We start from the raw sequence: 264697 nt of genomic DNA on the forward strand, positions 1-264697 counted from the left end.
TGTTGTAAATCTATATATATATATGTATATACCTATATAGGTATTATACTCTGTTTACTTCGTCTATATCTACAGCATACAGCTCTGTAACGTGATATACTACAAATGTCTGTCTATGAATTTTTATTGAATTCAAATTTCAAAAAAATTGACTTAATTTTATTAGGTCATAATCTCGGTTATAATATGATCTTACTTGAATATTTTAACCTGACTTTATAAATACATAATACTCCGTGCGAGGAATTTTGATATTTAGAAATACACGGTTTAAGATAAAAAATATATTTTTAAACGAAAGTTCAAAAGAGAAAATAGCAATGAAATAAAAAAAGTATTATTACAACTATTAAAGTTCATATAATGGGTATCAAAGTATTATAAATAATTTATGTAAATATCAAATAATAATTATCATTAGCAAGTTAATTATGCAACAGACCGTGTATAGTAAATTGGTTAATTAGTAAATAAAAAAAAAAAACAGACACATTTACTAAGTAACTATATATATTGCGCTGTGATTACAAAAATCTGCGTATGTGTCTCGAATACGTGCGTGGGAAGTTATAAACGTCTTACAAAGTTTTATCAAGAAGAAAATGGAAAATTTCAGTTTGTTGGAAAACATAATATTATTACAATTATTATTTATTTTTTTAAGAAAACCACAATAATTTCAACTTGATTTGTTAAAGTACAAGTTATTATTGAATATATTTTAATATATTATTATCGATTAATGGAAATCGAAGAATTATATTTTAGAATATTAATAAATTAAAATTAAATAAATACATTACTTTGACTTCCATTAACTCATTTTCAGTTGGCCCATTTGGTACCACAGTCATTATTTTGTAATTTGTTTTTACAAATCACTGGTTAGTACTAGTTTATTATTATTATTATTATCAAGCAAAACTACCGACTTATGCCTTAATTCTTCTATAATAACAGATGGAAAATATAATAACAATGATATAAAGATTCTATCAACCAATGTAAACAAATATATCAATATTAAGTACAATAACACATTATTTAAATATTTATACAAAACGTTACAGGCGAATATTACAGCCAAACAATATTGTTCTTTTGTTAAGTATCTACATGTGAAAAGAAGTTTCACTTCTATACAATATAGGCAATCGAATTTTGATCATTCTGATGAAAAAACTTTAATAAAAAATAGTATGTTAAAACATTTTGTTTGAAATTAAATAGAAATTAAAATTAAACTGATTGCGCTAATTTTTTTATTTCAAGGCCATACGCATACAGTATAAAATGATTTAATCTCCAAAATAATCTAAATATTATTACCTAATACTCGTTTATATTTAAATATCTCGTCATAAATGAAAACTATCAACAATATTTTGTATGAAAACTGAGCTAAATATCAACAACTGAAAAGAGTAGAACTGTAAAGCAATATAATTTAATTTAAAAAAAAAAGATACAAAATATATTCTCACACATATATACCTATGTAGGTATACTGTAATGAATTTATGTGAGTTGTTCCAATCGTAAAATAAGTTTAATATTACAACACTGGACAAGGTGAACAATTATTTTAAATAATGGTAAACATGAAATAGAAATTAACTATCGTCGTGAGATTATAATAAGTCTATGTTATTTTAAAAATATAATTGGTAAAACATTTGGTAAAAAATGATTTGTTTCATATTACCTATAGGTACCGAAATAATCGCGAGGCAGTGATAATAACTAAGAGTATAACTCAAACAAGACTAATGAACTAGACAGCATTATACAAACAGCACATTGCTATTGCACATGAGGTTAAGTGTTATGACTCTTCGACAATCTTTAGGCTCATCAGTAATCGCCTGGCTAATTTTGTTAATATGTTACAGTGAAACAATAAATTATTGTACCTACTTTGTACGATCGGATGTAATTAGAAAAAATACGCATGTGTATATAGGTACGATTTATTCTACTTTTTAACAATCATATTATATATGTTTAATCGCATAACACGTGGTTTTTTACGTTCTCACTTTCCAGATAAGATTCAACATGGAACAAAATATGTAGGTATCGTCCAATATATAGCATGTCTAGACATATAAAGTGAAATGTATGAACATAACAATTATTATTATTATGCAAGTTTCCATTACCTAGTACCTATATTTATATACCTACTTGATAAAATAATAAATGAATATGAAAAAAAAAAACTGAAGCAAAATATTTTCATGTTTGTAATTATTAGGTACATTACTCACTGAACATATTTCTATTTATAGCGCCTAGCCACCTAGGTACTCAGCTATATACCTAAAATGTGTATTATGGTTTATGATATTTATATAGCTATACTTATACGTCTTACACCAATATTTATCTGGAGATTTTTAAACGTAATATAATTTTCAAAAATGCGCAATCGCTTAAAATGTGATTTTTATTTTTTTGTCATTACCTATCTTAAAGTATTTTTTATCGGATGTTGTATTGTTATTCTTGTTTTAAGATAATTTGAATAAAAATACATGGGTAGGTAGCGTGGTCGTGTAGTTGTGTACTGTAGTATAGTTATGGTTCAAACAGAATATTTTACTGTTTCTAAAACACCATAACATTCATTAGGTAGTTTATTATTACCTAATACCTACCAGTTTATAATATAACTACCATTATATTGTATTGAAAATGTTAAGACAAAGTTTTTGAATAGGTATACAATTGACCTATATTTGTTGGTGTGTACGTAAGTATATTATGTTGCCTACACTATTAGGTATTTATTTATTTGATTATTAATTTAAAATAAAAAAATAAGGAAATTCCAGTGTACCTTATTCTAGCTATCGTTAAACAATGCATTTGTTAAGAATAAAGAAATAAATATGAATTTTGGGTTCACAGTATTTACATTGTTATTTTATAATAATTAAATTATTAAAAAAAATTATTTTGACGACGCTCGTTATGGACATGAAGCTGGGATGCTGGGAATATAACGATCAATACATTACGGGATCGTAAATAAAAAATAAAAATAATATTGCAAATAGGTAATTGAGTAAAATAAATAATTATTGAACTGGCAAGTTTTAATTAGTTAAATATAAAATGTACCTATTCAAAAACAAAATGTTCAATCATTATAGTTTATTTTCGAAAATATTAATGGGGTCGAAATATCTACGTTTGAATAGGCAATACACATCCTGCAAAAATGTATATGAACTCTTTTATGTAATATTTTTAGGAGGAATTATTCAACAAAAACTTGTAGCCTGTAGGTATATATAGGTAAGAAAGATTGTTTTTTTTTTCTAATATAACAAGACTCTTTATTATATAATATATTTTCCAAATGTATGATGAAGGTATAATGATTGTGCTATAATATGCTACCTATCTATATTGATATGGTAGGTATGTATAGCGTCCAATGTTTAATCTAATCATATGTTTGAGCCAATTTATCAAATTATATTTCAACGTTAGACCTAAACTAAATTATAGGTATATGTAGTACCGTATACTTAATTATTATAAATTATACATTACTTAGCAAACGAAGAATTGGATTAGAAATTCACCGATCCAACGTCTGCGTAATTCGAATTATTCATGTCAGATTCAGACCATATTATAGTATTGTGTAGGTACGATTCCTTCTATATAATAGTAGGTACTAAGTGTATTATGCGTACGCTTTGGGCATATAATATGATTGTGTAATATTATATAAATTTGGCTCAAATAACGACAAGGCAGTCGATCTTAAGACAGTGTATAGGATTCGCGAACTTGGACTTTTTTAGTGCATTTACCTACAAAATAAATGTATAGTCATATAGGCATCTATAAATTTCTTATTTAAATTCGGAATATTTTATATCCATCACGGTATCATGATTGTGTTTCCTAGTGGCGTATAAGACAGCTGAAACCTAAGTTTTGATAAAAAATTTAAAAAAATATATTTTTTTATTTAATCATTTCCCAAAAAACTTCAGATAACCATTTTGTAGAGCTTATTTTTCTGAAAATATTGACGTTTGAAAATGTTATTTTGATTAATTTCCTGATTTTTAATATTTCTTCTAGTCTTGAAGAAATAAAATAGGCACACACATGAAATCGTTCTACCAGCTGTACGAGCACGCGCGCGGCGTTGCGTTTCACATGCTTGATAACACTATACGGGGTTAAATAATTCGCAATTTTCTCAAAACAAAAAAAATAAAAATAAACGAAAGTAAAATTTTAAAACGTCAATATTTTCAGAAAAATAAATTCTACAAAATAGATATATAGTAGTATTAAAGTTATTTTTGTGGAAATAAACAAGAAAATATATTTCTTCTTTTTATTACCAAAACATTAAAATAAATTAAAACATGAAATAATTGTAGTTCTTATCCCTGTGAGTCTTATTTCGAAACCAGAATTTTGATATCTCCATTATTTCGGCAGATATCGCAATGGGTAAATCCTCGCGGGACACTGTACACAATTATGATAATAGATTGCAACTTGTATTATATCCCGTTTCCGAATATTCAAAAGTCGTGAAATATTAACGGTGAAATTGTGAAAGCCTTTGATCATTAAATCATGATAAAACACCCTCTATCCTATACCAAAATTGTGCACAAATATTCGATATTACTATAACTTATATAAGCATAAACGCTGGTTTCTAAAAGACCATCCATTATATCCAATATATATGAGGTGTTCTTATTAATAATAGGTAATTATTAATTTCCCGATCAACAGTTTATAAAATACCACATTTAATTATAATAGAAATTGGATGGTGATGATGATGATGATGGTAATGCACAATTAATAGTCATAAACCTTAGTGTTTCAACTCATAGAAGGACATTTTCCATAATTTTAGAGGGAGCTGATAGGTATTTAAAAATAGGTAGGTACTTTATTGCATACTGAAGTTGCTTTCCTACGCTTGCAAAACTATAGTCTTACATTCTTCTCTGAAGCTCCTCGCAAAACATATGTGTAATTAATTTTAGACATTCCTATATCCTGTGATATGTTTTTGTATTATAAGGTACATTATTATAATTTTTGAACTATTGCTTTGAAGTTATAAAAAGATAGGTAGATAAAAGCTTCATCAATCAACGGGTTTTATTTTTGCAATTTATTATTGTAATTATTTTTATTTGCCCTCCAACCATGTTATTTTGAATCGAAGTTACTTTATATTTATAATTTAAAGTAGTGATCAACGATTACTTAAGGTACCTATATTTGAGGGGGGTAATTTTTTTGTTTGCTTTGAGGGGGCTAAACTGCCTTAAGCCCCTCTCAATTTCCATCTATATGTTTCAATTGCCATCATAATATGCTATATAAAAAGTAAAATAATATTATTTGGATACCTAATAAAATTTAATTCAAAATATCATCATTTTTTTTTTTTTAATTCTTTACATAATTTTCATTTTTTCTATCGAATGGCTGAGACTTTTATTTAAATTGTATTACAGAATATTCCATTCAGTTAGTTTATTTAATTTTCTTAACTGGGGCGCTAAATACCTAAATATACGTTTCTATATCAGCATCGCCATTACGACTCTCATGGTTATTAATAAAAAAGTAAAAAGTACTAATTATAAATTTAACGATATGTCAAATATTTACAGTCAATTTAAATAGAAGTCAATTAAAATATTTACAGATATTTAATGTAGGTATTAGTTATTAAGCAAGACAGAATGATGATTATAGTTAGACATAGGTAGTTATAATTATTATTTGTGCTCAGTAAAGATTTAAAGTCAAATATATAAAGGTAGGTAGGTATAGATACCTACTTGGCTACTTGTATACAATGTATTGTTAATAAACATATGTAGGTACCCATGTCCCGCTATACTGTAAATACTAAATAGGTAGGTAGATATCCACTTAATTTAGTATGTTATAGTTAAATATTACGTTAGCATTCATACGACGTATCAAATAGTATCCATCTGTGTTACCTGTAAGCACGGTTATCTTATATCTATATAGAAATTAATACTTATATTTTAACGAGGTACAGGTTACATAATCTTCATCACTCGTTAATTACCAACCTATAATACTAATGGTTGGCCAGTTACGATGTACAGTGTCTATTATATATACAGACTATGTACATGTCATAATATAATATCAACTAATTCGGCAGTTTACCGAATAATCAACGATCATTGTTCATTAATCATTATATTATACAATCATTTCTGAATAGAGCGAATACTATCGCTCATTAAATAAAATTCTATCTAGTATAAGGTTGTAGTATGGTCTTGGATAGTTGGGTGAGTGGGTGACGGGTACCTGCAGTACCCGTAAGCTCCAAAATGAGATGAGAAAAAAAAAGTCGTATCGTACAAAAGCATTAAAATCGTATCATACATAAGCTTCAAAATTCTAGGTACCTGAGTGCCACGTGAATTTAGAATTAGAATTAGAATTAACAGATTTATTAAATTTATATTGATTGGCATGTATATTATAATTTAACAATTTATTATTGAACATTTTTTTAATATAATATAATTTTTATGAGATAGCAATTTTTAAATAACTACTTATTTAAAATATTAATTTTGGACGAATGATATGTCATTTTTTGTACCTCTGGCAATTATGTCATATAATATAGCCCTTACAGTTTTACCAATCATCTACAATAACTGTATATAAGTCACTCCCCCCCCCCCCCTTGGCTACATCATTGCTATTTATAAAGTTAGGAGCTTTAGAGCTTAGCACTTTGGTAGGTTATAGATATAAAACAAATTGACAACACGAATTGATGTGTTTCTATGTGAGAAAATTATTGGTTTGATTGTCGACTACACTCGTCATAATGATCCTAATAGAATGACATTAGTGTAGAAAGTCAACTGATATAATAATATGCTATAATTTAACTCATCTAAGAAGTCGTTAGTCAAAAGATTGTTTGAGATAATCTGCCTGTATGATTATAATATAATATTATCTTGTGCATCATTTGTCTGGCGTATCCTGGGTAGGCGTACACGGGTACACCTGAAGTCCTGAGGCTACATAAATACATCACTGTAACAAATCATTAAGTACTTATATCGTCTATCATAAATCCAGCCACACTCTCGAACATCTCAAAATGACACGTCGACGTCACCGTTTGGTAAAATACCAACATTTGATTAGAGGTGTACCATAAGCAGTTTATTTTATTGTAATTTGTAGGAATAATATTGTTAGCGATTGACGTGCCATATTATACGTTTATTATGTCTGATCTAACACTGAAGAGTGAATACAAGAAAACAGTTAAAGAAAACTCAAATTTTCCCAACTCAGGCGGGACAATTTATAATTATTTTTTTAAAACAGAAATAAAACCAATACCAGAATCTGTGTGGACTCTGGACAGGCTGATAACCCTCGAAATAATATTACATATTGTAATATAATACCATTTATCAAACTATAATAATTACGTATGGTTGGGGAACTCATCTTAATTAGAAATACTAGAAATTGTGTTTACATTGTCATAAATACCTACAGCGTTAAGACAAAATATAGGAGGTTTGTATTTGGACAATTTTTTAAAAATTACAATGTGTTCAGGTGACCTTTTAGATTCTGAGCGGAGCGATGAATGTATTGATTTTACCATGTGTGTTTTTTTTTTTTTTTTTTTTGTGTCTGTCATCACGTTTTGGGGCAGTAAAAATGCTTCGATTTTCGACTTCAGTACCTCGTTCGATCAGAAAGTGAATCTAGTTGGTACTTTGGGGGGTCAAAAGTAAAAAATTCTTAATACTTTTCTAAATAATTGAGAAAAACAAACTAAAAATTAAGGGAAAAACGGGAAATTTTACGCACACTCATTTTTCGACAAAATCGATTTTGGTTTTTGATGTAACTTTAAAACAAATGACCATAGATACATGAAATTTTCACCTAATGTTTATATAAGTATATTCTATCCACCATGCAATTTTCAAAAAATTTCGACTTAAGTTGAACTATTCATAGGCATTTCAAATTTTCGATCATTATTAGTTTTTTTTTAAATTAATATCGATAAAAATTTATTTGTTAGGCAGAAAAGCTTGAAAATTTAATACAAGGCTCTTAACATATTGTTACAATAGCAGTTGAAAAATAAAAGAAATTCATAGTCACAATTTTTTTTTATAAGCATTCAAAGTTTGAATTTTGACAAAATACGTAAAAATCACGAAAATTCACAAATTATTTTAAGCTAGAAATTCATAAAAAATTTTCGTTTTAAATCTAAGATTTAAAAATTTAATACAAGATTCCTTACAAGTTTTTCAATCTTTATCACAAATAAAAATTCCACCTGAAATTCAAATTAAATTTTTATGAGGATTTGAAATTTAAATTTTTACAACATTGGATTTTCACTTTTAGCGATTTCCTTATTTTGGTGTAACTCTAAAACAAATTACCACAGATACTTGAAATTTTGACTGAATGTTTATATAGGCGTGTTATATATTTGATAAAATTTTCAAAATATTTAGATTTGTTTTGAGCTGTTTACTGACATTTTAATTTTTCAACTTTATTAGTTTTTTTTTCTATAAATATCGATAAAAATTTATTTGTTCGGTAGAAAAGCTTGAAAATTTAATACAAGGCTTCTAACACATTGTAACAATAGAAGTTAAAAAATATTAAAAATTCGTAGGCACAATTTTTTTTTATAAGTATTTAAAGTTCAAATTTTGACTAAATACGTAAAAATTACGGAAATGTTCAAATTATCTTAGATAGAAATTCATAAAAGTTTTTCTTTTTAATTCTAAGATTTGAAAATTTAATACAAGGCTCCTAACATATTTTTACAATCGAAGTTGAAAAATAAAAGAAATACATAGTCACAATTTTTTTTTATAAGCATTCAAAGTTTGAATTTTTACAACATATTATGTAAAAACCACGAAAATTCGTAAATTATTTTATGCTAGAAATTCATAAAAATTTTTCCTTTTATATCTAAGATTTGAAAATTTAATACACGGCTCATTATATATTTTTACAATAGCAATTGAAAAATAAAAGAAATATATAGTCACAATTTTTTTTTATAAGCATTTAAAGTTCAAATTTTGACTAAATACGTAAAAATTACGGCAATGTTCAAATTATCTTAGATAGAAATTCATAAAAGTTTTTCTTTTTAATTCTAAGATTTGAAAATTTAATACAAGGCTCCTAACATATTTTTACAATAGAAGTTGAAAAATAAAAGAAATACATAGTCACAATTTTTTTTTATAAGCATTCAAAGTTTGAATTTTTACAACATATTATGTAAAAATCACGAAAATTCGCAAATTATTTCAAACTAGAAATTCATAAAAATTTTTCTTTTTAAAACTAAGATTTGAAAATTTTTAATAATCTATAATATATCCTAGACAGATAAACCGTCTTCGCTCAGAATCGTTTTTCGTATACAATGATATAATATCATTGGATTCAAATTTAATTCCATCCATTACAGTAACCCACTTGTAACCTACTGTACAGCAGAGTGACATACACGACTTACCCGCTTTTTTTTAATTATAATTTATAATTAAAATTGAAAAAATATATAACTGAAATATCAGTGTATGTGATTACAAATTGTAATGATTAAATTCAAGTTACAATATTTAATTAAAATTGAAAATAATATATTTCTTTTTTAAATTTTTTTCCTGGAAGTTTTACTCCCATACGTTTTATGTGCTCTAAAACTATAATTTTACATAAGATGTACTTATTATAGTTTTGTCTATTACATTGTATCATACTCGCTCAAATACACAATAAGAAATTTGACAAACACATCTTTTATTATGCGGGTAAAGAGGTGATTCACCCAAAATATATTTTTCAAGTCCGGATTAAGGAGAAGAGTGAGTAGGGGAGTCATGGGCCATGGTCAATAACAGATATTGAACAAAAGTGGGCTTGGGGAGCAGAACAGTTGCTATAATATATGGATAATGGATTAATTATTATTTGGCACAGAGCCCAATATTATCTTAATCCTGGTTAGTAGACTGTAATGTTGAAAAAATAATTATTGTAGTTAATCTTGTTATTTAACACCGATCTTAAACCTGATGATAAACTGAAAGCGCTTTACAAAGAGAATGGACAATGTTCCTTAGTAATAAGATGTGTTTAATATCTATGATAACTTTTTTTGACTTATTTAATTTAATAAAATGTATGATATTAATTTATAAATGTATTGTTCACAAAAAATTTACATTTATAATTTTAAAAAAAGAGGGGAGCAAAACAAGTATAAAATCAATGTCTATACTAGGTAAAAACTAAACAAAAGATTAATTAATGGCTTCAATAATGTTTTAACATAATTATAATTATACAATTAACTCGAAATAGTATTTTGCAGAGTATAAAAAATGACTGTTAGTTGTTAGGTACCTACTCAAAAGTTAAAAATTAGAATTTATTTGAATAGTGAACATAAAAATGACCAGCAATAGAACCATAATAATATAAATTTTTTATTAGCGCTATCTATAAAAATACAGATATAAAAATAATGTAATTTATATAATTAATTACTAAACATAACTCAAATACATAAATTCGATGTAAGTTAAATAATTCAAATAATTTAAATTGAATTTATTATTTTTAGATATTATGTAGTATAAATACATTAATTTAATACTTTTAACTTTTTTGTATTCACCAACAATAATTTATAGGTATCTGAATCATTGAACATTCGTATGGTATGGAATATTCAACTAGTTCTATTGACAGTTAATTGTTGCAGTGATTAAAATTCTTATACAAATAACAAGTATTTATCCCAAAAAACAATCAATAACTTATGTCTAATTGTTTATATTACTAGATAACTTAATCCCATACAAAATTTTAAAATTAAAAGTGTTTTTTGTATTAATTGTTAGTGGTTGTATCATTTTCAATTATTTTAAGCGCATCTTCTGCCTCTGTTGCAAGAAAGTAATCATCAGACTTAAATATCACTGGTGGTTCATAGGCAGGTAATTGTCTAGAAGAATGGTCTTCTTGTTTTTTCTAATAAAAATAAACACAAATACTTAATAATATAATATAATGTTTGCAAAGTGCATTAATTATATTACTATTAACTTACAAAAAAAGGTTTTAGAATTGTATTTAGTGGGCCATCCTTATTGATAGGCATACAAGCCTCAGCTTCAGTTAGTTGTTGGTCAACCAACTCAACATCTTCACCAACTTTATTAACCAGCTTTTCTAATTTATTTACAGAATCTGTGAGTTCAGTAACCTTGGATTTCATTTCTTTTATTGAATCATAATGCATCACAGTACTTTCCATTCGTAGTGCACGTACCTATAAGTAATGAATGTAAGTTAAAATTGTGTTAATCAGGCATTATTAAAAATATATGATTCTCATGATTATCTACCATTTCCATAAATGTCTGAAATTCTTCCAATCTGGTAAGCATATCTTCGACTACATCTTTTAACGCGCTAACCTAAGAATGTAAGGAAAAGCCAGAGAATAATATAATGTAATACACAATATACGAAGATATACCTAAGCGTACTGCCTGTCAAATATTTTAGTTGTAATGAAGTTACCTCATTTTCATTGTCGACCTTTAAGTACTCAGAATAATCGATGGCCAGCTCATCTAACATCATTGATTGGTTTATTCTTGCAAGTTTTTTTTAAATACTTTTTGAACTGTTTTGACTTTAAGCAGCAATATATATAGGCAAGAAGTTACAACTGAAAAAAAAAAGATTAAAAAATCAATCAGTATAACGATTCAAGAATAAACAACTGTCAACAAAATATCTATTTTATTTATTAATTATCATAAATGACTATACAAAATACTTACAATCGGTACATAGGTAATCAGAATACAATTAAAGATTTACCTAAATATAATATACATAAAAAATAGTAAAAATCTAAATTCTTTAATTAGTTTAATCGACAAGTTTGAGTGAAGAGTGAGTAAGGACACTGTAGGCTGATATATTGTAAGTGAATAATTGATATCTAAGTGACTTAGAGTAACTGTGTGACTGTGTTAATGAGTTAATGAGTCACAATTTAAGATTTATAATTTTATATTTTAACTAGCTCACCGTGCTAGTATTTTAATATAACTATTATAACTTAAAGCAAGACATTATAGACAATAAATAATATTATATTATCATAAGTGAATTTAACAAGTGACAAGAGATATCATCGTTATCAACATGGCCTGGATATGGGCGCACAGATTCAAATCAGTGATTCCCAAATTGTACTCCATGGAGCAGATGTCTTCAGTAAGTAAAGTTGTCTTCGTCTAACAAATATAAAACATATCAAAAACTGTTTTGCGCGGGAAACAACAAAGAAGGCTACAGACATAACGGAATTCCTCCATATAAAAAGGAGAATTTTGTCCGTGAAATATCGTTTCTATTATTTCGATATTGGAATTACGAAAAAAGTCATTCAAGTTGAAAAAACACCACCGAAATAATTAATATTGAAAACAACAAGATCTTTTTCCGTATAATCTTACAACTTTACAAGTGATATCAAATAAAAAAATAAAAACGATATTTTACAGAATTTGAAATGTTCTACACTAATCAATTTGTAGTTTTAGCTATCACTACAGTTCTGTGCTACAGCCCGCGAGTGCTCCGACTGCTCCGAGAGCTCTATCCCGGCAGTGGCGTACCTTTCCTCTCCCCAAAATTTTTTTTTTTATTTATATATTTAAGTAGTTTACAATCTATACAACATTATGTACAATGGGCAAATTTTATAATTAATATAATATGAAATAACAGATATTAGCATTTAGGGGCAGTCACTCAGCAGCACCACCCGACCGAGAACATTTTAGATGTCGTGGGTTTTTTTTATTTTTATTATATTATTTTAGCAGGTCTCTAGGCCACTGCCTTTTTAGTCTTCAAAATTTTTAGAATTGATACGATTTGTTACGTTCAGGTGCCAGGTGATCCATTATTCCATTATGATATAAATTTAAAATTCAGGTCTAAGTACACCTCTGTATAGCGGTTAAATATTAAATAATAAATAGTCCGCGGCTCCGCGGCAACGAAAACTAGCCGGTGACTCCAGACACCCGTCCGCCAGAGGTTACCCATGGGTTCTCAAGCTGCAACTCGCCGCTGTGATGTTATATAATATTATCTAATATAATAATATGAAAATAATTTTTATATTAATAATTTTTTCAACCATTTTGCTCACATAATTTGTATACTATTAAATTAATATAATATACCTATTTAATCAATTTTAAAAATCGCCACAATTAGTTTTACGCGCATGTGGACCACTGATGGAAAATGATCGCTAGAGTCGCGTCGTTCGCCGGCGGACTTTAATTCTTTATTCTTCCTTCTTCCCTCTGGCTCCTATATCCCTTTGTCCGTGATTGTTGTTTACACCGTAAGTATAAAATAAAACAATTCTTTTCGTCGACTATATTCAACATAATATATCTTATTAAAGAAAATAGAAATAAAGAATAACAATGTTTTTACTTAGTTTTGTCATGTCATTACATTTTAGCAACAATTAACAATGTTACAGATTGTTGTAGATGATACTTGAGTAATAATATCAGTTTAATTTGTACTGTGTCAACGATCAGTAAACAGTAAGTACTTGCTACTACTAAGACAAATTAAGTTTTAATTAATGTATCTCTAAGCTCTGACCTCATAACAGTTTATAGTTGGTGATACAAATCGAATACTCAACTTATTTTTTTTTTCAATGCCGGTATAAAGAAAAACGTAGGTACAATTGCTATATAATTACCTAACTAGTTTTGAAACCTACCTATTTAAAATTTTGTTTTTAAAAATTATGTTTCCCAAAAAATTCTTTCAAGTCATGTTCCCAAGCTATAGTTACTATCTAGAAGTTTGCAATACTAAATCAGTTACCGCCGTTACAGGTGTGAAAAAATGCAAAGGGATGTTTTTAGATCATACTATTTACATGGTTCATTATCCCCAGTGCGGGATAATGTGGGATGATCTTAACAAGTTTAGCCTAGCAAAAGCGAAGTTCTAGGATATTTTGGTCGTTTTTGTGGTATACGCTATTTAAGTATCCTTGTTTCTTGGATACAATTTAGTCATTGTTCTATAAAAAAACATTGTGAATGAATATCCAGGTTTAAAAGTATTGAACGGTTAGTCTGAATCTCATTGGTTCATTAAATTTTTTGTAACTAAGAATCTCGTTTTTGGTGTCCAGAGCCGTAAGACCCATGGAGTGATTATACTTGTTAAATCATGAAGTCGAACACCGAGTAACTCATTTGTGGATTATTTCCATCCCTGTTGGACCGAGTTCCAATCTTTGAACTTACTAATAATGTTAGTTGTATGAGGTGTTGTTCAACATTTCAAAGTGAGATTTGTAATTTACAAATCCTTTAACCTGTAGCTTACCTCCTTCAGCCTCCTCCCTCTCGGTCTAGGTATTATGGTCCAGTATTCTATAATTATTTTTGTATTATATTGTTTTAGGTATGATATTGTTAGAATTTTAGGAATTCTTTTTTTATTACTATTATGTATTCTTTATAGTTTATAATATAACTCATTACTGTTATCAATTTGTCTTTGGTAGTTGGCCAATCTTAAGAATAGTGTTATGATTTCATATACAAAAAAAGTTTTTTTATTGTTGTCACTTTTTGTGACTTTGGGGTTCTATTTCATCATCTTTTCTGGTAGACAAATGTATCTATTGTTGATAATTTGGGTGGCCAAAACAAAATTTACACACTTTTATTTATGTTAAACGTTTATTCTATTAAATTACATATAAGACAATAAATTCCGGTAATTTCCGGACCAAAATGTTTAGCCAATGCGCCACTGCATATCAGTGTTTTCATATTATTTATGACAGTCTAAAAACACATATCCAACATTCTCTACTACTACTAAATTACAAGTTTATCGTAAAAGGAATCTAATTTTAATAGTTTATGTTTACAGTACTAATTGAGCAATTAACAAAACATTAAAGAAGATTTATATTCAATATGAAACCACTCAGAACACCTTTTAATGATTGTGCAATAAAATCTATGTAAGCAAGTATAATATAATTAATGAGAAGTTACAAATTAAATTTTAACCTATATTTGAAAGAACTTTATTTTATTAACCTAGGTGCTTTGATAATTTGTGTATTATATCTAAATTATATATTAATTTCTTACTTACCAATCAATAAGAACTCAATTTTTTTGCAATTTTTTTTAGGTTTAAAGATTTATTACATGGTTCTAGAGTGTTGTCAATCCCACTTATTAGATGTGATAATCAGATATTTAACAGAGTTATTGAACTGGAAGTTATTAATGATCAAGTATTCAATAGAAGTATTAAAGAGGAATGCACTGATGAAACAGACTGCAAAGATGATAGTCAATTATTTCAAATAGAGTATGTATTATATTTAAATCATAGTTAGTGTTACATTAAATTTATAATACAATTTTATGTTTTTATTGTATTACATAGTACTAGAATGTTACCATCCCCACATAATATATGTGGTGGTGTTCAAGAGTTTAGTGGAGATATTAAACAGGAAACTATTGATGATAAAGTATTGAATGGAATAGTAAAAAAAGAAGTTACTGATGATTCAGACCACAAAGAAGATATTCAATTATTACAGATAGGGTATGACTTCCATTTATATCATAGTGTAACATTAAATCTGATTATACAATTTTATGGTTTTATTATATTATATAGTTCTAAAGTGTTACCATCCTCACATAATAGATGTGGTATTCAAGAATTTAATGGAGATATTAAACAGGAAACTATTGATGATAAAGTATTGAGTGGAATAGTAAAAAAAGAAGTTACTGATGATTCAGACCACAAAGAAGATATTCAATTATTACAGATAGGGTATGACTTACATTTATATCATAGACTATGATTCATAGTGTAACATTAAATTTGATAATACAATTTTATGTTGTTTTAGAATGTTACTATCCCACTTATTAGATGTAGTATTCAAACTTTAAATTGTTATAAAAAAATTTGTGTGTAAAAGCATATCTTTAATAATTTTTAATTGACATTATGATTGACCATGAATTTAATTTTAAAGCTGTCTGAGGCAACATATTTGCTGAAAAAATAAAACAAAAATAAATTTCTTATATCTACTTTTAAATAGCTTAAAAAGAGTCAAAGTATTTTGATTAATTTTTTTCCAAGTCTTTACATACATGTTCTGTTAAAGTTTTCAAGTACAGTTGAATCCTTTTATTTGGAACACAGATAATTGATACAATTGCATTATTGAAACAAATTGTCACTGGACTGGCTGTATATTAGAATATTAAAAATAAACCGGATTATTGAAATATCATATCAGTTATTTGAAACAATTAGACTAAGGTCAGTTGACAATATTGACACAGGCACTGGTTATCCAGGATTAACCAATGTACTTTAAGAGGACGTGATACCCGCATGTGATGTCTCCATCTTACAAATACGTAACGTGGTACATTTTTCGCTCAGCAGAACACGTGTAGCTCCGTTAACTTAAAAATTAGAGTGAACTGACCTCTTATAAAATTTAAAGGCAAGATTATTATCTAGACAACCTCATATGCTTTTTATTTTATATCAAATTTAAAGTGAGTTATGAGTATTTTAAAATTGTGAATTTTTTGTGCATCTTAAAATACTCATAACTTCCTTTAAAATTTAAATATATTTAAAAGCATATGAGGTTGACTAGATAACAATCACACCTTTAAATTTTATAAGAGGTCAATTCACTCTAATTTTTAAGCAAACGGAGCTACACGTGTTCTGCTGAACGTAAAATTTACTATATAATGCACTTGTAAGACAGAGACAACACATGCGGGTATCACGTCCTCTTAATCTTATTTTTGCTGTCATTACATTTATTTTTACCGTACCTACACAAGAAAACAAGCATTGATATATACATATTTTAAATAACATGGTAAAATATATACAATATATGATGTAATCATATATACTTTTTTAAATTATACATACACAGTTAAATATACATAATATATAAACTTTTACAAGTTATTCATACATATTTAATAATACATTGTATATTTGTTTTTTAAATGTTTGAAAATAATGCTTTTTTTGGGAATACAAAGAAATTTAATGAATCAAATTATCATAAATATTATCTATATTATGGTCATCCACTATGTTTAATGTTTTTACTCATAAAACAAATTATGCTTCAACTTTGCCTGTGAATAGGATAATGTCTATAGATAATGACATAAATATTGATTTATTTAACTTTAATTCTATTAAATCTTTTAATATTTATGTAAACAGAATGTTTTGCACTTAAATATTCTATTTGTGTTATTTTGTAAAAAATTGTTTTTGATTTATTTGTTTTATTTTCTTCTTGAATTATAATTAAATTAATTTTGTAATTGAATCATATGATCCGTTGGAATAATAATTAATAAATATATATATATATTTTGAACACACAGTGAACAGAAAGACATGACAAATAAATATAACAGATTTTATATCAGTTAAACTTATGAAAACAATCAACAATTATGAAAATTATATGGAACATAGATAATGTATTATACTCCAAGAAAATATTGATATTATAATGAATCAAAGGGTTTTCTACTTCTTCCAATTTATCTTTAAAAAAAAACTTATTATTTAAATAAATAAATAAATAATCATTTTTAGCATCAAAATTTAAAAAAAAAATTAGTTTTACCAAATTGGCTATTTATTTAAAAAAGTTAAAGTATTTTAATTTTTTTGTATTAATTGTATATCATTTAACTACCTATAATTGTATTGCAAGTATACATAAATATTGTAAATATATATAAAAAATCAAAACAAATATTGTTAAATATGGATTAGAATAAGAGTTATTTCATTTGTTAGGTGTTTCTATTTCAACTTGTATATAAATCGGTTGGTAGTCATCAGTTCTCAAATGTATTATTAGAATCTACATAATATGTAGTATTGTAGTTATAATGATTTTTTCTTATTCAATATAGGTTATCATTTTTAAAATACTCAATTTTATTTTTCAGAGTTGAAAATGGAGAAAATTCAAAGACATTAGATACCAAAATAAAAACTGAAATAGACATTATTGATGGTAATGAATTTATAGGAACAGTGCATAGAGAAACATTGGATACTGAAATAGACATTATTGATGCTAATGAATTTATAGGAACAGTGCATAGAGAAACATTAGATACCGAAATAAAAACTGAAACAGACATTATTGATGGTAATGAATTTATAGGAACAGTGTATAGAGAAACATTGGATACTGAAATAGACATTATTGATGCTAATGAATTTATAGGAACAGTGCATAGAGAAACATTAGATACCGAAATAAAAACTGAAACAGACATTATTGATGGTAATGAATTTATAGGAACAGTGTATAGAGAAACATTGGATACTGAAATAGACATTATTGATGCTAATGAATTTATAGGAACAGTGTATAAAGAAACATTAGACACCGAAATAAAAACTGAAATAGACATTATTGATGGTAATGAATTTATAGGAACAGTGTATAGAGAAAAAAATTCTCCAGAAATCATTAATTGTCTGAATTTGAGCAAGACATCAAACTTAAAAGAAAAGCCTTTGACTGATATTTGTGACAAAAGATCTAAAGCATCCAATTTAACGAATCATTCAACGATAAATACCGGAGAAAAGCCGTATATATGTAATGTCTGTGACAAAGGATTTTCTACAAAAGCTTATTTTAAAATTCATGAAAGTTCACATACTGGAGTAAAACCTTATAAATGTGATACCTGTGATAAAAGGTTTTCCATATCATCACATTTAAAAATTCATAAAAGGATACATACTGGAGAAAAGCCTTATAAATGTGATTTCTGTGATAAAAGGGTTTCTTCTACTTCCGATTTAACAAAGCATATAAGGACACATTCCGGGGAAAAACCGTATAAATGTGATGTCTGTGATAAATGTTTTTCTATATCATCGCATTTAAATGACCATAAAAGGAAACATACCGGGGAAAAGCCATATAAATGTGATTTCTGTGACAAAGGGTTTTTTACTAATTCCAATTTAACAAAGCATACAAGGACACATACCGGAGAAAAACCGTATAAATGTGTTACCTGTGATAAAGGGTTTTATACTTCTTCCGATTTAACAAAGCATACAAGGATACATACTGGAGAAAAACCGTATAAATGTGATTTCTGTGATAAAAATTTTTCAATATTATCACATCTAAACATCCATAAAAGAATACATACAGGAGAAAATCGGTATAAATGTGATTTCTGTGATAGACATTTTTGTTCATCATCAAATTTAAAAAAGCATACATTGATACATACAAAATGAAGCCATTAAAATTTGATTCATGATCAATCTTTTTCTTATGCTTCTGCTTCTGCTTTAAATACCCTTCAGTGTCCATGAACAAGTGCATAAAAATATATTGTGAGATATTTATTAATATAGGTTTAGTTCCTTAGTGGCAGTCGTCCGATACTCAGTTATCGCTTTGTGAACCGTCGAGTCAATTGGTGAATTTTTATAACGAGCTCATTTTTATTAATTTCAATTATAATTTGCTTTATTCATAAATGTCCTTAACTTGACATATGGTTATTTTTATAGCTATATTTATACGCATTCTCACCAAGTGTCTGAATGTTCGCTTCCTACAGCTGAATTATTAAGTTACTTATTAATATATTATATTTTATAATTTAATATAATCTACGGTTACGCAACACTACTTCTGTTGCGTCTTATCTCAAGGTCGTTGCCCGAGCTCTAATTACCTCATCACCAGTGTACTGCCACAATGCCTACTACTTTGCCTTATATCAAGAAAAAAACCAACACCAAAACATCATTAATATCAAATCAACACACAAAACAAACAAATCTGAATAATAATTCAAATACAAATACCAAGACCAAAATCCCCAATATAACATCTCCAAATTCCGGTGAAGGCAATGCTTGGACTACTCAACAAAAACGAACTCTTTCAAACTCGTCTTACACAAAATCTGATTCATCGTCAATCGTCATTCCCAAAGAACGACGACGTAATTAAAACTAAAAAAAACTATTTTCTTCAAGAAACCGTTTTGAAGTTTTCAGCTCGATGGATCATTCACCCACCCCCTTGAATCTTCCAGTTAAGGTCGCTTAGTCTTCTGTTTCTGAGCCAGATCCAAATGTAACTACAAAACCCATTATCCCCCCCGCCTATTTTCGAAAAAACGTGGATGATTTCCCTGGTCTGTGCACAGAAGTAATTAAACAGATTGGTGTTGACAACTTCAACTGAAAATCTACAACTGACCGATTAAAAATTCAAACTGCAAATCCCGAGTCATACAGAAGACTTGTCAAATTCTTAAGAGAAGAAAACGCAGAATTCCACATCTACCAATTACAGAAAGACAAACCAACTCTTGTAGTAATTCGCAACTTACCTTTAAATCACGCCTTGTGATTTAATAAAAGAAGAACTAATAACTCGTTTATTCGAAGACAGACAAGTAACGCCAGTTTTACATGGGCTCAACAACAAACTGTTACCTCTCTTTTTCGTAGAGCCCACGTCTCATTCAAACGAAATCTATCAACACACTTCCTTACTTCACCCTAAAATAAAAGTGGAAGAACTCCATAAACATAAAACAATTTCTCAATGTATAAACTGTCGAGAGTATGGACACACAAGTGCTTATTGTTGCTACCTATCTCGATGCGTATGCTGCGATAGTGATTATCATTCATCTTCTTGCCCAAATTCACGTGACGAACCCCCTCGCTGTCAATAAAATCATCCTGCGAGCTACAAAGGATGCCCAGTCTACAAAAATCTGCAACTTCGAAAGAATCCAAATACATACTATAAAAATTTAACTGTATATATAAATTCTAATCTTATGCCTCAAAATGTACAAGATGGTCACCCAACAAACCTCATCCCTGCTCTGCACCTTCCTGCACAGCATTTAACTTTGCAGCAGCTGCTTCCGACCAACCCTCCAAACCTGCTCCTCCACACATACCAGTTTCACCCCCCACCAGTCTCTGACATAAATACTCTAATGACAAGCTTCTTGAGTGAATTTAAAACTCATAAATCAATTAATATCACTACTTACAAAAGTAATCACCAGTCTATTAAATAGGAAAAATGAGTAACAGTCACAAAAACTTCGCTCTTAATTTTGCAATTTAACGCAAATGGCCTTAAAAATTACATAAACGAACTTCAATCTGTTTTATAACAACGCTCGTATTGACATTGCATTAATAACTGAAACTCACTTCACCAAGTTCTCTCATTTCTATATCCTTGAATTTCATCTAATTAAAACATCCTCACTTTTCAAACCTCTTCCTGAATACTGTCATGATTACATTTAATCTTGCTCCATACTAATTAAATAGAATAATTTTCCGATCACTATCGGAACACCATTCCCCCCCCCCCCCCACCCTTTGTCATAATATAACCAAAGATATATTTAACGATTTTGTTGGTTCAATTAAATACCAACTTCATTATTGGTGGTGATTACAACGCCAAACATCAAAGCTGAGGCTGCCGTGTCAATAACCCACAGTACAAGGCTTCTCTATCAAAAAAAATTTCAATATTATCTCCCCTCTAGGACCCACCTACTGGCCTACCTGACTCAAAAAGAAGCCGGACATTCTCTATATTTTTGCTGCTTAATTACCCCGCAACTTATATTTCTCTACTAAAAATGTCCTTGACTTAATCTCTAATCATTCTGCGGTTCTCCTTTCCATCTCAGCCACTCAACTAGCACGTAGTAAGCCACTCAAATTATTCAACGGATCACATTCGATTTCATGATTTAGTAAATGAAAATATTAATCTAAAAATTAAATTAAAATCCAATCTTGATATTGATGATGCCGTCAACAGTTTCACATCTCTAATTCAATCGGCTGCGTGTGTCGCCATTAGGCCCGCTAGGACCAAAAACTTCGACCAAATTACAACTCTAATTTTATTTACACTCTAGTCTCGGAAGAAATCCGTAGCCTAATTGTTGAAAAACGTAGGGCAAGAGCAAGATACCACCTCTCCCGTCTTCTCACAAATCAGCGTATAACAAGCTAACAAACTCCTTAAAAAAAACTTTGCAAAACATAAAGCAAATGCTTTTGAACAAAATTTGAACAACCTATCTACTTCTGATGGCTCCCTTTGGAGAGAAACCAAACAACTTCTATTAAATATAAATCCCTTTATTTTCCATTTAGAAAACCTGACAATTCATTAGTTATCAGTGACTTAGAAAAGCAGAAGTATTCAAACACACTTATCGAATATTTTTCAACCTCGCGCTGATACTCGGGACCCCCTTCACATAGAGAACGTTATAAAATGTTTAGACTCCGTTATCTAATGATTCTCTTCTTAAATACGCCATACCAAACGAGTTAAAAAATATAATTCTTAAGCACGCAAATAAGAAATCTCCTGGTTTTGACCTAATAACAGCTGAGCTTGCAAAGTCAAAAGTTTGTGATAGACTCATTCTTCAGCGGTTATCCCCAGTTTTTATCTCAAATAACATTTTCCCTTCATCGCAATTTGGTTTTCGAGCTAAACACGACACAATTCAGCAAGTTCACCATTTGGTCGATGCTATATCAACCTCTCTCAAATGTAAACAATACTGTTCCTGTGTTTTTATTGACATTTCTCAGGCATTCGATCGTGTATGGCACAACGGCCTACTTTTACCAAACTTTGTAACTTTCTCCCTCTTCCTTATTTCTTTTAATCAAATCATATCTAATTCATCAATTTTTTCAAATTCATATCAGCTCCTCTACCTCTCAAATGGCTTTAATCAATGCAGGTGTACCCCAAGGTGGCATTCTATCTCCTTTATTATTCGACATCTATGCTTCTGATCAACCTGTCATCGAAAACATGCTTGTTCCTGACTACGCTGACGACAAAGCTGTAATTTCAATCCATGAAAATCCCTAATAGCCTCACAAAATCTTCAAACACATTTAAATCTCATATCATCGTTGTACACAAAATGATGAATCAAATTGAACCACAGTAAATCATTACACACCACCTTTACTTTAAAAACATGGACTCTGCTCTCCAGTTCCAGTGGATAACATTCCTATACCTTCATCCGATACAGTGAAATATTTAGGACTCACCTTAAACAAAATATTAACTTGGAACCCTCACATCAGATCCATAAAATTAATATTAAACTCGTTCTCGTATACTCAAAACTATGTTAGTAAAAAACAAATGCACTAGTCTAAAAAATAAACTTATAATCTACAAAACATTCTTAAAACCTATCTAAACTTACGGTCTTCAACTATAAGGTGCGGCAAAAAAATCAAATCTTACGCTACACAATGATTTTTATGTTAAAACAATCGAAGAAGAATCAGTAATTTTTTACAAACGATTTTTTTCATACTTGGCAAATCATTAGTAACTTAAATACCTTAATGTTTCCTAATAATCCTTGACGTCGCCTTAAAAGGAGATGGTGCAGAGGTCTATTACAATAAAAATTCACCTAATCTCTAATCTCTTGTACCTCAACATTCACAATTACCTCTCATGCTAAGAGTCACTAGTGGGTGACTTCTTAATCACGTCTACCATGTTATTTTTAAGTCTCTTATCACATATACCTATTGTGCTACTTAGTATAGATTGTATATTTCTTTATATAAAAAAATATATATATATAGGTTTATTATTACAATTATTTCAAAGCTTATAATATGTTTTAACGTATATTTAGATATCAACTTCTAATCTTTAAACAATCTTTATTTCAAATTTATAGTACTTATGGTATTTATTTTATAATTGCCTCCTTAAATTTTAAGCATTCAATTGTGTTTTCTTTAAGATTTTTGATGTTATTCTTTTTGTTTATATAATTTTTAATGCACAGACGTGTTTAAATTTAACTCCACATTCATCACAATTAAACTTCTGTAAATAAATTATATTTGTCTTTTACTACCAGTTTGCAATTTTGGATATAAAATAATAATAAAAAAATGTATTTAGCAGTTTTATTTTATTTACAGATTTTATAAAAAAAAATAATGTATACTGCAAATTAAATCTTTTTTTTAGAATCATTTCAGATTCAAATAATTCTATTTCACTTTTGTTTGAATTGTGAAACTATATTAACTGTTTTGGAAGAATATAAACAATACTCATCTATAGTATGAATACCTGGTTCTTTTAAATTAATTTTACACCAAGGAGAATAATTTAGAACAGTTCTTAATAGTTTCAGTCTTAGACCTTATGCTTTAAAGTAACAATCATCATCAAAGTGGGTGGAACAAATTCCAACGTTGCCGGTATTTTTCCTGAATGGTATTTTTGATTTTTTCCGTAAACTTAATCCATACTTATTAAGTGAGTAATTTTTAATTATTAAATAAATACACAAATTTAAATCTTCGTGGGACACCCTGTATATAAATATATATAATATATTTTTATTGCAGTTCTTATTGACACGAGAGATAATGATGATGATAAAAAAAGGTGACCATGTTCATGCCAACCACTAGGTATCATGATTCTATTACTCCTAAATGTGACATTTGCATTTTGCTTAAATATATTTAAATTTAAATCGTGGTTTAAAAAGCATAAACTTTTGCATGTAGTTGGACATACTATCCAATGTAACTACTGTCCGAAATCATTTATTTATTTAAATAAATAATCATTTATTTAAATCATCCCAGATTTAGGTGGGGAAATTCAAAAATCTATGGCTGTCAACATTGTGGAAAACAATTTTTGTTAAATTTTAATTTAAAACATCATATTGACTCACAACACAATGAGAATGCAAAAAAAGTATTTTGTCCGATTTGCAAAAAAAAAAAAAAAAAACTGTGCAATAATAGAGGATTAGGTACTATACCATAACAATCGAATACATATTGGCGCTAAACCTTAGGTTTGTCGGTGTCCAATGGACTTTCATGCGCTAAATTATCTTATATTAAAGACATCACTCATATGTATATTATATTATGAAATAGTTGTGAATACCGGCCAAGGTGTCTTAATGTCATATGTCTGTATATATATATATAATATGTTACTGTACTTACCTACGTACTCATGTATTCGGTGACCCTGCACACGGGTGCACCGGAGAAGTTTTGAAGTTTTACTCCATATCGTTCTTTGGAACGGTATCCAAATAAAATATATTGAGCTGGTTCCGTGTACGTGCGTCGAGTACGGTGACAAGAAAAAAAAAACATTGGCCAATATTCATATTAAGTTATATAATATTGTTCTCGCGTCGGTTATTATTATTCGAGATCGCGGCAGTGGGAGATAGCTTGCAGCACGGCGGTGTTATCGTCATATCACCAACCAAAGGAGGGAACATCATAATATATACCCACTAGAATAGATATTATATTTATGATACAAATTGACGATCCTGGTGTGTGTGTGTGAATTTCGAACGTTACAAACATGTTATCTTTTTAACTGACGAAGGAGGTTCAATTTAATTTATTTATTCATCAATAATAATATATAACTTATTTGTGTACCTACATTATCTTGATGTAAATCAAATATAAACCTAAAAACACATTTATATTTTTAATTTTATTCCTTAAAATTTAATTAATTTGTTTGTTGTAACTAAATACATCGACACGTCATCGTTATACACACATCCACTGGATAGCAGACTACGCCATATCCTTTCCAAAGATATCAGATACGAGGATATAGGAACGGTAATTTATTTTTAAGAATTTTTATAAGTAATATACATTGTAATATTATTCTATTCTTTAAAATAACTCTTTAGAGTTATCATAACGATACATCAAAATTCTCGAAAAAAAATAATTTGCTAAATAATGTGCCGTTAAATGATAGTGGGGTTCTCATTAAAAAAACAAATGTTTGTATCCGATCTACCGTTTTCACTCTATATACGGCTGATATTACAGTAGATATTTAAGTTTGTAAGGCGCAGTGGCAAGAATTATAAAAAAAATTTGTTTTTCTCGAAATAGTTAAGGTGACCCACTACTATGTTATACTGACCTACATATTATTATACCCACCCACAGTTCATTGTTTTTAGGCGTTGACTGAGCAACACTTGAGCCCTGTATGCTACACGCCACCCGGAGATGGCAAATTCAACAGTGGTTTTCAATTGGCGCGGAGAATTGTTGTTTTCAAGAGATACGAGAAACACCAACGATAAATTTATTTTACGAACAACGTAGGTACCTTATGCAATCCATAGGGTTGAAATTTAATTCGCGGGAAAGCTGTTTAACGTTTAAGTGCTGAATTATACGCCTACGTACAGTGAGTAATTTATTTAAAAAAAAACCATTTCTTATTTCCGTTTACTACAGTTCTTCCGCGTCTTAACGGCCAACTGTTTTAGAGCCGTGTGAAGGAAAAAACCAACGAAGCAGATAAACGTCAATATAAAATTGCAATGCCGAAGAAAAAAATAATAATATAATCGTTTAATGTAACTTCATAAAATGTCTAATAACTATTACTGCTGATATTATTAAACGCGTGTACGATATATTTTAATGTTATTAGTAGGTATATCATTTAAATAGGACGATTTGACTTCAAGCAAGCCCTCCACCTATTTCCTCTATAAAGCATAATATTTTATCCAAATTTTTAATTTTAGAATTTTAAAATATTTAGAGTATTACACTGTGGCCGTTCTTTTTTTTCAGACTAGAATCAACCCGACAACGTCATATTCACTTCAAACAGTTCAAACAATAATAATGTTTAGTGTTAGGATATGTTGATGACTTTTGAATTTTTTCCTTTGATTCTATTTAATGCTATCCTAGCTAAAAATTTGTCTCGTACTCCCTTGATGCAGGATATTCTAATTTTATTTTGCATTTTTTTTTTTTTTGAATTTTTAGGCGTTTTTAGCTATAAATGCATTTCTATTTTTTTCCAACGTCAATTTTCAATATTTTTAAGTCATTTTTTCATCTTTTAGGTCATTTTTTGTAGTTTTCATATACAATGTGGGGCATTTTTCTCAAATTTTAAATTAGAGCAAGTGTTAAACCTAGGTTTGGAAACAAATTGAATTTATTTAAAATTTTAAAATCTAACTTTGGATTTACTGTTTGTGACTTTGGGTGTTATAAGTATATTGTCAATATAATATTGATAAAACAAGTGCTCTTTCAAACATACGCCGATCATACACGATTATCGAGTATATTTTATTAATACATTTTATGAAAAAACCCGATAAACAAGATTAAATTGACATAGACATTAGGCCTATTGATTGAAGTGCTTATAATTGCTGTAAAAGGAATTATTGTCAGTACTGATTTAGTTTTTAAGGTAATTTTTTTAAGTTTTTATGGCATTTTTGCACTTTTTTTAGGGCATTTTAACATTTTTTTTAGTCATCAACATCCTAACTCTAAATTAATGTTGTTAAGAAGACGTAACAATGGCATTTGTTGTCTCTCTCTCTCTCTCTTGAAATAAACGTTTAGCTCCGTTAGTTTAAAAATTAGAGTGAATCGACCTCTTTTGAAACTCTTATGATGGCAAGACATTATCTGTGTTTGTGTATCGTGGCATATTTTTAATAATTGGTGTATAGGAATATAAGAAAAAAGCTTAAACTAAAAATGCTCATAATTCGCTTAAAATCTAATAGTTATCGTAAAAAATTTGTTTATACAGATAATGTTATTATCATCAACTTGGTCGATTTACTGTAATTTTTAAGCTAACGGAGTTAAACGTGATGTGCTATAAGCGTAAATTTTCTTTGGTATACGCATCATTTGTAAGACGAAGACAACGAATAATATGGTTGTGGCTTCCTCTTAAGTGGATGATTTTAATCATATATAAAACGAATGTGCCTATTGTCTTAAAAAATAATGTTAATAGTTTTCCAAAACTGAGCGTTCATCAAGATAACCACCCTGGGCACCCTGTACACACATGATTTTGTAAAACGTATAGCCGTATAGACGATGACGAGTGGGCAAAGGTTTCAAAAAATATTACGACACACATCCAATTAAATATTGCCAAACAATTTATTAAACTTATTAGACTAGAGTACAATAATATTAGACCGCACAAAATTGTAGGCTAAGTGGGTATAATACAACCGTAGTATACAACTATACACATATGAATATAATATGTTTGACGAAAAATGTAATAATAATAATATATATATTATATAAATTTGGATACATAATGGTCTAACCGTTATGCGTTTAAACGTAATGATATGTATTACTTAACATTATATAAAACAAAAAAAAAAACATAATCGTACCTAATAATTAGTAGTATAATACGCTAGTCGAGTGAATTTTTTTATACACATAATTTGTTATAGTTATCATAAGAAGAATCATCAGTGTTGGGCAAAAAATATATTTTACAACGCTATATGCAATAAAAACATGACTAAACAAAATTAATGATTTAACTTTCATGTAGGTATTTCACTCGTGTGATCAGTTTCATTTTTACTATTATAGAGAAATGCAGTGGATAATGGATATATTCATTTCATTGATATTTATCAATTTCAAATTTCGAGTGCAGGTAACCGCTATAAACTCTAAACATGAAAATATGTTAATCGATGAGTTTTTTTTTCCTGACACTGATAAGTATAGTTAAATAGGCGCAGTATGATGCAGAGTAGCTGGTGCTATAATGATTTATTGAGTCGGCTTTTTGTTCGTTTCATTGCAAATCCAACGCGATTAAATCGTTTGTACGGCATTTCTTTTAAAGGTTCTACTAATACTCACTCTCGACTCTATTGAGGTTTTTGGAAATATTTTTGTCGTAGTTTATCAATTTTTATCGTTGTTTAATTTTTACTTTCTTTTTTTTTGCGACAACATACCCAAATTTAAATTGCAAAATTCAAAAGAAGATTGTATATTATTGGCAAAAAAAATATACATATATATATATTTCAAAGCAAACTATTACGTTGATATATGCTTTGTGTAAACCTTAAAAAAAAAAATACCGACAAAAATATATTTTCATATTTTGTTTTTGTTATGTTGAAATGAATTCAAATTGTCTAATAAAAAGGAATATAATTACAAAAACGTTAAAACTTTTCAAGACCTAACCGAAACTTCTCACGTTTTACTCCAGAGATTTTAATGCAGTCAGAGGAGAGTTAACCTTTTAATGAATTGCCCTGTATACAATATCGATTGTAATAATATAAACTTGTTATTTATTTCGTGAAGTTTAGAAAAAAAATATTCTGCAACATACCAACACGTCATGTATTATATTATGCATGTGTAGGATTTTTGATATTATTATAGTGCAATAATTATTTATATACCTAGTTAAATTAAAATGAAAACAACACATTGTTGGATATAAAATATTATTTCGGGCGTCTGAAACGATGAGCGTTACGTATACAGATTAGATTATAATCAAAGTATTGCTATTATTATACTATGATGTAGCGGTGAAAAATAAAATGATTGAAAAAAAAATCGTTTTCAACTAACAAATAAATCAATAATAATTGCTATATAATAATAATAATAATAATAATATATGTATATAATAAATATGCTTTTGCACGGAATGGACAAGAGCTTTAGATTGCTCTTATACATTATATTAATATAATACAAACGTGTTGTGTTAACCAATGGGCGCCGTAGGTTAGGTACATTATAATATTATATTATATTACAATAACAACAATAACAACAATTAGGTACAATAAGAATGATAATAATAATAATATTGCTGTAATGGGCATTGGCCGTATCGATGGTGCGGAAGTTGCCCAGTGTTCGGGCGGCGGTGTTAGTTCGAAAAGCGAATCTGAATCGGAAATAATATAACATAACATTAATTCTACGCAATTATACTCGTACTTAAGTATATCCACTACGATCAGTATTTCAGTATTTTATAACTTAGCTATAATAGAAATACTTATAGAAATATAAAAATCGTACTTTCAAAATCTCAAATCAACTGTCGACGATTAATAATATTGTGTAAGATCATAAAGATCTATTAAATTAATGAACATAAAAAAAAACTCCAACAACGAACTCAGATATTTATTTGTAGTGTTGTGATTTTTAAATTTAATTTAATATTGTTTTAAACATAACATATACTGTGGGAAAACAATGAAAAAATATTATTCTGACGTCTGATACATTTTCAAACTTATTGAAAAGAATAAAATAAAATCCAACCTATAACTTATCCCAAATTATATTTGCCTTTTGGTTGATGTACAATTCATAATTTTGTAGATACATGAGAACAATACGTATTTAGTATAAATATCAAGTAATTTGTAATTTAAAAGGGTTATAATAAGTGAAAATTGTTCAGAAAAATATTTAAAAACTCGATTTTGGTGATAATGCGTTGTATCACATGCATGTCGACTTAAACTTTTGAAATAATATAAGAACGAAAATAGAAAATCCTTTTAAACCAATCCTGTCCCAGTAACGTCAAATAGTGATTTTAGATAAATATTACTTGTCTTGCTGGCTAATAAAATTTCGTTCAAATTCATGACGTAAGTAAAAAAAAAAAAAGTACAATTCATTTGTTTGTTGGATTTGGTAAAAACGTTGGCGGAAGATTTTTATTGCGTTTCAGAAGATTTAAATGACCTCTCAAGCAAATCAACTTTTAAATACGAGAAAGTTTGCATTCTTCTTTGATGTAGCTCATTGTCTCCCAACACAATGTGGTTGTTAGATATTATTGTTATTTAAATATTTATGTCCCAACATAAAAATAAATACTGACGAAAAGACAGCACTATAACAATATGTAACTATGTACTGATATATGCATTATACCTCTGAATGAAATTAATCAAAATGGTGCAATGTTTAGAAATAACTGATAATATTATTTAAATAGTTTTTAAAATATAGACACATATTGTTTGTATGTTATTCAAAAGATTAAATTGGCCAATGAAAATGATTTACTTATTTTAAGTGATTTACATTGCCATAGTTCGTCAAATATATTAAGTATTTTATAATGTTTTTACTGAATCAGCAAATCGTTTTCTTAAAAATTGTATAGGTATTTCAAGTTCTCGAATTTTCTTATATTTTATTTTTTTTTTTAAATAAAAGTTGTAATTTTGGGGATGGTGATGTGGTCATCCTCTAACACACTGAAACTTGGTTCATTAATCATAATTTATGGCAAATATTAATGGCGAATTTTAGAAAAGACATACAAGATAATAGAACGTTAATACGCTTGAAAAAGAGAAGGAAAATAATTTTTTTTTTTTATAATTTATTTATACCTGCAGGGTTTTAAATAGCCCTCCGGTACAAAATATTATATACAAGACGTGGTACCTACATACATTTAATGTTATTTTTAAAAATGTTGAAGTAATATCTTGTTTTTGATTAGAAAATGTAGGAAAAACCAAGTTTAAAAATATGATTCAGAAATATTTAATTTCTATACTTTTTGTGTGAGTAATCAGAATAATAGATACATATCCCAATGTAATAAAATATTTTAATAGATTACATGGTACATTTTTTTATGCAGACACATTATTCAAGTATTGTGCATTATTACTGTATAATATAGAAGCATGGACAATTATTTCCTCAAAGTATTTTTTTATAAGCCAGACGTGTAAAAAAGGTGAGTGCTTCTCAAAAATAAAACGCCTAAGACATAATGTCTAAAACATTGAAAAAATAAATTAACTCAACCATGACCAATTGTAGGCCGTGGATCATTAAGTCGGGGTCGTCGCTTACCTATATAGATAATTATATGATATAATAATATACTATAGTATATATGTATATATATTATGGCGATGAATTGATGATGTATAATATTATATGTATATTGTATATTTTATGATATTGTTATTTGTTCGATGCAGTTCAATGGACGCCCATGAGAGCTTGGATGTTAGGTTGTTGGATGAGACAAGTCTGACAGGAAGATGTCATCGGCGGTGCATCGGTCAATTCCTTTTCCGTTTCACCGATAAAGCTCATTGCCGCCGGAGAAGTGAGGTTGGGTTCGCGATCGTTGTCCATCGGTTCGTATAATTCGTTTCGTCCACCGCACAGAGACTCATCCGCCGACCCGTTTGCATCCTCGTCGATGTTCACTTGAGCGCCCACGGAGCACTGAAATCGTATGAAAATAAAAGTAAAATTAATTTATTATCGATTATTAAAAATATTAAATTGGCTAAGCAAGTATCCATTGGATATAAAAGTTTGGTGTTCGGCGTAAAAGAGCGGCCCTGTCAGAGCTCATATTTTTTAAAAATAATTTAGCTTTTAGGAAATCATAAAATAATATTATGTGGTTAGTCGATCCACAAAAGTCATAGTTTACTAAATATTTTCTAAAAAAAAGTTGTCCAACCCACATTAAAACTTAAACAACTTAAATAATATGGTTGTTAAATAAATGGTTTTAAAGCCATTAATTAATTTATATTTATGTAACTACACTGGTTTCATTTGAGTTGATCCTTAAAAAAAAGTCTAAACTTTGGTTGCCTGTATTGAAAATATCACTTTTGAAGGTGAAGTTGATACGATTCTAGTCCTTTAGATTTAAAAAAAAGCTATTAACTATGGATTGAAATTCTAAAAACGACTATACCTGCATCCACGCCGATTTCTAAGAAAAATTGTATTCATTTATAAAACTACGTATTATATTGTATATTATTTTAGTGTATTTTTCTAGAATTCAGATTTATAATTGGAAAATATTAGCGTGTCTGGGAGCCGGGAAGTGGTGAACTCATCCCGTTCTGTCTCAATGTCACGGAAATTAATCGAACACCAAAGCAAATAATAAAAACACACCAATTATAAAAGGCTGTTTTATCAAAGCGACCGGCGGCTCTACAACATCGAATTTCGAAAACAATTTCGACCGAGTGCAAACGATAGGTCTTGTGGTATGTGTAAAATGGGAAAAGGAATAAAGTGAATTGTATTTGAGGAATTTTTCGACTAGGTTGGTATTAAAAAAAACTACAACAACAGACACAGCCAACAAGTCACAACCAACTAATACTCTAAAATCGCTCTCGGCCGATTGAAAATGTCGAGCTGAAAATAAGTACAGAAGAGAAAAGATATACCCTACCCGGGCGATAATGTTACGTAATTTGTATGATGTGTTTTAACGAAAATTAACCACATAATCATATCATAATGATATTTTATTCGAATTTTATATGTTGTGAAAATCGACTTTTGTTTTTAACGGATAATCATGGACATCTATATTATGTTGATGAATGTATGACGTGCTTGATTTCATAATTTGTTTAATATGATTTAGGCGTGTAAATTTGATTATGTCACAATTATTATTCTCAGTACCAATATATGATTGTATTTATTATATTTTTCACCATAACGGTATAAGATACATTTATATAATAGGTATAAGCGTATAGGTAGGTACACAAAAAAATGTCCTGATAGAAAAACTTTTAAACTAAAAACTCTTTTGATTTTCAGCAGAGGCTTTCGTCTTACAAGGTTGATATATTTTTTGTATAGTATATACTTTTATTTTTATTTGTTCTTTGTTGGATAAAGTACTCCGAAAATTACACCAGACCCTACTCTATATAATATAATGGATTGAAAATTGGACAGCAGTCTCGGAATTAGGGCGAAAAAAATGTTTTCGCAACAACGTAACATTATTGTTATTATTTATGATGAGATAAAATTTTTTAGTTTTAACGTCTTAATATAATTTATAATACGCATTTTAAATTCGAATCCATTATCATTAAGGATAAGTATAACGTATCATTTAAGATTTAATATTAATTAGGTATACCTATAGTCGTATCATTATGAATATAACTATTACTAGGTTCTTCTCTGGTAATATGTATATTGGAATTTTTAAAAATATTATAAAATATATTAGCTTAATGTTTGAAAAATTCAGATTTGTACGTATTTTGTTTTTTTTTCAATACATATTTGACGTATAAACTTGATTAATGTAAATACTTAAAGGTAATAATTTATAAATTCAATAAAACGAATGTTTGCCCATAAATAATAATAGTATATATATAACTTTATATAATGTAAAACATGATACAATATGTACATCGTCCGTATTTCGTTTCGACTTTCAACATATTGAAGCATCGTCGTTGGCGACACGATGGCGCCTACTCCCCTAGAAGCTATTTGTATTCACCGTGAAGTCTCCACGTCGCAAGTGAATTAAGGATTGGCGGTGACGTGTTCATAGGCTTTTGTTGTCACAAAGGGTGGGTCGCTGTTTTTACCCGTCATTCCCGTGATATATCATCCATACGACGATAACATAATAATATGATATAATACATACACGATTTCTCGATAGTAACATAATACATTATGAGACAAATATTAATTATTGGAATTAAGCGAAGACTTTAATAAAAATATTTTCAATTTTGATCATTAGTATTTTTTGTTACCGGTTTTTATATTTATTAGATTTGTTCGCGCATCGCGAAGTATTTTTCTTTTATGTTATCACAACCTTTTGTTTTTTGCAATAAATTATCAAGTATGTTATTTTATGAGTGTTATTTTTGGGGCCGTTGGACAAAATACGTTGCATAATATAGCATGAGATACGGAATACAGTCGGTCGGCACTCTGACTAATCGACCGTCGCGAAAAAACGCTGCAATGCCGGCACGTTAGACGTCGGGAGGCGTACAGGTGAGCTGCCCACCTCCCGCCGACTGTATCGACCGGATCTATATGTATTATGTAGAGCAAGGGTCAGATCGGTCATAAAAAGGGCACCGGTCGGAATAAGGGTACTCGATAGCTACAAACCTGCTCAATCGAACCATTCTTGATGACCCGTGTATACACCAGTAACGGCTATAAGGGCTCAGGGTGAGCAAAGGCGATGCAGGTTGTCGGCTACACATTATATTATTATACAAGGTATAACATGACGTAAGCTGGACGTCTGACGGCCAAGCTGTTTATTTGCAGCCGCTACAAGCCATACACAGCGTCGTTGTCGTGTTCTGTTCCGGACTCGGCCGACCCACCAATTTTAATAATTTTAATGAACAAATAAATAATAATTCTGTTTTTAAATGCATTTTTATTTTACATATAAATTTAAATAACTGTCAGTAGTTTGTTTTAATAATATATAATTATAATTTTTACGCAGCTTATCGCTTAAATGTTATGTGTCATGTATTGATCAGCTTTTACTAAGTCAATTTGTATATCCTAGGATGTACACTATGTGTTTAGTAAAAGCCCGAATAAAATTAAGAATTTCAGCTTTTACTGAGCACAAGCAGTAAAACCTAGCATTAACTAGTAAAACCTAGGTTTACCTAGTGATCGGGCATTTACGATAACATATATACGTACAGTATAAACGTAGGAAATCGGATTCCGGTTGCTATAACATAATAAGTCGAGTCCTCAGCACGCTCCGCTATTCTATATCGCGTTGTTGTTTTTTTTTATTTACTTGCCAATAGCAACAACAGCGGCGGTGGCAGCTTTAATAACTTAATGTCAGACAAAGTCTTCTAGACACGAAGCCCGGTCGTCACGCACCACGCCCACGATTGATCACTTCCGGTGGTTATCATTCCACCGTTTTTTTAGGGTGTGGCCGAGCGGCTCCCTCGTTAAGCCGGGCGGTGATGCGTTGGCGAGCTTATCCGTTTATATCTATATATACCTGGTATGCGTACTAGATAACTATTAGGTATATATATTACTATAAACGTGTGTGTGTGTGTGTGTGTGCGTGCGCGCGCGCGGGTACTCGCGTTTAACGTGTATATTTTGATTCCGTTTCGTGTTTTAATTACGACTTCGGGCCGGTCTCCACTCGTCACGTGTTTGCGTCAGAGGGTGTTATGTCGTAACGAACGAGTATAGTGGTAGGTAGTATAATAATATTATCATTGTTCGTTCATACCATTTATGTACATACTTACATTGTAAAAGAGACACGCAAAATCAATTGACCAGAAGCACGCATATAATATATTACATATTTGCTGTGTATATTACATATTATGTATAATAATATTTGTCATTCTCCACATCCGTCCGCGTCACAACAACTTACACAGTTACACACTGCGGTTAAACGCGTATAATATAGCCAAGGGTTTCCAGCCCGTCATGATCAAAAAAATTCAAAATTAAAGTGCACTAACACGCAACTCAGTTGTACAGTGTCAAATATCGCAAACGCTGCACAATAAAAGAAAGCAGAGTTTTGATATCATTGTAGGACGAAAATATTATTTGTTGTAACAGAATGACCTGAAAAATGAAGTAACTTGTATTTTAATAAAAATATTAAAAAATTATTTACTTATTGATAATTTATAGACGCTTTTGTCACAATACCTAGTAGAAACAGAATAAGATTTTTAACTTTAATTTTTAATACTGAAAATAAAAAATTTTGATTTTAAATTTTAAATGTAATTAAATTCCTTTTTCTTCAAAATAGCCAATTTTTAAATCTTTAATTTAAAAAAAAAATTTAATGGTTAAATAGATTATTTAAATCAAGTTTACTTTTTTGCAATTATTTATTATATCAATATTTTTTTGGAGTAAGTTAATTCGAAATGTATTAACTTTTGTCAAAATATTCTTTTTGGGAATTTACAGAAATAATTCATCTTAAATAATTGTTTATTAAGTATCCATATAGTGTTTGTACTTTTTTTTTTGTATCTCAATTTTTATTTTCATTAATCAGGTATATCTGTTACACTCTGTAATATAATGTAAATAAAAATCTATATTATATTGTTATAGGTTTAATTTTTTTTCTTCGTTCGTTTTCAAATCGTAATCGCAGTCATTAAAGTAATGATTTTCATTTAGTAAACAGATTTTGTTCGTAACGTTTCAGTAGAACCAAGTTTTTTTTAAACTCACTTTAGATTTTTTTTTTTAAAACGACGTTAAATCTTTATAATATATGAAACAGTCTAATTCCTAATACCTATAAATTTGTTGCATATTACTGTGAATAATAATATGATAAACCTGTACAAAGTCATGAGGGGTGAGCAGTAGACGAGTCTCTGAAAGATCATTTTGTGGTCGGACGATCGCCGAAATGTTTTTGTCGTTCTCACTATTCCTGTGAGGATTTATAGCTATACGATCTGGTTGGCTTTGAACAGTCGACATAATGGATTCTGACTCAAACATAAAAATATAATAAAGTAATACGATATGTGCCATGTGCCATGTGGCCAATATACTTTTCAAAAGCATCTCGATGGGTGAATGATGTGTCAAAATAAATATATAGATATAATAGGTAGACATGGATTGTTGTTGGTCGAAGAAATCTTGGTGTAGATATTATACACATTAGATATATTATTTAGGGGGCTAAGCAATGTGAAAACAGTTCGGCCTCCATGCAGTGATTTAAACAGGAAAAAAAAAGATATATTATTTAGGTTAGGCAATGAATCACATCAGTTTAAAGGCGTTTTTCATATTTAAATAAGCTTTCTTTGGAATATTTACAGCGTATACATAATGATAGATTATTATTTACAATAAAATAAGTATCAATACTTTTATCGTGAATATTCGTATTAAAACGACAGAGAAAAAAGTTTTATTAAATAAACGCGTATAATAATACAAGCGATATAACCGAATGAATTAAATTGCTCCCAATAGAACGTGGCTCGAGATATAATGATATTGCTGTTTGGCCTGACCTTTTAGAAACACACGCGTTTGAGTAAACAAAAAAAAAAATAATGAAAACATACCTACCTATACCGACTTAATATAATACGTCAGGCAGAATTCGTTCGTGCAAACCACGTTGGCAAAATCTCAAAAAGAATAAAATAAAAGATCAACTTGCCGGACATGCCCCCCGGGGATCGCGGCTTAATTGACGCGTGTGTATCCACCACTGATACACCCACCCGGCTTATGCGTACCTGCCTACGTTTCATTCGCATCAGAAACGCATTTGTTAAATTAACCGACCCTCGTGCACAGCTGGCTCAACCTAATATCACGGTGTTCCAACTCCTTGACCGCTGTGTTGCAGTGCATCATATAGATAATTTTATCCAGAAATTTATTGTATTTGGATGAAAATATTTATTTATTTTTTATCCTGTCATATAATAAAATTTTTAATTAATTAATAATATTGTTCGTCTATTTAAACAAAATGGTAACTGAAATAAATTATAAAGACATTTTTTGTGTCAATGTTTTATATTTTGTTTTTTGAGGAGGTTTTAATTTTTCATAGCTATTTATCTTATACACTTGTGACTAATTTAATCGATTTTATTTTTGAATTTTTATAGTTCTCTTCAATGGATATATTTTATTAAGTGTGTCTAATATTTGTATTATCCTACAAACTTTGATGGGAAATCGTGTATAGGTATATACCTATATACACGTATTTACGAATGTTAAACATTTAAACTTATATTGGTACATATTAAAATGTTTAATAATATTATACTGATAAAAAATATAATACAGTTTTTAACTATATATTTTTTTTATCTAGATAAATTCATACATATTTTTAGTTATCTTTATACGAAATTACTCCTTGGATACGCATTGATAGGTTAAATTAAATTAAATAGAATAAATATTGTCTGGAGCAGTCAGACGAAAAAACAGTGATAGAATGAGATCGTTATGATTCATATTATATCATCGATCTACGACAAACACAGATTTATTTATATTCACGTAGGTACGAATTAAATTAACAAGTGTTATATTATGTACTTAAATATATGATTTGGCTGTTTGACGAGTTCGTGATTTTTATAAAACCTATGGCCAAAATAATATTATTACATTTAAACGTTATGAGCAAACATTGAAATAACCATCGTTTGTATTGTATTAAAAGTCAGAGGAGTTTTAAAAACGTTTAAACGTTAGAATGATAAAATAAGATAACGCCATAAACACTACACTGAATATTTTTGTGAATACGAAGAAGCTATTTTTTTTTTTTTTATTTATAATTAATAACTATGTTAAAACGTTCATGTCACAGATGTATATAAACGTTATTCGTATATAGTAGTATAATATGTAAATATGAAATTAAAATGTCAGAGACAATTCAATTAGAGATACAGAAATAAAACTACTCTAAATAAACATTAAACTTGACTGTTGTATTATGAAATAAAATATTATTATCATAAGGTTCTCGTTTGTTCTTTAACATTTAAAAATACATTGAATTCCAATTAAAAATATTGTTTTTTGTTCATTACTGTACATAAGTGATGGGTTCAAAACTGTATATTAATATTAATGGTTTTTGTTTAATTAGTTAAATCGATTTATGATTAGGGTTGACTACGTGGTATAATAATTTTACCATTTAAGTACGCTTTTAATAATTTCCGAGTTCCGGTAACCCTAAGTTGGATTCGATTAAAAACCAACGCTAATGCAATAGTGCTTTTGATTGTATATATTTGTATCGAATAGTAAACAATTCTTTGATGAAATAAATCAAATAGTGTCTTAAGAACTGGTAAAAAAAACTATAGTCGATAACTCTGTAAGATTATTAGATAATATAACTATACTATTAAAGTTAATATAAACTTAACCATGTATTGGTTATGAAAATCTCAAATCCCATGTAAAAATACGAGTACTATTGTACTATATCAGCTATGTTGACATTGTTAAAATGTCATAAAAAATATCTACCCAGTAAATTATTTTTGCAAGAAGTCGTATAATATACAAAATATAATATTATCTGCATGTTAAACCCTAATATTTTAGTGCAGAATAATCCAAATTGGATGAGTATTTAAAATGCAGCCTGTCCATTTATGTCATATTTCAAAAATTATTGGCATCTTACGTGTCCTGCACGGTATACGACAAGAAAATATCAATACTAAAGGAAGGTTGTTGGCGTGAGTAAAAAATATTATGTTGTAATAGTAATGCAAGTTTGAATGACTATATAATTTTTAAGACGACTTACCGTCGATCCGTTTTCCGATTCTGTGCCCACTGGCGATGCCGTTATCTGGTCTCGAGTGGTCAACTGGTAGACGTTCATCATGTGAGCTGATTGCGCGTGCACCATGAGATCCCATGCGCTGTCAAACGATTCTTTGCACTGGACGCACGCCAAAGACAAGCAGCCCTCGTTCAAGTTTCCGGACCATTCTGCAACAGGATGAGAGAAACAAATATTGGTACAGGAAGAACGTGGAATTTGGCATACGCGTACAATAGTAAAATGTAAAAATTGAAATGTAGAGAATGTAAATATTCTAACACAACTACGAACAAATATAATCGATTGGTATATTTTTAGTTTTCGAGTTTAAGAGCGAAATTTTACTGGGAAATTGATGACACCAAAAATATAAGCACGAAAAAGAAATATTGGTTTTTGTCGTTTAATACGGAATGTACGTACATTTAAGATTCATCTTATTAAATATATCGAGCAATAAATTATTTGAAAATTGTATCAAGTAAAAATGAATTTATTCACTTAATATTTTAGTTATTATACAAGTTTTCAAAGTATGTGTATTAACGAGTTAAAAATTAATCTAGTTAAATTGTTTAACTGTTTAGTTAACTAATTCATTAATTTTCCAATTAACTTAATAAATAAATTAGTTATGGAATTTACTGTAATAACAAGCTGAAGAAGTTTGTATTTATCTCCGCATCAACTAAAATATATTTTTTTAATTTCAACAATATATTGTTACTGACTGTAAAACCTATAATTTTGCATTGTATTGCTTCCTTTTGCATATTTATTTTTAAATTAACATATTTTGTATGTTATTTATTGGTTATTGGTTAAAAATAAGAAAATATTATATAAACATTTTTTTTAAAGATGTTTTTCTCCCAAGAACTATTATGCATATTTGTAATATACCTAACCTAACCTGTAAGAACAGTAAACAGACCATACATATTTCTAGTTTCTACCTTGCGACTAAGATATTTTTGTGACATCGAATATTGTCGCTACAATATTACATTAGTGAGCTTTATAATTTTGGTCACGCTGTTCGACAGTAAATTGTTATGACCACGCCCTTCACTCTAATTTCTTAAGTCTGTGGGAATTCTGGAACTTACATTTTATATTTCATTGAACGTAACAAACCATTGTATCAAGTTAATTTTTCTTAATTAAAGTAGTGTAGGAATAATCTGCAGGAAGCACACACCATTAGTTAATTAATAATTGAGTATGTTATAGGCTAAGGTATCATGCAATAGAATCACGGTCGGTCGGTTTACCGATCGAGTGGAAATAAATTTGGTAAGGTTCATATTATATTATGTACAGCACGTGGTGCACTGTCACTTGCATTGGTCGGATGATTTAATTGGTTTTCTTTTAAGTCAAAATTATTATATAATAATAATTTTATTATACTCGTATAATGTTAATTATTGTTTTCAACTGTAATGACAATCGATTTTCTCAAATTATGCTTTTAAATTCTATGGTACGCACGGCGCACTCATTTTTTCTTTAAACGCAATAATATTATAACTATAATAAGAGTGTTTAATAAAGGCTTAGCGTACGTTTGTTAGGTGTCGGCATACAACTTTATTTAAATCAATTATTATGATTAATTTTGTAAGACGAACACGCGTGTTCGACTCGACAACGACAGCGCTGGAAAACTTGAGATTTTTCTTTTAATTATGGAAAAACGTTAATAGTTAATTTTAAAAGATGGTAGGTTGTCACATATAGCGATAATGTTTTTTTTTTTTTATTTGGCCGTATATTTTATCATTTTTACTGCTAATAGGGCATTATATACGTATTTAGGTCTGGCTTGGGAATGGTTGACTTCTATTTAAGGCGGATGTCGGGTGATTATCATTGCGAAATACGACACTATAGTCTGCTAACCGACATAGTATACATGTTAAATATTACATATATTTAAAAATACGTAAAAAATTGTAAGCCACGTTAATACACTGAACCAGATATTTAATATTTTATTATAATACATATTATGTTTAGAATTCCTAATTATCTAGTCGTATGTACTAGTCGTAACAAAAAGGAAGTTGCCGCGTCCTGTGGAGAGAGCTATAACTGGGTTACACCGCTCTGTTCAAACTATTATTTGTACTTTGGAAGTATCAGATTAAAAATATATTAATATTTGAATAAAACATTTACTGTTATTGTTGGTAAAGTTGGGCTTAACCAAATTGTTACACTTGCACGTGAACCTGAGTTTGCAGTATTCCTTCTTGTGATCCAATAGACCTTGCAGTTCGGTGAACATCTCACGACAGTTGCCACATATCAGTATGTCCGGATTGCCTGCATAAAATCAGAAGGTTAGATGTACAATTTTTGAACTACCAGCTACCTATAAATATGGTTAGTTATTAGAAGTCACGTACGTTTCACTAGTTCAACTCGCCGACGTGATTTCGTTGTACCATTTTAAGGTTAGGTATAATATACCAATATAAATTCGAATCGGTCGTAAATTAAACACTATTTATAGCCAACGTATAAAAATTAATTGAAAACCCAATAATTTAGTTAAAATGCTGCAGAGATTAACTGCATTTACGTACATACTTATTTACAATTTTTTTAAAATTTTTTATTTCTAGTTTCACTTATTTTCGATTTTTGGAATATATTATTGTATTAATTTTCTGGTATTTTAAACTATTTTAATAATATTTAATTATTATTTAAAACGATACAATTTAATATGCATTAGGTACTAGTTAAGTATCCAGATTATATTAAAATAATTATTTAATATACATTTATTTCTATACAAACTCTTATAGTGCATTGATGTATTTTATAAAAAATAACATTTGATTAGGTATTTAGGTATTCAATTTAAAACAAATAAATTCAGTCAAGAACTTTATGTATCTTATGTTTTTTTTTTTTTTTTATGTCCCATACTTAATATTATTTGATAAATATAATTAATAACTCTATTGATGATTTGGACGTTGGTGGGGGAGGGGATAAAATAAAATCGTTACACTCAGGCTTAGTGCATGGAGGATTTGGTGACATATCAAGTAGGTTTAAATATCATACAATAAATTTTTGTACAACGAGTCAATACTCACTGTAGAGTTTAAGTTGGTCTGGCACGATGGCGTGATGCGACTGTTGCTGTAAACCTTGTCCAGCCGTCGGTTGACCACCACCACCACCACATCCTCCGTTCTGGTTACGACCACCCTTCGCGGAGAACTGATGGCTGACCTTTTGGCGTTTCGAAGCCTTTGATCCACCGCCGTTACAATTGTTGCCCGCCACAGCGGTCGGAGGCGATATCGTCGATGACGAAGCGGCGTAATAACTATAAAACGTATGCAGAAACGCGCGGGAAACCGCCGACACGCATATGATTAGTGAAAGTTTTGTGATGTGTACTTGTATAAAAAAATTATGTTTTTTTCGGCAGGTTTAAAGCATATATTATGCAATATAAAACGGATAGCTAAATTTGATAGCAATCTATTTTTGTCGAGACGATATACTTTTTCTCGTTTATTTTTTTCTTCAGTATAGCTTACTTCCATTCCGACCAAAATCGATTACCCCTCCACCGATTGGCCAATTATTGTGAGGGCCCTAAACGCACAATGGGTTGTAATTCATCGGGTTTTCGAAATTACACTCGGATATCACGTCTGCCCTACTGTTTTCCGGATCATAACTCTTAGGCACATTAAAAACAATTCTCCCCTCCACTCAGGACACGTTTATAACGCGTGCGCCGTATTGATTTAATTTCCCGTTTTATATTTTATACGTTTGTCGATTAAGCGAGTCAATATTATATTATGGATATTATACAATATGGAGATCCTGCACAATTTTCTTGTTAGTTTTTTGAATTTTAATTTTTTTTACGAAATTAGATACGCCTTGGTCTTCATGACGCGTCAAACACCGAGACGGTATTATATAAACACACGCATCACTCGACCGGCAAAACCCACCCTTTCTGAGAGGGCGGCGGGCATGAACAAACACTAAGCCGTACTCCCGTCTCGTCATCGACGTGACGCGAGAATTTGCATTTGATGAAATATACATGTTATATACCTATGGTCCGACATCATGATGTAATAACACTACGTCCTATAGCTCGTGAGCTGCCACCATCCAACGTGTTGATGCGACACGTTAAGTGCGTGCTGTCGTCGGATTTTCAAATGATTTTTATTGACAAAAGTACAAAGCGAATATATTACGATGATAATACATAAACGGGTATTTATTATTTATATACATTATATTATATACCCTCCGTAATATGTTGTATAAAGCCAATTTCGCGACCGCATCATCATAAACATTGTTTTGCAATTAAGTCTGCTAACCGTTTGATGACAGTTTCCATTGCAGTTAGGTTAGGTTATATTATTAACAATAATATTATGGACGCATATATTATATATATATATATATGAACGCGTGTGTGTGTTGTCATTGTAATGCATAACTCGTGTCTACGCGATGGCGTAGCGACGTAGCGTTATGATTTCAATGTAAACGCGAAAAATTGCGTAGATGTACACGGTTTGAAGACCTCGTAATAATCGCATTAGCATGTTCACATAATATTTTAAAAATGTCACACTCGTTTGCCACGATACTCGTCGTTCGGTGTAGACACATAAAATGCGTGTAGAGTACGTATAATATTAATAATAATATGGTGCACATTACGGCCGGCCCCTTTCGAGAGATCGTACACATATATTATATAACCATCCGAAATTTTCAATAAATTCTTGTACGGTTCATTATCACCCCTCCGCCGTTTTGGCTACAGCAAAATTCCTCCGGAAATTCCATTTCTATCATCATCTCGTTGCGCATCGTTCACATGCGTGAAATATATATATATATATATATTATGTTATATTATTATATATTATAGCTAGAGCATGTAATATATAATATAATATATTGTCTGGAAATTAAAGTGAAGAGCTAATGTAATACGTTTTATTGTGCATATATTTTTTCTTCCACTACAATATTATATAATACATCATGTGCGATGCGTCGTTGCAAGCGTTTCGAGTGGTGAACGAATGGCGTGTACTTAAATACTCCGATAGACGGACATTATTATGTGGTAATGTCCGTGTATTTTAGGCACGATTACATACGTTTCATACATTCACATACATATGTTATATACATGTCCAGAGTGATTATTTTAATAATAAATACTCAACATCTCAAAAACTAATATATAATTTTGAAAATATTTTTGTTTTACTTAGTTAATAATAATTAATAAGTTACTTATTACAAAACAAAATTTTTAAAAACATATTAAATTTATCATTTATCATTTTGTAAGATTTGCAGTTTTTTGAAAGACAGTATTTATTTTTAATTGCATATTTTGAAGTAGTATATTTTTCTGCGAAACTTTAATATACATAAAAATCTATATTTTTTGTAATGACTTCAAAGTATGTAAAAAAAATATTTTCAAAAACTTTGAAATACTTTTCCAGTTAATGAATGTTTACTGTTAAAAGAACCATATTTATATATAACAGCCAATCGTTAAATGCATATTACGTTAGTTGTGCATTCAAGCCACTTATTTTAGTAATTTTTTAGTCTATATTTATAATATTATGTTTTCATTATTTAATTTATTTAGAAAAATAACAGTAACTGAATCGCTACGAAAAAAGGTATAATATTTATTGTTTTTATCATAGAAATGTTGTACATTATTTGAGTTTTGGTAATGATGGAAACTGTCATTTTAAACATAATATTCTGAATTTCAATATCATTCTGAATAATTTAATTTACAAATATATAGGACGCTGAACCAATAAAGTAATTTATTATTATGTACATACGCATTTTTTACTTTTTAGTTTATGGATACAATTAAGTGATAGGTTAAACCTCGCGAGTATTATTTTGTGATTTACTATTATCAGTTTAAAATGTTGGTGAAGTGAATTTAATACCGATTAAACATTTGATGTATGTATTTTAAGCAAGACATTATCAGAACACGTTATGAAAAATTTTGGGTTGAAATAATTTTTATACAATATATATATTTTTTAAACAATATTATCTAGCCATTATTATAAAACCGTAAGAATTCGTTTTTTTTTTTTACGAATACAAACGTCTTTTTAAATTACAGGACAGCTTACATTAAATTAATCAATATCAAACACGAAAAAAATATTGAAAACTTGAAGTATGCCCATTTTGTATAATATACAAACACAAAAACCATTTAGATAAATATCATATACGAATGCACAATGTATCACTGTGTATTCTATATGTTTATTATGATCACTAGTTTTAAAATTTATTTTCCAGCATTTTACACCCGTCTACGCATATATCCGGCCACTCACCACACAGGCTTTTGAACGAATTCTATTATCGTCTTGTACACGCATACTGGTGCAGCGTGTATAGCCGTTAATAATTACGAAAGTTACGCGAGTTTTAGAGGGTAAATTTACTGACGAATTTGAAACGGTCCGCGGCTCCTGCAGTTTCAAGGCTGGCGGAAAGAAGACAAACGTACACACACGCACACACTCACCTGCACTGCACTACGAATAACTATACCTATAGTAACATATAGAAATTATAATGTGTACATACCGCACGTCGAGTATCTGTGGGTGTGAGGCTGCAAGGGGTGTGGCGTGTACGCTAACGAACGTCGTTTATCTGGCTCGACAGTCCGTAACTAATGTAACATAATAGCTAGCCGGGTTGGCGGCTCGATAGGGATGCTGAGGGGGTGAAATTTTGCCATAATGTAGTCGCGACCGCTATACCATTGTCGTTGAATCCACCACATCCCTCCCATCTGATTTCGCTTGTTTCCGAGTTAAACTTTTATCGCACAAGTTTTGCCGTCGACGGCACCACTGATCTGGTGCAAACACACACTCACACCACTCATACAGAGTCAATGTTAAAAGTGACGTGTGAATATATTATACATAATATAGACTTAACGTCCAAAACTAAAATTATGGATCAAAAATTTAAAATTGTAAAAAAAATAAACTTTTCTTGGCAGCGAAAATGTAGGTAGGTAATTCATAAAAATATTGAACGTTTTAAGTACCTATCAAATCCATCAAATGTTATAATTTAAAAAAATTATTATTTTTATGCGTTCGGGTTTTATATTATACAACTGTAATATCTGGTATTTAATTTGGTATTTTTTTTTACGTGTAGTATGATTTTTGGATTTCCAATAACACCCTTCACAAGTTACTCTACAAAGATACATAATATTTATTCATCTTAAAGGGCAGTATATCATTTTAATGACAATATTGCTAATTTTTCACTATCATTTAAGAATCACATTTAAGTGCCTTAGTGATTTTAAATTTAATGCCTTAAATATTTAAAGAAAATAAACGAAATTACCAATTCGTTACGGTGGCATCTACTGCGAAAATTTATTAACATCGAGCAAGACACGAAACGTCGTTTAATGAAACGTCTAGACTAATTAATGGTTTACAGGTAACAGCAAAAAAAATGTTTCGGGATTTAAAATGCACTAACCAATCTTGTTCCAAGTCAAACAATAATAAGAAATCCCATAATTTTTAAACACTTCAAAATCACTGTCCACAAATCTGTTTAAATTCGACTTTTTATTATTATAAAAGGCTAATGACCAATTCTCTTCGAATATAAATTGTATGCGTACACATGCGTCATGTGTTTTAATTTATTTTAATTTAGTCATATTCAAGTGATTAGATAATATTACACTTAGGTAAACCTTGACATTATTGTAATAGATAAATTATAAAACTTTGATTATTAAAATAATATTTATTTTTATATCTAATATAGTATTATATTTCGTCAAATTATTTCACATTTTATCTTGTCACACAATACTATGACTATTCGATTAGGTATTTATTTGATTATATTTAAGCTTAACAAACATAAACTTATTATTGTAATAATTTTCTAATAATAGTTATTATCCATTTTAAAATAATGAATATTTTCAACTTTAACATGACATTTATATAATACCCACCTAGGTTAAATAACATTAATATAAAACGAAATGACAACATAAATTAAATAATTTAATGGTAGAAACCTTTCGATGTAATTTTATCATATCTGTAACCTATTTATACATTGAACACTTATTTTCTCAAATATACTCAACATTTAATGGGACTATTATTGAAAATTTAATTTAAAGATAGGTACAATACATCCTTTCACAATATTGTCAAAATGAAAATGTTAATATTAATTCAATTTGGTAGTATAATTTTTCATCTAAATACGTGTCAAGAATGTTAGTGATAACACACCTCAATAACAATAACGTACCTCAAATCTCAAAAATTTTAAAAAGAACAACCTTCAAAATTTCCTTCACTACCATATTATTAAACTGCGTCTCAACAATCTATAAAAACACTCACATGTGATTAATTTTAGTTCTTTCCATTATATGTTCTAATACGCATAATCTATTGTACTCTCACATTAAAAAAATTGTAGCTACTCTGCATATTGTGTAGTCTAAGCGTATATCGTATACTTAATATAAATAACCCAAAAATAGCAACTTTCATGTCAAAACAATACAATTATAAAATACCTGCCTTTTGAACTCCTTTTAAAATATAACGACAACATCAAAAGTCAGCATTTTATATGATTTGCATTATATAGAATTTCGGTTATATATTATACGTATCATAACTGCAAATAGGTGTGTATATATAATAATATATTTTCTGTATAATCACGATATTGAGAAGCAAACCAATTTTTATAGACGTACATCACTTAATTTTTGACAGCTCAACTAACGCAGTGTAGTTGTGTGCGTATAGGTACGGACCGAGGAAAAAATAAAAATTGAAAAACAATACCTTTTCTCGAAACCACCCTTATCGTTGCTCGAAACGTATTAGCTTCGATCCATTAGGGTCGTGATGGTACAAAGGCGAACGCCTTGAATTCAATTAAGTTTAAAATATATAATGTCTCGTCAGCACTCCAAACGGAAAAGAGCGTTTTCGGGTTGTCTGTTTTGAATAATAGATTTCTATTATTTATTTATTTATTTTTTATTTCTTCTGTTGCGCCTCGAAATAACTATGTTCTCGTGCCCTGTATAATTCACTCTTTGCTTTCTTGCCAACACCACCACAACGGTTTTGCACGCGAGAAATGCTGATGAAAATTCAACGTGTACTGCAGTTTCGTTCACCTTTTTGCATATTTACAGACTTCCGCGTTCATGGCACACCCTTAACGACCGCATTGTTCTTAGATCGCATTCCCTCCCTCCAGCATCCCTCATCAACATCGGTTGCGCTGCATATTACCACATTGTATATACCTACGCTCCCACGCCATTCACCCGTCACTGCTGCAAAAACTAGAAAGTTTCGAATTGAACACATTTTCGAATTAGGTATTAGGCAGGGAGTAGGTACCTACTTCTAAAATTAATTAAAAACATCATACGCAGCGTGCCGGACTCTTGTCGCTTTGTTTACGCCCAAGACACCGCGAAATCGAATTCTTAGTCTAATTGCAGACTATCTGTTAATACAACTCACCGTGGCTTTTTCACCGTAACTGCGAAGCACATAGTAATAATAATACCACGCTCGGTTAGAATAATGTCGCAGACGCGCATACCCTCGTCGTCATCCATCATCGAACGAAAGAGAGAAGCTCATAAATATTCAAAAGTTTTTCTTGGTCGACTTTTATGCTGACAGCCGTACCGACCCCATCTCAACATACGCACACACACACACATATATAGGTACACGTACATAATATTATACATTATTAAACATCACGGATTGTGGTGATATGTGTACACACTGCACTTGTGTGACAGCAATCAAACGACTTATTGCCAATTTTTTCATCTCAACATTACCTTAAGTATTTGTTATCATTATTATTTTTCTCTCTTTTTTCCCCTCGGCGTTTGGTCGTCGATAAAAAAACTCGCAGAAGTATGCTTTATCATCGAAATGATGTTTATATCATTACACTGGCATCATAACGGTATTACTACTGTAATACTAATATTTCGTATAACAGCCAGCATGTGAAATGGTGAACAATGAAGAAAAAAACAATGTAGTTTAGAATGAGACTGCGATTTTTTAGGAAGCAGTTCGCTATTTATATAATTTTTATAAGGTATGATAACTAAGACTTATATCGATTATATGCTACGATAATGATTAGGTAACCACAATAAAAATATCGATGTTCATACTGAAAGTGCCGCATCTGTCTGAAAAATCTGAAGACAAGGATAGAATGTTTTTTTTTACATACATAATATTATTATGAACAAAAATGCTCGCTAAATATTAATCATTATTATTATCATTATTCCCAGTGTCCACCTTCAATATTAGACTACAATGCAATTATTTTTTGTAATTTAGGATTTAAATTTTCAATTTACAACTTTCATTATGAGGCAAAAATCTTTTCATTCTCCTGAATAGGTCCAAACAGGTCTTATCAAAAGTTGATTTTCTTGGGGCGACATACGCATTATGAGAGGAAAAAAGTTGGTTATGTGAGAATAGTGCGTGGAGTTATTATTTTCGCCATGATAAAAAAGTTGCCTCCGGAGTATTTTAAACGGGTTTTCAAAAAACGTCCTCAGTAACAGAGTTACTATTTAAATTCACTGAAACTTATATTCGGTCTCTCGCTTTTTTTTTTTTTATTTTTACTTAAACTTCAATCTCATCTTATCTCATCTTCCGAACCGTAGTTTCATTGGGGGAAAGCCGACACAACGGGGTAATCGATTTCTTTCAAACGGCAATACACACTGAAGTTATAATTTAGTTTTTTTTTTTTTAAATATAATATAAAAATAAATATCCTACCTGTTGTAATAATATTCCCTGAAACAAAAAAAAAAAAAAAACAATATAAAAATGAAACACAATCATTTTACGTGAACAATTTATATTATATGCGTAAATTATATTATTGTTATTGTATAAAATATAATAATAAACATACAATGTTAATCATATAAGAGATAAATTTGAATCATAAATGATAATATAGGAGGTAAATTACGTTAGTCAACTTGAGGGAGTCTGATATGTTTTAAACAATACACTCCAGAGAATAACCGTAATCGTATAGTAAATTAAGCAGCGTGAAAAGATAGTCCATCGGGGATTACGTACTCCGAGTACCTACCTTAAATTGTAATAATACACGCTTAAATTTGATGCAATATCCATATAATTAGTTCATTAAATATTACAAATTTTTATGTGCATGCCTATTATAAACATGTACTATATTATTAATACGAGAGAAGAATATCGGATGTTTGGCGATCGTACAAAAAACAACATCGTCGCAATAAATTGACTGTGCCTACATATACACTAAAAATAAATAAAATATTATTTTTATGTTTGTAATAGAAATCAGTAACTATTAAAAAAAAAAAAAAAATAAATAAAATATATCGACTTGCATAGATTTTAATGCACGTACCCAAAACAATATAATATAAAAACTTCAAGTAACTGAAAATAATATAAGAAATAATATATTTTAGTATAATATTCTCTATGAGCTATATGTATGCAGATATTATGGAATTATTACTGCTTTAATTTGACATTTTTGATAATGTCACAGTGTAATAACGGTGAGGTTTTTGTTTTATAATATAATGTAACGTGTAACGCTATGTACATTCTACAATCTACATAATATGCTTATGCGTATTAGGTATTGTATTATATTCGTATATAATCGTATTGTACTTTATCACTAAGGATTTCTCGATCCCACCTCATCGAGTAATCTATTTGTAATAAAATATACCGTATTATCACCAATAAAGCTCACTTTTTATCATCGTGAAGCCACCTCGGCGGTTTTGGGGAAGCCGGTCTCATTTTTGGCGGTTTTCTGTTTTTATAATATAAGGATCGGACACCGTGACAATAATGGAACAAAAACTTCGAGATTTTCCATTAAAAATATATATATATATATATATATTTATCGTCTAGCGAATTCGGGGGTTACACACGAGCCACCCGTCACGTCTCACCACAATGTATATATAGTGTGCAAATTGCGTACGTGACCGGCTCCCGAGAGTGCGTACGACGGTCGATGGACGCCACAGGGCCATGAAAAAATTGCACGTTGTACAGACACGCTTCGGTTCTGAAATTGAAAAGTGGGTGCAGCGTAATACATTTGTCATACCACCGTATTTAAGACATATTATGCTCTTCACTCCTCCATAAATTTCCTTTTCTATTTAGGTTACACTTTTACACATCAGGATTGAGGCAATACGCGAAAACAAAATCGAACATTTTAGACGGTCGAGGGTGACAACTCGGGTCGTATTATTATTATTATTATAAGTGCTGTTGTTATAAGCGCTACGTAATATTTGACGAAACTCTCTACGTAAACGCATTTACGTTAATTATCTGAAAGACGGCGATGGCGGCGGTCGAGTAGTACGACAATTATACTATAGAAGTATTATGTTTTGTATGTATATTAGTTGGGTGGGTTCTGCGTGCACAAAAAATACCGTTTCTGAAGACGACTAAGATGCGATAGTTGAGTGTTGAAGTCGTGCGTATATGTCGCACTCGTGATGTTTGAACGGGTAAAACCACCTGTGCACGATTCCTAAAACTCTACGCGTCCCGTCATTAACGATGATGATCTTCGCCAAAACCCAGCCTCGTCACTATATATCCTTTCCACGCGGTTTATACTCTCTCCTAACCATCACACCTCCCACCCTCATACTCTCTCAAGTTATTATATTATAAGGTCTCGACAGTATATTTTCCGTATTTACTGTACACGTATATAAGTATACGCAGCCGTGGCTGTGCATGGTGCGAGTTGGTTTTGGTGTTGTCGTCGCAGCGGCAGTTCTGTCAACAAGAAAGGATAGACCTGCTTAGGGCAGATAAGGCACCAAAATATTCCTCACCGTTCTAATGAACACAAACCTTCGCCTTGAAAGGGTGGGGCTGGTGTCTGTGTATGTACACATCTGGTACCACTGCCGCTGCTGTGGAGCCGTGGGGGATGTAATAGAAATTAACGAGTGTCGTTTATCGTTTCAAAGGTGTGCATATTTATGTATAAGTGTAAAACATTATCTACTGTTGATACGAGAGGTATTTTTTTTTATTACTATTATAAATTTCTTTGTCGTGATTCATAATAATAACTCGAGACGTTTTTTTTTTCATCGATATCCCATTTTTGTTCCTTTGAGGCAAAAATAATTATGTCGTCAGAAACCTTATGCGAAACAAGAAAAAATAATCTATATAGGAACATGATATTATAATAAAGGAAATCTGGCTTTTTAAACTCACTTATACCTGTACCTCATCTATATTATATTATGAAACACATTGGTCGCAATAAAAGCAAACGCGTAATTCAAACGATGTAATTGATGAGAGCAATCGATTCGACGTTGAACGTGGCAAGAATAAATTATGAATAAAGGGAAATGGTTTTTAAAATTTTTATAAGTTTGAATGAAATAAAACTAGGGCGTACAGATAAATACTGCGCAGTAGATATAAAAGAGTATTAAGGAAATATGTGAGTGTGGAATAATAAACATAAAATATTCAAAGGCGAAAAAAATATATATTTTATATGTGAATTGCTGGATAATGAAATTTCTTTGTTACGAAAAAAAACAATGGAATATTAAAATAGTCGGAGAAAATTAAAGGAAACGTATATTGTCTTGACTGTGGTGAAATGAACGCGAAGTGATGAATCGCAGTGAATCAGCATAATTGATGATATTATAATACATAATATCAATAGAAACAGGAAACGATAAATAAGATTCTAGTATAATTTTGAACGGTATAAACGTTTGCAAAACTTGTGTTTGATGAGAATTGTAATATATTATATGTTTTCTCAACATTCTAAAAATTTTGTTATTGTTACATTTAGACTTTTATGATACATTGTAATTGTAATTGTTATTTTTTTTTTTTTCAGAGCGCTACAAAATATTATAACGAGAATGAACAAATATTTAATACCCTTCATTATAATATTGTAGACACATAATATGTGATAGCTGAAACATTATGGATAGTGGTTGTGTTTAGCGTAGATATTTTAAAAATAATGTGAGCTCGGAGAGTACATAAAGTTAATAAAGGTTATTTTTTTTAATTCGTATAAGTTATGTATAAGTTATGTATAAGTTTAGTGATGACAAAAAATAAATAACTATAAAAACATTAAATTAATATGTCGATCATAGAAAAGTATTCCACCCACTAAGGGACCAATGTGCAATCGTAAAAATAATTCCACTATTTTAAAAATTCAAATGAATTGGTTATAAATAAATAATGAAAATCAATGTATTTGTGTATAGAACCAAAAATTAGTAGATACCTACTATTAATCAAATAGTTTTTATTATTAGCAAGCATTATATGATTTGCTACACGTTGGTGCAAAAGTTTATTTTTTTATTTTTTTAATACATGTTAATTATAATATTATATATATTATATACATATACAATTATAACTGTATTCAATTATTATTAATGATCAAAATTATATCATAATGTAAAACATAGTGTTTAACGTCCATTTTTACCATATATTATATAATAATTAAATTATTTTTATCAATTCATATAAAATATATTGTTTTAATAGAAATTAATTATGTTATTTATAAAACTATTAACAATTTCAATCATTGTAATAAATACTGTGGTTAAAAAATGTATTTTTTTTATTAAATATATGTAATATGTATATAATATAATAAATATTATAAATACATGTTTCTGATCATAATAGTTTTTATTTTTATTATTGAACTTAAAGTTGCTTAATTTTTATAAGTTTAAAATGTTTATTGCATCGTTATATAAGAACCAAAAGTGTACATATTTCTTAAAAGTTCATCTGGCTTAAATATTAACAAAGTGAATTAGTTGAAAATAAATATCTTTGACAAAAACAAGTCATACTTCAAAAAAGTTCAAAAAGAAATTTGTATTAATCTATTTTATGTATTTATTACGTATTTAAGATTTATAGTAAAAATATTTTGTTATTAAATATACCTATCTTTTTAATCTTATTCAGTCATGTTAAAACTTAAGTAGTTATATATTATAATTTATAATATTAAAGTTACTAGACTTGTTTATTTTAATTTAATTTATTAAGTCTTCAGAATTGTAACATCTAAAATGACAAAAATCAGCATGTGAGAAAATGTTAATTTCATTAAATAATAATAACTTAATATGTATTATAATAGGTACATATTACTACGTATCTTTTATAAACATTTTAATAATTTCAATAAATAAATTTTTTTATTTAGCATTTGATAATTCTGATAGATAATAACACGTACAATTAACTTGACTCAGTATATTATATCATCAATTAAATATAATGTTTATATATATAATTTACTGTAATAAATAAGATAAGAAACTTTTTTAAAGTATTCTAATCAAAAATGTAATTTGTAATTTTAATAATTTAACATTAAAACTATGTTATCTTTACTTTAAACAATTCGAAAAATAAACTGTATGAAACATAACAGTATAAAGTCATAAGTTCATCAAATGGTAGTATGTGTGCATTTATATAGATTTCAAATCTAATGAGAAATCGAAATTGTAATGTGGTTCTTTTAAAACTGTTAAACACTCTAATATTTATTTAAAAACAATCAAGGGAATTTTGCCTTATTTTTTTGAGATTTGTAGTATTTTAATAATACGTTTCTTTTGGTATAGATAATTAAATATGAGTTTGGCTCGCCACTGTGCAAATGACCTTTTTATGACTGTTCGGAATTTTGACGAACAAATTTTAAATGAGTTTTTTTAGATAAACTACAACAACATAGATTATTGGCTATAAATGAGTTTTAAGATTTGCTTAAAATAGATTTGAAAATAACGAAAGAATTTTACACGATTACAATATGCCCCTCGTGACAGTAATTAGTGATGCATTTGTTAATTTGTTATACATACATAATATTATAATATAATATGATTAGGTACAACGAATTTGTTAACAATTTCCACCAAACTTCTATAGTTATCTAATACTAAACATTTTAAGCTCAACACCGCTGCAGCACATAGGAAATAAAATATAATATTCCGGAAAATTTTCACTTGGAATAAAATTTAGTTATTCACCTCAGTTTCCGTTGTTGGTGTGGTGATTTTTTTCAGAGTTCCAGTCTTTCAGACTAGAACAAAAAAAGAAGGACGATGAATGAATTAAAAATCCCTCGGCACATGGTCTCGTGGGAAATCACAGTTGCCCTCAAAAATCCTGTTTTTTTTTTTAATTTCATTTCGGAGGTTGGTTTTATCTTTGCTACATTATTTACCTATGGAATTCTGCTTTGCTAAAAATGCACACAATACCCGCGTAATAATTACCCACTGTAACGACACCCAACCTCCTTTATTATTATTATTATTTTTTTTTTTGTTAATACAATTTGGACTTTATCTGAAATTGAATATACTGCATAGTCATAAACGAATGAACGGGGTTTTTCCATGAAGAGTTATCTAACCACCAAATTACATAGAAGTATCACGAATACAGAAAAACCATTTTTATTTTTATTTTTGCGGGGTTCCGACACTATACGACGTGAATATTATTTTGTAATATTTTGAAAGAGGGTCTAGAAAAAGGTATTTACAACAGTAATTTTCATTGTAGCTGAGACAGTAAAATTGAACAATGCTAAAAAATTAAAACGATAAAGATATTTTACACCAGAATTATGTATATTAGAAATTAGAATAACTTATAATAGTTTTACCAACATAGTTAAATACTTATTTTAAGTTCGATATAATATATATTTATGTAACCTACCGAATTTATTAAAATTATATTGTAATGTGATTATTGCTTAACACATACGTTTATAATACATAAGTATAAATATATATATAAATTTGAAGAGGAAGACTCTTCATTAAAACGTTTCAATGACTATTGAATTGATTAGTTACGCCAAAAAATTATTATCACTGGCAATTTCCAAGGGACGAAAAGTCTATTATAACTTTTTTCATCGATGAAGTTTCTACGATGACCCCAGAAATTACATTTTCATTAAACATAATATTTCAATAACAAAAATTTATAGTAGAATGATGCGTGTTCAAAGTATAATGGATATTATTTTCTAGAGATAATAATTTTCCTCACAGTCCACCATTATTAAGTGGTTAAAAATATAAATATGAGCGTAAAAAAAAATAAATTAAATAACTTTAAATTAACTTGTCTGTATAAAAAGTAATATTATTGGAATTTTCTTAGAAGTACGTAAAAAAGAGATGTATCTGTAGAAACATTTGTCATAAAAATGTTATACATGGTGCAGATTTAAATATGAAGATCAAATTCAACAAAGGAAAATGAAATATAGTCATATGAAATTTTTAGACGGAACTACTAAGGTATAAATATTATAACATAGTAATTTATATTAGTAACTAGAGTATATATTGTGCTTGTGTATGTAGTTAATTCAGACGTACATTTTTCCATAAGTTCTAAACTAAATAAATAATAATACAGGATAAAAGTTTCAAACCCTAAATTTAGCGACACGTCGTAAGCGGCAGTGAATTTTGTCATTATATCGAATAATATACAGAGTGAAATTTAATTAAAACTACATTCGGTCACATAGCTAAAAAAATATCTGATGTAAAAAAAATATAATAAAAATAAAAATAAATTTATGTTCTTGATAGTAGTGGTATAATACGTATAATATTATATTCAATATATTTTGTTTATGAATTTACAACTGTATAATGTAATGATTTAAAAGACCCATATGATTATTGATTATACTGGAACACAGTTATGCGTCTTAAACCCAATTATAAATTAATATATTAATATTACCTCTCCAATCTTTGTAGCAACTTTCCCGTTGAAATCGTGTTTAGCGTCTGAAGTATAGGATGAGGTGACTGATTTATATTTAGAGTAAAAAGATTTATTTTTCATTCAATGTTATTAATTTTATTTTATTTTTTAAACACACAACAATAGATATGTATTTGAATTTATTATGACAAACATTAACTTTTACGATAACGTCTCACTGCATAGACGATTTCCGTAGTCTTTTACACTCGCCTTTGAACGTCTATACAATAATATACAGTAACTACACGTATGGTCACGTAATTGAAAACTTAGCTCCTTAATGTTGTGTGTGTGTGTAATATCTGATCATTAGATTTTGTCCTTTTCAATATTTGCAACTTAATCTTATTCTTAATGATGGCTATCAATTATTATAATTATTTTATGATAATTTTAAATTTAAAAAATATATGATAGCTTAAACACACATAAATACAATAATAAAAAATTATGAAGTTTAAAATGAATAAAACGTGGACAAGAGTTTTATACTTAAAATTACATATTTATATACCTAATTTCTGGTATTTAATTATTGTATGTAATATACAAGGTGGTACCGCGAAATAATAACCCCATATGGGATTTTGAAAATTAAAAAAATATAGAATATTATATGATAGGTAAAAGTAAAAATAAATCTTAATATTTGTGTTATATCATTTCGTATACCAAAATATATAACATTATACGTATACTTGTTATATTTCTACAAATAATGTTAAATTTGGATTAAACTATAAATAACGATTCAGAACGGAGACGGTCTATATGGCATTTCAATCAGAAATATTATAGCAATTATAGATGTATGTAAAAATAGATAAATAAATAAATAATAATCAAATTGGAGTGAACGTGATTAAAAAAATAAATACTTTAATTTAAGAAAACGGTTATAATATATTAATATTATAAATATTTTTTAAGGTAGGTATAGCTACCTAAAATAATACATCAAATACTTCATCAAATTTTTCAAAATGTGGTTTTTACTGTCTTTCTCAATCACCCTCCATCACTTCGTCATTTTTATGAATAACAATTCTTCAATACCAAGAAATTCCTATTTCCTAATATATCATTAGGTTATTCGCAAATAACTACTACGTCAAGATGCAAACACTGTGCATTTGTTCTGAGAAAGTCTAACAACATAATATTTTAGTATAGTGAAGAACATTTTGTCATCATCTAGCATTATATGTTGTGTATTGCATTCCTTCTACGCCACATGTCATCATCTCCAAACATACGTAATATTATACGTTTACGTATGTGCGTACCTATACATTATACACCTCGATGAAGTTTGCTGGCCGTTAGAAAAATTATTCGAGTCCGCGTACGCGCAACAAATGAAAAGAATGATTAAATAATATTATTATTGCATTGGACTGGCTACGCGGGTGCGCTCCGGCGAAGATTGCCGTCAGTCTCCGATTTATAATGTGGATCACGGATCGCAATGGTCCCAGCGGATGGAACCCCCGCGTTTCGATACACCGGATATCCGGTATAATATTTCGCTGGGTTTATTACGACGTCGCATTTGGCGCAGGTACGTATGTGTGTGTGTAGGTCGATAAGCTATTATATCTAGGGTATAACTCCACCGAGAACGAGGATACTATAATAAAATATCATAGAAAAATTGGCCAACTTTTGTTATTGTTGTTCGGTGAGTACAACGCGGGCGAGGGGCGCACGCGAGAAATTTATATGGCCCGTGATTGGGTTAGGGAAACACTATTGTCGACGGAAACCACCTCACGGTCTATGTAATAATATATTGTGCGTGGGTTATGTATATAACGGTCGTAATAATAACATAATATTAAACATACATATAGGTAACGTCATGTCAAGCGGCATCGCGTGGATGACGGACGAGAAGTAAATGGACGAAGACGAAAATATATAAAGGAATATAAAAGTAATAAAATGGACAAAAACAAATTACGTTACTTACCAGTCGTTTCCGGTTTTCGATAAGTTTTGCCTTTTCCTACCGGTCTGATGCGGTTTCGGTTCGGCCACTAGGTTTACGTCTGAAAAAAAATCGTGAAACAGACACAAAAATATATATAAGTCTGTCTCCAAAACACGGTTTCGTGGGCAAAAGTCAAAAAGACTCGGTTGTTTAATGAGTATTGAGGAAAAAAATTGCAAAACAATAACAAAACAAATATGTGCATATTTGGAACGTGAAACTGTGCAAGTTACAAACACAAAATAAGTACACTTTGTCATTGCAAAATGTAATATTTTTTGATCAAAATAGGTCCTACATAATACCTATAAAAATCCGATTAATTTTTTTCTACACAACAGCTATATATGAGTATAATATATATCTGTGTATACTGTATATAGAGTGTATTATTGATGGTGTCAATATATTAATATTATTTAAAAAAAGATTATCATCGACTTAGCGTAATAGATCAAAAATAATTTCAAAATTCAAATGGATTTGACGTACAATGAATACGATTTTATTTTTATGAGTACCTTATAAACCTATTTCAATTGTTATAGCCAAATTTCTAATTTCAGTTAAGTTATATATAAAAAAAGGTCAAAGCAGGTGTCCAACTACGGCTTACGATTGAATACACGATAAATAAAAATTTGAAGAATTTAAAAAATTTTCTAAGTCTAGAATACGATTGGTCTGATGTTAATCAAAAATAGTATGTAATATTTTGCTATACATTATACAATAAAACAATGAAGTGTGTGGTTTCTGTTTATCGATCTTTTTAGAGTCAAAATAATAAAAATGCGGTTTTTGAATACAATAAAAAGTATTTAATGTCTTAAATCAACATCGAATTTCGAGTCCAAAAGCAAAACTAACATTATAATATATTTTAATGCATACACTTGTGACCTGCATCGTCAGCTATCGTCTAATCGTTTTATGGAAATCGCATATACCTGAGCTACCTATATTATTTTATTTTGAATCACAAAACGTCTTTTAATTGATTATTATTCGTCAGTTGTAGTTTCGAACATTAAGTCACATTATAAAAAAATATATAAATATGCAGTATAAACACTATGATATAATGCATGTGAGTACAAATTACTATTATACTCCACTGTCTATTCAGTATACATAATAACTTTTACACTCGTAAAAGGCGCATTACTATACGCGTGACAGACGTTGATGTTTTATCGGTCGTCGTTCAAAATGAAAAAGATAATTCAGAGAAAAAAATTCTCCTATTAAATTAGTCTGGTTGTTTGATGACGGCTGGTAGATTGTATAGTATACGACCGAAATGGCAAGGCGGTAAATCGTAAAAATATTTAACGTTGTAATAAATTCTTGCCAGCTATTATGAGGTATTTAACGTTCTATAATAATATATATATACACACACATATATATATATATAAATGTATAGTATATGTATATTTTATGAGCTGGTATTTATTGAAACAAAAGAATATTATACACGATATATATAATGCGGAAAAAACCAAGTGGGCATTGACAGAAAAAAAATCTAAAGGTTGCTAGGATTTTCATCATAAGCCTTCGGTAATAATGCGGGAAAAAAGAAAATTAAAATTAGGGAGTCGACATAAAATTGTATGTCTCGTTCTGATAACGCTTTGAACCGCATACGGACTCTAAATAGTATATACGTAATTGTAAATTCAAACGTCTGTTAAACCCATTTAAATACAAGTGCAACAAATCCCTTTTCACAGGGTCCTCCTGCAAGAGACAGGACAACATCAAAGTGTATTTTTATTTTTAAATACCCTTGGAACCGTAATTAAAATTTACATGTTTTTCCATTAATATTCATTTTTATTTTAATTAAGTAAACATCCAAGTAAAAAACTAACGATATACGACGGCTGAGCTTGAGAAACAACAGTCGAACATGTGATTATTTTTTTATACACTCATATTTTAAAAGTAGAATACAACCGTTTGACTCAATTCTGCAAAACGTAAAAAGAAACAGTGTTTACTAATTGGCCACTTAATTGAACGTCAATATACTGAGGGTCACCATTATATTTTTTCGAGAGCAAAACATACGACGAATCGACAATTTATAATACCGTACATACCTTCTATGATATAAATGTCCCTTTGAGCTTACAATATAATTCTGTAAGTAACTGCAGCTTCACAATATCACATTATTGTATGCAAAAGTAAAGTTTAAAAGAATCCATTTTCTTATGGTGTAACCGTAGTTAAAATTTAACCATTCGATCAACTTTAAATGTTATATTATCATTAACAATTTATTATACTGTATAATATTCAAATATTCTTATTTTTAAAGTGAAGCTTCTTTACGCGCGAAGAGTAACAACGACGGAAACAATTGTGATGAAATGCTCTGTCTCGAGGCGGGTTTCCACTAATACGTTCGCGAAAATCCTTTGCTGCGATTGGTTGGTTAGGTAAGATTACCACAGGATTAACCACGTTACCATATTGTTGGACATAGCTGAAAATTTTACGTACACTGTACACACGGCACACACGTATAGTGGGAACCCGCTTTTGAGCTAACGACACGAAATTGTCGGTGGTACCAACCAAATGTGAAAAATTATTTTATTTTTCTCGAAATAATTACTCGTATTTAGTATTAGCGTGGAATGGAATAGTGAAACGGAGTTTCCTTTTAATATAATTATATGCTGTAAGTTATTACATGTATTCGTATATTATGATATATTATGATTCGTATAATATAATGATCATGTACTTCTTTAATTATTATTATTTAGCAAAATTTTATTAGTTCATGCAAGTCCTTACTGCGAGCTTGTTAATCTTCAGAAAAGCCAAAAAATAACTAAAAACTTCCAAATAGTTTCACTTCATCTACTCGCGTGTTCATACACAAACACGTTTATTTTTTAAGTAATAATTCTGGTAAGTTTATCATAAATATGATTGTTTTTTCTTCTGAGTCTTAACTTACTACTTAGTACTTAGCAAAATATAGTAAAATTGTTTTTCTACTTCATGAACATTTTAAGTATATTCGCGACATATAGTTTCGTTTGTAGTTTACAGAACAAATGTTTACGAGCAAAATATTATAGATATTTTACTGTGACCATTGTTCTCCATAATATATTCTCGGTAGTCAATAAAAATTCGAATTGACCCATAGGTTTATATCAAAATCGTTGTAAGATTTAAAAGGTTCATTACTCTTCCTCCATAGTACTATACAATATATTATATAAATATTGTTATTTCCCAGTTTAACAAATAGAAATATAATCGGATGTACGCTGACAATGTATACATGTAAAGGAAAACAGCGACCGGAAAATTTGGACAACCAGAAAAAACGGAAATTGATGGATAACGAAAAAAAAATCAACTGTACTCAGTAGGTACATACTAGGTAAGTGTATTTTTTTTGTATTTTATGAGTTAACAGTATTTCGTGAACAAAACGAATATTTCTAACGGAAAATAAATTTAGAATATAATAATAATATATAAGAATTTATTGGGATCTACGAAACTGTGAATTAACAAATAATGTATATTACTCGCTTTACGTACCATATTATTTAGTTTTATTATTACATGATGGACGTATATTTACTATTTATGGTGTTTGTAAAACATTTTTTTTTTTGTCGACAAAAATAATTGATATGGAATTAAATTAATCAATAAGTAATTGAAAATGTAAAAAATATTTTAATAAACTGTATTGTTTGTATTGGTATCGCGCGCGCTGTGATTGAAAATATTTTATGAAAGTGAAAGTCTGAACCGATCAAATATTTTGTTCGCGGAAATTAACTCACGCATTATAGGTACGATATTTATCGCTAATATACCTACGTGATTTATGATTTATAAGAATATATTGCGAATGTCGTTTGACACACATGATTTGTTACTCCGTGTCACCTCCTGCTCGCCTAAAATTCGCGAGTCTTGAATTAAGTACAGTACATTAGTTTTCAATAAACACGCGTGTATCGGTCATAATGGTCATATTATTTTGACCATTATTTTGGTGGTGTAAATCGTTTAAATTTTAAACCAGCGGCGAAGATTCGTTGGTCCGTTAGAGTAGGTGGCGTCTCTATGACAAACGAGATTGGAATAAATATCAAAGGACAAACAACCAACCCGTTTTCTCCTCATTTCTTCTTATTATATTTATTTTTTATTTTTCTCTTTCTCGTTATTCGTAGATTGACGTTTTGTTTCTTAACGATTTTACCTGGAGGCATTAAACGAGATGTCAGTGCCAGAACACGCCATGTATATATATATATGTATTTATTATACTACTGGTGGAAAACATTAGAGAAATTGTATTTTCGTTTGTTTTGTCCAGCTGTTCAATTAAAAACAACCATGATGCGCCTTTTATGTACCTACACTTCTGCGGAACTGCCGTAATTTACTCTGCGAATACTGCTGTTTAGTAAAATTATTTCTTATAGTGATATACTGATATCGAGTGAGGGCTGAAGATTATTGTGATTTTCGCAGGAGGAAATCGTGTAAGGGGACGCATTGTCAGAAAAAGTGAATAATTTCGTTACAACAGTTAAAACGATTTTAAAAAGAATACTACTTGAGTTTTAAATTGTGTGTGTGATATTACATTAAACATTTTGTTTGTGCTTTTATATATTATACATATAGGTACTGCTGCTCCTATTTTTTCATGCCATGAATGTACCAAATTCAAATATTTCAATGTTGACAAGCGCTCAATCAATTAAATTTCTTTCTTCAGCAATATTATGCTTTACACATTCGTAGCTAATATGACACTGATTTAAAAAAAAATTGGAGGGAGATAAAAGTAACAAAAATAGCTTGAAAAAAAAACAAAAATATTTATGATAGGTATTTTTTCTTAAATAATCCAATATCTTATCAGTGAACAATCCGGTGCTAATTAAAAAGAACACAACTGTTTATAATTATTACTAATATATAAGTATTAAATTATTTTAGTGTGGGTTAATTGTTTCACCGACTGCTAATAATATATTGAAGCAATTATTCATTGGTATTTTCAAACGATTTATAATAATTAGAGGAAACAAAAATTGGTGATAAGATTACTACTTAAATCTGCACATATTATACATATTAAGTCGACCATTTTAATGTATAGGTAGATGATATTATTATATTATATTAAACGAGTGCGCGTAGAAACGGTGATGGTATAATTGAAAATATAGTATCGGTAGTCTAAAACGTCATTCCATTTATGAATTAATTGTCGTACGTGTAGTAGTTCGGAGGTGTTAATTTTTTCCTGCCCTGTAGGACTGCAGTAGCAGTGGCGAAGGTATGACGGTCATCGTATATATAACACCACGCCAGTTTCCTGCAACGGTCGTCGTCACGTTGACTCGCAAATGCAAAGGCTGACCTGTATCGCGCTCGTATAATATTATTATGTGTATGTATATAAAATGTAATTTATACGTATAATGTATGACACAAAAATACCGAAAGCAGCTTTCCAAATCCTTGACATGTATTATTCTCTGGAGGTGACTTTATATTTATTCGTATTAATACCAACGCGTAGAACGAATTATTATTATTAGTATTATTATTATTATTGCAAAACCGTTGTCAACACCATTGCCGCCTGCTGTAATAAAATCTTTTTTTCATTTTTAATGCGTAACACGCGACACTCAACGACGTATCAAATAGAATGTACGACATATCTTTTTTTTTTTTTTACAACACGTGATACGCTGAAACGAATATCATTGTGATACCTACTTTTCTACATGTTTTACTCGATGAAGGGATAGGATCGGCTTTGATTTTGGAAAATGGAGATATTTATCTTCTATTTTCTTTATTATGATTTAGTTTGTTAAATTCATCAACTATCCAAAATGTTTATAATATTTCTAAATAACTAGAATACTGTGAATTAATAATATACCTCACTCATAACTACTATATTTAGTATAAAAGTCGTTCAGCATAGATGGACAAACGGTATATTTCACATATTGTTATTATTATAGTATTTAGAGATAAATAATCGAGATAGATTAATACGATAACAACAATAATAATAATTATATCGAATTACATTTTTACCAATCTATGATAATATAATTTCATGATAATACGTCCTACCTGTCACACGAATACACGATACCCGTTATTTTACCCAATACCCGAGACATGGAAATGCACTTGCATTTCTTGTGTATTGTTGAATTAGTATACGTAATATAACTATAAATATTATTCTTTTGATGTTTGCAATTTCACATAAATTAACCCGTTACAAACATAGTGATTAATATTGTCAGGGACGGTGGTTCAAGAAATATTATAGTGATAATCGCTGTATAATATTCATGATAGTAACGAGGACATCGACTTGGATGGCAATTTGTGTTGTTGGAGGGGACTATCCTAACCTAACCGAGGTGGTATATGATGAGTACTGGAGGTACTTAGTAGGAAAAACATAATATATATGTGTGCGTGTGTGTGTGTGTGTGTGTTAGAGTAAGCGATTCAAAAGTTTTCGGGTAGACGTCGATCAACTACTAAAGTTTCCACCGGACCGTCGTGCACGCGACCGCGGTGTGGGGAACGACAACGACGAAGATCCGCGACGGCTTTTAGATCGTATATTTACGCGATGACTGCAGCGGTCCGCGCTCGTCCACCACTACCCCCAAATAACCCCCTAACATCCGCCCCCCCCACCAAGCCCCCTCGTCATTCTTCACCATTACGTCGACATTATTCAAAGTCGTAAACCACCGGGTGCCGCGGAAACCATTAATGAATAAAGTGTCATAACTCGAGTTTGGCCCGCCGCTTGTGATAAATAGACCGACCATCCGACCGGCGCGATATTCTTAGCAGTCGCTCGTCGAGGTTGAATACCGTTTTACTTGTCACCGGCAGATATAAACGTCGTCGTCGCGTTGTCGTTTACGTATTGCGAGAAGTCGTCTTTTCATTTTCTCTCTAATTTTTTTATTTTTCTCACTCTTCTCTCCCTCTCCCTTTCCTTCTCCAATTCATTCTCACTTACCCCACATTCACATTTTCTTAGCGCCTCCTTTCCCAAGCTATACAATAAACATATTTATTTTCCACGCATTAATTTGGATAGTTTTGATCAAATATAAATTGGTACGGGTCTAAAATCATATATAATGTTTTAAACAATATATTCGTTTTTCACGAGTTGACAAATTTCGGTATGAGCTCCTCTTTTAAATGAGGATTTAAAGAAATCATTTTTAGTTGCATTCCACCTCTATATGGTGGTATGAAGATGCAATTTAAATTTAAAATATTTACTTATCCTAGTTTAATCTGTAGTTCTGCACCTATATATCGATTATCAATAGTCAGTTTTAACATTTTTTTATATATAATAAAATCAAAGAATTTTACAAGGGTTTATTAAGAATTTAAGCGTGACCAATAGTTGGTGATTATAAATTTGCGTATACTATATACAACTATAACACACTATGCACATAATATTTCAATATAAACTATCTTAGAAAATAAAACTGGTTTTAAACCATCTCGCCAGCGCAGCGATCGTTTATAAATAATAAACAACCGCTTAAAATTTATCCATACAAGTTTTAACTTATAACTCCTATATTGTGTACATGCTATATTGTACTTATGTATATACGTGAGATAAGTGACACTGTTAGTTTACGTACAAAACTATAAACTAAAAAATATAATTAAGTATTATTTTAACGATTTTAATATTATTTACTTTAATTATTATTCTACTGAGACTAGTCCGTCTGCCTTTAATGGATAAATTATTATTATTATTATGTTTTAGTATAAAGGGTGGTGTTGAAAGTCCTGACCAAACTTTGGCATAACGTCCTGTATCCTGTATGCGATTTATTGCAGAAAACCTCTTAGTCGTTTTTTGTTTGTTTTTTCATCCTATTTCAATTAGAAAGTTTCTATTCAGTTGCCCCAATCGTATTATATATATAGGCATATAATTTTTTTTATCTACACACAATTTTAAATAAATTATTTTTTAAAGTTGTACAGAATAAAGCTTCTAAATAATTAATAGAAAAAAACAACGATAGTAAGTGAGAGAGGTCCCTTGCTCGTTTTTATTCGTCCTAAAACTTTGTTAAAAATTTAAGACTAAACGGTATTTAAAAAATATTATATTATAACGTTAATATTATATCCTTACGTTATTCAATGTATTTTTTTGACAACTGTCGTACATCTGTAACAATATCCCATAGACCGTAGTATAAATTAAGTGGTTTTTAAACGAAAGATTCTTATTTGTAGTCGATAAATTATTTTCATAGGTACCAATATAAATGTTTAGATATAAATCGATAGTATGAGTCTCGTTCGATGGGAAGTAAAAAAATAAGCCTCTGTCCTCACTACTGTAATTGTATTTAGAAGGCCAGGAGAGGGGAGAGGAGTGTAAACACTTTTTTGAAAAACTTGCAAGAACAACCTGTGTATGTCGATCTCGAATTGACACTTCACTATCACACCGTCGTCGTTGTGGTACGTACTGCGTATAATAATATATAATATGATAAAATATATGATAATAATTATATTATTATTATTATTATTATTATATAAGTCCTACATTATAATAATATATACACATTAAATATAATATAAATATTGTTATAAACATATGCGATACGAACTCGCGGTAGTTACAGCACCCCCGAGCGTCGTTCCATTAATAACGACGAGTGGTTGTCAGTTACACGCCGGTAATTATTGTACGGTTGTTATACCATGGTAGTCTGGCTGACGGGCGCGCGTACACCGCGTTATCGTGCCGACGACGTGCCCAAACAACCTCGCGCGCTAAGTCGTCGTAAAGTCTCCAGTTATAGTATATTATACGCCATATAGCGATATACGTATGATATAATATTATTGAGTATGTATATTACCCCACATATGGTGTTAACCCTATATTATGTTTATTGTGTATAATGAGTGTGATTAGTGTGAATAGGTAGGACTATAATATTATAATATTCGTGTATGACACCTGCAGAGTAGTTGGGTTAACTGTATGTCTGTATAAATCCGCTACACGATTTGATCGGGATCGAGCACAATTCAAGACTCGAGTAATAACGACACTATAACCTAACGAAAATTATAATAGTAGTTTTTAAATTTTGGTCCTTTCTCCTTTCATGATAAAATTATTAAAATTTTATGCGTTCGGAACCAGAGAATTTTTTTTAAATAAGATTGCAATATTATTTTGTTTCAAATAGAGACAAAAATTCAGTTTAATATAACTTCTGTATTATACACTGTACTAAGAAGTAAAAACGTTTTTGTATGTGTGGCATGGCACTTTCTACAAACGCCACAGCCCTGAATAGGGCACAGGGTTTGGTACTGTACTTCCGTGTTCTTCAGTAGCTGCATTATTTAATATGTTCAGCGAGCCAGAGTCTAGACCATATTATATTAAATAATATAATTATATATATGTATACTTGCCCATCACGCGTCAACGGACCTATTTCATATCACGGGCGTAATTAAACTTTTAAACATAAAAAACTCTAGTATACCTACGTATAATATATAACACGGTAATAAACTCGCCCTTGTCGTTCAAAATTCTCCAACTCCCAAAACGATTTGTGTTTCAGACCACCCGCTTCTAAGAAGTTCATGGATCGTAATAATATAATATGAATACAGGTAATTGTAAGAACGGTAGTACTTCAAACTTTGATACCGGTATCTGATATTTTTACAGTTGAATGAAAAACGGTATATTTCCAACTCAAGACATAGTAGGTAACATTTATTTTAAAAATTATGTTTCTAATATTTATCTACACAATAATCACTATTGTTTAAAAAAAGAGTCACATAATATTTTTTTAATACAGTGTTCGCGAGGGAGGGGCATCGAATAGAAATTATTCTAGTTCTAGTACAAACTGTATTAAATCAGAAGTTTCTAACCTTTTTGTAATTGTACACTACGTTTCCACCATATATAGTTTACAAAGTATAGGACAACGGACCATTTACTGTAATTTATTTATATATACTAATGAATACAAATATCGTCCATTGGTCAAAATTTGACCATAAAACCCGTTTTAGTTGTACAATAAACACTCTTTCAAATATTACATTTCTTATACTACACATACCGTTCACGGGTCTGCGCGCTTCTTATTTTATTCGTGTCAATGCTTGATTATGTGAAAAATATTATAACAGGTATTTCGTATTTTTGTTTTTGATTCTAGAAGCTATAAAAAGACACTAGCAAAAGAGTGTTTATGAGTATTAATAATGTAGTATGTATAAGTAATAAATTCATAATTATATTGTAAAATAAAAATCCCCTTGTATATTATTCAGAGATCCATCATCATACCTCGGATGTTATTTAGTTTTAACTTATATTATAATGTATATAATACAATATAATATGGTAATGACTAATGGTTAACGAGTCGCGGGATGTAATGCTGATAGTATAATATGATAGTACGTCTAGTATTTATTGTTATTATTTAATTGTTGTTATATTCAAACGATAGCTGCAGTGTAAGTGGTACTGTACAATATATACGCGCAAAAGAAACAAACAGTTTTCCGAAAGCAGTTTCGTCTGTAAAAACGAAATCAAATTTTTTTTATGAAAAACGATCTCGTTTCATCGCCGTGTATTATAATACTGCCGTAAGTACCTTTATGTATATACTTATATATATAGGTAGGTACTAATAATAATCTATGTGAAACCTTTTTTTCTCCACCCACCGCTCTTTACATCGCATGCCGCAAATGGGTAGCTGATAAAATGCGTTATTTATAATGTATACAAGCGTGCTTTAATTAATTAACTGCCCCCTGTTTTCCAGTATAATGAAAAGCCTCTCGTCCGAAGTTAAGTAATTAACAAAAAGTATCCCGGCTCATTAGTCAAATATACCTGACATCTGTACATTTCACACGGTTGTATATGTTTTATACATAGTATATATAATATAATATGTAACGGTTTTTTTTTACATTTTTTTTTTTATATAGTGGCATCAGTAAGTGAAAGAAGATGGGAAATATTCTTAATTGATGTTAAGTTTGAAAAAATATAAAAAGTATTCAGATCGTAATTTATAATATTATTATGATAAAAATTCTGAGTGGAGCGATGGTTGAATACGTATTGGTTCGACAATAGTGTACATGACACGCGTTTCACATCTCCTCTAAGAGCAGAAATATATAAAAATGCTTCGACCTTTATTGACTTTAAGTCAGGTTTCTGGTAGAAAATTGAACCTAATTAGTGGTTTGGTGGTTCAAAAGTGAAAAAACCTTTTTCGAATTACGGAAAACGGAGGGAATGTCATACAAAATCGACTTTATTTTTGGATATAATTGAAAAACAAATAACTGCAGGAAATTTAAATTTTCACCAAATAATTGTATAAGTATTTTCTATTTAATTTTTGTACTATCAAATACTAGTATAGTCTATTCAACTTATCGAAGTTGTTTTCGATTTATAATGATAAATTATTAATGTTTGTAAGTTATAAAACTTATTATATAACCTTTCTGATAAGTCGATCTTACGAAAGTAAAAAATATAATTTTTTTTAGTAATTTAAAGTTCATGATTTGATGAAATTTATATTCATGTAAAAATGTATTAATCATTTTAGTTTAACAAAAAAATATAAATCATAGACACTTTTATTAACCAATACGTATATATTTATTTTCAATAGGAATCACATCTAAGATATTTAGATTAATTTTGAGCTATTTATATTAAAAATGTATAATATATACACACTATTTTATGATTCATCGGCATTTACTTAATAGTTATTAACAGCTAATAATAATATTACATGAAATAGTAAAGTAATTAAAATTAATTAGTAATGTTATTGCCATATTGCCTCTATAATAAGGAATTTATATATGTTAGAAAAGCAAAGATAGGGTTCGGTAGTATTATACATATTCTTTCAAATTAATTATCGAATCATTTGAATTTCATGTTTTGAATTTTACATTTGTTGAATCTCCAGTCTAGATAAAACTTTGACCTTATTGTTTGCTTTCAGTATTTCAGAAACAATCTATAAAAGTGTCGAAAATGTTAGGTCACCTAAAATATTATAGTATAGGTTGACATAATATACCTACTGTAGACGGACCAGTTTCCGCCTCCGCGTCACATGATGCGACTACTAGTACTGTGGCGAAATCCCCGAGGTAATACGGTGGAAAGCGATCACAACTTTTTACCGATATTATGTAAAACATTTTGAATGGAAAATACACACACAGGCACTCGCGTATAATAATAATAATAATAAATCTTTTTACTGCTAAAAAAAAAATAGTGTGGTAAACGATTTATAAACTTTTCAGTTTTCAGGACGCGTTGTGCACGACGCGTGTATAAATAGATTTTTACGGGACTGTGTGTGAACAAGATATTCAGTCCAGATAGGAAACTTCCAAGCACATACACATATATACTCAGTTCTCATACACGTGACGCTTATCGGTGGAAACTAATCCTCCTCAATTTAATGTTGGCGTGTGCACCTGACTATTTATTACTTTGTCCGTACACATGGAATGACTGCAATAATACATATACAACGCACGCACACACACTCATCTGCATAAATTTAGTAGTTAACCAAAAAATATTTTACAAACTGTTAATGATATTGTACATGTAGGCAAAGTGAAAAATATTACTATGGCGATGGTTATAAATTGATGAATTATTGATGATGATGATGAAAATGATAGTAATAGTGATTTTGTAGTCATTATGTTCGAAATGCAGATAAACATACATACTATTGTAATATAGGTAATAATAGGTTATTGTTCTCGGGGAAAAAAATATGTACATCACCTATAGTTTGGTTTTGGAGAAGATTGAGTGCACATTTCGCCTTTGGGCTAGCCTGAAGTTGGCATTAACACGGAATGACCATTAAAACGAAATAACGTCATCACGCGAATCACTTTTATCCAAAAAACGACAATCTTGTAAAAAAAAAAAAATAATCAAACACTACTTATTCTCCTTCTTTTGTTGTGTATATCTCTCTCTCTCTTTATAATTCCCTCTTTCGACCATTTTCTTTAGCGCTCTTGACTCACTATAAATTAAAAATATCAAATGTGGCACCTAGTCCTAGTGTTTATTAAGTGTGAATTTTAGTTTGAGTTTTTATGCCATTATATATAATAAGAAGTATGCACTACAATTTGAGTCGATAAAAACAAAAATAACAAAAAGTCTAATTTTATCTGTAAATATTTAGACGCAGAATATATTATTATTAAATTAACTAATTAAAATTTATTTTCTGCGTATATCCAAAATCCAATTATATCTTTGGTCTAGTTATATATCTTCACATAAATTGGTACCTACCCTTAAAAGTCCTACATTAGGTCTATTCATTTGCTGTTATTATTTAATAATGATAATTTAAAAGATACAGAACTACAGAAGCAGAGTTTTCATCTAATGAACTATTTTGAATTTTCTCTCATTCACACTTATATAATTAAACGAATATGTAATAAATGGACTCAGTATTCTAATGCTTACTGCCACCATATAATTTTTTTTTAGTTAACTCTATCGCATCGAAAAAAATTTAATGGTCAGAACTATTATTATTGAATGAAAACTACCTAAAGAGTAATTTTTTACCTTTATTTTAATCAATATTAATATGCCTATATCATAATTCATAATATTACTATATAGGTATACTTTTTATAAAGGATTTCAAAAACAACAATATAATTGAACATGGTTTATTACTTTTTAAGATCGGGGTGTACCTATTTTGCCTATACATTGCGCCGACCGAAAAAAAAGGTTAGTGCTATATGGAATGATAATTTTTTATCTCCGGTGTTAAACTTATTCGTGAGGTTACTGTACAGTTGTCCTGGTTTATTGACTTAAATACCAGTAAAAAAAAATCACCATATACAAAAACAGAACAAATATAGAACTCCGTAAAATAGTCCTTTCGATAATAATCCAACTGTATAATATACCTATTACCTACTTGACTGATTTATAGTTAAGAAGGCACTAAGAAAGCCGATTATAACTATAAGTCAATCGATCGATTGTTGATATTTTATCAAAAGAAATACGCTACGGATTCGGTTAACTAGGCTAGTAGCTAACTACGTAGCAACAGCTGCAAAGATACTATAAGCTACGTTTATATTTGGGCTATAAATTATAATTTACATTAAATATAACGAGTAGGTTTGTATTTTGTGTAAAATAGTCTTATATTTTGATATTTTTGAGTATTTTTTATGAATATTTTTCATTTTAAATATTTACAATTATTTATTTACACTTTTAATATTTAAAATATTATTATTATTATATAAACAATTATAAACCTATATACATGACAGACATATTACACAAATATCGTATAGTTTTTAGTTATATGCATATTTTTGACATTCGACTCTTATATAGAAATAATATACATGTGTGACAGTTTTAAAAGTTTTTTTGAAAAACCGCAAGTCGGTCTAGTTAAAATACACGTTTGTTTGTTTGTTTGGTTTTTTTTTTTTGTTATTTAGTGTCATACACACGCTATCCCGTGAGAGCAATTGAAAAGCGCTCCATTCGTGTGTTGAATTGTCGAGACGGGTCTCCGCGAGGTAGATGGAGGGTTAAAAAAAAAGCGCAATATAATTTGCTCCGATGTCAAAACGAACAAAATTATCTTCGGATACTTTCTAGGCACTTTGTTGCCATGTCCGCCCACCCACTCACCGACTCTCTGCTAGCACACGCCGCGTCCGACTACGCCGTAGAATATTATAATACGAGCGTTTGTACATATCTATTTATGCGGAGTTTGTGGGGAGGAGTTGTAGACGGGCGGTGAGTCGTAACGACTTTTGAAACTTTGAATCGTTTCTGTCATGCACAACGCCAAACTGTTTAAATTCTCACGGGCGCCGCACGGTCCGTGCCTGGTGTTCTCTCGTGCACCACTCACATACGCGTAGGTACTGCACTATTTTATAAGATATATGTAGGTGCGGCACCGAGACGGAAAAAATTAAATCGTTTTTCTTTATTTTTACCGTTTTCTTACACTCACACCTTACCCCTCCTCCTTCCACATAAACACACGCACAACTACAAATATTATCATATCGCGTACAGTATACCGCACACTTCAACCATCTTTTTCCAAGAACATAACATGAAATTTAATCTCGTCCAATTTTCATTCGGAAACTGTTTTGTAGCCACTCGATGTGTGCATATACTAAATATAGGTACATAATATAATACACAATAGCCTACCCCGGATGTTGGGATGGAGGTGAGGTGCTCGCTGGATTATATCGCGGCCGAACAATCGTTGTCCTATAAAGGAATCGAACAGCGGAGGGCGCAGTAAAAAAAGAATTACGATTTTATTATACCGTCTCCCGCGTATACGTATATACCTACAAATAAAAAATGCGTGTAAATATATAGTGTATATACTTACTGCAGTATGCATGAAATTGCGGGTTTACCGGAACGTTCTCAACGGCCGCTAATAGAAAAGAATAAGACGCGAGCAGGGTGGGAGGTTTTGCTTATTTTTTTTTTTGGGGGGGGGAGGTCGAGGGATTGCCGGCGTCGAGAGGTGTGAAAAAGGTGCGAACAAATGAATAATAAAACGATGGAGTCGCGCGCGTTCGAAAGGCAGCGTGAATAATGTACCATTATATATCTCTGGCGTACGCGCATGCGTATAGATGGTATACCGTATACGCGGTATATAGGTAATACTGGTCGTTACGGGCGAAGACACCTCGGCGAGCTTTCAAAGGTGTATTTTGTTATCGTCATAGTTTTAGATTATAATTTGTATATTGGATTCGAAAAAAAATTGTCCACGCTCAGAGCCTATAGGACCGATATGGGTTCCCATTGAAAATAATAGTTATCGATCCTAAGTCGGGGCGACGAGACGGTCTGTGGACCAGGTCCTGTGCTCTTCGTAATATTAATACAATAATCAGCAATAACGATCACAAGAAACGTCTTACAAAATGTCAATAATATTATTGTAATGTTCACGCAGTGTTCTATTTCTTGACAGAATATTTGCATTTGTGGATTTTCCACGAATCGCATTGGTAAGAAACTCAACTCTGGTCTAGCGCCATCTGATAAGAATAATATGATTGAAATTTAATGGGTACAAATTCGTAACGAGTAAAAATAGTTTTGTCTCACAAAAACTAATCTTGAATGTTATATTTTATCATTTTAGAGGATTTGACAATTCCGTCTTAAGGTATGCAGTTTTTTATTTTATTTGAGACAATCATAACATGAAAAAACACATCATTATAAAACCAACACGTTCCTCGCTTCATTCACAACCAAAAAATAAGAAATTCTTATCAAACCAACAGTGTTGAATTTTTTTATAATGTTATTTACATAAACTTGTTATTATTTATTTCTAAGTTATATTCGTACCTAGTTCATAAATAATGCCATTATGATGTGATTTTGCTTCAGTTATTTCACTATCAAATGTAAGCAACGCGTAAGTTTCGAATCATGCCCAAATTTATAAAATATGAAGGATAGCCCGATAGGTCCTACTCGCTTAAATCTGGACCCTTGCAGTTATGTACTTATATACAACTATAATACATTTTTATAGTTTTGTATTTTTGTATTCGTTACCCTACCACCATGCTCCCAATCTGGTAATTTTGTTGGCCAGGGTTTTGGGTTAGGTTAGACAGGGTGATTAAGGGCCAGGGTATTGTTATAAACGGTATTCCACCCCCTGACTGTTAATATAAAAAATAATGCCAAATCATTTTGCTACGTATTTATTTACATTAAAAAAAAAAATGAACTTAATTAGTTTTTAGGTACCTATACTTATTACAGACAACAGTTATTATAGCAGGGACAGTATAAACAGTTATCATAAAAATAATATATATGCATAGGTATTATATATTATACAAAAATATGTATACTTATAGTAATATTCTTGCTAAGGTTTCCTCGAAGGATGGAAGCCCTTCAATATAATATACGATGGTACTTAGAGTTATTTGCTATAAGCATAATTTATTTTTTTTATATGAATTCCTATAAAGTATGCATTATTATTATATATCATCAAATAAATAATATATGTATTATTCAGAAATTTATATAAAAGACGACGGTAATAATTAAAACATGTGAAATATCTACTTCAGATGAAAATTAAATATGAACGTTAATTTAAAAAAAATATGTAGTAACTGGTAAATATAAATATTTTTGCAGTTAATAATTTGTTCTTAAAGTAGACTTTACTTATTTGTATTTACTAAATATTTTATAGAAAATCAATTATTTATATACATGGTGCCCAAGTAAGAAACATTTTATTTCGTAACTAGATATTTTATATCTATTAACAACTATGTTTTAGACTCCAAATAAATATGATAACATAATATATCATACATAACACGATCGAATTTTTAATACATTTTTCGGTTTTAGAAATTACAATTACAGATTACTATTTTTTGAGTTTATTTAACCAGTATATTTATTACAAATCAACCTTCCAGTGAACCGTTGTGGCTTATATGATATATTTTGGTTTAGCTATTTTAAAACTAATCAACTTATAGATTTTCCATCATAATATGATGTTGCTAAAAAAAGGCACTCTGGTGATGGTCTGAGAAGTTAATAATTATTTACATAATTTAATAGACATAATAACTATCACCACTGCGAAAATTATGTTAATAGAAGAAGAATATTATGCGCGAAAACGTCAACATTAATTTATTACAAAATATATGAAATAATATTATATTCATTCTCAAAAAAAAAAAAAAATGGCTCATAAATGTACCCAATAAATAACAATACACATTAGTCGTTCAAGGAGTGAGACCAAAACCTTTGCCAAAAACAAAGATTACAGAAAATTTTCTATACTGACTGAAACGAATCAATCGATAACGTTTTGCGTCTGATTTCTTATTGGTCACCAGCTGATCTTCAGCCATGTTTATGTAACTATTTATTTTTGGTACATTATTTTAAAGATACTTCACAGTGCACATAATACCACCGTAATATCATCGACTACGAAATAGAAGCTAAAATATTAGCGGAGTCATTGATTGTAACAGATAATATGCGTGGAATGAATTCTATTTCCAACTATAGATTTTGCTCGAGTGACCAAGAAGTGCCTCATGGTTAGGACATATTTTATAAGTACCATTAAATAAATTTGAAATGTTATTCTGTTATTTAATGTAGATTTAATCATATTCATAGGCATATTAGCACTCTAATATTTACACTAAGCCCAAACACTAAATATATCTGAATTTATTTGATATTGGATGAATCATTTCAAACAACCCTGATGTACTTATTAATTATATTAGTTAATATAATTAATATTTAGACGTAAATACATAACTAAATGCAAATAAACGAAAAAAAAAATTAATATAAATAATAACAATGACAATAAACGAAAAACTGATGATAATGACATGCTATTCGAATAATAATTTTAATACATCGAAATAATTACCCAATGTTTGTCCCAAAACGGTTCGAGCATCTTCTCCGACACAGGCACTGCGAGCGTCAAAGGGATTAGTGAACTGAACGAAAGCAAATCCTTTGTGCATTGATATACCTGAAACACGAACGAAAACGTATTGTAACAATGATGGCGATGACGATAATAATAATAATAACGATATAACGTTAATTAAGCACAGGTGGTGATGATCGGGTACCATGGTAAGTGCACCCATCTCCAACACCCGCCACCGCTCAACCGTTCTCCTCTTCGTACATAGGCGGAATCGTAGTAAACCTTTCAGTCGATTACCAACCGTATAATACATAATAATATATAATACGGTATTAAATGATATTAATAATATTATTGTAAAGTAAGTAAGTAAATACTGTGAGCAACAGTTGTTAAATTACTAAAATATTTCCATTGTTTACCTGTCGGTGAAATATAATAATAATATGCTCCTGCGCGTCTTTCAAAGGAAAACTATGTGTATATTTTACTGCAATAATATTATTAATAATATAAATAGTATTATTATTATAACTGTTCGAGAAAAGGATCCAAAGAGAAATGGTTTCGATTCAGAATAGCTGTTTAGCATCGCGCCGTGACGTTTCGTATAGAAACGCGCATCGTTTATGTTCGGAGAAACATACCGCTTTAAGTTATTTTGACGTATAAAATGCGATCAGAAAGATTCAATTACGCATCGTACGCATAATATTAATATCATCATAATTAAAAATTAAAATATATTATTTCTATACAATTTTATGTCTGCGGTGTTTATTATACAGTCACGATTCGTACTGCAGCTAGTTTGAGACATTTTTTCTAAGCACTCATATTATGCTTTTTTCAGACTTGGCTGGACGAAATTCAATGAAAAGTTATTGAATAAAAATATAATATTCCATGATAATATTATATTCTTAACAATACGTACCACATGAGATGACAATTTTTAATCGAAAACCATACCTAAGCGTTCTTAATAGGCAACCTCTTTTACTCTTAACCTAAAGTATAACAGCGTGACTTCCACGACCCTCAAAATGTATTTATTTCGATGAAACAACTTTCAATCAATTTGACACGAGTATAATTATATGATATACCATATTCTTCTTTGATGTTAAATTATTATTGGCAACCACCTATTGGACCTATTAAAAATTCACGATCCTTAAGTAGTTCACCACTGCTCAAACCCGCAATGTTACAGATCGTATGTAGAGTCGTGCCATTGTAGTAGGTACGCAACATTAAGTAATACCTAATCATAATAATTAAAAAAATTATTTTACAATTCGTGTTTTAGGTGTTTTTTCGTTAACGAGTACATTTTTTAACGTTCGACGTTCGTCCACTGCCGAGTCTGCTCGTCACCGGGATTACAAAAGATATATTACAAAATTACAAAAGAATAAAAACCAAAACTGCTTTGCAGACACTCTTTCCGTCTTGTAATAGTCTCTGTATTAAGACTCACATACTACGACCATTACAGATTGTTGCATTCTCATATCCGATGCACCTGATGAGGTGAAGATTATTGTCACACTTCTATCTCTTGAAAATACGTAGGTAGGTATGTATTAAATTATGTCATCACGTTATATAATTTTTTTTTCACGGGTGTTTTTCATTTTACTTAGATTATTTTGATTTTAGCACTATATTATGACGGATCACTTGACATAGGTTCGTTTAATATTATGTACATGTATTAGATTGTTATTATACCATATTGTGCCCAATGTGGTAACTTGAGCGTTTACGAATGTAAAATTGTTTATATTCCTTTTGAAAAATACTGAAGTCATTCACATTGAATAAATATATATATATATATATATATCTACATTTAAAAAAATTAAAAACAACTCAATAAGACTATAAGATGTAAAGTTTAGTACTCTAGACTCGGGTACTTAGGTTTAATACAACAATATTCATGTATTTAATTTAAAACATTCTCGATTAAACTCGTCAAAATTATTCTCTAAATATTTTTCAGGAATTTTATATAAAATATAATAATATGATATCATAATTTTACATAAAATAAAATAAATTGAAATGTTATTAAATTGTGGTTTTTTAAAAATAAATTAGCAATATTATTTTATCGCACCTGTTGTAACTAAAATAATAATAATAATAATAATAAATACAGATGTTTAACGTAAGGTTATGCTGCTGAAATGTCTTGAAAATGAAAGTGCCGGAAGGGATATTGTACAGATGAAAAGAACAAATAGCTGACTCAAACAGCAACAGGGATGGGTGGGTGACGGCCGCCGGAGGGTAGATATATATACATACGACCAAACAACGTGCATGTATTTGAAATGGGGAAAAACGAGCAAAAAAATATGATATCAAAAGACTTCTGAGGAATAATAATAATAATAAACATTTTGAAAAAATGAAAAAAATAAAAACTTTTTGATAGTGTTGTGGCTATTGAAATAATATATATATTATATACCTAGTACCTACGTTCGGCCAGCTTGTGATTTGGTGTCATAAACAGCATATTTTCGTATTATATTTAATTATTATTTAGACGTGTACGTAAAATATATTATATTTAACTGAAATCTCAGCAGACTTCAGATCACAGTTTCACACATATATATATAATAACATTATGAATAATATAATGTTAGGTATTAAATATTTTTAGCAAAATTCTTTTGTACACTCGTGTTCAATTGCATTGTGCCCTTTTACTATAATTTATGATATCTCTATTAAATTTTAAATGATTATCAGTAATATAATACTGTGCACTAATTAAAATACTCGAATCAGGAGTTAGTAGAGGAGCCTTTTATAGTCAACGACTTTACCAAAAATGTTCAGAAAGTTAGTTATTATAATCATTATAGTATTTTATATATTTGGATTATATCTATGTAATACGTACCCCAATAATAAATAGTACAATTTAAAGGTATCACTACTAAAGTAATGTACGTGAATAATATTTCGCTATATTAAAATATGAAGTAATATCACATTTAGTAGACTATGAAAGTTGACTATAGAGAACCACGCTTATTAATATCAAGGAGTTGGATAATATTTATTAGTGAACGATAACTAAAAAGCGTGGTATACTAATCTACGTATCATAATAATCTATACTTGTGATAAGTGTAGTATAGACTATAGTTCCCATTGGAAATTTTTTTGTTTTAATTTATTGTTATTGATATACATTTTGAATTAAATACTTTTCATATATTATTACCTGCCAATTATTAATTAGGTCCATTAATAGATTTTATGAATGTTTTAATACAATGAACTGATGAAAAATTGATTAACTTTGAAATTGTTAAAAAAATTGATTTAAAAAAAAATAATTTATAGGTATAGGTGATAGGTATTAGGTAGGTAGGTACTCATAATATGTAGTAAGTATTAATAAGTACCAAGCTACTTATTTACATTAATATAGATTAATTTATATTTACATTAGAAGGAAAAACACAAATATTCTCAACTTCAGCAAACTTCTGTGAATTCTAACATTTTCCTCAGTATCCAAAACCTAGGAATAAGATTGGAAACTAATTAATGGGCATGCTTATAATATTTTATCAATATATTATATAGATATCTACAACATATAATATATCAACGATATTTTATTCAATATGGGTAGCAATTAATTATTATATGATTATTTATAAACTGTAATTAATAATTTAGTGATCGAATCGATTTTTATTGTACATATTACTTAGTATAATGTATTAAATATCATATAGGACTATAGTACTTCTGGTTGAGTAAAAATAATATTGTACCTATTTAAAATTGATACATCTACTTTCTACCTTTCAAAATTAAATGTATAGTATTTAAAAATATATATATTTAATGCGCTAATAGGATAAAACGCTCGTTAATTAGATTTTTACAAAATAATTAAAAATATAACATTTTCCTTTCTTAATTAATTTTAAATTCAATTCAATTATATTGTTGAATTCATAATTTTAACAAGAGACAGTTCGTCTTTGGGCTGTCTTATATTTTCCCTACGCTAAATAATTTATGTGAAAAAAAAATACACTAAAATTTCAATAATAATTGTATTATTTTAATTTTAATGCTAAACGGTTATGTACGGTGAACACATTATAATATATTATTTTTTAATTTACGAAAAATAAAAACTTTTCGATTAAACAAATACGAAAAAACCCTTGATGGTATTCAAAGTTTTAAGTTGTACCAATATAGTATTATGTTTTCACAATTTCTCAAGTAAATTCTAAACACACTATACTCAAAAATCTAAAGTGTTCAAGTTTCTAGAACACATCATGGCTCAATCTTAGATCATATACAATGGATGGAATCACAGCTCAATATTTTGATGTATATGTTAGCGACAAGTCACCAGTTATGTGTACCTTACCACGCATGCGCAAGTGAACAGTCGCATATTTTTCTCAGTGATATATATCATATATATGGTATGATATGAGATTATTGATAAGAAATACGAATAAATAGCTTCTGATAAATATATGCGACTAGTTGTTGGAGCATGCACTCAGAACGCTTAATCAATGATCTACATACATAACACGCAAGGAAGATATTTCAAATGTGCATTGTGATTTTATCGACACGAATACCTATAACAATATATCACATAAGGATAAGGACACCGAAGACGTCGATAGCAATACAATTAATCGAAACATTAGACAGATGTCTATAGTCTAAAAGTTCATTGATTATTGGATCATAATAATATAATACAAATTACAATAGTCTATTACTGCAGCTGCAGCTGCGACTAATTCTAATGAATTTAAATTCATTATATACCTAACAGATGATACATTACAGTGTATATATCACACGAGCATATAGCATCGACATAATGCGTATACTTATTATATGTATATAATATAATATATATGTTTGAATAATACAGGTAATCGGATAAGCCAATCGAGGCTTTTGTAAAACCGTTTACCGTGTATAATATTATTATATATACACAGGTTCCATACTTTAACTACATAAAGATATATTTTCTATTTTAAATCGAAGTCTGGAGGTTACTCACTAGGTATATTGCTGTTTTATCAATCAAATAAAAAATCTCAACGTTTATCTATATTATAATTTAATTATTTATTTATTATTATGTATTAAACAAATTAGAAATTATACTGATACTTTTTATATTTATTTATGATAAGGCTTACGTTGATCAACGTAAATATTATTGATTTTTTTTTTAAATAACCGTCACATCAATTTTATTTTAACATTTTTCCATAAATACATGCTGATATGTCTTTTATCATATCATGTTGATATTACAATATTAACACATTTTTATTTTTAAATTTAAATTTAACGCAATGTTTTTCGTGTATAGGACTAGCACGCAAACGTAAGCTAAAACGTTCACAGATTGTAAAGACATAATATTCAATATTTTGTACACTGAGTGATGTTTTGCCACAGATCATTGATATTATTTCCAAACTCATATTTCAAATTCTTAATTCTAAATTTCCAAAACAATTTTTTGACTCGTAGCACGTCACACAGTATTGCATATTTGCATGTGGTTATTTAAACATTATTTTAAGTATTTTTGATAATATATCTCATTATTTACGAAAAATTCGATGAACTCGATTTAAAAAAAAAAAAAACTTTCTTAAAATCATTAATTCTTAGCGTTTCAAAGGTTGAACTGTTTCTGTAATGACGTCGCGGCGTTACGCTCAGCCGATTTTCTGGCTGAGAACCACAAACTAAAATAGTATTGCGCAAGTTTAGTCGATACGGTATTATTATTATTATTTCAACTGATATCGCGTTTTAGTCGGTACGTTGGCCAAACTGCCCACGTCCCACAGACCGACAACTACTACTACTTACAATATTACAACATTATTCACTCATCTAGTAAGTTCCTACCGGTTACGCGTGCGTTCACGACGACTGATAACAGATATCAGATTTTTTTAATTATTTTTTCGTCTGATAGCATAAATGCATAATGTTATTGACATAGTTTTTTTTGTAAACACTTCGGTTTTCTTCGATCATAAGTGTCGTAAACATTTTCGACTACCACAATACTGATTAACCACCTGTGGAGTTGTTCCGGACCTCCGTCACGATGCAGGTAAAATTGATTTTTACGAATTATCGTAAGTAGAACTTACTACAAATCAGAAACTTTTAGTCGAACTTAGCTATTTCTGATATAACCATTGGACGGATATCTTCCTCGTTTAAAGTGCGTTGTGTTTCGAGCACGAATATCTTTAATCTTAGACCTTAGTCAATCATCCATATTGTATAAATATAATCATTTACTCGAGCCAATACCTCCATCGAACATAAATAAGTAATGATATTATCAGATTAGGTAGGTACTTCTATATAGTTAAGACGTATGAGTATTTGTCTAGTTCATATTGCTTAAAAATAATTATTATGATATTATGATAAATAAGTTATTTAAAATAACTAATATTACTATATTATGTACGTCTATAATATGATATAATATTTAAACGTCTAGAATTGAATTGATCGTTAATTGATAACTTAACAATATTGAGCAAATATGGTCAAATAAAATAAATAAAATATATTTATAAAATAAGATAGTCAAAAAAATATAAATAATGGATTTTAATAAATAGTATGTACGATTCGTTATCAATGCTTTAGGTTTAGAATGATGACATTGCAGTAGTACAGTTGTATGATCATAATTTATAGAATAGAACAAACGCAATTATAATAACTTCCTATATTACATTGTCTAATATTGAATATTGATAGTAGTTGATACTAATGATACTATTATGTTACTGCAATATTGCACATTTACAAACGTACATCTACAGAATAGTTCCTAATTTTAGCTAGCGTATTCCATTCAATGTATGCGATTATTTATCAATCACAATAATGTTATAATAATATGGTAATTGAAAACATAAAAATGAACCAACTTAATATTGCACATTTGTACCTGTCATTAAATCTGTATTAATTTGTATGTATTAGTTATAATTATTTTTATAAATCATGAGTATAACGTATATACGTTGTATAGCTATTATAAATTATAATGATAATGATGATGTCTTAGAATGTGTTTATGTGATCTATTTAAGCATATTTATTACATGTAATATATTATATTGACTCGAATAATTATACGCTTTTTGCGTGTTTAAAATGTTCGAATGACGTTATCGCGTGCGGTTTTGTACTTAAATACTTAATACTCTTCACCCGGCTCTTCATAATTTTGCATTATTATTTATTACATCCCTCTATTCAATAACAGAAATGGAAAATATTCATCTAATGTTAGGTTTATCGATTTTAAGACGAAGTGTAAACAGCGTGTGTTTAAAACTTATATTTAAACAAAGGTCATCTCCCCTTAAATATATAGGGTTTTCAAATACATTTATCGAACCCGTGTATTTTTTGTAATAATTATATATTTTCAAGTATATATTTGTGTAGATACATAATATTATCTATTATTTTCAACTTTAACTTATTGTTCGACGATAATAGTCGATTTTATCTGAACCAGAGATGGATATTTTTTTTATTTCGAGTGTGTTTACAGATATTTTATAATACCGATGATAAAAATCATAAAAAACATTAACAATTGTCTGTTGGTCGACTATTGTACACAAAAGTTGTTTGTAGGAGAAAACAACTCGTGCAGGCCAACTTTTCGCGTGTTCGAGACACATATTTTAAATATGTAAAACGATGTTGGCAAATAGATATTGTTTTTGACGTTTCCATTTCTGCTTTGCACCGTTGGTCTGGGCAATACACCCAAAATTATAATTTTATGATTATTGGTCGAATCGAGATTCCAAACGCGAGGGCTGGCAGATTTAATCATATTCGAATTAAGTATAAAAGTTACAACATTCGACGGTATTATATTTTATCGAAATATACTATAAAAGGGAAATCTATTTATTTTTTCTAGAACATTTAAGCCTATACCACTCCAAATTTTACATACGCATCTCATAGACATACCACCAATCTAAACTAATCTAACTTAAAAATTCTATCATACTGTACATGCATTTTTTTTCAGAACTCAACGTCAAGGGTGTTGAGACATTATTTGCGACGTCGATGTAGTATACGTTTCACGTCGAGTGCATCGAGTTTTGACTGGGAAGATGCTCTAAACCTCGAACACAATTTAACGGACGATGAACGACAGTTGAAAGCCTCGTTCAGGGACTTCTGTCAGAAATCCCTCATGCCCAGAATATTGAAATCGAACCGCGATGCCGTTTACGAAAAAGATGTGCTCAAAGACATGGCGTCAATGGGTGCATTGGGATGTACTATCGGCGCCTACGGTTGTACCAAAGTGTCACAGGTCGGATACGGTCTCATCGCCAGAGAAGTAGAAAGAGTCGACAGTGCATATAGGTTGGACGGTTTTCATTAACATGTAGACGAGGAGTGCCCGTGAGGTAATTCGTGAACGTTTTTAAAATTAATTTTCATATTAATTGATTGCAATCATTTTATGTTTAAATAATCATACAGTTAACTGTAAATGTAAAAAGTTATACTTTTGAATTGAGTTGTCGATAAAAAAAATATAATAGAACCAGCGAGATATAGATTTTAAATTTTTAAATGTGACTCAATAATATTTCAATTAACAGTCAGGCACGGATCCAGATTCGAGAGAAACAGTTTTTTTTTTTTATTGATATTCGTTCTTAGCGTAGTTGCCTATATAGTCATCTCGTATTCCTCTCAATACGGGCGCTCCACTCGATGACATTTTTTTATTTAAACTAACTCACTCGACGATGGACATTGACGGGCGTGGGTTATAATTTGATTTTAGATCCGCCCTGAGCGTCCAATCGTCGCTGGTCATGCACGCGATTCACGCGTACGGCACCGAAGAGCAACGGGAACGGTACCTACCGCGGCTGGCCACCGCTGACCTAGTGGGTAGCTTTTGCCTGACCGAACCGAACGCCGGAAGTGACATCGGTACGATGGAGAGTAAAGCCAAGTACAACGCGGACACCAAGTCTTACGTACTGAACGGCGCCAAGACGTGGATAACCAACGCACCGGTGGCCGACGTGTTCGTGGTGTGGGCCAGGTGCGATGATGGCCGCGTCCGAGGGTTTTTGGTGGAAAGGGGCACAGCTGGCCTTTCGACTGCCGTAATACCCGGAAAAATGTCGCTGAGGGCGTCCAGCACCGGATCTGTGTACATGGACAATTGCATCGTGCCCGAGGACAGCCTTTTGCCCGGCATCTCGGGTATGGGAGGTAAGGCTTTTTCTTATACATATAAGATAATAAATATGTGTGTAACAGAAAGAACTGACTAAAAATAAAACACAAATATATACTAATTAAACCTATGACAAAAATTGTTAATACCTATTACACAATGATAAAATAATTTCAAAAATATACCCAAAAATCATATTTTTTTTTTAAAGTTATTAGGTACCAAATTAATGTTATCAAAAAAATATTGATATTTTAAAAAATTCTAAAAAAATAAACTACTTGACTTAGATAAATCTTTTTACCATCAAAATTATTTTTATAATCAGATTCACAAATTAGCTATTTTGAATTTATCTAAAAAAATTTAAATCAGATTTTAAATTTTTTATTTTCAATACTAAAAAATTAACATAAAAATAAATCAATTTTACATATAGCCATATAGTGTCCTTTAATGATAAATAAAAAAAAAATGTTAAAAATATTAATTAGAACAAAAGTTATTCCAAAAGTCAGTTATTTTTGTTAAATCTTGTATACAGGGTGTAACAGAATGACCTGACCAAAAAAAAAAAAAAAATATGCCAATTCATCGTATGACAAATTGTTTTAATATTATAATATAATAAATAAATAATTTAAAAAATATACTCATGTTAGAAAATTCTCAAAAATCATATTTTTTAAAAAGTTATTGCGTTCCAAATTAATTTAACTAAAAAAATATTGAATTTTAAAAAAATTCTAAAAAATAAACTACATGATTTAGGTAAATCTTTTTACAATTGTTCTTATAATCAAATAGGATATTTTGAATTTATACAACATTTTTTTAATTAAATTAATTATTTTTATTTTCAGTACTAAAAAATAAAACATAAAAAAATGTATTATACATGTAGTGCTAGGTTCACTTAATGAACAAAAATAAAAAATATTAATGTGAGAAAAAGTTAGTCCAAATGTCAGTTCTATCAGTTACACCTCGTATACCAGGTGGATCATTTAACATCAGACACGCGTTAATTTTTACCATACATGACTACTTTACACAATGTTATGTCGTTAAATACAATATTTTTCTATAAATCGATATAAAAAAATACACATAATTTTAGACTAGTACTTATACCTGTAGTTTATAATTTTGAACTTAACTAACTGCCCGAAGTTCCTCCGGATGAAATTACTTTTTATAATTTAATTTAAAAACATACGACTATTTTTTGGCTATACAAATAATATAATATAATATTACATATTGTAGTTATTGTTATTGCTAATTTCTGAAAATTATATATCCTATATTCACAATGGAAAACGATGCATCTTTTATTACTCATAATAATAATTATTATTATTCAAATAATATGTTTAAATAACATTTGACAAAAAAAAAAATTAGATCGTTGGTAATGTTATACAACAAACGACTTAACGATTGGAGTTGGAGATGTGGATCTCATTAATCGAATAAATAAGGGAACGCATACCCGTATTAGAAACATTATTATTTTTTATTTTTATTAGCATTGTACATTATTATAGGACATATAATAGGTCAATAATTATAAAATAAACAAACAAAAGAAAAAAGAAACAGACGTCGTTATCGGTGAATACATGATAATAATAATAATTATTATTATTAGGGTTCAAAACCGGTTTCCTTCGTCTCCAAAATCGAGTTAGATTCTTATATATTATTATTATTATATTTATTGATTAGTGTTTAAAGTTTAGAATGGATTGGAGTGGGATGGTGCAGGGATACTCTACAAGATATTTTGGTCCACTACTTCGCTCATCTTAATTTTAAATACCGATGAAGTACTTGCAATTATTACAGTACTATATTCATCCAACATTTAATTTTTATAGATCAAAATAGGTATAATATGAAATTAAAAATATATGTTGACATTAAAAAACGTAAAACTTAAAAACTGATAACAATAAAAATTGTAAAATAATGTTGTATTTTAACGACTTAAAGTTACGCAGTTTTCTGAAATAACGATTATCTTATGTTAATTGGATAAGTAAATCAGGTTAAATGTGTGTACATAACTATGTATAGAGACACTTGGTATTCTTCTGTCAAAATCATTATCGTGATAATCGTCATGATTTATCGCCGTCGGTTTTTTTCAGGACCTTTCGGCTGCTTGAACCACGCCCGGTACGGAATCGCGTGGGGGGCTTTCGGGGCGGCCGAAGCATGCTTGTCCGTTTCCCGGGCGTATTGCCTGGATCGCAAACAATTTGGCAAACCGTTGGCCGCCACGCAACTAATCCAGAAGAAATACGCCGACATGGTCACCGAGATATCCATCGGGCTGCTGGCGTGTCTGCAAGTGGGCAGGTTAAAGGAACAAGGATTGGCCACACCGGAAATGGTATCGCTGATAAAGAGGAACTCGACCGGCAAATCGTTGGACATCGTGAGGTGGGCGAGGGACACGCTCGGGGGAAACGGCATTAGCGACGAGTACCACGTGATCAGACATCTCATAAATCTGGAAACCGTTCACACCTACGAAGGCACGTACGACGTCCATGGTCTAATATTGGGCAGAGCGATCACTGGTATTCAAGCGTTCAAATAGTACGACGGCCGCGAAATCAAAAACTTCGGAGACCAGCTTAAGGAAAACCAAAAAATAAATAAATAAATAATAATTGTGATATATATGTATACCAATTTAGTCACTTAAATGTTACCGATTAACCGAGCTTCACATATCGATCGCAATTCATTATATATGCTGACAAAGGTCTTATAACGTCTTTTGGCTTGCAGTGCATCACAAAATACGCGTATAGGTATACGTATTGTTTGTGAATTGTGCATATTAATAAAATATTTTTATCTTGAAGGTTTGATTTATTGTTTATAGAGGTAATATTATATACCCAACGCCGAATTCATACCACGATGACGTGTTTAGATTCAAATAATTCCCGAGAGGAAGTTTACGTGTTTGTGTGTGTGTACATGCGTGTGTGTACACATATACCACGCGTGACTGCGGTAATTTCAGACGAGCGGATAATATTTTTTACGGTCGCTGACAACTCACGATACTCAAATTAATAATTTTCTACCCGTCTGCCACCATGGTTTCATGGAGGTATTGCACAGGGCCGACCGGTACCACCATGGATGGCGTGTGTTGCATATATATATATATATATAGAAAGTATTCATCGCGTGGTGGAAGGGTTGGACTGGGTATATTATACTCCACCACCATCATATTATACCTGTTCGGAAACGCTATGGGGATGTTAACAAGTTTTGTCGATCCATACATTCGAAATGAGCTGAAAGTGTAGGCCGATCGCAACCCCCGACGAATTCATGAATTTTATTCCGATAATCTGCTCCTGCACGCTTGAAATTGGTCTTTTGACGGCGGTCCCGTGTATAGTCTTAGAGTGCTTCTTATTTATAATATAAATTGGCGGAATAACTTCCTTTGGTGGTGTTTTTTCTTTCATCCAATCAATACCTCTGCTCGGTACTTCTTTGATATTATATTCCTTCCGATTACACTTGCCGCCGTCTACCAACGCTTTCCGCTACGGGGCAGATTATTAACATTATAATTGTTTCAAAATTTCAAACAGTTTTTGCATCCTGTCAAAAATTGGTTTATTCACTTTAAAAAAATAAATATATTTATCTATATTATAGTGTATGAGTTTTATTTTGTACATAAAAAATAAAACTCGTTATATAATATTAATTAATTTATAATCTGCGTGTTCTCGACGGCAGTACAAGCGAATTGTTCGCCAGCTCGTTATATTATCTATTTTAAGACCAATAAAATACTAAATTGCAGGCGACTTGTGAAAATATTTTGACGTGTTTGGCTATAATAAAACGGTATTATTAGTACGATGATGCTCGTTCGTCTCTGACTAAAAACCTGTCGATTACCAATCAAGAGCTGTATAGTAATTACTGTCGGAATATTGTAATCGCCTCACACCTGTCAGAAATGAAAACAAAAACATTATTCGCAGATTCGCGTGATGCATTATATATTATGACGCTTTCCATCCCCAGGTGTAAAATAATTATTCCGGAACTGTTCGAAGGGAACGACGCAGCGTTTTTATTAACGATTTATAATCAGATATTCTGCAATGTTTCGTAAAAACAATTCGTTTAGGTAGGTACCGTAAATGAACAATAATTATCACTTACCATCATATTTCCGCCGTTCGCATAGTAATCCGGCGATAAATTATTGTTATTAATTATTTATTGTCTCGCGATGACGTTGAACGGACAATAAATATCGAGAGGCGTCTCGCACAATTTAAAATCTTCGAAAGCCGTGAAGTCGATCGCATAATCAAAATATCTTTTTTTTCGCCGTACAAGGACACGTGAGGAAAAATCATTTGTTTTGGGGATTTTCATCAACCTCGAATTGTTACAGTTGGTTTTATTTATTATTGGAGACACTACGCGAACGAAAACGGTTCGAATGTGTATGTGCAGAACGATATCGATTACTTTTTGTGTACGAAAAAAACGAAACGAACGGAAAATATTATCGATATTCGGTTGCGCCGACTACAATTATCATTATCTACGATTGTTATCATCGAAAATCGGTTGGCGTCGAGATTTAGGGACGCCGCAGTACCGCCCCTGTCGGACGCTTTTCCGGGGTTTGGGGGAAGGTTTTCGAGTCGGGGCGCCCCGGGGTTTCGACACAACATTATCTCGTGTGCCGCTACTTAATGCGTGATGAGGAGAGGTTGTTGTGGGTGGGTGGGTGGTTTTGGTCGTCGCGGTTATCAGCCGCGTGGTTTACGCCATTGTGTGTCCGCCGCCGGCCGTCAAATCGCTCGACGACATTATATATATATATATATATATATATATACGTTACATACATAATATACGCTTTAGAGTGGCTCGTTTTAATTTAACGTCACCATATATATGTCCATTGTGTTTTCAGCATGCTTGCGCGACGTATTAACGCGTCACCCTCCGACCAACCCCACCCACAGTCCCTTTTCGTGTGGGTCGTATATTATAATATCGCGATATATAATGTGTGCGCACGCGATATCGTATTGTGTAAACGCGTCAGCATGTGTGTGTGTATAAATTATTGTTTCAATAATGACTATATGCGATCTGTGTACAATAATAATAACATTGTGGAAAAAAAAATCCAAAAAGGTTTTCACCACTATACATTTTATAATGCTATGGTATGTGGCACTATATAATATGTATATTTATACACACTGTGTGTATAGGTATATAAATGATGGGGCGATTCTTTCAAAGGTAAACACACTCATTTTAACGAAATTGTTTGATGTTTTTGCATATATCATATTTTGTTTACCCACATAATTAGAAGTCATTACAATAATTATTGTATTATAAACGTCATAATTAGGTAAGTATAATAGGTACCTACCATTTTGGTATTCCAAAGCCTAATTGATTTCCACAATAGTTTATTTTATTTTTAAACTATATTGATTCTAAAAAAAAATGTTGTTGTATTTTAGTTTATTCATTAACTGTATACATATCGTTTTTGTGTAATTTTGTTATTTATGTTTAGTAGGTATATAAATCTAACTATAGGCGTATGTTATTTTTAGCGAGTTTTCTAATTATTTGAAAAAAAATATTTCAGAAAACGTTGGTAATTTTCAATGAAATGTACTTTTTTTTTTTACAAAAAATATGTACAATTCACAAAAACGGTGTATGATATAATTTATAAATAAATAATTGAATACTTGCAGAGTAGGAAAAGACCACCGTCCTAACAGCATCTTTATTTGAATTTTATAGAGTGTTTACCTAAAAAAAATCATCTTGTATAAATTATTGCGACCAGACAGGCTGGGTCACCTATTGAAAACTTTTAGAAATGCCTAGAGAATTTATCAATATATAACATATACCTCCGTATCTCTGGCTACGAGTCTACGACCTCTAACCCCATTTTAATTTTTCGGATCCGAACTACTACCACCGACGACGACGACGACGACTATTTCGTCTCGCAAATTCCACCACTTCGGAACCCAAAGAATTCGTTGTCTTCAGAGATGTACACTCACGAAATAACCATGATATAAATATAATATATTATATATATATATATATATATATATATATATATATATATATATATGTATTTTGCGAACGCTGCTGTGGATAATAATATGTTCTCTCGTATAATACGCAGATGCAGAATTCGCAGTTTTTCGAGTGTGTATAAAAATCGTCCGGAAAAATAATTATCTAACAACTAAACCTCCCCGCTGGTCGGTGAATACAAACAATTATTAATTAGGCATATAACAAAAACCTAATCGTCATAAAGTTATACATCGCATATTATTATGTAAAATGGAGTGCAGGCGGCGTAAATAATACTGCAGAACTATTGTACTGTGTAAGATATTCGAATTAATATTTTTTTTTTTTTCATTAGAATTAAGCCTCGGCAACTATGGCCATTGGAATATTATATGTATTATTATTATTATTGGAATGTAATACATACATTCAATGTATGTCTTAGCGATGGTGTCGGAACACGACTCTACATATTATAATTGTCGTGACCGAACTTTGTACTTAAGAGGATTACAGAGGACCCTGACAGACGGGTGGCGTGTATTTGTCGGATTAAGGCTCATCGTATGCATTTTAAATGGACCATAATAATAGATTACATTGGAGCGAGAAAATGTTTTCGAAAGACTGACCGACGCCAATATTATAAATAAGCGTTTAAATCCATCGACCGGCGCATATAGTATTAACGAGGTAATAATATAATAAATTTATGCGCGAGCTTAAATCAAGCAGTCTTGGTTTATTAATCGGGGCCTTCACATCCTATTCTTCCGATCTACGCTGCCATTTGCACAGGGATTGACAGGCGATGGTCATCGAGTAATGTCCGTCTGCAGGTTGGCGTTTTGTGTATATAGCAAATACAACTTCAATACGGTATTGTACAGTAATTCCGGTATAAACCGGAACTTCTGTAAGAAGCCTTCGATTCGAATATACATAATGAAATAAATTATTTACTAATAATAATGAATGCGTTCGCGCCACGTGAAGTACTTTCCGGTATAATATTATCACAATCTGTTTTAGTTAGTAATCGATTAAATATATTATATATATGTGACCATCAATGAAAAACTGAAACAAATTATGGACCTCGTAGGTAAAAAGGTTGCTGACTCCTGTAGTAAATATGGATGATACCGTATAGGCTACCGCCGGACGTTAATGAGTCGTATTACCAAATATTCCTGCCTGAGATTGATATAAATTAAATGCCAATGATAATATAAGTGATTTAATCTTCTTTTTTGTTTTTAATATAGAAACTGTTTTTTCATTTGTAGTATCTTCTGCGATCTATAAAAAATTCGTAAAAATATTAGTCATAATATAGATCGTGCGAAAAACTTAATATTTACGTACGTATTTATTATGCAAGAATCCATTTTACACAGTTATTAAATATTATTCTTTCTCAAACAATTTTTTTTGCATGTCAAATCCTTGCAATAAATCCCCTAATATCCCCATCATCATGGCATTCAAATCATGTATGGTAATTTTCGATTGTAACAATGATTCGTCTTGTTGTAGTATGTTGTTCGAAAGGGTTTTTATCTCTTTTATTATAATTTTCAGGTCTTCTTTGTTATTTCCGGCCTGTGATGTACATAAATTTAACGCCAATAAAAATATAATTATTAGAGATTTCATGTTCTTTTTCGTTTTTAATAGAGAAACTGTATTTGTTTTTTCATTGCTTATTATGTACATAAATAACAACAAAATGACTAAAATCATTTTTCGTTGTGCTATGTTAATAATTCTTTTGCTAGTCAGTGTAGGTAAAGCTGTTTACAATAGATATGGTTATTCATCATATGTTTATTTGCTATTGATGTCGGTATCGTATTATTTATTATCTTTATTGTATTTCAACTGTTTCTGAATTATTATTAACTTAGTGGCATTTAAATTTCCACCTATAGAATTTGGTGGTTCAGACCTACTTTGTTAATCAACTTTTGGAGAATTTCATAACCATGTGATAAACCGTCTGTTATTGCAGCCATCATGACGTTAACCTCATGCACTGTAATGTTGGACTTTAAGAATCAGTGCCCTTGGTCTGGTATGTTTTTCGACATGGTTTGTATTCCTCCCATTATAATTTTAATTTCTCCTCTGTATTTATTCTACAGTTCCTTGATGGTGATCGTTCGACGGAGGTAGCGGGCTGACCAAATCAATATTAATAACATGTACAAAATTACGGTCCGGCGGCGCGAAAGGCGCGATCGGGAAAATGGCGTTATCCTGTACACTTTAGTTTTTTAGCAGTTTTGACAACATTCAACTCTGATTAAAAACTTATAAAGGTAAAATTTTTTTTTAGTTTTTGTCGTAAACATGAACAGCAATGACCTTGAAGAGCAGTAGCTCTTCCTCGATATTGGGAAGGAAATGCTTGACGGCTTATAACAATTTGTGTCAGAAAGATCCCAATGGCTGCCCAGCTACCATCCACTGCAAACTGTTCCAGAACCTCGCCAGTCGTCGTATACTAGATGCACCGGTGCTGAACCTCATGTTTCGGATTTGCATGCATCTGCACTGCTGGTGCTTGTTTGCACCTCTCAAAAGCTTCGCGAGTGTCCTGTTTCCAAATCAGCGGATGACCTTCTTTTTTTTCGTACTGTGTGACGGCGGGGCTTGCTTAAATTGCGCCCCGTGAGGGTCGAACCACGGTGATGAAAAAGTCGACTGAAAGTCGCGCGTTTTCTTCGACGGTATTGACAAACTTATGAATGTCGGATGACACTCGTTCTGACCACTGTGGCTAGCATCCGTTTTGATTTTAAGCAAACGCAAAACCCAGCCCTTGCAATATACGCTGTTTCGAATACGCTGGAATGTCTGTGCCGCGTTCTTGAGGCCAAAAACACGTGACAGGAAATTCGTGAGAACCGAACGGGGTATAATGACCGCGGTTTTCGGGATTTTGTTCTTAGTATTTTATGATATATAATATATATTATGTAATCAATTTTGTGATAATATTGTTTGATTGTTATGTTATTAATAAACGTGCATGTTTCGTAATCAGTTGTATTTAAAAATATTATGTAAATAAAAAAAATTTTGATGAAATAATGGGAAAGGACCGAGCGGTGTTTCAAAGTTGCGGACTATGTGACAAAACAATGTTAGTTGCCAACGAAATCTAAAAAGGTAACATACACATTTCGGACACAAATATAACATACTAATTGCGGATAAATTTCCAAACGTTGGGAAATTACTGTTCAACAAGAACAGAAGATAACAGACATAAACATTAAACCTATATATAAAATATGAATGACAGTATTGGACTTATTATTTATCAGCATTAAGATTGTGCCGGGCTTTTGAAACGACTGTCCAAAAATAATATGTGTAATCAGTTTAGTTAACCGAGGCCTTAAATGAAGTACAGACTGCTGGTAGCTATACTAAAATGAATTGTACTGCTGTACGAAATTTAAAACGAGCCAAAAGAACTGTCGAAATGGAGGATATTATTAGCAAACAAATGTTGCTACATTCAATTGGTGAAATCAGTAGATTATAGACTGTTAAAAAAAATGTTTGCCACAAAAACAATAAAACATCTATCACAATAAATAAATAAATGATAACAATAATCTATAAAATTGGACAATACAGGGCACGTTTGCGATAACATAGCTTGAGCCATTGGCTGGGTGGGGTAGTCGGATTCTCAGGATTTGCGGTGTGCCTCAGAACCTACCAAAACATACTACTGATGTCATCACAGTGTTCAGTTTATCGTTAAAGGGCGACTTTCGATTTTTACTGACGGTAACATTTTTGCTGGCAATATACATAACATTATTAACACGCACAATTGAATTAGGTATACTCACACACACACACACATATTAATTATATATATATAAGGTTAGGTCACGTTTTGATTTTATTGAACTCGTGTCATGATGTGATCATATTGTACTGCAGTCTGCAGTACCTACATGAATTTAATTAGTATATATAAATCAATTATTATTCTTATAATATTATGTCTTCTGACATTTGTGTTGTGTATTATTATAATATGGAAAACCTATCAGTATCAGCGGTATTATATTCAAATATTAAAAACCTAAAATAGGTAGAAATCGGTTATCCGGTGTATAGTATCGATGGATATACACTAATTAATTAATTAAAGTTTAAAAATATTCAAATATTTTTTAAACGTCATACAATTTTGAAATGGCACACATTTTACTGTTCTTAGTGAAAAAAAAAATGCATACGAAAATGAACTTATAATTATACATCAAACTATAAAATGGTATATAATATACTCACCAACAAGACGACCGTATCGTTGAAACATTCTTTCGACGTCGGTTTTGCTACATTGAAATGTGTTGAGATTTCCCACGAAAACCCGAGAGTTAACCGCCTGAGGGTCTTGCGAGTTGGTTTGGTTGCCCACTTTGCTCATCTTCATGTCTGTGAAAATAAAAAAATTAAATTAAATAAAAAACGGGGTTGAAAAAATTATAAACTTAGATGTATTAGAATTAAGGATTTAGCAATCTGACAATTTCTAAAGTACATTGTGAGCACGTGACTGTCGGCCATTGTGCTGTTTATACTTATAAGTATCGTATATCTATATAGCAACAAAAACTATTTCTTCTTCTTCTTCTCGGCGGCGGCTGCAAATCTTTTTATTTTTTACATTAGCGTTAGTGTATATTTTATTCGATACAATAATAATGCATATTAATATACTCATTCCATTGTTGACAATTGTTTGATGTTTGCATAACGTAACACTCGACATCCACGTGGACGTGTAAAAATACTGGAGGTGCCTATTTACCTACACATGGAATAATATTTATTATTCCTTACAGTACGTTCGCTATTTGCAAGTGATAAATATTCAAATTTAAATCAACGAAGCGTCTTTTTTCAACATCTTAAATACGATTCGTAAACTCTCAACTATATAACGGTCAATAAATTAATGTAAATACATTGATATTTTATTATATGGAGACATCTCTAAACATTTGTCGGATATAATAATATTTTAATGCGCAATATTTTATTTGAAACGTAGGTACTTTTAAATACTTAGTATTATAATTTTACGTACGCAGACATTATGGACAGGATAGTATACATAGAGACTGCAAAAGGTTAGGTACCTATAATTCAACTAGTATTGTTCCAACAATATTATTAGAGAGCAGCAATCGTAATAACATTTTTTCAACATTTTCACTCTCATAACGCAAAACGCATTAATACTCGCTGATAATATATCTGTGGTGACGGCTATAATATTACTATATAGTTAACTCAAAACATCGCTGAAACGGTTTTAGTTATCTCCGGTACATTCTCTAAATAAAAACATTGCTCTTTCGGAGTTGTATATGCTACAAAATACTTCTATTTCATTTCATTTCGCGATTAAAAATAAATCGAATATTAATATTTATAAGCTTATATAACATGTCCAATATACTATATAATATGATACAGCTCAATAAAACGTGTCACGGAGTTTTTTTTTTGAAACGAACGAAATCGGAGGAAAACATGGCCGTGTGTAAACGAAAACGAATAAAATAATATGAAATATTACCGTTACTACACGATATTAATTATATTTGATATTATATATAGTAGTACTTGACATTTAATGCTAACACTGTAAGATAATATTATCAAAAAACTATAAAATAATTTAAATAGTATATTAATATTAACCTATAATTGTCAACACGTGCTAAACATATTATATTTGAATAAAATCAAACAAAAATAGTCAATAAAATCATTTTTTCTGCTTTAAATACCTAAGCAGTATATTCACCGTTGAAAAATGATTATACCTATTATTATCCCACCCATACTCATTATTAATTGGACGTTTAGTATATTATTTATAAAATCTAAATGTTTTTCGTTTTAAAAAACGTAATATATATTATATAAAAAAATAACTTTATCATAATATTATATTAGTTTGTCGTCAAAATATTTGCGTAAACATAATATATATATATTTTTTTATTAAGAATAAGGCTTCGACAACTAGGTCATTAGCCTATGTATGTTACAGATATTAATGTATACATATAATTAAGCTATGATTATAAGTTCATATTTACAAGTTTTAAGTGATACAGTAATGTTTACAACGAATTGGGTATACATAGATTCGACTTAATATTTAAATTTTTTTGCCAATGCCAATGGATTTGAAGAAACTATGGATCAGGTGGGAGTTGTGTTCACCAAGTGCTTCCTCCATTGAAGAAGGTTGATTGAAAATGCTTCTTGTGTTGACATATAGAGGACAATCTAAGACTATATGTTTTATTGATAGAGGCTCGTTAAACATAATATGTTGACAATGAAACCGTAAGACATATATTATATAATCATCACACGTATACCACGAGGAAATCTACTAGAAAAATAGAAGAATTTTTCGAGGAGGGTTCGCTAACACTTTTGGCTAAAACGCAAACACTCTGCAAATATAACGCGAGCTGCACTAATCCGCCAACAAGAGGGTACGTAATTATTAGCAGAGACTTAGACACTCGCCCCTACCTCCCTCACCCTCATCATCGACACCTCCATCACGACCACAGCAACCGAGAGAGGAGAAGACTTCTCTTCCGATTTAACGACGACGGTGTTATTGTTGATATAGGCGTCATTGTTGATGCATGAACCCGTTGGCTAAATAAACTAAGTATAATATTATTATACATCGTATTACTATATAACAATAACAACACTTGACCGCGACGTCTCGGCGCCACGTCACGCCGTCCGTCCGGCGCATTAAACATTGAAAGTTTGCCTATACATAAATCTATATATTTATCGTCATCCGCGATCATCTTAAACTTCACAAGTCTGTCGATAAGTTCGACGTCCTGCAGGTAGTCGCCATTAAACATTTAATATTATTTATATTATATGACCTCGCAGGCGCGTTGTTTCGAAACTACTCGATCATGTGCAGTCGTACACTTTCATAAGGCCAAAAAAAAAAATAAAAACAAACCATACACATATTATATTGAGATGGGTGAAATGTTTTTGAAGTTAAAATAAGTTTAAGACGATTCCTTTGGAACGACAGCTGACGATAAACCTACTACACGCAACTATTATACCTACCCATGCCCACTATTGGACATTCTTCAATTTTTTGTTACTACCACACTACAATAATCTGGATTAGACATATTATAGCATTCAATTGTTATTCGTGCTCGAATGTTACTTGTAAAGAGAAACCTAAGAAATGTGCATAGACTGAGTTCCTATTAAACGGTTTTAATTTATTGACTTTTTTGTAATTCTTTTATTGGTATGGTTTTACTTGCAGTCGAGCATGCGTTTATTACAATTTAATTAATTATTTTATTTCTATATTCGCAATATCATTGCAAGTTAGTTGCTCTTTTATGGATTCAAATTTAACTAAAGCATATATATTATAATTACGGTTTTAATTGTATCTATACTAAAAACTTTAAAAATACAAATTTTTTTTAATACGGTACAAAATCTACAGGAGATTTAAATGAACAGTATTACCTAATTGAATTTTATAATAAAAAAAGTCCTAAGATATTAAGACGATCCTTCATAAATTACAGAACATTTAAAATACTATAACATAATTGATTACTAATACTATTTTTCCAACAATTATAAATAGGTTGATTAATTTTAGAATTTTTCTTTCATAAAATTTTCTATTTCCATAACAATCAGTGTTGAATAGAAAACTGTTTAATATAAATTTTTGTAGAACCCAAAGTATAATAATAGTATAGGCATTTTTAATATAATTTTTACGGTAAATATTTAAAAATTGAACATTTATTAATACAAAATTAAATGCCTACCTATTATATCTATCTTTGACTTGTTTTCTGACAATTTCAATATTTTTATACGAAAATTTCAAATAGGATTATAGAAATTAATTCAGATGTTGTATCGCACATAATCTTTAGTCACATGTATGAATTAAATTTTATGAGCTCCTAAATATCAAAACTATTAAAGGATAGTTTTTTTTTTTGTTTTTTAAATCTATTGAATACACTTCTAAATTATATAAATAACTAAACAATTAGTCATAGATTCAAGAAGAATATAAATGAATTTTTTTACGCAAACTTTATGTCATATCATTATTAGTGATATATTATTAAATAGATTATATAACAGTTAATATACTATTAGGGTCAAGTGTAGTAGATTACGGCGAATAGTGTCTCGTACAAACATTTTGTATTGTACAATCGATCAATATTATATAAGACTAGAAGATGATAGACTAATAATTATCATAATATTCTTATACATAAGTGTTCACGAAAATAATCGTCAAAGATGTCCAAAAACCATTAACACATTTTATGTCATTTTCAGAAAATAAATTTCTTAAGTCTAGTTCAAATCTCAAGTATCGTCGTTTCACGATCAAATGTGCAAAATGTGCATCACAGGAAATCTGTCACTTTTCGTGTCCTCTGACAATCTTGTGTAATACGGTTCTGTAAACTGATAAAATTCACTGTACAGTGTACACAATATAAATTAGCTACCTACTCTACGGCCTATTGTAATATAAAATTGATTTGTGAAATATTGCAGTAGAGACTTCGATGCCACACGCCTAGATCACCTGCACTGGAACACTATATTATAATATATTCAAATATAACAAGGTGATTAGTGATTACTTAAATATAATTTTATTAAACAACTCAATTCTAAGTAAATCAATTTTTATTTTATTTTTAGAAATACTTCAATACATTATTTGTTAAATTTTAATCCTAAATTTCAATATTATTATAGGAATACAAAAATATTAATTATCTGCACTGTTTCGCCACGAGAATGATAGGTACCAAATATTTTTATAGTTCTTCCTGCAATATTATAGTGTATATTCTGCAGTATTGGTTAATAATTAGTATAATTTCCAAAACAATGTTTTCTTAGACGGGACGACAAATAATTGTTCAATAACGAGTACACGTATATAATATGCTTCTAATTGCTTTTCAAATTGACGACTATTCAGTGTTATACACAATTATAAAAAATATGTCGTAAATTTACTTAAGAATGACTATTTATTGGAAATATATAATTTTAAAAACAATCTGTATTAGAATAAAATAATTGGAATATTTTTATTGATGCGAATATTTTATATTCATAATATCATTGATATAATATGTATTATAGGTACGCGAGTCTTGCAATAGTATGACGTAAACTTAGTGGAGTTGTTTCTGGCGTGTAATACCGGAAATGTTCACATCGATTAATATAAATAAAGAACGAGAAGGGTAGGTAGAGCGCATCCCCTAAAAAATGTTTTATAGATTTCGCCTACTTTAATGTAATAAAAATATGCTAAGTGGTCCGTGAACGAGCCGAATGAAACGATGCGCAGATTAAAATAATAAAATCTCACGTAATTTACGACGTCCGAGCCGGGCGCAACTAAAAATAATATATATCACATTGCATAGTTAGACGGCGCGATATTGTAATGAAATGCCAACAATCGAGTTTGGGATGTGAAAAAAAAAATAATAATAATATAACCGCTCGGCAGTTGAGAATAAGGACTATTTGCGCGGCGGATGACACATCGTGACGAGTGTGGGCGACGAGCACGAGGGGTGGGCACGAGCTGATTTTTTTTCTGCTCGCGGCGCGCCCGGAATTTTCCGGTCGACCGCCGGCGGACGTCTTGGAACGTGCGCGCATTCCGTTTAAATTAAAACGGCCCGCCGCACCCCCCCCCCCCTCCACATACACCTCGAAGACGGCACCTGAAGACGCGCACGACATGAAGCCGAAAATCTTGGTGAGAATAATAATAATACATTATAAAATATCATGACATAATTTACGCCGAATGCAGTAAAAGTCGTCTTAGTCGTCATCCAACATGCATAGCATCGCGAGTTGAGCTTAAAACAATTACGCGTTTTAAACGAACTGTTTCGGCGGGTCGGAGTTTAAAATATATGTACCACCGCGGTTTACGGATTAAAAACTCGTTGTTTACGTGCCGGAGTATGTATATAGGCTCTCGGTAAAATAATGTGTTGTTTAAAAAAAACAACTCTTTAGGCTTTAAGATAAACACAACGACGCACAAGAAAGTCGAGTAAGATATATTGTATTACGTCATGCAAATATGTCCATATATATATAATTTACTTGTGCTTATGGGTATCTGCAGACTGCAGTTAGGATCGCGATATATATATATATATATAATAGGTATACAATATGCAGCAGTAGTCAAATGTACGTTTTTAATTTTTTGTTTTAATCGGATTACAATGCATCGATAGTGAAGTATATACCTGCAGGAAGGTGGAGTGATTCCATGATATCATTCTCCCCCTCCCCGACGACTCGCTAGATTACTTATCACAAAAATTACGATATTTAATTGTTTAAAACAACAAAGACGCAGAGATTTGGTACCTATGTGGTTCTTATTTGAAAAAAAAGTTTGTATCACCACAGGTCTTTAAATGGCTTAAATGGCATAAAAAATATGAGCGACTTAAATATATTCTTTGGATAACTTGAAATTTCTCATAGTAAAAAAATGAGTAGAGAATATGCATGCCTGATGAATTACCCTGTATACGCGATGATTATATGTTTAACACATGACACATCCCTTAAATAATACCTGGTTACGCCACTGCCTCACGTCAACAAAAACAACTGTGATCAATAATAATGCTCACGAAATTATGTTTTCATGAAAATATAATACAATATTATTTTTCTCTTATTTATTAATTTCATTACAATGCATCTATCAATGCGTATTTAATATTCCCGGCTTGTTTGGAAAACTTTTTAATTTTTATCTAGACAAATTATAATAATAATAATATACCCTTAATGGAACGTATTGATTTTAAACATTGCGAGTTCTTCGTGTTCAACCTTGACAGATGACGTGCTTAAAAATGAATAGCTTCTGAATATTCTTTGCGCAGTAATAATTACGGTCGTTTTCTTTATCCCTCTTATTTTTTTTTTCTTTGTGTTTATAAAACTATAAATAATAATAATATACATAGTAGTTTCAGTTTTAGTTTCGAGCAAATCTTCAAAATTATCTTTAATTAAATATACCTACACATAAACATTATATAAAGAAAGGATGCACTTAAACATTTGAACGAACGCCCAACAATAAATTAATGTTAAATCTAATAAAAAGTCAAATAATATGCATACATTATAGGCACCACTTCATATATATAAAACGAATTATCACTTATCTAAGAGCGATTTAAAAAAGAGCTTTTTTTCATCGTTGTACTATTTAATATAATTTAAATAAATTATATACGAGCCGGTATTATGGCTTAAAAATACTTATTTATTAAACCTCCACATAAATCCTTAAAAATTAACTTTTATGTGCGCGCGATAGTGGTTTTTTAACGAAATTCCACGAGAATAATAAATGCAATTTCATAACTATACTATGACGATTATTTTATCATTTATTTTGTCTGTACGTTTACAGGACGATATTTAAAAAAAAGTTACCCTCGACTGTAATTTATTTTTTAACTAGGTAGTTATTTACTCTAGAGGAGTAGTTTATTCGTACGTTTCCCCAGCCCCCACATATATCACTTTTACCAAATTTTCTGATGCCAACATTTAGTACGTCATTTGTTTGTATTTTTTTGACCAAACTCAGAATTTGTTTGATGTCCGTTCACCTCGGAAAATCGGTTTTCCGTGCGGAGGGCTGCGGAAACGTTTCCATAGCTCCCCACCCCATTAATTATTGATAGGATTCGGAAGTTATAGGAGCAAAAAAAGGCAAAATATGCTAGAAAAAATTATAAAATATGCACGAAAAAATGTAAAAAATGTATTTATTTACCTATTAAAAGTGTTACTATTTATTAAATTACTTATTTATTAATATACACGAAAAAAATTTTAAAGAATAGATATATTTAAAAATATTGTATAATTTAAAACTCTTACCTATATATAAAAAGAAATTAAAAATATGGTGCGTTACCGATTGGCGTTTAAAATTTTATTGAACTGAAAAATAGTTAAAGAATCGCTTTTAAAAATGACGATGGCGATCAAAGTAAGTATATTTTCTATTTTTTAAAAATCTTTATGAGTTACTAGTTAGGTTAGTGACAGTACTAGTTATTGATGATATATTGAGATTATAATGATTATTTTTGGTTGAGTACCTACGCGTTTAATAATAATCGAAATACTTCAATTAATTTAATTCTTAACTTTGTGAAAAACAAAAATATTCCATGTTTCCATATAACACATTGTAATTACTTTTACAATTTAATATTTAGTATTATTATTATTAAATTTATTATTTGAACTATTAACGCTTAAATAAAGAAATTGTGACTTATGATTTTTGATTTTTTTTTTTAACTATAATAAGAACAACTCATAAGGAACCTTGTATTAAATTTTCAAGATTTTTTGGTCATCCAACATTTTTAGAAAAATCGAACATTTTAGTGATTTATAAATAGCTCAAGAAATTCAAAATATATAGATAACACTAATATAAACATTTGGTGAAAATTTCAAGTATTTACAGTGATTAGTTTTTGCATTACAGCCAAATAAATCGATTTAGTCGAAAACTTTTTCCGTCATTTTAGATTCTAAGCAGAGCGATGAATCTATTGATTTTACCATGATGTGTGTTTTTGTTTTATACTTTTTGTTTCTGTCATCTCGTTTTGGGGCAGTAAAAATGCTTCGATTTTTGACTTCAGCACCTCGTTCGATCAGAAAGTGAATCTAGTTGGTACTTTTAGTGGTCAAAAGTAAAAATGTCTTAATATTTTTCTAAATTATCGGGATAAACAAACTAAAAATTAAGGGGAAAATGGAAAATTTTGCACACAATCAGTTTTCAACAAAAACGATTTTGGTTTTTGATGTAACTTTAAAACAAATGGCCATTGGCCATATATACTTGAAATTTTCACTAAATGTTTATATAGGCATTTTCTAAATTTGATAAAATTTTCAAAATATTTAGATTTGTTTTGAGCTAACATTTATATTTTTCAACTTTTTTGTTTTTTATTTCTATAAATATCGATAAAAAATTTATTTGTTGGGTAGAAAAGCTTGAAAATTTGATACAAGGCTAACACATTGTAACTAGCAGTTGAAAAACATTAAAAATACATACACTTTTTTTTTTAAGCATTTAATGTTCAAATTTTGACTAAATACGTACGTAAGAATTACGGCAATGTTCAAATTATCTTAGATAGAAATTCATATAAGTTTTTCTTTTTAAATCTAAGATTTGAAAATTAAATATAAGGCTTCTAATCTATTGTAACAATAACCGTTAAAATATAAGGGATTATTATCTGGAACATATAAGGGATGATTATCTGGAAAATAAAAGGGATGATTATCAGGAAAAGATAAAGGGATATTATATGGAAATTTAAGAGGATGATAATCCGGGAAATATAGGAGATGAAAATTTAGGATATGGTTTTTCGGATGATATAGGGGATGATCATCTGTAAAATATATTGGACGATAATCCAGAAAATTTAGGGGATGATCTTCCGGAAAACTTAGGAGAAGATTATCCGGAAGATATAAGGGTTTATTATCCTGTAAAATTGAAGAAACATCGTTAAATTGATATTTAAAAAAAAGATTCAAAAGGATTATTATTAAATTAATTTTAGAATTTATTATTATATTATATTATTTGAATTTACAATTATGTGTTTTTAAATGTATTTTTCTTTGTATATAAAACTTACAAAATATTTTGAATCATGTTGAGCTATTTAAAGGCATATGAAATTTAAAATAATTGTTAAATCCACAATCATTTTGACAAAATTCGTAAAGTATAGTGTACTATTCGTTTTGTTGTATCATTTTATTGGTTATGGAAATTTAAATTAAATTGTTATAAGCATTTACAATTTAATTTTTTAAAACAAAGGATTTTCACTGGATTTCATATTTAGCAATTTTTTTATTTTGGTGTACCTCTAAAACAAACGACCGCAGATACTTGCAATTACATAAATAAAGAGGATGATTTTCCGGAAAATACAAGGGATAATTATCCGGAAAGTTTAGGGGATGATGATCCGAAAATATAGGGGGTGATTATCCGGAAAATATAAGGGATGATTATCCGGAAAAATATAAGGGATAATTATCTGGAGAATTTAGGGGTTGATTTTTCGGATGATATAGGGGATGATTATCGGGAAAATATGAGAGATGATTATCCAGAAAATATAGGGGAGGAAAATGTAGGGGATTCGGATAATATAGTGGATGATTATCCGTATGATATAGGGGATGATTATCTGTAAAATAGATTGGACGATAATCCAGAAAATTTAGGGGATGATCTTCCGGAAAACTCAGGAGAAGATTATCCGGAAGATATAAGGGTTGATTATCCCGAAAAATTGAAGAAATATTATTTTAGAATTATGATTAAAAATTGAAAAGGATTGTTATTAAATTAATTTTAGGTTCTGAACGGAGTTATGTGAATTTACAATTATGTGTTTTTTTTAAATGTTTTTTTCTCAAATATATATTACATTGAATAAACACAAATCAGAAGGTATATTATAAAAATAAAAATTATATTAATTTTTATCAGGTTTCAACAATATAATATATTATATACTTATAGATATATCGATATTATATAAATACTGTTGTTAAAAACTGATTTTCCGGGTGTGTCGACATCAACAAAATCTGAGTACGGTCAATCAAATACAAACAAATGACGTACTAAATGTTGACATCAGAAAATTTGCGAAAAGTCAATAATTAACGGGGTGGGGACTATGGAAACGTTTCCATTGGAAAACCAATTTTCCGAGGTGAACCGTCATCAAACAAATTCTGAGTTTGGTCAAGCAAATACAAACAAATAACGTACTAAATGTTGGCAAAAGAAAATATGGAAATAGTGATATGTTCCAAATTTTAAAATTTCCAAATAGTGATATGTTGGTGGCTGGGGAAACGTACGTGCAGTTTATGTTATTATATTATAGTATTGTAGTAACTGCAGCATAATAATAATACATACCTATTAGACACTGCAACATAATAGCTAGGCAGCCAGCGAGCAGTATAATATGTCGTGTAACAATATGGTTTTATTTCCGACGGAAAATTAAATTTCTTCGGGAAAATTCTCGTGGGTAGGTACAGTCACGATGGACTCTTAATTGAATACACCACGCGCGGGGGAAGGTCCACATCGGTAAACTAACCGAATTCTACTGAGTCGGTTTACTAAACAATATATTATAATAATATAATTTGCTTACACGGTGTACCCGTTCAAAGAACTGCACGATGTAAGCGTACGTTACGATATTGTGTTACGACGTATACGCGTGCACGGAAAATGACGCCATATGGACGGGAAAACGCATACCCTTCGGGAAATACCTTATATAATATTATATTATAGTCTTGAGTATAATAACCAGCGGAGGAGTTTTCATAAAATTGGTTTAGTGCACAATGATAAGACATAAACGTGGCACAATAATTATGATTGTGATTTTAAACATTTTTCTCGAGTATAATAATTTATAATAACGTAGTGACACACTTGCAGTGGTAGGTATTTTTCGACAATTATGGAAGTACAGACACAGAAATATTGTCAGTCCCCTTAGAACCGAAAGTGAATATTGTTTTTAAGACAATATAGATCGAAATTTCATACGTAATAAAATAGAAAATTTTACGGGTTCTATATGATATTATTTAAAATTTTTTTTTCTCGATACCGCTTACCTACGCCTTTCATTCTCTAAAGTTTTCAGCAAAAATACCAGTAAATTTCTATTTATACCAGCATACTGAATATTATGCAAGCTCATTGTTTTTCAAAACATTTTTTTCTGTTACATAAAATTACATTACATTCAATTTCAGAACAAAAATGTTGAAACAAAAATACATTTCATGCCGATTTCATCGTCATTGTTGTTTTAATTTTCAACTTTTTTGAACGACCTCTTATGTGTATATTTAATTTCATTCTACGAAGTAGAACATATTTCTGAAAGCAGTGCGAGCTTAGGTAAAATTATAAACAAATTAAAAAGCATCAGATTTTGAACAAGTTAATAAGTCTAATTTTAGAATATTTCTACTTAGGCAGTTCTAACTAATTAAATACTATCGTTCGAAATTTAGTATTTATTTTAGGTATTGGAATATTATGAGAATTATTATTTTCAAAAATATCATTTTCCGTTGGTTTCAATCCATTATGTAAAAATAAAAATATTTACAAAAACGTCAAAACTTTCCGATAAATCGATATAGTGTTTAATCGAATCACCCTGTACGCTGAGTGTGTATAATGTATACATTTTTCACCCTGTAGGTATGTATAGTGTTATTGTGTTATGTTTTTCAACATTTTAATCACAAGGCACTAATACTATTATACTGTCGCAGTGTCTAATGTACCCTATGGAAAAATCGATAATTATTACGTGTTCCGGACGTCTGTCGTGGTGCTTCAGTCGATGATGCACTCGCCCCAGGGCACACCCTTTCTCTGAACCTACACGTATTGTACACATATTTTTTCCACCCTCTATGCGGCACACGTACGATTACGCAATTTCGACGAATTCATCAAGCGACTCCCACATCGACCCAAACGTTTCGAACGATTTCCACTCAGAGATTTTTTTTTTCAAACTACAATATCCGGTCCGAGTAATATTATTACATCATTATTAAAACACTGTCGTTTAGTACACGCGCATAGCCTTTATTATTAATTATTATTTTCATTATTATTATTTATATATAGTATGAATGAAGATACATGTATAAAAATTTATGTTTCTTTGTTCTTAATCTGTATATTTATAAATTCAAAAACTACTAGACTGCTTGCAATAAAAGTTATACCAATAGATTCCCCAAGACTCCGGAGGGTGTTAATAGTTCGGTTTTCGCTCACCGAAATCGAATATTTATCTGTTTATTAAAATGGTCTCCATTGGTTGTAGATTAAGTATATCACTATTATAGTTAATTAGTAGAAATATAGCATGTAAACATGTTTAAAAATACATCATAAAAAAGTAAATGTTGTGAATTAACTCGGTGAAATTTCATGCAGTCATTCGACCCATAGATAGAATATTAGGTTAGTTTTGGAATAAAATAATTACATTTTCAATTAAAATTAATTAATTACCTATTATTATCATACACAGATAATACAAGGAAATTTTAAGATATTCAAACTCGTTATTTGAGTGAACAACTATGGTATTATTAATTACGACCCTATCGACAATTGATATCAGTTATAACTTCAAATAAATAGAAATCACAATTTTTTTCTAATAATTCACAACTGATATACCGATAATAGGTACAATGATTGACAGACACAACAACATATAATATTTTTCATTTGCCGACGGAAGCTGCAAAAAAATGAATTGCATATTTTTCAACAATTCATAAACAAATCAGCGTGATTCACTATAACGAACCAATAAATAGTCATTCATCAAACACGCGTGAAAGACCCACTCGTATACAGTGGTGGATACTAAGGGGTGGGGTTATCGCCCCCCCCTTGGGCTGTATTTTTTTTACGTTAATTTTGTATTATAAAATTAGGCTGAGAACGGATATTTTTATTTTTTTGATACTACCTACTAATAATTACACATAAAGCATTAGTTATGACTTATAAATTATGATGGGCCTCCGTAAAACTATTACGATGAGTCGTATATCCCCAATCTACGTTATAGCACTCTAGAGAGAAAGGTGGAAAACTCAAGACAGCCTATATTTTTTGGTAATGTTGGTACAATGATTTCTATCAGTACCTATGACAGTTATTATTGTGTGATGGTAACTAAAATAGGAACATATTTTATTTATTCAACCCAACTAATCAATCTATCTAATGAAAATAAAATAAACTGATTTATATAATATAGTCGTTGTACCAATATAATGGAAAAAGATTTCATGGAAATATTGTGACACTATCCTGGCATTTTACGATTCTTATTACTCTGAGGTGCACCCTCCGTAAAGAAATTTCACGTCAAAAACAAATCCAAAAACCAAATAGGTACTTATGAACACAGTGCAGTTATTACAACAATGATTAGTTATAATATGATAAATGCATTATCGATAATAATTCTTAAAATATTTTTTATTAATAACAATTATTGTAATGACGATTTTCGATTTATGTTGTTTTTATAAGCATTTGTTGAATCTATCTTCAATTTTTTGTGCTTACATCAAAATATGTTCGAACAAATAAGACGTGGACAATCTTAAAGGTAAGGTTAATTGTGATTATATTATATTTGTTTAAGTGATTAAACTAAACAAAAGTGAAAACAATACACAGATATAGATTGATTTTGATCTGGGTGAAGTCGGGTAACTAATACTGCTAGTATTTTAATAATGTAACCGTATACCAGTTACCGTACGTGATTGGGAGCAAAATTAAATATTTTTCACGGTTTTAACTGTGTCACTTTGTACAGACGGTGTATCTAAAAATTGATATGGCGGCTCCGACTGCATGATATTTAAATATAATTTCAATTTTGTCATGGTATAATCGTCAAATCCCCCAGATAAGTAAACCATATATTATTATAGCCGTGTAGGTACCTACGGTTTTATAATAATAATGTACCGCTGTGAAATAGTATTTCCAAAGTATTTCAATATCGCATTTTGCATCCGCAGAATTATGTTAACAAAGCACCGTCGGGTCATCAGAGAACTATTTTATAACTCAATTATTATGGTCACTCAGTTCTCTTTTGAAGCAGACATAATACTCTTCTATGATGTAATTAACGTTTATATTTTATTTTGTTCGACTCTCGGATGTGACCATACACGACATTATAATATATTGTGAACAATTATTATTACTGTTGGTTCATTGAAATAAGCCTTTCATAAACATAATGTATTGTATCTATAATACTACATTAGTTGTATAACCAACTTTCCACTCAAAAACTAGTCAGTCAGTCAAGATACTAATATTTTAAAACAAATATAGCAAATACTGAAAACGGCTTAAACAGCCTAATCTACACGATATAACGCTAACATTAACATAAATATTATATAATCTAATTAGTATTAAATAATAATAAAGAAAATGTACAGCAAACATTTTCATCACTGATATACAGTTAAACGTAACAAAATAATATCTAATGTAAATTATTTAAATTAAATTGTATTAATTTAAGCTAAACTTTTTCCTAACCTATCGATTTGGCTATCGTTATTAATTCAATTTTTTTAATTTATTTGAAATTTAATTTTTTTTTTTCGTATCGGTTTAGAATGCGGAGCTACAGTGCGTTCGTTTTTTCGACTATTTTTATTCGAGTTGAGTTACGATGCGTTCATGTTTTTGAGTCGTATACCTATGTATATCATGAAATCACAAAAATTATAATGATAATATTACTTTAACTAGCACAAAAATTATTAATGATAATCATATTATTATAAATGAATACTTTAGCTAATATTTCGAAATGTTGAACTGATTTGCATCAAGGGGGTGCTAATGGCCTTTACACATATTATATAACCCTCTGTCACCTAATATAGTTGCAGTGGCGCGTATATGTAGACTGAATGAAATCCGATATGAGTTGAATTCGACGTGCGGCGTGTTTAAGTATTATATATTAATATATAATACATAAAAGAACGATTTTTAGTCCGTCGACCATCTCTTACTTCAATAGCCCATTCAATTGTGTGGTGTATTATAAAGAAACAGCAACGGTATATAATTTAAATTAATTGTTTAGTCTAAAAATATTATGATCATTAATTTATTACAAATCAATAACATATATATATACACACATACAATAATGAACGTTGGATATCGTCTTTGTGCTTAATGATCACGTCGAGAAAGTGTATGTCCTACGCAAACGCCGTCGCTGCTTTGATATCAAACGATTATTATATACGCTATACGCGCACTGCGATGGGAAAAAGGAAGGGGAAAAAAAGCCACTATACCAACGAATTTTCGCTCTTGCTCTACACTTAGGTACTACCCGTTTCCCGCTCATTCTTTCTGCCGCTGCATTCCTTTAACTTGTCAAAATTTAATTATACGCTCGTTTAATTAATAGCCGTCGATTCTTCCCTTTGAGCCTCGCGGAGGGCTTCAAAAGAAACGCCCCTCCGGATAATTTGATTACAGAGAAATGATAACAATAATAAAGACCCTGTCCAATACTTGACACCGTCGCCGCGTGAAATCGTTAATTGGTAGGAACTGTCGGAGGCACACTCGTCGCCGTCATAGTCGTCATCATCGTCTAGTAGCAGTAGGTACAATATAATATTACGAGTATATAGGACGAGAGCTTCTTGCAGGCGGCCCGTAATAAAAAAAACGCGTCTTCCCAACGTATAGTTTTCAATAGTATACTAATAATTGCGATAAATTAAGACAAGAGTCGCTAATATATACATATTAACTTAACAAGTCCACGATGACAATATTAAATACGTGACAAGAATATTAAGATGACGTCGTGCGTCGGCGACATATTTGTTTTCATCTCAGACCAACACTCGACTAAGATATAATATAATTAGCATTCACCCATTCACGTAAGATCGTTTTTACGATTTTCAGACTGATGTTTCGGAGTAAAATCACCTGTTGTGAAAATAATAGATGGTCTTTTTTTTTTTATGTGTTTATGTCTAAACGAAATATAGATAGCAAGATGATCATCATCATATACCTTTAAAAATATTATTCTCTAAAATTACTGTAATAGGTGTGATTTTACTCTAAGAGTACTAGTAACTTATAAAAAACTGATTTTGTGTGAATGCCGTTTGTCGTATTGCGCCAGAGAGAGAATAATTAAACAGTGCACTAGGCATCCTCTTAAAATATCATTATTTTTGACGAGGGTCCACGGACGACGGTCGGGGAGTAAGAGATGCCGCTGCACCTGAACATGCACGACCATTTGTGGGAGGGGGGTTGAAGAGCAACATTGGCAATTAGGGGTGGGTTTAATAAATTAGCGTCGCCGGTCCAAGAGCTACATATATATTTATATACTATTATTGTATAATAATATTACGATATGTTTTCGCGGGTGGGGTTTAATTCCGACGACGGCAACGAACAAAAAAATAAAAGAAACCTTTCCGCCGCCATGTTATCATATTATACTAAAATATTAGGTATTATTATACACCATCTGACATTTTCGCCGCGGCCTTTCGCAACCGCCATATATAAAACAACGGATAAAATAATAATAATATATAATACCCACTCGTAGCGACGGTCGTTTCGTAGTGTGGTCCTGTGATATTGTCAAGAGACTTAACTGAAGGTTATACGGTTTGTAATTTTACTGGGGCGCGCCATACAGCGTATATACATATTATAATACGATAGGTTTAAACTCGACGAGCAAACAAAATAAACACCACGTGTTTTAACATATTTCGGTTCGAGTTCGGTAAATACTGTCAAGATTATTTTATAGGTATCTAAGCGTAATATACTATATATTATTATTATTATGTGTTTAAGGGTTATCGTGTGCGACTTGCTAAACGGTATAACATTATTCGTATACAACCGTACGGTGTTGGTACACACTGACAACATATTAAAAATATTATTATGTTTGTACTTTGTAGGAAGACGATCGAAAGCAATATTATTTACGCGCTTTTACACAAATAATAGATGATATATTATAATATGTCATGTAAGTGGTATATAGGCGCCACTTACTAATTTACTATTTAAACGAAATAGGTAGTTGTATCGGTGTATCGGGATGTCGTACAAGTGTAACGAGTGTTTCAAGGTAATAACTTAAAACTTTTAAATTTCTGCAAGAACAACTTATACAGTAGGAATATTTAATTACATTATCGAGTTTTTTAACTTAGAAAAAATTATAAATCGAACATTAACTAAAAAACAAAATTTGAAATGTCTGTATAGACATACACCTATTATGGTATCTGTTTTGATTTTGATGCGATTTACAAAACATATTTTTCAAAATTTCATCATTTTAAACTTTTTAATATTGTAATTGAAAATCATTGTGATTTATTTATTTACTTTGTTTGTATACCAATACCTACTATTCACCGTTAACTGCAGTTTATGCTAAAAATATTATTCAAAGTTGACAAAATACAGGTTGAATGTTGAAAGTGTATGAATGTTAATTGAAAATAAATACGAAATATCCCCGTCGGTGATTACACTTACGCAATTATTATTATTTAAACAAACAATGAAATTCAAACGTACACATTGCGAATATTATAATATAATGATGATCGCTGTCCAAAAACATTTCCTCCGTAACACACTGCAGTCGAGTAAATTTAAAAACAGCATACGTATATCAAAAAATATATACACATTTGTGCACGTGTATTAATCTTTGCGGAGTCCGGAAAAAGATCCGATCGTTCACCTTTATTTCATCATGTCATCATTCTATAAATATTCAACAGTATTCGATGACGTTGTGAAAAAATTATTTTAATTCGAGAATTATTGTACTGAATATTATACCATCAAATATTGTCGTTCTATATGATAAGCATATATTTAGCAGTTAAGCACTCAGACGGGTGTTATTTTAGAGTAAAACATCGGACGTTTTAGACATATTATGTATTATAAGGTTGGTACATTAGCTACCAGCTACGTACCTACTGATTTTGAATGTTTTTTCAAAAAAACAACGTAGGCACCTATAAATATCGGTGAATAATAACATCATACAAATTATAATTACAAAAAAAGTACATTGACTTATATAATATATATAAACGTCGGGATGATCTATTTAGGTAACACAAGAAACACAGTATTTCATAAAATGCTAAAGTTTAAAAAAAATATTAATTTTATATAATTTTAAGTTGGTACAAAACAACAATTTTGGAAAAAAGTTATATTCTTACTATTTTTTTTTATCACTATTGTTTCTTACGTTTTTTACTATTTTAAATGAAAATATCCAAAGCAAAATTATTTAGAATATTCAATTCATCAAAATCAAATTTCGGACTAGTATTTAGTTTATTAGTCTTATAACTCATAAGTATTTAAAATGCAAGCAAACGGCCTAACATTTTTCTTTTCAGTGTAACTTTTCTATTGTATTACTTCAATCAACTAAAAATATTTTTAGAAGATTATAATAACTCCTAAGCTACTCACCCAAAATTCGATTTTTATGTATCAAAGTACTCAAACAATTATTCTCATTTAGAATGATGGATAAAAATTTATGTTGTTGTAAAAAAAAATACTGAAAAAATATTATTTTTTTAAAGTACTGTTTTTAACGACTTAAAATTATGTAAAACATTATTTTAAAAAACAGAGTTTCATGAAATATAGTGAGTCTAACGTTAAATATCCCGGGATTGGTTTTGATGTCTATTAATTTATTAAAAAATAATTATAATAATAATAGGAACGTTTAGCACGATATAATAATACGAGTATATAACTTTTCCGGAATCTTAAAGTAGATAGCTATAGGCTGTATATTAACGTGTCACTTTCGGTAGTGCAGCTAACATATACCTGTCATGGAGCGGCGTTACAGCTTCATGGTATACTCCCCCCCCCCCCCGTTCTAATGAAACAAGATAAGTACTAGTCGGGGAGGGTACCTATTTAGAGAAGTACGTGTGTACTTCAGTATTTTAGTACTTTCAGTATATAGAAAACATAATATAGTCCCAAAGTCTGGTGAAGACGAATTTATCGCGGGTACGACAGAATGATATCATATCATATCGAACAAGAGTACAACGCCACTGCACTTACACGTCGGACAGAGTTTCCAGCTCATATGATATTGCCGTTCCGCTCCCACGCCCGCGTGTCAAATAATAATGGCGAGACAAATGGCGGCGCACCGTTGTCGGGTTTTTTAAGCATGCCCCCGCGATGTTTCGAATTTTTCAGCGTTACATTACTATTATATTATCAGTACCTACCTATATGTATATTACTGTTAGGTATATCGGGATCTGATATTATTTTTCGTCGGGAAATTATTATAAATCAATTCAAAACGGCATGGGTGCATTCGACAGATCGTCAATCATCGGAATACGATTCGTTTGTACAGACTAATATATTATTGCTATAATATTTTTACATCACACATTATGTGCATCGTTATTACATCTTACGCGATTATATGTATATATTTTTGTACAGAGTGATTCACCAAGAGAACTCGCCCCATTTTCATTCTTCAATAACACGCCATTACTCATAATCTGATTTTTGAAATTTTTAAATATACTTAAATAACCTAGATGTTGAAATTCTTGAGATTTTGTATGCTGTTTACTTGTCTTATAAGAATAATCCTGTGGTGGTACAAGTTTCAGTTTTATTATCCCAAGAATCTAATGCGAAAATTTTCACATCTAATTAACTACACGTTCAAATTTTGAATTAGGTACACATCAAAGTTTAGGAAAAATATCCATTAAATGATTTAAGAGCATACAGTAAAAAAGGGTGTTTTCATCTGAAAATCAGAAGTTTACTTATTTAAAGAACATTAGTTAAATAACAGAAAAATCTCAAGAACTTGAAAATATGGTCTTTAATAATATATATTATATTTAAAAATTCCAAAAATCGGAATTTAAACAAATTTAATAGTAGGTACCTAATATTAAAAATGAGGATGTGAACATATTATTATGCATGACTAAGACTGTATATATGCGTCGTTGCCACCGTTCGAGTGCGTGACCCGTTCTCGAAATAAACTATTGGAGAAAACAAAAAATAATAACATAATATGTCGTATATTATATTATATCGTGAAATAAATCGCACCCCAAACCCGAGTGATTTGTTCCGTTCCATCAGCATATGCGTCTCCCGCTAGGTCGCAGCTAACCTCGCACGTGCACGATTTCGTTATTATTATTATTGAGGTCGTGATTTCGCGTGAAACGGCACTTTTTAAACAATAATCCTTATCTGATGTATCCAGTTTTTTTAAGACCGCAGCAGCCACGCTCTCCATCCCCCGGCGATCCGACCAACCATAGTCGTCGCCCCCCGCGACACCCGCTCCTAAAAATGTTTGCCGATCAGTTAACGGATGGTCTCAGTTGCAAATACACGCGACGTATTATATATACATGTATATTTTCGTATAATTACCCCGGCAATTAACCGGATATCCGATTACGAAGACTTATCTCGACGAAAATATTATATTTTATATTACGACTTTAGAAAACGTATAATAATAATATTGTAAAGTTGCAGGGTAGAGAGGTACACCGCGAGCAGCTCGAATCGAACGAGTCCGAGTCGTAAGTATAATGATATATTATTACCCTGCCCCGAGTATCGGCTGCTTTTATCATTATTATCGTATTATTGTTTTTATTATTCGACAGAAACGATCTCTGGTGTATAATAATAACAATAATAACAACAACAATAATTTAATAACAATAATAACCATTTGTTATAGGATTATTCAAAGACGGTGTGCGATGGGTATGTGTGCGTGTTTATTTTTCGTTCTTACTGTGACTTCAAAATGTGTATTCGCCGAGAATAATGTTGCAGTTAGTCTGTACGCGACAGCCACGATGTCAAAATTGGCGGTCAAAACTATACGCTGTATTACGCACGATTTAATTTCATATATTATACACAGTGGTTCATCACGAGCAAGCTAACCAACTACCAATTTTTTCTCTGTTAATACATTGTTAATCATTATTTTATTTAAATTTCGATATATTTTTTTAATTTTCAATTATATATAAAATATATTAATCTCAGATACGTAATTGTATTTCTGTACCATATATAAGGAATATTGTTTTTCCAATCGAAATTCTAATGAGTATATTCTTTGAGTTGTTAGACTCGTACTAAGGATAATAACACTAAATCCATTGGTATTCAATATAAATATTCAAAACGGAATACTATCATTCACGGGTGTCTCTATACTAGATCAGGTGTTTAATATAAAGTTAGGTAGGTACTATAAACAAACTCGGACAACTTTCTCAAACAAAATAATCTATTTAAATGTATTCTTAAAGGTAATTCAATTGAGGGCTAGACAATTTGGTAATCCACTCCCGTGGAAGTTGCAAGGGCGCCCCCCTTCCTTGTCTGTGTAAACGAGTAAATACGTAGTAAATAATAGTCATAATGCATTAATCAAAATATAAAAAATGTACTATGAATAAAAAAAAAATCAAATATATATATGTATATAACTGTATAGCGTAGCGTATGAGATATTTCTTAGGCACTTATCGACGGGGAGGGTGGGGAATTGAGATGTGTATGACGTATGTAGATGAAAATATATTTTCAGCCACCCACATCGGGATTTGTCAAAAACCACATCTAAATCCAGTGAATCACTCTGTATAATATATGACGCGTGGAGTGAATCCGATTCGAATATTATATTACAAAATATTTAAATATTATACACACGATGTCACGTCAAAGGTCGGTTATGCGATGGTTGTTGTCCGTGTCAAAATATCGTTTCGTGAGGGTGAAGTTTGCTATCCCCACGTAAATATCGCCTCACGCATCGCACTAAAACGTCATATTATTATTATACATTGAAGCACGACGAAATACCCGTCCGAAACAAATATTTTTATTCTCTCGATTCGCAGCTTTCGTACAAATTGTTTTCAAAAAAAAATCTCAAACGCATTTACATGTATTTTTCACCAATATCGTGACTGACATATTTTTTAAAAACCATTAATTTAAAAGTGTATGAGCTTATGTACAATATTTTTTTTTTTTATTACATGTATTTAGTTGCGCTTATTTGATTCACTAAAACCGCAATATTGTCCCTCTCTTTTGAACGCTTCCGAATCAAATGAAATATGTAAATTTTTTTCGCACTGAAAACATATTTTAGTGCATTCTAACTAGATTTACATAACATATTAAATTTTTATAAAAATATTAGCGTGTCTTAACCATTAATTTAGATACTGAGCGGAGCGATGAATGTATTATTGGTTTTACAATGATGCGTGTTTTTGATAATTATTTTTTTACTTAGGTATACTTTTTGAAACAGTAAAAAATAAAAATGCGTTGATTTTTAACTTTGAGAGTAGTTTTTTTGGTAGCAAATTTTATCTAGTTGATACTTTCAGTGGTTAAAGTAATAGGGCTTAGAAAAAAAAGCTTAGTACCCCCCCCCCCCCCCCCATACAATAAAGTAAGACATTAAATATCGATATAGCATTTCCTATTTATTCAAAAAAATGAATTTAAACAAGTTGGACTAATAATTACCTACCTAATTATTAAAACGTTTACTGGCCTTAGATCAAATTATTCAGTTTATCAAAATCTGCAGGTTCAGTATTCTGGCCAATTCATTACATATTGACCGAATTTGGAAATGCTCAACAGAAATAACAATAATCTGACCGACAGCATAGATGCATTATATTTAAAATTTAAACCATGGATATGAATTATACTAGACAATAAGAAGTTAACAGTTTTTATGTTTTTCTAGCTTCGTGTCACTGGGATTCAACTGTAATTTTTTTTCAATAAGTAGTTTGGGAGCGTGTATACTAAACACTTACATAATTGAATTGAAAATAAAAAAATTGGTTAGCTGCAGACTGTGGGATGCGAGTTAGATCATTATTCTTAGAATCACGAATGACTAAAAAAATTGGGCGTGATTTTCAAGTTTATATACGAGTTTTCAATAATTCTTCTTGCTATACGCGTTCATTGATAAAAATAAGTCATTAAATTACACAAAAAAGTAACAAATATATAACAATTTGTTTGGAGAAAATGGATATGCATGAACTATTGGATATTCTTATGTTAAAAAAAAGGTTAATAAAAAAAAGCGAGTTAGTGGGTATCGCTCTGCTGTATATTAGGGGGTGGGGTGGACCTCTGACTAGGGTAGGTTAAATTTGAATGCAATGATAGGTATCATTGTGTACGAAAAACGATTCTGAACGGAGATGGTTTATCTGTCTAGGATATATTATATGTAAATATTGTCATATAGGTATTCTATTTTGAAACAAATATATTATTTTTCAATTAGGTCGCATTTTGAATAAGGCATGGTAAATCAATTTTTCCAAAAACCGGTGGACATTTTTTTTGTGATAAAGATTGACAAATTTGTAAGGAATCTTGTATTAAATTTTCAAATCTTAGATTTAAAAAGAAAATTTTTTAAGAATTTCTAGCTTAAAATAATTTGCGAATTTTCGTGATTTTTACGTATGTTGTCAAAATTTAAATTTAAATGCTTGTAAAAAAAAATGTGACTATGCATTTATTTTATTTTTCAACTGCTATTGGAAAAATATTTAAGGAGCTTTGTATTAGATAACTAGAACATTGCCGTAATTTTCACGTATTTAGTCAAAATTTGAATTTTAAATGCTTATAAAAAAAAATTGTGCCTATGTATTTTTATAATTTTTTAATCACTAAAGGAATAACATATGAGGAACTTTGTATTAAATTTTCAAGTATTTTTATAGGGCCAAAAACATTTTATCGAAACTTCAAAAAGTTGTCTATAAATATCTCAAAAAAAGTTAAAATATTTTGAAAATTAAATCATGTAAAGAAAATGCCAATCTAAATAATTGGTAAAATTTTCAAGTATCTACAACTTATACTTTTTGAATAATAACAAATTTTTAAAACGATAATTCGTTATCGTTACGCTATTTCGTAAAAATTTAAAATTCAAACGCACTTAAAATTGTTCCTATAATGATGTTTCGAGTTTTCTCTATAGCTACTCGGAGGAAAACTAATAAAAAACTTAGTGTTGTACTTTTAATCCTTAGTTATAAACACAAACAATTTTATGATTTTTCAACTTCAAAATTACTTGCAAATTTTCGCGTTTTCGACAGATTTCGTAAACATTTGAACTTAAAACGCTTATTAAAAAAAATGGTGTCTTACAATTTTTAATTTTTTTTTGATACAATAAGAACAACTCATAAGGAACATTGTATTAGATTTTCAAGTTTTTTTGGTCGTCCAACGATTTTTTACCGACACTTCAAAAAAAAATTCTCAAAAAAGTAAAAAATTTCAGTGGTCTATAAATAACTCAAAAAAATTTAACTGTATATAGATAACACTAACATAAACATTTGGTGAAAATTTCAAGTATTTACAGTGATTAGTTTTTGAATTACAACCATATAAAAAAATCGATTTGGTCGAAAACTGGTTTTACGTAAAAATTCACGTGTTTCTGTCATTTTTTTTTTTGTTTTTCTCAATTTTTTTTAAAACTGTGGCAAAATTTGACCTCTATAAATAATGCACCAAGGACTTTTACATCGGAAACCACCGCCAAAGTTTGAAATTGAAGCATTATTTTGACTAGTTATGCTGTACACAGACACAAAAAAAAACACACACATCATTGTAAAATCAATACATTCATTACTTCGTTCAGAATCTAAAATTAATAAAATGCTTGGGAATGAATAATTCACTGAATGCAATTTAAATTATATTTATTTAGACAAGAAAATTGGTTACCAATAATAACCATTAGATAGCACTGACAAAATAGTATCTAGATAAATTTCAATACTTTTTGGCTGTGATTAAAAATTTTATATTATTAGTTATTATTATATTACATTTGGGTTGTTAATTTTTAGTAACTGAACGCTTAGTGTCTACTAAACATTTAATTAATTTTAAATTGCATAATTTATCTACCGTCGTATAATAATATGATAAACCATACAGTAATGCAATAGGAACATCAAGTTCGTACCTAAATATTGAAAACAGCCCGTTGAAATTTCAACGAATAAATTAAAAATTAAAAAAATTAAAAATAACAATTTGATTAGGTTCGTATAATCGTTTTGTCGTTAATCGTCTGTCTCGACGTTAATGTTTGTGAAAATTCAAAACTATTTTTAAATTCAATCATGACTACCACAGCTGTATTTTGCGCGTATAATTTGACCGTCGCTGTTTTGTAAATATTTTGTAATTAAACGTCAAACAAAATTATGGTTTAATCTACCGGGTCGAAATCAAATTAATCTGGATTGCATTAAATTAACATAAGTAGGTACACTATTTATAGCATCGAATCTAGGTTAGTATTTTTTATTAATACTCCAGAAAAATGGTTCAAACCGAAAGTGTAATATTATAAAAGTGTATGAAAATATATATTTTGTATTGTAAAACTTATTAAGATTTTTGTATAATAAATTTAAATTTAAATTTTGTCATTACTTAGAATACAAAAAAACAACATTTTAAAGAGCCGATAATAGTTTTAATCTTATTTATATTATTTATTTTACGGACAAATTTATTAATGTCAGCATTATAATATGAACATAAATAGTGAAAATACAAAAATCCAATCGTCGTCTAAATTTAAAATATACTTTACATGCAATTTATGTGCATCTATCATTTTCCAAATACCATACTGAATTACAATAATATAACTTTATAAGTTATAACATTATATTTCAGTTTTATAATAGTATAAAGCGTATACTATAATAGTAATAATGATTCAAATTATAGAACAATTGACAAATTATTTCAAAACATTAAAATTGAAATTAATCAATATTACCGACAGAAAGTTTTTTTTTTTATATATATATTTTAATTTTTTTTTTTTAAATGTAGGTACCTACGTAGAAAGAAAGTTATTCTTAATTTAAATATTTTTTTCAGTAGTAAAAACTTTCAGAGGAGATAAATACAATATAATAATAATTGTATAATATGTAGGTATAGTGTTATGATGGCGATCCAACGCCATGCATGCTGTAATCATAATAGGCATATAGTATAATAAATCAAATGCAATATATTATTATTATTTTGTGCACAATCATAAATAACCACTTAACTCGACAATATCGACTTTGAATCGAAACAGTAAAAAAAATCACATAAAATTGCTCATACATGGTTGCGACTTCGGCGTAAGTATATTATTCGTTTCGATACATATTATATACGAGTGATAAAATATAAAATATCCATAAACTAGGATGGATGATTTGACGTATAAATGTAGGTATACCTACTTTACACTTTACGGCATAAGATGTAAACTGGAAGAGGGAAATACGAAGCAACTCGTATTATTCATCGATACGCGTTAATAATATCGCAAACGAATAACGACGACGTAATGTCAGCCACTCTTTTGTTCCAACAGCCTTCGAGTGATAACAACATTCCGAAGTCAAGTTTCAAAATAAATGAACATCAGCGATCAAAAGTTATTTCTGCGTCTCATTTGCACGTAAAAAGTACACAATCGGTGGAATGGTACACTGCAGTGAAGGGTAAATTATAATGCACTTATTATTGTCAATTAAAACAATTTAAAATTATTTTCAGAGTTGGAGTGAACTCCGATAAATCAATAATATGCATCTGTGTAAGAAAAACCATTTCGCAAATGACGACATAAAAATTGAAATTTAATTTTTGGCTGAGAAAATCACAGTTGGAGTATACTATACAGACACAAAATCTTTTACAGAGTGCCTACAATATCATTCGATCGTCGAATTGCCGATTCCAATCATAATTTATTATATCATTCGTTTAATTGTTTCTGTGTTATCGCTGCAGATTTTGTTCGATTTAATTTTACGGATTTCTAATTACAAAAGCATTCTGTAGTTTACGAGTAAAAATCGTCCTCGGTGCCTGTCTTTTGTTCGGTGATGTTGGTTATTTCAGTATATTATTAACACGTCGTACCTATACTATCTATGTATGTTAGTTAATTAATATTATTATAATTATTTGACCTATTTTTAAGTTTCATAAAACAGTGTAAGTACATTTGCCTAGAGCACAAATCATCTAGATAACTGTTATAATACCTGTGCCTATCTAAGGGCGCACTTTGTTTATTAGCGTTTAGCATTTAGAAACCTGAGCACCGGTCTAGATACCAAAACTCCATAAAATGACATCAAATCCTGTGGGTGCACACAAAAAAGCTTTTAGGTCCACCGTGGTCGCATAAACATAACGACGAGAAGAAACATAAAGTCGTTATACTCATACTATATTTTTAGGGTGTATTGTGTGTGTAATAAAGCCGGTGCACTTTTTTAACCTTTTCCAGCTGGTTGCGGGGTAGGGCGCGTGAGGGTCGTAAAAAAACGCATTTACTTCACCAGATTTGATATCGCGACTCAATTACGGCGTGCGCTATATCGAATAATTAATGATATAATGTCCGATTACGTTCTTAACGTCATTTGAATTTCATATTATTATTTGTCGCGAAACTTGTTAAATGTGCACCCGTAAAATGCGACTGCACAAAGGAATATAATCCGTAATGGCGTATTCCAGAAATAACAATAATTAGTGAAACGCAAAAGCAATCAGCAATTGTGTCTGGCTGATCCGCTCGTTACACCCCGGGGACGTTTATTTGTTCAAAATTAGAGACCTGACACTTTAAATACACAACACAGTTATTATAGTTCCACGAGACACAATTACACGCGATTGTAAAGAACCGTAAAAAAAAAAACAAATTAAGAAAATATAGCTGTTAGGTGTGTCGCCTTAACGCAGGCTTTATCAAGTCCACTGCAGGTATGGTATGATATATTTTAATGTTTTTATAATGGAGGTGTTTTTTTTTTCGAAATAAAAAAAATGTTTAAAGCAAAAACTGAAAAATTAATCGAATCGTTTACTTTAATCGGATTTCGAGAAAAGCCTTCGTGGATCTATTTCGATTAGGAACAAGCTATATACAATGGTATAAACCTAAATAGATGTGTCATGTGTGCATATAGGCGCCGCCAGGAATTCATCATGCATAGTATACTTTGATTTCTAAATGTTTAAATTATTTTAGTTGAATACGTAAAATATTTTTTCTAATTATATGACGATACAAAGTTATCTTTGTTTTTTCGTTGGATACAAAGTTTTTAATAGATAATTATGCCAAACAAAATCTTTTCAATACCATAACATTTTTTTTTTTTTTTTTAAAGCCAGAGGGGTGCAATTGCATCCCCCTGCACCCCCCTCGTGGCGCCCTTGGATGTGTGTATATATTACGCCCTCACTTGTAGTCATTTTTTTCATGAGGGTGCTTGGACTTCATTTAAATTATAACATGTTAGTTGTATTATTTAATTTTTATTGCATTCATTTGAAAGTTTTTATGTGATTTATAATTTAATATTTTGTTAGTAAAATAGATAAAATATTATAAAAAAAAAAATGTTATTTAAAATTTCATGTATATTATATTAGCCTATATTTTTGTTCTTAATTATATAGCTAATGAATCTTAGAAATTTTTTGACAAAATTAAAGACGAAAGTATAACGACTTATAAGAAATTATATGTTGCAGCATATTATATATTATTATACTTGCAGGAAGATAAATGGAAAACAATGATAATTCATTATAAACAAAATATAGGTAAGCGATGTATAATTTTCAAAAGATTATAATTGATGTTGTTATTTATGTTCCATTAAAACACGATTCACGTCTCTAAGATTATACAAATTAAATTAAATGCTTGAAGTACAAAAATTAAGTAAATAACATTATACAATAATTATAACAAGGTAAAAAAAAAAACAATTAATTTAAAATCAACTGCCTTTTTTATTTTCCTAAAATGAATGATCTAATTTAAACGATTTGATAATATAAACGATAAAATAGTAAAATGGGTTGTTAACATCATTATTAATCAATAATTATTTATTAAAGTCAATTAATTTTAGATTAATATTTACATCCCTTTATTAATAGGGTAAGGGATGGGTTCGCAATACGACCCTTAAAATTAGCATAGTACGTTTTATTATGGTCAACTTGCGTGAACTATAACAATCGGCTTTAGACTTTTAAGAGCCGCAAGTGCCGATTTATGGGCTATATGAATAAACCCTCAAAATCAAAGTATGTATTAGTATTCATAAAATATTTATATGAAATAATATTAAATACTTAACTATTTAAATATTTAATTATAAAAATAGCAGAATTTTATCACATATTTTTGGTTTTAAATGTTTTACTCTTTGATTCTCTGATAACCATGATAATAATAATAAATATTCATTAATAATAATAATCATATAAATTATAAATAATTATATTTTCAATGATCATTTTTTATTAGTCTAATTCGAATATATAAGTCAGAAGGCACATATACTATGAAAATACAATAAATAATAAACATTTTTTGTCATTTTCTGCAGGCTAGTAAGTCATAATAAGTGATGATTTTCGACATTCACCCTAAGTGTCACTAATCTACTGGATTATTTTTGAAATTTTATGTTTTATAAATAAAATACTTAAGCCAGACATACAAAATGATTACGATATTTATCACAATATTGATGAAAATCGCGACAAATTTGTGTGCGTGTGTATGTGTGTGTGGTAATGGGGGTAGATTAAATTATATTATATTATACTGTCTATTTGGATTTTATATTAACCGAAATTGTATTTGTTCAGTTATAAAAGCTAACAAAGAGCATTGTTTAAATTATAATATAAAATATAATTATAATTATAAATGCTGTCCACGGACAACGATTCCATACCAAATACCTACCGATATCGAAATCAAACAAACATCATGATATTCGCCGCCAGCGTTTCTTCGTTGACTTTGTTGACTAGCTTTAACTAGGAAAAGTTGAGTTTATTGGCGTCACGTTTGTGTACCCACTTGGAATTTGTATTAAAATACGTGACATAATTTTTCCTTAGCCTAATGGTCGCGGGTACCTACATTGTTATTATCATTGTTATTTAGATTTGTCTCCTCGCTACATAATACTTTATGATTGCATACTCAAAACAAACCTCTTGTTTAGTTGATCGTCAAAATGATCTTCAAACAGAATAATGTAATAAAAACAAAAAACGCTTTCGGTGAAATCTCCCCGAGTATAATGTATTTTGAGTTTCTAACGGTCTTGAAAATCACAGGTGATCGCTTAGCCTCCTGCAGCTACTGTAATTTTTTTTAATTTTTTTAATTTTCAATTTAAAATCATCAAGACTTTCTAAGATTTTTCAGGTCTTGATAGCCATTCATTTCTATATTTTTTAATGATTTTATAGCGTTAAAATGATTGTTTCGATACCGGCAACAATAATATGCATTGAAACTTTTCGAACCTTCACTATTATCGCGGTATAACAGTTATAACAGTTATAATACTTTATTTATTTTTTACACGTACTGTGGTTTCATCTAAAAACAACTAATTAATCTGGCCGATTGACAAAATACGCGGCAGTCGATATAGGTCACATTTGTTTGGAATTGTTTAAGCACATCGTTCGCCGAGAAGTTGAGGTCGACGAGTAAGATGACCGTGAATAATACCTACATTATACGCATAATATACAAAACTGACCTAATGAGTTCGTCACAAAAATCACTGTTTCAGAGCTAATTTCAAATAAAACTTCCAACCGTCAACCATATCGTTTTCCACACTATAACTTCAACCCGTGCAGACGACCCGACACGTGACACGCTTTCTATTATACGATAAATTCCTCGAAGGCTCTACGAGTGCGACGGCTAAACGGACGAAACCCATCATATATAATATAATATATGGTACGAAATTATTCGAAAGACCGTCGAATGGCAATCTACAGGCGGCCGCTCGTGCAGTGTGAGACCCGACCTGAGGGTGAGCATCAAGCTCCCCCCGCCGGCCGTAAATGGATTATCGGAGCGACACCGTTGCAGGTTAGTTGTCTGCCAATTGGATCTACAAATTGAATTGGAAACGACGGACCGGGGAAAAGAGCTGCTGGGCCCACACGCTGCACGAAATTCTATGTATATATACCAACTGCCTACCGCATATATATATTATGTACTGCGAATTTAATGCAATAAAGTCTGGTCCCGCTAGGGAAATGTACCTATACTGCTACAACTGCTGCTCTTGCTTCTGCTCATTCATCTGCTCGTGTACACGACAAACGGTTGTAACTTATTCATAGCGTCTGTCGGTGGTCGGGTCCGGGGCACCGGTAAAACAGTCTGGCCCGGGAGGGGCAGATGAGGGGTGAGACTAATCGAAAAAAATCACTTCCATTCGCGCGCGAGCTTTCGTTTTCATTTGGCAAATGTGTGGAGCTCGCATAAATATTGCATTATTCCGCGTGCGCCAGCAGGGACGGTCTCCCGCGAGGCCACCGCCACTCCATCGACGCCGACGCTGCATTGCTATATTATTATATTATTTTATCCTGTTCATGAACAATGACAACGACTCCATAACAAAATTGGCATTCAGATCATCAGTACGATTCAAAGTCGTCCTTAATGCAACTAACCGCCCTAACTCGCCAACCCGTGGTTTCCAACGCAGATCATGTTGATCACGATTTTGTTCAGAATTAACATCTCACGTGTAACAATATTTATTTTAATTTTTTAATTTTTTGCCACGCCTGCATTTCATTTTCTTTACCGGTTGAAGTGTTTCTGAAGAGGAAATTGTCTCTCTTTCTGTTCGGTAGACAGTGAATATTAAATATAATGTATGAAGAAAAAAGATATATGCAGAAAAAACGGAATTTATAATTAAAATTAAGGGGGGCAAAGCAAAAAATTATCCCCGGACCCAAAAATTCCTATGTATACGGCTGTGACTACAAATGGAATTTCCTATAAATTCACCAAACACCTCGTATATACGTCTTAATATGTTATTCAGACTCTTCGTTGTAGCGTTACATTATTTCACGTGGAGCGTTGCACATGATTCTGATATTATTCAACGTGTTTAATATCGTAAAACTGCATCTTATAACACAATAAAATATCATATTATAAACCATTAACTTATTTATAAGCGTCGTGCGATTTATGCGCGTAAATAATCCAAACAGCCGAGAAATATTACTATAGGTGCGCATTCCAATCGGTTGGTCTCCAAACTACTAAAATCTTTGTTTTTTTTTTTCATACAAATTATGTTAATCGGGAAATGTATATCGGTCGCTTTTATATTATTACCTAATGCGTTTTGATTTATTGTGCCAAAAAAAAAAAAATAAAACGTGTTCAATTGTTTACAATTATTATTTTTACGAGACGTGTAAAACAACGATAAATTATATTGTTGATTTTTTTATGCAAAACGATTATAATTACGCATTTCACTTCGTCACTCGTGGGTTTTAATTAATTTTTGTGACACTATCTATAACACGTCACTTCGAATAGAAAAAGTTTTCCTATGTTTTCACGAAACGTATCAATAATTTCCTATCACATGGCGATTGATTTATTTTTCGTATGCTGAGAGTTACTTTGGGTTTTGTATAATATAATATAGTAGATATAGGCACAGGATAGAAATACATATAATATGAGTCATGTCATCTACAGATTGTATCACAATCGAATGCCAAATAATATAGAAAATCGTACACTGTATAGAAATTATTATTTATTTATTTAACGCAATACGGTAGTTGATGAATAAGTAGTACAATAATTGTATACGAATTATTCGTAAAATAAAGCAAACAGTAAACACAGAATTTAAACAGTGATATGAGAAAACGGTACAAATTAAAACTTCACAGACACATATTATGTTTCGGTATAAGATACATCGGATTGTGATATAGAAATTTTAATCGATTAAGTGGTTGGATGATCGAATGTATAAAATGATGTCAAAGGGACCAGAGAAAATATTAGATATTACATAATAATTATAACGTTTATAATACCTAAAATTTAGGTCAAGTTAGAACTTTTTGACGGGAGATGGTATTTTGCGCCTCTTTTATTACTTGTAATTTGCGCCACATATACTAATTAATTTTGGTATTTTACGCCACTAAAGAAAAAGAAATGGAATAATATTTAATTTGCGCCACACTTTCAACTTTAATAGCAGTTGGAATTTACCAGCAGATAAATTTAGTGATATCGCATAGGATATACAATAATACGTTCTGATGCGTCCGATACGTGTCACATATCGTCGAATTATTTATAATTATGACTGATTTTTATATGTTTTATTAATTAACAACAATTTAGATGTTTAATATGCATGGAGTTTGATTTTTTATATACCTACATTTATTTATAATTACGAGTTTAATATGACTGATTTTTATAATATGTTTTATTACTTAATGATAATTTACATATTTAATAAAAATGGAGTTATTTATATTGTTGACGCCACAATCAATGCATGCACCTGCACACCATGTCCACCACCAAAAGCCCGATAAGCTTATCTGTCGACCGACTGGTCACGGCGGCGGCGACTCCGCGTATTCTCTCGACTCGACCAGTACAGGTGACGTAGCCGCGACGACGTGTGCGTGTCGTCCGTTGCCGCTTTGTTTTTTGGTATTATTGCCGTGCAAATATATCGCCGTATGTAAACGTACTTATTCGCCCGTCCCTCGTCGCAGTGCGAAAGTTTACATTATTATTATGTATTAAGTCGATGATCATCGCTCGTCCGCAAAGTGCGCAACGCGACTCGACATATTCGAAAATACTATTATAGTACGTGAGTGTTGGCCATTAGTATTATCACCGGCTGCCCGTCATTATTGCTACGTCGACAAGTTATTACGCAACTGGTCCAGCGGTTCCACCACGACTCACACATTGCAATCCACGGTATCAGGTCGTACTATCATTGTGTATATTTATTATCACTTCGGGATGTTTATATGATATTAATTGTTATCGTTCTGTATTCGTATTATTGTTGAATTATATTATTATTTAAATTATTATTATAACGATCGCATGTGATCCGAAATTTATTATATTATTATTATACTATTACATTATTAGTATAGTATTTTGTACTTACGGTGGTCGTTTGTGACCATATTATCACTAACATAGGTTAAGACCTCATTTGTATTATTATCTGTATTTCAAATATTATTCAATTATTTGTCATATTGGTATTCGCTTGTTTACTTTCCATATTTTAATTCCTGCTGTTGGCAATCTCCTGATAAGTTAATTGTTGGGCGTGCCAGCCGAAACATTGGTCCATTCGAGGCCGGATATCGAAAATACAGTCCACTTTAATTAATTACGTAACCATTCGATAAAACAAGTGAATTTGGTCATAATCTTACTGTTCATAGCTGTTTCAAGTCTATTTATTATATTGTTGTATGGTAGCATCGTGATGGCCATCTAGATACGTCATATTATCGTTGTCGTTTTTCTATTTTATTATACAGTATTAATGTTTCACGATGGCTCCAACAGATCAACAACAACAACAGGAACGTTTTGAGCGATCTTTACAGCGTGCTATTGTTAAACGAGATAAGTATGTCAATCAGATGTTGATTTTGTTCGACTTAGCGAAGACAGTTGAGTCTGATCCGTCATCATTACCTATATTCAATGCGCGTACACGGGATTTGGAAACACTCATGTCGAATTTTCGCCACGATCAGGAGGACGTTATGGACCAGTTGGTTGAGCTAGGGCGGATTGAGGAGTTCGTACGAGACCATAGTACCATTGAAACTATTGTCACCGAACAATACTATTCAATACAAGCCGTGGCGGGTGCTGTGGCCTGTTGTAAATTGGATACGGTACCCAGATCAGGTTCTCACATTAATTTACCAAAAATTAAGTTACCGCATTTTAATGGTGACATAATTAATTGGCGGTCTTATCGTGACACATTTACATCGCTTGTCCACGATAATTCAGATCTTAACAGTGTTGAGCGGTTTCATTATTTAATTGCTTCAGTCTCTGGAGCTGCGAGTACTGTGGTACGTTCAGTCCCTCTTACTGGTCCCAATTATGAGGTCGCTTGGAACGCATTGCATGATCGATTTGACAGTACGCGTCTTATACTTCACGCGCACTTGGATAAGTTATTCGGATTTTCTCCCATACAAAATGAATCGCTGACTGATTTAAATAATTTTTTAGATGTATTTAAAGAGAACACAGCAGCGATCGACGCTTTAGGTTTGAATGATTTGTCCGGTTTTCTATTATTCTATATAGCGTCGCGCGTCCTGGATAGTTCGACGAAACGCCTCTTCGAGGCTGATCAAGGTACACATGATCTTCCCACTCTAAATGATTTATTAATATTCATACAATCTCGGTGCAAAATCTTACAAAATAGTTCGATGACAAACGTCGAAAGGAAACCTACAGCTTTCACGCGCCGAAAGCCTGTAATTTCAAGATCTTCGTTATTGGCCGCAACCAAGGAGCACGAGCCTCACTGCTATGCGTGCCAAGGGACACACTATGTATACAAATGTGAGAAGTTTAGGGGACTAACCACATCAGCACGATTTCAGCTGGTAAAGTCCAACAACATGTGTTCAAATTGTCTCAGTGGTACCCATACGGCTTCCACGTGTTCGTCGAAGTATTCGTGTCAAACCTGTTCCGGAAAACATCACTCGTTACTACACTTCGAATCACGAAAGCGCCAGGCTGGCACTAACTCAAATAACCATGCACCCGCGGTTCCATCGTCGTCGGCACCCCCCGTTGGTAGTCTACCAAGCACCGATGACACGTCATTTGTTGGTACCGTTAGCAGCGGCAATTTGAGTGTTTTGGGCACAGCTGTTATTCGGATGTGCAACCAACAAGGACAGTGGGTACCAGTCCGTGCATTAATAGATTGTGGATCACAAATATCTGCTATAACAACAAAATGCGCGACGCGACTTGGTCTTACTCGGTGCAATCGTAAAATCAACGTAGTCGGACTGTCACAGAGCCCCGTAGTCCAGGCAAAAGGTGTAGTCTTGTGCAGCATAGTACCACACATGCGGTTAGATCGAAAGCTAACTTGTGAACCCGTTCTATTGTCAAAGATCACTGGGATGATGCCCTCGAAAGTGTTAGATTTATCTATACGAACCCAGTATATGGATCTGGAGCTCGCAGATCCGAATTTCGATCGTCCAGGGCAAATTGAATTTTTACTAGGCGCTGACGTGTACAACCACATTTTCAAAGACGGTTATCATGTACGTCATACACCAGGGTGGCCTTCTGCATTCGAGACAACATTAGGCTGGATTATTGTTGGAGCCGCGGCAGTCTCAAGCGCTCCGTCATCGCAAGTATCACTGTCATTAACAACCGAACCGTCACTCAAACAATTGCTGAACCGGTTTTGGGAAGTTGAGGAGCCTGTGGTTTTACCTAACCCGTTTACAGAAGAACAAAAGTGCGAAGAGATTTTCCGTCGTACCACCACCAGAGATCCGTCTGGGAGGTACTCAGTGTCGTTTCCGTTTAAAACCGATCCGTCTGTTCTTGGTGATTCCCGGTCAATGGCACTATCAAGATTTTATAACTTGGAGCGTAAATTAAAAGCCGATCCTATCATATACGAGGAATATAACTCCTTTATGAAGGAGTATTTACAACTTGGCCACATGAAACTTGCGCAAACTCCCGCAAACTACATCATTCCACATCACGCAGTCGTCAAACGAGCGAACGGAAAAATTAAACTAAGAGTCGTATTTGACGCGTCTGCCACTACATCCTCTGGAACATCATTAAACAACTTGTTATTTACCGGACCCAAATTGCAGTGTGACATAGCAGATCTATTATTACGATGTCGCTTTCATGTATATATGCTCACAGCAGATATATGCAAAATGTATAGACAAATACAAGTGTCACCAGCGGAATGCTCCTATCAGCATATTTTATGGCGCAACGATCCATCTGAATCAATACAGGAGTATGCATTGTCAACAGTTACTTACGGAGTGTCTTCTTCTCCCTTTCAAGCTATCCGTGTATTGCATCAATTGGAACTGGACGAAGGTTCTAAATACCCAGCTGCACAAGGAGTCTTGTCTAGTCAAACTTACGTCGATGACATTATAACAGGAGCTGCCTCAGTCGAACAGATCGTGACGTTGCAGAAACAGCTCATCGGTTTGCTAGGTCAAGGTCAATTTGAGTTAAAAAAGTGGGCAAGCAACTGTCCACACGTTCTGCAAAATATCCCAAAGGACGATCAAGTTGTGGAACTGTCATTCGACCCAAAGGATGATTGTTCCATAAAGATTCTGGGGTTACATTGGGACCCGGCAAATGATCTATTCAGTTATCATAGTGATCCATGCGTCTCTCGACCTACGAAACGTTCAGTTCTATCCGCGATAGCTAAGATCTATGACCCACTCGGAGCCTTATCACCTATCACTTTTTGGGCTAAGTGCTTCATGCAGATTTTATGGAAAAATGCTTACCAGTGGGACCAACCAATCCCCGACGAATTAGCTTCTTCCTGGAATTCATTCTCCACACAATTACCTTCGGTCTCACAAGTTAAAATCAGGAGACATATTCCAATTGAACAGTGTACTGAAGTGCAGCTACTAGGTTTCTCCGATGCATCACAAAAGGGATATTCAGCTGTTGTTTACATGCGATTGTCGTATACTTCAAAACCTGGCACAGTACATTTACTTACAGCAAGGTCGAAGGTGGCACCGTTAAAGAACAGTCGTCTGGACGAGTCACTTTCCATTCCGAGGTTGGAATTATGCGGGGCATTGCTCTTAGCTCAAACATTGCATCGGGTACAAAAGGCATTGTCGTCAATCACTCACATATCCTCGATTCATGCATGGACCGACTCTACAGTGGTGTTGTCTTGGCTAACAACTCAGCAAGTTACATTCAAGGTATTTGTTACGAACAGGCTTAACAAGATAGGTGAACTTTTGCCTTCGGGTCAGTGGCGATATGTACCATCAATGCAAAATCCAGCTGATTGTGTGTCACGTGGCCTGCTTCCTACTGAAGCATTAGAACACAGTTTATACTGGGATGGTCCATCTTTCGTGCAACAGTCACCTGATACTTGGAATTCACTACAGTATGAAAAAATTCCCATAGCTGAACTACCTGAACAGAAAACCGTGGCAGAGACATTGCACGTTACTGTTACATCAACAACGAATGACGACTGGCTTGATAAATTCTCATCATTGACTCGGTTAAAGAGAGTCATTGCTTACATGAGACGTTTCATCGTCAAGACTCGTCACAAGTCACTCCAGCGAAAGCCCGCACATCAATGTGACGACCATCCACCTATGTTTACAGGATTCCTTAGATATGAAGAACTTCGTGATGCTCTACAGACGCTCGTCCAAATAACACAACGCATCCACTTTCCACAGTTACTCAAGTGTATGTCATCTTCGTCATCGTCCATCAAACCTCGGTCGATATCTTGTCTTACCCCGTTCATTGACGCATCTGGAATCATACGCGTGGGTGGACGATTGCGCCATTCAACCGCACCGGAAGATTTCAAATATCCAGTGCTAATGCCAAAGTCAAGCGCTTTAACGTTACTATTGATCCGATATTATCACATAATTGGTATGCACGCTGGACCTCAGCTGGTGGCATCCTTGTTGTCTTCTCAATTCTGGATTGTGTCAGGTCGATCAGTTATTCGTCACGTTATCTTCAAATGTGTTACCTGCACACGACATCGAGCGTCGACTGTCAAAACGTTTATGGGCGATCTTCCATCCTCACGAGTGTGTCCATCGAGACCCTTCTCGAATGTCGGTGTAGACTACGCGGGACCACTTTTGATCAAGGAAGGCAAACGTCGGAATGCCCGTTCTACAAAATGTTATGTGGCGATCTTCATTTGCATGGCTGTAAAAGCGGTGCACATCGAGGTGGTCTCTGACCTCACAACTTCGGCATTCCTTGCATCATTGCACCGTTTCATTGCTCGTCGAGGAATACCTTCAGAGATATACTCAGACTGTGGTACCAATTTCCAAGGTGCCGCATCTGAATTACGTCGGTTGTGGTCAGATCCTGAAGCACAAAACCTTGTCTCAAATGCTGTGCCGTGTAGGTGGCACTTCAACCCACCGGCTGCTCCCCACTTCGGGGGATTGTGGGAAGCAGCAGTTAAGTCCATGAAAATCCACCTGAAACGAGTAATTGGCACCCAACTGTTAACATTTGAGGAGATGTGCACCATAACTCAACGAATAGAAGCCATACTGAACTCACGACCAATTACACCCCTTTCGTCAGATCCGAATGATATACGAGCGTTAACACCAGGTCACTTCCTCATAGGTGCACCTCTCGTCACGCTGCCTGACCCCGACGTGACGCAGATTCCGATAAACCGTCTCAACCGATGGCAGCTGTTGGATCAATTTCACCAATCGTTATGGAAACGTTGGTCTTTAGAATACTTGCGATCATTGCAAGTCCGATCAAAATGGCACCACCCGCAACCTAACGTCACAGTTGGTGATCTTGTACTAGTTCAGTCTCCAAATTTGCCACCCACATTCTGGAAAATGGGACGTGTCGAAGCAGTTCATCCCGGCGAAGATGGAGTTGTGAGGGTAGCAACTGTCCGCACCAGTGATGGCACCCTCAAGCGGCCCGTGGTCAAATTAGCTCGTCTTCCAATCAATTAATTAAAAAAAAAAAAAAGATAAAAATCCTTGTTTATTCCTTAGCAGCAAGGGTCTTTCCTATCCTGTAAACTGATACCTCGTGTAATTTTTGTATTTTGTATAATTTTGTATACTTTATTATGTATTATGTTTTTGTTCAAATATTCATCTTCGTTACGCCTCGCTCACATTTTGGAAGATCCTTAGTCTTCCAAGGGGGGAGTATGTTGACGCCACAATCAATGCATGCACCTGCACACCATGTCCACCACCAAAAGCCCGATAAGCTTATCTGTCGACCGACTGGTCACGGCGGCGGCGACTCCGCGTATTCTCTCGACTCGACCAGTACAGGTGACGTAGCCGCGACGACGTGTGCGTGTCGTCCGTTGCCGCTTTGTTTTTTGGTATTATTGCCGTGCAAATATATCGCCGTATGTAAACGTACTTATTCGCCCGTCCCTCGTCGCAGTGCGAAAGTTTACATTATTATTATGTATTAAGTCGATGATCATCGCTCGTCCGCAAAGTGCGCAACGCGACTCGACATATTCGAAAATACTATTATAGTACGTGAGTGTTGGCCATTAGTATTATCACCGGCTGCCCGTCATTATTGCTACGTCGACAAGTTATTACGCAACTGGTCCAGCGGTTCCACCACGACTCACACATTGCAATCCACGGTATCAGGTCGTACTATCATTGTGTATATTTATTATCACTTCGGGATGTTTATATGATATTAATTGTTATCGTTCTGTATTCGTATTATTGTTGAATTATATTATTATTTAAATTATTATTATAACGATCGCATGTGATCCGAAATTTATTATATTATTATTATACTATTACATTATTAGTATAGTATTTTGTACTTACGGTGGTCGTTTGTGACCATATTATCACTAACATAGGTTAAGACCTCATTTGTATTATTATCTGTATTTCAAATATTATTCAATTATTTGTCATATTGGTATTCGCTTGTTTACTTTCCATATTTTAATTCCTGCTGTTGGCAATCTCCTGATAAGTTAATTGTTGGGCGTGCCAGCCGAAACATATATCATTATAATATAAGTGGCGCAAATTACGTATACTATTTTAATAAAGTGAAAAATGGCGCAAATTACAATTTTAGTAGGTACTCTAGGGCACAGATTACATAATTCCTTTTTATTTAATTTAATTTTGCGCAAATCACCAAAATACATTTTTAGATGTGGCGCAAATTACATATATATATTTTTTTTTTTTGGTTGATTTTGGCACAAATTACATACGCCCTTTTTGACATTTCTATAACATGAGAACGGTTATGTATTATATCAATTTTAGATCGTTAAACAAATAATCGTTTTGTTTTAGCATCGTGACTCATTGCTGCGGATCGGTTTCGTTTTTTCTTTCTTTTAGTAAAATTGTCACGTTGGTATTTTTTTTCGTCTCAACAAAATGGACATCGAAAACGTATTTCAATGATCCCCGTTTCATCAATTAACCCCAACCGCAGTGTTGGGATTAGATAAGTACTTTTTTATCTAGATAAAGATAAAGATAAGGACAAAAATGTATCTAGATAAAGATAAAAGATAAATACATTATTATCTAGATAAAAAAAGATAAATTTTTTTAACATATTGAAATCCAAAACATTTTAAGAGTACACCTTTGATACTTAGTACTTAAATATTATATAAACACCGGCTATATGTATAAATTAATGTTAGTAGTAGACATTATTATTAATAAATAACTAAGGTATAACTGAAAAAAACATTTTTTAAATTAAGTATAAATATCAAGAAAAAACTACATATTTTACACGACTCGTAACAATGTAATGTAGGTATTATTTGATCACCGTGTCCGGGCCCCTAACGAAAATATCAATAATAAAATATAATACCTAGCTGTATAATAAATAACATTATTATGAACATAATTTTTTTTTTTTTTTACTGAGATGACTCGACAATTCAAATTTAAATTATTTCCTAGTTATCATAAAAATAAATTGACAATCAAAATGTGTATTATATATTTTTTGTGTAGAGATGAATTTATCTAGATAAATTTATCTAGATGAATGAATTTTTTATCTTAGGTAATTATTTAGATAAAATGCAACTACTTATCTAGATAAGTCTCAACACTGCCCAACCGATATCATCACATTAAGACATTTTTGGCACTAAAAATTAGCAAGAATTGGCTATATGATTTTCAAAATTTGCATCTATTGGTACTCTGATTAAGGATAAATAAAAAACCGTTGGAGGTTATAGAAATGTTTCATCACTTCCACCCAACCCACTTGCAGATTAAAAAATCAAATTTTTCGTCTAATTGATCCGCTCCTGTTTCCGTCTAGCTTTAACAACACCACGTCATCCACAAATGCCAAGACGACAATTTTTTTAATTAATTTTTTTTTTTTTTTTTGATCCCAAAATCAAAAACAAAGGTGATTTGCCGAATGGTCGTGATACGCTGCGTGTCACACTCTGCTGCGGATTTGACACAACATAATATTATAATACAACACAAGATAACACAATATGATACGATTGATTTTCAGCGAACAAGCAGTGCTGTTCGAAACATCCAATGAGACATGCCGCGACCGAATCGTGATTGTTTAGCGAATTGTGAGAGTGGGGGTGGTGGAGGTGGTGGAGGTGGTGGTAGAGATGAAAAACTCCCGATGGACACACACGGTGGTGCTGGTCGCAAAGGTCCGGTACGTACCCCTCTCACCCATCCACCTTCATGTAGATAGTTGTACGAGCGGTTATCCTTTAGTTGCTGATTAGCAGGTTTTGTTAATTAGCAAATGGGGCCGGACCGATGACGCGTGATTTTACGTGGACGCGGCAAACAATGAACCTTTGCGTTATTTGCGAATCAAACAATTTCGACACATCGATCCCGAGTGAGGCTCACATAAGAGCACAACAATATAATATTGTTATATGACGCAAGCACACACGTGCGCGGGACCCACCCGCCGAAGCTGAATCAGTCGTCGTCGAATGTAACATATAATAATAATATAATTTATTACATTAACCGGTAAAATACTGAAATAATATTAAACTACTGATTAATTTGGTTTGCAACTCTGGATAATATAACATATGTATAAACAGAGTGATTCACCGATCATAATAGTTGATACTCATAGCCTCCAAAATAGTTTCTTTGCCAAGATATTCAAAACTGAATATTTTAAATAATAATAATATATTGTAATATAGGTACCGAAAGATTACCTACGTTTTTTCGAATATATAGTTGACAATTGTTTACCACTCACGGAGTGCTCAGGTGCGTAAATACAAAATCCTGTTTTTCAATCGAAAACCGCTCAGTTTTTTGCTTTACATTAATAATTTGATCATTTTTTGGAAATTTTAATCTAATTCGAAATTTGAACGAGTTTAGTTTCTGACTTATTAGACTTAATGTACAAAGGATAATGGTCCATCATGATCATTCTAGTCCAGGGGTCCGGACACCATTATGATTATTCATACATTTAAAATAAATGTAAATTCGATATTTGTTTAGCAAGGTTCTTATCAATTATTATTAATATTAATATTAAATAACTGTTGAAATATTAAAATTTATATACATATAAACAAACTTTAGTGTACCGAGTATGAGGTAAAAATAGTGCTCGATTAAATAAATATTAAATGATATTATAATTTACATAATGTCTTATGAGTACAAACATAATATTTATTATCCTTAGTGCATATATTATAATTTTTAATAACTCAGAAACTACTCGTTTGAGATTTGATTTCGATACATCAACATTTGAACGAAACCCGTCAGCTGAATAACTTAAAGTAAAAAAGGGTGGCTCTCATAAGTATTTTGAAAAGGGGAATGATACCGAAAATCTCAAATATTCGAAAATAATGTGCAGACCGTCAAACTTTAAGTAGGTACCTATATTTAAAAATTCCAAAAACAGATTTTGAATAACTGTATTATTAAAAAAAGCGGTTGAGCTTGGTCAGCAAATCACCCAACATTTTGTATATTATATTGAATTCAGATTTCGGAAAAGTTCGATAAACGCTTAAAAATCATAGTGAACGAAAATAACCCGCTTACCTAGATAATTATGTGTTGTTCAACGAGATTGGCCCACAGAAAGAGAAAAAATCTGTTTTTGCAAATCATAATGGCAACAATAATATCAATGTAAACATATATTATTGTAAATTATACGAAATTATACATTATTGTCATTAAAGTCATTGTTGTTAGCAGGGCCGTAGAAGTGTAACAATTTTAATAACAACAATAATAATCATCAATCGAAAAACAATTATTAAAATAATATATCTGAACTGCGGTTATTCCACAAGTTGTAAAACGATTGCGGCGATTGTATTATACGGATATCATAATAATATTATTATAATAATGGCTTTAACTTGCACACAGTGTGTGACCAGCGATCGTAAAATATAATATCAAACACAATATTGTGCGACGTGGCGTAATTTATCGCAAGTCGGTAGTAATAATAATATGTTATGGCGTTTAATAGCGATGCATATTTGGAAATTGAAATTAACGGTTTGTATTAGTTTTTTGACATACCTAAATTATAATAATATCATTATTGTATAATGTGAACGTACCAACGGCGATATTTATTGGATAATTTACGCGGATGATATATTTGCTGTCTTGCTTATTTCAAATCAATTTTAAACTAATACGCCTATTTTAAAGTTTTTGAAACTAAACGGTCATACTTGCGCATTTTTTTCCGTGAATTTCTCGAAATTAAGCAGGCAGCTACTTTAATAATAAAATATGGACTACTTCTGAACCATTCAAGCTGCTTCCTTGCCGTTGGCACGTTCTATAAATTAATTGCGAAATTATAAAAAAAAAGTTTTTTACTTTTTCAAGGTTTTAATTTTTCTCGCTAGAAAAGTCGTGTTGGTGGTATAAAACGCACGCACCATCATATAAAACCGATAGCATAGAATACGTGTCAAATACATTATTATTCTTTTATTTCGCAGCCATCAGAATACAACCGCAATGCATATGTCAGACATTTTATCTTAAATTTAATGACCCACATCGAATCGCGAACAAGATTAAACAATCGCGCAGTCATCAAGAAGTTCGCTGTTCAAACTGGCAAAACTCTTTGCGTCACACGATCGTATTTCATCGTAAACACAGACAGAAGCGGGTAAATTTTTTTAGCAAACTTTTTTGCGGTATGCGTCACAACAAATATCTAACTGCTTTGTATACTGTCGACGTTTTAACTAGGTAATTTAAACAACACCACGCGCTTTATGGCTGGAAATCAAAAACTTATCGTAGTATGCAAATCGATATAGGTACAAACTATATATAGTTATATAATATATATAACTATATATATATATATATATACTCATCCATTTACACGAGTGGTTTCCCAAATCAATTTGTATATACAGGGTTTTACTCCTACGTAGTCGCTACACTTGATTTTGTCAATTGAGTAAGGTTTTGAGACCACAAATATATAACAATGATTTTTATGTGATTTTTTCAGTTCATAAATAATAATATTAAATAACTAAATTTTTCCAAGCACATCATAAACTCATTAGCCATTATTGTTGTCATTCATTTTCAAATCATCAAATACATATTAAAATATAATTATAATTATTTGCAGTTTAGATGTCAGATATTGAAAACATAAAAACACTCGATAACATCATCTAACAACTCAATCTATCGGTAAGTATCGATTATTGTTCACCAACAAATTGATCTTTCTTACCGATAATAATTGTGATTAAGTCAAACATTCTGCGTCCGTCCTGATTTCATTTGCCGATGAAGCGATGATAACTGACTCTTTATAATATTTCGATAATTTTATTTATATCTAAGCCGAGAGAAACAGGTACTCATGTTATTCGTATTATTGATTAACCTCATCCCAACACCAAATAATACTACTGCCGAGTGTTCTCTTATTATTCGCGTAAAAAACGTGGAGACAATTTTAATTTGTTTTAAATCCGACTTAACGCCGTTTAATTCTCTCTCGGTAATGAGATATTATAATATGCAGCAGCACACACAGGCAACGCTTGTGGGACTCAAATATATGATTACACGAAAAAAAGGCGTAAACAATAATAACATCATATTACATGTTGTATTACAGACACCTACCTAAAAACAATAGGATAATATGATTTTATTATCACTATTTGTGTCTCAACTGGTGAACACCGCCTGAGAACAGTGTCGTCATTTTTAAACGAAACGAATTTAACACGTCATAGACGTGCCTTGATGCCAAACTGCGAAAAGGTCCATCTCGATCGCCAAATGCATTTTATATTATTATTTTGATATTATATACACTTACATCTGTATTTCGGAAATGTCGAACGGTAACCGATATAAACGACCCGACAGTATTAATATAATATAGTTAATGGATTGGAAATTACATCTCGGTGTCCTACGAGACGTCACGTCTCCGACCCAAAACACGTAAAGCTGGTACATACCTAAATAATACGTAGTCACATACCGCAGCGACTGCGGTATAATAAACTATGTAATAATATTTATAATGTTGTGTTATATCACTTATCTGACGAATAATATATTAATATATAAAGGTATATCGGTAAAATATAATATTATACTATACGTCTTCTGAGGCCGTCGATCACGTAAACAATATTGTCTGATAAAATATAGGTCAAGTCGTATTACACACGATAGGTATGTGTATTGGGCGTATACGCGACAAGCTGCAGTCACAATAAGTATCCCGATAATGAACGAATAATGCCGAAGGGTGATGACCGCGACGAGTAATAATGACGTATCGAAACGTTCCTACACGTCTGTGTTGAATAGTAGGGCGAATGTGAGTTCTACGCGTGAGCAAAAGGCTAAAAATAAATATGTTAATCGCGTGGGAACATTATACAGGTAAGTTGCTACACAGGATTTATTTATTTTTACTATAGGATTTTTGAATTCGTACAATAGTATTGTCTTAAAAAAACGATTAAAAATGCATATCATTAATTATCCACAAAAATGTAAAAAGTTGCTATACTTGTATAAATGTTTTATTAATAAATAATTGTAAGAGAAAAAACACATTAATAGGTACGCATTAATATATACAAATGTCTTTAAAAAGATTATGACCGCCTTTCAAATGTAGACGGTATACCTAATGAGTGAGTTCGTCATTAACAGTTCTTTACTTTCAGAGCAACTAAACTTATTGATATTATTACTGTACACGTTTGTTGGACATTTGTTTATAGATATTAGAGCTGATAAAATATAGACAACGAGACGAACGCCAATATTGATTCTACGAACGTTGTGATGTTATCTATTATCACTACGAATTTTCATTTTAAAGTTTTAATGATATAAAACAAAAACTCAAGAGTGACAAGCACCAACCATGAAATGTATATAATATACCATTTTAATGTCGGGTCTCAACAATCACTAAATTTAATAATTTAGTGGCTCCTGATTGGTTCATTAAATTAATCAATGTTGTATACCTAAAGACGGGTCAAACCAAACACGACCGAAATTCATAAATATTTGACAATTAAAAAAATTGTAAAAATATCAATGTTGTTGGAAGGAATGACTGCCCCACGCTCCGTGAGTACTGAATGTTCCATAATCCTCCCTCCGATGATGTTGTCAAATCCTATATCGGTGTCAGCCTCCTCCTCATCCCCTCCATCAATATATATATGAGGTATTCTGCGCGGTCCAATATTGATATATATATATATATACTCTATAATGACGACGGGACGAGCGAATATCATCATTCACGAATTATCGCTTGGAGACAGTGGTGAGAGGGGAGAGGGAGTGGCGGAAAATAGAAAAAAATCCGACAAAAACCATTTCGAATGACAAATCAGCATTGCGCGATTACAAATAAAACGATAAACAGCCGACGGATGATAAATGAAGTGTGGTGGGTGGCTAACCGCCGCCGCCCGTTTACTCTAATTCACTATCAATCACACGGGCCAATATGGTGCAGACTACTACCACCACCAACACCACCCATGGGTTATTATATATAAACAAGTTTACACGACTACCACTACCGCGGTATACGGCGTGGTACACAGTACATAATAATGGACGGCTAGTACACGGAGCGTACTTGTCACCACGTGGGTGTATGCGTGTGACGAGCACACACACCGAGCACATACACACCCGGTGTGGGTGCGGGTGTTGCAAAACTCCGGGCGGGTACGCGTCATATATTGTACATATTATTATTATTGTTTAAATAGAGGACGGACGACGGTGGTATGACAAACGATTTATACGTAAGTTATGTCATTTTCAATTATTAATGTACGTCCGTGGCTATGTGTAGGGGACGGGGGTGGGGTGCAGCCTAACCGTCTAGGGACCGTCCGTCCGGTTAAATAATAATAATATTATGCGACGAGCTTTTGAATAAACACGCACACACGCACACATCGATTGACCAATCGGTGAGCACCGGTAATGTAATAATAATATAATATTTTTGCGTGATATGTTTTAATCGCGAAAAAACGTTATTCGAATGATGATGATGATAACCGCCCGCCACACTCTCCACCACCACCCCTCCCCCAAGTCCCGTTCTACCCTCGTCACCGCCTTTTGACTGTACATCGCAACGATTATATTATTATTATTATTATTATGTACCTGTACGTATATGATATTATCACGACTGACTGATTTTTTTCTCCTCAGCAGCAACATATTGTGCGGGTCACGGGGATTTGCGACGTGTTTTTCACGCCACAAGTATTGTATTATTATTATTTTATTATAATACTATACAGGACAATAATATTATACACGATGGCGGTTGATGGTCGCGATTTTTGTTTTGATTAGTTTAATGCCGGTGCGGCTCTGTTGAAAAAACACAATCGTTTGCCGTTTTGTTTTTGTACGGAATATAGGCATATCGCATAAATTAAATTAATGGAAAGTTTTCGTGGTTATACGCGCACACACCAGAACGGCGGCGGTGTCGATGCCACAGTGCCAAACAGATAACAAAAAATAAATACCTTCGAAAAGTGTGTGCCCTATAGTTCAGAAATTGTATAGATCGATTTAAGGAAATTGTGAAAGAAGACCATTTTCCTCCAATCTTGAATCGCGGTATATGAAGTTAAATAAAGGTAAGTTTGGAACAACTTAGTTTAACTATGCATTTATGATAATAAAATGTGTTTTTAAATAAGTTTTTTTTTGTGTGTACACATAATATTTAATCTATTCTGGTGGGAAAATGTCAAGAGTGGGAAATATCTCCTATAACAATGGATGATCAGCAATATCATTAATTTTTTCCAGACATTGTTTTTATTGCGAGCATTTTTCATAACTGTTTTAAACGCGTCTAGCAAAACCACAAAAAACCATTTAAAAATTCAAAATATTATAATTTTATGTTAAGTTTCCATTCGATTTCCTACTTTAAACATAATATGACACATATCATTTTCAACGACATTCGATAAATAATAGCTATGCACACGGCGCGCAGTGACGGTCGTGCAAATTTATCTAAAATAGATAGTTTAATTAAACCGTTGAACAATGAGAATAATATAAACAATTGTGTCGAACAAACATTGAACGCATTTTCCAATTAATCACGATAACGTATTATTCGGATACATAATTTTATCAAATCATTGATTTTTTTTTTTAACTCATCTTATATTCGGTAAATTTTTGTAAAAAAATTCTGGAATAACAACAACAACAATATTATACCTACAAAAAGTGTCCAACTCGCAAAAAATGAATCGAATCAAAAACAAAACCAAACTCTGCAGATCCTCAAACTCGAGAATCTCTTACACGTCACCGACCTAATGCTGGCCAGTGACCAGTTTCCTTGCCGAAATGAAATTCTTATCAAACTAACTCTACCTTTTCTTCTCACCATCCTTAAAAATAACTCACAATTAATTTCTCTTAATATATAAAACCATTATCTACATTCTATCCACTATGTAACTCGTTACAATCGATTCATGGACACTTCCCCGTCTGCCATTTCCTCGTCACGCATTTCCCCGTCCATTATAAGTATACTCATAAATATAAAATATAAGTAATAAAAAAACAAAAAATTACCATAAAATATTTTAATGTTGTAGTTCTAAATTATGAGCGATTCCAATTATTAAGTGTTTTCGACAAATATTTTTCGTTATCGGTGTAAAATCCAAATTATTTGTCGATAAACTAATATAAATAAACTAAATTTGATAAATTAATGTCTCAACAGCTTTTTGTAGACAATGAAGAGTTATTAATCCATTTAATTGATTATTTAGAAGAGACTTGGATTGGGAGACCAACTTGAAGAAATATACGGCGACCTCCAATATTTGATTTGAAATTGTGGAACCAATATGATGCTACACAAGCAGGTTTACCAAAAATAAACAATAATATTGAAGGTTAGCATAGAGCATTCTCGTCTTTGTTAGCTGCGGCTCATCCTACTATATGGCGACTTATTGAGGTTCTTAAAAAGAACAACATTTAACTGAAGTAAACATTAATCAATTTATTGCTGAACAGGAACCTTCAGCAAAAAAGAAAAAATATCGAGATATTGCTAGGCGTATAGAAAATATTACATATGATGAACGTGATCTAGATGAGTACTTAATTGGAATCGCTCATAATTTAGAACTACAACATTAAAATATTTTATGATAATTTTTTTGTATTTTTATTACTTATATTTTATTAATTATATTACACATGTTATTATATTTACACGATCTCGGTATAGTTTGAATATTTCAGAAATAAATACAATATGGACGGGGAAATGTCGTACAGGGAAACGTATTGGACGGGGAAATATCTTACGGGGAAGTGGATACGGGGAAACGTGTGACGGGGAAGTGACCAGATACCTTACAATCATATGACATTATAGGTATATTGTATACATATACTAATATTATATAATATTATGTATAGTTTGATTACATATTTTAATTTATGTGAACCGCTCATTTGCTTTATCATATTGTATTATAATTGTTTAGCTATAATATTTTTAGGTAAAAAAAATAAAACATTAATTATATTTATGTATTTTACCGCAACGGTGTTGAGTATACCAGGCATAACCAGGTGTACCAAGTTTCGCACAGTCTTACAAAAACCGTCCAACAATGAGCACACTGATTTGTTGCATATTACCTGTTGAAAACCGTTGGAACCTCACTTTTTGTAGAGTTACCTTTGAAATTTGTTATGCTGACTTCGCGACTAACATTACAATTTACAATACTATCTTGGACAGTTGTGCCCTTTCAAAAACCACAAAAACAATATGAAAATGGACTTGTTGAACAGTTATTTGTTCCTGTGTGTTAAATTCAAATGGAAAGTACAATGGGGGAGAGAGTATAAACAACTTCCAACAAGTTGTCCAACAACGTCCAAAAAATCAACGTACACATTGTTGCTCGGTTTTTGAAAATTTATGTTGCACGTCAAATACAAACCTCGCGTACTTAATCGGTCACAACAATATTATGTAATGTAAAATCACATAGATGTGAAATTATCATAATATGCTCATTAGGTTTTGTGCATAAAGATTAAATTGTTATAATATTACTAGGGAGAGCGTTAGAGAACTGTTAAAAGTGCATAATTTACATTTTTACGCGGCGAACGTCATGTCGGTTTCGAGGACTCGTGACTTATTTTATTAAAAATATTTCCGTCTGGCGAACAGCAAAACTTCCCGAAAACCTTTCCAGCAAACTCCACCGCGTAATTAATGAGCGAGACAAGTCCTGCGCGTGCTGTCCCTGCGATATTAATGCGTTTTAAATGAACCCTCCTCACAGACACCTGTAAAACTAACGACTTTTTAATACCTATATTATATATATATATATGTGTGCGGGTGACATAAATGCGAACGTCTCGTGAACCCGGCGTCGGTGTTTTCAAATTTAAATTCGAAAATAAAAATAACATAATATTATTGCCGGCAACTGAATGCGTTACACAAAAAAATGTGTTATTCACAAAAGCGGTGTTTATTCAATATAGTACCTAAGTACTATAGATGACACGATATCTTGCAATTTTCGAAATATAAAACATAAATCTGATTTAATTCTAATCGTCGAATCTCTAACATAACATAATACTATTATAGATAGATTCAAAGCTTCGTGTAGGACTTATTAAACGCTCACATCAAATTATACGATTATTATTAATACAATAACAGTTTTGCCACATTGCTAAAATTATTATTTTCTTACGAAATACAAAATTACTAGAACATGAAATATTAGTATCTATACCAATTGATTAACTATTGAACAATTTATAGTCATATAATCGTAGCGATAAACAACAAGACCACAACCAAAGTCAAAGTTTTCATTTTATATTTTTATTTATATTTTTTTTTAACTTGGTTTTGGTAATACTAGCTTTTTTGTTAATGTATACTAAACGGTCGTTTTATAACTATAAAATCGTTTGTTTTTTTCTTTATTTGAATAAATTTTAAAATATTCGTTTGGACGTATCACGATATTGTTATACACTTTTTCAATTTTATGCTTTACGCACTATGTTTACATAATCAGTCGTCTCGCGTGTACTTTGACTCGTTATCACGGAAAACGGAAACAACGATAAACGGAACACGCGATATTTTATTCAACCTCCCCCATTCGCACACCATAAAATATTTATATATTATAATATATACAGGACGGATCTTTGTGAGACGGACACTCAGTTTTTCCAAAAATTGATTATGTTTTTGCATATATATATATGAATAATTTTGTTTGACATACCTATAATTCATTCATTACACAAAACGACATATTATGCTTTAAAAAAATTATATTTCCCATCATTTATCAATTTTTGCGTACAGAGTGGCACATAGGTGTCCGAAAAACGTTTGCCAACTGTTCACTATAAAATTGAGATTAATAACTAGTCGTTCAAGATTCTGTTTTTTTTTTCAAAAGACTTTAAAACATTCGGTAAACAATAATAAAAATATGAAAGATTTATTTTTTTCAAAATACGTTGTTTGCGTAGGCTACTACTTCATTATTATGAAAATGAATTTAAAATAATATCACGTACGCCACAAGAGATGACCTTAAAAAGAATCACCCTGTATATGACATAATTATGCATATGTTATGTGTAAGTGTATCTTTTATTAACTTAACCGTGTTTGGCAATAATTATTATTGTGTATTATATAATGTGGCATAAATCCGTGTGAGTGTATACGGAAAATGTTCCTTCCTTTCGTGCGGCAAACGTTTTACACAGAAAACGCTACAGTTTTGCTTGTCTACCATGTTCAGAGGGTATGTGTGTGTGTGTGTGTGTGTGTGTGTGTGTGTGTGTGTGTGTGTGTGTGTGTGTGTGTGTGTATAAGCTTATTTATAATGTATAATATGCGATACCTACCCGCTGTAGCTAACCGAATTAATCTGGCGGTGTTCGTGATGTGTGTGTTGTAAACGTGTTTGCGGTGACTGTAAGAAATTTAGGTATATTATGCACATAATATATTATTACATACCAAGCAATTATTATGAATTTAATACATTACGAAAATAACGACTTGCAACTACGGATGTATATCTTGACGATAATAATGTTATGATATTTTATTTTTGATATGATTAATTTATACCATTTATACCATAGTATTATAGTTAACATTATGCGGTGATCGAGTACGAAATCGGATCGACGACTGTCGATGTTTTTATTTTCTATTATTATAGATACTATTTTAAATTCATCGGACGACTTTAGGATTTTGACATTCTAACTATTTTTTACACAACGCTGATGTTGAAATATCAGCATTCGTGTTGAAATCAGAATGTCCCAAAACAGTGCAGGTAAGAACAGTATTTGCAAATAAAAAAGTTCGTCGAGATCATTCGAAATTTCGTTGGAAAAAAAATCACACCCGGAATACTAAAATTGCGATCGAATAATCTTCGTGGTATTTGTATTTGAAAATATTTTAATACTTCTCATAGAGAACTCAAACAGCGCGAGTACAATAATATTATGTTAAAGGAAATACATATCGTTGAGCATTGACATTAAAAATCTTATTAGTCTCCGTTCAAATAATATGAAAACGATTAATATTGCAATGAAAAACAACGATATAATATCTAAGTTAATACATTTTTGTTTTTTTACCATCATTATTGACATAATTAATCAATTATTAATGGTTGATATAAAGTAACAACATTAGATAATTACTTACGCAATTTTATTATAAATGTATAATGGTATTTCTTTTAATAATGGTGGGTAGTCAATAATAATAATAATAATATAATGTTATTATGGTAATTTTAAGATTTTGAATTAATGTAAATGGCATAATAATATGTATATTATATTTTTCAATAGCAAGAAATTGATAACACGGCGTATTGAATAGGCAATTTAGCTACACCATTTAATCAAGGTTTTTCGAATATTTTAAAGATGACTAATAAAACACAACACAATATTATATACAATCAAAGTGAAATAGTACAATTAAATTAATTAAATTTTGTTTACTAATATTATACTGTATAATATGTTAATATCTTTTTATACTGATGATTGAATGAAATTATTTTAGGCCATACGAGCTATCGACTATCATTATTGTCTAAAATATATAATTAATTATTGTTTTCATGGCATACTTATATTTACGAAAATGATGAGCATGTAATATATTTTGTAATTCAATTTTTATTAAATTATATTTGAATCTTTAAGTTGGTTGCTCATCGTATCTATTAAAACCCTCAATTTTTATATAGATTATTATTTGTTTTAAATAGGTATGTATAAAATCTTTAGAAGATGAGGTTTGTAATAATTTATTGTTGATCAGTAATTAGTTTAAATTGGAAAAAAAATAATTTGTCAGATTTAAAAAGTTCTACGCATAACATGTAATTCACATATGAAAATAATTTGTATGTTTACATTGTCGAGAACAATAGGAAAAAATAAGTAAATATTTAAATCTTGTAACCAAAATTCACTAACTCCAATCAGAAAATGAAATGTTCACGCTTCATCAATGAGGACAATATTTTTATTTATTTATTTATTATTTCGATAAATGTTTTAAAGTGTATGGTTCAATATTTATAACGTATCGTTCAAAAGGTAAATTGAAATTAATGCATTTTTAAATATTATTTAAAGCACAAATAAATATCAAAAAATTATAACTTAATTTCTAAAGAATACAATTAATCTCCCATTTACTACGTGTTTTTAACATAACATTCTAGCACTCGTTTCTGCGAATTTTTTTTTTTTAACTATAATTTATAATTTAAAATTATGAATGTTCGTTCACGATCACACATACACACACGGATGTACACGTCATATAGACAACGGATTTTAAAACGTGTGGATTCATATATTATGATGATTATGAGTTTGTAAAATAATTATCATATCAGTTTTTCCACGCCGGTCCTTACGAACAACGACCGTAAAAAACGGTTCATCCTGTACGTATATATTATTATTTACACTGTAGATAATATCTGTTTGATATTCGCACGTTTAATTTTCACCTCCGCGAATGACATAATCTCGCTAATTATTTTACTAAATAATATTCTAAATGTTTTTCGTTTGTTCGTGCGAATTATTTGGCACGCTGTTGACACACGGCAACCCTTTTTTATTCATTCGCCGCCATGCGTCGTTTTTCCCCGAACACCACCTTGAATTATTTATGCTCGGCCACGTGACCAAATTGCATTCGATACAAAATTATTTGTTATTATATGATTATTGTTATTGTTCAGCTGGTTAGACGCGATGATAAATCATGAATTAAACATTTTAATTTAAAACCATTACTATGGATTATCATCCTTAGTACATTAAGTTTAATAACTCAGAAACCACTCGTTCGTATTTACAGCAATGTTTTCATTTGGTAAAAAAATTTTTAAAAAAATGGTGCTTCTAAAAAAAAAAACAAAAATAATCCTATTAATGCAACGAACGATCACATGAACATATTATATGAGTTTTAATTATGAAGTGAAATTCCCAAAAATTAGAATTCGAAATTATTAATTAAGATACAATAGATAATGGTATGAGCATGCTTTGTGAAGTACCCTGTATAGTCGTATAACTGTGACGCCCGTACGGTCGTAAAACAAGAAACCGTCTCTTACACACGACCCACCCTTAATATACTTTCTTCTGGTTTGAAGGAGGGGTGATAGGGGTACGGAGTTAATTTGTAAAAGGTCGACGGCGCGTCGTTAATCCAAAATGAAACGACAACGTTGGGAGTTATTATTATATCGTAAAAATCGATCGCGCGGTAGATCAAGAAATTCGTTAGCGATTATTCTGAATCGGACAAGCACGTCATCGAGTCATCGTTGAAGAATATTTCTCACTTGCCTAAATAATATTCGTTTATATTCACCTGTAAGCCGTCTGAAAAACGTCCCGAAAAATATATTCTTTCACTAGGAAGTCGTAAGACTATTTTACCGATAATAATCATAACATGCACAATGTCATACTATATATACGTTTTTAGCTAAAACCGATGTATTAAATATAATTTTTAACGATCTCAGAGGTTTGCACTGCGTCGATAGGTTATTAGTAGGGCTCGGATTTCAATGCATTCGCATCTTTTTTTTGGGATATCTTACGCGATGCTTTCCAAGCTACAAATATGTTTCAAGTACTTCGCAATCTAACCACAATAATTTTTTGGGGCATTTTTTGACGGTTTTAATGCATTTTTTAATTTTTTAGTACATTTTTGACCTATTTGTTGTATTATGACTAAAAAAATTGACCTCATTGAAATATAAATACTACATAGTAATAAAGTACTACGTAATAAAAATTATTACCATTTTGAACTATTTGAACTAATTTAACATCAGGTTTTCCGGTTTTTACAACCTTTATGTCACACCATCCAATTAGCCGATATTATTGTACACAACTAAACTTTTATCGGATTATTTTCTTATCGAGCGATAATATTATATCGGTGGTGTGCGTTTAATAAATAATGAATTTTTTGATATTTTTAGGACATTCAAATCCGAGCCCTAGTTATTAGTACCAATTATAATACGTAGTAATACACAAAATTACAAAGAAAAGTAGTCGTCTAAAAATTATTGAACATCAAAAGGCGGAATAATAACGCGTGATTTTCGTTGTTGACATAATCTGCAATTTCGATTATTAATGTTTTAAAAAAAAATCAAACAAAACATTAACATAATATTGAGAATAACTTGAGCCAATCCACGGACTAATAGATCTTGGTATTTATTTTAGGTCAATGTGAAAAAAAAATCATATATTTTTGGATTCCACCCCAATTATATATATATATATATAGCTGCAAAGTGACGCATATCGATAGAGGTATCGCTTTACATAGTTCGTTGTTTTATTGGCATCGAATCAATAAATTATATTTTCCGCAATATCAATAAATAAATAATGACAACAGATAGTTCCGATTATAATATTATTTCGTACAAGCGTATTATTGTGTTTAACGTTTCGGCTACGATATGTCAATCCGAATAACGTACATTGAATTTGATTATTAATTATTGTTGTTTGCGTTTAATTTCAGATCCATAAATCACACACGATAATAATAGATATAATATTATAATACGACAGAATGCATATTATCAGAAAGTCTGCTCGTTCGTGTCCCGTGCTTACCGTATAGAATTGCTTGTTTTTACGTTATCGGCAGTGTTTACATTTTACAAGCACACGTCCACAAAAACGTTTCGCAGATCGTCTACGTGCTCTGTAAAAACATCCGGTTGTGCATTGTTTAATATATTATAATATTGTTAGATGATAATAATGTGTAAATATTCGCATAAACGAGAAGGAATCAAAAAAAAAAGAAAAAGAAAATTGGATTTTCCGATCGAAATCTGTATAATAATATTAGGTTAGGTAATATTACATATTATCCTAATATTATATGCACATCGTAAATATTTTATTTTGTTTTTGTTTTCATTTTTACGGAGAATTACGGTGCCACCGAAAAATGAAACTTATCTCGTTCCCCTAGATTTTATTTCTTTTTTGTTACGGGACATAATATTAATAATTCCTAACCTTCTTTGTTTTGTTTTTTCGGGTTACTAAAGCGATCGTTTTATTTATAATTTTAGATTTGAGAGCTGGGGAGACATATTGTTTGTACAATGACGTTTACTTTGTTTGTTTTTTTTTTCAAGGGCAGTATAACAGCTCAAAACGTTCCGCACCTCTCTGCAGCAGTACCTGAGTATATAGATTGAAAAATGAACGCAGATTGCATATTAGAGTGGTCGTTTTTTTAAATTATATTTATTTAAAAGTAATTCTATTTGCCATCCAAAAAAGTATTATTCAAGTTGATTAAAACCATTATTTGCCATTAATCATACTTTCTATTCCACGGCATAAATCGTAACAAACATATTATAATATATATAAATACCACCCATTAAATCAAGTGCAATCATTTCGGCTGGTTTCCGATTTTATTTCGTATATTACTCGCACCTAAGTCAATTAATTCGAAATACGCGTAGGAATTCAAATTGCGCGCATAATACTACGTTGACTTACGATAAATCTTTCCGGTCGTGGTTTATAATGAAATCATAATATTTATAAAACAAATAATATTTATAATATAATATAATATTTATATATTAAGGCCACGAGCCTGGAACAAAAATATAATATATTATTATTTCTTCCATCAAAAATCTGTGACTCTTCCCATATGTCGCACATTAATCGACTCAAAATAATTTTAATCAATGACAATTTTTAAAATTATTTTTAATACATAAAATAAAAATAAGAATGAAAAGATTGGCCTGCGATCGGCATTCAAATATTATTATGCCACCTACGCACAAACACACAAGTGTACATATTATCAAAAGAGGATATTAATAATATCAATATTAATAATTTATCATAATATTCGTTGTACCATGCTCAGGTATAATTATTATTATTATTATTATACCACGGTCGTGGTAACTCTCTATCGTGTAAGACCACACGACGATGTTCATGTAATATTTAAATACCGCACAGTATTGTTTACTCCTCCACCGCTGTCGCAGTGTGATATGGTTGCATATTTAAAATAATCGTTCGCCGACAGCAGTATGCTATGTTCCCGAGCTTGAATTTTATATCATTATATCATATTAATCATAACTATTTGTCGACTAATAACGTTACATATTAACGCCTCGAGCTATAATATTATATCCGTCACACGTCATCATCGTTATAATTTTACCGTCATCGTTCGGTTCTTGAAACTTTATTGGTTTTTTTTTTTCGGTATTTTTGTCGTATTCATCATCACTCCCGAACAACAGCGTCCTGTTATAATTATTAACTTGTCAAATTTTTTTTTTTTTTAGTGGGTCAAGTACAGTTATTCCGATCTTGTTTTCTGCAGCCACCGTGGGTACCAAACTGTACTTAAATATACAGTTTTTTTTTTATACGTTTAAGTCGAATTACAAGAAAGTTCATCGCCAAGTCAAACAGTCGCAATTAGTCGTCAAAACGATCGTTTCCAAGACAAGCTATTCTTTTAATAATAATTAGTTCCATCGCCGCCGTCCAATTAGTTTTTGCAACAGCAGCAGCGACCGAGTACCTAATACTAATAGATATGATGTGTATTTTGAATTTCGATTGTTTCGCGCAAAACCTTATTAAGTCTTGCACATAAATTTAAGACTTATTCATATAACAGAACGTAGCCAAGTCTCCTGCAGTGCATAAACTTTTGGTGCAATTAGATCACTTTGGGACTTTTATAAGCGGGCGTGTCTACCCGTGAAATGACATAGACGTAGTGTGTATATCTAAATACATAAATGTGTATATGTGTGTGTAGGTCGTGGCTAACAGTTTCGGAGTCAATCGCCGTCGTAATACCGAAACCTAAACGCCCCCAAAAAATGGATGTAAGTACGTATATTACAATGATATAATAATTATATAAGCACGAACTCTCCGAGTTACAAAAAAAAAGTTGCCGTTCTATCAAACGGGTCGAAAACACTGCAAAAAACACAAAACAATAATTGTATTATATCAACGAAATGATAACATAATAGTATATAGGTAATAATACGTCGATTATGGAATTTCATGTCTATTATGTAATACGATATTACATAATACAGTAACTAGTTAATTATTTTGTCGTCCTATAGGTAATCGCATTTTGTATGATCGATTTATGCGAAAATAGTTGTCCATTAATATATTTTTTTTTTATTGATAATAAGGCTTCAACAATAACAAGGTCATTAGCGTTCCATTATCATTGTAACAGGTAAAAAATACAACTTACGACTACAGTTGTGACTAATAGTTCTGACTGGAAGTTGAAAAACCATATAAATTCCGACTTTTTGCATATTGTCTTCGTTGACTATCGAATACAATATGCAATTTTAGAAGTAAAAGGTGTTACGATAATGTACATAAACATATTTTTTAACTCGGACGAGAAATTAATTTTGAGTTGCATTAAGAATTTTTTTTAAAATAATTTCCCGATTATTATATCGTTTTTAAATTATGATTTTGTTTGAGAATTGTCCTAGGTTATAGTCATGTTAATTGTGTGCAAAATAATTTTGATTTACAAGCAACGTGGTAGTACTATCTATCCGTACAGCCGTTTTTCTTATTTATATTTTTCTTAAAAAAAATTTAATTTGCATATTAAAGTTTCATTTTATAATTTTAATCATTTTTACTCAAAAGAATATTTGTAGGGTTTCACAGAACACGGGTTTAAAATGGGCTTTTTTTTTCTAACAATCCGGATCCTAGAGCATAGGTATATGACCTAACCTTGGTTTGATGTAAACATTTTTTTTTAACTATAGATCTGTGTACAGTATTTTTGTTAATATTCCAAAAAGGAATTAGAACTAATAAACTAGCACTTATTTCAAACCCTTAATTTTTTTGATACATTTTTAAAGGTATGTTAACTCGATTTTCAATTTGATTACTTATAGTCGGTGGTATGCATATTGTTTTAATACCTATATTATTTTAGTCTACAAATGATTGAAAATTTTCATTTAACGTTAAAAAAATTGTAAATTTATTTACTGATTTATCACTTAATAGTTTATATTTATCACATAATAATGTAGAACACTTATGCATATTTATCTATGAAATGTGGGTATTCGCATTTAAATTCTAGTTGCAATTTTAAATTTTAGTTCTAGTACAGCACATAGTGTTATGACAAAAATGTTTACAAATTATTTCTCTAACGATTTTCAAAAGCCATTATACAAACTGAGGATATTGTATATTTAAATCTTATTATAAATATTAAAAATTCCAAATGACGTCAGAAAATTCCTCCGATATTGAACCCCGAGGTCCCGAATTATGAAAAAAAAGAAGTTGCGATATTTTATAACGTCTATTCGATGAATACTTGATAATTATTAATAAAGTAAAAAATTTTAATCTTAGAAATGACGAATAATATACATTACAAACATAAATATCATTCACGTTGTAATGCGTTAATAAGAATAACATAACAGCAGTGTTTTTAATACCATAATATTATGTACGGTTTTATCAATGTTATGAAAATCAATGAAATGTAGAAAAGAATTTTTGATCCGATATTTATCCAGTTAAATAAACTCATTACGTAAATACACAATATTATTATTTTTATTTCGTTAACAATCGTGATTAAACATTAATTAAATACTTAATACGATTGAACTGAGTATAAATAATATACCACCAACAACAGATAAAACTTCCACTTAAATAATTATGTTATTTATCACTTTTTTCTATTCTACTATAGATTAATGTCGTGGCGTAATTCACAAATATTATTTTCATCGATTATTCGATAAAAACCATACTTTTAAAGCTTATACTGTCGATTTCCGAGACATTTTACGAACTCTGCGAACCATTTTTTATCTTTAAAAACAACATAATTTAAAAAAGCGCTTTTTTAAGTAGCTAGTTCTATCACTTTTTACTGTTGAGTAAATTTAAGAAATTTGACAAAAAACATGATATTTTATTACACATTGCTTATGTGTAACATCTTATGTTATAATTAACCGCTGAAATGAATTATAATCCTATCAGTTAAGAAAAAACTCATAATTTTATCATTGATAATTTATAGATTCCATAAAATTTAAGGTTTGGAATTTTACGGTTTTTATTTTAAATTTTAAATAAGAAACAATGTAATAAGATTAACAAATTTTATAGCAAAGAAACCTACTTGGCCATTTTTAGCTACTATAATATAACGTGGACAGAAGTTTTTAGTCTTTTCAATAAGTATATGCGTACTTCCAAGAAATTCGAAAATAATATATTTAAGCGGGAGCGATAACCAAAAATATATTATTGCGAATAATTTTTCCAACATCTTTTAAACTTAGATAGTATTTTTCTTGTTCCACTGTTTATAGTTTGTTATGTGAAAATTAAGTAATTACATAACGAAGAAAAATATCAGAAATACAATATTAAATTCAATCATCAATTAACTATTGTTACACAAATTGCTCCTCAAATACGGTCTTATGGAATTCAGTTATGGAGAGAGCCGCTAAACCATTGAACATTCATAAAATCCAAACATTCCAGTCCAAATGCATTCACCAAATAACCAAAGCCTCATACTTTATTTCAAATTATACCTTCCACCATGATCTCTCAATTCAGCTCGTTAAAAATATTGGTCCAAAATCTTTTACAAGCGCTTTTATTCGGATCTACTTAACCACTGTAACCTCTTGATCTCAGAACTATCTGTTTTCGTCATTTCCAGTAACCCAAGAAGACGCCTAAAGCGAATTTGTTATCGTGACCAATTAATTAATTAACCCCTGCTCTTACATTCATGTCAGGAAGTTCCGTCACTGAATGGCTTCTTGCCCCAAATCTTAAGTCTTAAAATGTTTAACTTAATATATTTATTATTATGTTATATATATTTATTTATGCTAACTGTACATCACTTGATAAATGTTTACATTGAAATGTACAGATTTTTCAATAACAAATAATAAAGTTCAAATAAATAATTCAATCGTAAATGATTATTTTAATATTGTGTAAGAGTAAGGTAAGCAATTTAGATATAGGTATAGAATGATTGGTTTCCTACCTGATGCCTTACTTGAATGATAAAATTTTATTTGCATAAAATGTTAGGTTATCGTTCGTTTTAACGCGTTAGTTTCTATTTTTTAAATTACAAAATCAAAATATTTTCACAACTTATTTTGCATTAAATATCTAAGAATCTAACAATAAGTTCTTATTTTATTAATTATCGCGTTTAGATTTAATAGTATAAATGTTTATTCGATATGCCATAGTTGTAGTCAATACGGAAGTGTCATTACTGTTAAATAACTGTTGGCTTTAAAAATTGAATATAATTTAAAGCATGCAGAAATTATATTGAAATTTTGTAATATTTGATTGAATTTTATCAATCACTTAAATTACGGCCAGACATTGACTACATCTACTTGAGGAATAAAAATCATCAGATGACTTAATCATAAAATAAAAAATATACCTAAATTATAATGGGTGGTTATATTTTATAGGTACCTACTTAAATAGACTAAACTATAACGTACCTGCTTGCTTAAATTGCGATCAGCGGCGGCTGTGGCGACTGTCGGGCACGTGTGTCTATCGTCGAGCGAACAACGTTCGTACTGAACCACATGCAAGACACGCCGTCACGACCACCCGACGAGTTTCCAGGAGCGCAAGCGCCCGCGTCGCGACACGCCAACGCCTCCGACGCCGTATCGGTCAACAAGTCACCTCTGTCGAGCGCGCGCATCGTATAGTCCTTTGCCTACATAGTCTCTCGCTCTCTCCGCCCTTTTGTATCGTTTCGTGACCATCGACATACGCCCCCCGTGCCCCCCTCCTACCACAATAACCCTGTACCCTCTTGCTGTGCATGTGCCTTATTTTTTTCAGCGGGCAACCATCATCCACATATGTACGCGCTTAGTGTTCTTTGTTCTTCTATTCAAGTTCACGTCACCCTGCAGATTTTGTTTAAGAACGCCACCCACCCAATTTGATTAAAGCGGCTAAGCTATAATTGTGGTCGATGATAACATAATTTAGGATTACAGCGTATATCTCCGACGATCGTCTATCGTATTTGAACTCAAAAATGTATATTATTTTGATCTATATGCATTTTTTATTTGCTGTATATGTTTGTGTTTACAGAATTAACCACTCACAATTATTTTATATTTAGTTTAACATCAGTTTATACTTCAATACTATTAAAAAAGACATTTTAAAGGTTATATGCATGTGGATTTTTTTTCATGTTATGATAGGTTTAAACTTTAAACACATACACTATACTCCTCGCTATCAATATCACAATATTTAATATTACGACACATCCGTTTTTGTGATAATAATGTCATAATATTATTATTTTTCATCGTTAATGCACACACCACGCGAGTGAGAGATATTTCAGTATTTGAAGCTTAAACGAATTTATTATTCCACCGTAAATGTTTAAAAATGTTGATTTCCCTAAGTAATTTTGGTATACATATTATACATATCATGTGCGTACCGTATCGCTGGTGTGGGTATATATAGGTACGAGCGCGCAATGCGAAATGAGAAAAGGCCGAAACGCGAGAAAAGCGTTAATTATAGATAAGAATTGCTTTGTTTTCACCCGCGTATTCTCGCGAGACCACCTCGTTGGGCTATAAACGTAAAATAAACTTTTATTTGTATAATGCCTTACCGAGAGAAGGGTTACTGAAACCTCTTGGATGGTTTAACCGAATTTGAAAAGAAGTGTGGTTTTTTTTTGGCGTGAGCTATTTCAACGCCTGCTTCGTTTTTCGACTCAATGAAATATTTAATATCAAAACAAAAAAATTTAAAGAAGAAAGTAAGTTCCTGTCAAAACTATCACCTGGAAATTCATACAAAGACAAACATTACAACAATATGTCAATGTCGACAACATTATATAATACATTCGACATACAGCGTGATTGATTTATCATAAAACACTCATTATTTAAAAAAGTATTGACTTTTTTCAAAATATTTTTTACATAGTTTCAAGTTGTTAAAAACCCAACGCTTTTATTAAAAGATTATATTTTAAAATATTTTTTATCCTTATCATTTTTTATGTGTTTTACTTTTTTGAATGACAACATAGAGTTTTAATTTCATATTCCAAAGCATAACATTTTTCTAAGTATTTTGATACATAGAAATCGAATTTGGGGCTAGTAGTTTATGAGTAAGTTATAAGTATTTAAAGTTTAGGCAAGCCGAGTAGTGGAAAAACATTTTGCGGGGTAACCCCGTACCACTCCACTCTGCCAATCTAAACTTTAAATACTTATAACTCATAAACTACTAGCCCCAAGTTCGATTTTTATATATCAAAATACTTAGAAAAATATTCTGCTTTGAAATATAAAATTAAAACTCTATGTTGTCATTCAAAAAAGTAAAAAAACATAAAAAATGATAAGGATAAAGAATATTTAAAAATATAATTTTTTAATAAAAACGTTGGTTGTTAACAACTTGAAACCATGTAAAAAATATTTTGAAAAAAGTCAATACTTTTTGAAATAATGAGTGTTTTATGATAAATCAATCACCCTGTATAATACGTTATGCTGTATTGCCTCAATAATGCATTCTCCGAGCGACTCCAAAAAAATTATTAACGATTAATTTAAATTCGTCTTGGTTAAATAAAGTAACTCACGCTTGTGGGTTGGTGAGGCGTGATGTCTAGCTTCAGCCGTTAATGTGCGCCGAGTACCAGCATCGGTAGGTGCCACCGCCCTGGTTCTTTCTGGTGAATTCTTGTCATACATATCACTTGTTTCTACCAATCATACCGGTCTTCCAACCGAACCAACCGTACCAACCATACCAATCTTAACCCGAACAATCGAAAAACAGTCAAATAACCACCTCAGATGTTGAGACCTTAATTAAAAAACAGTAAAAAATTACTCACTTAATCTGTCCAGTCTAACGGAATATTGATGTATATATTATTATGGTGTTTTATTTTATATTAATAATATAATATCAGAACTCGTCAATACAATTTTAACAGAATTTTAAAGACGGCGTTATACATAGGCAATTCTAGTACAATAGTGTATTGATTATCTACGATAAATTACACATTAGTAACCAGTATAATTTTCAATGACACAACTACTGAAGAAGACGGGTTGGTGGTGTCGAGTCCTAGCCCAACTAATGATGGCATATTTCCGTATTTGTTAATAAAATAGTGTCAATGTCATAATACTTTGATTTATAAACAAAATTTCACAAAATAATGTCAAACACATAAATTATGTTAAAATAAAATTATCAAGTGTAGGTACAATGTATAAAATATAACTTAAAAATCCGAGTAAGTAGGTATTAATATATTATAATATAATTATTTGGGATCGGCATCAATGTAATATTAGGTTATATTATTCTAAAAACAGCGTGCGATCAATGACGTATAGTCAAAAAAAATGATCATTATAAGTAATCTAACTAAGATTTTCACGTAAAGTTAGTTAACGGTGGTAAAAACCTTAAGATAAAGTAAAACATAATTGTTAATTGTTAGTTAACTTCTCTAGTACTTAATTATTATTTTATTTAACTTATGCTGTACAGAATACAAGAATAGTTTACATTTGACAGAGGTAGTTTTGGATTATTTTTTGAAGTAAGTAGGTACTTTTTTGAAAAATTATGAAAATTGTAGCTTCGTTAGTTACGTACACATAAATTTACAAAACCAATTTGAATTTTAATTAACGATAAAAAATAAACTTTTATATATTGTTCACACATTAAAATTTATAAAATTGTTGGCATTTGAATATTATAGATATTTTTTAAATGTGTAAAAAAACATTAAAATAACTTTTTATTATTTGTATTGATCAAATTCTTGGTACTTGAGAGTACCATTGGTCGTCATACATAATGTTTCTAATACTATCGTTTACATAGGATACTTACAAGTCAAATAATTCTTTCACCAAGAAATTTTTTTTAAATTTAAATAATATATTTAGGTGATAGGGACTAATAAATAGAAGTAGGTATATACAATGTATATATGTTGACATGGTGTTATATATTATGATTGTATAATAATGTATACAAAATTGAAACTCAATACTTAGATAGGTACTAACAATTTTATTTTATTTGAAAAAATTTATATTCATCATTTGATACCTATCATAAAATAATATGTTAAAATCCTATTATTCGATAAAATTCACACTCTATCTTAAGATAGTATGTATTTAATAACGTAATTAATAAATTAATATTTTATAAAAAAACTCTAAAAACCAATGTATTGTTGTCAGCATCAATACTGGGTCACACTGTTTAATTTTATACCCAAATAACTAATACTAAACAGTGATATTATTTTTATATTTCCTTGTTCTCTAATTAGTAGGTGTTATATCTTATGCCATTGTCTCGTGTGGTTTTTGTTACCGGGATCACTATCAGGATATATTTTAAACCAATACATATTACCAATTTTACGAACGAAAATATTATATATTATTATTTAGTGTGTTAGTTTAGATACCGAGTGGATCGATTTTAAAACCAATTGAAAATTTTCAAAATACGTATGTTGACTCTTTTTGAGCAATTCAAAGGCATAAGACGATTTGGATGTTTATCAGTTTTTTTATCGATGATGAAAATTTTTTTTTCGGTTAAAAAGTTTAAACATTTAATACTAAGTTCTTCATGAGTTGCTTCTATAACAGTTTAAAATATTTAAAATACATAAATACTTGTTTTTTATATAAATAATTTAAGCATGACTATTTTAAAAATCAAAATTTAACAAAGTTCGTTAATACCACAAAAATTTACAAATTATTTTATAGTTAAAAATGTATAAAATGTTAAATTTTTATACCTAAGAATTTAAGTTGAAAAACAACATTACTCATAAGTAATTCATACTGTAACCAAAAAAATTTAAACACAGTTTAAATCTATAATAAATGCATACAAGGTTTTCTATAAAAAAAATTGATATTTTAAATTCAAATTTAGATGAAATTTAATCTTAAATCGAGTTAAATTTAGTTATTTTGTTTTAGTAAAAAATATATTCGTTTTTTGTTAAACAAACATAGAAACGTCAAAGAAGAAATCAAGATTTTCCAAAAACATTTTCAATAAAATAATAATACAATATTTATCCCAAAACTAAAAAAATCTTTCATCACTATATTTACTAATTTATTAATAAAATATAATAGTGCTTTGAAATTTGAAAATCATCTAAAGCACTAAACTTACAAAAGTTGATTGATTTGTGATATAAAAAATAATAACACCTCGACAAAATAACTATATTATTATGTTTATGTCAACTTAAACCAAACAATTTTTAGATGTACGTACGCAATTTGTTAAAATGTAATTGTTTACTGTGTGGAACTATATAATTTAACGAAATACAAACCGTATCAGAAAATATATGAACCAAAGTTAAAGTACAGAGATAAAATCATCACAGATATGACGTGCGTCATATTTTTTCGCTAGTGGCTCAGTAAAGGTGTTCAATGTGCAACAATATAACAAATCCATCATAATAATAATAATAAGGCCTACACGCGCGAACAATCGGTCTGTTATCGTCATTTCCATGTTTTTTTTTTTCAGGTTTTTGTATTGTTATGCAAGAAGTATACATTTTTTTTTTTATTAGTTACTGTGCTCCAACATTACTATTGATTTATCCCACGTCATCAAAAATATTGTTATTTTCAACCTATTCTATTACTATAGAACCCTAGAACCTTAATCCTCGATTAATATTATCATAATTACCTACCTACCAATGTATTCCATCAGCGGATATAACGTGTCTTATATACACACAATATTATTAATTATTATGTTATGGGTGCAATAGAATATCGAAAAACTAGATTCGTACGAACTTGAACTCTGTAATTTTATTGTATTATTATAATCTCATCGTACTCGTCACAGATTATTTCGTACAACTAACTAGTACATATTAACGTGTTGACGTATGTCTAAATAGAACGTTCCACCACAATAAGGCGATGATCCGAAAAAAACCGATAAGATAGTTTGTGAGATTTATTAATATTTTATAGTCAACTTTCACAATCGTTTTATTTCTTACGATTGTTCGTTTTAAATTTTAAGCGAGCAGTTCAATAATTCATTATTTTTTTAATGGTTTTCTAAAATTGCTTGGAAATATTGAATTTTTAAAGAATTTTAAGATTTTCCTATTGGTCGTCCTAGAATAATTTTTAATAATTGTTATTGTACTTCGCAATAAATATTACCGTGATTTGTCAAAAAATCTATTTATTTGATTTGTACAAAATAATATACCATCACCATATAATTTTTATTACGCACCGGAGTACATAAGTACCCGCAGAAAATGCATCGTCTCTCAAATTTGCACAGCAGCCGGAGGTTTTCTGAAATGGACTGAAAATAATAATGGTTTTCCTCAGGGGAGTATATTATTATTAATACTAAAATATTATTATATTCTGTAGCTGCGCTGTGCGATGCGAAAAACTTGCTGGCCGACGTCGCGTGCACGCCGAAGGTTTCGTTTTTTGAAAAAGGTCAAGCCCAAAGGTGTTAATTAAACCACGTGAATGCAATGTACATATTATATAATAATACGATATACACACGCACCGCCACCTTATAGTATATGATAATATGATGTAATACCTATAATACCTTATCCCCCTAGATTAACCCCGTGATGCCTTATATTTTGTAAAGCGCGCGGGCGAGTATACGCAGTAAAATGATGATGACGATGATCGTGGCGATAATAATTACTAAAATATTAACTGAAATAAGCAAATGAGTTACGATATACGAGATGAGCAGAGATTATACACTAACCATGAATACAGGGTAATTCACGAGTCATGCTCACCCCCTCCCTCCCAAGTTCAATAAAGGATTTATTAAAGTTCTGATTTTTAAAACTGTTATATTATTTGGATGTATTACACCCTTTATTATGTGCAGTGCCGATCATGTCAAGAATTATAAAATGTTAGTATAGATATTAAAATTATTACTTACAAATATCTTCCAAACTCATTATAGAACTCATTACTATCCTGCAAAATGCACAAATATTAATAATTAAAAACTTTTAGTTCAAGTTTTGATTTACACATTATTGAAAAAAAAAAATCAAAATGTTGATAAATACATAACTAAAAAGAGGAACGCGCGCATTCGGAAACCACCCTGTATATATTTTACATTTTTATAACGCCACATCAGTATATAGGTAGTGAATGATCACTACGCATTATTTTCCAACATACCCCTCTAGGTATATGTGAGCATAAATAGCGTTATAATTTAACCGCAGTCTTAAAATACGGTTTTAATTAACTCGTTTGCTTTGCGCGGAACAGGAATTGCCGCCAATTATACTGCGCACCGGTAGGGGGCTGATGCTGCTGTAGTACATAGACACATAGTCATTATATACATACACGGTACGACGCTTTGAGTCCGATGTGAAATTTGTGAGTCTCAGAAATCCGTGAAAGTATACAAAAAGTAATTACAAACGAGAATTGCATAGATGCCTACAGTTTTTTCTTATAAAATTTATTTTTAATATAAGTTTTAATTAGTTCAGCGAAAATGAAATTCCAATAACTAATATAATAATATAAATAAATAATATTTATTTATCAAAATATTATTTATTACTTAATGTTAACATTTTATTTACATATTAAAACGTAAAAGAGTTTTAAAAAAAATTGCATATCTACTCGATAAACTACCGAATACCTACTTTAAATTCATATTTTAATACGATTCCTTTCAGATTTACTTTGAAACAAATAATGTTACAACTACTGTCTAGTTTAATTTTTAAGGCTATATGCATATGAAGGCATAAAGAATTTTTTTAATTAAAATAGGTATTATTCCACAATATTATAATGATTTACTATTTTCTGAAAAACAACAAATAAAATACATACTATTTATAGGTATAGATTTCGATTTTATTTTTAAAAAAAAAAAACTAAAATAATCATTATAGGAATAATAGCTACCACATTTTTTTTTTAATACGATGTATTTATTATAATTTTTAATTAATATTTAAATTATATGAGGTTTTTTTTTATAAATATTCAGTAAAAGAACAAACTAAACATTTTACAGAATAATAATATGTTAGATTAACTTCTTAAAACTAATTTAGCTTAAATCAAAGGTTTTAATGAGGTATAGACGTATAGTGCAACGAGTGAAAATATGGTAGTTAATTATTTACTTTTTACATAGATACCTACGCTCAGATACTTAGATGACGGTATACTACAGTGTTTGGAGATGAGAGATATCGAAACCAAATCGCGAACATTTTCCACAGTTAAGTTATCGTTATAAATACAATTGGCATTGTTTATCGTTATGGTAAATGATAATCCAACACAATATCCCAAGTCATAACTCTCGTTCCGTGTTAACGCTCGATAAAATTATGAGGAAATATCGTATGTACATACACGTCCCACCCCTCCGGAAAACGTCAATTTTATGCTATACGCATTGCCACGAAGCAGTCTATCAACACCTGCAGACAATGTTCTGACCCTTTACAATATGCCATAACCCATAAGTAATATATTATATCTGTTTTCGTTTATCTGATTAAATGTATACAAAATACGTATAATATTATAAAACATTTGTTGGATTATAACACAGGGTGTTTCTTTTAGAGAAAAACGATTGTATCGTTAAAAGTTGTAATTTTTTTAGAAATATGTTTTATTTATATTTTTTTAAGTTTATATTTGAAGCCATTAAGTAACGTGAAATATTTTTAGGAAAAAATCTTATTTCTTATCGTCAGCGTTTTTTCTCTTTTTTTCGGCGAAGTATATAGATTTTAAACTCATTCTTCCAAAATGAAATATTTTTGAGAGTTTCAATGAGTAAAAATCGAGTTTTAAATAACAAGAAGTTAATAATTATTTCGTTGTGGTCCAATATTTTATGGCATATACACGAGATGGATCATAGCTGGAATGGAGTATTCCGCTTGTCAACTACACTTAAAAAATGTATGTATAAGCTACAATAACTAACTAATAGTATAATAGATCTAAGAAATACATAATCTGCTCTAGGATATGAAACTAAAAGTTGTATGTTATCGTTATTGAAAAAAAAAAACTTAGAAAATATTAAAATCATATTTTTCTTATTCTGTTGTTCTGCAATGACCTAAAATTATATTTAAAAAGAAATTTCTAAAAACATGAAATACATTTAAGAGAATGAGTGTTTATTTTTAAAAATCCCCGTTTTTTTTCGATGCACACGCTTATGTTATTAATTATTATATTAAAAACCATAAATTAGGTCCGTTTAAATATTATAATTGCGTTTTAACACTAATCTATATATCAGTAATAAACACAGTAATAGTAGAAAGATATTATACAGTCGCAACTAACGGCAGTAAAAAACAGAACAGAAATGTTGCAATAGTATAAAAAATCTCGACCATCCATCATTCATCCGTCGGCAGAAAAATCTATTGCTCGGAAATAACTTTTTTTTTACTATTAATGAGAAACGCAACACTAACAAGTAAACCTGAGATGTGACGGCAGCAAACGACTCATAGCTTGTCATTGCAGTAGACTTAATGTATTCTCAGGTTTTACGATCTATGTCGATCCAATGCGCGGGGATTATATCTTTTTTTTTAGTTGAAGACGATAAAATTCAGTTCTTAGTGATGTATATAAATCAGTTTAACATAAAAATCGATCGACCGAAAAATTGCATTCAAAATTACGAAAAGTATTTAGTATTCGAATTTTTTTCTCGAGGATATGCAAACACAGTATACTACGGTATACCAGTATACCACGTATTACTTCTTACATATTTGACATTTTTACAACCTTAAAACATACGCTTGAAAAATATGATTTTATGATATGGGTATACTGGGTATTGTAGAGGTCATTATTTAAACTTAATAATGATTGTTTGAAAACGTACACAATATTTCGATAGATTTAAAAAAATCAAACTTTAACAACGTAATAATAATCTACATAATTATAATAAACAGAATAATCCGTCGATCGAAAGTGACTAGGTCAAACGCAAATCGGACATTATATTATTCTACAATCGACTAAAATAGAATACTCAAAACTGTATATACTTTCAAGTATTTTAATAATATCATTTTTTATACTAAGTTATTTAAATTGTCAAAAAGGCGGGCAAGTAGGTACCGCTGTGCTGTATACAGCAGGTGCCTAGAATTGACATGATTGGTAGACCAATATTGGGCTAAATAACAGCCTAATAATATTTACTTTATTAAATATATAACATTATTTTTCTTGAAATATGATGAAAATAGACATTAATACATTAATAATAAACATACGCATATTCTAATCTAATATGCATAAATATATAATTAAAATTAAATAAATCACTATTATAATAATATTATATATCATACTATATTTTTATTGTATAATTGAAAATTATTCATAGAGTACAAATAAATAGGATTTTTTTTAATAAAAAACAATTTTTCGTCAAATGTTTTAATTGTTATTCGGTGAATTTCAATAATAGCTTAAAATATACCTAATATTTATAGCTATATGTTATGATAAATACCCTAAATATAAACACCACAATTATTGGTCTACTGACCTAAAGTATATAATCAGCGCAATTGGTAAACCCTAAAATACACATTTTATTTTAAGCGCAATTGGTCCACGTCCATTCGTTTTTATCTACCAATTTCTGTAAAAAACTTTTTGTAATTTTGGAACACCATTATAATTCTCATCGAAACGAACGTCATGTGTTTAAAATCTCGTGACGTTCATCCGTAGTGCATTTAGAAATAAAACAGATCATACTTAGCGCGTCTAATGAAATACCAACTTGCAGGGGGAGTACGAAAAACTAGCTTTTTAGCTCGACCAGAATCTCCAGAAAGTAATGGCCAATGCCGTATTATTGTATGCCATTCGTTTACACAACTTTTCACTTTGTGTAATATTTGCGTTACACCTCAAACCGTCAGTATGCCAGGGCGTAATATTTTCAACTGTTCTTAAATTTCGAATATAGTGTACGGTAGACAATATTATAGCTCCTAAATGTGTACGTACTCTAAATAAAACGATTACATTTTTAAATACAATCATTAGGTATATATATTGTCATAGGCTTATTTATTTGTGTGTGAGTATGTATGAGAGTGGGATATAGACAAAAATGCATTAAAACTACTTTTAGTTCAAGTATTTATAACAAATTATTATAGGATCTATCCGTGTAAATATTAAAATATAGTAAGTTGAATTGTGAAGTATTTTTGATTATTAACAGTTTTTTCTGGGGATTATTCGATTTAAACTTAATATAAATCTTTTAAACATAATTCTTAGTATAACTCTCTACCTCATGGATGCAATTGTAATTTTTTTAAGATTAGTTCTGTTTTACATTTTCAAGTAGTAATTAAAATTATTTAAAAAAAAATCATTTGAACAGTCTAAATATATTTTAAAAGGGGTTATTTTACAAATAAAATGTAATTTCCCTTTACAATAATTATGTCTTATTCTAATAATAACAATGTAAATATAGCATTAATGGAATTCGTTAAATTGTTTACACAACAAACTTGTTTTTTATTCCAGCACCATACCTAATAATGTAATAAATAATAACATATTTGATCAACTTTTTTGTTTTAAATGCGAAAAAAGTAATGGCGTAACAATATATTACAATTTAACTTGATTACGTCTATAATTAGATACAGCGAATGGATACATTTTTTATGTGTAGATAATTTTCACTGCAAATTTAATTTGAATAAATATATAATAATATACCTACCATTCGTACAAACCCACATATGTTATCTATATACTATTTTTTTAATTTGTTTAACGAACCCTTAATCACATCAAAAATTAAATTTTATACCAGCAAAACAAATCCTATACACGACATCAAATAATTAACAAACGACATTATACTGTAAAAATAAATTTGTCGTTTATGTTGAGTTAACTTGATATGTTTTTAATTACTTACTATCTATGTGTTTACAAATTAGAATAAATATATAGGTAATAATAAACTATGTAAAATAATATTTTCAAAAACATTAATAATTTTTGAAATAATGAGTGTTAAATGATAAAAGAATTACCCGGTATTAACAAGGTAATTTATTTGAATAATATAATAAAATAAGTGTCGTGTTTTATCAATCAGTTAGGTATTTTGTGCTGAATATTTTTTATTAATTATTCTCACATTAGACAAATACTTATTAATCATTTCATATCAGCTAATAACAGATGATAGATATATATCTAGGATAAAAACATCAACCAACAGGCAACTAAAACCCAATTTAAATGTAGTATGCCACATTATAATAACATAATATTACAAGATCTCTCAGCTGTATTATAGTAGGTATCAAGTATTTTTGTACTCGCATAATTGAGTAGGTCAATATGATGAATTTGTTAAATTTGAATTCAATGATAAATTATTTCACCATTTACAAAACACAATATTCTGTAGGGAGACTGTTTGTCAGTCTAAATGTTTCTAAAAATATTTTATTTGATGTTCTATAATGTAAATTATTTTCAATAACTTATAGTTAGGTTGAACTTATTAACAATTATAATTCAATATACCAACGTGACAATGCATACTCTACAAATGGTGTGCTGTTGTAATGTGAATAGGTTTGTGAAAAATAATTATAAATTCAAATAAATTACCTAGTGTATTTGATTTTAAATTTACAAAATAATCCAAGAAAATATGATATGAATTTTTACCTATCTCTTGAAATATTATTCTCAATTTCTCATAGGTATGTGCCTACAAAAAAAAAAAATTTTCCTGTGAATTCACAGTGTTCAATAAATCGTTTTTATTTTTCACATCCCATCCATTTGCATACACTTAACGAAGAAGATTAAAATTATATTCAAAAACAAAAAAATCAGGAATTTATTATTTTCATGACATAATTTGATTACTGTGACATTTCGTTCGTTTAATGTCGGAGTTTGCAAATATAAGTCACCCATCGAACCACTAACTGCCAACCTACGCATTTATCATTTACTACCCACCAAAGACCGAACTATTATAAACTTGAAACCTGCTGTGTAGCGTGCACTATAACATGATACATTAATAGCTGAAGTTTTTTGAATGGGTAGGAAGGAAGTGAGGGTAGTTTATTTTTCAACCAAATGTTCTCATCTCTCTCCTCAAATTCAGGCAACTATATATTTGATATAAGTAGTAAAATCAAAAAAAAAAAAAAATGTGATACTGTACAATATACCTATTATACCTAATATATAATTGGAATTTTGTGCTCACAAAACTGAAACAAGCTGATTGTACAGCGGGAGAGGAGTATTGTACAATATTATCTCATATATACTATTATATACGCATGCATACAATATAATAATATAATACGAGTAAGGCACTTGGATAGGAGGCGGTCCCGATAGGTGTCCAGTCCAGAAATCATGCAGTCAAGCGGCAATAATATCGATAGTACAATAATAATAATTATTATTATTGTGATATGATGATTATAATGATGAACCGGTGGTTGAGGCTCGTGAAATCACTTAACGAGATGTCCATGTGTAGAGGGCAGGTGGAGGTCAAAAATGTTCAGACAATAACGACATCAGTCATCCCGTGCATACACCCGTTCAACACACTCCAAACATGCGTCCAGTGATGTTCAGATATTAATAATAATATTATACTCTTCGTATTCCATCGATACGCGCTCGAAACCAAAATCGTCCATTTCCTGAGCACGTGCAGAAACAATCGCTCGTTATTCCATATTATAATATAATATATACACTTCAGGACCCCTCAGATGGTTTAATATCTCCATTCAAAATTCAACTCATCACTACGATCGCATAGGGCTAACAAGTGGATATTATATAATATTCTACTATTTGTATGGCCCGATTTGGCCAAAGGAAAAATGAACAAATATGACAAAAAATATAACAATTATGAATATAGTATGGGGCGCAGTTATATATACGCATTGGTCAATCTTGGTTTTGGTATAGGTAAGTACCTCAGTTCAAAGGCAAATCGGCGTCGGTGAGTCTTGCCTTAATTCAACCGAGAGGGACGACCACCAATGACAAATTGGATGATATAGTACTTAGGTTCTTTTCAAACGTGGCTTAAACTAGTCTCTAAACTTTTCTGATATATCTAAAAATAATGCCTGAAATTTTCGTAAAAATCAGTCGAAGACTTTTCGAGTATACGGTCTACAAACATTCATTCATTTTTATACACATATTCATGTATTATTATTTATTATACATAATATAGTTTCCATAAATGTCTCTTTTATTTTTGTAACCAATGCCAATCCTGTATATAAACAAATAAGTTCGAGATGCAAGAGTGCTAAATTCACGGTTTCTAAACGTATTTCAATAAACAATAAATTCCATGTTAAACGATTTAAAAATAATTATAATAATATCAACAATCGTAACTGTGTACATTAACTATAAGGACAATAAATATATATTTTATCTCAATATCAATACAGGCGTAACCGTATACTGTTGTACTAGCTACAAATTTACTGTAATTTACTGTATATATTGTAATTAATTTACGCTTAACAACTTAATGATGTTAAAATTTTTTTATTATATCAATAAGTTCGATGACCTTGTATGTCTGAGATACTTTAATTAAAAAAAAAAAAAAACTAGCTACTAATAGACTAACATACAAGACATGTTACGTTTTTAAACATAAAAAAAAATCAATTTTCATGATCCAAAACAACATTTCTGCATGAGACGTCCTATAGCAACCTATATAGGTTAAAAAATTGCATTCGAGAAATATCTGTGAAAAATATTGCGAGCCAATTAGATACGGGGTTTCTGGAATTAGCGAGTACTGACAAATGCTCAATCATTTTTATATAATAAAAAGAAAATTATAAGATAACGCTGCAGTCAACAGCGCCGATTTCGTATACAAGTCAGCGTCAGATAGACGGGTACCGATTTAAGACTTAGTCGGCTATCCCCACACAGATGTGTTTATTCATAATAAAACGTATATATTATGCCACGGTAAATTCGTCATCATTTCATGTGATATTTCAATGTGCATATTTCAACGATCCTCACTCAGGTCCTGATTAATTAAAACTAGTGTCATTGTGCAAGATCAAATTCTGAGCATATACCTACTTAATTTAGTAATTAATACTCCCTACAAACAATCCCATCCAGTTCTTTTCAAATAACCCTCGACGGGTAGAATACGATTGCGTATACTTTTGTCCATTTTGGCAACACGATTGCATATGTTTTTCGAATAATTTAAGAATACTTTAAACAAAAATCCAATTGCGTATGAAATTATATGCAATGTTGTCAAATGTATTAATTGCACTATACAGTATATACCAAATAACTACCTAGTTAAATAATTTTGTCTAAACAACAAAATATTTAACAGTAATACCTACTGTTATAATTTTATTAATATGAAATAATGATTAAAAAAATAATAAGTAAAATCTCTGTTTTTGATTTGGTAAAATAATCATTAAAAATAAATTATTTTAGATCTATAAAAGTATAAACTATTACTTTTAAATATTGAATTAAATTTGTATGTATTTTATACTCATAATATTTTGAGTTTCAATAAAGATATTTTTTTGTATTTTTCTTTAATCTCCCATTACCTATTAACTGATTATATAATCTATCTCGTATACATATTTTGTTTCTTTTAATATTTTAATAATAACGTAACAAAATATGTTGCCCGTTAGAGCACGAGCATTATTAAATTATCCGTTATAAATTCTATGAAAACGTTCGGATCTATTTTGGAACTAAAAATTATGCCTTAACAATTTAAAATATATATTATACTTAAATTTCTTACTGATAATTCGTGTTTGATGTTTGAGAACATATTTCTAGAGAAAATGTATATTCCTGTTCAACACGATTTTTTTAATACGTAGTCTTAAATGTGACCATATTTTTCGTTTAGACACGTAGCTATTAGTTCAAGTAAACTATCTTCAACTTTTGGAAGTGAGCTGTATGCAAGAATACAGTTATTTCAACTATGTTCCTGTGGTAACACCACTTTTTTTCATACTTATATCTAAAATTAAAATATTAAATATTATAATTTAATTTAATAACTAAAAAAAATTATTAAAGAATTGTAAAAAAAATATTTATTGTAAAATGCGTAGAATATAAAATCTGATAATTCTTACCTATCTGCTGATTATTCTTAGCCTTTAAAAAAATATTGTTTCCCTTTCACTTTTCTTTAATTACTCGTAAAACACAATATTAAAACTGGATAAATTATCACTGTAAGAAATAAATTGTACAAAATTATTTGCATGAATAGGGAAAAATCATCGAAATGTTAACAATAATAACGATTCTGTAAATCATAAAATCCATACTGAGTAGTAAAAAGTACCTATTAGTATGTATATTGCTATATTTCAATCATTATTGGGAGATACACATAACTCAGCAAGCATTGAATAGTTGATGCTTAGCTGTTTTAATTGGTTTTTTTTAAATCTATACTATTGTTAAAATTTGAAACTTTTATTAATTATGATTTAAAATTTTAAATGAAACCGGAAAATGTGTTCAATGACACAGCCAAATTATATTTTTTGTTTTATTTAGGTCACTTTGCTCAAATATTGTTTCGACATAATAGTAATATTTTATTCTAGTTATAGTTACATGATTTCGTATAAGGTAGATACAGAAAGTTAATATAATTAAAAATATATTATAAAGAAACTATTAAATTAATTATAAAAACCACCACCGTCAATAAATTTTATTGAAGACTTGACGGACGAATAGGTAAGCACATTCAACAGTTTTATTATAAACATTATTTTATAATTTTATTACTTGATTATGAAATTCCCGGGTTTTTTGCATTATTTTTGTTTATTTTATTTTTGTGTTAATAATTATCCATTCAAACAACCAATATTTTCAAAAAATTTTAGCACCATTGAACATAGTTAATCTTAACATTGATGTCTAATTAGTAAAGTGTACATTAAATTCAATAAATTATTGCATAGTTATGTACAAATAATAATTGTTTTTTACTCGAAATTCCCATAGGAAAAAAGACTTGTCAGATGACTAGTATATAAAGTGCTGCAGGATAATACCTACCCGGAACAATTCTGACATTTACTCCTTAGGGTGTACACGAGGTGGCTTTCCTGAGCCTTATTTAGAATTGTAATTGTGTCCAATAGAGGTAAATAGAGTTAAATATTATAGTTATTATTTATTATAACTTAAGTAGGTATAATCATTAATTATCATTGCTCTTATAAGAACAAACCGTCTTTTCTAATTTATATGGAAACTCACTCAAAGTAAATATAATATATATATAATATAAATTGAATTAATTAAACAGTAAATATTTTAATAGTAAAAGCTTATGGTGTATTGTATGTTTACCTGATTATTTGTTTCTTTTTCTTTTTTCTTTTTTGTAAAAACTTAACATAAAATCTTCTATTAAAATTAAAATCAAAATCAAAATATTATATAAGTTGTAATAATTTACTTATATCTTTATAATCAAGTATCCTCTTTAACTCAAACAAATAAAACTTAAGTACTCATTTTGAATATTTTAAATTGCTTTGGTTACAATCTTAAGTATAATAATAAAATATAATCTTAATCAATTTTGTTAAATATAAGTATAAATTTATTTAATCGTCACGATAAATAAATATCTCAAAAAAAATATTCAAATATCGATACAATTATTGAATTATTATGCCGGTATAATTTTTTAATCTTACCAAAATTAAAATAAGTTTTAAATGCTTATTATATATTATAAATAACTTATTATACAAAATACATATACCAATCATATTATAATGCTATAGATGATGCAGTACAGCCGTGGCCAACATTTTATTATTTAAAGCTCGCGAATACATATTAGTTTTTATACAATGTGAGAATTTAATAATTTGCCGAACAAATAGCATCATAAAAGACATCAAAAATATCTTTAAAATATAAACTCAGACAGAGATTTAAAATAAAATTATCTACAACTGACTTAAAAATAAATGGCAAAAATAATTGTTTAAAAATGAATTAGGTTAAATAAAATAAAATGAAAAGAACAACAGAAAAATTGAATAATCCGCAATGTTTCTCAAACGAAGAGACGAATTTGGACTAAATCGCCTTAGAATAGATCATACACCTCCATACATGCGGCTATCTAACTTCAATCAAATACATTATCACAGAATTCTAAGACACACGAAGGACCCAACAAAAATTCGACATATCCGACACCTTCACGTTGCAATGAGCACCAACGTATATTATTTGTATTTGTTTCGGGAAATCGTAATTTTGTTCAAAAAATTTGTTTCGTGTTACGACAAAGCCAAATCTTGTTTTATTTTGAATATTTTTGCATATTTGCAAAATAACCAAATCTTTGGCATGGACAACCCCGGATGAGACTAGTAAGCTAATATTACATAAAAGTTCTGACTTTTAGAAAACAGATCAATATTTACAGTACCATTGATGTTTTGGCTCACCTGACTTTATCTAACTCACTTTAAATAGAAAAACGACAAAAAACCGTATAGATTATTCAAGACGTATATACTAAATTAACCAATATACCTACGTCAGGCACAGATAATTAATAACAATTTTTTAAGCCAGTGTAATCGTGTAATCTTGAAATCAAGCTCTATTAATTAATTGTTCCAAAATATGAATCCTTGAACTTACTCGTAAAAGATTAAATACGTGCGTATATTTCCTATTTTATGTTATGATATGCCAACGAAAATCCTATCGTTTGATATTCTACACATGCGTACGAATATGCGTTTTTAGTGAAGCAGGTATACATATAGGTGTATTAAATTATTTATTTAATTGTTTATTCTAGCATAATGACGAATAATTCAAAAATCGACCTAACTAACCACGGTCCGCGGCCTAAGATCTAAACTTTTTTGACCAAAATCATAATACACTATGATTCACACATACTACCCCTTTTCGATCAAACCAAAACTTTGATATTTTTTTTTAAACATAATGAGTTATAGTTGTTAATCATATATAATATTATATTTAACTAGCTTTCCAGCCTATAGTTACACGACCAAGGATTTATTTTTTTATAAATAATAAATATATACGCCTTATTTCTACCAATTATAACAGTAATATAAAATATAACATAACCTTATCAACCTATAGTACAAAAAATCTCATAAATTTTAAAAACCAGTCATTAAGTAAATATATATTTCAAAAACCATATTTCAAATAACTACATATTATTATTATTTTTTTAAGTTATGAGTATGTTATAGGGAATCAGTAGCTATACCTACTGTAAACCAATATTGTTCTGAAGAGTCCTAACTTAAAACAAGTGACATGCGGTTTTAATAATGTCTGCCACCGATGCCATTTTTGATTCGCGAGAATTATGTTGCACTACGTAGTGTAGCAAGTACATAATAAATAATAATTTAACATTGAAAATATGTCAATAAAATAATGAAAACAACAACATGTGCGTGTTATTCAATAACATTGGGAATTTTGCAGTGCGAATATGTGATTTTGATGAAAAAAATGAATCCATCGATAGCTATAAGTAAAAACACGTATGCCAAAAATAGCAAGCGGATACTTCCTTACACGTCCTAAACAATTTCGTTATCAACTAACCACGGTTATGATATATTACAATATTCACAATAATAATATATAATGTATTATGTGGTATTTCTGGCGCAATCAAATTAAACGCATTTAGGCATTGAAATATTCATATGATTAGGACTAAAGTCAATAACGATATAATATTATAATATAATATGGACAATAACATCATCCTACTTTCGGCCATAATATTATATATTATTATGATTTATATTATCTCCCTCCTCACCACGTGAGACTAGTCGTCCGCATATAATGACTTTGTCGTGGAAATCTGTGTGCACAGTATATATACTACGTGAATCGAAAATACGTAAAGGCACAATGAACACGCGTATTTTGATTTTATCTTTTAAACGATATCCCGTTCGGTGTAATATAATATATTATTATAATAATAATAGTTATATGTGCTGTATATACGGTTTGCGAGTTCACTAGTTATTATCATTAGTCATTACCTTTGTCGACCCACGAGGATATCATCGAACCAACTAAACGGCGCTTACGAAACCGTTTTCTTCAGTGCAAAATAAAAGGATTCGATAAGGTTATTGACTCGAAAAAAATTTTGCCATGTTTGCTGCAGTGCTGTCTGCACAGTATTATTGCAAACGGTCATAAACAAATAGAATTTCAACAGTCGAGTTCCTTTTGAATTTCATACCATCTCGCCAAAATGATCTTCTCCAACGTAATCGGAGCCCTGACGTCGGATTCTAACACGCCTTGGGTGGCGTTGCTATCAATCGTAGTCTTTGGTGTGTACTTTTTATTCTTCGACACATTTTTCGAGAGCAGTGGACGACAGATTTCATTGTTGCCGTCGATGACAAAAAACCAATGGGATTCGTTGATTTTGTCGCTAAAACTTGCCAGTTTTAGGCCTAGAGGTACGTACAGCTAGTATAATATTATAGGTATAGGTAATACACGAATCAGTGATGTTATGACCCTCTATTAATTTTCGTTGTAAAATCATAAAATATCAAAACGATTATTTGATTAAAAATATATACCTATAATTTTATAATTTATTACAATAGCTATAACGTTTTGGGACAGTAAGTACAATAAGTACTCATGACAGTTTTATTCTATACAGAGCAATCCCCTTACAACATTCTCATCCCCATTTTTCTATAATAATAAACATTTTTAAATTCTGAATTTTATAAGTACACATACAATATTTAATAGAAGTACCTTTTTAGTTTTTGATCAGTCACTATGTGTGCGTGATCTACATACTAACTTAAAAAAGTATATTAACTTTTTATTAACTGAGTTAAGTTAGTATATTTATATCCATATTAAATTTTAACTAATCGAGTTAAATTAATGATTTGTTAACTATTAACTTAACTTAAGTTGATTACTTTCATTAATTTTCAGGCAATTGTTTATTATCACTCTTTAAGTAAAAATGTCAAAATTTATCATTTTCAAAAGCTATAATTATCATAGAAAAAATGGGGTTAAGTATATTTTGTGAATACGTATAATATACATAGATGGTAGCTACCACTAAAATCTCACAGCTAGTGCGAGTCTGTCTATAACAGCCAAGCTCGTAAGTCTGTAAATCGTAACAAACGGATAAGAACCAATTTCCTACATTTTTTTTATGAACCGTGAAGCCGAAATAAAAAAAAAAAAAACATTATGTTCTTTGCCTAGATATCTGAGACACGACATATTATATAGATTACTGACTACTGCACTACTGTCATAACATCAAGCGCATCTCTTTATAATGACTTAATTATTAGTAAATGATAATCAATAGTGTGGTTAGATAACAATATGATATTAGGTATATTATGAATTTATAATATTATTAACAATTTTATTTAATGGACATAATGCTCAATGGAACAGTATGTCAATTTATTCAACAATTACACAGTGATAGCAATTACTTCAACGTGGTAAAGAATTTACAACAATATTAAAGAAAAAGAAAAATTATAATTTAATATAACGGGACGGCGTTAGGTTTAAATAAAAACGCGATATAATCGTATTTCGATTAATAATAGATTCCACGATTTATTTTACAGATATTTTGCCGTTTTTCGACACCGTTATCAAAAAGTATGGATCACTGATCCATTTTAAAATCATAGCACGTCATTATATCATCCTAAACGATCCAGACGATATAAAGGTACGTCCGTCATAATAATAACAATATAATATCGGTATATTATAATTTATAAGCAGCGTCCAGATACCTCGGTCACGAATCTAGATCGTGGTAGATAATCAATTTGTATTAAATCAACTAACTAGTTAGTATATGTGAAATATATAGTAATTATTACACATTGTTGAATGTCACATGGGTATATAACAGTAATATATGTATGTACGTCATATTACAGGTACTACTGTCGAGCGTACAACATATTACGAAAGGTCCGGATTACGAGATGCTTGAACCATGGTTGAACAAAGGGCTACTGACCAGCACTGGTACATATATTATTATTATTATTATTATTATTGTTATACGCACACTTCCGTCATAATAATATAGGTAGGTATACTCATTATATGCGCTTAAATCTATCTAGGTAATATACACGGGATTTTTCGGGCGAATGTAATTTGCGCCACATCTAAAAATGTATTTTGGTAATTTGCGCCACTTTTTAAATTTGTTATTTGCGCCAAATAAAATTAAATAAAAGGGAATTATGTAATCTGTGCACTAGAGTACTTAATAAAATTGTAATTTGCGCCACTTATATTATAATAATATAAATAACTCTATGTATATTAAATATGTAAATTATCACCAAGTAATAAAACCTATTATAAAAATCAGTCATATTAAACTCGTAATTATAAATAAATGTAGGTATATGAAAAATCAAACTCCATGCATATTAAACATCTAAATTGTCGTTAATTAATAAAATATATAAAAATCAGTCATAATTATAAATAATTCGACGATATTGAGACGATATGTGACACGCGTCGGACACATCGGTACGTATTATTGTATATCCTATGCAATATCACTAAATTTATCTGCTGGTAATAAAATCTTAAAAATTCCAACTGCTATTAAAGTTGAAAGTGTGGCGCAAATTACATATTCTATTTTGTTTTCTTTAGTGGCGCAAAATACCAAAATTAATTAGTATATGTGGCGCAAAATACATGTTATATTTTTATATTTTGGCGCAAATTACATACGTACTTAAATGTACCTATTCGTGGCGCAAATTACAAGTAATAAAAGTGGTGCAAAATACCATCTCCCGATTTTTCTGTAGAATATCGGTTTGGTAAAACAAAGATTTCAATTTATAATTTATAATTTTTATCAAATATAATAATTATTCGAGTTTGCATAGGATAGTTCGTATTTAATATTTAAGATTTCTAGTGAGTGTATGTATCTGTGGAGTGCTTAGTTTCTGATAGAAAATAATACCAAGTAACTATTTTTTGTAATCTAAACAAAAACTCTAAATACTTAATTACTTTTCAAAATATTCGGGAAAAACGATTTTAGTTATTTGTATTATAAATCATCACATTTTCATGTTTCTACATTAATTCAACCTAGGTATTTCATTAAAAATAAAAAATAAATTTCTTTAATAGCTACAACAATGCTTATAAATTTATCATAAAATTTACTTAGCAATATAGACTAACAGACTAGAATTCAGAATTCTTTAACTTGAATCGTTTTTCGTATGCATAATTTCATAGTGAGTTATCATTTAATTTTAATTTATACATACATTACACTGACTTAGTGAATAACAAGGTAAACACGACACCTACTATCTAGGTGGAAAGCAAAATTACCAACTTCTCCCCCTTTTTTTAAACATAGATTCGGATTTATGTTGTTACTCACAGAAAGATACGCCAATACAATGCCACGTGGTTAAAAATTACAAACCGTTCGGAAAATTACTTTAATTTAACATACCTTGAAATAACTTTAAGATTAATTTAATTTACCTAGTTATTCATCAGAATAAATTGAATTAGTTATTTTTTCAAACTCTCAATGTTGTAATTACATGGTATTAAAATAATAGTCGCGATATTTTGATTTTACAATTTATTTCATACAATATATTGAAATTTAATTCGTACCTAATAAATATTACGATTTAAGACAACAAGCTAATTTATGAAACCATTTATTTAAATTTATTTAAATATTTTAAAGAATTCCTGAAAAATCACTTATACTATTTCAATAAACATAATATAGAATAGAAACACTAACTGAATTTTTGTTAACATCTGAGACATTATTTATGATGAACATTACTAAAAAAATGTATACCAAAAATTCGTGCCATGTAATAAATAGTTATTGAAATCGTTTTACAGATCATAAGTGGCATTCAAGGAGGAAACTGTTGACCAATACGTTTCATTTTAAAATATTAGAAACTTACATGCCGTCGCTTAATCATCACTCCCGTTCGTTGATCAAAAATCTCATAAACGCGTCAGACAATGGGAAATCCATAGCAGATATCGACTCCCATGTAACTCTCTGTGCTTTGGACATTGTATGCGGTGAGTAATCATTTTTTTGAATTTCTTTCATGATTTCGTGACACCAACTATTGACTAACCATAAAATTCTGAATTTTAATAAAAAAAAAAAATAATGTAATTCTAAAGCATAATGAGTAATAATACAGGATGATTCATGTAGCGTAAAACACTCATTATTTCCAAAAGTGTAAATGTTTTTGAAAATATAATTTTACATAGCTTCAAGTCGTTTACAAAACCATGTTATTATAAAAAAATTATATTCTAAACATTTTTTTATCCATATAATATTTTAAGTTTTTTACTTTTTTGAATGACAACATGTAGTTTTAATTTGGTATTCCAAAACAGAATATTTTTCTAAGTATTTCGATACGTAAAAATTGAATTTAGGGCAAGTAGTTTATGAGTTATAAATATTTAAAGTTTTGATGAGCGGAGTATAGGACAAATATGTCGCGGGGTAACCCCGTACCATATACTCTACTCCGCTCATCTAAACTTTAAATACCTATATCTCGTAAACCACTTGCTCTAAATTCAATTTTTATACATCAAATTACTTAGAAAAATATTCTGTTTTGGAATATCAAATTAAAACTACATGTTGTCATTCAAAAAAGTAAAATACTTAAAAGATTATAGGGATAAAAATATGTTAAAAATATAATTTTTTAATAAAAACGTTGTTTTGTAAACGACTCGAAGCTATGTAAAATTATATTTTCAAAAACATTTACGCTTTTTGAAATAATGAGTGTTTTACGCTTCATTAATCACTCAATAATGCTATAATACTTTTGTTTTTTTCATGCGTGATAAATGTATAATCGTACAGAAACAATTATGGGTGTAAATTTGCGAAGTCAAGAGGGTAAATCGATGGATTACGTCAAAGCAATCAAAAAGTAATTACAATTTGACATATTTGTCACGTTAAGAGTTTAATTTCAATTCTCGTTATATGTTTTCTACAGTGTCAGTCAGATACTCATCAGGCGTATTTTTACATTTTGGTATTGGAACGAAATAGTTTTCAACCTTAGTAGCATCAGCAGAGATTTTCGTAAATCATTAAAGTTGTTACACGATTTTACCGAAAATGTAACCACCATATATATATTATTTTTACATACAATTATTTATATTTTAATATGGCCGTTTATACGGTAAATTTTTTTATATGTATATACAATTTAGGTCATTCAGGAGAAACGAAAAATATTAGAAGCAGAACAAAAAAAATCCAATGAAAGCGGTAAGACCGAGATATTATAGAAATTATTAGTAAGTCGATATTTTGTGTTGCATTAGTGATCGAATTTTGATCATTGCTTGCAGAAAAGAAACGGATATATTCGTTTTTGGACCTTCTTGTCGGTGTTTCCAAAGAAAACCCTGATGTTGTTACTGATAAAGATATACGAGAAGAAGTGGACACGTTTCTTTTCGAAGGTCACGATACGTCTTCAATAGCCATTACCATGGCTATAATTCATTTGGGGCTCGATCAAAACATACAAGTAAATAAAATTACTACTCAACAATATTTTCAAAATATTCCATGTCGTCTTCAACATTATAAGCCATAAATCACTAGTTATTTCAAAAACTATTAACGTTTTAAATAATATTTTTGTATCTAACACTAAATCGTTAAAAACAATATTTTTTATTGTTTTTTTTTTTTATTCTAAATTGTTATATTTTTTGGTGTACTTCAAACGGACGACCAGTTTATGAGTTTAAAATATTTTAAGTTTTGATGAGCAAAGTGGAATAGTGGTACAGAAATACAACAAAAAATGTTGGTTCGCTATATTTTAGTGGTCTAAACTTCTGATGCAGATAACTTATAAAGTTATAATTAACAAACTACTTAACTACCTAACCTCCGAATATTGATTTTTATAGATCTAAATCGGAAGTACTTAATTTTAAAATGCTATAATTCAAAAGAGTAAAAAAAACTTATGAAATTTTAAAAAATTTTGTTTTATAACGACTAAAAATAACTCAGTCATTATAATATAATATACAATATATAATTTTTAATTGAATATAATATAATTAATATATAACTTTTATAATAAAAGAAATATTTTTAAAATCTTTAGTATTTTCTGTAATAATGAATAACTTACACTAAATGAATAACTCCGTTTGATATATGTTTTCTAATTTTCATCATAAAATCTATTAATAGGTAGGTATAATGCTTGGTTTACAATTCGGAATTCGTTATTTTTACTAATTTTTATACGAAAAAATGAATGTTCTAATAGATTTCTTCGCAATAAGTGACCAAATAACAGTTTGAAATCTATAATTTTACTGTACGTTATTCGTTTTTTTTTAATCGTACGCTAAAAGTCGACACCGATAGTCATTATTGCGCATTTATGCTTATGACAGCCGTAATTTTTTTCCGCATGCGAACAACTTATTTATTTTTAATTCAATTTTTGATGTCAAACAGAATTTGGTCAGAGACGAGCTTTGTGAAATATTCGGCGACAGCGACCGGGACGCAACAATGGAAGACCTCAAAGCGATGACAAATTTAGAAAGAGTGATAAAAGAGACAATGAGACTTTATCCGAGCGTGACGGGTATCACGAGAACCCTCAAAGAGCCGCTCCGGCTCGGTATGTGTACAATATTATTATGTATAATTTAGCTCAAAGAGTTTATCTTTTAATTACATTCGTTACGCGCTAAAAACGATTTAAATGAGTCGCGCTATAAATACTGTTATACTATTACTGTTCACGTAATACGATAAATAATTTTGTAATAATTGAAATGTTTCAGACAAGTATACGATACCTTCAAAATCGGTGATGGCCGTCATTCCTCATTTGTTGCACCGTGACGAAAACATTTATCCCAATCCGGAAAAGTTCGATCCCGATCGGTTTTTGCCCGAACAATGCATCGGACGCCATCCTTACGCGTACATACCGTTCAGCGCCGGCCCAAGAAATTGCATAGGTAAGAACCATAGACTATAACGGTTGTAAAGTTCGTGTTAAGGGTTGCCAACTTTAAATTTGAACAATACCGGACCACGGGTACCGGGAAAAAAAATTTAAAGGATTTTGCTTTCCATGAATTGTTATACCCAGATACTACTTATACTTACCGCCAATATACACCAATTATAGGTACCTGCATGTATTATAGTACATCATAATAATATAATATTATATTATAATAAATTATACAAGTCTGAAGTAATGATTTTATACGATTTATTATAACAAAGATAACTGATAACCAATTTCATGAAAACAATAAAATGTTACTATATTTATATCGATCTTTCGTCAAGTTTCTCGATCGAATGGAAATATCGGATTTTTGTAGGTAGTTGCTAGGTTTATACCATCGGAATCCGCATTTTTAAGTCTGTAGAAGTGAAATGGTAAAACCCTATTATATGCTAGAGAAACTGTTTCGCGCCACAATCTAAAAATAAAGCATTTTTCTACTAATTCATTACAGGCTAAAGTAATAGTTAATAATCAAGGCTAAGATTGTATAGGATTTTTGTTGATATCTATTAAAGGTATACGTGATGTATAAAGTTCAAAGAATCCGATTTAGATGTTAAACCATGGATCGTAAAATTTGAAATTATATTTTGCACTTTTATTCACATTATTCTGACTTGTTTAGTTTCAACTTGAAAGGGCATTCTTCAATATTTGTATTTAATTTTAGATTCTAAATGGAGCGACAAATGTTTTAATTTTACAATAATGTATGATTTTTTTTCATTTTTTGTGTCTGTATACCTACACGATAGCTAAGCAATCATAATATTGCCTCGATTTTCAATTCCAGTGAGAAAATGAATCTAGATAATGCATTCAGGTGGTCAAAATTCTCGTTTTTAGATAATTAAAAATATATAACATAATATATTATATAATAATATCATAGCTTTTCAATAGTGGGAGAATATCTTAACATGCGAACGAATTTCGACAAATCGTATATAAAACACAACGCTTGTTGATTTCTAAATATAATCCGTTTCGAGTAAGTTATTAATTTGCAATAATGAATTACAGGCCAAAAGTTTGCCATGTACCAGATGAAAACAGTATTGTCCACGATCTTGAGGTATACAATTGTAGAGACGTTGGGGACGAAAGAGAGCATCATCATCAGCACGCAGTTGATAATGAGAGCGGATTACTTGCCAAACGTAAAAATAACACCAATCTCTAACTCGAAATTCACACGTCGTATATTATAATAATATATGACATATTATATATATAAGTATATATATATTACATTATTATATTATTTATATATATTATATATATTCAAGGTCCCTACCCGTCAAAACCGTTCTAGTGTTCCTTTTCATGTCCCTATATGTCCGAGCAATTATATGAAAAATGAGCCTATTAGGCGTTTAATGGTAATGGCCAATGAGGATCCCTCTATAATTCTTTAATTTTACTATTTGTTAATATTTTTCGTTTTTTAATATTAATCTGCTTAATGACTTAAATCTAATAAACCTTATATATCTATCATTATTTGTAATTAAACTTTATACTCTGTTGTGAATGTTATTGTAATTATGTAATTTGTATTTTGTATACATTTTTAAAAGTGTTTCAAACCCATTTATTATTATAAAATTAAATAAAAACAATATATTATTATATTAGTTAACTATAAGTAATTTCATAATAAATTAATCTAAGTGTAAATATCGTGTACACTATACATATTTCGCATGTAAAGCAATATATTTTTCGTTTTTAATAATATTATAGGTAATAATCCACATAGGTTAATCTATGCGTGGGTTTGTTTCACACCAAATATTATATTAGATAATAATTATAGCCACGAAAAGTATTTTCTTCTAAATTAGATAAACAATTGGTTGTGTGAAACGAATATAATCCTGCAAGACTGTTTTTCTAAATTGGCTATCGTTAATATTGCAAGAGATGTTGTCAATTCATCATAAAAAATGTCCACAAAAAACCTAACATAACCAAACTAGCAATTTTATAGGAAGTATTTAAAAAAAAATAATTCATCTGACATTGCTGTGAATTTCAGTTTTTTAGAACATAAATAAAACAACAGGAAACTCAAATGATGCCCTTGTCAGAAAGCTTATGCTTTGTTGTAGAAACACAAAATAAATCAGATAAAGCACTAAAACAAAAAGGAAATTTAAGTTAGCTAAAATCTTCATATGTATCCAGTAAAAATTATGAATTTAAAAATATGAAAATAATTAAAAGCATACATGTAAAACTAAAACCCACCGAATCATTGGACATTGAAATCACACTAATTGACAGTTGTGAAATGTATATAGGTACCAAAAATATTATGAAATATGCCCATCACATAAATCAATGTGAAACGTTTGAAAAATATTGAGTAAAAAACATTTTTTGACCAAATCGTCGCCACTTTACATTTCAAATCTAAAAAAAAAAAAATGGAAATTCACATCGTTTCAAGAATTAATAATATAAATACACAAAGTACATAATTACCTATACAATATACATAACATACATACTTTTTTCCAAATCCAATTATTTTTATAATTTATATTAATTTTATTTATAATTAATGTAAATAATATTCCATGATAATAATTTGACAAGAAAACTATATTTTGTTTTTGTTTTTTTTTTTTTAATATGTTTTACTATCATCATTGAGCATCTTCGATTTATATTTCTTAATATAAAATTTATATTTATTATGAATGAATACAAATTTTAAATAACATTAGGTAATGTGATTTAAATCAATGAAAATATAAAATTTTGTTATAAATATTATAATATGATAAGCTATTATATTAATTATATTCGTAATATTAACATTTACCGCCATTTACTGTTTCATTAGACTATTCAATATACAATGTGATAATGGTATGTGTGTTAGGTAGTATACCATTGCCCCTTTGATATCATATTACGTTTATTATAAGTACGTCTTATACTCTTATTGTCGTTTATTCAGAACATCAGAACCATCATGGCCAATATCAAAAAATTATAATTTTTATTTAATATCAATAATTAATGTTTAAATACGTTTTCATCATAGCCTGAGTATATTTTGATAACTCGTTCAATTAAATTTTGTCCTCAACGATATCACAACATATATTTATAAAAATAGTGTAGCCACTAACAAAAATATAGTATGAAAATAACCAATTTTTAGTAATTTATACATAATAATTAGAAAATAAATATCATGTTGAAATGACCAATACGTTTAATGATGATTCTTGATGATAAATATCTTCTAAGGTTGATTTACAATGTTTAAATCATATTTCATAAAAAAAAATTTTATTGGATTTGCGATTAGCATTAAAATTTAATAATAACGATAGTTTTTCAATAAATTATAGTTTTTGGACATCTAATTTTGTAAAATTTCAATGTTGACCGATGGCCGATGGCCAACAAAAACTGGATGAGTTATGCATCATCAAGGAAAATCTCACGAACCTTAAACAAAAATGTGTTTTATGAAAATATAACTTTTCAGAAAGTAGTACCTAATACACGATTTAGAGTCAATAATTCAGTGGAGTACTAAATTTCAACATTCCTAACAACAAATGGTACTTTCATTCTATACTGCAAGGTTGGAAACACTAAGAATATTGGCCTCGATGGTTTTCAAATTGCATTATAGTAAGTAATACTATACGTACACAGTTGTTAATGTTGTTACTGACTAATAACTATGCATTATAAGTATTAAAATGCATGAAATGTAAAAATATACACTATTTAAACCTATACAAATTATCAAACAAATGTACACAATTTAGCTATTATACAACATCAATAAATAGGTACTAATAAGTGCTATATTATTATTAATATAGATTATTAGGTATTTAGGTACCCTAGGTCTATAGGTAGTTAAGAACATATTACGCACCTAAGTACTGTTGATATGCTAATCATTTTGTTTACTTGATAGGTACGTAGTAAGTTTCCCTACTTATAATAAGAAAAGTATTTTTGTTATTATCAGTAAACAACAATATTTCGTAATAGTTGAATAATAGTTGTATATTATGCAGAATGTTGTTGATTCATTTTACGATATTAAACTGCTAGACCAGTATATTGAATAATATTTTTTGAATTTAAAAACTTCTCTTCGCGTATAATATTACTAATATTAGTATATAACAATTAACAGTAGAAAGAATAAATGTCTAAAGTATTAAAAATAAATTGTTTACTATTTTAAACCGGATTTAAGGTCACCACACACTGCAGCGGTAGCGGTGGCGATGGAGGTGGCGGCGAAATGAAGCCGGACTCAATTTTACCGCCACCGCGGCGGCACCGCCAAGACAAAAGAATTTTACTGCCACTGTTGCAGTGTGTGGCAACCTTTAAACTGCTTTGAAGAACATCAACAAATATTATCAAACATTAACTGTGAACTACTATTGTGTTTAGTATTTATTTATTATGTTCCAGTTTAATTTAATAAAAAAAATTCTAAAAAATAAACTACTCGACTTAGATAAATATTTTTACCATCAAAATTGTTCTTATAATCAGATTCACAAATAGATTATTTTGAATTGATCCAAATATTAATTATTAAATTTAAATTTTTTTACATTCAGTACCACAAAATAAACATAAAAAATGTAAAGTATTCTATGACAAATATAAAACCCGAAACTAAATTACTCAATTTATTTTAGGTCGTATCGTTTTTTTTTTTTTTTATGGCAACAAATGTTTTAAGAAAAAACTAAACTGGAAGATGTGCTGGAAAACAGAGTTTTCCTTTAATTTATCTGATGGATGGGTTTTATTTCGAAAACCACTTCCTAATAATAATATTATATTATATTATATTATCGAATGATACTTGGACGTGTTTCTGCCATGTTACCCCGTCCGAGGGGCAAATATTATAACCAACTTGGTTTCCTCTAGAGATTCATATAATTTATATTTAAATAAAATCATTGAAATGCAATATCGTTGTTGTATTATTATGCGCCATAGTACAACTTGTACAACCCGTAATCTAATACAAAATTAAAAATATTAATTGATAAAATTCAACAAAAATAATATAGGTTATAATGTTATATACAGATAAAAATATATATATATTACATTGTTGCCTATCAAAAACCTACACTCTAAATATATATATATATATATATATATATATGAGGAATATATGAAATCGTTTGATCAAAAATAAAAGCAAATAAATTACGATATGATTCTGAACACGTTGTATAGATTGTATTAGGTGTGTGTACTATTATAAATTATTAATAGAATAACCGATAAATTTTTCACTACTCGTTTTTAATTATTTAATATTGTAATAATTAATGTACCATAACGTTAATGGTTTGAATCTTAAAATAAATAAGTTATTAAGAAAAATTATTTACGAACTCCTATCTTAACAGAGTTGAAAATGAACACGATAAGTGAGTTTAAAAGTATTATTAAAATAAATCATTTTAATCAAAAACGACTCGAGGCCAAAATGATTTTATTCAAAAGAATGTTCCCTTATAATTGTCACCTACTTTTAGGATAAACTAAATAAAATATTTACGATATAAATTGTGTTTAAATTTCGATCTAATTTTGGAATGTTAACAAAATTTTAGATTCTGAAAGAAGCGATGAATAAATGGATACTTGAGTATAATTTTTGGTAGCAAAATGGATTTTGTTGGTACATTGGTGAGTCAAAAGTAAAAAATTACTAGTATTTTTCAAAAAAATTAAGAAAAATCGATAATTTGTATACACAAACGCAGTTTTAGACAAAATCTAAAGAAAAGATTAACCGTAAATTCTTGACATTTTCACATAATGTTAATTTTAGTAATTCCTTTATACATGACATTACACATACATATTTAACAATGTATTTTATGTTTAACAGTTTTATTTCTTTTTTATAAAAATGTCGATGAAAAAATGTTCACTCCACCCAAAACGTTAAAAATTTAATACCAGGTCCTCGAAAAGTTTCTATTACTTAAAGCTATTTTAAAGAATTAAATATACATAAACACAGCGTTTTTTTAAGCATTTGAAGTTCAAATTTCAACGAAAAGCAGATATTTAAACGAAGAATAAAGATTTTAGTTATATTGACGCTCTCAAAAATATTACAACAATATTGTCAACTTGAATTTTATATTCTTTTAATTTGTTTTACACAGTATGATATTTTCAAATAAAATGTTTTCAGCAAAAATTAAATCAACCAACTATATTACCAATGGAAAAATAAATTAATAAGCTGATAGGCCGTCATTGCTATGAGAATCGTTTTTTATAATATACAAATTATGCAATGATTCATCGTTGAATTCAAATTTTACACATATATTTAATTTGAATTACATGAATTACAATGACAATGTCCACACGAGACCTACTTGCAATACAACAAAGCGGTTACCTACTTCGATTACCCCTTCTTTTTCAATGATGGTTTTGAATGATTATATCATTATGCATGGTTAGGTCAATGACCGGAGTAAAACAAATGCTCGAACTTAACATCCGTCAACCAAACATCCAGAATCTAAAATATAGAACAATTATTTAAAACAAATAGACATAGTTTAAAGACTAATGCCTAACGGTTATATATTATTTTGGAGAGGTATCCAATATTGTTTCATCGGAGTAAATTATTTGAACAAGATAATTATTGTTTTCCGTAAACCGTAAATATTATTCGTGTTATTATATTCTCTTACGACCGTTTGTTCATTCAACATGGTGTTTAAACACGATCAAATTATTTTTAATGATTATACATATACCTAATGCAAATATGTGATATTAGAAAATTAGATTTGTTTAGATTTATTGCCATACAATTATTAATTATTATCAAATCGTGAATTTATTAATTCGATTGATTTGCTAAGTAATTTAAATAATAATTCATTTGGATTTTGTCAACAATAATTTTTCCTCAATATTTAAATTATTTAAATTATAAAATATATAAATATACATTTAATAATATGTACTTACCCTGAACCAATTGTGACCTTTACTATTGTGTAGATTCATATAGTAATAATTATTATTTTATTTTTGATGATTAATAATTATTCATCATAACACGCTATAATAATAATAATTATAACATTTATATTTAAACTTGCAAGATATATTTATAATATATAATATATAATATAAAATATAATTTGTGGTTATTGAGCAACATAAAATAATAGATCAGTTTAAAACGATAATAACATAGGTACCTGTACATATGTATTATTATGACATTGTCGTATTGGTGACGAAACTTCATTTACGCCGCTAATCTTAATGAAAATACAAATATGGTAATAGTATTATAGTAATAAGTAAAAAACAGAATATGATATAAATTAGTGTGCTTCAAAAATAGAATAGAATTTAATAACGATGAGACAGGAAAGGTTACAGTTTAGAAACCACTGGTGTACGATAGCAAAAATGAAAACATCACATTATACCTAGGTATACTTAAGGTTTATGCTACTTTTTGATTGCTGTTCTTGTGCACATGTGCAATGTAACGATAGATAATTAATTTTTATAAAATAATATGATGAAACACAATAATTTTTAAGTAACACTATTGGTGGAGGCATTTTAAATATATGTTTACTGCGCATAAACCTGAAAGGACATATTGTGAGTAAAAAAATAACTTATTATATACCTACCATTCTGAAATTGATGATTTACAAAACAGACGTATAACATAAAGTTTCGTGCTTAAATAAACGCAGTGATATCAGTTCAAAATATATCTATTAAAAAAATTTAATATATTTACATCAAAATGTGTTTTTTTAAACCTAACTATTGTGATATTTTAAAACTTTTTATCATTATATAGTATTTGATTAAATTATTTAACAATTAGTATTGTAAGGTTAATAGTTTTTTGAATTTTTTACAAAATTTAGACATAGAACTATAGAAGTAAAAACATATAGATATTCGTTTTTTTTTGTATATTTTATGTTTTAAATAATTGTAATAGATAAGCGATCAAAAAAATATCGTTTCAGAACACAAAACACTTTATAGATTATAACTATAACTAACTTTAAAATTCATAATTTCACTTATACCTACCATACAAACTCTTACCTACTTTGTTATATTATTATTATGTTTCGTTAAAAACAATCGCTGTTTACAATTACATATACTGACGGCAACACGACATACGTTTAATAATATAGTAATAATATGCAATATTTGGCTTTATTTTTTAATTTAATTTAATTTGTACTCTACTACTGTATAATTGTTGAGCTGTATTAGTTGTTACTTAAGCTATTAATAAAAACAAAATTTAAAAAATGTAATATTATCAATTTCATTCTAACTAGGTAAAAATATAATATTATATAATACAAACGACCTCGAAGCTACGAAATCTGCAGTTGGGCTGGTTGTGCAAAAAATGAAACTATCATTGCGCCTCTCTTACTCTCACTCTCATTCTCTATCCAGTGTACCTCGGACAGCGATGGAGGGAGGAACGCCAACCGACTGGACGATCTAAGCAATAATATTGTGACCTACTGTGGAACGCAATCGGTTCTCAAGTATTCCACTCTTATGCGGGGTGAACGTATAAAATATTTTTATTTACACACACGTGAGTGAGCTGTCATCGTCGTCGTCCGCTCCGATTTTTCACGAAAACTGTGACTGAGGTCATCAGTCATTTAACACCAATCTGAATACGACCTATTATACCATGTTGGAACCCAACGTGTACAACATTGTGTTGATCCCGTTGGCGATTTTGATATCGTACGCGATATGGTTGCGACTCCGGAAGCCACTGGAATACCGGCGGATCTCGTCGCACGTGCCGTCCGCCACGAAAAGTCTTTGGAGCGAAATTATGTTTTCGTGCACCATAGCGATGAAGCACCCTAGAGGTACGGATCTATGAACTTCCGAAAGTGATATAGTTTATTTGTTTTTTTTTATTTAAATATAAGCAGAGGCCTAAAATTGTATTAATGGTACCTATACATTTAAGTAATTTTTAATAAATATATACAATAATTTAAATTGATTACAGTTAATACATTGATAATAAAAGTTATTTCGTACTATACTAATTATATAATATTATAACGGCATGAATATCATTATAATTATACTATAAAACTGTAAAATTGGTCAATTGTTATATTTTTATACACCCAAAATTCCGTGATTTGCCAAGCATGCTCGTTTCATTGTATTATTTTATATAAACTATAAAGCAATAATTAGTCAAATTTGATTTTTTAAATTTAAAATTCCACATTAACGCCAAGGAAGTAATGAGGTACCTACTTAACTACTTGAATAGGCGTTATATCATTAAGGAGAATGCCTTTTGTTTACAGTAAATTGTTAATCAAATGATTATTTTTGAAAATATTTATGTATTTATACAGTTTAGATTCAGAAAATATTTGTTGAGCTATAAAACTTTGTGCACTACTTTAACAATAATTATGGTTTTATATAGAATAAAAAATTTCAAATATTTAATGCTTAGTCTAATAGTTATACTAAATTTGGATAATTTTCATAAATTATCCAAATTTAATAGATTAATATAGTTTTAAGAAAATTATCGTAGCACAATATATCTTCTATATCTATCATCGCAAAATATTATATTTAGTACATAAATCTATTTTACCGTATCAACTAATAATTAGTATTTTCAACGTACCTACGACCTATACCATAAAAATAATAAGTTTCTTTCACCACAGACGTAGCGTTCAAGGATATAACAACTCTAATTAATTGAAAATCTCGTTTTTAGATTAAATTTGGTACAATTTCTAAAAATCAAAAACTTGATAAGTACAAAGGTATAACTTATAAAAATTATAGCGAGTGAGCATACGCGTGGTGAATCACATTGTATAAATGTATAACGATTAATTTACATACTTTTACGTAGGTAAAACAATAGTTTTAAGTGATTTTTGTATTTATACATAACACAAAATTGTATATGAACGTTTATCAAAAAACTTACAAATTTTTACCTTTTGAGTGATTTTTTCATAATTATTTATTTTTTTAACAGTATTTTCAATATAAAAACAATAGATACTGCACTCATCACTGTTAAATTTCGCAGGATAACCCGTGTTTCTTTTGACTTAAGTTAAAATTATTTTAAGCCATTCAATCTTAAATAATTCTCGCTGGACTTATTGAAACTCGAGTTTTTCGTAAAATCAGCCATCAATTAAATCTGTAATAACAACTTTTCATTGAAAGCTACCAGTTGTTAAATTTTTACAAGAACCAAATATCAGTACGATTAGCTGATAAAAATGCATAAACAAAACAACTAGCATGCTGAATTATGTATGTAAATAGGTATAGGTAGGTACATCTGGGAATAATGACTATGCATACCGCGCTTCCGGTAAATCCGTGTAATCAACGCGTGCAGGTCTATATTAAATAATATGATGTCATTTAAGTATAATATCTATATTCATGTGAGCTTAAAATTTAAATCAAATAATACCATTTGTAGCACCCTAGCTAACCTATGTTTTTAAAAAATAATGAAAATATGACGATGTTCGTTCCAATAACAACCTGCAGAAATAATAAAAATTAATTTTAAATTTATAAAATTCGAATGAAATAAAACTTTAATACTTTAATAAATGATAATTTATTTTACATATTTAGAGTAAGTGCGATAGTTTTTATGTTAACTATAAATTCCACAGATTATAAGTTCCTGCACTAAATTAATATTATGGGCTGTATTTAAAATGTTTAGTCTACCTATGTCGTTTAAGTACTTCTTTGTGTTTTAAAAATTTCTGAACGATTAAGTCGTTTAATCGAAGATATAATTTATAAATTAATTTTATTGCGTAATCTACACATAATATAGCATATTCTATTCCCTATACATTTATATTTCTTAATTACATTTCCGTTACAATGATGATTGCAATACGATCAGACATTGTTTAGTCTTTAGTTAACTCCTCAAATATAATATTACAACCTTCATCAACGATTCAAACCTAACAGTCAACGAATTCCACCGAATCGTACAATTCATTTTAGCTTGGACATCAATTACGCAGCTAATAAAAGCTGAGGTGTCGATTTCACTACAACATAATCTAAAATAATAATAATTCAGGATTTTCAAGTTATTTTTTTTTATTATACAACTATTTTTGAACTTTTTAAGTTCACTCGATCATTTTGATTAGTTTTTAATTGATTTTTTTATTGGAAATCGATTTTTTAGCGGCATTCAACTTTTTGATTATCTACCTCAATACAAACGTTCTAGTTCATCAAAATACATTTAAACTGGATTTATCTAATTTGTTGTTCAGCTTTTCTCGATTCCGAACGAATTGTAAACGTACGATGTTTTCCTTTTTATGGGTACTCTTTTTAAGTTTGAAGTCTATAGTCGGTGCTCGGGGGAGGTAGTTTCTCGATTCTTTCAATAATTGCCCTTGATCGTAAGCGAAACAATAAAAAAATGTTCACGGAATGAAAAAGTTTAAACTGACGTAATTTTTACCAAACACAGCTTAAAATCGATGACGCGATTTTTTTCATTGTTACAACATAAACGTTTTGTTGTGAACAATATTGTATTTTCTTAATCGCTCTTATTTTAAATAAAAAGCTTAACTTTCATAATAAATTTTAAAAAAATATTGGTTTTTTAAAATAACCTAATTTTTCCTTAAAATTTATCTGCCTGATTGAACTTAAATGGAAATATAATTAAGTTCCACTATATTATATTACGAGTATAATCAAAACATTTTTATAAAAAAATTGTAAACATATAGTATTTATAACATTATATTTATATAGATGACCTACACGAAATCTAAATTTTTTTTTAATAATTTTAGATTTATTGCCATTCTTCATGGAAATATTTCGAAACAACGGTCCAATCGTTCATGTAAATATTACTGGACGGTCATATGTATTGTTAAATGATCCAGATGACATAAAAGTGAGTAAATTATAATTAATAAATGTACCGTTTAAGCTGTACTAAAGTTATTTAAGGTCCATTGATTTTAATATCTTGCGCTCATTCCTCTACATCGATTATGTAGGTACGATTACTTCAACGATAATTTAATACATTTAAAACACGTATTATATGATAAAAATATTAAATTAAGTACGATTTTTAATGTCAATAGTATTTTCGATAAAAATATCATTTTCATTTCATAAAAGCCTTCATCGTATAACCACACAACCCACTATTATCGTAAATCTATAATTAGACCTTTTGGAAGTCTAGCAAGAAGACAATGTATATACCAATGATCTCGAGATTTCTCAGGACATTGATATAGCAGAGGTGTCTAATACTGACCACAATTTTTTTTTAAATAATTTTTTAAACATTTAAATACTTAAAAAACTCACTATTGAAGTACCATCGGCGAATGGCTCATTTATCAGTCCTCTGTGTTAGCCTTATAATATTTATTTTTATCAATCATTTACCTAATTATTCACCTGTTATCTCTTATCAACCGTATTAATTGTACCAAATATATTATGTACACTATACAGGTTGAAGAATAGGTTATAGGTTCTAATAATAAATAGTTATATTCTTATATTATCACAAATTAATTTTAAGGAATATGTATTACATTTTATTAGAAACTAAATTTTTTCGGCCACTTATTATTTTGACTATAAATATTTATAAAAATTTAACAAGTTGATAATATTTTAGTCCTAAAACTATATTTCATGTGCAATGCGAATACCGTAGAATAATAAAAGCGGAGATATTGATGTGCACGAATCAAATAAATACAATACGATAAATTAATTTCAAGGTTTGGGATAAGATAAAAACGAAAATATGCAATAAAAAAAATATATATATTTCTGAACGTTATCATTATACGTGTAAAAAATACTAAACATTAATGATAGATTGAACGTTATTTGATTTACTTCTTCTTGAGTTATAATTTAATTTTAAAAAAAAAGTGATTTCGTGGAAATCGCTATCGTGTTTTTTTGCCATGTAACACTGTCTTGGCAGTTAATTTAATTATCTGAAACCTCTCATAAATATAAAATATGGAAATAAAACATTTATTTGTGTTGAATTATAGATTCTGTTATCCAGTACACAGTACATAAACAAAGGTCCCGAGTATGAGATGTTAAAACCGTGGCTGAACGATGGCCTTTTATTAAGCTCGGGTAAATAACCAATATTTTTTAAATAATTATTATTTTTATTATAACATGTAAACAATCATACATATTTTCAAGGCTTGAAACCGGTTATTTCCCAAAATGTTTTCCTTAAAATCATTTAAAAGAGATTTACAACTCATCAAATCGTGTCATTTTCTGTTTATTTAAGACAAAGGTATAACACTATGTAACCAGCATTCTGTTACCTATGTATTGAATATACAGAACACATAACAACACGGTGAAGCCCCCATTACCGTTATTTTAAACTGATTTTCATTCCAGGTTATCAATTTCCGGTTACCATAAAAATGTTTCAGTTAACATAAAACTTTGCAATAACATAATATCTTTTAACTGGTTAAGACTCGATTACCGATATTTAAAAATACGGAGTGCCGATGACTACGGTTACTCATGAAGTATAATATGTTTAATTTATTTTAGCTACTAAAATAATGTAAACTTGTAACTACTATGATTGTTTTATAATAAATTATTTCTTAAAACCATTCTTAAGTCATACTACACAGGTATTAATATTGTTTTCGAAAACAAACATTCCGGTAACTGAACTTTTTTTGAAACGATTATCGTTTAATCGGTAACCTATAATCTTTAATATAGTGTCGGAAACAGGTAACGACAAGACCGGTTTAAAACCAGTAACCAATATCAATTTTTTTTTTTTTTTTATTTCCAAACCTAACTGACAATTTCGATACGGTTTCAAGCCCTGCATAATTGATAAAAAAAAAAAAACATATGGATTAGGCATACATACAGCAGATAGCTAGCAAATTGTTAAACATCATTTTTTAGGTCTGAAATGGCAAAACCGTCGGAAGTTACTGACCAACACCTTTCATTTTAAGACATTAGACATGTACAATCCTGCCATCAATAAGCATGCAAAGGTATTTACGAAAAATCTTTTGGAAGCATGTGCGGACGATAAAGAAATCTCCATCATAGAATACGTGACATTATGTTCTCTAGACATCATCTGTGGTAATAATTGCTATTGCATTTTTTTAAAAGTTCAACGCGTGCAACTTTATAAGTTGAAACATTTCGTCAAAATATTAGGTTTTCAAAATCTTGTTTAAATTGTATTCGGAATTTTAGTTGATTGAGTTTGTATTAAAATACGTTTGGAAACAAATTTCAACTGGCGCCATTTTGATACTTAGAAACTATTTATAGCTTATAATAATATTATTGATAAATATTGCAGTCAGGTCTTTAGTCAAAACAAAAACTAATAAGTAAAAGCTTAAACCTATTAAAAAACATTAAAACTCATATTTACCTAATTTAGGCCAATCAATCAATAGATCTCACTATTTATTAAACGTCTTTGAAATTAAACCATTTTAGCATACATTTCTGTGAGTCACAGACTGTGACTAAAATACCCATAGAGTAATAATAATAATAATAATAATAATAATTACTCTATGAAAATACCTATAACCACAGATTATATGAAAAAATATATAATTATATAAAATTTTTATATAATCTGTGCTATACCTAAAAAATCCTAATAAACTAATTTGTTGTCTTAGAAACAATTATGGGCACTGAAATGAATGCTCAAAAAGGGAAATCAATTGAATACGCCCATTCCATTAAAAGGTACAACCTAACATGTTGTATTTTAATTTATATTTACATTTGTAGCAATACTACAAAATGCTAATTTACAATTATTGTTTTTAAAGTGCTTGCAGGTCAGTGATTGATCGAGTTTTTAAATTTTGGCTTTGGAATGATCTGATCTATAGAATAAGCGAAAGTGGTCGGTCGTTTTTTAAATCAATTGGAGTGTTACACGATTTTACTGATAATGTTTGTATACTAAAAAATCTATAATTTTATATATAGTGACTTTTTTATTATGACAATAGCAATAGACATAAGTTGCAGTGTTTGCTTTCTCCTTTTTTAAATCATGACTATTTTCAAATCACAACCGATATTCTCTAAAATTTACTTAACAATTTCTGTGACTCGTTCATAAAACCTTACATTAAATAAATCCGTTCGAGAAAATCGAAAAAAATATAACTCTCCTATATTTTTAAAAACGAGGAATATTCAGTACGAAATCTAAGAGCCTATGCCTATGCTTGTGTCATTAGAGGTTATTAGATTGTGCCACAGAGTTGTACCGCATTTTAAAGTAATCCATTGACTGACCAAATACCATATTTGTCTTTAATTAATATTATAGGTTATCAAACGTAAACAATCATTGTTAAAAAATTCTGAAAATCAAATTGTTCAGCCCGAAAGCAAACCAGCTGGTACGTACCTACCTACAAATTATAGTTATCAATTTTCCTATCTGCGGGCATTATTTCCAGTTTGATGAGAACGCATACTTTTTCGTGCTTATAATCGTTTAGAAAAAAGGAAAACGAAATCGTTCTTGGATTTACTTCTGGACGTTTTCAATGACAACCCGGATCAGATGACTATTAAAGACATTCGAGAAGAAGTAGACACATTTCTCTTCGAAGGCCACGACACGTCGGCAATATCGATGACTATGACTCTTTTATTGCTGGGGATGCACCAAGATATTCAAGTAATAATATTTGTATTTTTTTTTCGTACATTGTTTTTCAGTGTGCGTAACATTTTAAATATAAAAACAGTTACTTTAAGGATCGCGCTAGAGAAGAGCTATATGGTATATTTGGTGACTCCGATCGAGATGCAACTATGGAAGACTTAAATGCCATGCGATATTTAGATGCAATCATTAAAGAATCACTTCGACTTTATCCTAGTGTTCCTAGTTTTACGAGAGAATTAGAAACAACGTTAAAGCTCAGTAAGTATTTTCCTTACTTGAAATATTAGTGATAAAATTAATATACTATCGTGGGAACAATTTTGGCCGTATAAACACATGCTTTACGAATACCTACCTAATAGTATATTAAAGGGAAACTGGAATATTTAAATATATACTTGATCCTTTATGTTTCATGTATATTTAATAATTATTATGTATAAATAATAAATATAAAAAAATATGTTGATATTATTTTTCGCTAGATAACTACAGAATTCCTCCAATGACAACAATGGTGATATTTCCCTACATTTTACACAGGAATGAGAACATTTTTACACAGCCTGAAGACTTTATTCCTGAAAGATTTTTAGACGAAGACAATAAATCAAAATTTTTATTTAGTTACATTCCATTCAGCGCAGGCGCAAGAAATTGCATTGGTAATTTAAACTTTTTATTTCGTACAGTATCCGAGAGATTAAATAATAAAATATTTTCGTTTACATACTAACGTATTATTATACGGATTATCTATGCGTGAAACGAAAATGTTATAAAAAATATCTTTTTCTAATACTGGCCTAAAAGAATTTTAGAAAAACAAAACAAATCATGTTCATCGGTTCAATTGGATCTTGTTTTAGGACAAAAATATGCAATGAATCAAATGAAAACCGTCATATCGACCGTCTTACGAAATGCAAAGATTTTATCATCGGGACGCAAAGAAGACATTAAAATTAGTATGCAATTACTTATCAGAATAGAGTCACTTCCAAAAGTGAAATTTTGTAAGCTTTAGTAATTTATAATTTATAAAAATATTATACATAACTACCTAGGTTGTTATTAATCATATAAAAACAATTTTTATGTGAAAATAACAGTCACAGAGTTAATATGTATACTTATGTATATCTTATATCTATGTATTATCGCCCAAAATTTACCGGTTTAATTTAAACATTATTCATTTTTTAAATATTTGATGTTTGATTTTTAGTTATCATACATATTTATATTATATAATATATTTGTATTTCTGAGTTAGAACAGATATGCTATTTACTATGTATAATTCACACTATTCAGCACTGCTCTGGCCTATCAAACACAATAAAAGTTTGATAAAATTAATAAGTAAAACAGTAAGTTTGATCAAATTACCGACTTTGAATGAGAGAGCATAATTGAAGTGTCAACAAACATGATATTATTTATTCGTGCATTTAAAAATTATTAATTCGTAGCAGTACCAATCCTACAAATGTAAGAAATATGTCAAAAATATTTAAAGTTACAAAATAGGTAGTAAAAAGTTAACAGTAAACTGGTGGTAACAAACGATATACGATACACCCGTAGAATAAAACCACTGTATCAATGTAAATAATTTTAAATTTTCTTAAAAAATGTCTATTCCTACTAACGAACTACGAACAATATCTCAGATACTGCAGACCAACAAACACAAGCAGCTACAGTGCTATAATTAGTGTCTTACGGAATGCGTGAAAAAAATGTGTCTGTTCGGCACCAAACAATATAATATATTGGTATTATAATTTTGAACTCTTACAGATGACGTTTAATTATTCGCATAACTCAATAAGGTTCAATTAGGTACAGAGCGGTTATAAAGGTCATCTGTCTATACACTTTTGGACGAAAAACTAAGTGAATAACCAACCATTGCAATTTAATAATGATAGTATATTTTATTATAAAAATTTTGAATTCGTCGAATTTAATCCTCACCTTTAACTAAAAATATATATATATATATATGGAACAGTAAGTATATTATAGGTTAAATTCGAGATTTATAATCAATTATATTAGTATATAATGATGTACCTATTGATTAAGAGCATAAAAGTTGCAGCGATGGCATAAAAGCGATTTTAACACATTTAATTTTATAAGTCAAATATGTTTCAATTGAATAATTATTATACAACAAAATAATAGAATATTTCTATTTTTATGAAAACGTTTATTAATGCCGTTTGTTGTTCTTTTGCATAATATAAATATATTTAGTCACTTAAGATCAGTTTAATTTATTTCAATTATTGTATTCGCCGTAAAGCAGAAACCGAAAAAAATAATGATTTTTGTTTCGATTATATTGTAAACGGTTAAAAATTACAAAAAATTACCAAATAATGCAGAATAAAAATGAGTTATTTTAATTTTTTAATTCGTTTGTTGTCGTTGAAAACCATATATTTTTAGTTAAAAAAGACTACATTGTTGTCTTGAATACAAAAAATCATAAATACCTAATGATGTCGTATATCATTGCCGTTGTATGATTACAACAAGAATTATTATTATGCACTACGACTGTGACCTCGGGGATAATGCAAATCAGTTATCACATTTTGAGCGACGTTGTACACGTCAAACTTCGCCAGATCGGTGCCGATCGCCTTACAAAATCAAACACATTTTTTGTACCGGGCACAACAAGCCTGCGTAACTTAACACCGTAAGCTCGTGAATGACTGTATAGTGTCATGTAATATCATTATTTATAATACATTTCTTATTGTTTAATATTTATAATATATCATATTGAATATCGAGACGACATAATAATAATATTGTTCATCATACTAATTATTATCCTCTACGCCAAAATCGGTTGATTTGAACTGACTTCCACGGCCGTAACGGAAATGATCGAGCTGAACTTTTACAGTGTGGTTTTGATGCCATTAGCGGGTTTGATATCGTACGCAATATGGTCGCGACTGCGCATGCCTGTTGAATACCGACAGATATCATCTCACGTGCCGTCTGTCACAAAAAGTTTTTGGACTGAGATGGTGCTTTCGTGGAAACTCGCGATGCTTCAGCCTAAAGGTATGCCTACGCTCTTAACTCGTTGCAACAATCGATAATAATTTATCTTAATTGATTTTCGATCCGATCGATCGATCGATGACCACGCGTGTAATACCATGACATAGGTATAATAATATTATATATATAGGTAAAATATTATTGTGCAGACCCAACCAACATTATCCGTCAGTTCGTCTGCGTATACATCGAAACGGTATAGAAGGTTTACCTATAATAGCCAGTACTTAAGTACAAGGTGATTCTTTTATGAAACTATAAGCACACTTTTTGTTAAAAAGTATCGATATTTTTTGACGATATAGTTTTATAAAAATCAAATTTCAAAAGAGTAAAGTTATAAGCCAATATCTGCCAATTAATTGTTTGTACCCATGTGGGGGTAAGTAAATCAACACTTATTGTTATTTGAAATACAATTGTTTTACCTACAATATTCATCGAAACTCGCAGAAAATAGCATTCTACTTCTGAATATGAAATTATGCTATCATTTAAGTAAAAACTTAACAATTAGGTATTGCCGATTTTAAGAAATGCAGAATTTATATAAAACTTGAAAACAAAACTCACGTAAAAGATGTAACAAATTACTAAATCACGTACCTAATTGAAAAACTATTATGAAATATTTACGTATTCTTATATTTGACTAGAAATAATAATGTAAATACAAAACGATCAAGTATACCACATAACAATAGAAAGAATATTAGAATTTAAAAACTAAATCAGACATATGAACCAGTTGCCCTTAAATTATCTTTTTTATACCATTTATCCTCAAACTCCCTAGAACAAGTTTCCCCAGTTCCTATTAACACATTATATACATTATAAACGATTCAATAGCTGGCGTAAAATCTGATAGGTATATATGTAAATGAATAAAAATAAAAATAAACCATATACAATCAAAGAATAAATACAAAACCTATTTATAATAATAATAATAAGCGGCATACGATGTATTTTGTCAAAAAAAAAATAAAAAAAGATTAGACTAATAACATATTTTTTCCACAAATTATTTAGATATAATACCATTTGTAACGGAGTTATTTAGAGAGAATGGTCCAGTAGTTCATTTTAACCTTGCAGGCAGATCTTACGTTTTACTTAACGATCCAGACGATTTAAAAGTAAGTATATTTTAAATTAATTTAAATATATTACACAATAATATCTCATAAAATATTACATATTTAAATAATTTAACCCAACCTAACCTATGAATATTATATGTTGATCACATAAATTAATAAATAATTTATATAATCAACGGAAATATGAGTTTACTTAAGCTCTTAATAACATACTACTTTTGTGAGTTTATCAAAGATTTAACAATTTAACAATTACCTATCAAATGATTGCATGTTTAAAATAAATACAAATTCAATTATACGAGTATTTATATTTATAAGAGTATTGTAATGACTGATAACCTTTAAAAATTACCCATTTGGCCATTTATAGTATACTTTATTATCTATAAAATTTATCTAATTTTTTTTAATTCAGTTTACCTCAAAATAAACCCCTAAGGCTCTAATTGATTTTTTATAAGATTATAACAAAATATGTTTGTGTTATAAAACAAAAAATAAATACTTTAAGATTAGATCGATACATTTTCAATTATTAGTTTTTTTTTTTTTTTTATAATAATCAATATTTATAAGATTTTGAATTTTTTATAATGATTAATAAATCATTAAAAACCTATAAGTTATTGTCTACCAATATGGTGTACCTGCTATGATGCTAAAAAACGATTAATTAAAACGACTAGTGAGTTTCTTTAACAATAGCCGGACATAAAAATGTAAATAAAAAAATATAAATATTAAATTCAATTTCCACACTATCACCACCGATGCCATATTCATAACCTCAACCCGGTCCGAAAAGTATTTCAAAATTTTGATGAACCTGCATAACTTGACCATATGATGAATTTGCATAAAAACAGTTTTATTATTCAGGGTGTTAGAATCAAACTGCAGTCTATTAATACCAACGCCATAATATTATCATAAACTTACCCTAACTTCAATAGGCATCACTTGGTAGACGATCGAGTGACGACTGGCGAGTATACATTGTAATATTTGTACTGATGATGAATCCGGGAAATCGCTGGTAACTGATTACGATAGATCGTAGCAATGGCATTTTGATCCGAATTTGTTGATTAGTTTTCGACCAACACGTTTCGGTATCGATGTCCTGCAAAACACCGCAAATCATTATAATAACAAATAAGTAATAGTACATCAGCTTTTAGTGATTAAAGATTGGTTGTCATCGGCTATTACAGTAAAATAATAATCATATACTATAAGGTTATTAATAAATGTGCATTTAATATAGATTCTGTTATCCAATACACAATATATCAAAAAAGGGCCAGAGTATGAAATGTTGAAACCATGGCTTAACGAAGGTCTTTTATTGAGCTCAGGTATTTTTGTCACGGTTAAATGAAACAATAATGCACACACATTTCTGTAACTCGATAACAAACATTACATAGGTATTTATAATGTCATAATATATAGGTCAGAAATGGCAGAGTCGACGAAAACTCCTCACCAACACGTTTCACTTCAAGACATTAGACATGTACAATCCTTCCATAAACAAACACTCGCGCATATTGGTGGATAAGCTATTGGACGCGTCTGCAAACGACGATAAAGAAATCTCCATCTCTGAATACGTGACTTTGTGTTCTCTGGACATTATTTGTGGTAACTTTTATTACGAACCATTTAATTTTCTGTAGTTATAACTGGTAGGTGTACACACTACCACTGAACTGTAAATATATACCGGAAAACTTATTTCGTTATCACAATGTCTCCCTATTAGATTCTGAACGAAGTGATGAATGTATTGATTTTACAATGATGTGTGTGTTTTTTTTTTTTTTTTTTTTTTTTTTTTTTTTTTTTTTTGTGTCTGTGTACAGCATAACTAGTCGAAATAATGCTTCGATTTCAAACTTTGGGGGTGGTTTCCGATGTAAAATTGAAGATCCTTGATGCATTATAGAGGTCAAAAGTAAACATTTTCCAACAGTTTTCAAAAAATCGAGAAAAACAAAAAAAAAAATGACAGAAAAACGGGAATTTTTACGCAAAATCAGTTGTCGACCAAATCGATTTTTTTATATGGTTGTAATTAAAAAAATAATCACTTTAAATACTTGAAATTTTCACCAAATGTTTATGTTAGTGTTCTCTATATACAGTTTAATTTTCAAAAATTTTTGACTTTTTTTGAGTTATTTATAGACCACTGAAATTTACACTTTTTTTGAGAATTTTTTTTTGAAGTGTCGGTAAAAAAATGTTGGACGACCAAAAAAACTTGAAAATTTAATACAAGGTTCCTTATGAGTTTTTCTTATTGTAGCTAAAAAAAATTAAAAATCGTAAGTCACAATTTTTTTTAATAAGCTTTTATAGTTCAAAATTTTACGAAATCTGTCGAAAACGCGAAAATTTGCAAGTAATTTTGAAGATGAAAAATCATAAAATTTTTTACGTTTATAACTAAGGATTAAAAATACAACACTAAGTTCTCCATAAGTTTTCTTTCAAGTAGCTATAGAGAAAACTCGAAGTATCATTATAGAAAAAATTTTAAGTGCGTTTGAATTTTAAATTTTTACGAAATAGCGTAACGATAACGATTTATCCTGAAACGATTTTAAATATTTGTTATTATTCAAAAAGTATAAGTCCTAGATACTTGAAAATTTTACCAGTTATTAGGATTGGTATTTTCTTTACATGATTAAATTTTCAAAATATTTTGACTTTTTTTGAGATATTTATAGACGACTGAAATTTTCAATTTGTCTGAAAATTTTTTTTTGAAGTGTCGATAAAATTTTTTTGGCCCTATCAAAATACTTGAAAATTTAATAAAAAGTTCCTCATAAGTTATTCTTAAAGTGATTAATAAATTATAAGAATACATAGGCACAATTTTTTTTTATAAGCGTTTATAGTTCAAATTTTTACGAAATCTGTCGAAAATGTGAAAATTTGCAAGTAATTTTGAAGCTGAAAAATCATAAAATTGTTTGTGTTTATAACTAAAGATTATGAATACATCACTAAGTTTTCCATAAGTTTTACTTCAAGTAGCTATAGAGAAAACTCGAAGCGTCATTATAGGAAAAATTTTAATTGCGTTTGAATTTTAAATTTTTACGAAATAGCGTAACGATAACGATTTATCCTGAAACGATTTTAAGTATTTGTTATTATTCAAAAAGTATGAGTCCTAGATACTTGAAAATTTTACCAGTTATTAAGATTGGCATTTTCTTTACATGATTCTTACCGGTTCTTTTGGTTATAGCAGTAATAAATAAAAATAAGTATAAACTTATAGGACTATATATGCGTATATGCCACCAGTCCCTAAAGTATTCAAATTTTCGTACTACACACATAGTTCCAAATCAGTCAAATCTAAATTATACATAGTACGTATCAAAATAATAATATGTATTTACAAAAAATTGTTTTTATATAAAACTCATTTTAAGGCTTCTAACACATTTTTACAATAGCAGGTGAAAAATAAAATTAAAAAGTAGGTAAGTCGTGGATGTCGCTCTGCTGTACAGTAGGTTACTGTAATGGATGGGATTAAATTTGAATGCAATGATAGGTATCATTGTATACGAAAAACGATTCTGAACGGAGATGATTTGTCAGTCTAGGATATATTATATTTAAATATTGTCATATATTCTATTTTGAAACAAATATTTTATTTTACAATTAAGACGCATTTTGCACAAGGCATGGTTAATCAATTAATGTAGTTATCATAATTCATAATACCTTATATATTCGAATACCTGGTTTGAAGATAAATCGTTATCATTACGCGATTTCATAAAAATTTAAAACTTGAACGCTCAAAACATTTTTCCTATAATGACGCTTCAAATTTTCTCTATAGCTATTTGAAGCAAAACTTGTGGAAAACTTGGTGTTAAATTTTATAACCTTAGATATAAATACAAACAATATTATGAATTTTGAACTACAAAATAATTTGCAAATATTCATGGTTTTGACGAATTTTTGTCAATATTTGAAATTCAAATGCTAATAAAAATTTAATTTGAATTTCCGGTAGACATTTTTTTTGTGATAAAGATTGACAAATTTGTAAGAAATCTTGTATTAAATTTTCAAATATTAGATTTAAAAAGAAAATTTTTTATGAATTTCTAACTTATAATAAGTTGCGAATTTACGTGATTTTTACGTGATTTTTACGTATGTTGTCAAAATTAAAATTTAAATGCTTGTAAAAAAAAAATGTGACAATACATTTCTTGTATTTTTCAACTGATATTGTAAAAATATTTTAGGAGCCTTGTATTAAATTTTCAAATCTTAGGTATAAAAAGAAAATTTTTTATGAATTTCTAGAATAAAATAATTTACGAATTTTCGTGATTCTTACGATGTTGTCAAAATTAAAATTTGAATGCATGTAAAAACAAAATGTTGCTATATATTTCTTTTATTTTTCAACTGCAATTGTAAAAATATATTATGAGCCTTGTATTAAATTCTCAAATCTTAGAATTAAAAATAAAAACTTTTATGAATTTCTATCTAAGATAATTTGAACATTGCCGTAATTTTTATGTATTTAGTCAAAATTTGAACTGTAAAATCTTATAAAAAAAATTTGTGACAATATATTTCTTTTATTTTTCAACTGCTATTGTAAAAATATGATAGGAGCCTTGTATTAAATTCACAAATCTTAGATTTAAAAAGAAAAACTTTTATGAATTTCTATCTAAGATAATTTGAACATTGCCGTAATTTTTACGTATTTAGTCAAAATTTGAAATTTAAATGCTTATAAAAAAAATTTGTGACAACGCATTTCTTTTATTATTCAACTACTATTGTAAAAATATGATAGGAGCCTTGTATTTAATTTTCAAATCTTAGATCAAAAAAGAAAAATTTTTATGAATTTCTATCTAAGATAATTTGAACATTGCCGTAATTTTTACGTATTAAGTCAATATTTGAACTTCAAATGCTAATAAAAAAAATTGTGCCTATGTATTTTTATAATTTTTTGATTACTATAAGAATAACTTATGAGGAACTTTGTATTCAATTTTCAAGTATTTTGATAGGGCCAAAAAAATTTTATCGACCCTTCCAAAAAATTTTCAGAAATATTGAAAATTTCAGTTGTCTATAAATATCTCAAAAAAAGTCAAAATATTTTGAAAATTAAATCATGTAAAGAAAATGCCAATCTTAATAACTGGTAAAATTTTCAAGTATTTAGGACTCATACTTTTTGAATAATAACAAATATTTAAAATCGTTTCAGGATAAATCGTTATCGTTACGCTATTTCGTAAAAATTTAAAATTCAAACGCAATTAAAATTTTTCCTATAATGACGCTTCGAGTTTTCTCTATAGCTACTTGAAGTAAAACTTATGGAGAACTTAGTGATGTATTCTTAATCTTTAGTTATAAACACAAAAAATTTTATGATTTTTCAACTTCAAAATTACTTGCAAATTTTCGCGTTTTCGACAGATTTCGTAAAATTTTGAACTATAAAAGCTTATTAAAAAAAATTGTGACTTACGATTTTTAATTTTTTTTAGCTACAATAAGAAAAACTCATAAGGAACCTTGTATTAAATTTTCAAGTTTTTTTGGTCGTCCAACATTTTTTTACCGACACTTCAAAAAAAAATTCTCAAAAAAAGTGTAAATTTCAGTGGTCTATAAATAACTCAAAAAAAGTCAAAAATTTTTGAAAATTAAACTGTATATAGAGAACACTAACATAAACATTTGGTGAAAATTTCAAGTATTTAAAGTGATTATTTTTTGAATTACAACCATATAAAAAAATCGATTTGGTCGAAAACTGATTTTGCGTAAAAATTCCCGTTTTTCTGTCATTTTTTTTTTGTTTTTCTCGATTTTTTTGAAAACTGTTGGAAAATGTTTACTTTTGACCTCTATAATGCACCAAGGATCTTCAATTTTACATCGGAAACCACCCCCAAAGTTTGAAATCGAAGTATTATTTCGACTAGTTATGCTGTACACAGACACAAAAAAAAAAAAAAAAAAAAACACACACATCATTGTAAAATCAATACATTCATCACTTCGTTCAGAATCTAAAATATAGTCACAATTTTTATTTACGAGCTTTCAAATTTTGAATTTTGACAACATACGTAAAAATCATGAAAATTCGTGAATTATTTTATGCTAGAAATTCATAAAAAAATTTCCTTTTATATCTAAGATTTGAAAATTTAATATAAGGCTCCTAACATATTTTTACAATAGCAGGTGAAAAATAAAAGAAATATGTTGGCACAATTTTTTTTTACAAGTGTTCAAAGTTTGAATTTTGACAACATAAGTAAAAATCACGAAAATTCACAAATTATTTTAAACTAGAAATTCATAAAAATTTTTCTTTTTAAATCTAAGATTTGAAAATTTTTAATAATCTATAATATATCCTAGACAGATAAACTGTCTTCGTTCAGAATCGTTTTTCGTATACAATGATATAATAATATCATTGGATTCAAATTTAATTCCATCCATTACAGTAACCCACTTGTAACCTAGCTACTATACAGCAGAGCGACATCCACGACTTACCCGCTTTTTTTGTTTTTTTTGTTCTATAACGATTGAAGATAAACATACATTACGTGCTCATATATTTGTGTTTTTTTTACAAATATATGTTTAAAACTCCAATGGAAATATAAATATTCTAAAGATGTCATAATAGCAGATAGCATACTTTTATACAAGAGAATATTTTCAATACACAAATTATATTATATATGTATAATAATACGCGTTCCATGTTTTCGGTTCAGTGAGAGTTGCGTGGCCGAAATATTTCGGATATATAATTTGATGAAATACATAATGTAAACAAAATAACTAAGACCACTATTATCAAAATTCGTGTCTATTAAGTATATTGTTTGTTTTAGAAACGATTATGGGCACTGAAATGAACGCTCAAAAAGGTAAATCAGCTGAATATGTTCATTCGATTAAGAGGTATACCTATATTTTAAAATATACTGATATACTTACCAATGAAACTAAATAAAGAATAATTATTTAGTGTGGTTACAGTTAGAAATCGTTATAATTTTTAACAAAACAATAAAATGAATATTTTAATTAGTATATATTCAACTATATATCTATAATTACTCAAATTAATACATTGAATTATAATCATTTATCATTTTGTTTATTTTTGAAGTGCTTGCAAATCAGTTATTGAACGTATTTTCAAATTCTGGCTGTGGAATGACCTGGTTTTTAAAATGAGTAAAAGTGGTCAAAGTTTTTTTAAATCAATCAAAGTTCTACACGAGTATACTGATAATGTTTGTACATTCGTATTTTAAAATAATACATTTTAATCATTTACTTAACCATTAAGGGTAGTTCTTACACTGTCGTTAACGTAACTTAACCAAGTTACGTATAACGGTTAACCGACGGTTAGTGGGATTTTTATCGGCAGAATTCCTCCGGTTAAGTTTCTGTTAATTTAAAGTTAAAACAAGTTACAATATCTGTTTAAAACAGATATTGTAAGAACGGCCCTTAATGCTTATTGTGAAAATTATATAATTAACGCCACTATCAACTAACACGATCGGTAAAAGAGACATGATATGAAATATTGGATTTTATCCATAGTTATTCTGTCAATCACCGTCCATCGATAATGTATATAATGTATAAGGTATAACCTTATAGAGATGCATAGATAGATCGCCTTCGCATGGTGCTCCCTGAGTGTCATACGATGTAAAAAACATATATTGTGTTTTTAATTTAGGTAATTAAAAGTAAACGAGCGTCGTTGAATAACTCTGGAATTGAAAAAGTTCAGTCAGACAGTAAATTTGGTATGTACAAAATTAAAGATAATTGTTATTTTCCCAGACCATCATAAATTTCAATAAATTCAATATTTTTAAAATTGATTAATCCTATTTATTCCGTATTTATGAAAATACCACTTACACAGTTACACATATTTTGTTCTACCGATCGTTTAGGAAAAACGCAAAAGAAATCGTTCTTAGACTTACTCCTTAATGTTTTGAACGACACGCCGGATCAGATGAGTGACAGAGACATTCGTGAGGAAGTAGATACGTTTCTTTTTGAAGGACATGACACATCTTCCATTGCGATGACGATGATTTTGGTTTTACTGGGGATGCATCCGGACATACAAGTAAGGTTTTTTTTTTTGCTTCGTTTTACTTTTTAACAATACCTAATTGTTATTTAACAGGATCGAGCCAGAGACGAACTACGTAGCATTTTTGGATACTCTAATAGAGATGCAACGATGGAAGATTTAAATGCTATGAAATATTTGGAAGCCGTAATAAAAGAATCGCTTAGAATGTATCCAAGTGTGCCGGCTTTTACGAGAGAACTAGATAAACCATTGCACCTCAGTCAGTATTTCAAATCTCCATAATGTTATTTTTTTTAATTATTAGAAATTTAGTTACTCTTTCGTTTTAATTCGTTCTAGTTTTTATAAATAGATTTAATTTCATTATAAACAACGTCAGTATATAATTATTTTCAAATAATAAAAATTCATTTGTATTTATTACGGTACTCCAATGATTCGTATAGTCAAATTATAATTATTTAATAAATAAAATAAATCGCAATGCATAAAATGATAAATTTTTAACTATAAGTCAATCAAGTTAACATTTTTGATTCATAGGTACGTATTAAAAATACAATTCGTAAAAAGTGGTAATACTATAAATGTATATCCAATGTGAATACATTGATTTTATATTGCGTCAAAAGCATTTTGTATAATATTGTTTTAATTTTTTTCAGACAAATATATTATTCCTCCAATGACTACAATTACGGTATATCCCTTTATTCTACACCGTAATGAAGAAATATATCCAAATGCTGAAGAATTTATCCCTGAAAGATTTTTGGACGAAGAAAATAAGGCGAAGTTTATATTCGGATATTTACCATTTAGCGCCGGCGCTAGAAACTGCATTGGTATGATTGGTTTCGTTTTTGAAAATGTTCAACAAAAACATATTTTGAAACACACCTTGGTTAATGTTTTAGGACAAAAGTATGCTATGAATCAAATGAAAATAGTTGTATCAACTATTTTACGGAATGCTGGGTTTGAATCTATAGGACGAAAAGAAGATATTCAAATCAGTAGTCAATTAATTATAAGAATCGAGTCACTTCCAAAAATGAAATTTTATAAGCTTTAATATAATTATAAATGGCGTATTGAATAGGTGTAAAAATTATTTATTATTGTTCCATATAAAATATTTTATTTGAGTACATAAATTGTAATTTATTAATGCATTAGCTAAGGATAGGCAATACCTATATGTTTTTTTTTATAAAATAAACTTTTATCCAAAAGGTAAAAACTAAAAAGTATTTTGACAACAGCACAGTGCAGTAATGTTATGTTAAATTTTGGGAACAGAGGTACATCAAATGATATTCAATTTAATTGTTAAGATAATTGTGTATTGTTAATGTTGTCGTTTATTCGTTTTTACACTTAAAAAACGTACGATAATAATTGTATATTATACATTTAATATCCTAGGTACACGAAAGAGTTGTTGGTATCCATAAAAAAAAGGAAAGTAAATAACCTCTTTGCTTTACAAAAAAAAACCACTTTACCGTACAGTAGGTGTAGAGTGTTATGCGTATGTTAATTTGAATTCAATGATAAATCATTGCATCGTGTAAAAAAATGATTTATAGTATTATGAGGTAATCTAATAATAATAATGACTTCTCCTAACGTTGTGTTAAGCTTTCAAGGTTTTTGTTCATTATTTAATAAAAAACCCAAACATTTCAAATGTCTATAAATACCTAAAAAATATATATATATAAAGTACTAATTCAAATATTTAGTTAAAACTGAAAGTATCTACGGCTAATTATTTTTAAATTAGAACAAAATAGGAATATTTGACTTTGACGAAAACCGGTATTGCATAAAAATGTTGCTGTAATTTCCCGATTGTCTATTTCGAAACATCCTGAGATCTTTCAATTTTGACCTCCCAAAAGTACCGACTGGTAGCTAGATCCAATTCGCTGTCAAAAAACACTTGATTGAAGCATTTTTCTTAATATAAACTCGTGTAAACATCCACCAAACGATGAATCGCAAAGAATGTAAAAACAATAAATTAATCACTCCACTCGGAATATAAATGACTGGTAAAAAATAGTTTTGGGATGTAGTTATCTTGTAGCAGTAAAACACTAAGCTGTGTATAAAAAGTTAGGTCCTACCAAACGCAGTCTATCAGTGTTAACACCGGTGGAATTATAGACTTGTGATTTCATTTTTTCGTATATTAAATATTAATATAATGTACCTAATGTCCTCATGATACCGTTTTCCTATTGTTGAGTACCTATTACTACTGATATATGATATTATGCAACGAGAATGTGACCTCGCGGACATAATATTAACGTTATAAACCAGTTACATCCTAACGTGGTTTTTTTGGACTACGTTGAACACCAACACTACTACGTTGTCGATGTCGGTCGCAAAACAAAACTACACAATATTGCATTAATTGGACAGCAAACCTGCATAATAATATGACGCGTTGTCTCCGCCTTACAGACACACAACAATATGGCTAATATTTTACGTTTACGATAGTCCATTTTCTCTGTTATTCTGTTAATTTAGAATTCAATGAGTCATTGTAAGATTTAAAGGCAAGAATATTTTCTACTGTCTCCCAAACTTTTATTGATATTTTAACTGTGAAACAAGTTATGGGCGTCATATAACTTTGCATTTTTATAAATTTTCAACTACCTATCTACAATCTTGCTTCGTAATAATTAAAATATCAATAAAAGCCTCTGAGATGTCTCAGGTTATTAGATATATCTTACTTTAAATATTATAATAGTTCAATCAGCTCTGGTTTTAAAAACAATAGAATAAAATGGATATCGTAAACGTGCCAATTTGGTATGCTGTACATTTGTAAAACGAGTGTTGTCATGTGGGAGTGGCGTCCCACAGAACCATGGAGATATTAGTCATAAGTAGGTTTTTAACTACGCGCAATTCGTAACCAGCATATCGCAGTACACAGCTGTTAACCGATGCACTCTCTTGGCTGTGGTGTGACACAAAATTATTATTGAACCAACATCATCAATAAAATATCATCGTTTAAAATTTAAATCAACCGATCACATCGCGTCGTTTCGTTACTCGGACGTTGTGGATAACATCAAATCATTATCTATTATAATTATACAGACTATACTGAAATTGTGACGGAAATGATTGAACTGAACGTTTACAATGTGCTTTTGTTGTCTTTGGCGAGTTTATTATCTTACGTGATATGGTTGCGACTACGCATGCCGGTGGAATACCGACAGATCTCGTCTCACGTGCCGTCCGTAACGAAAAACTTTTGGAGCGAGATGCTACTTTCGTGGAAACTAGCGATGATGCAACCGAAAGGTAGGTAATCACGAAGTGTGTGACATCATATTGATTTCAATTAATTTTTGATCGAATTAATCGATTATTCACCAACCATCACGCTCACCCGTATTTTCTTCGATAAGTAAATTATTCAAAATCTGAGTTTTGAAATTATTAAATGTATAATGTTTTTAATCATCACATTTTCAAATCATTAAGATTATTTAAGTTTTTCAAACGAAGACTTAGAGCGTTTTACTTTACATTTTTTTCTGAAAATGTGAACTTATCTGAATAAAAATTCGAACGAGTTGTTTTTGAGTTACTGAACTTAATGTACTAAGGATAATTATAGGTCCATGGTAATGGGTTAATAAATACGGAAAGTATGATAATTTAAAAATGTCAGTGATTAATATTATGATTAACCTATCATATCAACATTAATAATTCGTAAAATATAGTTCAAATAATATAATAAATACTAGGTTCAATACTATATATCTAGGCACTTGATATTTTTTTACAACTATTTTTAAGGAATATTTTCCTAAGTATGAACATTTAAATTACTGATAAACTATTAGTTTGAATTTTAAGTACATCAATGTTTTCAAAAATAATACTACTTATAAACTCGAGAGATTGATTTCATCACATCATATTGATATTTAATGTTAGACCGTCATTGTACATAATATATGAAACTAAACGCCTTTAAATAAAAGTACCCATGTTTAGGTATGTGTTTGTTGTTTGTGGAATACTATTTTACACTTTTACTATATAATTAATACTACCATACCTAATTATTAAAAATGTATAATAAAAATGTTTTGTATGCAAGGTTATCAATAATTATTAATTTATAATGATTAATAATAGGTAATATGATTATTACTGTATTCGTAATACAACTGTCAACAAAATATTCGATAGGTACCAACCAGAAAGTGTATACAGATTATTAAAACTTTTAATCGAATTTATCTACTCGTATGTACATAGGTAGGTACTTGTACTTTTACCAACACAGTAATAATTAATAAAAGAAGTAGGTACCCAATATAGTGTATAGACGTATAGTATAGTATTTTCAGAAAATTAGAACTATAAATAAATTTAAAAATTAAAACCCAACCCGTACGTAATTCAATATCATATCAATAATATAGATAGATTTAAAATATAAACGACATACGTATTGTTCAAATTACATATAGATTAGAATAAACTACAAAATGAAATTACTACAATTTAAAACTAAATCAGTATTAAACATTATACAATTGCTGTAGCATATCAAACGTATTATTTATTATAATTTTCGATTGATAAATTTCTATTTTTCTTAAAAATTATTTAGATATTTTGCCATTTATCATGGATATAATGAGGAATAACGGTCCAGTGGTTCATTTTAACCTTTCAGGCCGATCATATGTTTTTCTAAACGATCCAGACGATTTAAAAGTAAGTGATTGAATTATATATTATTATAGGAACATTAAAGTTTTTAAAATGTAGTTACTTCAAAATATTTCTAAAGTTCAACTGAACATAAATGTATAACAAGGAATTCAATTTTTGTAACAAAAACCTATTGTAAAGATAAAATAAAATATGAAATTAACGCAATTTAGAATATCATCTTAATTTTTATATTAATTTATGTTTTATCGAAAAATATTAATTAACTACGAACGATATAAACAACTAAACAAGTAGGTACCAAAAAGCTTAATATTATGCTGGAAATGCGTTTTTAAATATTCAATACAATATTTTGAACAAATCAAATCAAATTAGGTAATATTAGTAATTATTTTTTGATTCAATTTAATTGATCACTGTGTGTAATATGAATTATCATTTTTGTTTTTCTCACCATAAAATAAATATTTATACATTTGTGTAATTTATAAAATACATCATTAAATACAATAATTCTATTATTATATTATATATATTCTAACAAAAAGGCGAGGGTATTTGATTTTAACGTACCCCTGTCCCCTGATATAATTAAAAACAAAACCAAGTTAAAATACTTATAAATATATATATATATATATATATTTACATACAGATATATATATATCTGTATCTGTAATTGAATAGGTGTACAAAGTATCTTATAAAAGACTGGCTATTACCTATAATAGCTATAATAAATTACAAAGCTTTAAAAATCTGTTATCATCAGCTATTACAGTAAAATAATAATCGTATACTATAATTAATAATTATACATTTAATATAGATTCTGCTGTCCAACACTCAACATATCACAAAAGGTCCAGAATATGAAATGTTAACACCATGGCTGAACGAAGGTCTTTTATTGAGCTCAGGTATGTTTATCAAAGGTATGAAATGAAAGAATAACGCGCTAGTGTGCTACGCATACACAATTTTGGAAACCGATAACAAATATTATCATCTACTTATTTGTAATATTTTATGTAAAATGCTAACCTGTAAATAATTCGATTATGTAGGTAAATGCTGTAGAAAAAACATGTTTTTAACTCCAATGTTTTTCACATTTTTCACTGGCCGTTGACGTAATTTACCGAGATGGATTACTACATAAGCCTAAATATGACATAATTTAACTGCCTCTGTTGTTACATTATAATATTCTTTTTTAACGCAGCTATCATTCTATTTCTACCACCATATCCTACTACCATAGGGGGCCGTGTAAATAACTTCAAACAACTCGTCTACTGAGGTGTAATATTAAACATTTGAGTCATTTTCAACCATAGGTTATTTAATCAATTTGTCTTTACTGCTAATGGTCACAACATCATAAGCCTATTATTCTTTACCGTTTTTTTGTGTGTCCAATTTTTAAATCCATTACTTTTTTAACGTTATAGCTGTGTTATTCTGCAGAACTAAAATAAAATATAGCGTCGATTCGTTATTACCACCTCGTTGTATTGTAAATACTTTTTGCGACTGCTGCTCTAAATTTTTTCTCCATACTTTAATATTATAATTAAATATGACTAGTAGGCTATCATTTAATGAAACTTTTATTTAAATATTTCTCGAGTGACATAACATACTTTAACAAATGATTATAAAATACCACCATTTTTTATATTCAACTCGTCAAAATATCAACGTAGAAACTAATTAAGTAACAAACCATTTCATATTATTATGTAGGTTATCGCTAGTTGGGTTTTCTGTCTAATTTCACCATAATATTATTTACTAACGAATATTTGTCGCGTATACACTTAAATATATTATATATCACTGAAGATTGAACGTTCATGAACATTGTTCAAGCTATCAAAAATATATTGAACGAAATTCTCCTACTAAACTGGTGATAGACGTCAATAACCGGAAACGTCTACATTTAAAACATTTACCGATTTTTTAAGAAAATTACATTAATCACCACGTTTATATAATTTACTGTAACATATTATATATCTACAGGTCAGAAATGGCATAGCCGACGGAAGCTGCTCACCAACACGTTTCATTTCAAGACATTAGACATGTACAATGCTTCCATAAACAAGCACTCGCGCATATTAGTGGATAAGCTATTGGACGCCTCTGTAAACAGCAATGAAAAAAATTCTATCGCTGATTTTGTAACTTTGTGTTCCCTCGACATTATTTGTGGTGATTAATTATGTAACATTTAATTTCCGGTTATTAATACAATTTTGAGTATACATATCCAAATAATTTACTCAACGTATTATAATAAGATATGGTGATATACCTATTCAGTTGAATATGTAAATTAAAATATAAATCAATCATTTGGACAGCAATAAAATTGTCATAACTTGTGTACACAAACAAAGTATATTGTCTGTTTTAGAAACAATAATGGGTACTGAGATGAATGCTCAAGAAGGTAAATCAGTCCAATATGTCCATTCAATTAAATGGTATACCAAAATTTAAAACTATTTAAATTTGAATTTAAATATTAAAATTTAAAACTATCTAAATCTAAATACCAATAAAACTAAATATAACATTTTAAGAAATAATTATGATTTTACAGTAAAAATTGTTCTAATTTCTGACTAAAAAATATTTAAATTCAATAGTTACTTATATTTAATTATAATTATTTATTCGTAATTTTTTTTTTTTTTAGTGCTTGCAAATCGGTGATTGAACGTATTTTCAAATTCTGGCTGTGGAATGATCTGGTTTATAAAATGAGTGGAAGCGGTCAAAGATTTTTTAAATCAATCAAAGTGTTACACGACTTTACTGATAACGTGTGTACACCAAAAGGCTAAATAATGCGTTTTATTCCATATAACCTTACCTAACTGTTTAGTGTTCTCTGTTTTAATCGTATTATTAATACCAATAACGAATAACACAAATAATAAAAAAAGCTGCAGAGATAACATAATTATTCTCCTCGTTTTATATCTATATATGACATGACACAGAATATTGTGTTTTATCGATAGTTATTTTTATTCTTTCCTAACCTAACTAGCGTAAATTATGTTTTTACTGTAGGTTATTAGAAACAAACGATTGTCGTTAAATAACTCTGAAATTGAAAAAGTGCAGCCAGGCAGTAAATTTGGTACGTAAAAAAGAAAGATTGTGGTTTTCTATACATTCGTCGAACGTCATAAATTTCAATATTTTTAAAATACATTAAGGTATAGGTATTTAAGAAAATATCTATTACTTATATATTTGTACTAATCGTTTAGAAAAACCGCAAAAAAAATCATTCTTAGACTTACTTCTCTACGTTTTGAACGACTCGCCGGATCAGATGAACGACAGCGATATTCGCGAAGAAGTAGATACATTTCTTTTTGAAGGCCACGACACATCTTCCATTTCGATGACAATGACTTTGATTTTGCTGGGGATTTATCCTGATATACAAGTAAGGATTCTTTGATTAATGTCACATTTCAATAATATTAATGTTATTTAATGACAGAATCGAGCTAGGGACGAGCTACATAGTATTTTTGGGGACTCTAACAGAGATGCAACGATGGAAGACTTAAATGCAATGAAATATGTAGAAGCTGTTATTAAAGAATCTCTTCGACTTTATCCCAGTGTGCCAGGCATTACGAGGCAACTACAAACTCCATTACAGCTTAGTAAGAACTTTGTTTTGATACTTATTAGAGAATCAATAATTCTTATGAAAAAATGTATTAACTTTATTATATTTCTATATAAATTATAAATTACATCAGTACATTACTTTATTTTTGAAAAATAAAAGATTGTTTGAAATAATCCCATTGTACCTATATTTAAAATTTTTATAGTTAGTACCTAGTTAAATTATAATTTTTTAATTAAAACAAATCGTATTATGAAATGCTTATTTTTTAAAAAAAAATCAATAACTTCAATATTTTAATTTATATATACTTAAAAATACAATCTATAATAAGTAACAACCAATAATACAAATTGCACTTCATTATAAAGATCCAAATTGTGAATAGGTTAAAAAAATATTATCTCATTGTTTTATTATATTTACAGAGAATTACATTATTCCTCCGATGACTATAATTGCAGTATATCCTTTTATTCTGCACCGCAGTGCAGACATATATCCGAATGCTGAAGAATTTATCCCTGAAAGGTTTTTGGACGAAGAAAATAAAGCAAAATTTCAATTTGGATATTTACCATTCAGCGCTGGCGCTAGAAATTGTATTGGTATGATTGATTTTTTTTACTTCTCAATTACATTTATAGCCTATATGGCTATATGGCTATATGCCATTATATAAAATAATGAACAATCACGATATGCGAAAAGAATATTATTTATACAATGTATAATATTTTGGTTGAGATAATGTTGCTAGTATAATATTATGAATTCAGAAATATAATAATTACAGATAGGTCATAGAAAAAATGATGATTTTTAAATATGCAATAGGTTATTTTTAAATTAAAACAACCTAATTTGCATATTTTATTAGCCAATTACATTCTATTTAAACCACAAGATAAAACATCATCCATACCTATGACTACCATAATTTTGTTCATAAATTTGAGGTAAAATGTCTTGAGCGTGTTGTCAAGCAGAGCCTGCCCCACTTAGGAGTCCGAAATGAGTGTACCATGTGTGTAAAGTCTACATTGTTGGGGGTCTGTATTCCGTGCTATATAAGGGGTTATGCCCCCCATGGACCGTATCATATAATATCATATAATATATAAAAAATAACCGTAAATTTATTAATTTTGGCTATGTACCGGTTGAGAGTTAAAATTACAAAAAATGTAATGGTTATTGTTTATCAAAACACCGTAGAATGATAAGCGTGTCATTATCATCAATATTTTCCAAATATTTGAAAAATTAAAAACACTGTTATTTGAATGTTATTTATTAAATTTTGTTTGCCCCCTCTCTAGTAGAAATCCTGGATACGCAACTGGGGGAGGGTGTTAAGCGATATCTTCAAATTACCTGTGATTCGCAAATAAAATATTATACTAATTGTTATGTATCAGAATGATAAAGTCATGTGTATTGGTAATTGTAAATTCTTATTTTTAAATTAGTTACCTATTTGAATATAATTATTATACTCATATAAAATATGCAAACAAAATCGTTAGCTAAAAATCACCATATTCTAATTTTTCAAACATAGTTCGTTTTTCGTTAGCTAACCTGTATGCAGATGTTAGGATAAAAGTTTTCAGTTTTATAATTTAGAAAAATGTTGAAACTTAACTTTATACTAATTCACTTTTGAATATTGTTTCAGGACAAAAGTATGCAATGAATCAAATGAAAATAGTTGTATCAACCATTTTACGGAATGCAAAATTTGAAACCTTAGGAGTCAAAGACGATATTCAAATTAGTACACAATTAGTCTTGAGAATAGAGTCACTACCGAAAATGAAATTTTTTAAGCTTTAATTATCCATAACAGTGTGAATTGATATCCTAGATAACCTAATATTTATATCCATTAAGTCATAATATTTTTTTTATTAAATTACAAAAATTGTAAGTACCTACCTATATGGCTATATGTACCTATATGTACCTATAGGTACTTTTTGTCTTTGTGTGTGTATGTCACGACGTTGTACGAGTAGTAAGGAGGCACTCATCCTTGTGGACCGCTCATCCTCCACATTCATATGATTTATTTAAATTAAGGAACATTCTACCTTGAGTAGCATATTTATTTACCAGGCATTAACTTATGTAATATGTATATTAATTGTTTTAAACATAATGTCATAATGTGAAAATTATATTTGTATTCCGTCAATTAGTAATACAGCAGATAACAATGCGTATAGTTTATTTTTTTTTTAATTCTAGCACTCTAGCAGTAATTAGCTTTATAATAAAAGAAATAATAAATTATTATTTGCAAAAAGTTAATTAGGTAGGCATGTTTTAAAAAGTTATGTGATAGTGCATCCATAGATAATATTTCAGTTACACTTATTACAGTAAAAAAAAAATAAATACAATTTGTCAAAAGCTGGTTTTAAGTAAAGATTTCAATTTTTCCTTATTAATATTTTATAATAATTATTAAAGTTATAATATCATGATTATATAATACTATTAAAATGAAGTTTTTATACCAAATATTAGATAGGTACTTACTCTACCTAAACTCCCAGTGGGAATCTATAGTGGGAGTCTCCCACTATAGATTATCTCTATATTTTTTTCTTTTGATTTCCCTAAGAATTTGGTTCTACTGTCTTGTAGTAAACATTGATATACCTAGTACCCAGTCACCAGTGGTTGAGTGGCTCCAATCTATTTTACAACAAGTAGGGCAAAATCAACCACCAACCCACCCAAGTATTTACATATTCCTACCTATAATCTATATACATATCAAATTTAAAGAAAAAAATATTTATAATAGTGTTTATTTATTTATATTATACAGGGTGATTCGTTTATCAAACAACACTCATTATTTATAAAAGTATTGACTTTTTTCAAAATATTGTTTTACATAGTTTCAAGTTGTTAAAAAACCAACGCTTTTATTAAAAAATTATATTTTTAAATATTTTTTATCCTTATCATTTTTTAAGTTTTTTACTTTTTTGAATGGCAACATAGTTTTTTAATTTCATATTCCAAAGCAGAATATTTTTCTAAAAATTTTGATACATAAAAATCGAATTTAGGACTAGTAGTTTATGAGTTATAAGTATTTAAAGTTTTGACAAGCGGAGTAGTGGACAAACATTTTGCGGGGTAACCCCGTACCACTCCACTCTGCCAATCTAAACTTTAAATACCTATAACTCATAAACTACTAGCGCTAAATTCAAAATTTTAACGTAATAATTAATTAAAAAAATAGCTTTATTAATTTATGAAATTTGAAGTATAGGTTACCATTTGAAAATCAAAAGTTGATGGTGGTGTATATAATAAATATAAGGGTGAAAAATATAAAAATAATAAACAATTCAAGAAGAGTGTAAATCTACAATTTTGAAAAAAAAAAAATTGAAAAAAGTCAATACTTTTTTAAATAATGAGTGTTGTTTGATAAAAGAATCACCCTGTATATTAACGCCAATCGGCTTTTACAGGATAGAATACAGAATACGTAACATTACAATGAGACATAAATTATAACAGATAAAATAAAGCAATATATATGAGTGATTTAACTGAAATAACAAAAAAATATAAGTAAATAAGTAGCCTAGTTACGAAGTGTCATAGGGTATTCAAGGTATAAATGCGCATCATTCTTAGGAGAGGTGCATTAGCGGAAAAGTTAGACCTACTGGTTGGTATATAAAAAGTTTCCTGGGATCGAGTGCTACTGGGAACCTGGATACTAAGTCTTTCTAACAAACGAGGCGCATCTATTTGCCCGTTTAACAATCCCGTTATAATTCGATAACAATGAATTTGACGTCTAGATGCAAGGGAATCGAGACGCAGAACATCGTTTGTAGGTTGATAATCGTGGGGTAGATGAAATATATTTAAACAGTAGCCAGCATAATTCAGAAACCTGTTCTGCACTTTATCAACCCTTAGTGAATCGCATATGGTGTATGGAGCCCAAATAATATCTCCATACTCTAATACCGAACGTACAAGTGCGCAATAAAGCGCGGAGAGACACTTAGGAGAATTGAAACTAGTGGAATGTCGTCTAATAAAACCAAGAACACTAACAGATTTACTAACAATATAATCAAATATATAATAGCTAACTTAAATTTAATGAAGTTATACTAAACGATTATGTCGTCACTATACCATCGGCCGATCTCTACATTTTCTAAAATAGTAAAATCCAAAGAGTAAGGTACTTATCATAATGTTAACTCGCACCTGTAGTTAATATTGAGTTTGGTTCTATTATAATGCAGTGATGTTAGTATACATAGTATAAATTATAGTTGAGTTTTTGAAGGTTTTGATAACAATTGATTTCACAGAAAATAAAAACCGCATGACGCGAAAACCGAAAAAAATCAACGACGGATGTCTCTAAATATTTCCAAGCGGAAATAAATTGTGATTGAAAAGGCGTTTTCGTACTCACATAACATCGCGTATAATGTAATAATATATATATTATATAATGCATTATAATACGATACATATTACATCTTTTAGATTTTTTCCGTTGTTCTATTTTTTTTTTTTTTTTAGGTTTTCTGTTAAACTTATAAAGCAGTAAACGAGGGGAAAACTCGTGGGTAAAGATTGATCGGCTATTGACGACATTACAGCGACTGATCGGGCGCGTCGCACCTGCGGTCGCTTATTATTATTATTTTCGTCGTCGTTCTCGTCGTCATCTAATAATAATATTAAAACAAATCTGTTTACGTCTAACGCGAAACACGAACTGTAACGAAGAGTATACCTATGGTGGTTGCCGGTTAGTGACAAATAAGGATAATACCATTTCAGTGCCGCCTGAAATTATCGTGATAATGGAGATGCATCGGCGTCCAAAAGCTGAATAGGTACATCTAGATATAATAGTTATTTTGGGTGAGAAAAATATTGAATTGTCGTCACAAATTTGGGGCTATAGAAAATTAGTTGAACAGTTGTACGCTGCAGTTTTTTATATTATTTAAAATGTCGTGATGCGACGTGAATTGGTCGAAAAAGTACTCATTTGGTGTATTTTTTTTAATTACGGAAATCACATCATATCCATCATGATATTATGTTTGCATATTATTTTTTTATTCTTCGTACATCGTTTAATACAGAAGACCAATTACCAAGGAAATAGAGTTTTTTCATTATATAAAAAACATATATATAATAGCGTTTTGAAATATGCATTTAAAGTAAGCAAGTATGTGAATACAATTAATTAGATTATCGTACACCGTCGAATGGCTTAAATCAATTTTGCTAAAATATTGTTATGAATCGGGAAATACAAATGCAAGCGATATCGGGCTATTTTAATTTTCCAGTCGAGTGCCATACTATTATGAGTATTATGTTTGCGATTTAATTTTAATAGGGTTGATGTGAAAATAATATTAAAACTAGTTTTGCGTCGTTTAGATTTTTAATTTTTACCGTCAACTTAACGGTACGGATTTTCGCCAACGTATTTTTATAGATTTCAAAATTGTATTTATTAGATTTGAACAGCCCTGATTTATACGCACTCATCACGTCAAACCCGACCCTAATCTAACTGTTATACTTATTTTCAGTGGTAATTAGTTGTGTCCGAACTGTTTGGATGCAATTTAATAATGTTGTGAGGTTTAATTTGGTAGTTTTATGCATGACGAAAAAAATATTTAGGTACCGGTATTTACATTATTTCTGTATTTAATAATTAGAAAAATTAAGATTCATATTCATAAAAAAAAATCATTTAAGTTGAGATCTAGGTATTCAGCCACCAGCTAATCAGGTTATCTGGTAGGTACGAAAATATTGTCATTTCTGATAATTAAAAGAAAATTGTATATGATTATCTTGAATTTTTTTATTTAACTTATAGTAATATTTAAATTTTATTTTGTATAATATGTTAGTTATTTTAATTATATCTGAATGATTGCTTTTATAAATTTGACAAATTAAAATTTGTGAACAATTGTTATGTGACCAAGGGGTCACAATAAATTTAAATATTTGCTGGGTAATGCTACCAAATTACGCGTTAATGAACATGACTAGGTACTTACCTTTTTTACCTGCCATTGCCTCGCTGATCTCATTTTCGAATATTCACTCCTTTTGTCTGAAAGCCTTTTTGACTGTACAAGTTTTCATATTTTTGAACTTCAAAAATAAGATTTTTATGTTAATAGATAGCAGACATTTAAAAAATCGTCAAAAAACTATTTCAATACAAATAAACTAAAATTTTAACCGTTCTCCATGACAAGAAATTAACGATTAACTGAAAGTACAAAGTAGTAAGTACCAACCATCATAGACATGGTATAATAATAATAGAACCTAACTATTAGGTCTATGGTCTTAGTATTATTACTCTATGGTAGCAACGAATTCTTTTCCAAATTTTGTGCTGTTTTTTTTCCATGAACTTCAGATTTTCAAAACTTCACGTCATGAAATTTCTGATAGATGTAAATAAGAATACTAGGTATGAGGTATTATAGGTATTATACTATAGGTATTATACCGGGTATAGAACTCTAGGTAATCTAGTCATAGTATTTCATAAAAACTGTAATTTTTAAGTATTAATTTCTTAAAATATCTATTACAAAAACCAGTGTTTATACACCAACGCCACAGATATAGGTAAAGTTTAAAGTGTATAAGCACTATTTAGTATTTAGAAATTTTAATATTATTACTACTCTGAGAAATTTTCAACCTTTGTAGTTATAATGATTGGACACTTCATAAATTTTAACTACAAAATCATTTGAAAGTAATCGTGATTTTTGTCAAAACATGAAATTAAAATATGCTTTTAAAAAAATTTGAGCTTAACACATTGTATCTTTTGAACTGCTATTATTATAATAACTAATGATGAGGATGTATTAAATTTTCAAGCTTTTCGAACCAGCAAATATTTTTTGTAGTCTTGGAGATAATAATTTTAAAAAAACAATTGAAAAAATTGAAATTATCAAATGTCTTAAGATTTTAAATAACTCTGTCAAAATATTTTTTTAATGTTATCGTTAATAGAAAATGATAATATTAACATTTAGTGAAAATTACAATTATCGCAGTATTGATTTACAATGGGGTTTATTTTTATATTATTTCGGTGTGGGTGTGTCGTGTGAACAATAAGTCATCAAAATAAATAATAATGCTTCGATTTTCAACTTAAGTTCCTATTTTTTCCGTCGAGAAAAGGAATCTAGTAGGTCAGTTGAGAGGTCAGCATTTCAAATTTCTATAGTACCTAGATTTCAGAAGCATTGGAAAAATATAAAAGAAATTAAGGAAAAAAGACATTTTTAAAAACCAGTTTTTAATAAAATGTACTTAGTTTTTTCCTTGGAGTTTTTGGCGTATCTAAAAAATCCAGGTAAAAACTATAAATACTTTAAATTTTTACCGGATGTTTAAATTATAACCATTTTCTACAAAACATTAAATGTTCAACATTTTGATTAGTTTTGAGCTATTTAAAAGTATAAAAAATATTTTTAAATTTGTATTAGTTTTATATTCTGATCGGAGCGAGAAATGTATTGATTTTACCATGATGTGTTTTTTTTTGTGTGTCTGTCACCACGTTTTGGGGCAGTAAAAGTGCTTCGATTTTCAACTTCAGTACCTCGTTCAATCACAAAGTGAATCTAGTTGATACTTTGGGGGTCAAAAGTAAAAAATTCTCAATATTTTCTAAATAATCGAAATAAACAAAATAAAAATTAAGGGAAAAACGGGAAATTTTACCCACACAATCAGTTTTCGACAAAATCGATTTTGGTTTTTGATGTAACTTTAAAAAAAATTACCATAGATACATGAAATTTTCACCGAATGTTTATAAAGTATATTCTATCCACCATGACATTTTCAAAAAATTTTCGACTAAGTTGAACTGTTTATAGGCATATGCAATTTTCGATAATTATTAGTTTTTTTAATACTAATATCGCTAAAAATTTATTTGTTGGGTAGAAAAGCTTAAAAATTTAATATATGGCTCCTAACATTATTGTTACAATAGCAATTGAAAAGTAAAATAAATTCGTGGTCACAATTTTTTATAAGCATTCAAAGTTTGAATTTTGACAACATACGTAAAAATCACGAAAATTCGCAAATTATTTAATGCTAGAAATTCATAAAAATCTTCCTTTTATATCTAAGATTTGAAAACTTTTAATAATCTATAATATATCCTAGACAGATAAACCGTCTCTGATCAGAATCGTTGTTCGTATACAATGATATAATGTCATCGGATTCAAATTTAATTTCATCGATTACAGTAACCCAATTGTAATCTACTGTTCTACTGTACATCAGGTGGTATCCGCCTTTTTAATACGAGTATATAACATTTATAATCATAAACAGTCCTAGCTAACTCGTAAGTCTGAAAAATTGGAAGGAAATTATTGATTTTGCACAGATACTTTGATAGACATAATAAGCATTTAGGCACAATATCATGCACAAGCCTGTGTTAAAGGGATAAAGTGGAGAATTCGCTCCCAGGTGCCACAGCTTAGTAAAATCAAGGGGCACCTCGAACTAGAGAAATCTCTGTTGGAGAATACTCAACAGTGCCCCTGGGCTCCAAAAATCTAAACACGATCCTGATTATGGGCATTTGCCAGCTTTGTGCTAAACATAGAACATGTTTGTAGATTCTAAGTAATAGGTTAGTTAAATGATACTTAAATACGTAGTCACGTAGACTAAGCATAACAAAAGCAAAAAGTAATTTTTGTACATATTTTGAACCCCTTTACAAATTTCCTGTGTAGGGTGCCAACGCTACTGTATATGAATGCATTTGTTATTAGATTATATGATTTCAATGTCCGGTGTAGACAATCAAATTACAAATGCATTTTGTATATTATAATTAACACATTTCAAATTTCAGGAAACCATCATATGTCCTAATATGTACATGAATTATCTACACAGGAGTGTAGCTATTACACGCAAGGCGAATTATTTTATTTTTAATATTATTTAATCAAAAAAGAATATTACTTATAATACCAAATGCTTGGAACCTCGTGCATTTGCACATTTCTTAGCAATCTTAAGAGACTGCATATTCAAAATGTGATTTGACATAATAAATTCATTTTGTGATATATACAATAAAAACACATATATGTTACATATCATAGCAGATTTTCCTAATTTATGAGATTTTACATATTTAAATATTTATACATATTATTATATTAATACAGATTATGTTCAAAATTTATTATAAAACACCAGCAAACAAATTTCCAATACTATACCGAGTAGTAATTGTAAATTGGTTATAGTCATAATATATTATCTATATTCCCTATGGTTATGGTTGACATAATTTTATTTAACATATATACACTAAAATAAACGTCAAAAACATTATTATTGGGATCTAATCTAATCTATGATTTTTTTTTTTTAACAAATGTGTTGAGCTAGGTTAGGGTGAGTTTAAAACTGTTCAAAAACAAAATCATTACAGTCATACATATTTAAACAGTTACTTGTTAAATTTATTTCACGTCAAAACGAGAAAATAACTAATTAAAAAGAAAGATATTAGGTACATATACCTACATTTATATGATTCGGGTATAGGAAGGAAAAAAATAGCTTGGAGGGCAGCAACACATTTTATTATGAGCCAATAATCAATATCATTGTAACAAACGAAAATAAGGCGGATAAAATACATGTATGACAAAAAAAAAAACTAATTAATTCACAAAATGTTGGTAAAACATTAAAATTGTATGTATAAAAAAAAACATAATTGTTTGAATAAAAATGGTTAAATTTAAATCAAGTGAACATAGAAGTATCACAAAATAATTCATGAACAATGAAGTCTGTATGCTTAATCTAAATTTATGTCTTACGATTGTGCTAAACTTTGATTTAAAAAAATAATAATATTAGATGCGGTCAATAATAAATCACTAAGAAAAAAAATAAATTAAAAAAGAAAAAATATATATCTTAATATTCATGTACACATACAAAATATATGTACACATATTTTCATGGAATATGATGAGATAATATAATAGTAATTAAATTGGTATTTAGCTTTTAATGATATACACTAACAAATAGTGATTGATCAAAATTAAAAAGCAACTATGTTCAAATATTGTTTAACAGACCAAAAAGGTAAATAATTATGTCTCTGGTATGTTTCGACTTCTTATTTACATGGTGTAACGGTGACTTATTAATTACAATAATAATTTTTTTTAATATTTCTTTTCTTGAAAATAAATCAATTTTTTCAAAAAAAAAAAAAAATAATTATAATTTTATAAAATAAGGGAAACCTATGCAAATACTAATATATTTAATAGTGTACCTTAACACTACAAACAGGTGGCAACATTTGATTTGTTTAATGTTAAAAAAAAAATCATAATAAAAAAATTCTACGCATTTGTTTTGAATCATACACAGTGTGTGCAAGAAGTCTGCCATTTATCACTCAACCAAAACCTTAGGTTTTTCCCAAGGAAATATGTCACGACCAAAATGTCCATATGTACTTGTCTTTTGGTAAATTGGGTTTCGTAGATTTAAATCCCTGGAAAATGAGAACAATATATTTAATCACATTACAATTTAAATACTATAAATGATTGAACCTATGAAAACATTTTTAATTAGATATACTGAGATAGAAAACTAATTGCGACTACAAAAAATAGTTTAGTACCAACGTATACAGGCATGTCAGCAAACTCTCGTTTTTTTTCCTATTACTGAGAAAGTGTGCTACAGACTTGGAATAAATGGTATTTACAGACCTAATACAGGGGGGTTGTTAAGAAATAATGTTTAACTCTCGTTTATTCTAAGTCTGAGATACATTTTTACTGATATGCCTGTTAATTGAAATAAAAAAAAAAAAAATGTCTGCAAAAAAAACAGTGACGAGTTTAAGTCTGTGTCTAAAATAATGTTTTACTGCACAAAATACGCAATACGAAATGTCTAATATGCAATTAGAATTTCTAAAATAACACTTAGTATTTTGATAGTATAACAACTTCAAACATATTAATTAATAATTTTTAAAATTGAACTCATTATACCAATTTAAATCATGTATCATATACCACAGCAGACGAACCCAAGGCCCGATAATTTGAAACACATAATATAAGCAAAAATTCTCTTAATAAAGATGCTTTATATGTACATGCGCAAAGAACAATATAACATAATTAATATATATATATATGAACCAATAGCTAAATATGCAATGATTCACAATGAGCATATCAAACATCTCCATCAGACTTGTTGCTGATGTGCTTAAAATTGTTTACGCAGATGAAATGACTTCATACATAATATATTATGGTCTAAGGTTTAAATCTTTAAATATTTCAAATTATATAAACTATAGACTTAAAATAATACCATGTACAACCCCACTTCTGAATAAGTTACATGATTAAACTATGGGTGCATTAGTGGCTAATTTAATCTATTTTAAATTATTTGTAATTTCTATAATATAAATTTACAGCTTGTAAAATTATGTATTCATAGTTATACATATAATTCATACACATTTTTTTATTAAAATGTAAATAATTAAATTAAAAACAACCAGAATAAAACAATACATATCAGTGCAAAACAGTCATCAAGAAAACACATATTGAGTCCAAAGTAATTATGAAATTGGGCACATACGAGGTGGGTTCAAACTTAAATCGTGAACAAAATATAAACAGATATAATATAAGATTGGTTAGATATAGTGATAATGGATTCTCTCAAATATAATTATTTATACAATATTATAAAAATATTAATGGAATGCATGCATATGTTTAATTGTATGAATGAGTAATTTTCCTAGCTACAAAATTCCTAGCAATAGGATACAAATTGTTCTAGGAGATCTAAATGTCAAAGTTGGGAAAGAAGAAATGTTAAGACAAGTGACAGGAGGACACAGTTTACACGATGAGACAAACGACAACGGAACTAAACTAATTGACTTTGCAATCAGGAAAGGTTTAGTAATAAGGAGTACAATGTTCCCACATAAAAATATACATAAGGGAACTAGGAGGTCACCTGATGGAAAATATACTAACCAAATAGACCATATCCTGGTCAATTCAAGATTTAAAAACTGTATCCAAGATGTCAGATCGATTAGAGGGGCAGACTCGGACTCAGATCACTATCTCATAAGAGGTAAAATGAAAATAAAGCTCAAAAAACGCCCTCATACACGTATGGAACAACTAACTAGGTATGACGTAGCAAAACTAGATGACCCAAATTGTATAAATACCTTCATTCAAGACATAAAATACGTCAAGAATTTATTAACTACGACTTTAAGAGCATGGTTACGGTAGATGAGAAGTGGAATAAAGCTAAGGATATATTAAACAAAATATCTGATGATGTAATAGGAAAACAAAAAAAAACAAAAAAACCATGGTTTAACGATATGTGTATGAAAGCCCTAAAACGGTAAAAAGAATGTAGAAAACAGTGGCTTAACGACATAGACAACGTGGAAAAAGAAAACAACTACATAATATGCAAAAAAGAAGTAAACAATATAATCAGATACGAAAAAAGAAGATATACCAAGAACATGCTAGAAGAAACAGAAGATTACCAAAAAATGAATAGGTCACGTCTGCTATTCCAAAATATCAATGCACTTAGAAAAGGATTCAAGAAACAGGAAAAGTTCCTTAAAAATTGTGATGGTATGTTAATTACAGACCCAAATGATATCTTAGATAAATGGAAAGACTACTTTGAGAACCTCCTTAATTGCGACGAACCCATAGACACATTTAATTGGACTGACGTAGAACCAAATGAAAGCGAATATCTTCCACCATCCAGAATTGAGATAGCAGAACAAATTAAGAGGTTAAAAAATCATAAGACTCCAGGTGAAGGTGGAATCCAGGCTGAGATTCTAAAAAATTTAGATGAAGAAGCCATATCCAACATACATAACCTAGTAGAATTAGTCTGGAAAGAAGAAAAAATCACGGAAGATTGGAGAACCGCTCTAGTATGTCCAATATACAAAAAAAAAACGATCCACTCGAGTGTAATAATTATAGGGGAATCGCTCTACTTAATACAACATACAAAGTCTTGTCGTATTGCATCCTTGATAGGATTAAACCAATCTCCGAAGGAATACTGGGAGACTACCAAGGAGGTTAGGTTAGGTTAGGTTAGATATTTCAGAAAATGTGGGAATTTGATAAGGAGGTATATACTTTGTTTGTAGACTTTGAGAAAGCATACGATTCCATACATAGACCTAACACTATTTAAGATATTAAAAGAGTTCAATATGCCAAAAAAGTTAATTAACCTGATTAAAGCGACAATGGAAAATTCTGAAATAAAAATAAAAATAGCGAACTCTACATCTAAACCGTTCAAAGTAACTTCTGGTTTAAGGCAAAGGAATGCATTATCTCCAATCCTTTTTAACCTAGTTCTGGAAAAGGTTGTCAGAGATATGAACATATCAGAAGGTGTAACTTTAGGAAAGTCAAAGATAGGCCTGCTAGCATATGCTGACGATATTGCCATCTTAGGAGACAATATCAAAATAGTAAAAATACATTGTAAAAAACTGATGGATGCGGCGAATAAAGTTGGTCTCAGAATAAATGATAAAAAGACAGAATATATGAAACTAAACAGAAAAGACAGGACGTATCGCCACGGGGAGAGTATGAATGTAGATGGACATATATTCCAAAGAGTTCCACAATTTAAATACTTAGGTGTCCTCTTAACTCAGGACAATGAGTTAAAAGTAGAGATTTCCAAAAGAATGCAACTGGCCAATAACTGATATTTTGGTGTGGGAACCCTGCTAAAATCGAGATCAATATCTTTGAACTTAAAAATAAAAATATACATGACATTAATACGTCCTGTCGTCCTATATGGGTCAGAAACATGGGCACCAAGAAAAATAGAGGAAATAAAACTAGACCTTGTTTCGACTCAAGAAACCAAGAGTGGAGAATTCGAACCAATGAAGAACTACAGAACTTGTTTCAGAGACCATGTATTTCAAACGAAATCAAAAAAAGAAGACTGTTGTGGGCAGGCTACGCCTGGAGGAAAAAAGACGCTATGATTAACACAGTAATCAGGGAAGAACCGAAAGGAAAGAGACCACTAGGTAGACCACGCCTAAGATGGGAAGATTGTGTGAGAAAAGATGTTAAAGAGGTTGATCCAGGAGCAAACTGGAGAGAAATAGCAGAAAAAAGAATAAATTGGAGGGAAATTTGTTTTGCGGGATGGTCTTAAAGGCCGGACCCCCCCCCCCCCCAAAAAAAAAAAAATAAAATAAAATAAAATTTCATAATAGACTCAGGTTTAAAATAATACATTAGTGACCAATACGACCTTTGGTAGCTGTTTAATCATATAAATCTATTTATTTTGTACAGCCGTAGAAATGAGGTCTAATTATTATTCTAGACTTCATGATAATATAAACAACATGACATTAATTTGTGTAGCTGTGTATGCCTACCTACAACTGCTTGATGTTCTGAATATGAATATAATCAAAAAGAATGGTTTCATGGTGTTTTAACTAAAAACATTATTATTATATCTTTTTCTAATGAAAATTATGACTATAAGTATATTCAATTTAGAACTTAAGTAGCTTAGTTTGGCAGTATTTATGTTCTAAGTAAACACATAAATAATATTTTTATGAAATAAAAGTGGTGTTGGGGGGGGGGGGAGATGATTGAGAGGCAAACCTCAACACAACTTATTGCCTGATATTTGTTATTAAGTATGCAGTAAAACAATATTGAGTAAATATTTTATCAATAACTTTTAAATTTATTTTCTAACACACACTAACACATTTTAATTACTTTAAATAATTTTCAATTTACTAACCTGACTATTCTTCCTGGTCTTAAATCAAAATTACTTTTAACAATTTTCAACAATTCTTTTTGAGTTTTAATAGATGTGCCATAGTGGAAAAGTGTAATTGATATTGGCTCTGCTACACCAATAGCATAAGATACCTAATTATAGAAAAATAATTTAATAACTCAGTATCAATTATAGTATGTAAAATGTTAGCAATACATACTTGCACAAGACAACGCTTGCAAAGGCCAGATTTAACTAATGATTTAGCAACCCAACGAGCAGCATATGCAGCAGATCTGTCAACTTTGGTGAAATCTTTGCCAGAGAATGCACCACCTCCGTGAGCTCCCCAACCACCATAAGTATCAACAATAATTTTTCGCCCCGTCAAGCCAGCATCACACTAAAAACAAATCATAATCAACTTAGTAGTTGTAGATGATCTTTAAAACTATATTATAAAATTTACTTGAGGACCACCCATCACAAATTGGCCACATGGATTGATGTGGAAAACAGTTCTGTCGTCAAGATATTGAGAAGGGATCACGGTCTTAACAACTTTAGACATAACTTCTTGCCGTAAGTCTTCTAGGGAAATCTTTTCAGAATGTTGCACGGATATTACAACGGTATGAACTCTTTGTGGAATGCAAGCACCACCAACCAAACAGTATTCACATGTTACCTAAAGACATCAATTTTTAATATTAATTAATTAGTATAATGTTAAAGGCACAAATTTAAACTAGAAAAATTCTTTTTCTTTAAATTCAAGCCTCAGCTCAAAAAGTAATAAATTATTATCATTATCATAATATAGTTATAAAATACTCAAAAGCTATAAAATAATAGGAATGCCATGATTTCAAGATTTTAAAAACTAAATTGATTTCAAACACGCATTATTTTATTATTCACCTGTGTTTTAGTGTCAGGGCGTGCCCACCAAAGTACTCCATTTCTTCGGAGTTCAGCAACTTTTTCATTAAGCTTGTGAGCAAGTACCACTGTTAAAGGCATACATTCTTCTGTTTCATCTGTAGCATAGCCAAACATGAGACCCTGCAATTCATGAACAATGTTATCAATTGATTTAGTAAAAGATTTTAATAAAAAGGCTAATGCAAATTTTTAAAATCATCAAAAAAAAAAAAACTATAGAACTCAACAGGCAACACCAAATTAGTGTTTGTTATTTAGTAAAAAAATTGTACTTTACTAAATTTTAAATATTTCACCCCAAAAAAATGTTTTAATTGAAATTGATTTATTCAATTAATATTAAAATGGTAAAAATTATGTTATATATAATAGCAATTAGATATAACAGTAAGTATATTATATTAATAATATTAATAATTTGTATTGTTGTGGATACTTAATAACAGCATTTAATACAACACAAAAAAATAAAACAACATGTTCCAAAGTAGATTCAATAGGATAGATTAAGCATTTCTCTACATAATTTATGTCTACTGATACTATAGATAACATAAAAACTTATATCATCTATGATATCACTTGAAATTTTGATAATAAATAGTTAGTTGAAAATAATGGAATACATAAAGAATCATTAGATTTTTATAGTCAAGGTGCTTTTGTATAATGGTACATAAAAATTAGTTCAATGCTTAACTAACCGAATGAAGAACACTGTTGTATGCTTTATAACTCAAACTTTTTATTTTCCTGTATTAAACATACATAATAAGGAATTAACAATCATGAACTATTTTATGTCATTGACTTATAATATTTGATTAAATGATAAAACATATAAGGAAAACTAAAATATTTAAATAATATAACTTAAAAAATTAGTTAATAATAGTTAGTATAGTAGTCTTAACATTATGTACTAAACAAAACATTATGAATTATACATAAAACCAAATTATGTTAGATATAAAACACAGCATTCTATCATGCATTTAAAATCAGTCCCATGCAATAAAGTTAAAACTCTGAACAATTACATAGCAGTAGAATATAAACATGTACATTTTAGTATTTTACCAAAACTGTGACATGTATTATTTTTAGTGCATAATTTTGTAATACATTTTATTTATTTTATTATTTTTTATTCTTGATAAAATCACTTTCCCACTAGTCTAACGAGTCAGCAAAAGTCTTGAATATCATCTAACACTCATCTAATTTTTAACCTAATGTCTAGACATAATTTATTGCACCATCATCTTCAACAAAAATATGGGCACTATGTATTTGTGCTTGCCTCAGAATTTATTTTAACATATAAAAATATTTAATGTCAATTGGTCATATTACTCAAATATATATACCTATTTTATAATGGCAAGCCAGAAAAGAAAACGCGACAATTTATTAATAAACTATTAATATTTTTATAAAACTCTTAAGTTTTATTCTGTTTTGAAAACACATACCTGATCACCAGCACCAACCTCCTCAGCAGTCCTGTTGATATGCACACCAGCAGCAATATTTGGAGATTGTTGATCAATAGCAAGCATCACTGAACATGTCTTGTAATCAAAACCTGGCAACCCGATAGCGGGACAAAACACAACACATAGCAACAATCAGCAACTTAATTGCAGTTTTATAATATCAAACAAAATATTGTTTATTTTATAATAGTACTAAATACACAAATTTAAAAAAAAAAATTTGTTTTACATCAATTAATTATTAGTCTAGCATAACTAAACAAGTGACATTATTCATAAATAATTAACTTTTCAATTCTTGCACTGATATTAATAGAAGGTAGCTACAGTATCCTAAACTCACTCAAATATTTCTGTTCAGAAATAGCAAATTTCTAATTAATCAAGAATAAACATTATATATGTCAATAGGTTTACAGTTATTTATTTATTTAAGCCTAAAACCACCCAAATACGCTTTAAACACACTTTCAAATTTTGCTGACACTATAATTAATTGTTTATAAAATATAACCACATGGTAAAAAATATGTTCATGTATAGAAAAATGAGATATGCTATTGTTTATTATACCTTCCACAAATTCATAGGTACAATACACTGTTAAATTTCCTTGATCAATAATTAAACTCAATCAACAATGATAATAGCATTAATAGCTAATGACAGTTTTTTTTTTCATGCAATATGCAGATTATGTTTATTTTTATTTGTATACGTACGCCTGGTTCTTATTTTTACATGCAAGAATTAGAACATTATTGTTATATACATATTAGTTATTAATAATTAATGCAACCCAATTGAATTTAAAACACTTTTCATTCATATCCACCAACATTAAAATACATTACTTTCATTTTCTTATTATTTTGGAACATACATTGAAAGTATTATTCATCAACTTGAATGAGAAACAATTTTTGAACAAAATAAAAACTAATATTAATATTAAAGCCTTTTAAAACGAGATTTAATAGAACTGAATTTGATTTAGTATCCATTATGTATATTATAACCAATTTTTAGATACATAAGCACTTAAAATACATTAAACAATAAATCATGAAAATCACTTACCTCACATGATATCAAAAAATGTAAAAAAAAAAGCAATGTGATGGAAACCTTTTAAATTCTCAAATATGAATTGTACACATTTTAATGATATGATAAAATCCCAAAAATACAAAAGCTGATCTCGTAAAATATGACAATCACAACACTTTTTGCCACTTATTTTACCCCCAAAACCAATATTTTGAAGATACCCTACCTGATCCCCAGCCCCAATTGCGTCTTCAATTTTGTTAACGTGTACACCATCCGCAATATTAGATGACTGTTCATCAACTGAGACGAGAACATTGCATGTCTTGTAGTCAAACCCTGTTGGTGGTATATGTATATTTATATGACTTAGGCTATAATCATGGGATTAGACCTAACTAAATTTTGTTTTATAATGTAAATAGGATATTTGTATTTGTGGTATAAGATAAGCAGCCACCTTACTTTAATTATCAACATGAACATGAAAAGCTCATAAACACATTTAAATTTTGAAATCAAACATGAAGCAAGTATACATAATGTATAGTAAGAGCAGGCAATATTAAAATAAATTCAGGAATGTCATGATGAAACTTAAGTATTATAAAACATTAACACTCCTAGATATTAATTACATTGTATTTTCTAAAAAATAAATCCAGATAAATATATATTTCCTATTAAAAAAAAAATGAATGTAACTACAATGTTACTTCAGGTAATATCTAATATATACATTAATTTCAAATAATATCAAATCTATAAGTAAACTTAGTAAAACTAAACAACCAAAATAACAATTTAAAAATAAAAATATAATTTAGTAAAATAAAATATACTATTTTGCCATCAAACAATTTAAACAGTGAAAAATTAATTTTGTTACTTAAAAACCTTTATTATTTACCAACAGATATTTAATATTAGGATGAAAGTTATGAAACACCCTTTACACTACACATATAATTTTTAAGTTAATGTAGCACTTTGAATGTTATCAATAAATAAATAATTGAATAAGATTTATGGATTTAAAATTCTATAGTCATTATTAAATACTATTTTTACTACAAGTTAAATTTACTCATAAATATTAATCATAAAATTTTAATTAACAACCTATTCAAATAATAAGAATATTTGCCGGGTTACTTATCTAAATTGAAATTTTAATACATTTATTATCATTTAATTGTAAAATTTTATTCAAGCTTGTTTATTAATCATACAATTTGTAATCCTGCCCTATTGACTTTGTAATTGATTAGTCACATTTAATGATAAAATATTACCATTAGTTTGGCACTTACCAGTCTCATTAAAAATATACTTGTTATAAATAAATTTGGTTGACTATAATTTTCAGAAAAAAATTATTCCCGGGTGGTTGTTACTAAAAATGTTTAGTATATTAGTATATTATATCAAGTAATTACCTTTTGACGAATCATCGTAGCCTATATGTTTAATTGTGTCTCGAACTACTTTTTGATAGTCAACATTGGCTTTGGATGTTATTTCTCCACACAGTAAAACCATTCCAGTTTTGGTAACAGTTTCTAAAAAAATTTTTTTTTAATTAAAAAATAAATAAATAAAATTATAATGAATTACATAGGATAAAAATACTTTAAAATATACTTTATATAGCTAGTTATACATAAAACTATCATTTATTTCTTAGCTAATTAGTTTTTCACTTTATATAAAAGGTTAAATTAAGTATAAATAAATACAATTGCCAGGGTAGTATCCAGGCACTAAGCCAGGATGGGTAATTTGGGTGTTCTCTCTCCTTATATACCCATATATAATATATAGGCCATATATCCAAAATAATATATTAGATAATGGGTGAATATTCTCCCGTCAACTAATATTTAAACAATAAATTTAAACACCTTCCTTTATGAAGTCCTATTAATATCAATAATAATACCAAACATTTGGTACATGCTCTGATAAAAAAACTCCCACAACGCACTTAAATTATTATTAATCTATAGATTAATATGAAATTGTATTTTGAAAGAACAATTATTTAGGTTAGATTTTGGTAGACAAAATAAAATCATAAACCTCCAATTTTCAGTATTTACATTTAACAAAAATGTTTAATTTAAGGATATATTTTTTTTGTGGAATTTAAATTTTTAAATTTTATAGGTTATGGTATAACTTTAAATAGTCCATATCAAATATAACCTTAAAAAACTTACGGAACTGATAAAAAGTCGTAGGTCTATTATATTTTAATGTAAATATTGATACAAAACATTAATGCGGTAAAAACGTGATAAAAAGTTAAAATAATAATAATAAAACTCACCACAAGCTACTTTGGCGTCAGGATCTTGTTCCAGATGTGCATCTAAAATAGCATCACTGATCTGATCGCACATTTTGTCTAGAAGAAAAAAATCATAGTACATATATATTGACATTAATTTTTTATTCGGCAATAGTCTTTCGGAATAGGGAATTAACGATCCTATAGAAAACCAACATCTAACGATATTTAATTCATACGGTGTAATTTCAGCGTTCAACCGTTGCCTCTTATCACCGGGGGTTTATTCTAGGAAATATAAATAATCGATGCAGATTGCTGACCGATTATCGATGGCTAACATACATGAAATAAGTACTGAAAATAAACAGAGAATGGCAAACGGATGTGAGAAACAGTATTATACAGCGAACGGGAAAAAATTCAAATTGGCTTTCGGAAACGACGCAATACCGTCGAGCGATTGACGATGATAGTATGCCTCAGACGTAAAAAACACGTGTTCGGCGAATGTATGTAAAATCATTTATATGAAGAAAAAATACTGCTAATAACCGCATTTACACAGCCGAACGAGCAGGAGAGTGTATACAATTAATGATCATAGGTTTCTTAACATAACAATCGTCTTACCGGGGTGTCCTTCTCCGACGGATTCGGAAGTGAACAAGAACATTTCACCGTCCGGGCTCTCTGGCGGAAGTCCGCCGTTTCCGTGTCCGTTGGCGAATCCATTAGTGTGCGCGTATTTCTTATCTTCGGGCATGACGACTTTGAATGAGGTGGTGTGTGTTGCTGTAGTACTGCGTAACTTGTGCTGTCGGACGTTTGCTCTGACTGTTGTGGCGTTTTCCGTTACGAAGCGTTCGACGTCTGCTGGAACGCAAAGAAAATCGGAACGTTAATCGTTAAAATCGACGGAGCGTTGTCCACTATTGAACACCATGATAAAATGATTAATATTAAAATAATAACGGAAACAACTACTATAATAATAATAAATAATAACTGTTAATAAGAGTGAATAACTACGGACGGCAACGATTTGTGTTGATAGCGGTTCTGCTGCTTAATATGTTGCTGCTATTGCTAAGACAGTAAGACGGCACGGCCCCGAAAGTTTCGATCGGCTTGTACGGCTGCCAAGTGCGGAAAGAACGATTCGTCCAGAGATGGCCGATACGGAACGGCACAAAACGCGCCGGAACAGTGTTGCCAACAGGGGCGCGATACCGTGCCGATTACCGGGCGAACGAAACGCCTATCGCCCCCCACCAAACCATTTGTAACATTACCTGATTACCATTACCGCAAGAAGACCGCCGCGTGACCAACGGAAGCGGCGGCGGCGCACACGTGCAGACAGCGGCAACCGATTGGCGATTACACAAAATTGAAAATAACAATAAACACAATGCGTTCGTTTCATACTTAGTTTTATACACTTTTATTGTGAATATTTATATAGTATATTTAATATTATATATATCTTTATAACTTTATGTATATAGATCATTATCTTATAACGTCACAATGCATGGATTTCTACTATTCCATTGTAGTCCCGGGGATAAGGCTCGACTGCGGCCGGATGCGTATTATTTTTACCCGCGCACGCGTCTGTACGTTTCCAGGTTTATTTTTGTGTATATTTTCACGACAGCGCAGCCGCCGCCGCTATTATTATAATGACAAACAATAATAAACACACGTAAATCGTTTTATCTTCGATTGTCGTACGACCTGCATAGGTATTATATTACCAGGTTTAATATTAGAAATATATTAGTATAGAAAAATATATCGTACGCAGACGTAATACCGAATGTCTTTATCACTTCATCAGACATATTTTTATCACTGCTCCGACAGGTGGTCGCCAATTGATAAAATATAGACGACACGCGAGAGTACGATTCATACGAAAACTTGCACAGGACAAGTTTAAATTAATTTAAGTTTTCAGGACTACGTGCCACAACAATTAATACAACTTCGATTATCTTTTGAAATCATGAAAAAAAAAATATGGAAAATGAGGGGCGAATATTTATAGTTTAGGCACATGCGTAAATTCGATTTTTACTGAATGGTTAATTAACAGTCAAATAACCTAGTTTTTCTCAAAATTGATTTAAAAATGACCAGTCTAAAATAGATTGACCCAACCTAATCACATTTTTGAAATTTCTCGTTTTTATGGTTTTATATATGTAAATATTAATATTCAAATTAAAATTAAAATAATACTAACATTACTTTTCTAGATAAAATAATTTCGTGTACAGATACATTTCAATAGATAGACAGGCATAATATTATATGACCCTATAAATTGATATTTGATAAAAAGTAATAACACTATTAACACTTGGTATACATTGAGGTGTACATATATAACGTATTATAACTTATTTTAATAAAATACGGTATACGATATAAAACAATTTTTTAATTCATTTAACATAATATAATATGTACTTATTTATAGTTATAATTTAAGACTTTTATGTTATATACCATAATTATGTATAGTAGTTAATATAGCTCATGAATCTATATCTATAGTTTCTATGCTCTCTCTCCTGTTTAATGAAAAAAATATATTCATAAATAATACTAGATGTTATTCGTTCAGGATGTAAAAAGATGATATATAGTCTTATTTCATGGAAGCTATTTAAAATAATGCGATTAATGAATATACGTAGGACCGAATTTTTTAATGCAGGTATAATAATAGGTATATATTTTCAAATCAAAACCATAGAGTAGTATATAATTTATATAACTTTAGTTTTTTATTAGAAAACAATTAAATTATAATATATAAGTAGGTATCTATATATAGCTATTATATAGTTACTTACTATACATAAGATTTATAAATTTAAAAAACAATCATCCAACAATTTAATTATTTTAATGGTCTATTAAAATGTGCTTATAATAAGAATACTATATAGTTATTTTTTGTTACCAAATAAATCAGAATAAATACAAATTATCATCAAATATAGCGGCCATGAGCCGGCGGGTAACGGGACCTCTTTCACCTATTATCTTATATAATTATTTAAATTAAATAAAACACGTGGATTTGAGCATTACGGCAATATCCTTATACATTTCTATACAACATTTTTATATAATATAAAACACTTGATCTAAAATCGACATGGGTCATCATATCTTCGTGGGTTGTTGACCCGGAAACCCTTCTCATTTCGATACGTCTGCACGGTCAATCTGGCTACTTAATAATACCCATGTACTTTAAAGGAATATATTATATAGTACTTAATATTTGGCTTAATTATTATATCTTTCAATAAAAATATTAAGAATTTTATAAAAATACAGGATGTATCTAATATTAATATGGATCAACTGCAATATAGAAAACTAAAGAAGACAGTTTTTAATGGGAAATTTTTACAACAATTAAAAAAAATTTTAGTTGATACGCATTTATTTATTAAATACAAACAACTAAATCAACTAAATTTTTATGAATGGTAACAACTATTTTTTCAATGGCTTCCAAAAAATGAAATAAAATGTTTAAAATATATATTAACGGTTTTAGTTTATAAAAATATACTAAATTGTATTAAATGATTATTTAGGTTCTTTTATAATTATTTATAAACTAAAACTAAAGGTATAAGTAGTTAGCTACGAATTTACAAAACTCAATGACGTTCATCTCTCTCATATTGATATTTTTTTCCCCTAATTAATGTATTGTTTATATTATATATATACGAAGACTATTTTTTTTCCTATGGTATCGAGGACCGGAGAAGGAACTATGTTGCCAATACTTCTCCTAATACGAAGACTACCTATAGTAAGCTTTATTTTTATACTTAATCCCCTCCATTTGACCATTTCGTCATAACTATAAACTTATTAGAGATAGTCACTGCAGCAAATTAATAAGGTATATCTAGGTAACAAACCAAATTAATGTTTCGATGATGTTTTGAAAAATATTGATTTTCAGAAAAAAAAAGCACTCAAGCTGCAGAATTTATTAAAAAATAAAGTTGATTTTGTTATTGGTACAATGAATAGACCATCACATGATTACAACTATTTAAATTAGTGACAAAAAAAAATTGCATGTTAAAATAGATAGACAAGTATTTTTATTTTTTTTTATATTCAATATATATCGATGAAAAAAAAACATAAACAACGCATATACATTGACATAATTATTATAATACTGTATAACAAATAATTTTGAAAAATTGGTTGCTGCGGTAGGTCAATTCATATTATATATTATTTATTTATTATTATTATTACTATTCACATTTTACTATTAAAACATGGCGTTAACAATAATCTTCATATATAAAAAATAAAATGCGTGTGGTTTCTACGAAAACCGTAATGGCATGTTTAGTCTAAATCATTTTTTCGAGAATCATCAGTATATTATATTATATAGTATTGAATTTATACTCTACACACAAAACGTAATCTAACGGTTATTGACACTGAATTATCGTACAGTTATTATTATGATGATTTTTTTTTTTAGTTTATGTATATAATAAAATCTACTCTTCATAAATTCAACAACTATATAGCTGTATATAGTATATATAATATACTATTACTATTTATGGTGCGATTTAGCCGATTTAGGTACATTAATGTATATAACACTATATGTTAATATATGCTGCTAATTGTCAATACTTACATACACTATACATACAGCATACATACAATCACACGCATAAAAATCGTTAGTTGTTTTAACTCCAAATGCAGTTAATGTCCAATACATTTGAGCGTCGATTTTGACTTAGGACTCAATAAGTGTTAATTTAACTTCTATTCAACATGATTGAAACGACTAAAAATATATTGTTAAAATAATTACATTATTATGCTATATTAACATATCATAACGTAGTGAGATTAACTTTCATAATGTTGTAAATTGAGTTTTTAAATTCGTTTCAAATTGAAAAAACGTTGTAGTTGAAATGACCCCAAGAAATGGTTAAAATTGAGATTTAGCAGTTGTTAAAATAACTCCAAGATATGGAACAATGCTGTTTAAAATAATTATAAAAACAAAAATAAATGGGTCCCTATGCGGGATTCGAACCGAGACCCTTAATTACATATAGTTTACAAACCTAACGCCTTAACCTACCTACCTAACGGGACTATGATAGAAACTTGATAAAATATACCATTTAGGTAAAGGAATTTTGTAAACTAATGTAGGCATTTAACAGTTTACCCACCGTTTGTGGAGAAAAATAAAACCATCTTGCATTTTAATTTTTGTACAATAAGCATACGGATAGGGTTCACAGGAGTACTTATTATTAATATTTTTTCTTTGGGGAGGGGGGAATTAAATAATAATTTTTTTTTCTTAACTATTTAAAACTAAAAGTTTTAAGTTTAGAACATCACATCATAAGCAGGCTCACAATTATCATTCTTTGTATACTTGTTTAGAAGAAAACAAAGATGGATAAAAATTTGGACGTCAACCGAATGGCAACTATAGTTGCTTAAGAAATATCTTAAAGGTTTAAAATTGTTAAATAAACTTGTAACCTGTAAGTAGGTAATGTCACTATAGTTTGCAATTAATTTAATAACATTTACCACGAACTATGAAGGCATAAACGTGCTATTGGTACCTATACAAATTTCAAAAGCCACCACCGGTCATCGAGAGACGAGACTATGAGAGAACGCTCCTCAGTTCTGCGCGGCGGCAGACGACCAAAACTAGTCCGTACTCGCGCATTCCCTCCACTAAACCAGCCCAAACGCTGGCCGCCGCCATGGTGAGTGGTGGAATTTACGGCGGCGACTAGGTAGTAGAGTGGGAGAAATTAATATATAAATATATTTTATGTTGTTATGGCATGCATCCACATATACAATGCACATGATGCATGCGGACGATTTTCGGGTTTTTTCGGCGTTGTAAAAATAACATACTGAATGGTTAATTTTAACACTATTTTGGAGTAGAAACAACAACAAAATTAGTTCATTATGAATCGAGCTCATGTTTAAAACAACATTCTCTATGTTATCAATTTAACTACCGGCATTAGATTATATTGATTACCTACAACTTTCTAAATTCAACTAATTTTGGGTGTTATTATGACTTATTATCATTTCTCAACAATATGTGTTGAGCCAACCTATTATTGTGGTTAATATAAATGACTATGCAGTTGATTTAACTAATGGGTGTTGAACATTGTAGTTTGAAGTTAAATCAACTACATTATTTTTATGTGTGCACATTCATAATGTATCATTGTATATGAATACGATATTCGGCCGAGAGTCGTTTATAAAAATCAATTAATAACTATTCGATGAATTGTACCTATATGTATTAAAATTGTTTTGTAGCCTATATATAGGTATATAAGAAAAGAATAGATCTAATAAATGTATATAGTAAAGAGTACTTTTAAGACCAATTTTTATACAATTTAAACGGTTTTAATGAGCGTTGCAATGCCAAGGGCATAACTCTTTCAGCGGTGATGCTTATAGAAAATGTAATGCTTACAAAGTGTAATGTGAAATTACAATTACATTTCAGACTTCAGTATAACCTCTCCCAAAAATATGTAAACGTATACGGGAATTATTTATTTTACCTATTAGGTATAAATATATACATAAATATATATATAAAAGGTATCTCACCAGTACTTCACCAACCATTTTACATTAATGCATCATACACACACACACACACACACACGCATATATATATATATACATACTCGTTACATTTTTATAATATATTTTATACTTTTATAGTAATTATATAATGTTTTTGTAAAGATCAGTTAATGCATCAATATAATATCAAGTCCAATTCGCAACTATTTTATGTTCAATTCTGTTCAATTGGTATATTTAATTTAGAAAATGATTACTTATTAAATACTAATTTATTATAAGTGAACGAGTGCAGCACCGCAATAAAGCCTAACTACTACTACATAGTATATCATATAGGTACTGCAGTTTAGGTATGCAGTACTAGAAATATACCTACTGCGTAGAAAAAGCAACGGCGCGTGACTCTATACGTGTATTACGGCGTAAAATGAAAATCTTGCAGAATATTACAATTGGTCAATATTTCAAATCGTAATTTTTATTACGAACAATATATTATGATGTATCGCGTATGAGAGGCTTCTTGGAAATATATGATTGGAAATCAAGGTATATATAGATGAGTCAGAAAACGTTGTTTTGTCTGATATAAAAGCGCTACGGCTCTAAACTAAAACCTAGACCAGACGAAAAGTATATTTAGGTAAGTCGATGCGCGTGCTATACTATGCGTATAAAATAGTTGAAAAACTGATTTTTTCGAAATTAAATTGCAATTTAAATAATGTATATAAACGTAAAAAAAATGTAACAGTCACTATTTATGAATAATAAATTTGTTTTTTAATGATACAGGTAATTCGCATTAATATATTATGATATACCTAATATGGATATACCTACGACTATACGAGCATACGGCATATTACTTATAGGTAAAATTAATAGGTAACCGGGATAAGCATTTAAAAAATATTTTCCTCTAATACACGGAATTCGAGTATATAATAAATTTATAAAGGTATTTATAAAGGCATATTATATATATAGGTATACTCTTAAATAAAAGATAATGTCTGTCTCCGTGTCCAGTAATATAAAATATTATAATTCCTATTATATATTGCGTTCGAAATCTCAAAATAAAATAATATTATTAAGGTAAACACATAGGCAGAACTAGGGTCAATTTTTTTTTTTTTTTTTTGGGGGGGGGGGGTAGAATTGTATAAGTCACTCTAACCCACGTTTAACTCGTGTATATTTTTTCTATGACGAATAAAAAATTCGTAAGTCATGGCTTTATCTGGGGGGTGCACAAAAATATTTGGGGGGCTAAGCCCCCCTAATTGCGCCTATGGGTAAACACTTAACAATTATTAAACCTTATTTGTACACTAGCCACTAGCTTTTACCTATATATTATATAGGTAGGTAAAAAAGGTATTTAAAATACTTAAATATAATAAAATTTATATTTAAAGGTAGTACCTATTACTTATAGTTGCAGCTACTCTATACCGTTCCACCAATCGTGAATCATTATATATTATATATACCTAATAATTCTACATAATATTTAATTCAAATTTGCGATATGAGATTGATATTTTTTTTTTGTAAAGTGCCACTATAGCCAATATTTATCATATATTTGTATACGGGTATCTACCTATTTATTATAATGTGTCTATCGGGTTCGCACAATAAAATAGTTGCATATTATTTATTAATGCGTTTGGTCTGTGAACATTTTTGTTGCAAGCGATAGTAAAAAGCGGATAAGAATTTTTATTATTTTTTTCTTATACACCGTTTAATTAATTGACTGACGCTAAACCTACAGAATAATAATGTACTTATTAATTATCAAAAACTATTTTAACAAGTGTAAAAATTATTTTTTATTATATGAAACCACATAATAATAATATATTATTTATACAGTAGGTACACGCCGGTTCACGGTACCTAACATGCGCTTTTATTAAAACGACTTGATTGTTGGCGTCTGCATGGACCTACACATATTATATTATTAGGTACATTATAAATTATAATATTATGTTACGTACCTATTATATATATATAGGTACATATGCATATAATATATTATAATTGCGTTTACCTTGAGGTGGAAATAGCTAATGTCAAAGTCTAAACACACACACACACACACACACACACAACGTTGATCTTCCGATGTAAACTAAAAAACAAATATAAATAATATTATATTATACTCTATAGAGATAATAATAATAATAATATTTCAGATTTGGCAGCGAGAATTTAGCCATCATGACGTAACAATTATGGTGGTCAGATTGGTCAGAACTCAGAACATATAATATATAGCCATATAGGTATATGAAAATATGTACATAAAATCATAATATACCTTTCATGGCGTTAAAATGTATACTTATCGCGATTTGTTATCAGACTCGGACTTTAATTTAATATTTTATTAAAATATCAAATCAATCTCACGAGCATATTATATAAGATTATAACATTATATTAACATTTTAAGTTATATAGTCGTCGTATACATATATGAATCAATACACTTTTAAATAAAAGTACCAATGTTTAGGCACCTACTTATTATTAGTTGTATGTGTATAATACGATTTTACACTTAATTATATAATAAATAAAATTGTATAATATTGATCACACCACTTTTTAATTTTTTTTTTCGTTCAAATTTTCTCATTAGCATTTTATACTTATAGTACTGTAGTAGTAAGTAAGCTACAACACTTCAATGCACTTTTTGCACTTCAATTGGTCCACTCGTCATCGGTTAATTATCAATTCGTTGTTCAATAAAAGTTGGTAAAACTTAATCGCCCTATCCTCGAAAAGATAATTAATAAGTACGGTGCTTGATAGATAAGATTTAGGTAGCTACACAATATTGAATTACGTAAATCAATACGTTTATTTCATAAATGTGAAAAACCTAATATAAAAAAACAAAATATATGATAAAGATTATAATTGTACGTTGGTTATCAATAAATTATAATTATTATTGTAATCGAAGTATGACTGTCAACAAAATATTCCATTTTAGAAAGTATACGAAGATTATCAAGACTTTTAAGCAGTTTATCTTTATGCCTGTTTACCTAAGCTAACAATAAAAATAAATAAGTAATAAAAATTGAGGAAAGAATAGGTGAACCCAATAGACCAGGGGTCGCTAAATGGCGACTCGCGAGCAGTTTAGTGTCCGGCGGAAAAAAAAGAAACCCAGGTAATATTAATAATATTATACGTTTTAATGGCTGTATGACACTATGACATAAGCGCCAATCTAATATTGTATACCTGCTATACCCAACATATGACATAAGCGCCAAAGGTAAAAAATGACCTATCATTTGCGCCAAAATTAATATTTTATATAAGTATTAAGTAGGTAGTTATTTAAAAATTTCTATATCTTATAAAAATTATATTATATTAATATTATTATGTTGATAGTAAATTATAATATAGGTATAGATACATGCACATCAATATTTAATAGATTTAATAAATTGGTTGATTTTTTATAAAAATAAAATGTCGATAATAAATTATAATATACATGCACATCAATATTTTATACATTTAATAAATTGGTTGATTTTTTATAAAAAAAAAATTACGAAATTACGAAATAGGTACTAACAATATGTTATAACACAAACTGCTCACCCACTGTCTATTTGACAATCTATCGTAATCAGATAATACATTTTTTGTCGATTAAGATTAAGCGTTTGGAGTTTTTTTAATTTAATTCTGTTATTTAATTTCTGACGATTTTGTACGATACGACTTGTTTTTCTTATCCCATTTTGGCGCTTATATGTCTTACACCGGTTTTAATGTTATAAATTTATAATTTATTATTAGTTTTTAGTGATTTTTAGTAATTTTTATGGACCGTATGGTCGTGCACAATTTCCATATTTCTAAAGTGATCCTTCAAAAGAATTAATTTATAACATGCTATAGACTATAAAACAACGGTAGGCTAACTAAAAATGTAAGTAGTATTTTTAAATAATGTATTTTTTTAATAATTAATATAATTTATTGCAGACCTTTCTTAATTTTTCTTTTATTATGTAACATATTAAAAACAAAAAAATGTATTTTATCCGAATGGCCACAATGCCGAGGGTCATTTCTTTAATAAAAAAAAAAGATCTTTCTTATTTTGTAAGACAGTACGTGCCATTATACAGACTTAATTTTAAATTCTGAAATAGATTTTTTTCGAAAATTTTGATGTACAGTATACAGAGTAATTTATACCAATCACGCTCAACCCCATTTTCCTTTATTATTAACTATTTAAGGATTTTGAACCAACAAGAAAAAAAAATGGAATAATATAATTATTAATTCATAACTCATATAATATGTATCTATTTTTAATAATATTATAAACTTATTTATTTTTATTTTAAAACCACCCCCTCATAAAAATTTGAAAATTCACCACTTAAACATGATATGAATCTAGCATTACTTTTTTTTTCAGACGAACGTTTTATTAATTACTATGATAATAATTCCAAGTTCAGGCTGCGGTGAAATGTGGAAAGGTTTTAGGTTAAACTATTTTTAGATAATTGTTTTATCTACTCATCTAATCAAAGCTATAAATATTTAGAATTTATTTTATTTTATTTTTTTATTAGCTTTTAGTCAGAGACTATGAAAGATTATTGATTAACAAACTATAATAGGTATAACTACACAATATAATATGTTTGATACTTGTTGTCTAAGTTTGGTGTAAAATATAATATATGTACCTAAATCTAACATCAATACTTTCAGAAAAATTATTTCTTAATAATTATGAAAAAAAAATATTAGGAGAAGCGATTTTAAAGTCAAGTTGATAATGTTGATATATTGTACTCCCGTACCGTTTAAACAATTAATAGATAACACTTTTAATATAGATTATATTGAGTAGTGTATAATTTGTATGTTATAAACTTATAAATATTAAATGTACCATGTACGTATGGTATAAAATCAGTGGAATTTTAATACAAAATCAACACTATAATATTTTAGTTCATAATATTTTTTTAATGATTAAAATTTTAAATCTTTCGTAAGAATTCAATGATAAATGATAATAAATGATTAAAAGTGTAAAACACTTGAGAATGGTCGGTTTAAAAAAGGATGACAGTTGACTTACAAAGCTGGGACTGCAATTTCCACTATTGTAACTTGGTTTGAATTCTCGGGAATACTAGGAAATAACTAATAATCATTATTTTTGGATACACCATTAAATACCAAAATATGGCTACAATAAGGGCGTATTTAATGGGGGGCGAAGAATACATTCTCCCCCCTCCCATCAGTCGTATTTTTTCTGTATAATACATTGATTTAATTAAAACAATTTTCGTTTGATGAAGATCGTAAAATAAAAAAAATTAGTTTCACCCGAGGGGGAGGGGGGCATGGTCTCGTTTCAAATATGCCCTGTATATGGCTATACAATATTACAACAAACAATGAACTGTAGAAACTCAAAATCACCTTAAAATCTAAAAACCACATGATTGTGTTGGATATTCTGTTCATATTATTATTTGAGATTGAAAATATAAATAATACAAAATTTAATTAATATATACCTATTACGATGGTAACTTGTTGCATTTAGTATTGATTTTCAACCACAGAAAACAATTAATTTCCTAAATAATAAGGCTAATTATACAATATTTATTTAATAATAAGGCTCTCTAAAATTTAGTCTAAATATGCTTATTATAATATATTATAATTTTTTTTTAACTTTCTACCGGCTATCACCATCTTTTGATATACCTAGTAAACCATTTATCTCTCATGGTATATACAGTCAGCTATGTTACACTTATTATAGGGATTCACACTTTAAGTGGCTGGAGCCTGGATTGTTTTGATAATAACATAATAAACGCTTTCTTACAGGCTATTACTATAGTTACCTGTTACCTACTTTGGATACGTGGTTTATCTTTACAAGTTTATTCATGACTTTCGACAATAATACATCGTATAATTGACATAATATTATTATCGTTGGTGCACGCCGATACGTCACTTATTAGTTATTACGTGGCAATTATTTGATTATAAGTAGTGAGAAACAACTATAATTTTTTAATAAATAAAAATGTTTAGGAAAGCATTACCAACTACCAAGTGCTGGGGTAATGGGGTGTAAAGCCTACACTTGAAAAAAACACTACATTTTTACAACCGTAATCTGTCAAGAGTTTAAGACACTAGAAAATAAATGTGGGTTGTACTTTACCAACGAAAATTATGATAATTGTCATCTCTTGGTTTTAATCTTAATTTTGAGACACTGATGTTTTTATAGAAATAATAATGTACGGTACTTGTTTGATTAAGAAATATTATTTTATAATCAGAGCAGAGAATGTATCTATTGATTTTAATAGCATATAATTTTGTAAATATTATACGTACACCTATAGTACCTACCAATTATGCTACCTACACGGCTATCATACAATTCATACATGTAGCCACTTATAGGAGTGTATATCACTAAAGTCTCCAGAATATGTATTATAACTACATATATAGGAACTTTGAAATTAATAATTTGAAGTGCAAAATAGGGTGTTATATTTAATCAGATAACAAATTCTATACCTAATTATTTAAAAACATAATAATTAGTAAGATAAACATCTTAGCAATTTATCATCAATAACCATCATTAATCTGTCAATATTTATAATTTATAAAAATGGACCAAGCTTAATCAAATGAAAAAAAAACATTTTTAAACATAAGGTATATATTATATTATATAGCAATATATATTATATTAATTTTATAACTAAAAACTATACTTGTTCAAATTTTGAATTATGTATCTACATAAAAATTTAAAATAATAATAATAATAATTATTATTATTATTATTTATGTATATTGTATATTAATAAAAATATACATCTAATAATTAATAATTTTCAATAGAAATGGGGTTCTGTTATTGTTTAAAAAAATAAAAACTTTGATGTTTTGTCTAAGGTCATTAGGCTATATGAGTATTTGAGTAGTATGAAAATTTCAAGAATTTAAAAATATGATCTTTAAGTATCTATGTTTAAAAGTCCTGAAATTACAATTCGAATAAATTATATATTGGTAAAGGAAAAATGGGGTTGATCATGCTTGATGAAACACCCTGTATACTACATTATAGGTACATTTTTTAAAATAACGTGACATTAATTTTAACTTTATGCCGTATGTCGTTTAAAAAATTATCTAAAACACCTTCATCACCTGTCTGTGTCTTAATATTAGAAGGTATATATATAATATATATTTAGTATTTTACTCATTTTTACCTATACCTACAAATTTTAATTTAAATTTAAAATGACACGACTACATAATTTAGGATCAGATAAGCAGATAAAAAATTAAATTGACAGCGTCTGCGTTTTTTTTATACCAAAATGAAAATATAATCAAGGAATATTTCGTTAATTCTAATTAAATTTGACAGGTAATCATAAACGACAACAAAATATGTAAAATAAAACGTCAAGTTTTTTGTAATTTTTAATAACAGATATAAAAAATATTTCAAAAGAATATCACACTCGCCCCAGTTCCCACCCGCACATAATGTTATTAATTCGTACATTAGTTACAAATGAATGAGTGTACAAATAGGAAAATTATCATTTAAGAGGACACGTTGATCTGAAATGTGTTGTCTTAATCTTACAAAATATGTAAAACTCAGTTAAAACTTTTTTACGCGGGAAAGAACCGGGAAAGCTACATGCAGTCATTATTCATTAACACACAACTAAGAAACTAATCTTTCATCTTAAAAAAGGAGAAATTCGGCTGTCAAAAATGATTTTTATTTTTTCAATAAAACTACGAAATAGTTATTCAAATCCCAAAATCACAAAACTAATGGCTTTTGAAATAATTAGAACATATTTTTTCGTATAAATGATGTCAAATAAATAAAAACGATATTTCACAAGATACTGTTTTCAATTATATTACAATATCAATTTGCAGGAGTCTTAACTATCATTTATCACTACAGCGTGTGCCGTATGAGTGATTCTATCGCACGTAAAATAGTTTTTACTTTTTTCCATATTAAAACTAGAAAGGACACATGCGAGTCATCTGAACCAATTTTGAAATAGTCACTCAAGTACTTATATATAATCAAAAGATAGTTTTATATAAGTACAATGAGCGGTACTGTGATCTAGTGATAAACGGCTATATCTACCTATATTATAAATATATCAACTAGTAAATTCAAGATAATTGTGAAGGTCATAAGCATATTATAATAATATCATTTGAATTTGTACGTTAATTGTATGAGCGTTTTATGAATCTTCTATGGATTATTGTGATACTTTATAAGCAGTGTCGCAAAACTTCTGACGCTCCACAAGAGACCAAGACAATTTTAAATTGCCACTCTACATTTTTCTAAAAAATATAATATTATTTTAACCTCTTTTTACACTATAAAAAACAAACACAGCAAAAATATATCTTAATACGTTCTCTGTTAGTTTTAAAATATGCAAGAGTAACTAATAACTTACTACATAATGAATCTATATTTAATTTTTTTTTTTTTTGAAACATCTTACACGACATAAAAAATATTTTAATTTTGCTATTTTCTTTTGAACGTTTAAAAATAACTTGAAAAATTATTATTAAAGCATTGTGATTGGGTCATAAACTAAAAGTTAATTACACACTGTTATCACACAGCCACACATCTGTGATGCATTTAGTTATTCTTGAATTGTATATGGATTACATATTTATATCACAGAACGGTATTATATCATTGAATATCGGTAATAATACTTTGAATAGATTGTAGTATTTTAATCAATTATTGATACGATGATACGAAATTCGTAATGAAGAAGTTGGCCATTGTATTTTTAGAACTATTTAACAGAGGTGAGCAAAGTAACGAAACCTAACATAATATTATCGAATCGTACCTACGTCCACACCTAAATAATATTCGTCGAAGTGATACGAATTTCAGCTAATCTGACCTCCCAAAATATATTCACTCTTGCAGCGTTTTCGATAATTCGATAAGTAATGTTTTGTCTGCAGACAACCCACACGTCTGCGAACACGGACGACTATTGTAGTAGACTAAACAGACGATAAGAACATAATAATAGGCGGTAAGTCAATAAAAAGTCATTAACTCTGATCATTTGCAAAAATCAACTTGAAATATGCATAATACAGAAAACAGAATATATAATGCTTTATGCTACTATACCTATCTAAAACTATTTAATAATTTTCCTGGTACGCATATGGCATATAGGTAGAACATTTTTCCAACGTTAATAAACGAATTTGAAAATATGTATTTGAATGATGAGCGAATTGAGTAGGTAGGTAATAGGACGTGTATCTACTTCTATAGGTTTAAATTTTAGAATATGTTAGAGAATTATTAATATAACACAAGTCTTTCAAACGAGTACCTTAGTCATTTGTTATATAGCTGTATGACATTTCTGAATCAGAATTAAAGGATTTTGTAGGTAGCTTAAAGTTTAAACCAAACTATTGATTATTTGTTGAATCATTAATTTAGACATAATTTTGATAGTTTTCTCTTTTCGACCCTATTGAATGATTATTTAAAACATTTAACATTTTTAGACTTTTTGACAAGTGAATTTAAAAATGGTTTCAAGTTTAAATCTGTTACTATTATTGTAATGAACCCGAGTTTAAGCGTGATTCCGTTTGTCTAACGTTTATATAGACTTTTAGCGAACTTGCGAACTTACATCTTTAATATAGATAAGACCCATCTCCACATATTTCCATAACAATAGGCTCAAGGTTAAACCAAGAGTACAATTATTTTAACTATTACTTATAATAATGTAATACCTGTAAGCAGTAAAGCTATTAATTTATAATAGAATAATTTGTGCGACGGTCGGTTGGTGTAACCTATCCTTCAAAATCCCAGATATTTGGAATAT

At 29.6% G+C, this 264697-nt stretch overlaps 10 protein-coding genes and 1 long non-coding RNA gene across 23 annotated transcripts; 7 read left to right on the forward strand and 4 right to left on the reverse strand.

Moving 5' to 3' along the window:
* Positions 1–10565: 10565 nt before the first annotated feature.
* Blos4 (biogenesis of lysosome-related organelles complex 1 subunit 4) lies at positions 10566–25518 on the reverse strand. 2 transcript variants are annotated; one of them, XM_089228288.1, is made up of 5 exons: positions 25381–25518; positions 11692–11842; positions 11514–11585; positions 11216–11437; positions 10566–11136 (listed from the first exon to the last, which is right to left on the reverse strand). In XM_089228288.1, the coding sequence occupies exons 2-5, from the start codon at positions 11752–11754 to the stop codon at positions 10996–10998; spliced, it is 498 nt and encodes a 165-aa protein (XP_089084414.1). In that variant the 5' UTR covers positions 11755–11842; positions 25381–25518; the 3' UTR covers positions 10566–10995. The 2 variants fall into 2 exon arrangements, with proteins under 2 accessions (XP_089084414.1, XP_015366962.1); XM_015511476.2 differs by lacking the exon at positions 25381–25518 and adding an exon at positions 11958–12285.
* LOC107163865 (uncharacterized) lies at positions 13396–24299 on the forward strand. Of its 3 annotated transcripts, none has more exons than XM_089228287.1 (7): positions 13396–13546; positions 13691–13757; positions 15105–15211; positions 15388–15570; positions 15649–15813; positions 15889–16050; positions 18243–24299. In XM_089228287.1, exons 3-7 carry the CDS (start codon positions 15165–15167, stop codon positions 19564–19566), a joined length of 1881 nt encoding a protein of 626 aa, XP_089084413.1. In that variant the 5' UTR covers positions 13396–13546; positions 13691–13757; positions 15105–15164; the 3' UTR covers positions 19567–24299. The 3 variants fall into 3 exon arrangements, with proteins under 3 accessions (XP_089084413.1, XP_089084411.1, XP_089084412.1); XM_089228285.1 differs by having other exon boundaries at positions 15118–15211; XM_089228286.1 differs by lacking the exon at positions 13396–13546 and having other exon boundaries at positions 13553–13757.
* Positions 25519–28349: 2831 nt separating the features above from the next.
* LOC107163876 (uncharacterized) lies at positions 28350–170029 on the reverse strand. Of its 6 annotated transcripts, XR_016191999.1 has the most exons (10): positions 165607–165624; positions 99050–99196; positions 79243–79350; positions 60503–60581; positions 51391–51408; positions 43543–43778; positions 42611–42757; positions 40406–40593; positions 32116–32499; positions 28350–30163 (listed from the first exon to the last, which is right to left on the reverse strand). XR_016191999.1 is itself a non-coding variant. In XM_089229053.1 (9 exons), exons 2-9 carry the CDS (start codon positions 99192–99194, stop codon positions 32248–32250), a joined length of 1173 nt encoding a protein of 390 aa, XP_089085179.1. In that variant the 5' UTR covers positions 99195–99196; positions 170013–170029; the 3' UTR covers positions 28350–32247. The 6 variants fall into 6 exon arrangements, 5 of the variants coding, with proteins under 5 accessions (XP_089085179.1, XP_089085177.1, XP_089085180.1 ...); XM_089229053.1 differs by lacking the exon at positions 165607–165624 and adding an exon at positions 170013–170029 and having other exon boundaries at positions 28350–32499; XM_089229051.1 differs by having other exon boundaries at positions 28350–32499.
* LOC107163877 (glutaryl-CoA dehydrogenase, mitochondrial) lies at positions 85209–91460 on the forward strand. The gene is made up of 4 exons (XM_089229220.1): positions 85209–85426; positions 87398–87744; positions 88175–88614; positions 90736–91460. Exons 1-4 carry the CDS (start codon positions 85421–85423, stop codon positions 91188–91190), a joined length of 1248 nt encoding a protein of 415 aa, XP_089085346.1. The 5' UTR covers positions 85209–85420; the 3' UTR covers positions 91191–91460.
* On the forward strand, positions 134313–139550 carry LOC149055471 (uncharacterized). The gene has a single exon (XM_089229569.1). It carries the CDS (start codon positions 134313–134315, stop codon positions 139548–139550), a length of 5238 nt encoding a protein of 1745 aa, XP_089085695.1.
* A 13131-nt stretch (positions 170030–183160) lies between the features above and the next one.
* LOC107163873 (cytochrome P450 4C1-like) lies at positions 183161–192093 on the forward strand. The gene is made up of 11 exons (XM_015511479.2): positions 183161–183750; positions 184921–185027; positions 185245–185335; positions 187232–187423; positions 188244–188313; positions 188383–188509; positions 188606–188663; positions 188747–188928; positions 189885–190053; positions 190220–190399; positions 191485–192093. The coding sequence occupies exons 1-11, from the start codon at positions 183537–183539 to the stop codon at positions 191670–191672; spliced, it is 1578 nt and encodes a 525-aa protein (XP_015366965.1). The 5' UTR covers positions 183161–183536; the 3' UTR covers positions 191673–192093.
* A 4709-nt stretch (positions 192094–196802) lies between these two features.
* LOC149055472 (uncharacterized) lies at positions 196803–198367 on the reverse strand. The gene is made up of 3 exons (XR_016192000.1): positions 197730–198367; positions 197494–197587; positions 196803–197032 (listed from the first exon to the last, which is right to left on the reverse strand). It is a non-coding gene; the product is annotated as an uncharacterized LOC149055472 (long non-coding RNA).
* A 484-nt stretch (positions 198368–198851) lies between these two features.
* Positions 198852–207611, forward strand: LOC107163874 (cytochrome P450 4V2-like). The gene is made up of 11 exons (XM_015511480.2): positions 198852–199418; positions 202410–202516; positions 203655–203745; positions 204565–204753; positions 205314–205383; positions 205470–205596; positions 205982–206054; positions 206157–206338; positions 206419–206587; positions 206815–206994; positions 207199–207611. The coding sequence occupies exons 1-11, from the start codon at positions 199232–199234 to the stop codon at positions 207354–207356; spliced, it is 1533 nt and encodes a 510-aa protein (XP_015366966.1). The 5' UTR covers positions 198852–199231; the 3' UTR covers positions 207357–207611.
* Positions 207612–208961: 1350 nt separating this feature from the next.
* On the forward strand, positions 208962–219891 carry LOC107163879 (cytochrome P450 4V2-like). The gene is made up of 11 exons (XM_015511492.2): positions 208962–209425; positions 210461–210567; positions 211802–211892; positions 211990–212181; positions 217491–217560; positions 217772–217898; positions 218360–218429; positions 218583–218764; positions 218825–218993; positions 219400–219579; positions 219652–219891. Exons 1-11 carry the CDS (start codon positions 209239–209241, stop codon positions 219807–219809), a joined length of 1533 nt encoding a protein of 510 aa, XP_015366978.2. The 5' UTR covers positions 208962–209238; the 3' UTR covers positions 219810–219891.
* A 1789-nt stretch (positions 219892–221680) lies between these two features.
* Positions 221681–229383, forward strand: LOC107163881 (cytochrome P450 4V2-like). The gene is made up of 11 exons (XM_015511494.2): positions 221681–222082; positions 223413–223519; positions 224310–224400; positions 225512–225703; positions 225909–225978; positions 226194–226320; positions 226574–226643; positions 226777–226958; positions 227016–227184; positions 227582–227761; positions 228835–229383. The coding sequence occupies exons 1-11, from the start codon at positions 221896–221898 to the stop codon at positions 228990–228992; spliced, it is 1533 nt and encodes a 510-aa protein (XP_015366980.1). The 5' UTR covers positions 221681–221895; the 3' UTR covers positions 228993–229383.
* A 7473-nt stretch (positions 229384–236856) lies between these two features.
* Positions 236857–249146, reverse strand: LOC107163875 (S-adenosylmethionine synthase-like). 5 transcript variants are annotated; one of them, XM_015511481.2, is made up of 10 exons: positions 248986–249146; positions 248583–248822; positions 247989–248066; positions 247096–247218; positions 244583–244695; positions 243084–243227; positions 242632–242850; positions 242383–242565; positions 242181–242314; positions 236857–237816 (listed from the first exon to the last, which is right to left on the reverse strand). In XM_015511481.2, the coding sequence occupies exons 2-10, from the start codon at positions 248713–248715 to the stop codon at positions 237714–237716; spliced, it is 1230 nt and encodes a 409-aa protein (XP_015366967.2). In that variant the 5' UTR covers positions 248716–248822; positions 248986–249146; the 3' UTR covers positions 236857–237713. The 5 variants fall into 5 exon arrangements, with proteins under 5 accessions (XP_015366967.2, XP_015366968.1, XP_015366969.2 ...); XM_015511482.2 differs by lacking the exon at positions 244583–244695 and adding an exon at positions 245883–245995; XM_015511483.2 differs by having other exon boundaries at positions 248959–249116.
* Between the last annotated feature and the right edge of the window lie 15551 nt (positions 249147–264697).

Source organism: Diuraphis noxia, unplaced genomic scaffold (assembly GCF_037042655.1).
Source record: "Diuraphis noxia isolate RWA-SAM2 unplaced genomic scaffold, SU_Dnox_SAM2 contig0005, whole genome shotgun sequence".
In the NCBI taxonomy this organism is placed as follows: Eukaryota; Metazoa; Arthropoda; class Insecta; order Hemiptera; family Aphididae; genus Diuraphis; species Diuraphis noxia.

Excerpts from the sequence above, each read along its gene's own strand:
- LOC107163879 (XM_015511492.2), top strand. The coding sequence starts at position 209,239 with ATGATCGAGCTGAACTTTTACAGTGTGGTTTTGATGCCATTAGCGGGT. Across the intron at positions 217,561-217,771 it reads TATGTTCATTCGATTAAGAG|TGCTTGCAAATCAGTTATTG; the intron begins GTATACCTATAT and ends TTATTTTTGAAG. Across the intron at positions 217,899-218,359 it reads TACACGAGTATACTGATAAT|GTAATTAAAAGTAAACGAGC; the intron begins GTTTGTACATTC and ends TTTTTAATTTAG.
- LOC149055471 (XM_089229569.1), top strand. The coding sequence starts at position 134,313 with ATGGCTCCAACAGATCAACAACAACAACAGGAACGTTTTGAGCGATCT.
- LOC107163877 (XM_089229220.1), top strand. Across the intron at positions 87,745-88,174 it reads AGAGTCGACAGTGCATATAG|ATCCGCCCTGAGCGTCCAAT; the intron begins GTTGGACGGTTT and ends ATTTGATTTTAG. Across the intron at positions 88,615-90,735 it reads CGGCATCTCGGGTATGGGAG|GACCTTTCGGCTGCTTGAAC; the intron begins GTAAGGCTTTTT and ends GGTTTTTTTCAG.
- LOC107163876 (XM_089229053.1), bottom strand. The coding sequence starts at position 99,194 with ATGAAGATGAGCAAAGTGGGCAACCAAACCAACTCGCAAGACCCTCAG. Across the intron at positions 60,582-79,242 it reads CGTTTTGGGACAAACATTGG|ACGTAAACCTAGTGGCCGAA; the intron begins GTAATTATTTCG and ends ATTTTTTTTCAG. Across the intron at positions 32,500-40,405 it reads AATCGGAAAACGGATCGACG|TGCTCCGTGGGCGCTCAAGT; the intron begins GTAAGTCGTCTT and ends ATACGATTTCAG.
- Blos4 (XM_089228288.1), bottom strand. The coding sequence starts at position 11,754 with ATGATGTTAGATGAGCTGGCCATCGATTATTCTGAGTACTTAAAGGTC. Across the intron at positions 11,586-11,691 it reads AGGTCGACAATGAAAATGAG|GTTAGCGCGTTAAAAGATGT; the intron begins GTAACTTCATTA and ends TTACATTCTTAG. Across the intron at positions 11,438-11,513 it reads TTCAGACATTTATGGAAATG|GTACGTGCACTACGAATGGA; the intron begins GTAGATAATCAT and ends CATTACTTATAG.
- LOC107163865 (XM_089228287.1), top strand. The coding sequence starts at position 15,165 with ATGAAACCACTCAGAACACCTTTTAATGATTGTGCAATAAAATCTAT. Across the intron at positions 15,212-15,387 it reads GATTGTGCAATAAAATCTAT|GTTTAAAGATTTATTACATG; the intron begins GTAAGCAAGTAT and ends AATTTTTTTTAG. Across the intron at positions 16,051-18,242 it reads ATTCAATTATTACAGATAGG|AGTTGAAAATGGAGAAAATT; the intron begins GTATGACTTACA and ends TTTATTTTTCAG.
- LOC107163875 (XM_015511481.2), bottom strand. The coding sequence starts at position 248,715 with ATGCCCGAAGATAAGAAATACGCGCACACTAATGGATTCGCCAACGGA. Across the intron at positions 243,228-244,582 it reads AGGTTGGTGCTGGTGATCAG|GGTCTCATGTTTGGCTATGC; the intron begins GTATGTGTTTTC and ends CATGAATTGCAG. Across the intron at positions 237,817-242,180 it reads AGACCAGGAAGAATAGTCAG|GGATTTAAATCTACGAAACC; the intron begins GTTAGTAAATTG and ends CTCATTTTCCAG.
- LOC107163874 (XM_015511480.2), top strand. The coding sequence starts at position 199,232 with ATGTTGGAACCCAACGTGTACAACATTGTGTTGATCCCGTTGGCGATT. Across the intron at positions 199,419-202,409 it reads AGCGATGAAGCACCCTAGAG|ATTTATTGCCATTCTTCATG; the intron begins GTACGGATCTAT and ends TAATAATTTTAG. Across the intron at positions 206,055-206,156 it reads GCCCGAAAGCAAACCAGCTG|AAAAAAGGAAAACGAAATCG; the intron begins GTACGTACCTAC and ends ATAATCGTTTAG.
- LOC107163881 (XM_015511494.2), top strand. The coding sequence starts at position 221,896 with ATGATTGAACTGAACGTTTACAATGTGCTTTTGTTGTCTTTGGCGAGT. Across the intron at positions 225,979-226,193 it reads TATGTCCATTCAATTAAATG|TGCTTGCAAATCGGTGATTG; the intron begins GTATACCAAAAT and ends TTTTTTTTTTAG. Across the intron at positions 226,644-226,776 it reads GCAGCCAGGCAGTAAATTTG|AAAAACCGCAAAAAAAATCA; the intron begins GTACGTAAAAAA and ends CTAATCGTTTAG.
- LOC107163873 (XM_015511479.2), top strand. The coding sequence starts at position 183,537 with ATGATCTTCTCCAACGTAATCGGAGCCCTGACGTCGGATTCTAACACG. Across the intron at positions 185,336-187,231 it reads AGGGCTACTGACCAGCACTG|ATCATAAGTGGCATTCAAGG; the intron begins GTACATATATTA and ends ATCGTTTTACAG. Across the intron at positions 188,664-188,746 it reads AAAAAAATCCAATGAAAGCG|AAAAGAAACGGATATATTCG; the intron begins GTAAGACCGAGA and ends CATTGCTTGCAG.